Below are 288358 nucleotides of genomic sequence, written 5' to 3'. Positions count from 1 at the left end.
ATTAAACTATTCATGACCATGTACTCTCTTGAGTTCAATGACCCTCCGTGAAATATGACTCAGCTTGATTCCAATCCAGTGTGTGCACTGTAGGAGTACAAGTGGCAGGTGGGATTCAAATCAGTAAGGATACAACATGCACTACCTCATCCAGGCACACAGCAATATACTTCTCTTCATTAGAATGCCTCATATCATATGAAGCATCTCTTCTACCACTTCCCTTATCCATAACTGGTCACCAGTGTGCACACTGCAACAACAGAGGACCCTGGAGGAAGTGAATTATCTGGACCTGTTTCAGTCAGATTTCAGGCCGAGATTCACTATGAAGACACCCTTGGTTGCACATGTTGATGACCTGTGGTGGAGTCAGAATGGGAGTATGCATCCATCCTTGTGCTCCTTGATATTTCAGCAGCTTTTGATATCATTGACCATGGCATCCTTCTGGATTGGCTGTAGGGATTGGGAGTTGGAGACGTAGTATTGCAGTTCTCCTCTTCCTTCAAAGCCAGTTCCAGTCAGTGTTGGTGATGGGGGTGGGGGGAGAAGTTAATCCCTAAGCCCCTCCTTTTTGGGGTGTCACAGGGTTCTCTTCCCTCTTGTTCAACATCTACACCCCTTTTTGGGGTGTCACATTCTCTCCCCTCTTCAATATCTACAGGAAACTGCTGGGTGACATCATATGCTGGTTCAGGATCCAAATAAAAATTTCCTTACCCTGGAAGCAATTAAGCAGTGGAAAAGGCTGTCCTGTGGGTGAGTTGTGGGTGCTCCATCACTGGAGGTTTTCGGGAAAATATTGGCAGCTATTTGTCTGGAATGGTTTGAGGATTTCTGCCCCAGGCAGTTTGTTACACTAGAAGACCCCAAGATCCCTTCCAACTCTATGATTCTATGGTTTTCTTTGGGGTTTTCTCTGCTCCTACCATCATCTCTGCTGGTGATATTATTTTTAGCTCTTTGGGTTTTTTTTATCAGTTCTTACATCTTTCATATACAACCATATAATTAATTTATTTATAATTATTCCAGAGTTTCAATTACTAGATTTTCATGGAAAACAGTTGAGAGACAGATGGAAGACCTTTGTACAGCAAAATAGTTGAACTCACACACAGTAACAAACAGACGGGGGATGCTCAGGCACCTGAATAAGCTTTGAAAGGTTAATTACTATTAATCATAGTGAGATGCAGGCTTATTATCCATTCATAAATGCAAAACAAATCCCTTTTGCTGACAAGCAAACTTTTGAAATTGACCTCTTCCTGTTGATTAGGTACTGCAAAACTGAATAATGGAGAAATGAAGAACCATTTTAAGAATTGTGTGTTTATCACACAAACACACACACAACACCTTCCTTTTTAAAAAATTAGATTGATAGACTAAATTGATGCAAATTAATACAAGTTATTGCCAAATTATTACCACATATACTTCCTCAAAATAACTCCTGAGTAAATTTGAATACTATTATAGAGATGGGCAAAACATCCATTTCACTTCCTTTCACAGTACAAATTAATCCAGCTCAGTTCATTCTTCCTAAATGATCACCAGAATATAGTGATACTCCAAAATCAGACCTTTTGCAGCATAAAGAAAGAACATGGAGAAATAAGTAAATAGATAAGTGTATGCCCCAAACCACATCATTTGGAAATAGTTGGAGGCTAACAAAAATATGAACACATTTCTCTGCATTTTTCTGCAGCCTTTTGGATAATGGAGAATTGCAAATCAATGTGAAATGAAACCAGATATAAAGTTTGGAGGCAGGACAGCATTTTAGATAAACTGAAACTGACATCTTTCTCCTGAAGGTTTATTATAAGAATTCTGTCCAAGCAAATTTAGTAGCAAAAAATGATCCATGTTTGTGTATGTGATATATATATATATATATATATATATATACATACACATACATACATACACATACATACACACACACACACATACACACATACATACATATACACATACATACATATACATACATACACACACATACATACACACACACATACATACATACATACACACACATACTCACATACACACATACATACAAGATCGTTTTCAAAAGAATATTAGGTATTGAAGGAGGAGGAAGCAGCATGACAAAATTGCTTCCCTACATTACTGCTTTTACTGCAAGCCACTTCAGCTGCTGTGGCAGGAAGAAGAAGGGGTGAGAGAAAACAAGTGGACCAATAAAGGATGCAGATGGGGTGTCATGGTGATTGAGGTCTGCAGAAATACTGTGCAAGGCAGTGTTGTTTTCTTTGCATAGAAAAGTCTTTCATTGCTGCCATCTATAGTAAACAGTTCATAGTTTTTTGCCGGGTCTACCAAGTTCTCAGCTGTAAGATTGCACAGTCCAAAAAGAAATTGCTGTATATTCTCATTATAATGTTATATCTGCGGCTCAACTATGAATCTGCCTTTATGTTCATGTTATTCAGGTTGTAAGTCTTATACCTACAGTATATTTATTTTCCAGTCTCATTATCTTACATTTTACAACCTGACCTCTGCAATCTCATTATCTGTTAATGGTTAAGTCTCTTCAACTCATTCTGAATATATTTGCTGATTGCTCCTTATTTCCTATGTATAATTCTATCAAAGCATTGTAAATCCTACAAAGGCCCAACTTTTCTTTTTCTATTGTTTGTATATCTTGACTTGGGAGCAGCACTAAATTCATCTTCTTTTTTTTCCCTTTTTAAATGTATTTCCATTCTGTGGGATCTGAATTTTGCCATGGCTGGTAGATTGCTTCTCCCTCTCTCTTTCTTCCATCTTTGTCTTTTTTTAAATGATAAAAATTTGTAGAGTGGGACTGGTCTTCTGGGAAATCTGGTTCTTTTGATAAATTTTATGTATGTATTTATTTATTCAATTTATATGGCCACCCACCTCAAACTAGTGACTCTGGGCGGCTAATAACAATAAAAACAGTCAATATATAAAACAATAAAAGCAATAACAAAAATTAAAAATAAATATAAATACAGCCAAGTGATCTAAAAGCCATGGTGTTAACCTAATCATGAAATGGGGCCCTTCCCACACTTGGGGCCCCAGGCCCGGGCACAGAGCCAGGTTTTCAAGGCCTTCTGAAAAGAAAAAATGGTCAGGGCCATCCTAATCTCAGAGGGAAGATGTTCCAGAGGGCAGGTGCCACAGCAGAAAAGGCACTCTTCCTGGTTCCTGCCAGCTTACATTCCTTGGCTGACAGGACCCGAAGCATGCCCATCCTGCTGGACTGGATTGGATGGGCAGAACTAACTGGGAGAAGGTGGTCCCTTAGGTAAGCTGGTCCCAAGCCATGAAGGGCTTTAAAGGTGACAACCAGCATCTTGAATTGCACCAGAAACACACCAGCAACCAATGCAGCTCCCGAAGCAGCACTGGCCATTCCCAATAGGTCTATAAAACTGCCACAGAAGCAGCAGAAAGATTCTTCCTCCAAATTAGAATGATGAGAGACAAACAAAAACCCTTAAGTGTGGTTGGGCCACCAAATGTGAGTTTTCTAACATTAAAAAGAATTTCTGGTCCGAGATCCTTTCTTCTTCATCATGAATCACTGTTGGGCACTTTCATCCAGGTAGATGAATCTGAGGTTTGAGTAGTGGACCCGAGACTAGAACCTGGAAGACCATTAGTTCTTGTCCTACCTCAGGCATGAAGCCAGTTGGTTCACTTTGGGCCAGTTGCTCCATCTCAGCCCTAGGAGGAAGGCAACAGCAAACCACTTCTGAAAAATGTTGCCAAGAAAACTGCATGGACATCTGCAGGTATCTATCAGGAATCAAGGCTGATTTGAAGGTGTGCATACAAACACACATTAAAAAACAACGCAGCAACAATATTAGTATAGATAGAATTTCATTTCCCTCTCTGTATGATTACTCTAAATTCAATGAGAAAATAGGGAGGTACAATTTTATTATCTGATTCATCTACCAAGTTAGATATGGCAACTACACTGCAGGAAAGCCTCTTCCTGTTTGTCTGGGTAACTTTAATGAAAATTCTCTCTCTCTCTCAAATCAAATCTTTACTACAGTAGTAGACCAGCATAATCTCTCTTTCTATGCCACAGTTGATATCTTGGCTCTTTCCACATATATGCTATGAGTTCTTTTCAACTGTCAAACATAGTAGCCGAGATGATGATGATGATGATGATGATTACGATAATGATGATGACATGCAGCCAGAAACTGATACTTGTCAGCTCCCGAAATAAACACAGATTACTCATCCAGATAATTATCTTTGCCTATTTGCATCTGGATACCTTTATATTCATGAATCTAGTTCTTTAAGCAGAACCTCTTGTTACATCTGAGATGATATTATTGTCACTCTTCCAACAACTGCGTATTTCATTATTCAGTCAAAGTTGCCAAGTTTCCAGAACTCAAGCAAGGAAAGGATGTAGGTGTGAACCAAGTCTTATAGACATCCACCCCATACTCTGACAAGTACTGACAATATGGCATCAATATAGGAGTGTGATTTATAGAATATAGAACTATGAAACAATAAATTGACTCATGTTCCTTTGACTTTTGCTATGCAGAACTTGCACTTACACCTCAAACAGTGCAAATGAAATATACAATAGAAACAGGAATGGAAATCAACAGAGAAGTGATCATTAAATAGATTAAAATGCATGAAAATTACCTAAATGGAAGCTATTAGAAGACATGCAGCAGCTACAGTATAAAATCCTGAGATTCTCTGAATCCTTTACTGGATTAAAACCACACAATATTGTCCAAATCACATGATTAAAGGGAGAACATTACAAATACCCCTTTCTTCCTTCCTACCGCTTTGGGGGGGGGGGGACTTTCCAATTTAAATTTTACTGAGGTTTAATAAACCGTTACCTCTATGAAACCATTCTTATGCATTCAGTACCAATCTGCATTTTGATTCGGTGGCTTATCACTCATTGGCATGCTTGCTGAAATAACAGTGTTTAAATAGTACTTGAAATGGAGCATAAATATCTTTTGTGACTGCAGTGGACACATTGAAGGGACTTAAGGCCTCTGATCACATTTCTTGCCTTTGATAATTTGTGTCCATACTTCATCCCCAGCATTAGAGCAGTTTTTGGGGTTTTCTCCTCCATTATTAATTTTCTATATTGCTCCTATTTTTAGCTTTCATTCCTTTAACATGCTATAGTACCATTCATAATAATGTGTTGCCATGATATCTTGTCCTGCTTAGTGGCTGGCTTATTAGAATGAATGCTAATTGGATTATTTTTAGTCATGCTGAAGATTTGGTGATGTTGGTCCCTGGATTGATTTTATATTCATTTCTATTTTTGTTCCCAAGCCCAATAATAGAGGCACCTTTCAAGGATGGTGGGAAGTTTTTCTGTGCTGTTGTAGGGAATCATCTTATGTTCATTTTACTGAACTTCCTTCTACATGGAGGGCCTGGTCTAGTTTGAAATTGGGATGAGCCCATTTTATTTCCACAATTGTATTTCTTCATTCATCTGCCACCACAGTCAAAGCTGACTCTAGGTCAGATGCTAAAGTTAAAACAATCATAAAATAATAACCACAATAATAGCAGCAATGTGGAGTCCTTGGTGCTCTCTGAGCTTGGCTGTTTGCTTGCAAATGTTATATTACCCTTCTAGGTGACATCATCAGTGTGAGTGTTCAACCCTGAGCCACATATATTCTCTTCTATTGGAATAACAACAGTAGTCATGATAATATAACATTTGGGTTGATGGCTCCAAATTTTACTGGCTTCTTGAAAATTATGAGAGTGGGAGCCATCCTTCCTTTAGAGGGAAAGTTGTTCCAAAGGAGAAGAACTTTTACAAAAGAGCCCACCTTCATGCCTTCTCATGCCATGCTTCCTGATAAGAAGGAAACTTCAGCAGACATTCTCAGACTACCCAAATCTATCTTGGAAAGACAGTCTCTTAGATACCCAGCCCCAAGCAATAGAGGGCTTTAAAGATAGCAATCAGAACTTAGAATTGTACCTGGAAGCACACTAGCAACCCTATGCAGCTCCTACAAGCAGTGGTGTAATCTAGCAATTCTGTGACTGACTCACAAAGTAGCTAGACAGCCAGTTTGGTCTAATGGTTAAGCAATCAGGCTAGAAACTGGGTGACTGTGAGTTCTTGTCCTGCCCTAGCCAGCTGGGTGACCTTGGGTCAATCATTTTCTCTAAGCCCTAGGAAGCAGGCAATGGCAAACCAGTACTGAGAAATCTTGCCTAGAAAATTGCAGGGGCTTGTCCAGGCAGTCACCAGGAGTCAACACTGACTTGAAAGAACAACAACAACAACAACAACAAATTAACTAGGTGTTGCTATCTAGCTTGGCCCTAGAAGTGAAGTGACAGTTATTCTTAACCTATCCATGAATATTCTTTCTTTTCTATATTTAGATAATCAACTTCAAATCCTTCATTTTAAGCTTCAGTGAGTAGTTAATGGTGTTTATATATACATATATCTACACCTAGCCCAATCTCTATTCAATCAGTACAGCATGAAATTCATCCCCTCCACCCACCCACACATGGCTTTGCATCTCTTTTATATCACAACTCATTTAGAAAGAATTAATTTCTCATCTGTGGGGCAATCATGCCTAATAATTTCTATATTTGTTTATATCTTGGAGTCATATCCATCAGCAGCATGTCAATAAAACAATTACAGTCTAACCTTATTAGAAGCTTATTTATAGTATCATCCTTCGGGCAATCTTCAGCACCAACACATTCATCACAGAAGGACAATAATCATTTGCTGAACATTCTGTAAATACAGTTTTGCATATGAAAAGGTGTGTGCATGCAAGAATCAACACCCTGCAGATGGAGTGACCTTGGGGTAGGCAGAACGTGGGATCATTGTTCAGTACTAGATTATATGTTGTTTTTCTCCCCTCTCTCTCTTTCTTGCACACAATCCTTGGTGCAGTTCCTGGGATCTCCCATGATACACCTTTTTGTGTATAATATGCCCTAAACCTAAAGAATGTGATGTGATGCTGAGAATTTCTTCTCAATGCCTTTTTAAAAATTGTTCTAGCTCAATCATAGATGGAAAATAATCCCCTCCCCAGGTTTATCTGAATATCCTATCTTTCTTCACAGACTCATATTTCCTGTGGTCTACAACCTCCCTGGCTTCCAATACTTAAAATCCAAGGAAAGGCAATACATGAGAAGCCCTCCTCCCATTCATTTTTCAGATAAAAAATGTGCAAAGCCAGGAAGCACACAAACACATGTAGAAGTGTAGAATTGGAAATGATTGGGTAGCACTGTCAGTACCATCTTCCAAACTGATCCAGTTAAGTAAGCTTAAAAAATAAAAGTCACCAAGCTAAATTCTGAAACAGTGCTGGGAAGGAGACAAAAGAGAAGAGATTTCAACAGAACTGAGCTTGATAAGAGAAGGTTGAACTACACTGTCATTCCCAGAATATGAAGAACACGGCTAATTGTTTGGGTTATACATACCTATTTCATTTTGTGATGTCCTTCTTAACTCTGAAGGGGTATATAAAAAGTGAGTAATGGGGGGATTTGAATACAAGTATTTTTGTTGTAGAGAAAAGGCCATACAAAATGTAATGTTGGGGAAAGCTGTACATCCAAGTCAATGGAGATTTCATATGGAGAAAGCTGACCCTGCAAGATGAAAACAGAGTGGATATAGACTGATCTGTACATAATTTCTTCTGAATAGATACCCAAATGTGTTGGATGGGCATACTGTATGTTTTAAAGGGCACATATGTGCTCCAATGCACCTGCTTGGTGGATTCCTTTTTAAATGTCAGATTTAGAAATGGGGCGGTTAGAGAATATGACTGAACAGATACTGAATTGACTCAGGTCAGAAATAAAGTGATTCTCCAATCCCCAGAGAGCACAGTAAGGCCATTGAAGCAAAACCACAAGCCTCTTGAAGTTTAGAAATGTGTCTATTATATTACCTTGTGTGCTTTTGCCACTCGAAGCCAAAGAGACACTTCAGGCAGTGTGTTGAATATACAGTCAGTGGTTTTGCTCTCTGCTAAGAGAGGGCTGCTGATTTATTTATCACTTCGCCAAGTGCGAAAGGAGGCTCCAGGCAGCTTTTGGTCCTGCTCCATAGAATGAGTTATTTTCTCAGGTTGGCAGCCAAAAGTGACATGCTGCCGTGCTTCTCAGATGTTTCTCTGTTGCAAAAAAGCAAAATAAAACAAAACCGAAACCAAAAAAACAAAACAAAACAAAAAGCTCCATAAGGCTCAGCAGAAGAAATAACAGCTGTTCAGAGGTGGTTACATGGCTGTTCTGTGCCATTTCACTTGATGTAGAGGAAGATTGTGCACACAACCTGAGCAACAGGCATGGTTAACATTCCTGCTAGGAATTCTTGTTTGTCTGTCTTATGAAAGAGTGCTGGCCTGCTATTCCAGGATGCTACTCACAATAACCAAAATGAACAGTTTAAAAGGTAATTCTAAAATTGGGAGGTGCAGATTGGAAATCTGTTGTGAATCCAAATGATAACTTCTTTCTGATCTAGGAGGACCAGGACTAGAGGACTAGTGTTAGCACTTCTGAGATAAATGTCAGGATGAAGCTGAGAGGAGAATGATAGTGGCTGTGCCAAGAGAGATAGCTGATATGCCAGTACACAAACATAAATTAATGTTCTGAGTCCCAAGTCTTCAGAGCCAGAATTTGGGAACCAAGACATAGAGTACAGAAGAACCACATTCAAATCCCAGAAGCTCAGTGAAGAGCTGCCATTTCAACCTCACAAGCTTCTGAGAAGATCAGACTTTGGGTATTACATAGCACTGAGCTCCAGGATAAGAGGTGGGATACAATTCATGTTTTCTCTGTTGGTAGTTTACAGGAGATAAAAATCCTCTCTGATCCTAATAAGGAACCCAGGCCTTGCACATCCCAAATTTTTGTATCACTACCAAAGCTGTCTCAAAGACATTTATTGTTTGTGGTGAAGAATAAGACAATGTTTTCTCTGATCTTTCACCTCTAACACTTGGACTAGTAGACAAATCTTTGTTTACTATTGATGATCCGGGCAGGATCTCCTTTCCTCCAAACCTCCACAAAAAAATGTGGGGGCAGGCTGCTTTGTATACAATTTTCTCCTTCAGCACTTTGTTGCAGTTCCTTGGACTGATTGCATCTACATAATGGTGTCTTAGATCCTCCTGGAGAGGAAAGAGTGTAAAACAACTTCCTGTTCCAGCTGAGCCTTACTTGATCAATGAGCTCTCTCTCTTCTCAAATTTGTCCTTCAAACCTGCATACTGCCCTGCCTTTCAGTTTTAACTTGTGTACTGTTTCCTGGATCTTGCCTCCTGATTGGTTTGCTAATCCTCTTTGGAACTTCAGTTGTGTTTGCTATATTATGCAGAAGTTATTGGTTCTCAAATCCTTGGTCAACTCAGATTGCTCTCTTGGCCCAACTTTGAAGCAGGGACAATTTAGGGCATAAGGAAAACCGACTCCAGGAAATTACACATACGATGACTTCCCCCCCACCAAAAAAAAAAAAAATCATTATGACTTGATAAACCTCCTTCAGTCCCTTATCACACTAGACTGTTCTCGCTGGCTCCTCAAAATACATATGTAAGAGGACAAATTTTTACCCATCTTCTATACTACTAGGAATGAGTGTGCTTTGCCTTCTTTACTGTATTTCTTGTCAGTAAGCACAAGTACATTGTTTCCACCCAGCATTATCAGCTGCACAGAACAGTGGAAATATAAAGTGAATTGTAGCCAACAGTGTTAGCCGTACAACTACAGTACAGCTGTGGCTGAGCTTTCACACAAGGCACAAAATAAAAAGTAAATATAAAAGCTAACAGCAATTGAGCCATGCCTTTTTCAGTTCCATATAGATCCGGAAATCTCTTATCTAAGCAATGTTCACCTTCTTTATTCTGTTCCTGCACATGTTTGGATCGGCATACTGTATGTTTTAAAGGGCACAGATGTGCTCCAATGCACCAGTTTGGTGGATTTCTTTTTAAAAGTCACAGATTTAGAAATGGGGCAGTTAAAGAATGCATTTCTGTATGTTTTAAAGTAGGACTGTGCTTTCTGTCAGCACTTGCTCTTTGTTAGGTTCCTCTTCTCTCAAAGTGTTAAAGGAAGAGGAATCCTAACAAATAAATCTTTTGTCATTTTCAGTAAGAGATTTAAGCAAACAGATCCTTCATGTTTCTAATGTTTGATAGGTATTTAAGGATAGAGAAAGAATGATCATGTATCAAAATCCTAATGATTGAGCAAAAGGGGTGCATTTAATATCTGTATGTAGTAATCAACTATACTAAACAGAATTACTACTCATTAACAACTGGAGGTGCCCCTGCTTGAAATAGCTATTGTTGTTTATTCGTTTAGTCGCTTCTGACTCTTCGTGACTTCATGGACCAGCCCACGCCAGAGCTTCCTGTTGGTTGTCAACACCCCCAGCTCCCCCAGGGACAAGTCCGTCACCTCTAGAATATCATCCATCCATCTTGCCCTTGGTCGGCCCCTCTTCCTTTTGCCTTCCACTCTCCCTAGCATCAACATCTTCTCCAGGGTGTCCTGTCTTCTCATTATGTGGCCAAAGTATTTCAGTTTTGCCTTTAATATCGTTCCCTCAAGTGAGCAGTCTGGCTTTATTTCCTGGAGGATGGACTGGTTGGATCTTCTTGCAGTCCAAGGCACTCTCAGAATTTTCCTCCAACACCACAGTTCAAAAGCATCGTTCTTCCTTCGCTCAGCCTTCCTTATGGTCCAGCTTTCGCAGCCATATGTTACTACGGGGAACACCATTGCTTTCACTATGTGGGCCTTTGTTGTTAGTGTGATGTCTCTGCTCTTAACTATTTTATTGAGATTTGTCATTGCTCTTCTCCCAAGTATTAAGCGTCTTCTGATTTCCTGACTGCAGTCAGCATCTGCAGTAATCTTTGCACCTAGGAATACAAAGTCTTTCACTGCTTCTACATTTTCTCCCTCTATTTGCCAGTTATCAATCAAGCTGGTTGCCATAATCTTGGTTTTTTTGAGGTTTAGCTGCAAGCCAGCTTTTGCACTTTCTTCTTTCACCTTCATCATAAGGCTCCTCAGTTCCTCTTCACTTTCAGCCATCAAAGTGGTATCATCTGCATATCTGAGATTGTTAATGTTTCTTCCAGAGATTTTAACTCCAGCCTTGGATTCCTCAAGCCCAGCTTGTTGCATGATGTGTTCTGCATACAAGTTGAATAGGTAGGGTGAGAGTATACAGCCCTGCCGTACTCCTTTCCCAATCTTAAACCAGTCCGTTGTTCCGTGGTCTGTTCTTACTGTTGCTACTTGGTCATTATACAGATTCTTCAGGAGGCAGACAAGATGACTTGGTATCCCCATACCATTAAGAACTTGCCACAATTTGTTATGATCCACACAGTCAAAGGCTTTAGAATAGTCAATAAAACAGAAATAGATGTTTTTCTGAAACTCCCTGGCTTTTTCCATTATCCAGCGGATATTGGCAATTTGGTCTCTAGTTCCTCTGCCTTTTCTAAACCCAGCTTGTACATCTGGCAATTCTCGCTCCATGAACTGCTGAAGTCTACCTTGCAGGATCTTGAGCATTACCTTACTGGCATGTGAAATGAGTGCCACTGAGATATTTTATGGAAAAAGCTGGCCAAGTTAAATATGGAACCCAGACTTTTATATTTGATAAAGGCCCTCTACACAAATACATGCTTGAATGTCCATACTGGAGTCAATGGCTCTCTTACACAGAGCATACCCACCCACAAAGGTGTCAGACAAGGATGTATCTTGGCCGTAATGTTTAATCTCTATGTTAACAACATCCCAGGATTTCTCCGTTCTACGGATGTTCACATGCCAAAGATCCTCAACAGACATATCAATATCCTCTTGTATGCAGATGACATGGTTTTGATGGCACATTCCCAAGTAGGCCTGAGAAGATTGATGGGGAAATTTGGTGCTTACGGCGCTGCAAACTTTTTGAACATTAACAAGTCCAAATCCAAAGTGGTGGTTTCTGGGAAAAGACGGGCCAAATACAATTGGCACTTGGATGGGGAGCCTATAAAACAAATAGACTCTTTTTCATATCTAGGGATGGTTTTTACAGATACAGGGCCTTGGGCTAATCATTACAAGGAAAGTTCTGCAAAGGCCACAGCAAGTTCTAAAACACTAATCAAACTACTTAGTTACAACCACCCTTGCTTTCTGCTCTCCATTCTGAAGGTCCACAAGGCACAAGTTGTACCCGTGATAACATATGGTGCCGAATTGTGGGGCCTATCAAAGGCCTCCTTACTCGAACAAAATCAAGCACGCTTCTTAAGAACTATTCTGGGGACCGACAGGAATACACATGCAGCAGCAGTAAGAGCTGAAACAGGCACCCATTCCATTTACAGTCTATCAGTAACCAAAGTCTTCAACTACTGGTGGAGGATTCTCCCAATGGAACATGATAGTAAAGGTAAAGGTTTCCCTTGACGTAAAGTCCAGTCGAGTCCGACTCTAGGGGGCGGTGCTCATCTCCGTTTCTAAGCCTTGGAGCCGGTGTTGTCCATAGGACACTTCCGGGTCATGTGGCCAGCATGACGACACGGAACACCGTTACCTTCCCACCGAAGCGGTACCTATTGATCTACTCACATTTGCATGTTTTCGAACTGCTAGGTGAGCAGGAGCTGGGACTAGCAACGGGAGCTCACCCCGCCGCGCGGTTTCGAACCGCCGACCTTCCGATCGGCAGCTCAGCGGTTTAACCCGCAGCGCCACCACGTCCCTCCTGGAACATGATAGACTACCAAAAATGTGCCTTGAAGAACAGATGGGCACACCTCAACCCTCCACATGGATCAACCAACTCCTCCAAACTATCGCATTCCTCGGCTTTTCATCACAATACTTACTTTCAGCCAGAGACCAGGCCAAGGCAATATTTAAACAAAGAGTCTTGGATGTTAATGCCCAAACAGACATTGAGTCACTTGCACACAATAGGTCGTTGAAATGGCTGGCCAAGAATAAACTGTCCTTTCAAATAGAAAATTACCTGACAATGGGTCTGACTCAATACCATAGGATAGCTCTTACTAGAGCAAGATTTGAGCAGCTAGATCCTATGGTCAAATACGGACGATTCCACCAAGTGCCTTACTTTGAGAGGGCATGTGTTTGTGGAGCACCCGAAGTAGAAGACATTGCACATGTCCTATTTAACTACCAACTATATGCCCCAGCAAAGGCTCAGTACCTTCAGACATTAATTGACAGAACCACATACTGGGATTGTAACAAAAGACCATGTTACTTCCTCCAGGGCACAAATACGTATGTGGTCAATAGAACTGTTAAGTTTATAGTTAGGGCTGTCCAACTGAGAACGCAATTTATAGAACGCATTGGGGTGGCATGTAAAGGTGACGAATTCATTTAAACTCACATTGTTTCTGTATTTTATCATTTGTTTTATCACATCTTGCATTTTTATCTTACAATTTTATCTCTATTTTATCCTACTGTATTTTATCGTATTTTATCTCACCATAGTATATTTTAGTTAATTTTACTGTTTTTTAGCTGTTTTATGGTACCATATTTTATACTTTATATTTTATAGTGGCTGATGCCCAACCTTCTGATATAGTCATTTGACTAATCAATAAAGTTATTCCCAAAGTTCCCAAGTTCCCAATGGGAAGTTAGATGTCAGAATTCATTCCTGGGATGAATTCAGTGGGATTCAGTTCCTCTCGGTTCTTATTCTTAATTGTTGGATTGATAAACCACTTGTCTTCCAGAAAGTCAAGGCAGTATGCATAACGTATTCTTCTCCAATTTTTCCATTCAGTGCAACCCCGTGAACTGGGTTAGTCTGAAAGAGGGAAATTGGCCCAAACCTATCCAGATATCTTCAGTTCAGCCCACTGACACTTTGAAACAAATCATTTAATTGATCTAATCTGTAGAATTAATTTAGGCACTTTGAAGTCCATGGGTTTTTGTTCATATACACAGAGGTACTTTTTGTCAATTTAACTTTTGAATCAAATTGATTCTGTTCAGTAATTTGAACCAAATAACTCAACACTTTGAATCAAACTGCAAATTTGGGTGAATCAGTGTTTCAAATTTAAGAACAAATTTGAATTGATTGAGAGATTATTTCCATACCTGTAATATCTGCCTTGTGAACAGATGCCAAACAGTTTTTTTCCTACTGAAACAACTGTCTATACTGTCACCAGTGGTTTGCTGTTGATGCTATGTATGCTTCTTTATTAGAACTGGCCATTAGTTTTATAAAGGATTAACGTTTCCAATGTGGAAATAATGGTGGAAGCATTCTAATCTCCTTTCTGCTAAAACAGAAACATAAATATATTATTCTTTTCAACATAATGCAATGTTCATAGGCCATTCAAGTCGGTATAAATGAGAAATGGTGGGGGAGAGAAAGAAAGATTTTTTTCTCCTGGCGAGCTTTGATATATTCACCTCAACCTTCCTTTGGGTTTGCTTTATTTATTGCCTGCTGATAAAAATGAAAGTGTTGGAGAAATACAGCAAAGAAAATGTAAGCTAATACTCAATTAGTTTTGGCACTGAAAAACAGAAATTCTGAGTCAATTTATCCTTTCTATCCCCAAAAAGACTTGGCAACCATAGAAATGACAGCATTTGTAAATTATGCTATATATGTGGTGTCATGGGCTTCCTGTTGGAGGGATATAAGGAATCTCAGGGCTGGTTCACACCATACATCTTTTTTGCCATGTCAGCAATCACAGACTTGCCCAGTTTATGCGCCTGCCTAAAGGAATGCTAATGTCTGACTAACAAGTTTATTGTTATCATCAGTAAGAGTTTATCTGATCACACTGAAGATTTCGCCAAGCATAGTTGCTGTGGGAATTATCTCCAATTATTCCTGTGAAACTAATGATCCAGCCATCTTTCCTACAGTCAATAGATTCACCATTGTGCACATTACTTGCAGGACTGTCTATCATATCCTCTATGGTTTCTGCCTGTCCCACCAGATCTGGTAGAGGGGGAATGCTCTGGGTCTCCTTGGTGAAGCAGTGTCATCTGCTGGGTCCTAGGAAGCGTGCCTTCTCTGTCATGGTCCTGTCTTGTGGAACAGCCTCCCCTCTGAGATACAAATGGCCCTGACCCTGCTGGTCCTCTGGAAGGCCATGAAGACCTGGCTTCTCCCAACAAGCCCTGGGGTCAGATTGTTAACAAAGTTTTGGCGTGTACTGTAAGTATATATGACATGTTGGTAATGAGATTTTTAGAGGGGCCTTGACTTGGTTTGATTTGGTTAATTGTATTATGTTTTGATCTTTGCCACTCAAAGTTCTACTGGTTAGATAGACAGCCATATACATTTATCAACTTATTAAATAAATAGTTCATGGCACAGGATCAGGACTGGCTGTGTTGGCATGAATATAGATCTTGTTTTGCACCCTCCCAGCTTTCGCAAATGAGGATTTTTTGCTCTTACTTTTGCTCCTGTTTACTATGGCTTTTTTTTCCTAAGCCAGAACAACAAAAATTCAGGGGGATCTTGCTAATTTTTCACTCTCCTGTGGCTGCACAGGGATGTGATGGGACCTAAATAGTCAGAGCAAAAGAATGTCTAGGGAAGTCTTGTTTTTGTAAGATGGAGTGGTTACTCCAGTGCTACTAGATCTGGGATGAAAAATGTGGATGATTAAAGATGGCAGAGTCTTCAGTATCTACTGGCTTCTGTCTAGTGATATCCTAGTGATCGGTTTTTGTGGTCCAGGTCTGATAGCCCTAAATTTAATTGTGGAATCATGCTAGTCCAGATTACAGAGTAATATACTTCAGGTGGGTAACTCTGAAGCTATTTATTTTATTTACTTAAAATTTGTATGCAGTTGCCCATCTCACAAATAAGCGACTTTGGGTGGCATACAAAACAGCTAAAAAAACCAATAAGTACATTAAAAGTTACAAAAAAACAAACAAACAAACTAAAACAAAGAATAATAGATGAAGGGATGTTAAAAATAAGGGAGCCACCTCCAGAAGCTCAATAATGATGAGACCAACCTCAGCTCAGAGGCAAGAAGATTCCACAATGCAGGGGCCACAGCAGAAAAGGCCCGCCATCTCGGGGCCACCAAATGTAGCTCCCTTGGTGATAGAACCCGTAACATACTCTCTCTGCTGGATCTGGTAGGATGGGCAGGTGAAATTGGGGAGAGGCTGTCCCTCAAACTCTAATTTTTGCACTGATGCCAATGGATCACACTAGCTACTCTTCCATGATGATGACGATGATGATGACGATGATGACTTACATTAACAATATATCATGTAAAATTAAATGTTGCTAAATTATTACCAAGCCATATTATTCATATTAACAGGATTATAACTACAAGCTACAAACTACTCCCTCTCACATACCACCACATGAATGAAGCATCCATAACTGATGTTCTCCTGAAGGCTGGGTATATAAATCAGAGCCTACGGATCTTTGACAAGAAGCTACTGTTCTAGTGGTAAGTTAGATCCTGTAAATCTTGGACCAGAATAGAACAGAGTCAGCTAAATATTAGCGACAGAGGATCAGTTAAGTTACTGTATATGAATGAATGGACCTTTTCTGCACTGGTGTATGGGTCAATATCATTGTTTTCTGAAAATATTTTTGACAGCACGAAGTTCTTCCACAACTATTGTTTCTTTATTATTTTTAAAGTATGGATGATAGCAGCAGAGTGTGATGTGTGAACAATCTCAGGTTAAAGGCAGCCCAAATTAAAAGTAAGTGTCCTTCAAGTCCATGTCTTTTTCAAGCAACAATATAGAAACGATCTGTCGTTGTCATCTTCTTTGTTTTGTTTTGTTTTAATTTCTTAGTCTTGTCAATAGTGGTGGTATTCCCTAGACTTGAGGTTACTCAACTACTGTCATCTGCTGAGACAGCCTAAATTAAAAATAATTAATAATAAATATTGGATGTTGCAACCTTTTTAAAAACCGAATTGTCTTAGTTGTTGGAATCAAGTGAGCAATTCATAAAAAATTAACAAGATCTTGATTGTTAAGGATTTGGGGAACTAAGGTACTTGGAGAAATGCTTGTGCATTTTTCAGCACTTCTAAAGGAAAAGGGGAGGCTGAAATTCACCATCACTGTCTCTCCTGAAAAATGAGAATGGCCTGTTTTTACAGCAAAATGAAACTTCTTGCTGAAGGCCTCTTTCCCTGGTTATGGACAGACCATTTGAAATGTCTGGTGTTTTGGAAAGAAATTGATATGAGCTTACTGTACAATAAGTTACAAATGAACTCTGCAAAGCATACTTTTTAAAAATGTAAAATGATGAAGTGATGAACATTGCTCCTTTGAACTTTTTGCAAAAATCTTTCGGTGTCCAGTAAATCACAACATAATGGGATTTTTTTATTATGCACCTGTTCCAAGTCTACTGAATTCTTTAGAAGAAAAAATCCCACCAGATTTGGGATGCTGTTATTTCAGTACAGAAACCCTATGTAGATAATCAGCATTCTTTTCTCTTTTGGTTTATATTCCAGCCTTCACAAAAAGTACTGTTAATCTCAGAGACGAACACATTTCCTCAGTTTTGTTCTTTTGTTTCATTTGCAGATGTCACTTGGTGTGGTATTTCATTCCTCTCCGGCTCTAGTTTAATTAAGACTATTTCTTATATTCAGGTTTTGGATTATGCGTAATTTGGTGTAGTGTTTGGTTTCTATTTTGTTTGTATTTTCTTCCCCAACTTGCATATATACACTACTGCCATAAAACTGATATTCATGCATAAAATCCTGCAAAAAAAAATCACAATAAAATTAGTAAATGGCATATAGAGAACTGCATTATTAGGAAATTTAAAACGAATGGTTCCTAATGCACTTCAGAGATAAGGCTAATGGTGACTGTATTCTCCCCTCCCTCTCTTCATTGTTCCCCATTGTTGATTGAATCTGCTGCTGAGATTTGTTTCTCTCTTTGCATTGTTAAAAATGTTGTTATGCTGTTTAATGCTTGACTGAAAACAATCATTTACTGTTTTGTTTTATTTATTTTTTATTCCATTGTCTATGCTGAAAAGCAGCTTATACATTTAAATTAATTTAATAAGAATGAAAAAAGTCTCTTTGAGCACTCGAGAATATTTGTTCGTCAGGCCAAATAATACCTGCCTGTTTTGGCAATGATATTTCAAGGTCTCACCTTAAATAGGTCTTTCCTCGTCAACTGATCTCCTTAATTACAGATTCTAGGGATCAAACCTGATTCTTTTAGGATCTAAACTATATGTTTTTATTACCTGAACAATGATCTCTCCCTAGTTTTGTCTGCAACAGGAAACCCTAAATAAAAATTCAGACAAGAAACTGATATAATGTTAGCCAATATAAATAATAATTTTTTTTTTTTTCATAACTTGATGCCTTTTTTACTCATGCACACATTTTTTATTGTTGGATCCCATCATGCCAAGACCAGAGAATGTTAGATGTGTTTTATGGAGCAATCTAACTCAGAACCAAGTCTTTGTGGCTAGATTGATAATTCTGGGAAACAAGAAATGCTTGAACAGTATTTGTTGAACAAGCCATAAGAACCTTGTATGCACACACTGAAGTGCAAACTTCATGAAGCAAAAAACAGACAAATTACACAATGGGTTTATGTTGTGCATAAATGAGGCTATTGAGTTCCATGGGATTTGGTTCCAGGTAAACATGCATGCTTTTGCAGACTCAGTCATGGCTTACATAAATTTCAATGGCTTCAAGAAGATATAAGTTCAACTCTCTTGGGATTTGGATCATAAGATTGAATGGGCTTTTCTAAACAGCAGCATTTTGCTCATTGACTTCTCTGTCTTCATGTTTCTGTATGTCAAACTCATTTTCCCTCCAAACAAAATTTCAGATTCATTAAAGCTGTACCACTTCAGCTATATAACATAAAGCTTTTTGCTACATGGTTTCATTTTGCAGCTGACAAAAGGAGGAATTCGAGTTGGGAAAAAAAAAAGCAAGAATTGAAGGCAAATGGGAAAGGAGGATTCTTAGCTTGACTTGTTTTACTTTGACTGCAATGGCTACAAAGATTTCATCATGAAAATAAGGTAGGGGTGGTACATGTAGCTCAAGTTTCCAAAATGAAATCATTGAACAGTTGTGGAAAAGTTGTTGGGAAATGACAAAAATCTACCATGAAAATGAATGTAAGTTAATAAATTGCTTCACCCTGTAGTCCTTTAAATTATAAATCATAGTTCACTGTGATAGTGAAAAAAAAGTTGACCATTACGTGGAAGTCCTTGTTCAAAGCATTGAACATACTGTACTGTATCTGATTAAACATAATGGGACTTATTTCCAAGAAAATATGTATAGGACCAAGCTTTCAGCCAATTTCTATGATAGCTTTATCAGTTAAAACTCTTTTGATTGTCTAATTTCAAAAGTACCTCCTTCCCTATTAATTTGGTTGCATCTTTCTATCTTCATTCATTCATATAAGGACATTCAAAAGCTGTGGATGGCAGATGCCATCTTTGAAGAAGTATTCCACTTTCTCTTTCTAATGCATGAGGGAAATTCTCTTCTAAGATTATGCCTACTGAGGCGTATTCCAGTATATTCGAAAAAGAATGAGGCCATATGTGTTTCTTAAGTATTCTTGCCGTTGAAAGATTTCTACTGACAGATTAAAGGGGAAGGAAAGAACAACAAGGGATATAAATGGGAGAATTTCTAAACTCCCTGCCCAGCTGTCATTTTCTTAAATTAATTTTGGAAAAAAAGGGTCAAATCTAATATTTGTAAAGTATCATGTATCTTGGCTGGTGGCCAACATTTTGTTTGGCTTAGAAACCCGTTGGAACAATACTGGACATAGTCTTATTCTAGACTGGTGTTTCCCAGTCATGGCAACTGCCAGATGTGTGGATTTCAACTCCCAGAATTTTCATCAATGGTCATGTCAGCTGTGGAAATTTGGGATCTGAAGTCCTCACACCTGGAAATTGCAAAGGTTGGGAAGCACTGTTCTTCTAGACAAAAGAAAATGATGGCTGACAGCTGAGAAGTGGGTTCTGATGAGTTTGATTGAAAGTTTCTAAAACACTTTCCCATATTGTGGTACTGTATGTACTTGTGGAGGCATTTTTTTATGGTGCATGCTCATAGTCTGTCTTTTCCATGCAACGGCCTTGCTATTGTACTAAAGGGACAATAACAGGGCTCTCTGCCCCACCCTATGTAACCAAGGTGGACAACTAGTGGTTCATGGGTCATGTGAAGCCCCCCAAATCCTGTTGCATACAGCTCTTCTAGACTACATTGCCAAAATAGAACAGTGAATTGCCAGACATCAATGGCACAGTTTCTTGCTGATTTCTGGCAGGAAACCAAAGGAACAATCTACACAGAGATGTGGGATTACCTTACATAAAACAGCCCAGAAACTTCAGAAATAGTAACTACCTTAATCATCCTCATCATCACCATCATCATTCTTAGCTCACCTACTTGTACAATACGAAGATGACATCCCTTGAGCCCCCAGGCTGCTGAAAATAAAAAGAAAATATTACCAACCTCTTTTCCTATAGGATTCCTCTACATATTTATTAATTTATTCATTCAATTCATCACTGTCCTAACAGCCAGGAACCACACTGAGACAAGGAACTGGTCTCTAATGTTTTATTGCTTGTACATAACAGGAATCCTAACAAACTGAAGAAGCGTGGGAAAAACCCAGACATATAAACCCCAAAGGTTAAGGCAGTCCCGATCTGTGTCTCTTTGAATGGCTGCCCAATTCCTCAGTGCTATGCATGTGCTTAACAGTCTGGATGGGAGCCCCCTGCTCGCCATCCTTACTCATGACAATCACCTCCTCAATCCTGGGAGATCTAGGTGGCTAATTATCAATTGTATAATGTAAATCACAACTGCATCAGGTTCTTGGTTAGCATATCAAAGATCCATTGTACTTTGGAATAACAATGTTTCATCTAAATAACTGTTTTGCTTCAAAATAACTGCAGAAAAAGAGGTGCTTTGAGTTCCATTACTCTCACGCAGTTTTCCTGCTATTTTGTACACCTTTATCTGAGAGTGCAAAAATAAGTGAATTAAATTACTCTTTATAACATATTAAAAATAACTGGATGAATTACTATTGGATAGAGATATAAAGATTGCTCTGTTCATTTGCAGTCTTTTAAAAATGGCTTGAGTTTTTGATACACATGCAGACACATCTGTAATTACCCTCCCCCCCCAATACTGATTTCTCCTCCATGGAAAGAAATCTTATATAAAAGTCTTGGGAAAGAGGGAGATTCTATCATTAGAGATTTAACTGTGGTTGTATCTGAGGTCTGGTCCTTGTATTATTATTATTATTATTATTGTTATTAAGAATCAGTAGAGGATGTCATCTAGCCTCTGTGCAGCAAAGACTGGGGGAAAATATTCTGCTGCAGCAGAGAAACACAAATGATGAGACTGAGTTCTGTGATGACAACTTGGGGAAAAATAGTACACACAAATGGTTCAAGTGATTGATTGTTAGCATCACCCTAATATATTAGAAATAACAAAAGCTGCAGAGGGGGTGGGGCTTGTGAAAGAGAGAACAGAAGCTGGCTAAATGTAAATGGATTTTATTCTTTCAGGTGGCAAACACCGTAAGTGGAAAATACTGTTTAGCATCTAATATTGGCAAATGTGAAATAATCAATGTGTAGGCAATGAAGCAAACTAAAGAGTATATATAAATGGAGCAGCTCTGCCACAGAATGACAAAACAAGGATAGAAAGGCAGTTATGGATAAATCCATGACATTATTAGCATGATGTGTTTGTGTGCGTATGGGCGTGTGGATTGTGAATAAAGCATCAAGGAAACGTAGATATATAATAGGAGACAAAATACAGTTGGAAGTATGTGAATATTTCTTACTAAATTAAATCACCATCTGAAACAGGGCATGTAGCTTCTCTGGGATTTTCTTTGAAAGGATATTCCAGGTGGCTTAAGGGGTAAAATGTGTGCCTTAATTAATTTATTAAACACATTTATATAGCCGCCCAACTCCCAAAAAGAACCCTGTTGCCTTCAAGTTGGGTTGGATTAGAATTCTCGTATTTCCTAGACTATATAGTTGTCGGTGATGTCTGAAATCATTTTCTTGGAATTGTAGTCTCTTGCATTTAATAGGTACAAGATTGAGGAAAGCTGATCAAGCTTATTATTTCTTCCAGGGATGTACAATTCTCCATCCATCTCCAAAGCTTAACATGCAGTTTCCAGAACAATGCCAAAAATGGCTAGATTGTAACTTTTAGCATAACAAAAATGGATAATTTCTAAATGCATGGCAGTGTTCTTGTAAATACTATTTAATTTCATTGACATAATTTTAATTTAATTAACTGGCCCACCAGTTTCTTGGCCACAGTTTAATTTAAATTTTGAAGTGCAATTTTCAGCGTGGCGTTCGTTGTTTAAGAGTAGCTCTCAGTTAAAAAAAAAAAAGATTGTGCACTCCTGGTTTATTTGGTCTGGAAACAATTCTCCAATATCTCTGGCAAAGGTTCTTTCCAAGGTATCAAGATATTTTCCTGGCACTTGATCCTTCAGCTAGAATGGCCAAGAAGTGAACTCTCACTTTATGAATGCAAAGTATGTAGAATTCCATCTATTCAAAGTATAATTTTATTGAACTTTGTAATTCTTCTTTAGAAGAAAATTGGCCTCTTTGGGCATGGTTCTAATGTGACACATGGGTGATGATATCAACGATACAATTCAAATTTCTATTTTGGGCTTAGTTTATCCAGCTGTATAAAATGCTTTTCTGGTATTAAACAGTTTGCTAAAGTTAAGCTCAAAGAATGAGACCCAAACATGAGATCCATATAACGTGAAGGCTGCACCAACATAAAGGTTAAGTCTATTTAGCATATGTGTGTTCATGTGTGTGTGTGTGTGTGTGTGTGTGTTTGTGTACACATGCCCTCAAGTCAGTGTTGACTCCTGGCAACTGCCTGGAGTTTTCTTGGCAGTATAAGGGTGCAGTGTATATGCCTACAAACTCCATCACCAGATTTCAAGGAACAACAGGTTTTGCCTTCCTGTTTATAGTCAGCATTAGCATATTCTTTACCTTATGGAGTGAAGCCATTGTGCCATTTCTTCTAACTATATAAGCCACAAAAGTTAATTGAGGAAGGCAGATCTCATTTGAAATCCACATTCCATTGTATGTTATCGCTTGCTGAGAACACAGTACGCATTTACCATTGTTGAACAGCAGTTATAATGGCTTCATGCATAGGGATAGCACTGTTGGAAGACCTAAAAGACCAGGTTAGGGATAGATCATCATAGATAAAATCTGTCTATGTGTAATAATATGTGGGAATGACCTTGAGAGATGAGGGGAAGAGATGCTGCCTTGGGAACAATCAGATAAAAGGGGGAGGAGTCTGCAGGTGCATAATGGGCAGAGAAAGAAACTTAGAAAGGATGTGCCCTAACTTACCAGGCTGTAAAAAGAGACAAGCCTTACAATAAAGTAGAATTAGCTCATCTTGTTGTGTTTCCTGTCTGGTCTGCCTGGGAGGCTGACACTATGTGGTCGCTAGGAGTCAAAAGCAACTTGATGGCACATAATCAATCAAACAATTGATCTTGGAATCTCTAGCAGAAAAGTATCCCTAATGGGAAGCCACCATCATACCATTATCCTCTGATGTTTCCATATCAAGCTTCCATTCCCCAGACTCCCCCAATATATTGGAGTACAATATCAGTCAAGTCTCTAACAATCCTGACTATTCCTCCAGAACAGGTAGAGATGAATAGATTTCACTTCATGTTGTCTTCATGGGACTTCAACAGAGTTTAGAGTGTTTCTGAGATAGCATCCTTCTATTTTTCTAATAGGGAAGAACATCAACCACTGGACTCATATGGAAGCATCTAAGAACATGTTTTCTTTAGTTTGGTTTGGTTCTATCTGCTGCCCTCTTTGCTTGAAATCTCCTAGCTTGCTTTCTGGCCCTGAATGACTTATGTTATCGGTGAAGGATAGAATAGCTTACTTTGGTGGACTATCACCTCCTTGATTTTTGCTTTCTTTCTTTTTTTTTTTTGAGAACCTCAGGTAGATGTAAAATTTGGGTAGTAGTGACAAGAAGAGCAGATTCTCACCTGGCTGTGCTTGTACTCAGAATTCCCTCTCCAGATGTGACTTGGGAAATGAGAAACTGCAAGTTTATTTTATTTATTTATTTATTTGTTAATCAAATTTATCACTGCCCATCTCCCACAAAAGGGACTCTGGGTGGTTTACAATAAAACGTAAGTTCATGGGTCCTAAATCTTCCTGTCTTGAGGTTTATTTTGCTTTCCACCACAGCATTTATTTTTTGTAGGCTGACATGGAGAGCAAAATACTGCATTGTCACCCAAGGCCCCTGAAGATCTTATTCATTTAGTATTGTTCTGCAGGATTCCTTAGGGGCCTTATATGCCCTGTGTGTATTACTAAGTGATCCCTCGGCAATGGCTGAAGAAAGCTGAGTTACACTGCTATTTTTGAAAGCAGAGCAAAGGCAGTGTTAGCTGCAAAAAAGTAAAATTGTTTGAGCTTGGGAAGTCCAAACTGACAATAAGTCTCTAATTTACTTTCAAGGCCCTTTTATTAGTCTGGTACTCCCTGAGGAGGGAAAAAGTCATAGACCAACTCCTTTACTTCAATAACAGTAAGCACTGAATAGCAGATGAGGGACATACTATATTGCCATAATTATATAGTGAAACTCACTCCTTTCATAGCACATAACTTTGAACATAATTGATGATTCTTTCAATTTATGCCCTCCCCCACTAAAAAAAAAACACCATGCAAGTGAGCCTCCCAAAGACATACTGTTCTCATATATTATTTAGCTAATAAATTTATACTGGAATGGTCACTGAAGAGTTCTAACCAGAGAACCTAAAGAGAAAGTCCTGTAACTGCTGTGGAATGTCCTTCCATATATAGATACATAGGTGTGTATCTGTAAATTTAAATCTAAATAGAAGTTCCATTGTTGTATATTCAGAGTAACAGAATGTGGCCTGGTGGCAACTTACAGACCAGGATTGAGCAATCAGTGGCTCTTTGGTTGTTGCTGAATCAAAATTCCCAACATTGCTCAACACTAGCCATGTTAGCTGAGGCTGTTGAAGTTGAAGTTGGGCAACAATTGGGAGACAATGGGATGGACACCTTTGTAAACTAAGAAACTGTTTGGGTCATACATTTTCATAGACTATAACTAAATTGGTACATAAAGTCAAGGATGAGTCTTGGAGAGTGAGATTTCCTATTCATGGCCCTGCTTGGATGGATGGATGGATGGATAGATGGATAGATGGGCAGTGTGTTCCATGCAAAAGAGAAGTATCCGTACATATAAGGAAACCACAGAATTTGAAGTTGTTGTTTTTTTCCTGGAAATATATATATATATATTAAAAAGCAAAGAAATCTCAAAACCCCTTAATAAGATTGCAACATGCTAAGTAGGTTACCAAATTTTGATTGACTGTTGTGGAAGGAGACTGGGGACAAGGAATGGGATGGGATGGAATGGAATGGAATGAAGCACCTTGTGAAAAGGATATAGCTTTGTATCTGGCATTTCACACTGTAACATTTTCTACCTCCCTTTTTAAACAAAACAAGACAAAATCAGAGACTACAAATCCAGGTTTGGAAATAAAATTCATTAAAAAGAATATACTTGCATGGAAAAAAATGTGTTTATAGATGTCCAATCAATGCTCCAACAATAATGACCAAGGTATTTATTATACAATCCTAATGAGGGATACCATTGCTTTCTTTGGTGAGCTGGCAAATAGTTAGGCTTTGTCTAAACTTTGCATACTTTAGCTATGGCTGCATCTGGCAGGATAAGAAGGTAATGTCTCCCATGACTTCCTTAAGACACCCTGGGAGGCTTTGAAGCTTAACTTGTTTATGATACCTTATCTACTGTGGTCAGAAAACATTTGTCCAGAAAACCTTCATCTACATCAAAGGAATGACACTTTGACGTGTGATTAAAAAGTTGACTGGGAAACTCCAGACCAAGCACAGATGGCCAGTTAGTGGTCTTGCCTCTTAGATGACTACAATTGTTTATAGGAAGGGAAAGGGGCAATATCTCATGAGTTTATCCAGGGCTGTTCTGGTGACTGTCTTGTCAGTGAAGGAAATGATTGCAATTGCAATGTTTCAACTGTGATGGCTTTTTCAGCCTCCAAGTATCCTTTCTTTCACTAGCTACTTCGATTTGTGTGCATGTTTATGGGTGAAAAATAGAGACTTGGGAAATAAATATGGAGATATGCATTCACCCAATTCTAGTTTATGTGAGAGTAAAGAAGCATTTGAATTACGTACAATTTTCTGCAGATCATCAGATGAGTTCTACACAGAAAAAGCTATGGCCACTTCTTAAATGTGACTTGCTTTATTTGCTGCAAGTTGTCAGCGTTCACAACAGACGTATTTATGTCAAAATAAATACTGTATATTTAAACAATTATGACTGCACCCATTTTCCCTACAGAATTATGATTTCTGGATACTGCAGGAGGGCAGGAGAGATTACAATGAAAAGGGACTAGTGAAGCTCTGTATGAATCAGAAGTATGGAACAAAACCTGGATCAATAATCATACTTCCTCCCCTCCTTGTAGCTTAATCTCAAACTAAATCCCTTGATGTATCCAGTTCCTAATTAAAAGAAGTAGGGTTGTAACTGTAGACACACATATGCTAATGGTATACATTACAATAGCAATAGGGCAGCAATCTATATGTTTCTCTTTGATTTTGTCATCATCTATAGCACTCAGATATTTCAGTGTATAGCTAAAGGAACCAGTCCCTTAGCTGAAAGCCAGCCAATTCCATATCCTAGATAGATGATAGATGATAGATAGATAGATAGATAGATAGATAGATAGATAGATAGATAGATACCATAGAATCCTCAGTAGAACCTTGATCTTCTCAGCCTGGAAGGGGAAACAGGAGAGGACCTTTGAAGAAACCAACAAGCTCTTCCAGACAAGGTGGAACTGGATACTTTTTGAATCATTGCAGCTACCTAAGGCTTCATCTTGGCTTCTAACGTTGTTGAGATGACATCCAACTTGGAGTTCTAAAGGTACTGTTTTCTCTCCCCCCTTCCTCCACTCCCCATTTCACAAAAAGATTTCTGCCTTGAAACTGCTAACTGACCAACTTTATCAGCCTAAACTTAACTGAATGACTTTTGTAAAATCTGGCACTACTGACTTCCCATGTAAGCTTCAGCTACCATAAAGTAAGCTATGGTCCAGTTATTTATGAGACCGATCATGTGGATACATGTTAATCTAATTTGGGTTACAATTGCTTTTGTTTTGTTTTGCTGCTGATGGAGGCATGGGAAGGATGCCACCATCAGCTTAACCCTGAGAGAGAGTCATATATTACAAAAGCAACATAAGATCAAAGTACAAGAAAACAAGAAAGCCAATTTTATATAAATTACCATGTCACGTTTGACAATTTATGAATCTAGTGCTAGTCTCTGCAACAACTATGATATTGTCAGAAGTCCAGATGGAAGTTATAGTTTGAAGCTGAGAGTGATTTTTTTTTAAAGAGACTTAAGAAAAATGTCCCAACTATGCACATTAATCTATATTTCATTTCCTGCACTGGTTAATGTGAAATTGACTCTTTTTTTTTTTTAATGCAGTCCTATTTAAGAAGGGCAGACATTCAGCAGAAGCACCAAATGCTGATCCAAATGTATCTGGGCGATAGATAAATAAAAAGCTGCAGGAAAGAGTAGGTGACAATAATTAGTTTGTTGTTTTTAAATTAAGAAGGTCTCCTGGGCCAGATGCTGCCTGTCAGGGAGTGATGCCCCCCTCCTGGGAAATGTAATGAAACCAAGATAGCTACAGGCCATCATGAAACTGGCAGCAACACATTTTGTACTTGGGGATGATTTCTGTTTTTAATTGCAATGCTTTTTCTTCTCCCCACCCCCCACCCCCCACCCCAATCAAAGCATCTTGTGTCTTGCCCTGGCCAGGGGGGAGGTGGAAAGAAGTATGCTTGAAGTGACAGAAGGAATGTCACTGCAACATTTGCATTAAATCATAAATGTGGTCATCCAAGTATGCTTGTAATCAGAGAAATGGAGAGGGGCTGGTTTCTATCACCATTCGAATCTAAGCAGGGAAAGAGGAGGCTTGGGTGCCAGCTCTAAGATACATAGAATATATATCACTTGACAGGGTTTCTAGGAGTGCTTGGAACATGGCTTTGACTTTTTGCACAGGGTAAGAACATGGTGGCCTGATCCAAATCAGAGACATGGGGAGATGGAAGACTAAAGACCACTCTGGTCCCAGCCTTTTTGATTAGAAAAACTGGCAAGTTTCCCCATATGAATTAAAAAGAATCCTAAATCCTCACATCTGTGCTTTCTTTGTGAAAATGATTCCCTACCAGAATCATTTTCAGTGAAGTCATGTACTGTATGATGTTCATAAGAAAAGTTGTGCAGGAGCAGACTGTCTGTGTACTACCCTACTTTCAGAACCTTACTTTTCACAGTAATCAACCCAGATGCTACTAAGCCATCACTAATCATGATCTTAAGGCCAGGGTGCTGCAGTGGTTAAAATGTTGGTCCTGGAGCAGGAAAATCCAGGTTCAAATCCACCATCAGCCATGGAAACTCTCTGGGTGGTCCATCTGCCCAACCTAGTCCTTGGGGTTGTAGTTATGGGCAAAAATTGAAGGAAGGAATGCTAGGTATGCTGTTTGGAGCTCCTAGAGGAAAGATGGAATGTAAACTGAATAGATAAATCAAGTCTGGAGTCCTCCCTTATTGGTTGTTCCAAGCAAGTGATTGAGGCATGGAGTCTCTGAATGTGAAGATGCCGTATAGATAGTGATCAGTAAAGAAAGACAGACCTGCTTCCCATGAACTGAAGCCAGTGGTCATAACCACACCTTACAGCTACAAATTCAATAAAGGACAGATTGTATGGAGAAGACTTTTAGTTTCTTCTTCTTGAAATTTTGGGGAGCTTCAATCATTTTCCTTGGAGAGGACTTTTTTTTCCCCCCTGCTTCTTGCATACAGAAATTCTTGAGTCATGATGGAGGCGATTGTAACTCAATAACTGTTGGGATAGTTATTGTGAATGTAATGGTGCCAAGCTTGGATGCTTAGCTGTCTGGTGGATCAGCTACACCATCATTTGTCAACAGAGGTAGTATTAATTTGGGAGAATATGTGTAATTATCCTTCTACGGTGGCAATGAAGCCTTCTAGGCTTCTAAGATGCATTCTAGCAATATCAGAAATAAAGAGATAATATTTGATCTGATCCTATGTCCTAGGTTTGACATCTCACCCATGCTTGTGCTGCCACCATTATGTCACAGTTATTCATACTATCCCTTCCCTGTACATTCTTTAGATGTTTTAAAACTGCATGTATTAGACTAACCCTTACTCTAACCCTTTATTTGAAGTGTCCATAAAATATACAGTGTATTTTACAATCAAGAATATACAGTATGTGCCAGCAGCATAGTGTCCTATTAATATCATCTAATGCCTTCTAAATAAAAGATCAGCTCCATTTATGGAGCAATGCAGCATGAACATCATAGTGCCAGACTGAACAGCTCTGTTTCCATTAAGGGGCAGTTTCAGGGCAGCTCTCAAAATTCATAGCAAGGTTAGGAATTCAAAGGACTGTGAGACAGTAGATATTTCTCCCAGTACCTGGTTAGTGTTTGGATAGGAGACCACTAGGAAATCTGAGAATTGTAGACTAAACTAGGAAGATTAAAACAAAAAACAAAAACTAGAAGAAGGCAATGACAAGGCACTTCCAAATTGTTGCCTAGAAAACTACATGGTTGTGTCCATGAAGTCATCAGGAATTGAGCTCAGATTTACCCTTTTAAATTTCTTGTAATTCCTCTGAAGATTTATTTGGAACATGAATAAGTGGCTTTAAATGGTTCTGGGTGGCTTTTTCTACCAGAGGTATAGTAGAATTCACAGACACACATAAAAGCTAAAACAGTCACATTAAAAGGCTTCGGAACATAGAAGATGTTTTAAACTCTTTCTCAACAATAATAATGAAGGATCCTAGTGAATCTTGGCTGAATTTGAAAAGCTAAGCAATCTGGGACCTAGTTTATATTTTGATCCTAGAGCACAGAAGTCAAGAAAACATCCCAGAACAAGGTAGCGAGAAACCATTTTCACACTGCGGCCAAGAAAACTACATGGATGTGTCCATGAAGTCACCAAGATACAAGCTTGACTCAAAAGAGGTTTTACCTCTTAACAAGTAAAAAAGCCCTCCAGATGTTTGTTGTTGAATCTACATTGGCATGATCAGGATTGCCTCTATCATGGACAGGATCAGGGCTTAGTATGTGAATGTTCATCCTCAAGGAATTCAATCCAACTTCAAGGAATAATATGCCAGGCAGTTAACTGATCTCAATGACGTATGTTGGGATGGACCAGAAAGTGGAAATCCAAACACCCTTAGTCAGAGGATATAAAAAGAATGGCAGTAGTTACTGCAATATCTTTTTCTTTGAAAATTAACACAGAGCTGGAAACAGACCTGTCTGCTATCTTATTTCCCAGAATGCTAAAGTTTAGTGCGGAGAAGGAAGGAAGGAAGGAAGGAAGGAAGGAAGGAAGGAAGGAAGGAAGGAAGGAAGGAAGGAAGGAGTTAGTAACTGTCACTTTGACTGCTAGCTGCCGCCTTGTAACAAAGGAGGAAAAAGGCTTAGGAAGAAACAATGAGTATATGAGTAGACTACAGTGAGATCCCTTTTAATTTCTTTTTAAGTCTGGGTTGTAACCAGGGCTAAACAATGAAGAAGAAAGCAGTGGTGCCATGCTTCCCCTCTGAGTGACCTTCTATACTGTGGATTCCTGCAGCTTCATCTTATTTATAATATCAGGTCCTGATTAGGCCTCCCAAGGGCCTGCCTAGGAATGTTTTAGGAGTTTAATCTTTGTGAACACAAGTTGATTCATTCCATATCTCCTGGAAAAAAAGGTAATTATCCTTTGGTTTTTGCAGTTCTTGGCTTACACATATGAAAATATATTTCGATGTGCATGCTTCCATTGTCTTTGTGCAGTTTTTTTTTTTAAATTCACAGATGTAACCCAGATATAAAACAAAAGGAACTTATTAACATACCTACGTGGAAGCAGCATGATTAAAAATAAATTGATTCATCTGTCTAAAGCTTTGCCCAGTTTGTAAGTGGTGGGTTATTGGTAGCAGGAAGCTCTCATTAGCTCAGAGGAAAGGGGGCTTTGTAATTTCAAAATAGGCTGTGATTGATTAGAAAATCTGTGGTATTGATATTGTTATTTAGCCATGGTCATATTCAATTAGTTCAAATAGCACTGTTTCTAATCAACCAGCCAATGGTGCAGAATAAGTGCTGTCTGAAAAGGCTAACTATTTAAGCCTTCCAGACAGGCATGTGCATAGCTGGAGAAATCAAACTAGGACACCCAGTCGATGATCCTAACTTACTGGCATTTAGTATACAAAGTGGTCTATTTTATTAATAAGATGATCACTTCTCCAAGTTTTAATTACAGTGTTAAGTTTTTCAGTCAGCTGTGCTAAGTGATGGGTGATGCAAAGTGGCCCACCCTTCTGAGGGTGGCCACTAAAATTATCAATTTTAAGCATTTGGCAACTCAAAGAATATTGCTCGGTGATACTCAGATGGAAGATTGAATGCATCCATGTGCCCATGCTGTGATGCAGAGGGATCTGATCTGAGATACTTCACTTCAGCATGGAAATTATCACCTGGCATTGATACTGTAGCCAAGGAGTACATGACAAATGCATCTGGTCATATTTATTTTTATTCATCAAATTTTGCCACAGCCCATCTACCCCCAGAGGGAGATGGGTCCTCTGGAACTTTTGCAAGAAGTACAAAACAACAGCCTTTCTTTGTATCCTGTTAATCTCAGATGAAAAGGAAAGTCATCCAGATTGGCACAAAGGACTGGCACTCAGAATATGTTTAGGGATGAAAAAATAATAGATTGGAATCTGCTATTTCTCAAGTTTCCTTTCTCTGGGAAAGAGGTTATTCTGTACATTATCCTAGAGATAGTTGAGAATTTATTTCCAATTTTTCCTCATTTATATTTCTGAATTTACATTAGCGGTAGAGGTTATGGAAGGAGCTATTCCTGGAAATATTTTATCCTCATCTGTAGCCTTTCTGGCTGCCTTCATTTCTCAATCTGAAAAAGTCTTTTGGGAGGAATTTCCTCCTAACATTTTCCTTTGGGATTTAATTGAAAAATGGAAAGCCAAGGAGGCTGCAGACTGCTGGAATGAGAGCAAGACCCTCATATATCCTTTGGCTACTTTGGGAAAAAGAGTGCCATATAAGTCAAAAGAATAATACTATTGATTAATAATGAATGCATGCAAGAAGCTTACATTCCACCCATGAGAATTTCATGAAATTCCCTTCCCCTTAGGAAAGATTTCAAAAGCAAATTCTCTTTCCCCAAATTGAATGTGAAGAGGTAGAAAAAATCCAGATATTTTCCTGAATAGCATAAATGAAAATACACCTCCTGTGAAAACAAAGAAAAGTTTCTACCCATCAAATCTGGTCTGGCAAGATAGGCATGCTCTGGGTCCCATCAGCCAAGGAATGTTGGCTGGCAGGGACCAGGAGACGTGCCATTTCTGCTATAACACTTGCCCCCTGGAACATCCTCCCTCCTGAGATTAGGATGGTCCCAACCCTGTTGGCCTTTCAGAAGGCCTTGAGGAACCAGGTATGTGTCTGGGGTGTGTGAAGGGCCCTGTTTCCTGGCTATATTGACACTGACAGATTATAATATCTTTTAGCTGCTATTTGTATTTAATTTATTTTTTGTATTGTGTTTTAACTGTTCTAATTGTTTTTATGATTGCTTGCCACCCAGAGTCACTGGTTTGAGATGGGTTGCTCTACAGATTGAATAAACAAACAAACAAACGAACAAACAGGGAAAGCTGAGTTGTGTACAGAAGAAGGATTAAATTTGAGTGGGTAATGATGAGAGGAAAGGGAAAGCTGAACCTGAAAGAGAAACTTTCTCAATGAGACTAATGGTGATGGTATTTTTCAACCTATTATCAATTAAGCCATGATCTAAGAGCATCTAATTAGTCTTCAGAGCCAAAACTTTAGGAAGGATTGCATGCATACGTTGCCTCCACAGATATCAAAGGAATTTGGAAGTGCAGTCTTAGAGACACTCTGCCGAATTGTTGTTATCAGTCTTGATAGAAGACTGAAGTAACAGACAAATGCCTCTAGATTCATAAAAGAGCAGGAAAATAAATTTCCTTTTTTCCTCTGGTTTTGTTGGGTTTTTTGCTTTTTTTAGCAAGATGACAAAAAAATAAACCAAGTGCAAAAATACAAAAGATAATGAAATACTAAAGACGATGGATAAATGACAAAAAAACCTAATCAGAACCAAGAAATAATGTCATTTGAGCTGTACCACATCTCCTTTGACTTTGGGTTCACCAAGTTGCTGCATCTTAATTAATTAAAATGGTAAGCGGTTCAAAGCCAGACACTGCAGGTGCTGCTGATATATACGAGGAGAGAGGAGTTTATGATATTGCCCTTGTACCTACAGTTTAGGTACCCCAAATTGTCCAGAAGTTCCATTAGCACCCCTTCCATGCTCATACATGTAACCAGCCCTGTAACTCTAGCTCTGTGTATGAGTAGCTCTAGGACTAAAACTTTTGATACCCAAGGACCAGATGTAATGTTGGGGGTGGGAGGGAGGTCCACAAAATGATTGGAACCACATTATCCAGATGGATGAGAATAAATTTGTGGGGTTGGGATTTGGGGCAGATTCTTCTATTGTAAGATACTTATTTTAGGTCTTACATTGTAGTTTTTATCTGGTTCCACCGCAAAATTTGCAAGCAACTGTGCCAATAAGTTTTGTATGCTCCTGGCCACATGGATCTCCCGTGGCTGTAAAAAGGAGACTTGAAGATTGCATGCAACTGAGAGCCCACAATACATTCATCCTGCTCTGAAATAACATAGAGGCTTTCAGCAACTAACATTTCTACATGTAATGAGCTTATCAGGAACTGGGAGTGAGGGACAGATCTTTCTCTCAAAAGGTTCTTATGGAACCTTTTCCCCTACCTTACTTTTCCATCTTGTGCAACGATGGGGAAAACTATTTGTATGGGTAGAGGATAAAAATTACTTTGCTTTCTAGTCAGAAGGTTTAATTGTTAATACTTACAGTGATGAAGTGATGAGAGTGGTCCCCCCATCTTCATCTTCATCTTCCTTTCCTTTCCTTTCCTTTCTTCCCCCCGCCCCCTCTCTCACTGTGCCTTCACCTAAGAGGCTGGCATCTGCTCTTCTGAAGGTGGGACATATGTGACAGAAGCTGTGTGTATGTGTGTGAGAGGTGTTAATTCTTTCCCACTTCTTTTCAATTGTATTTTAAAATAAAGGGAAGGAAACCTTGCCACTTCATGATAATCTTAGCTACCTCAACATAAATGTGTTATCTACCCATGCATCCACTCCCATTCTTGACTTTGGGAGGACATCTCCTCTTCCCTGACTATTTAGACATTTGATCCAAACATTCAAATCAGCCTTTGTTTTTATCTGCTGTACTATTTTTTTTTCACCCACTGCATTGTACAATGTTGGAACATTTTTTTATTCTTATTACTGAATAGAGACTGAACACTGTGTGTTTACAGAATTCTTTGAATTTTCTTTTTCCAGAAGGTCTCCTGTCTTCTTATTTTTCTTTAATGTGACCTTCTTGGCCACCCTACTTCCAACCACCAATACACTTTGCTTGCAAACTGATATCTGCCTCCACTTTTTTTTAATGTTCACTTTTATTTCAACTTCCCTTTTAAAATATATATATATATACATACATATATATATATATTTAAAAAATGTGCTTGACAGAATAATGAGCAAAAAGACTGGAAGATATATTCCTTCCATGTGTAAAAGGAAAAAAAAAACTTCATAAAAATGATAGGATCCTTTTTTATGTTTTTGTTTCTTCATGACATATTTAAAGGGCTTTTGTCTTCCAATTCCTCCCTTCCTATAACAGCCTAACTCCTAAACTAGTCTTAGATGAAACCCTACCATTTTCATCTAGCCAGTTTAATGTGGGCAAGTTCTAATTAGTGAAGCTGGTGGATTTTTAAGTTCACCAGCCTAATTATCACTTCCTTGGCTAATATGCAGAAGAAAATTTGTTTAGGCTTCAGACTACTTATTTCTTCTTTTCTCCATTCAGCGGTGTGGGGAGAAAGTGATGGGAAAGGAAAGGAAAGGAAAGGAAAGGGGTTTATGATGGTAGGAAATGTGTACAACTTAACTGTACATATTTGCAGGTGTATAAGTTATTAAAACTCCAGGAAACAGAACAAAATGAACACAGGACAGAATGAATAAATTCATATAAAACTATTTAAGATTGAAAATAGTTTGATGATGTTCTTTGTTTTTTAATGGCCCCATAACCATTTTAAGGTTTAGTTTAAAGGCTTGCAGAGACAAATCTGCATTGTCTCATTAGCCTGATGTAATTTGACAAAAGGAAATTTGCCTTAGAAAATCTTTTAACCAAAAAGAGAATTTCAGAGAAGATGCTGTTTAGTGATCAATTGGGTTGCCCAAAATTACAAACTCAAATGGACTGAATGTATTATTCTCTCTCCAGTCAACTGAGGTCTTCTTTCACATTATTTCAGAGTTGATGTCACATGCCATGAAAAATATGTCTTAAACTCTTGGATGGACTTTCCCATCCAATGGTATATTTTGAAGAACACAAGTTGTCACTATAGTGTAAATCTCTGAATAACTGCTGAATAGGAAAGTTGCCATCTTTCAAACTCCAGTTGGAGATAGGTTATAAACAGGAGGCCTGGAGGATGTGGCTCTGCTCCATCCTGAGTTGTTGTCTCAATTCAAAAGATTGCACTGATAGAATCTGAGGTTGGCCTTAACTCAGAAAATTGAGTTTATTTATTTATTTTATTATTCAAATTTAATTACTGCCCATCTCCCCCAAAAGAGGGACTCTGAGTTGCTATCCCTTGATGCCTTGCTTTGAAACATTGAAATGATTAAAAAAAAAATTCATCTGGCAACCCTGATGCCACTTTTAGTGTCCAGATTGAACTGGGGTGACAGCTCCGATCCAGAATTTTGAAAGGGAGTAATGTTTTAATCTGGCCTTGGTCTTCAAAGGGATATTTCAACTGTGGCATCATTAGACATTGCTACAACACTTTTCAGATCAGGAAATGAGAGTAGCTAAGAAGACTGCAAAGCCCCTCATGAAATCTTTCTTTGGGATGTTATTGAAGCCCAGAAAGTCAAGAAAGCTGCAGAGTATTGGAGAAATTTCACCCATAAGAATTGTATTAACATTCTTCTTTAAAAAAGAAAACAAATTCTATTCCATCAAACTGAAAGAAGAAAAAGTTCAGCCCAGCATGAAGAATGGCATTCATTGGCCCAACACCAGATCCTCAGCTACCTGCAAGAAATGAGATTGGAACTCAGCTCCCCAAGGATCAAATCCTGCTTAGCTGACTTGACCATATTGAACAAGGGATTATTAGAATCCCCAGCACACCTATTATTTCTTTGGTTTGGTCTCTCTTGTCTGCCTGTTCAGCTTCAAATGCCTTTTCCTCTTTTAACTGAGCTTTGAACTGTGACCTTGTCTAAAACTGGAACTAGCTGCTACCTTTAATCTCAGACTCCAGCTCTGCTGACTTGATGGCACTAGAAGAATAGGAATGCAATAACAAAGTAGGACCGGGATTGTGGATTGAAGAGGGGGATTTATTTCCAAGGCTGAAAAAGCCACATCAGTTCTGGTTTGGCTTGACTTGCAAAGTAAGACCACATCCTAGAAGGACTATTCATGATAAAATGGAGCCAACCTCTCTATTGTTCCCTAGCCTAATGTCCTTTAGTAAATTGTGCTGTCTGACACAAGCTGTCAGTCACTTATATTGGCAGAATGAAGATCTTTCCCCATGTAATACTAACCAGAGAAATGCAGCTCCCTGTCTACCTTCATACCAAACAGCACAATTTCCCTTTATATCAAGGGACATCTGCAAACCTGAACTGGGATGCTATGAGACATGTATATTCCTTCATTAAAAAAGCCAAGATACTGGCACTAACATTTTTCAAATTTTGCAAAGCAATCGTCAAAACCATAAAGAAGAATGCAGACCTTCCAGTCTCTGATTTTATTCCCTATTTGCCTGGCCCTTATATATGGTTCCCTATCCCTGTTTTGAGAACCAGTTTGGTGTAGTGGTTAAGGCACCAGACTAGAAACTGGGAGACCATGAGTTCTAGTCCCACCTTAGGCACGAAGCCAGCTGGGGGACCTTGGGCCAGTTGCTCTCTCTCAGCCCTAGAAAGGTGGCAATGGCTTCTGAAAAACCTTGCCAAGAAAACTGTAGGGACTTGTCTAGGTAGTCTCTGAGAATTGGACATGATTGAATGGATTAAAAAAAAAAAATCCCTGTTTTATCATCCCAGCAAAATGAGTTGGCCCCAGTGAATGGCCCAAGGCCACCCAGGGAGTTTAATGATTGAAAGAGGTTTCAATCTAAATCTCTGAAAATAATCAGCCCAGATCAATCCTTTCCATGTAAAAGGCCACTTCATTGAAGGTTTTTGTTGGTAGTCTATCATGCTAGTCCAGTGTGGGTTGTAGATATGTTTTTCAACTTCATAGTCTAGGCCTGAGAGAGAGTGACTGACTCAAAATCACCAAATCACCTTCTTTAACCTCAGGTTTCCACTGCTAGTCCAGCACCTTAACCACCATATGCTGGCATATACACAGAGAGCGAGAGAGACAGACAGACGCAACATATTTTTAGATTTTTTTTTAGAGGCAACCCCCTCTCTTCAAATTGTGCAGGATGAGGCTATTCCTCATGTGCCAAAAAGGCAAGCTTCTGACAGGGACAGAATTTTTAAAATAACATTTGTTTGCAGATTTTAACAGCTGGAAAAGTTTGTAGCAGATGAGGTGGTCCTTTAGGCTGGCCATAAGACATGTAGAGTTTTAATTATCAGTACCAACATGTTAAATTATGTTGGTAAAACACTGACAACCAGTGAAGATCTTTCAGCATGGGCTTTGCTTGTATTTAAGAGTCCAGCTGCCATTGTTTGGACACATTTATTTATTATATATTAAATTTGTATTCCACCCTAATCTCAAAGAATGCCCAATGTTTAACAAATAAAAAACATCAATGGTAAATGAAACCTTATGAAGATATCCACCCCTAAAATCAAAATAATAGAGCACAGAGGAATAAATTAACAGATACCCTCACCCCAAATTATTGCCCCAGTGCTCTCTAGAAGAGCTCTTTTTAAATCAGAAAGTTGAAAGAGAGAAGGCTACCCTGGCTTCTGGAGAAAGTCTATTCCATAAAATGGGAACATCAGCCCTGGGCCTCAGCCCTCCTCATCTCACAAAAAATGGGGAATCATGAGTGGCCATTCTGAAGAATCATATATTGGTCTGGAGAATGCAATCCTGCAGGTATCTGGGCAACAAGACATTTAGGGCTTATCAATTTCATTCAGAAATCTAAAGCCAATGCCAGATCTGTAATACTGTAATAGCGTAACATGTCCATGGTAGCACCCGTCTTCCAACCGATGTGCTGGTGCATTCCACCCCAAATGTAGTTTCCTACTGGCCTTCAAAGGTAGTTCTGTGTAGAGCACATTATACAGTAGTTATCCAAAATGGTGGTGATATGGTCATGGGTTTACCATTGCTAGGTCCTGCATAGGGCCACAGCTGGTGCACCAGCTTCAGCTGGGCAAAATAGTATAATGTAGAGCATTTAAGACTGGATGCAGTCAGGGACCTCATGCTCCCATTCACACTCATACTTCACCATTTTTAACTCCCAAAATCATGCTGTCAAATTCTCCAAGTTTGGCATTTTTTTTCAAGAGTATGATTTTGGGATTCTGAAGGTACCACATGCATTTCATAGGTTGCTTTCCCTGATTTACAGTATTTATTTAATGCTTTTCAAATAATTTATACTGTAGCTCAAATAAATACAGTTCATACCATAATACCAAAACTATGAAGGCATTGTAATTAAAAATGCAGTGCTAAGGAGAACCAGTCAGCAATAGATCATCCAATGGCCTCAGAGGCAAGTCATGCATATATAGTGATGGATCATAGTGACGGAAGGGTCCATCTAGGCCATAAAAACTTCTCCCAGGCATTTTAGATTTAGATTTTCATTTTGTTTTGAAATTTGCCTTATATTAAAATGTGTGTGCATTGGAGATCTTTATTTCAACCCTAACCCTTTCCATTTTTGCAGGCCACCTTATAATCAACCTAGAGATTCTTGATATTCCAATATAAGAGAATATCTGTAGCTCAGGGTTGAACTGAGGGGTCCTTGGTGCTCTCTGAGCTTGGTTGTATGCTTTCAGACATTTCATTACCCAACTAGGTAACATCATCATTGCTCCTTGTTTATATACAGTAACCTGCCCTTCCAGTGTTGGTGGGGGTGTGGTTTTCTCCTTGGTAGTTCCTTGTTTATGGTATTGTTTTCTGTTTGATTGTTTGTCTGGTGTTAATCCTTGTTAAACCACACCCCCACCAACACAAGCAGGACAAGCTACTGTATATAACCAGGGAGCAAACCCCACACTCACCAGCACTGATCTTGTTAGCTAGTCAGGTAATGAAATGTCTGCAAGCAAAGAACCAAGCTCAGAGAGCACCAAGGACTCCACACTCTTGATACTGGGTGGATTAAAATGTAAGAAGTATTTGCCCATTTCTGCATATATTAGTCTACTTCTTCTAGGAGTGCAAGGTGACTTTGTGTAAGTTTCCTCCACAATAACAACTCTGTGAGCAGTGGCATCTGCATCAGAGGGATCAAAGCAAGCAAGACAGTGGTAATGACAGTGTAATGGGAACCCTGTGTCTTATGTGCATGTTACACTCATATACAAAGGGACAGGGCTTGGATCACATTGCTGCAACCAGAGTCATGTTTGTGGGATGGGCAGTTATATAAATTTGATAAACACGCAAGCAAGCAAGCAAACCATCAGCTTGCCTATTTTGACCCTTCCCCTACCCCATAGACGCTGTTGTCGTTGAGATAGGGTGGCTTAAAAAATAATGACTTATTGCAAATCACCCAATAAGCTTCCAAAGCTGAGTATGACCAGCCAGACAAAGATGGGTTACAATTCAGGATAGGGTCCAATGTTCATGGCTCAGTGAGGATGACTGTTGCAAATCTTTAATTGAACCAGATCTTGGGAGATGCAAAATGCAGCGGAGGAAGCTGGAAGCCTTGTCACATGAAAATATTTCAAGCTCCTTGTAGAGAAGTATTTGATTCCCTAAGACAGAGAAAAATCCTGCGATGAGAGAAGAGTGGATGAATGGAAGACACTTTTTTTTTACATGCTCTCTTTCTATCTCTCTACAATGCAGATTTGTACCAGAAGGCATTGGGATTGGGAGGGAAGGGAGAGAGAGGCAAGCGTCTGTAATTCTCAGCTCAGCAAATTATTACAAGCAATCTTCTGAAAATTATGGTCCAGAAGCATTTTGAAGGGAGAAAGAGTTTGTTTGTTTGTTTGTTTGTTTTTGCCCTCTAGCATATTCTTAGTTTCACAAGTAAAATTATTTTGCCTTTTAGGGCTCCATTTTCTGTGATGTCAACATGTTTCTCACACAGATGTTCTCAACAGTCGGGAAGCAAGTCCCTGCATTCCTTTGTTGCTAGTCAGCCTGAGCAGTCATTCATACTTCATTACAAATCCTAATTACGGTAAGTAAGGGAGTCAAAAGTGGGGTGGGGGGAGTATAGAAGCAGAAGGGTCTGGAGGCTGGTAGTCAAGTAAACCAATATAAATACTAGTGTCTGTTATTGGGCTGTTTTCAGGTTGGTCAGAACTCGATGGAAATAATGTAATCTAAATAAAAGTCAATGCATCTCACTCTGGTGGGGAAGGCAGGGATCAGATCATCTGTGACCTTGTTCTGCTTGCTGTTTGTACAAATTTGCCATCGGCAATTTAGAAGTTCCTGCCTGACCTCCTTCTTAGTCTTTACTTCCAGCAGAATTTGTACAACCTTTCAGAAGGGAGAAATGGATGATCTATTTCAGGCCAAGATGTTGCCCTCCAAAAAGTAAGTTTGCCAGGATAAAATCTAAACTTGGTTAAGGTAATTTAAATGTTTTGTTGTTGTTTATTCATTTAGTCGCTTCCGACTCTTCGTGACTTCATGGACCAGCCCACGCCAGAGCTTCCTGTCGGCCGTCGACACCCCCAGCTCCCCCAGGGACGGGTCCGTCACCTCTAGAATATCATCCATCCATCTTGCCCTTGGTCGGGCCCTCTTCCTTTTGCCTTCCACTCTCCCTAGCATCAGCATTTTCTCCAGGGTGTCCTGTTGTCATGTTCCCGTTCTGATGTTTATGGTTCCTCGTAACGTTTCACATGTCATATCTGCAGTTGCGTGCCTGCCTGGCCACGCTGGTAAATTTCCTTTGTGCTGACTTGTGATCTTCTGGAATGTATGTTTGGGTTATCTCTGCTGTTCAAGGTTACTTTCTCAGGCCGATTCTAACGGTTGCTAGCATCTGGGGTGGGTGGTTGCTATGCTAGCCTGAGGGGAGGGTTCGCAACGGGAGCAAGGCTTTTTAAGTTTGTATTTGGCGCGCTTTTGCTCATTCTCAGCTTTCTTCGTACTTTGCATACTATTCATTCAATAAATTAGTTTTCTCTAGTAATTACTGATGAGACTCCTTTTATTGGAATAGGCAATCATTACACCTGTCTTCTCATTATGTGGCCAAAGTATTTCTGTTTTGCCTTTAATATCGTTCCCTCAAGTGAGCAGTCTGGCTTTATTTCCTGGAGGATGGACTGGTTGGATCTTCTTGCAGTCCAAGGCACTCTCAGAATTTTCCTCCAACACCACAGTTCAAAAGCATCGATCTTCCTTCGCTCAGCCTTCCTTATGGTCCAGCTCTCGCAGCCATATGTTACCACGGGGAACACCATTGCTTTAACTATGCGGGCCTTTGTTGTCAGTGTGATGTCTCTGCTCTTAACTATTTTATCGAGATTTGTCATTGCTCTTCTTCCAAGGATTAAGCGTCTTCTGATTTCCTGACTGCAGTCAGCATCTGCAGTAATCTTTGCACCTAGGAATACAAAGTCTTTCACTGCTTCTACATTTTCTCCCTCTATTTGCCAGTTATCAATCAAGCTGGTTGCCATAATCTTGGTTTTTTTGAGGTTTAGCTGCAAGCCAGCTTTTGCACTTTCTTCTTTCACCTTCATCATAAGGCTCCTCAGTTCCTATTCACTTTCAGCCATCAAAGTGGTATCATCTGCATATCTGAGATTGTTAATGTTTCTTCCAGAGATTTTAACTCCAGCCTTGGATTCCTCAAGCCCAGCTTGTCGCATGATGTGTTCTGCATACAAGTTGAATAGGTAGGGTGAGAGTATACAGCCCTGCCGTACTCCTTTCCCAATCTTAAACCAGTCCGTTGTTCCGTGGTCTGTCCTTACTGTTGCTACTTGGTCGTTATACAGATTCCTCAGGAGGCATACAAGATGACTTGGTATCCCCATACCACTAAGAACTTGCCACAATTTGTTATGGTCCACACAGTCAAAGGCTTTAGAATAGTCAATAAAACAGAAATAGATGTTTTTCTGAAACTCCCTGGCTTTTTCCATTATCCAGCGGATATTGGCAATTTGGTCCCTAGTTCCTCTGCCTTTTCTAAACCCAGCTTGTACATCTGGCAATTCTCGCTCCATGAACTGCTGAAGTCTACCTTGCAGGATCTTGAGCATTACCTTACTGGCATGTGAAATGAGTGCCACTGTTTGATAGTTTGAACATTCTTTAGTGTTCCCCTTTTTTGGTATGGGGATATAAGTTGATTTTTTCCAATCTGATGGCCATTCTTGTGTTTTCCAAATTTGCTGGCATATAGCATGCATTACCTTGACAGCATCATCTCGCAAGATTTTTTGAACAGTTCAGCTGGGATGCCATCATCTCCTGCTGCCTTCTTATTAGCAATGCTTCTTAAGGCCCACTCAACCACACTCTTCAGGATGTCTGGCTCTAGCTCACTGACCACACCGTCAAAGCTATCCCCGATATTGTTATCCTTCCTATACAGGTCTTCTGTATATTCTTGAAACCTTTTCTTGATCTCTTCTTCTTCTGTTAGGTCCTTGCCATCTTTGTTTTTGATCATACCCATTTTGGCCTGGAATTTACCTCCAATGTTTCTAATTTTCTGGAAGAGGTCTCTTGTCCTTCCTATTCTATTGTCTTCTTCCACTTCCGTGCATTGCTTGTTTAAAAATAATTCCTTATCTCTTCTGGCTAACCTCTGGAATTTTGCATTTAATTGGGCATATCTCCCCCTATCGCTGTTGCCTTTTGCTTTCCTTCTTTCCTGGGCTACTTCTAGTGTCTCAGCAGACAGCCATTTTGCCTGCTTGGTTTTCTCTTTCTTTGGGATGTATTTTGTTGCCGCCTCCTGAACAATGCTGCGAACTTCTGTCCAGAGTTCTTCCGGGACCCTATCTACTAAGTCCAGTCCCTTAAATCTATTCTTCACCTCCACTGCATATTCCTTAGGAATATTAGTGAGCTCATATCTAGCTGATCTGTGGGTCTTCCCTAATCTCTTTAGTCTGATCCTAAATTGTGCAAGAAGGAGTTCGTGATCTGAACTACAGTCAGCTCCAGGTCTTGTTTTTACCGACTGTACAGATGTCCACCACCTTTGGCTGCAAAGGATGTAGTCAATCTGATTTCGGTGTTGTCCATCTGGTGAAGTCCAGGTATAAAGCCGCCTCTTAGGTTGTTGAAAGAGAGTGTTTGTTATGCAGAGTGAATTGTCTTGGCAAAATTCTATCAGCCTATGTCCTGCTTCGTTTTGTTCTCCCAGGCCATACTTACCTGTAATTCCAGGTGTCATTTGACTGCCCACCTTAGCATTCCAGTCTCCTGTGATGAAAATAACATCTCTTTTAGGTGTGTTGTCCAGTAGGTGCTGCAGATCCTCATAGAACTGCTCTACTTCAGCTTCTTCAGCATTTGTGGTTGGGGCATATATTTGGATCACTGTGATGTTAGATGGCTTGCCCTGAATTCGAATTGAGATCATTCTGTCGTTTTTTGGATTGTATCCAAGCACTGCTTTAGCCACTTTACTATTAATCATGAAGGCTACTCCATTTCTTCTGTGGTCCTCTTGTCCACAGTAGTAGATCTGGTGGTCATTTGATGTGAAGTGGCCCATTCCAGTCCATTTCAGTTCACTGATGCCCAAAATGTCTATCTTTAATCTTGACATCTCACCAATAACCACATCCAATTTGCCCTGGCTCATAGATCTTACATTCCAGGTTCCCATGGTGTGTTGATCCTTAGAACATCGGATTCGCCGTTCACCACCAGCACCGTCGGCTGCTAGCCATCCTTTCGGCTTTGAGCTAGCTGCGTCATCACGTCTGGGGCTAGTTGAACTCATCCTCTGCTCCTCCCCAGTAGCATTTTGACCATCTTCTGACCTGGGGGTCTCATCTTCCGATGGTATACCGACATATCTCTGGTTGTACTGATCCATTTAGTTTCATGGCAAGAATACTGGGGTGGGTTGCCATTACCTTCCCCAGGGATCGCATTTAGTCTGACCTCTCTGTCATGACCTTCCCGTCTTGGGTGTCCCTTCACGGTTTAACTCATGGCATCACTGAGGTGCTCAAGCTCCAGCACCATGACAAGGTAACGATCCTTTGCTGAAGAATTTAAATGTAACTTTATTGAAATTTAAGTAATTAATTAGATTTGTTGGGTTATTTCCCATCAGAGTGGCAGTGGTTGAATTGTTGAATGAGAACAAGGGAGACCTAGGTTTCAGACCATAGTCAGCTCTGGAAACTGAGTGAAGCTAACTAACTAGATGATTCAGCCTAACTTAACACACAGGATAGCTGCTGTTGGGATTAAATGGATGAGGGTATATAATATATACCATATTGTGCTCCTGGAACAAAAATGGAAGAGGAAGGAGAAGGAGAGGATTTTCCCTACATTCCTAATATAAGTTAGACTTATATTAGGAATGTAGGGAAAATTTACAGCAAATGTTTGTAGTGATCTTACTTCACTTTGTTCACCCATAGAATAGAGGATGTTTTCAAACAGAGCACTGTCCTATGATAACCCATCGATAAAGGGCTAGCATCAATAAAGTGTGGCAATGGACACATTAACTGCTGTCACACATCACACTAGGACATAGCTCTCTTAGTCCTAATTTGTGAACAAGCTTTTTGCTTTAATGTTAATTCATAATTCATGGTTTGCAAATGCCAATGGCTGGATTTACACAGTACAGTAAGCTGGAATTTAGGGTGATGTGTGAAGCAGGCCTATGTATGAAAATCTCAACCATGATCACTGAAGTCCATGACCAAATATCTACTATGCCACACTGTTTCTCATAGTTTCCAGTGTTAAGACCAGAATGGTATTATGAAGCAACACTTTTCTGCAGACTCATAAAAAACCAACATTTCTAGAACTACAAGAAATCGTTAGAGGGGATGAAAAGAGAGACCCAGGAAAAGAACTTCCACATCTTCTAAAGTGCAGGGATAGAGTTTATGCTGTCACTTGGGATTCTGAATAATGGCTGGGAGAAAATCAGTAGCAGCTGGGAAGACGGAGGACATGGAATGCAGTAGCTTCGGCAGGAGCATTTCATGTTGCAAAAGTTTCTTCCGCATTTCCCTTGAATACTGCAATGGCAAAAAAATTAGCAGACTACAATCTGAAATTCAAGGGGAAAAGAGTAATGTCCTGTGGCAATGACAAATGGGCAGTTTTGCAGACCCTTACAAACTTTGTCTGGTGTAACATGGTACTCCAGAGGCAGCTCTGTTGCCGGCTGGCATTTGTTTCGTACAGCTAATCTAAACCCTTTGGGCTGGATAGCCCCACTGGGCCTGTTAGTAAAACAAACAGAGATTGATGAATACCATTTTGTTCCTAGATGCTGAGTCTCCCAGTTATCATAACTCTCTTGCCAAAATAATTAGCCCCTTCCAGTGAGAAGAGCTTATGTTTCTACTTGATTTTTTCCCCCTGAGATATTCCACCAGTTCAACAACAGTTCCTTATAGGAACTGCTCAAAATAACATAAAATACTCTTGAAATACAATCCACCATGGCTGATGTAAAACTGGTTGGTTGGAACTTGCTGGAAAAATTTAAAATAGAAGTTTGTTATTGTAGAACTTAGAACATGGTCCTCCACAAACCTCAGTGTGGATGGGTTGGGAATAAATGAAAATTCTGCAATTTGGAAGGTAATGATCAGTTCCCCCTCAATCCCCCCCCCAATACTATTGGTACAAAACATTGGTACTATTCCTGCCAGTAGTAATTAGGGGGGGGGGGGTTGTCAAAAAAGTAGTCGTAATGGTTGTGACCATGCGATCAAACTTCCACCCCTTTATATATGACTGTGACTTCAACCCACACACAAAAGAGGCAGGGCCCCAATCACATGGTTGCAACCTCCATTTTGACTTTTTGACACATGCATACACAGGGATGCTGCTTGTTTCTGCTATGCCAAAAATTCAGTGCTGAACCTTTTTTCTACCAGTTTTCATTAGAATTGATGGAGAATTTGTTTCCACAATTTATTTCAAAGGAAAAGAGAATTTCACAGAAAGTCTTCATGGGTGGAATGTGGTTTTTTTATACTAATTTTAGTTTTACAGGAACCAAAGCAATATATGCATGTGCTGTCTTTTATTGAACAGTAATCTCTCCAGCAGGCTGCAGCCTCTCTGGTTTCTCATGCATCCATTAAATCCCAATAGAAAAAGCATGTGAGAACTCTTCTTCTTCTTCTTTTTTTAATTTTTCAGAGTAGGATGCAAAGGAAGCCAGGGTCTTTCAGAATGATAGAAAATATATGTAACAGAAGACAGCATTAGGAGCATACATTCTTTCCACTATTTGCAGTTATTAAATATATAGCCATCTGGTACAAACCTTGATGGGAAGGAAGGCAGGCAGGCCAGCCCATGCACAAGGCTTTGAACTCCTTAGAGCTAATGGAGGATAGAAGTATGATGCAGTAGTAAAAGTCTTCAACTGCGACCAAGGAAGCCCATCTTCAGATCCACCCTCAATCATGGAAAGTCACTGGAGTAACTTTGAGCCAGCCATTCTCTCTGCATTCAGCATACCCTACAGGGTTGCTGCTGTGAGAATAAAATTGGAGGAAAGATACTATAGACATCATCTTGAGTGAGATAAGAGCTTTACAAATTAACAAGCAAGCAAATAAACAAACAAAAAGTAAGTATAATAAAATGAAAATCATAAGTCAAACAGCCCATTGATATGGGCCAAGAGAAGGTCATTCTTTTTGTTACAGATCAACATTCTGAATGCTTCTGTGTATGTGTTTGAGTGTAGGACTCTTAGATACATCAGGAAGAAAGGGAGGTTCATTGTAACATCACAATGTCCTTGCATCATGACACTGATGTATGTAAATCACATGGTTTGGATTATGACGTTGCAGCACATGTCTCATCATTCCTCCCCCCCCACCCCCCGTGGATGAGAATGATCAGATCAGCTCCAAAAGAATTCCAAAAGACATTGAAAAGAAATTCTCAAGAAGTTTCTTTCACAGGGGAGAAAAAACTTCTGAAGAATTGCAAGGCAGATCCTGGCCCAGCATTAGAAAAAAGAAAAGAAAATTACAACTATTTGTAAGGTATACGCACTGCTCTGAAATCTGTACTTCTTTCTGCAGAGCTGCTAATGTTTATTTATTTGTTTGTTTGTTCATTTTAAAAAAAGCATTTTCTGGATGGAGAAAACTTATCTTTTTTGTATAATGCCCCAACATTCACATTGTGGCCTAGGCTTCATTACCTATGAAAGGTGAGTAAAGCTACGAAAGGTGAGTTACATGATGCAAAACTGCCTCATATTTAGAACTTAGGGACAACTCGCAAATGTAACTATGTGTATTGCCAACAGGGAACTCTTTCTGCAATATAATATAATTGGAGTATATTTCCATGATGAAAGATAAAAAGTTGTCAAGGAAGACAATTTATTGGGAGCTAGGGAGCTTGTCAGTGAATTGTGATAGATCTAGATCTGGATGGATACACACACACACACACACACACACACACAAATAAATACATTGTTCTCTGTCTTGTTTATACACTAGCCAGCAAGTAATTAGAGTACAGTGTTCATATTCTCTGTAACATTATTAAATAGGCAAAATCTCAGTCCAGAGTGCTGTGAGCAGGGTATTTTTAGCTACACTGGGGTAGGGGGTGGGAGGGGAAGAGAAATAACTAATTATGTAGCTCCGATTCCATATTTTCAGAAATGAGGGCTTTTTTTTTTTTTGTCAAAGTACCAGCTATATTTGTTAACGTTAAATAATCTTCTCCCCCCCACTTCTTTGTAATTATTTCACATGTAGAAGACTAAACCAAGAAAAGAAGGTGTACATGAAAGAAACATAATAAGTTCAGATGTTATTCATACCATAGGAAGAAGGCTAGGGAGAAACATGCTCATTCCGTAGATCATTTTATATAGAGACTTCCATGATCAGATGTGCAGGCATTCAGGTATTCAGTGGTTCAGGTTTTCTAATGAATGGCACTGGCTGAAGCAGAATTTTCTTTTCCATGCCGCTTCTTCTATGGATACAAAAATAAAGTCACCTAAAAATTGAGCTTGACATCTGGTGACTTCATGGATATTTCTTTGTAGCTTTCTTGGTTTGCCACTGCCTTCTGGAATTTTTATTGATTTCCCAGTCTAGTAGCCTACAGCTCTGGTATTCTCTGAAAGTTTTCTGTTCAAGAATATCCAGGCCCAATCCTGTATAACTTCCAAGCTGAGCTGTGCAAATTTGGGACCACATTCCTAAAGTAGAAAAAGGCAACCTGATGTCCTCTATGTATTTTGGACTTTGTTGTTGTTTATTTGTTCAGTTGCTTCCGACTCTTCGTGACTTCATGGGCCAGCCCACGCCAGAGCTTCCTGTTGGTCATCAACACCCCCAGCTCCCCCAGGGATGAGTCCGTCACCTCTAGAATATCATCCACCCAACTTGCCCTTGGTCGGCCCCTCTTCCTTTTGCCCTCCACTCTCCCTAGCATCAGCATCTTCTCCAGGGTGTCCTGTCTTCTCATTATGTGGCCAAAGTATTTCAGTTTTACCTTTAATATCATTCCCTCAAGTGAGCAGTCTGGCTTTATTTCCTGGAGTAATTTTGGACTTTGGTACCCATTAATTCCAGCAATATGGCCTAGGACATGGGATTACTGGAAGTATAGTCCAAAACATCAGGAGGATATATTTACATTTGTTAGAGCATAAGAAAAAATAGGAGGGCCAAAGCTGAATGAAACCCTTTGGCCACCTTAGCTGTGGGTAAAAGAAGAAATGCAATTCCCTGACCACTGTGTGTACTGATTTTCTTTCTCTTCCCATGGCAGAAACACAGATACTAGACTTTATATTTGGCTGATGGGCCTTCTGCCATGGATTCCTTTGTGGTGGACTCTCAAATCCACACCCAGAGAAGTATGTAGAGAAACCCTTGTCTTGTCCACCCCCTTCTTTTGTACTGGAGGAGATGGATAACTGGTCTGACCTAGAATAATCTTAGCAATAATAATTAATCATGGAAGGTAATAGATGGACTCTTCTGAATGGGAGAACAAGAATTTTGAGAATGTAAACCAGCATCCATTCTCAATGAATTCTATGCAGGCTAAGGAGAAGAAGAAATCCACATCTTCTCTCCTGAGAGGAAAATGCTGCAAAGACAGCATGAAGGGTTTGAAAGCTGACCAGATATAAATTCTGAACTACCATTCCCATTCTCTCAGAAACTGTCAATTTTCTTATATTGCTACCATTATCTGGAATATGATAAATATATATTTCTTAGCAATGTTTATTCTTGTCTCAGTGGGTGCCTGATAATAAGGAAATGACTTTGAGCAGTGCTTAATAGCAATTTATATTATTACCTGCTGAATACTATTATATATAAGTGGTCCCAATCTAAAACATCTTAGGTCTGTTCACATGACACATGTAATTCTAATTGTGAGTTAAGAAAACTTGGGTGCTTATTATGCTCACATAACATGCTGGGCCCAAAGCCAATAAACCATGACCTAACATGATGGCTTGACTTGGATCACATGGGATGTTAAGTCAATACTGGGTTCTTACATCACACTGATGTAAGCTATCCAACCCCATTCTAGCCTAGACCAATATGTTGTGTGAGCCTTTCCCCACAAATATCTTTATCGACATTGCTGTGTAGAATTTGAATGTATGGATATGTGCATGTAAAGGTCTTTCTGTTATTGTTGAGTACTGAGCATGTTCAACAACAAAACTGTTTGCTTACAAACAACAGGAATTTATTTGAAACTACAAGAGCTAATTGTGTAACTGAAGAAGTAACTATGACTAATGATACCCTAAAATATAATTTATTCCAAGGTTGTTAGAACTCCAACCAGCTCTTAAGCCTGGGGGGTTGCTGTGGAGAGCCCAAGCCCACAATTTCACAGCCAAGCCTGTGCATAGAACTCCAATACCACTGCAAGTAAAAAAACAAACAATAGTTGATCTTCCCCAAAGCCCCATTTTCTGTGTCTCAGACAGCTTTGTCATCAAAATTCTGTTTGGTGTTTTAGCATGAAAATAGAGAGCCTAAGATGTGGATGATTATCGCCTCTCACAGCTCTGAAAAAAGCACACAAAAGATTCCTACTGGAAAAGACAAACATTCAGTTCAGGATTGAACTGAAGTGTTTTTATAATCACACTTTTGGATTTTCAGCTCAGACCACATGCTTCATAAAATATAGTGCAACAATTTTAACAGGGACCTTTACAGGTTGGGTAAGTATTTGGACAAGGCACCAGTTCCAATAGAAGAGAATATCTGTGGATCAGGGCTGAACTGTGGAGTCCTTGGTGCTCTCTGAGCTTGGTTGTTTGCTTGTAGATGTTTCATTACCTGACTAGGTAGCTTCATCAATGCTGGTGAATGTGGGGTTTGCTCCCTGTTTATATACAGTATCTTTCCCTGCCCATGCTGGTGGAGGTGTGGTTTTCTCCTTGATAGTTTCTTGATTAGAATATTGTTTTCCACTTGATTGTTTGTCTGGTGTTAACCCCTGCTTATCTGGGTGTTGCCTGCTGGTGAGGATGCATTTTGGTCTTTTTCTTTCCTTCTTAGCTTTTTTATTGTCTCTTTTGAATGGTATGTAAATGTGGTTTATCTCTATGTATCTAATGATGGCTGATTTGTCTGAATGCCAAGTTTCCAGGAATTCCCTAGCATTTTTGGATTTGGCCTGATCTAGGATGCTCACAGTTTCCCAGTTGAAACTATGGTTGAATCCCTGGCAGAGGGATATAGTTGTCAATGGTTTTCCTATTTAAAATTATCAGAAAGATTCAAAATGAATAAAAGACTTAGCAAAGTAAGACAGAATTTGAAGTACAATCGTTTATTGATGATGAACATGTAATTGCTAATATGTATTGACTTTTGCTGAAATTTGAAACAGAGGAAGAACAGGTTAAACATATGATAAAGTGGGCTAAGAATTTTGGTTATAATATAAGATGGATCAATGGGAAAATATGTGGCTAAAATGGTTGAAATTTATGTTATGATCTTAAAGAGAATATTTATAAAATGCTGTATTGTTGGTACATGCTGCCAGAGAAATTATCTAGAATGTATAAAGATATTTCAAATGTTTGTTGGAAATCTGAACAGCATGAAGGGACATTTTATCATGCTTGAACATGCAAAAAAGCTAAACACAAAACTGGATTCAAATACATATATTGATACATAGGAGTTTAAAGATTAATATTCAGTTGAAGCCAGAAGTTTTCTTTTTAGGATTGATGGATAAACAGTTAGAAAAAAGCCATGGAAGACTACTTCAATATATGATTACTGCTGCAAGATTACATATGCACAAAGATGAAAAGATTCAGCATTACCCACCATGGCTGGTGAAACTGACAAAATTTGCTGAGTTGGACAAAGGGCGTCCTTTGATTAGAGAAACAACAATATCTACATTTACTGGTGACTGGAAACCCCTTATGGACTTCTTGCATAAAACTGGAAAAAAAAAAGAACTTGTGATTTATGGTTTTGATGATTAGACAGGATAGATTATAGAAGAGTGTTATTATGTAACTGTAGAGAGAGAGGTTAAAATATAATTGTACTTATAACTACTGGTTATACGGTCAATCGACTGATCAATAAAGTTATATTACTTCTTACTTATTAAAACTGCTATGAAGAATATCGTAAGCTACTTCTTTATATCTTTATGCTTCTCTTTTTTCTACTTTCTTCTACCTTCTACTTCCTTTTTCCTCTTATTGCACTTTTAGCTTTTTCTGTTATTTCTCTCTTTCTTTTTCATTTTCTCTGTTCTATTTATATATATATAAAAGAGCAGGCAGGCTGGTTCAGTGCCACCCAAGTCACCCATATGGAGCTGCCATTGCATTATTTATCCATAGCTTCCTAGGGCAGAATCTCTGCAGCTGAATCTCCGTTAAAGCTTTAGTGGGATTTGATGGCCTGTGTTAAATGGCAGAGATGTCACCACTTTTCTCAGCAGACATCTGAACACAACAAGGTCCTATTTAAAGGTCCCATTTTAAAGAAAGAAGCAGAAACGTCAAATATGAACATGAACCCATTATATATATATATATATATTCTCTGCTACAGAAAACAGCCTGGGAACAGTGGTATGAAAAACAGAGAACAGAGAAGATTTCTTAAAAGGGATAGGTCAAGGGAAGAAAATGGGCCAAATACACTTTTTTTTTCTGTCCAAAACAATATTTGCATAGGTGAATATACATTTTTTTTTAAATAGAGCTGCTGATTTGAAATAAGTTGCTTGCAAGATGAAAAAGGCTGGAAGGGCTAAATTTCTCCCATTAGTTACTAAAAACTGTGTTCCTTCATTGTGAGGCAAAATAAAGTTTAAGACTGAGCTGAAGCTCTATATAATCAAATTAGGGGGCTTTTTTGCCAAGTGATTAGAACAAAGTCATGGGAATAAAATGTGTATTGTCAACCTGTCCCATGATAAGGCAACATACGTTACCTCTCTTACAATTGCTTAAGACTGAATTATAGCCAACTTAATGTATTGGTTAAAGTGAGTCCAAACACCTTCTTGTTCAAATCTAGTTTAAAACACTAAAATGATTAATCTTAACTTGTGTGTTATTTCAAATGTAAAATGTAACTGACATTGTAAAGCACCTTAAATGGAATTATATTAAAATGTATTTTAGCTCCAGGCAATAATGTTACTGTTCCTTATTCTGAGAAAACTATGGACTTTTCTTCCTCACCCTCACCTCCCAATATAGCAAAACAAAACGCTGAATCAATTTGAATATAATATCACAACCCTGAATCTCCTGAATTTCTACTGTGTCTTCATTTTCCTTGGTAAAGCAATTTTTTTCCAGGAAATAATGAGGAACACTTTTGACCTTTTCCCATGATCACTGTGAGTAAAACGAGAGGTCACAGAGCCAAGTGGCTTCTTAGCTAGCTGATGGTGGTTCAGAAAGGGGTTGTTTTTTGTTCAGTTTAGGGATATCCCATTCTACCTTCAGTACAGAAAGTTGCAAAGATTCATAGAGTTTCCAGACTGGCAGAATTCAGTTATGCTGACCTTCAAAAGAGCATGCTGCTTCCATCCAGAGCCTGAAAGGAATTCTGTACACACAGACCCCTCTTTCCGCACGATTGACATGGCCAGGCAAGTTGAGTTGGCCCTATCCATTTGCGATGTCAAGGCAGAGCAGAAGCAGAATTTAATTTCTGGAAGAACTAAGCATGTGTCTGGATCAAAGCTGTGCACTCTGACCCCTCAGCTCAACATACTGCAGATTATTTGAGTGCTCAAATCAGCCCTTAATCGCCTTACTTCATACCTTTGTTTTGGTCCTCTTCTTTCCATATTCAACTGAGCTGAGTTGCCACATTTGGCTGAATGCAACATCTAAGGCTAGTAGGTGGTTCCACAACTGTTGAACTATGTGAAAAATAGTGGAAATTATTTTCTACTTCCCACCAAGTTTTAATAAAGATAAAGTTTCCTTTGAGTTGTATTTGACTTTTGGCGATTAGATGACATTTCCATGAACTTTTCTTGGCAACCATATGGAATTCATTTGCCATCACTTTCTTGTAGGATTTGGCGGTAGTCTCCAACTAAGTACTTAACAAGTCCAACCCTGCTTAGTGTTTTCAAGATCATTAGTGTTAACTGCCTTATAGCTGGGCCAGGTTTTGGTAAAAGTAGCTAAGAGATTTAATGGCAGAACAGGAAAATTAAAAATTTTATATCAGTCATTCCTAATAACAATATATTGGACTTAGTTTTTCCATTCCTACACTCTGCTCAAAAGTTGTTACCTAGAATGACTTGACAACCTAATCATAGTTTTCAGAAATTGGGCCATCACAATGAATTAGATGTGGGAGTTTCCTTGTAAGATGTGGTTTTTGTTTATTTCCTTTTTTACTTGTTTGTTTTAGATGTTTCAGATATAACTTAAAGCACCATTTGCACTATGTCCAAATAGGATCAGGGCAGCAGTAATGGGGACAATACATCTCTCTCTCTATTCCAATTCCTCAACCTAAATCACTCAACTTTCCTTCCTTTTCTTTGTGATTTATTTATTTATTTAAATAATTCTCTAGCCTATCTTTAAGGGAAAAAGGAATCCCAAGGTGGTTGTGGTATGTTCTCTCTCTCTCTCTCTCTCTCTCTCTCTCTCTCTCCTTGTGAAGAAACCTTATAATTTTGTCCAGGACTCCACTTGAAACTGTAGGTGATCTTATTATTTCCCAAATAATAGGATTAGCTCCTGTTCCATACAGGGCCCTGGACAAAGGAGTAAGTCCTATACACAGGGAAATGTAAATAAATAATTGTGTGTTTAGAACTTGGAGGGATGGGACCTGATGAACTCCAGATGGGAAGATTTTCCAAAATGTTTGTTTTATCTTTGTTGTAGGGCCACTAGAAGCTTCAGGATAATCCTTTAGTGTATTTTTTTTTCTGATGTCCTTGTACTGAGCCATAATGGAAGTTGTTTCCTTGCTTTTGGCTTCACATGGTGTGTGAAAACTGCCCTTATAGCTTGTAATCCATGATGTATGGCTTAATATGTTGGGAGGCTTCTTCAGTGATCCAAAGTTCAGCTTACCATAGTATGTGAACACAGCTACTGGTTATAAATGTCGAGTTCTGAACCCTGCTAATAGCATGTAAAACTGTCCCATAAGATTAGTTCTTATGCTTCTCTTTTTTGCTTGATTCTAGCAGAAAGATGAGGATCTTGAAATGCACACATCTGCAAAGAACAATTAAAAAGATTAATAGTGGTACTTTCTTTCCACTATTTTGTTTATTAGGGTATGAGTTATCTCACATTTAAAAATATTCAAAGGCATCCATGGTGTGGTTTTGGTTATATTTATCTTCAGTTCAATTTTGATTAATCCATTACATGTGTTAAAAAGACAAATGGTTCATCAACACAAATGTATTATTATTTTCATTGTTTGACAGCCCTAGAATTAAAACCTCAAACAGATATGGGCAACTGAAACAGAAGACAAGGCCAGCAGGGAAAATATCATCGAGCAAGAAGGTGGCATATCATTTGCATGTGATTAGCATGATTTACATATTTTGTCATTGCCAACAAAAATGTCAAATGACAGTTGTTCACAAATATGCTTACAGTTACTTCCAAATGCTATTCACTTCAATTTCCCCCCATCTTTTCCAAACCTGACTCAATATATGAGAATTGGGAGGTGCAGAAGGGAAAAAAATCCCAGAAGCCTGGCTCTATTTTTTCCCAGTTTGCTGTATGTTTTTTTTGTTTGTTTGTTTCTCTGAATGCTGTGAGAAAGTAATTAAAAGAAAATGTCTTCTAATCTTTCAGAGCTCAATTCAATAGCGCTAACAGTTATCTAAATCCTGTGATTTTTAGTATCTCATCATTTTAAACACATTGACTCTTTTAAACATATTGATGCTTTCATCAATGTGATGTCCACAGAGCTAAATGCTCTCCTACATAAGCAAGAGGAATAAGCCGGTAAACATGTCCAAATATCTGAAAAATCTAATGGCTAAGGAGGGAGACAAGCAGTTAAGATCACTGTGGACAAAGCAGAAACAGATGATGGAGTGAGAAAGGAAGGGAAACATGTTTAATAAGGAATTTGAGGAGTAAAATTCTTCCTCTCCTTCCACCACAAGTCTACCAAATTATGGGGCTCTTCAGTGACCTCCACCCAAGGTTCTGTGAACCTTATGCCAAAATGTGCATTTTACTTGAAATTGCTCAGATATTCTGCTCAAGGAAGAAATTCAGATTTCCTAAGACAACTTCTATAGATGAAATTCATTGAGCCACCAGAATCATGGTAGACTTTACACAAGAATGCCCCAACTTGATCAGTCCAAAGCAGCCTACAAACTGAGATCCTGCTTCACCCACAGTGGCTTACATGATTGATTACTTTGGAAGTTTACAAAATATGAACTATGGTGCTAATTTTCTATCGGCAGTTTGAGTACACCACTATGATTCAATGTCATGCTGTCTGAAGCAATTGTCAGTCAAGTTCATTATCATCAGTCAATTTCACTAGATAATCCTGAATTCTGAAAAACAGTTTCCTGGACTTTTACAAATTGATACCTTTTAGATATGGTGCAGAATCACTAACCAGCATCAGACTGAAAAATTTGCATTCTGATGCCCCAATACAACTGGAAGGCACCAGATTGGGGGGGGGGGGCAGCCATAGGTTTTCAAAGATTATAGTGCACATTTTCAAATACTAGCCACCTATGGTGTTAAAGATAAGGGGCACGGTGGCGCTGAGAGTTAAACCACTGAGATGCTGAACTTGCCGATTGGAAGGTCTGCAGTTCGAATCCGCGTGACGGGGTGAGCTCCCATTGCTAGTCCCAGCTCCTGCCAACCTAGCAGTTTGAAAACATGCAAAATGTGAGTAGATTAATAGGTACCACTTCAGCAGGCAGGTAACGGCGTTCCATGTAGTCATGCTGGCCACATGACCATGGAAGTGTCTACGGACAAACGCCGGCTCTTCGGCTTTGAAACGGAGATGAGCACCGCCCCCTAGAGTTGGACACGACTGGACTTAATGTCAAGGGAAACCTTTACCTTTACTATGGTGTTAAAGGTGAATTTATTAGGAAATACACTTACTATAAGGCTAAGAAAAGGAGCAGTGCGTACAAAAATGTTCAGAAAAATCTGTGACAATTTTGCAAACAGTGAATAGAACAGAATTTAAGGGTCAGTATTAACAAAAATGAACAATAAAAAAACAATAAGCAAAAACAAACAAAAACAAAGGAAAAAAAACAATGGCATGGAGATATTGAGCTGCCATTGGAAGAGAAGTCAGAGGCAAAAAGAACAAGAAACCTGAAACATTTACATGGAGATAACAATTGATAGGTTACAGATTGAGAAAGCATACATTAAGGTAGAAGTGAACTCTGTCTGTGTGTTTTTCTCCATATCTGTATCTGAAGTTGAGGATTACATGAGTGGGACAATGATGGAAAGCAGGTTGGCTTGTGTCACACCAAGATTTTCTTTTTCTTTCCTAGGTTTCTTTTTTGGATTTTTAAGGAGCTTGGAATGTGGGTTCTTTAGTTTAAAACAATTTGAGGTGGTTTTTTCCCATCACTTATACTACAGAGCCATGCATTACCCATCTCAAAAAGTGTCAAGGTATGCTGTTGATTAGACTGCATGATAGCAGTCTTCAAATACTTGAAGGGCTGTCATTGGGAAGAAGCTGTGGATGTTTTCTTCATAACTCCCAAGGGTAGGACAAGGGTCAGTGGGGGAAAGCTTTACAGAATGAGATCCATGCTCAGAAGAAGAATTTCCTGATTATGAGAACAATTAAGCAGTGGAACAGCCAGCTTCTGGAGTGTGGGTGCTCCATCACTGGAGGTTTTCAAGAAAAGACTGCAGCCATTTGTCAGGGATGATCTAAGGATTCCTGACCTGGACACGGGGTTGTACTAGAAGACTTCCAAAGTCCCTTCCTATCTTGTAATTCTAGAGGAGGCTCTGCTGGTTCACAAAGAAGCAGTATGGGCAGGCCTAAGAGTTTGGACTGGTCATATGTGAAGAGGTGAGCAGTGAAGAGGGAGTTGAAGAAATAGTCAGATATTACAGATGCATTCTGTTCCTCAGAGGATACCATGTGAAGAACAAAGGATAGCTATTTGTAAATGTTCTCATAATTAACTGAATTTGCTTGCCTGTCAGTGGTTCTGCTTCATTTGTCTGATGAAGCAGGCTGTGTGTTCACAAGCTTCTGCACTGAAAAAAACAACACACCTCTCTAAGGTGCTTACTATCAGAGCTTGGGCTTGCTTCTTTATATACTATGTCCTTTTCTTCCTTTTTGACAGGCTTATTATGGATGTACATATTCAGCTTCCTGTGCAAGAGCTGGATTACCCCTCCCTTCCAAATCCAATCTGTCTTCATCAGAAAGGCTTTTCGCTCCACACGCACACTTTCATAAACAACTTTGAATGCTTTACTTAGGAACAGAAGACAGGAAATTACCTGTCCATCTTCCCCTATGCACAGCTGTGAGAAGGCAGAGACATGGCTTCTGCCAGTGTAATGCCTGTAGTTTCATTGTAATGCATGTCTGGAATGTTGGCTTGTATCAGCTGCTCCCATTGTTCTATACTCTGAACAGAATTAACCTGCAATAATTCTGTGCCAACTTAACTCCTGTTCTGCAGTTGGGAGAAATGATGCAAATTAGGCAAAATCCTTCTGTCCTCTTAGTTTCTGTACTTGCTTCTGCTTCTGAAAGATTTGAACCCTTAAGTCTGCTGTTTTGTTTTGTTTTGTTTTGTTTTGTTTTGTTTTGTTTTGTTTTGTTTTGTTTTGTTTTGTTTTGTTTTGTTTTGTTTTGTTTTGTGAATCACAATTGCTATATTTTGGGGTAACACTTTATTTAACTCTTGGGTCAAGCTGCTGACCACTGAACTCCTTTAAAGCCCCCTTAACTTCTGAGACCTTGTGTTCATGTGTCATACCAGACCAGGAAATCAATTCCACAGGAAGGCTAAAACTACTTTTATTGATTATGTTATTATAATAACAGAATCTTGCAAGTCTGGTTATGCTGTACCTACTCCTGTCTACTTCCCCCCTCAAGTGAATTAGGGAAGTGACTGCCTGAAATGCTTCTAACTGTTTTATCTTTGCTCTGGACTTAAAAAAATACCTCCGCCCCTTTTGCCTAGGTAACAGTTCTTGTATATTTCTGTGAAGGTCATCTTCCATACATTTTAAGATTTGTTTTTGCAGCCAGAAAGCCATGGCCAATTTCCCTTCATGTCCTGCATATGAAACCCATTGGAGGAGGCATCATAACGGGCAGAAATGCCTTTAGGATTATGTGGATAGGAAGGTCTTCTCAGGACTCATGCTGACACTGCTCTGAAGACTACACACAAGTGCATAGAAGGTAGAATGATCATTAGAGGTGCAGAAGATTGTACCACCTTACTTGGCAGTATGGTTTATTGGATTGCCCTGTAACATTTGCATAGCAGAATAGCTCGTTGTCCCACATTTTTGTGATGCCAACAGAGCCAAAGCTAGAAGGTGCTGCCTTGGAGAAGCAGCACTGATGCTATGGAACAGAACCTGCCCCCCGGGATCAGATTGTCCCCTTCCTGGTAGCTTTTAGTTATTAAAAACTGAGCTTTTTAAATAAACTTTCAGTAGCATTGCTGCTCTTTGAATTGTTCTTATTATCTTCCTCTCCTACTACTGTTGTTTTTGCCATTTGGATTATGTGTTGTTTTAATTCTGTTGTGGTTTTTACTGTGGTACTGTAGCCTCTGAGACTCATGAGATTACAGTGAGATAAAAATCAAATAAATAACATAAAATAGGTTTTGAGGATATGCTGAGGAGGACACAATGAACCTCATTCATTACCATTATTACTGTTTTCCCATTATAAGATTGCATAGCACTGGCCTGCTAGAAGATTGTTGTACTTGAACATTTGTAAGTTGAACTGATGATATAGTCTGAGATAGGGAGCATAGGCAACTCACAACCAGTGAAAGGATTATGAAAACCGTTTATGGGTTCTTTTATACTAAATGACATTTTGACCTTCTCTTACTTGAACTAACATGACAGCCACTGTCCTACACAGCAGAAAAGAAACAGAGAGATTGTTGGGCCACAGTACCCTAACTAGCTGTTCTACAGACAAAAAGATTTATGATACCAGGTCTATACTTCCTGGTGCTTAGAATTAAAAATAATTCTGCCATTCTATTTCCCTACAAGAGAGAGATTAATGCTAACATGAAAGATATGTAAATGATGGCCAAAGGGTATCTTCCATTTAATGTTTAGAAAGCTTAGAGTTTTTATGGCAATATTTTCCTCTTTGTAGACTACAGGCTTCTACTTTAAGTTTCCTGGAATGGCCATGTAATGCAAAGTTATACAGACAGTTCAGGAAGAACTAGAGAAAGGAAGAAGCCTATCCACAAAGAGTCCAACATTGCCCTAAGCAGGGTGGGCTTATATATATATATATATATATATATATATATATATATATATATGTGTGTGTGTGTGTGTGTGTGTGTGTATGTGTATATATATATATATATATATATATATATATATATATATATAATTTATTTATTTTAAGGTCTAGAAGAGATCTTAAGCTGAGTACATTTTGAAAAGGAAGCAATATTGTAATTGCCAATATCTATCCTGGAGATTTTTTCCCCTCTCTTTTAATTCTCAGAAAAGTATTCCAAACTTGAAATATGCTACTAAAACAGAAAGATGAATAGAATGATCCTACTGTCGCCCATCTACATACATACATACATACATACATACATACATATATATATATATATATATATATATGGTAGGTTCTTTGAGGCAGGAGCTATGTGCCTCTGTGTGAGCCATTGTTTGCTCCATACTATACTATGGATGGGATTTTTAAAAATCATATATTGCTTTTTTGATGGGTTTAGGGAGAAAGCATACACTGTGTTGAGAAGAGACTAATAAAACTTTAATCTATCTTCAGTTAACCGATCCTCTGAGGACAAACCCACATTATGTCAGGCAGTTGTCCAATGACAGCTGTGAACACTGGCTGATCATACTTCATTTGTTCATCTGAGCTTGCTTTAAACTCTTTTCTCCCTCTGCTAAATACCAGTGTTGCAACACAGGATCTCACATATTCTTTCTCTCCTCCAATTTCACCTTGCAAATGAATAATAGATAATAAAGAGCTGGTCTATTACATGAATTAAACACCAAGCTTGTTCCCTTGGGATTGGCATTCCCATTGAATCTGCTGTGGTCCATTGCAATGAGAAACAAAATCTATTCAGTGCAAAGAAATGGCTCCACTGGATTTCTTTTCTTTTCAGTAGAGTATATAAAAAATATAGCACAGTGCATCACACCGTCTGTTTGGGGAAAGGCCAGAGATTATGTTAACAATGAAGCCAATTTTCCTCCCTCTTGTTCAGATGAAATGCTCTAGGTCAATACCTAATAGACTGCTACATGGAAAATTGGCTGGCAGCTTTTTACCTATCCAGAGAACAACTCTGGTGTTACAATGTGGTGTCCTTAAGCCAAGTTGTTTTTTCTTGTACTTTTTTTATACTGTACTTTACAGAGACAAAACATGTTTCTTATCCAGCTTTATTTAGATCTTGCTTTTCTTCTATGATGGAACTCAAATTGGCAAGGTATAGTTGAAAAGCTGGCAGGACTGGACAGACTGGTCCATCCAGATCAGGGATTGGCAGTGTGGTCCCCATGGATACTAATGTGCTTGTGGTCACCTCCTTTGGCATCAGCCAGGCCACCTGATTCTTTTTATATTCTTTTAATAAAAACAAATTAAAATGGGAAGCAGGCATACTTCAAAGCAAACTGCCAGGCTCTGGCATTCCTTGTGTTACAAGAATGTGTTCTGGCCTCAGGTGGGACTGCTGCGCATTCTTAGAAAATAAAGACATGTGTGGTTGAAGGCAGTGTGCTTTGCAGAAATGTGCATTGCTCAGGAAAGAGGGGAAAAAAGGCTGGGATTTAGAGATCTAGAATTTTGAGAACATGTGATTGGTATTTACACAAACTGGGCTGCTGGGTTAGCAACCTCAATTTGTTTTGTTTTGTTTTGTTTGTAATTAGGTGTTTAACGTCTAACCACTCCTGTTCTGACAATCATTTTGTGAATAGGAAGCCCACTTTCCAACAGCTATTTTGTGACATTTTCCAGAACTTGGCTCTCAAAATTCCACATGTGCCCACCTGGTCATAAAGTTTTCCATTTCTTACAGAGCCATCCACAAGACACAGTGGCATGGTGGTGGATTTTAATGAAAGGTGTGTTGCATTACTATGGTGCAAGCTCCATGCCTTCTGTATGTGCATGCAACATCATGATGCATATACAAAAGGGGCAGAGCTTGTGTTGTGTTGCTTCAGTACTGCTTTAATCATTTTCCCCCTGTTGACATGTCCCCCAACACATCTGATCTCTTACCTGTATCTGGGTATGTTATTTTATCTGACAGCAGTTTGCTAGGATTCCAGACTCTGAAAAAATCATGATAATTTGCATGCACAGCATGCCTTCTACTGTTGAGAAACTGCTGCTCTCTTTGCTGATCTCTCCAGACTACAGCAAAATGCTGGAAGAGTAGGACTAAACATTTGGATCAGCAACAGCTTTTCCCATGGGTGGCAACCAGGTGCATTGGGATACAATTTCCACTCAGCATAGACAATCATATCCTGGAGGTAAAGGTAAAGGTTTCCCTTGACGTAAAGTCCAGTCGTGTCCGACTCTAGGGGGCGGTGCTCATCTCCGTTTCTAAGCCTTGGAGCCGGCGTTGTCCCTAAGGACACGTCCGTGGTCATGTGGCTGGCATGACTCACGGAGCGCCGTTACCTTCCCGCCGAAGCGGTACCAATTAATCTACTCACATTTGCATGTTTTCGAACTGCTTGGTGTGCAGGAGCTGGGACGAGCAACGGGAGCTCACCCCGCCGCGCGGTTTCGAACCGCCGACCTTCCGATCGGCAGCTCAGCGGTTTAACCCGCAGCGCCACCGCGTCCCTATTATATCCTGGAAGTTGTAGATATAATAATGGGAGAAGATGGAAAGTTGATCTTTAGATGTCATCATGTGATATAAAGGTGCATGAGTCAGTGCTTGAAAATTTGGCACTTATTGATCAGGTTCCCAGCCTCTGATGATCCTCCCAACAAAATAAAGGGATCTACCTTGTTTATGTCTATAGATAGTTCCGACAATTGTGTTCTTCCCTGTGCAAATATATATAAAGCATGTTGTCTCATGGGAAATTTAGTGGATGAGCAGAACATTTTCAAATACAGTAATGCTAAGTTCTCCACGCACCAAACCTTCTTCCCTATATGCCCATGATATTTGAGTGAGTCTTAACGTATGAGATGCTGTTCCCAAATGAGCTGATTCAACTTAACTGAAATCTTTTTTTAACTGATGTCTTTATGGTTTTGAAAACAGCTACGTTGACCCCTCAGTAGACCAGGTTGCCTTAACTACAAATAAAAACTACAACCTTGTAGATGTTTGATGAGAAGTAATAAATGATCCACAGATCAGCTAGATATGAGCTCACTAATATTCCTAAGGAATATGCAGTGGCGGTGAAGAATCGATGTAAGGGACTGGACTTAGTAGATAGGGTCCTGGAAGAACTCTGGACAGAAGTTCGCAGCATTGTTCAGGAGGCGGCAACAAAATACATCCCAAAGAAAGAGAAAACCAAGAAGGCAAAATGGCTGTCTGCTGAGACACTAGAAGTAGCCCAAGAAAGAAGGAAAGCAAAAGGCAATGGTGATAGGGGGAGATATGCCCAATTAAATGCAAAATTCCAGAGGTTAGCCAGAAGAGATAAGGAATTATTTTTAAACAAGCAATGCGTGGAAGTGGAAGAAGACAATAGAATAGGAAGGACAAGAGACCTCTTCCAGAAAATTAGAAACATCAGAGGTAAATTCCAGGCCAAAATGGGTATGATCAAAAACAAAGATGGCAAGGACCTAACAGAAGAAGAAGAGATCAAGAAAAGGTGGCAAGAATATACAGAAGACCTGTATAGGAAGGATAACAGTATCGGGGATAGCTTTGACGGTGTGGTCAGTGAGCTAGAGCCAGACATCCTGAAGAGTGAGGTTGAACACATCACAGAACACATCATGTGATGTGCTGGGCTTGAGGAATCCAAGGCTGGAGTGCCTGGACTACAAGAAGATCAAACCAGTCCATACTCCAGGAAATAAAGCCGGACTGCTCACTTGAGGGAATATTAAAGGTAAAACTGAAATACTTTGGCCACACAATGAGAAGGCAGGACACCCTGGAGAAGATGCTGATGCTAGGGAGAGTGGAGGGCAAAAGGAAGAGGGGCCGACCAAGGGCAAGGTGGATGGATGATATTCTAGAGGTGACGGACTTGTCCCTGGAGGAGCTGTGGGTGTTGACAACCAACAGGAAGCTCTGGCGTGGGCTGGTCCATGAAGTCACAAAGAGTCGGAAGCGACTGAACCAATAAACAACAACAAATGAATCTTCTTTTAAGGGCAATGTTAGGGTTAGAAAAAGATGGTACACCATCCCAGGTGGGATATTAAGTAAATTAACTCTTATCAGCATTGGAAGTATTCACTACACCTGAATAGGTTGCCTATACATTCATACATTTCTACTGAGGATTTGCATGTTAGCAACATAAGTCTAAATTAGAAGCTGGGAGAAACCTGTTTTGCATAATTTTTAAATTCACTGGAATATAATGGCTTTGAAAGATTGACTCTGCCTCGGATGCTTGCTTTCCCTTGTGAATACTGCACAGAAATCTGACACAGTTGAAGGAAATAAAATGAACATAGCCTAGGAAGAAAATAAGCTTTTTCAAAACAGAGCAAAATCTGGCTTGGTCTGAACTAAAGTGAATAAATGGAGATGAAACCTGGTGCTGTGATATGGAGGGGAACTCTTTGGAGGCTTGTTGTTTTAGCTCTTGTGATTAAATCTGATCGACCTATTTAGGGATTGGAAAGATTGGCCATCGTCGAATTTGTGAAGGAGGGTCATTATGGTGGTAACCTCTGCCTGTTTGCATCTAGTGGGTGGACTTACTCCTCTGAGCTGTTAGAATGAGATCTATAAGCACCTTCAGTAGAAAATAGAGTACTCATGGTGCTTTTTGTGCTATTCAAATAGTTATGCACATCGTGCATACTTCATATACAGAATTCCATATAACATCAGGGTGTCCTGATCCATAGAAACATCAGGGTGAGTCCATTCCAATGCAGTATTTGCACCAGTGCAGACCCAGTGCCAGAACCATTTGTCCCTACACCATTCTGTAGCTCTTCTGCAAGTTGAGCTGATTAACTTCTGGTTCATCTGCTATACAGAGGAAAATATTGTGAGAACAGTCCTGAAGCACTCCTGATATATGGGGTTGCTGTTTTTTACTCTTTCCTTGTCCTGCCTCAATAGCGTTTATTCCTCCCTGATGAAATCAAAGCATGGTGGTATCTTGCCATTGATACACCATGTTTCTCAACAGGGGCTGATTTGTATAGTTCCATTGGTCAGCAGGAGGAACCATTGTTTGACTTATATTGAGCGCTGAGATAAAGAGGATAAAGTCACTTGCAGCAGAAACCTACTTCTGAAGGCCGTGAGAGGAAATCAGTCAATTAGCAAGGACATTCCATAAGTTAGCTCTTAACACAGTTTTAAAAATTCATGTGGGATTAATGCATCAGGTGCTTTTAGTTCAACCAATAGAGCTCAGGGCAAATGCCATATTCATATTATAGATACTAGAGTTAGGTAATATGGATTATATTTGTCCTGTTCATCTTACTCTTGCAAGTCTGAATGTACAATTCTCCCCCATCTGCTTTACAGCCCGAGAAACTAGGAAGGGTCCCTCCTGAGCCTCTTGCCCCATCCACTATCCAGCTGTGGGCTATGCTGCTTCTTATCTGACCGTTCCCTAGGCAGCATCTCTTTGGCCAGTCTCCCGAGGTCTTTCCCACATACAATTACAGGATTACGTTTATGGATGACATTTGGGGGGACTTCCACTCTCACTCATCTTTACCATGCTTGTTTGGGATGCTTTCAAAAAGTAGGCATAGCCAGGAAGAAAGTGAACATAGTCGAAAAGGAAGAAGGGCAAAGCAAAAGCATATTTTCTTTACATTTCTCTCTATAAAATTATATCTGTATCTTGTCTCTGTACATCTACATTCCATGAAAAATCCTTCTATTTCAGATCTTTGGAACAATGTGGGCTGAACTGTTGAATCAGACTCAGTTCAATTTCATTCTAAATGACTACTTAAAATGCATGTGCACATGGAGGAAGAACATCTGAATTATGTACACTACTTGGAGTTCTTAGTGGAACAGTGGCGCATAAAATAAGCTCACAGTCTTTTGCTTCCCCTTACATTTTTTTCATCAAAGTAAGGAATAACTAATTAAATGGGAGGTATTATTATTGTTTGCTATTGCTGAAAAAATGGATCAGAAATCCTCACTGAACCTTTGCAAATTACCGAGAGATCTACCATTGATTTTCAATGGTACCTCTCTTCTACCCAACATTGAAATAGGAGATCACAGTGCCAGTAAATAATGTTCTGTTGCAGGTGGAGAAGGAACAAATATTTGTGGACATGGAAGCTTGATTTTACTGCAGTTACAAGGAACTGTGTGTTAGTTTCAGCAGAAGGCATATTCTGAAATAACATTTTGCACCTATGGGCTAAATTGTCAAATGATTTCTACTGTTTCACATCTAAGGAAATGTTTTGTCAGAATAGCTTAAAGACAGTACAATAAATCAGACCATTTTCCCCCCTTCAGTTTCGACATGCAACATCATTACTAAACAAGTTTCATAAACAATTCATTCAAGCGGAGTTGTTTCTTATATAGTAACAGGGCAACCATAGACAATTCCCAGTTTCTTTATCTTTCAAGGAAGAGACATAGACAGGGCCAGTTTGGTGTAAGGGTTAAGGCATCAGGCTAGAAACTGGGAGACCATGAGTTCTAGTCCTTAGGCATGAAGCCAACTGGGTGACCTTGGACTAGTCCTTTTTTCTCAGTCCTAGGAAGGAGGCAATGGCAAACCACTTTCAAAACCTTGCCAAGAAAACTGCAGGGACTTGTCCAGGCAGTCACCAGGAGTCAACAATGACTCAATGGCACAGAAGGAAGGAAGGAAAGAAGGAAGGAAGGAAAGAAGGAAAGAAGGAAGGAAGGAAGATTTGCAATGAGTTTTTAAAGAACTTCTTTCCCCAAATAATTTGGGTAATATCACTAGGATAGGTGTTGATGTTAAGAGCTGAGATCAAGGTTATTTCTTTAATAACACTGAATTATCCATTTTTATCCATATCTTAAAACAAAGCTTGTTAAAAGTCCACAGTTTCATGTTTCAAATATTTAGTGAAACCTTGGGGGTAGTGGAGGAAGTGTATATGTCAACAGCATGTTGAGATTTTAAAATGAAATGTTTCAACAAAAATATCTGAAGTGTGCCACTCTATGTACAGTAGATGAATGAGCAAAATGTTAAACATTCCCACTCAAGTAATTTTTGTGGTAATTGCTAGATTAAGAGCTTTTATATTTCTATGGTGCTTATTCCATATCCCTAAGGGTAGAGCAAAAGGAGTGTAGATTTGGGACAGAAGAGACTGTCCCAAATGAGTTTGGCTGCATTAAGAAGTAAAACTAGATTATGGCTTAGTATAGGAATAGACAAAATTTGGGGGCCCTAGGCATATTTGGAATTTGGAAATCATATTGTAGATTGTAAAGAGTAAGGAAGATGACCTTGGTGGAAATATGCAGGAACCGTTATCTAGGGCTGAAGACATTTTAAGTTCAGAACAGTGCAATAACATTCAGAAGCAGCTCACATAGACACCTCCCTAATTCACTGACTTGTAAGAAGGAGGAGGACATTCAGCACAATCAGACCTCCAAGATTTTGATATCATAGCCACTCTCAATAAAAGTAGTTGTAGCCTTATGTGGAGTTGATTTCTTGGTGTGGTCTACCTAGTAGCACTGACATAGACAACTTCACAGATCGCTGATGGCTGCTATGGGAGGGAATTTGCCTATACACAAAATTGATGGCATGGTGGGTCTAGCCAGTTAAGGAAAAAAAATTGCCATACGGAGAATTAATAAATTGATCTGGCAATGCTCCAAAGTCATCTAGGATGCTGTCTAGTATCCATTCTTAATTTATTTCCTTTCCTTTTTGGGAGGGAGGGGTAAGTGGACAGATTTCCAAAGAAAACCATGAGCTTCACGTATTAGCATTATTATATTCTAAGACTACCTATGGAACGTATATAGGGCACTAATTTTTTGATGATGATGATGATAGTGGCTAGACACTGGCCCTTTGTTTTACAATTTGCCAGGGCCTGATTTTTATTTCCTCAAAAAGTGTGGCAAAATTTGCATTGTGATGTCATGTTGCAAATACCATGACTTTTACTATATATTTGTGTTTGCCACTAATGGGATTTCTATCATAAAGTCATAATTGCCAATTTTGCATCAACATAGCTAGTAGGAAGTGGGTAGCAGAACTGTCCCTCTTTCCTCCCCATCATTTTTGCCTTTTGGGTTAAGCCTTTTAGATTGTAAGCCTGTAAGCAGGGACTGTTATGGACTGTATGTACATATTGAATCCATGCACAAAGGGGACATTAGTTATTATTTGATACATATTTTAGGTCAAGCGGGTTTTTAAAAAAAATAAATCTTGATGTATTTTGATAAAATGAGACACAGAGGGAAAAAAATGAATCTGACCTCTTTGTACAGAGAAGAATCTAAGAGATGAATCTAAGAGAAAATTGACATATGTTGCCATCTCTAGCTAGTTGTAATCTGGTCTGCACTGGAAACCACAGTATAGATTTTTTATTTGCTTCACACTTGATGATAACCAGACTTGCCTACTTGGTGCTACAGATGGAGGCATTTGAGATAGTGTAATGGTTGCCTAACCTAACAAAACCAGGCTCACCAGTAGACTCTAGGAAATCTGGTTTATTGAAGGATTAGTATGCAAGTACAGAGAAAGCTGAGAATGAGCAAAAGCGCGCCAAATACAAATTAAGAACCCTCGGCTCAAAACGTAAGACCTCCCCCCACCCGGCCGTTCCTACCCCTCCCCCCCAGGTGCCAGTAACTGTCTTCACCATCCCTGGGAAAACAACCTTGAACATTTGAGAAAACCCAAACACATTCCATTCCCTCAGCCCAGAGATAACGGTCCAGGGTATGGAAGCCTCCCTTCCCTGCAAATCAAACACGCAATTAACAACTGACACGTGAAGTGTTACAAATCAAATACGGGACTAGCAACTGACATGTGAAGTGTTACGATGTACCAGGCACATTGAAACAGTGAACATGACATACCGCCCCCCCAAAGAACACTAAGGCGCAGGTTTCATAGGATAAGCAGAATGAAAACGTGCAACTAAAAGGGGAGAGAGCACATCGCGGGCAGCCACCCACTCCGGGTGGGAGAAATGTTTCCATCGAATGAGGTACTGCAGTGTGCCACGCAGCCGGCGAGAATCCAGGACCTCCTTCACTTCGAAGTGCTGCTGCCCATCAATCATGATTGGCGCGGGAGGAGCGGGCTGTTGGTGCCAGCGGTCGGAGTGGGTGACGGGTTTGAGCAGGCTGCAATGAAAAACAGGGTGTGAACATCTAAGATTGTGTGGCAGGTCCAATTTAAATGTGACAGGATTCACAACAGCGACAATAGGAAAGGGACCAACAAACTTAGGTGCCAACTTCTTGGAAGGTTGAGAAGATTTGATGTACTTGGTAGATAGGTAAACTTTATCCCCCACCTTAAAAGGAGGCTGAGGTGCACGTTTCTTATCAGCATGGAGCTTATAAGCCGATTGGACCTCAGCCAATGTTTGCTGGATGACTGGCCAGGAATCTGCCAAGTGCACAGCCCAATCCAAAGGAGATGAAGGTGGAACAGTGGGTTGAGGGAGATCAGGAATGGGTACAAAGTCCCTACCGAATACAGTACTGAAAGGCGTGCATCCCGTGGACTGATGAACGGAGTTGTTGTATGCCACTTTGGCAAAGGGGAGATCAACCCAATTGTCTTGTTGATAGTTCACAAATGAGTGGAGAAACTGCTCAAGGGTGGCATTAAGAGCCTCCGTGGCCCCGTCAGTCTCAGGATGCCACGCTGTGGATAAGGCTTGTTTAGTGCCCACCAGTTTTAAAAATGCCCTCCAGAACTGGGAAGTAAACTGTGTCCCTCGATCCGTGACCAAGCGGGAGGGGCTTCCGTGGATCCTGTAGATGTGGATTAGGAAAAGGCGGGCTAATTGCTGCGCCGACGAAATGGAGGCACATGGAATGAAATGGGCTTGCTTAGAAAAGTAATCTTTAACCACCCAAATCACAGTTTTCCTCTGGCTGGGGGCAAATCAACAATAAAATCCATGGAGACCTCCTCCCAAGGGTGGCAGGGACTGGCGACAGACTGCAACAAGCCCTGTGGTTTGCCCCCCTTCCGTTTTGACATGGCACACACTGGGCAAGAAGCAACATAGTCCTTGACATCACATCTTAAGGAGGGCCACCAGAATTGCCTGCGGACAAGGTGTAGGGTCTTTACAAAGCCAAAATGACCTGCCAGCTTATCATCATGAGACCCCTTTAAAATTTCCTTTCGCAAACTGTCAGGCACATAGAGGCGATTCTGCCTCCACGCGAAGCCTTTGTCAAAAGTAACATTGTCTCTATTCACTTGCAGCCAGGTGTCAGATTTCAGTTCAGAGAGAAACTTTTGTTGCAATTGGGAGGGAACAGCCGGCGCTCTAGCAGCCGGTGAAACTGACACTGAGGGCAACTGGCCCCGGGCTTGGCTGCGCGTGACAGCCTGCATGCCCAAATGGGGCTCTGTCCAAAGTGTCCCGACGACGTCAGGTGCCTGGGCTGAATCCTGAGGCAAGTGGGAGAGCGCATCGGCCAGGAAATTTTTTCTCCCCGGGATGAACTTTAATTGGAAATCGAAGCGGCTGAAGAAGTGAGCCCAGCGAACCTGCTTAGGGCTGAGCTTACGAGGCATGCTAAGGGCTTCCAAATTCTTGTGGTCAGTCCACACTTCAAACAGACATTTAGCCCCCTCTAAAAGGTGGCACCAAGTGTCTAAAGCCGCTTTCACCGCAAACGCCTCTTTCTCCCAGACATGCCACCATCTTTCTGTTTCAGAAAACTTTCGGGATAAATACGCACAAGGCTTGAGGCAGCCGGCAGCATCTGCTTGCATCAAGAGAGCCCCAATGGAAAAATCAGAAGTGTCCACCTGAACCACAAAGGGTTTATCGGGATCAGGATGTTGCAGGATAGGCTCAGCAATGAACAGCCCCTTAAGTTTGTCAAACGCCGACTGGCACTGAGGCGTCCAATTGAGCACAGCCCCCGGGTTTTTCACCCTGCGTGTGTCACCCCGCCCCTTGGTTTTCAGTAAATCAGTTAGAGGCAATGCAATCTCAGCGAACCCCTGGATGAATGGGCGATAATAGTTACAAAAGCCAAGGAAACTTTGCAGCTGCCTGCGTGTGCGCGGGCGCTCCCAGTCCACAATAGCTTGTACCTTGGCAGGATCCATTTCAACCCCAGCATCTGAAATTCTGTACCCCAAATAGTCCAGTTGTTTTTTGTGAAATTCACATTTGGAGAGCTTGGCATACAACTCTGCCTTTCTTAGTTTGCTAAGCACCTGTTTCACCAAACGCTCATGCTCTTCCATCGTTTCAGTGTAAATCAACACATCATCCAAATACACCAAACCCCCCTTAAACAAATGCTCATGTAACACCTCATTAATCAGCTGCATAAACACCCCTGGTGCCCCTGCCAACCCAAACGGCAGAACCTTGTACTGGAAGGAGCCCAGCGGGCAATTGAAAGCCATCTTCCATTCATCCCCCTCCCGTATACAGATACGAAAGTATGCCTCCCGCAAGTCCAGTTTAGAGAAGATTTTCCCCTTAGACAGATGTGCTAGCATGTCTTTTAGGAGGGGCAACGGGTATTTATTTAGGACTGATACCGCATTGAGCCCACGGTAATCCATACACAGTCTCAAAGTCCCATCCTTCTTTGCTCAGAACAAGACGGGGCGCCCACCGGCGAATTAGCTGGCTCAATAAAACCCCTAGCTAGATTCTTGTCCACAAACTCACATAGCGCTGCCAGCTCCTTTTGCGTCATGGCATAGATTTTAGGTTTGGGCAGCTGCGCATTAGGGACCAACTCTATGGCACAGTCAGTCCTCCGGTGAGGGGGGAGTTGGTCTGCCTCCTTTTCTCCAAACACATCTGCAAAACTCTGGTACTGCTCCGGCAGGCCCTCCAGGGGGGCGGCCGCGAGATGCGGGGTCGCTGCCGCCGCCCTCCCCACTGCATCCTGTGGGGCATCTTCTTCTATAGGGATTTGGTAAAACCCATCCCCAAATGTCAAAGTCCGGTGCACCCAGTTTATGTGTGGGTTTTGTTGGACCAACCAGGGCATCCCCAGAATGGCCAACGGCCCTCCCACAGGCGCCATGACAAACGGCAGCCCTTCCCGGTGGCTACCCATCTGCAAAGCCACCATACCCGTAAAATGGGTGACTGGCTTCCCACCCCCCCCCGCCGTAGAACCATCCAACTGGGTAAAAATCATAGGGTGTTTTAGGGGGAACGTGGGTAATTCCAATGCATCCACCACGTCCGGATGCATCAAGCAGCGGGAACACCCCGAATCGACCAACGCCCATGCTTCGACAGTTCGGGTGCGGGAGCCCAGCTTAACTTTCACTGACAACGTAGGAAAGTTTCCACTCACCGAGGGGTAGTCACGCCCTCCCTCTTCCACCTGCCCAGCGGCGCCCTTTAGAGCAGATGGCTGGCATTTCCCGCTGGCTGGAGCAAATCGGGCTCCCCCTCCTCTCTGAAATACGGGACTCCTCCTTCCTCGCCCTCAGCCACAGCCGCTTTCATCTTCCTGGGCAAGGTGGGCGACTTCCCCGACGATCTCCCCTGGCACTCCTCAGGCTTCCCTTTCGGGCATGCCGCTGCTCGGTGGCCCTCCTTCCCACACTGGAGGCACTGCCCTTTCGTGTAGCGGCTTTCCCTCTCCTCCTGCCATGCCGTTCTTCCTGCTCTGGCTGCAGTGCCCATGGGTTTGGCAGCTCTCATCATGGCCATCTGCTTGGGACCCCTCTTGCTTTGAGCAAACTTTGCGTGGGCCTGCTCCACGTTCCCTGCTAGCTGTATCCAATCATATAGACTGATTGGGTCTGCTCTCCCCAAGGACCACCTCAACAGTTTGGGTCACAGACCATCCTTGAACATTTCTATCAGGGTTGTCTGCGACCAATCATCCACCTTGGCAGCTAGGGCTTGGAACTCTAGGGCGTAGTCTGCTACCGACCTTGATCCCTGGATCAACTCCCTCAGGGCCACTTTGGCTTTTTCCTTTGCTAACGGGTCAGCAAAATGTAACTTGAGCACCCACAAGAAGTCCTCGAAGTCGGTCAATTCTAGGGCCTCCATCTCAGTCAATTGTACAAACCAATCAGCTGCCCTGCCTTCTAGCTTGGTGGCCACTGCATTTATCTTAGCTCTCTCTGAAGGAAACAGTGTCCCGAATTCCTCCATATAGCTCTTCGCATTTGTCAGGAAAAATGACAGCTTCGTGGGGTCCCCATCAAACTTGACCGTAAAGTCCCTGTATCTAGTGGCCAGTGGGCTCTTCTTCCTCTCCTTCTGCCCAGCCTTTTGCTTAGCACCCATCGATCTTTCGTCTGGGGGGGGGGAATCCGAAATCCTGACTTTGGGATGTCTCCTCTCCCCCCTTTCTATTCTCCTTCCTCGGTCGTCCAAATGCCGTGGGGGTGATGGGGACGATCATCTGGGGCTGCTAGATGGTGAACCCGCCTGATGTCTCCTCCGACCTTTCATCCTCGCACCCAGAGAGGGGGAAGGGGAGGGGGATGACTGTCGGGAGTGGTGCTCCTTTCTCTCCCTGACCGGGTCCCACAAAGCCAACGATATTTTCAGCACCATTGCCTCTAGGGCTTGCAACCGGGCATCCCACCCTTGTGCTTTCACAGGGGTTGCCGAGTCCTCTGACCCTCTCTCACCGGCCACAGTCACATTTGGGGACAGCGGGTACCCCGGCTTCCAAGACGTCTTCGACGTCCCTGGTAGGGGTCCCTGCTCCTCATCCCACATCACCTGTTCGGTCGGCGCCTCCTCCACCTTCTTCACCACTTTGGACTTCACAGCCTTGTGGATCACAGGACTGGGGCTCGACACCCCCAACAGGTCCTCCGACTCCGGAGTGGGCTTTCTCCCACCTCTTTTAGCCATGGAATCCGGCTCCCCAGCATCTGAATACTCGCTCTCCCCCGAGAAAGGAGTAGGCTCAGTCATCGCTAACTCTGGTTCCTCACAGATTGCTCTGGATAGAGGTTAGCAGTAAAGGTTTAAAGGATTCTCAGCTTTATGTAATGGTTGCCTAACCTAACAAAACCAGGCTCACCAGTAGACTCTAGGAAATCTGGTTTATTGAAGGATTAGTATGCAAGTACAGAGAAAGCTGAGAATGAGCAAAAGCGCGCCAAATACAAATTAAGAACCCTCGGCTCAAAACGTAAGACCTCCCCCCACCCAGCCATTCTAACCCCCCACCCCCACCCCCAGGTGCCAATAACTGTCTTCACCATCCCTGGGAAAACAACCTTGAACATTTGAGAAAACCCAAACACATTCCATTCCCTCAGCCCAGAGATAACGGTCCAGGGTATGGAAGCCTCCCTTCCCTGCAAATCAAACACGCAATTAACAACTGACACGTGAAGTGTTACAAATCAAATATGGGAGTAGCAACTGACATGTGAAATGTTACGATGTACCAGGCACATTGAAACAGTGAACATGACAGATAGCCACTGACTGCTTGTTATACCAAATCCAGCAGACACAACTTCCTGTTTATGAGGATGAGAAGCATGGGAGATCAGTTATTTCTACCAGTTAGGCAGAAAGTTCATTAGCATTTACCAAGCATCCTTCCATCATTAATAATCCCTCTGTGATTATTGAGAGCTACACAACAGTTTGAATGCTCCCTCTGTAGCTTTGCCGGTGAAAGTATCCCTTGCACATTTTAAAGAAGATGAATTTTCAGTCAGCTGATCAAACAGTTCTGCTTGTTTTGCATCACTCATGGAGATTCTGTTTTTTCTGCCTTAAAATGTAGACATGTCTATTGTCCAATATGGTTGTGATGAGCCACTCAAGATTATAATAAGCCTTTTTTTTTTACAGCCATAGTTTATAGAAGCTTAGCTGTAGGTCCTGACTGTTCTGCCCAAAGGATGCCTTTGTATTCTCTCAATTCAAAAGAAATTATAGTACAAACCCTCAAATAATTATAATGTAACGAAAGAAAGAAAACAGCTCCTTTATAAAAACCAGAAAGAAAACAAAATCTTGGCCCTACCACATAAGATATCCTCCCCCACTCACATACTGCAGCTCTGTTCTTACCATTTCTTTTTTTTTTCTTTAATCATGGCCCCCAAGCATCAAATGTTTGCTCAATCTGAACGTCCATGATATCAGAGTCCAGCCTTTGAGTGACTCCTTATTTTCATTGCAAAAATCAGAGTTTAAATTCTTTAAGAAAGCCAACTAATGATACACACAGGGAGCATGGGATGTGCAACAACCATCACCACCAACCTTTAAAGAAGCATGAGGAGTATATTTCTTGGAAAGTCATTCAAGTATGCAGTCTATCATGTAAACACTAATAAATTCCTTGACATGTCAGAGTGATCTTCATCCTACCATAATAGGCTGGTCATTTCCTCTTACTATTTGGCAGCTGTAGAATGGAGTATGCCATTAAAAAGAGAAAGGGGGAAAAATAATAACATCATTATCCTGAAACTATTGGGATAGTATAACAAAGTCCCTATAGCTGAGCATATCTGCCCATGTGGTGAAGAGGAGGTAGAAACCATCCCACACGTACTGTAAATTTTACCGGGATATCAGGTCAATCTACATTTTGCCCCTAATAGATAAAATCCCTGGGTATCCAGATAATTTTTATGTGAATCATCTACTTCAGGATCTAAAACCATATGTTTACGTGTACAGTTGCCAAATTCTGTGTTGCTGCAATGAAAATAAGACAAAACCAGACAAAGAAATAACTCCCTGTTTTAAAAAGTACTTTTAAATTTGAAATATCTTAATTAATAAATTGTCAGGAGATATATTTACTTTTTTTTATAATTCCTAATGTTCTAGGCTCACACCACTAAGGTAACAAATGTATTAATATAGTAATAGCAGAGGGAACACTATATTATTATGTGATATATCTTATTAGTTGGTAGTATATTATTGTATTTCTTTGTTTTACTTTGCTTTTCTCCTTTTAAATTTTGCTGGTCATTGACCGAATAAATTTGATTTGATTTGATTTGATTTGATTTGACTTGATTTGATTGGGATATAGCTTTTAATAGAGGGCATTTATCATACATTTGGGTTTCCACTTGAACATCAGAGGTGTTTAATAGTAACAAAATATGCCATGATCACAACAGGAGAAAATGCTATTCTCTCCCCCACCCCAGCAGTCTGCTGACAATTTCTTCAAAGAAAAGGCAAGAGAAATGATAATTCTGGTTATTTAAGTTTCCCCACCCCCACCCCAGCTATACCTCCAAATGTTTTATTTTCTGTAATGTGGCTGAGAGATTTGAATTTCACAGAAAGATTCAGTTGTAGTCCAAGACAATTTCCATAGCAGAAACCATGTTTATTCAGAAAGATCCATCCTATTAAAATGGTGAGCTTGTGTATATCCCAGCAAAAGTTAATAACTGGATAACTGCACCAGCACAAATAAATATAAAGTATATACACCATTTGCATCAAGATAACCTGAGAATAAACCTGAATAGATTATAGCTCTTTTACAATTGCAAGCCTGGCATAATGGGATAGCTTTAATTTTAGCACTGAATGTAAATTTTGCTGGTCAATGACTGAAATAAAGGGCCATTCCATTCCATTCCTTCTTCAATTTAATTTCCAGGCATATAAAAATGAGATATTTTGAAAATTTAAAAATTTCATTTTTGCCCCTCTTGCACTAAAGGCATTGTTGCCCACTGTTTAGAGTCCATGCATTCAGAGGGTAGGATAAATAATATAGTTGTAGAAATTGGCTTCACCTCCATGGTCTTGAGCTGTTATTTGGCCTGCCTCTTCTTCCCCAGAATCAGACTTGGAATCTGAAGAGAGCTGAAAAGGAGTTTCCATCTCATCTGCTCAGAGAGCATAAAACTCCATACAATTCCCGTTAAAGGAGTCAAGGAGAAAAAGAAGCAGGGAAAGTTGAAGTAGGGAGCAGATCCAGCATGCACAACCGTATCCTCTTCTCTGTTATTTGCCTAGATATGATATTTATTCACTTATTTAACACATTCCTATGTTGTCACAACCAAAACAATCCTTGGCTACTCTCACAGAAAAATATGTTATAAAAGATATCTAATTAAAAAAAAAACCCTGCAACAATACAAAGAAGACAGAATAAAAAGATGACAACTTCAAATCAAATCAAATCAAATCGGGGGAAGGCTCTCCAAAACAGTTTGGATTTCAAGAACTTTTGGAAGATCAGCTGCTTGCTGCTTTCTTATTATGCTTTTTAAATGCTATTGCCATTCATGCACACAGAGAGAGAGAGAGAGAGAGAGAGAGAGAAAATTGTGAGCCAGGGCCAAGAGACATATCCATCCTTGATTGCAAATTCAGTTTAACAGGAAGACAACAGGGCACAGTCATTAGCAACTTCATTCAGTACTGTTGTACCATTATTCCCCACTTCCTCTTCTACTTATATATTGGTGACATTTTGCTTGACCTATTTATGACTGTGGCATCAGAACACCTGGTGGGACTAACATTTTTAAATGCATGGAGTTGACCTGGACACGGCAGCTAATGATGGAAGTTAACTTCCTTTAATAGCCATGACCTGTAGTTATGCCTTCCATGCTGCCTTGAGGATAACAGTATTCTAAACAAGTAGAAGAAAGAACTACTAGCACAATACAGTGTCAATTAGAGCTGTAGGATTAAAAAAAAAACAAAAAAACTTGGGAATGGAGAGGGATCAGATGCTACTGTAGAATGCTTTCTTATTGTAAATTTTAACTGATTTCCCCCTACTTGGGTCCAAAGAACTGATGGAAAGCCTTTCTATATCAGCTTTGTGACTTCTTTTGAAAGCAGAAACTTTTAGCACCTGGTTCACTTTGTCAAAGAGTTGGGGTAAAGTTGGAAATGCAAAATATGACCAATGATCAGATGTAGCTATAAAATAATAGTATGAAAGGACTGGAAGGAGATATTGGGTCTAACCCCCTGCTCCATGCAGGAATTCAAATTAGCACATCCCAAAGAGATGTCTGTTTAGCACCTACTTGAACACATCCAAAGAAGGAGATCCCACCCTTTCTATGGGTCACTGCATCCACTGTCAAATTATCCTTCATGTTAGGAAATCTTTCTAACCTTCAGCTGGAATCTGCCTTCCTGTAACTTAAACTTTATCCCATGTTCTGCACTTTGGAATGACAGAGAAGAGGTAGTGACCTTCTTCTATGTGGTGGACTTCCAGGTAATGAAGAGTGTCCTCACATCCCTCTTCAGTCATCCTTCCAAGCTCCTTCACTCTTTCTGTACAAAGTTTAATGAGAGAGAGAAAGGGGGGTGGGGGTCCTCACTTTCTTTGCATCAATGCTCCATCCTTTGTAGCCTTGTCCTCCCACTACCTAGCCTATTATGAAGCTCTTGGTCACCACAATGTTGGCCCCTCCACCTGCAGTAGGCAAAGCATCCATGGAATTTTAAGAAGTCACATATCTAGGTTTTCCTGGAGGTAAAATGGTTACCATCACCAGCAGAAAGACATGGGAGGCATGTCATTATCCTGATGTCATCTGACATGGAAGAATGGGTCCAATGTATTTGTTTCTTTGTTTGCTTTTTAGATTAATTCATTAATATCTTACCTTTTCAGCACGTATAACACTTAAAGGGGCTTAGAGCAACTAAACATGCAAATTATGAAAGACAAGAATAAAAACAAGGCAATTAAAATCAAGGGAAAATTAAAATCAGAATCATTAGCATCAATTGAACAAACAATTAAAAGCTTGGTGAAAGAAATGGTTTTTTTCCACTTTCCTAAATACTGGTGTTGTAGGAGCCAACACACTCCTTTGGGGACTGCATTTAAGCCCGAGTGCCCTGCTATCTTCCGTGAACTAGATAGCTAAACATCTGGCCATGTGGGGATCTTCAAAAGCCCTTTTCCTCCTGATATGAACAACAACAAAAGTGTTACGAATGGTTGTTCTTCCTTGCAATTGCCTTTCCAGCAATAAGATCCTCAACCCGTACTTCTTTAAAAGTTCCTAGTAGCCACCAGCTTTCAAGACCCATTAAAATATGTTCCAACCATCAGAGCCCATTCAATAAAAGAGTTTTTGGTAGTAGCAAGAACAAACATAGCCTTCTCATTTGAAAGACACTACAGTTTTATTACAATATGCTTGAGGAATGTTTAGAGGGAAGCCTCTGATTATCTTTAATGCAATGCTCAACACTGCAGCGTAGAAAAGCAATTCAAAGTTTGTTTCTGTAGGCAGCCTATTAAAAACAGTGCTGTCCTTTCAAGGAGAGTTCAATCTAGCAAACTGTTCTTCAAAAGTCTTCCTTTCCTTTCTAGACATAGATATTTGAAAAAGTATTTGATTTGGATTTTCCCCCTCTTTTCACTTGTCAAGTCTTCAGAAATTACCTCTCTAAGAAATCAAAGGCTGGTCATTCACTAGCCAAGGGCCCATTCTCATAGTTGCTAGCAAGTTGAGGGGAAAAAAAAATCTGCAGGCATTCATTTCATTTTACAAATGCCAAAATATTCAGTGTTGTTTTTCCTATCATTTTGATTTAATGTATATCCCCAAAACCTATTAGGTTGTAGCAGCATTCCTGAAACTTAGACTTCAATTTCCCCAATTTCCCCAATTAGCTTGACTATTGAACATTTTGGGAAGTGAAGTCCACACATCTGAAGGATGCCTAAATTGGGGAAGGCTGTTTAATAGAGTGGAAGTACTGTTGAGATTTTCTAGATTGCTGTTGCAGGGTTTGAATGCAACAGTTAGATATGGAGAAAAAGAGACTCAACTCCAGTTTTTGGAGCATCTCCATATCTTCCTATTCCTGAAATGGGCAGTTTTATCCTCTCACTTCTGTGACTATCTTCTGTCCATACTATCTCCTTCTAGGGCCAAACTAAATCTGCAAGAAGGATAGAATCTACAGCTTCTTTTGTTTCTTCTTGTTTGTCTTTCACCCAAAGAAAAGGGACAATAATAAGGAGAAGGAACATCAAGACAAAAATTCTGAGGACCTTCAAAAGTTCCCAGAAATGCTAATTTCTGGTGCTGACAGTTTTCTTCACACTAGCACTATTGGCCAAAGAGAAGATAAGAAAAAAAAAAGTCCCCTGTGATGCATGGCTTGTAAACTGTTGAAGAACGGAGTAGCTGAAAGGATGTCCATGACTCAGATCTAGTCTCCATCATAATTGTTCTTTGTGGCTTGCTTGAAACAGTTTCCAGAAGGATAGTAAATTAGAATGTCAACAGATATACCCAATTTATACGTAAGAAGAACCTTTCTTAATTTAAACTGTAAAGAGCCTTGCGGCCTTTTAAAGATGTGCATGTTTTATTTTCACATAAGCTTTAGAAGATTACAGTATGCTTCATCAAATTTTCAGTATTAAATAATACTAAGTCCTTTAAAGGGGCACCAGCTTGTTTGTTTATATACTTACATAGATTTAATGAAATTCTGACTCTCAATGCCTCTGGGTGCTTTTGTGAAAAGCCAGAATAATAAAATAAAAGAACAGATGATGTGTATCCAGAAAGAGGAAAAACATACAAAGCAATACAAGGTCTTAGAGGGGCTCACCCACCACCATACCACAAGGTTTCCAATGCCTTTTAGAATGTCATCTGGGTGAGAGCCATTCAGATCTCTAGGGAGGTGCTGTTCCAGAGGGCAGGTGCCATGACAGTGAAAGTACACTTCTGGGATCCCACTAGATGTCATTGTTTAATTAACCTGCAGGTTTATTTCGGTTTTGTTTTTCTGCAAAAGTTTAACAAAGATAATTCTTTGGAAACTTTGTGAATTTAAAGCAGGCTTCCTATAAATATCATACCTATGTCACATGCCCCCCCTCAAAATAATCAACTGTATATTCATATCATGACAGGACTACCAGATCAAGGTTGCAAATATCTGAATTATCACTAGTTGCAGTAATAAAGTAGAATTTTCTGTATCGCTTTGCTACTATTTATTGGTCACTGGAATTTTTGCAGCCCAGCGTATGGCTGTGTTATTGCATCCTTAAACACGTTTATGCGGGAATAAGCCATTGACTTACAAAAGCAGATTCAATCAGCATCTTACAAGTCGTTTAGACCAACCTTTTCCCAAAGGAATCTATGATTATAACAGTGAGCTTTCCAGCTTAAAAAGATGTGATGAAGGAGAGGTGTTGACCTTCTAATGCCATCAGTTCCATATCAAGCAAGCGCTGTTTGTTTGTTTTTTAAAAATCCTTCCCTGTGATTTAAAACTGTTGTTTTGGGTCTCGCTCTCTGGTTCAATGAAGAACACATTTTCTCAAACATTTATGTGATAGTCCTTTGAATTTTTTTTGAAGAGCACTATTGTGTTGTCTCTTAAAATTTTCAACTGCAGGGTCTAAAGGCACATTCAGCTTCTTTTGGTCTTCCTCCTGCTCCCTTTCTGAAAATGGCCTATGGCACTTCCCAGAGACTTGGTGCGAGTTCCTCACTTTGATAGATGTTACTGCCCAGTCTTCCTGAGAGAAGTCTAGCACTTAAGCAATTTCAAAGGGAAATGAAACCACAGTGCCTGTCAGAGATAGACCCATGACATCACTTTGTGACAGATGTGGCTGTCAAAACCCCCTTAAGTCAACTGGTCTGAAAGGGAGTGGTGGAGGAGATAGAGAAGATTGTTGCTGCCTAGAATCTTTCATGTTCACTTAATTGTACCTATTCCTCAAGCTTGAAACATTACACCATTGCAGCTTGTGACTCTGCAGCAATTTCCTAAGCAGCTTTATCTCCAGATGCACCAAAAATCAACCCTGTTTTTGTTGGGAAAAAGCAGAGTGGGAAAATCTAGGTGGGGAGCAAAGGGACCTTTGTTATAACTATTTCCCTGAGCAGTAAAGCAAAAATGGAGGAAATTGCTCCATACTTAAAACTATCCTTCATATTTTTCTGCTTTCTGTGTCTTACTCTTTATCTCACTGGTGTCTGTTACTCAGGTGTCCAAATGGCAGCAACTATTCCATCTCTTCTCCCATAGAATTAAAATAATGGTTGAAAGATAGTCTTTACAGTTAGTCCTTACTTAACAATCATTCATTTAGTAATGGTTCAGACTTACAAGGTTCTTAAAAATCTGACTTATAAATGGTCCTCACACTTATGACTGTAACAGCATCCCTGCAGTCATGTGATTACAATTTGGGTGCTGGGCAACCGGTTCACATTTATAACTGTCACAGCATCCCATGGTCACATGATCACCATTTTCAACTTTCTTAACTGGCTTCTGGTATGCAAAAACAATGGGGAACCACATGATTTGCTTAATGACCATGTGGTTCACTTAACGCCTGTGGTGATTCACTTAACAACCACCACAAAAAAGGTTATGAAATTGGGTTGGATTCACTTAATGACTCCTTTGCTTAGCAACCAAAATTCCAGCCCCAATTGTGGTCATTAAGCAAGGACTACCTGTACAGGTTCTAGGTTGTGGGAAGGTAGCCCGCTTAAGGAAAACAATATGATCTTAAACAAAATCACAAGGAAGGGAACTATTTTTATTTAAACAGATATAAATATATCCACAGCTTGTATTGAACATAATTATCTACAAGATGCTGGAGAGTTGACTGATACTTGATAATTTCATTTGGAAAAGATCTTCATATGGTACCATGCATTACCAACATTTCTGGGAATATGCTGTGCTGAACTTGTGTTTAACATCATGGACTAATTATAAACCTGGTCATTGTGGTTTGTAAAATATAATTTATGTCTTAGTGATATCTGTGAATCAGCCCATCATGGATTGTTCAACAATCCATAGAATAATACATAGCATAACTTTGCATGATGCTTACTTTTTAGTAGGATGTATATAGCATGTGGCAAACTGATGAATGTTAATCTACATGTTGTTCTGCTAGATGGACTGACTCACAACATAATTGGAACTGATCATAGTTAAAACAATAATTTGCAGAAAAAACAAACAAACATAAAACAGAAGTCATTCTACTAGGGAGAGGAACAATTGCTTTCATCTTTATTTTTAAGGGGGACAAAAACATTTTGGAAACTCACCATCAAAAATCTTCTTTTTGCTGCCAAATTTTGGACTGTGAACTTAGAAAGTACCAGGGCCCAAATATGTGTTTGGGATAACATAGCCCTTTAGGCTAAAATCACTCAACCATTTATGCTAACTGGAAGCACTAAAAATTAACACTGTAAACTGTACTTGTATTATCCATGTAAGTAAGTACATTGTATTGTGTGGCACTTGACTTCAGATATTTGATGTGAAGATAAAAACCAGACAGAGCAATTTCAAAATGGGGTGTCAACCTTCTGCCCCTTCTCTAAAGGTGGAGACCTAAAAGGTAAACATAAATATAAAATATTAATAGATATTGTGGGATTTACAGCAGCAGCAGAATGTGAACTTGGGTGCTACAGAATAGTCAAAGGCAAAATGGAACATAAACTGCTAAATGTGGGTGTCTGCAGGAGGGCAAGAGAGTGCAACTGATTATCATATGCCTAATGCTTTCATCACCCAAAGGATGCAAATTATGTTATTTACATTGTTTGTGCAATGATATCAATGATATCGAAACAGGCTTGTGTGGCGCAGAGTGGTAGGCGGCAGTATTGCAACCGAAACTCTCCCCACGACCCGAGTTTGATCCCAGCAGAAGCTGGATTCTTGGGTAGCCGGCTCAGGTCAACTCAGCCTTCCAGCCTTCCAAGGTTGGTAAAATGAGTACCCAGCTTGCTGGGGAAGGTGACGACTGGGGAAGGCAATGGCAAACCACCCCACTCTATAGTCTGCCAAGGAAATGTCACAAAAGTGGCATCCCCCAAAGGATCAGACATGACTCAGTGCTTGCACAGGGGACCTTGCACCTTTCGTCACATCAGGACACATGGGACATCATCAAGGTTCATATTGGATGCCTATAACATTAAAACTTAGGAGGTTTCTGCCTCACTCATATTTAGATCAGGGACTCTTAGAATTTACTCTCTGAGACATGGAGATGATGATTATTAAAAAAAAAGGAAAGCTAGTATTAGAAAGGCAGAATATAATTTTGGACTCCTTAAAACCATCAGTACTATACAACCGCTGTCTTTTGACAATTCAGTCTATAAAGAAATAGAAGTATGTCTCACAAACAAATAATAAATGATAATTGTTTCTTATCAATAACAGAAACTTCTACACTTCAAAAAATCCCACTGATAAATAGGCTACCACAGCTATTTCTTTGATGAAAAGAACTCAAATAATGTACAAATATTTTAGCTAAAAATGTGGCAATCAAAATAATTAAAACATAAGAAATGTAGGTGAGTTAGGTGTTTATGTATTATAGTCAATCATGTCTGGCTGAATTTTGCAATCAGTGCACATCATTTTCAGCAGAAGTCTTCATTTCTGGAGGACTTTGCACCACAATTAGCATTTGGGTTGCAGTGTGTGTTTGTGTGTATGCACCCACTCCAAAAAATATGTAGACCAGAGTAAAGAACTAGATTTAATTAGGACAAAGCTAAATTTTATTTGCTTACATCTTCATTTAAATGTAATTAAAATTAATTTTAATGTAAATTAATTGCATTAATTTAAATAAATTCAGTTCACAGGGTTAGTCTCTCTGTTCTTAATTATTTTTCTCTTTCCAAGACCTATGGGGGCCACATGCTGAACTAGGGATACAATTTAAGCATCTCTGACTTATACTGATCAATCAAGAGGTTGGTACCATATCTATTTTCTACTAACTGGCAGTTAAGGACAGTCCATCTTATTTATTTATTTATACACACACACACACACACTGTATTTAGGGTTTGATGGCTAATAGGGAATGATCAGTTCTGTTCTTCATAAAATATTACCATGACCAACTGGGATTATACATGCTGGAGAAATTCACCACAGATTTATTTGCTAAATCTGCCAGAAGGACTCAACTGAAACAAGAAGAGCAGCACTGAATAGAGTTTATGAGCTTCATCTTTCTTGATCAAGGTAAAGTAAGGTAAAGGATAGTAAAGAACAAACCATTTCTTATAAGAAACTTAGGAAAGACCATATTTAGGAAAAACAAACAAACATGTTTCCAAAATAGTGTGTATGTGTGTGTACACAAGCACATACACATAGAGAGAGCCTGTTTACATCAACAAAATTTATATTTTAAATGTCAACACAAAGGATGTTTAAAAAAAAGAATATCAAGGGAAACTTAAGTCAAATATGCTATCAAATGGAGATTTGATACAACAAGAGGAACTTACACAGAACAGCTCCATATATTATGGGAAGCTAGAAACAAACATGGATTCTTTCTGCATTTTTTAAGCAATTGAAAAATGAAAGATGGATTGGATTACTGCCCTGCAAGCATTAATAATAAAATAAGCCAGTTCTGTACAGAACTGTAGATCTTTAGTTGATAATATTCCAAGAAATCTGTTGAATCCAGATTCCAATCCTCTCTCACAAATAGAACTTGAAGTTATCAGTGATGCTTTGGCTAGGCCAACGTACTGTATGTCCAACCGAAGAAGTTTTATTGATCAAGAACTTGTATCTATACAAAACTTTTTCTCCTTGTAAATTTGGGTTGGCTAAACAGTCTATTATACCACCCAGTGAAGAATACCTGCATCATCCATTTTTGTATTTTCTGGCCACCCTTGAATTAGGTTCCCACCTGTAATGGTGTGTGGGAAAGATCTTGGGAGACTGGGCCCAGAGACACTGCCTAGGGAATGGTCAGTTAAGAGACAGCATAGCTGACAGCTAGAGTGTGTGTGGAGCAAGAGGCTCAGAAGAATTAATTCATCTGGCTGAGTTTCCTGTCTGGTCTAGGCTGACATCAAACTTGCAAGTGTGACAGTACAAATCTCCTGCCATCTCTTTTACAGCCTGAGAAACTAGGAAGGGTCCCTTCTGAGCCTCCTGCCCTATCCACTATCCAGCTGCAGATTATGCTGTCTCTTATTTGACCATTCCCATGACAGAATCTCTTTGCCCAGTCTTCCAAGGTCATTCCCACATACCATTGTACCACCCCACCAACAAAGGAGTAAGCAATATGGTCAGTATGTTGCTTTTTATATATCTTAAGTTCTGAGCCCTCCCCCCACTAAAAATGTTTCTCTGTCTCTATCTCTCAATTTTTTTCTCATTCTTAATAAGACTGAAGTAAATATGGTTTCCGCTGAGCTGTCGATCGGAAGGTCGGCGGTTCGAAACCGCGCGGCGGGGTGAGCTCCCGTTGCTCGTCCCAGCTCCTGCTCACCTAGCAGTTCGAAAACATGCAAATGTGAGTAGATCAATAGGTACCTCTTCGGCGGGCAGGTAACGGCGTTCCGTTTAGTCATGCTGGCCACATGACCCGGAAGTGTCTATGACAACGCCGGCTCCAAGGCTTAGAAACGGAGATGAGCACTGCCCCCTAGAGTCGGACACGACTGGACTTTACGTCAAGGGAAACCTTTACCTTTACCTTTTTATGCACATATACTTCCCTTTTGTTATTTAGTTTACTATAATACAATAACATAAAAATAATAAAATAAAGTAAAATAAAATATGAAACAAGGACAATAGAAGAGGTCATTACCTGGATCAGAAATAAAAGTTCCTGGTTTACAGCTATGCTACTGCAGCTGAAAATTGGATATCAGACAGATGCATGTACATATGTGTGTGCAACTACATATGTACATTTATTTTATTTTATTTGTTTTATAAATTTATTCACCGCCCATCTCTCCCCTACGGGGGGACTCTGAGAGGCTTACAATAAAACGGGATTAAAATATAAAACCATTATGTTACAAACTTCAATAAAATATAAATAGAATAAAATCTACATGGTGAAAAGATCTTAATCAGTACATGCATGTGAATGTGTGCATACTGAAATGTATATTTACTCTATTCTCTCTCCAAGGTATGTATAGCATGTCTGTATGTATATATGCATGTCTGGACATATAAACTTATTTTTAAATTGTCAGCAAAATAAAACCAGTAAAAATATATGCATATGGTTGTGAATTTATGGTGAGTTTTTATTTCTAAACAGATCTGTAACTAAAAACAGAAATATCCTTTTATGGGAGACAGCTGGTTGGCAGATTAAAGAAAAGCAGCAAAAAAGAGGGGTTCAATTTAACAAACATTCCTAGACAAGGACTGCCTGGGAGCGTTAGTGGGCTTTTAGCTTGCAACCTCCATGGGCATGTACATGGTTATTTCATAATAACAATCTGTTAAAAAAGGCTTTGAATGGAGCTGCAACTTTTGGTGAATCTCTGCATATTAGAAAGGGACCCTGAAAATTAGAGAGAAAATGAGAGATGGGGGTGGGGGTGGGGAGAAACAGATGATATATCAATAGATAGGAAAACAGACCAATTTAAACATACTTGTCTCTTCAATGTAATGCTGTAACTTTGATTGTCTTGTAGTTAATAAGTGAAATCTTAGGTAGGGCTTGGTGTATGCTGTCACACTGACGGTTATTCTATGACATCACCAATGCCACATATCCATGTGGCAGGCTTATGTAACCCAGATGCTCAAGGCAGGATTTTTACTAGATTGAGAATGCAAGAGGAGGACATGGCAGATTCCACAGGATTTCCCATGTTGTCTTTGCTGTTTGGTACTGAGCCAACATTTTAAACACATCCCTTTTTTTCTTTTTTCTCTTTGAAGAGCAAAAAATGTGTCAGCAGTGGGGGAAAAAAATGGGACCCAAATAAAAATGACACAGAAAAAGAAAGAAAGAAAGAAAGAAAGAAAGAAAGAAAGAAAGAAAGAAAGAAAGAGAGGGAGGGAGGGAGGGAGGGAGAGAGGGAGGGAGGGAGGGAGGGAGAGAGGGAGGGAGGGAGGGAGGGAGGGTAACTTACTATGCTAAGCAATTATATCAGTGTTTCTGGAAGATTGTTGCTTTATGGACTGTTCAACTTCCATTCTAACATTGGAAATGCTGTTGGTGGCCCAGTGAAGTGTTATCTTCTTCTGCAGTGCCTCTGGATGGATGATTAATGATATATTATGATGTTGAGTTGCTTCAGAAACATTAGTGGCTAAAAATGCTCCAATCTCCTAAAGCTGAACAGAAGATTTCAAGGGCAAAATATTCTGTTCTGATCTCACTCCTTCCAATGTTGTAAGGCACCAAAGCTGAATATCAGAAGAGGTTCTATTCTTCATCTTCCAATTTCAAAATGGGCTTTCCCAACTTGCCTTTAGGAAACAGACCTGTAGACCAGTGGTTCTCAACCTTGGCAACTTGTAGATGTGTGGACTTCAATTCCCAGAATTCCCCAGCCAGCCAACCACTGGCTGGGGAATTCTGGGAGCTGAAGTCCACACATCTTCAAGCTGCCAAGGCTGAGAAACACTGTTCTGGACACTTTGCACACATGTACAATCCCCTTTCTAAAACGTTGCTCACTAATAGTCTAGGCTGAGAATGGCAGCTTCCTTGCGAGAGAAGTCATCTAGCAACAAATACAAAAAAGTCTGCTTCACTCTCCAGAAATACTTTGGCTGCCTTCATCTCCACTATCCCTTATCAAAGTAATCTTGCTTGTTTTCCCTACACTCCCAAAGAACTGAGACCTACAAAGCTCTACTTCTGAGGTGTGGAAGGCAGTCATGGATATGGAACAATATTTTTTGTTTAGCAGACATTTTTTACTTGCCAATCCATCTGCAGGAAAAGGGACAATTAACATCAGAAGTAGGGTTCTAGGGCATTATAATTAACCCTGTGTTATTCTCCTGCTTGACTTGATTTCAACCCTGCAAAGCTATTTTGCCCAATGAGATGCATTGTTAAGGCTTCATAAATGTGTGTGTGTGTGTGTGTGTGTGTGTGTGTATCATTTGGAATTTAGGAAAAGGAGCCATTTTCATTAGAAAATGGTTTCTGGGAAGATTTTGAAAACTCATCTTCCACTGATGTGGTCCTCATATGTATCTCACCTTCCCTTTCAGTCCTTTTGTTTGTTTTAGAAATGGGAGACATCCTGTTTAGTTGCAGTGTCAGTACTGAAAAATTTCCTACACAGTCTCATTTGTCTTTTTGAGTGAATGAACATGTTGTCTAAAATAGCTTTTCAATTAAGAATTGTATATCACTTCTTCCCTCTATAAAGATGGCAGATATGGAAAAAAAGAGAGGGGAATCAGGAATAAGACTCTGGCCATTACAGAGGGTAGACTACTTCTAATTGCAGTTAATCAGGATTGAGCCTCCAAATATATCCTCCATTTATTTTTTTTAAAAAAAGTTTCAAAATATGAGTAGGTCTTCCATGGTGTCACCTGCCTCTATATCTATCTATCTATCTATCTATCTATCTATCTATCTATCTATCTATCTATCTATCTATCTATCTATCATCTCCATTCAATTGTGTTCAAGCCTCAGAGGTTGCCTGGACAAGTCTCTGCAGTTTTCCTGGGAAGGTTTTTCAGCAGTTGCCTTCCTCCTAGGGCTAAGAGAAAGTGACTGGCCCAAGGTCACCCAGCTGACTTCATGCCTTGGGTGGGATTAGAACTCACGGTCTCCTGGTTTCTAGCTTGATGCCTTAACCAATACCCCAAACAGGCTCTTGCCTAAATAATACCTAAGCGTTTATTCAAAACTAAGGGATCAATCACACAGCCACCTTGCTCCAACTATAAGTCTGCAAGTCATTGAGGACACGTTGTCACATCAGAACCTTCACCTTGGGGCCAGGCTGAGGCAGGATCAAAAATATCCAACATGAAGGTAGTGTTTTCCATGGGAAAAAATAATATAAATGCTCCTTCTATATCCTCTTCTGATTTGGAGGACCAGTCTGAGCAAGGTCAGTGACCAGCAGAGCTCCAATTGGTGAGCTGCAGAACCATTTTCCAGTCTGTCCACAGGGATCTGTGCCTCTTTTGACCATTTCTCCTTTAGCTGCTGGGAAGAACAAAGCCTCAATCGGCAGCCAAAGATTTCTTTTTCTTTAGTCACCCAATAGGATTACTACCCTCATTAAAACTGTTCAGTGAGGTTGATGGTCCTACAGGTAACTTCTGTCACCTGTCACAGTGAGGATCTCAGCCTTTTATGTCTGCATTTACTGAAGAGCATGCTGTCACCCCCAGTGACTGGAGCAAGATAAAGCCTTATTCTATGCATATGATCATCATGGTGGAAGGTGGTGAGAGATTCACACTTGGAAGAGAGAGACACAGGAAAGAAAGAGAAGAACCTCTTCCCCTGTTCCTTGGTCCCCAACAGCTGCAACAGACCCCCTTCCCACACACACAGAGTCTCTAGTGTGAGGGGAGCAACTTACTAGCCTTGCCTTAGAGTACTGCAAAAAGCTGCTGTTGAGGCACTGATTTCTACTATTCAAGGACAGGAGGAAAACCCATAGATGGGAATGTGGGGAGAGCCCTAATATGTAACAAAAGAGAGATTTTCACCATAAGAAGCCTAAGAAATATTAATTTTGAAAAACAAAACAAAACAGTGAATATGTTCAGAATGGAGTCTCAGATTCTTTGGTGGTTGTTATTAGTGCTGGTTATTCTTTCTTGTCACCTTCAAAAAACCTGTAAGGTACAACACTAGAGAAGAAGAGAAATGAAGAGCTTTCATGTGGTTAGCTTAATGTAGCGCCACAGTGATCCACATGTCTTGACACATCTATTTAAGTGATTAAGACTGGACTAACATCTCAGGAAGAAAAGAAAAAAGAAAAAGAAAAAAAGACTTCAGGAAGATAAATTTCTGTCTCTTTATGCTGATGGTGGGAATGCTAGGCTTTGAAGTTGCATTAATTTAGTGATAAAAAAGGAGTATGTCCGTTTTTTTTAGTATTTTGTTACTTATTTATTTTTTGCCAGAAGGCTGAAATGCTCTGCTTCTTTTCTGATTTAATTTATATTGGTTTTAGTAGTGGACAGCTCTGCATAAATATACCACCTCAGACCCTTTCTACATTAACTATTATATGTGATGTACACTTAAATACCAACTTCTGAATATTTTATAAAATGTGTATAATTGTTCACGGGGGAGAGAACTCATGCATCTGGGAGAGCAGAAAAGTGGAGAGGATTTTAAGTGATTAAAAATTTATTGGCCCCACCAACAAATTATCAAGACTACCTTGAGTAAACTTCATCGCAGGATGAAATGAAGGAGAATTGACTGAAGACAGGGCTGCAACTAGTGGGGGGCAAGCGGGGCATTTGTCCCAAGTGCTGCACTGGGGAGGCACCAAAATGAGCACTGGGGGGGGGGGCGCCAAAATGGGCGTGGAATCCATGTTTGCCCTGGGTGACAGAGACCCTAGTTGCAGGCTTGATTGAGGAACCAGGGAGATCACTCATCCTTTGTATTAAACCCAACCAAGATGCAAGTTCTATACACATTTTCACATTTTTGGAATCTGAAACTTGGGTTAATAATTTCAGATACTCCATAACCCCAATTCCATGAGAGTAATAATGAACTGAATGGTATGGAATCAAAGCTTAAGTGTTGGACTTCTTAAGAGTAAAGGTAGTCAGGGATTTCTCCCGAGGATGAATTTGAGTGTTGTCTACTGCTGGCTCTGGAAAACATTTGTGCTGATAGCAGAAAAATGCTGGAAACCATGGTGAATATACTTTCTCTTGCACGGAGAATTCTGATCCAGCTTGGTCACCTGGATTTATGAATCTTAGATTATCTCATAACAATGATCTATGCCTGCTTCTCTGGATTTATAGTACTGCTTTGCTATGTTGAACCTTCAGGATAAGACTTTGACTATCACTGTTACATTCCTTCTGTGGCTATTGTCTCTTGACCTTCCTTCTCAATTCTGCTCCTACAGATATCTGTAGCAGTTTTATTTTATGTGTTTTAAGCTTAGCACAACATTCTCTCCCCCCACCCACAACAGTTAACAAACCTTCTCCTAGCCTCAGCAATATCTTGTCTTAACCATGTACTGATTATGGGGCAGAAAGATGAGAACTGAGCTCTGACCTCTGAGTCTATTCTAGTCTAGTAAATATATTTCCATTTCACTTGGATATGAGAGAGATTCAAATCAATGCCCAATTCCAATCAATGAGTCATGATTCCTGAATAGCTCAAGCAAATGAAACTGGAGTTGATGCCCAGATCTAATTCTTTGTGTGTTTTTTTCTAAATCCAGTTAATGAAATTAATTAGAGCAGGTGCATTAACAATAACCACTGCAGACAATAAGGGACTCATTCTTAATATGCAGGAAACATAAAGACGACGATGTCTGAGAAGTGAAAGCAGCACAGAGGGTAAAACAAAAGAGGGAGAAAAAAAGGATTATGGACTGAGCTATTGACTTAACAAATTTAATACTGCTGAATTTCTGAAGGTTAAATGAGAGAAGTAGCAAAAAGCGGAAACAGAAAAGAAAAAGAAAAGGAGGGGAGTACACATACCCAGGAAAGGGACAGAACTGTGGAACTGATAAAAGTAATAGTGACTTCCAATTTTTGGTTTACTTAAAGTTAACCCTTCAATACCATATGTTTAACTTATACATACTAATGTTTCTGCTGGCTTGGAGAAGACATATGGGTCACCAACGTGCTTTGCCAATTATTAAATAATCTGGATCAATCATTCCCCCCACCCTCCCCTCACAACTCATTTTTCTTTCTTTTATTTTTAAGAAATATAACTGAAAGGATGGAAAAGGCAATGGAAAATGAAAAGCAGATAAGTCAACGCAAAGGCTTGCCGCATTTTGAGAGGGCTGAGGTCCACCAGCACCATGCTTCAAAAATGGGTAGGGCTCAGCCAAAGTAATAAGAGGGGTTCTTATTTATCAATAATTTTGCTTGTCCACTCTTCCATCACTTTATTGCAATGTTTAAACTTTCCTCTTCTACCAAGTTTTTGTTAATTAGATTCCTGAATTCCATATATAATTTAATCCAACCTATGTACTGTTTTCTTTCTGTATTTTTTTTAAACTGATAATAATAAGGAAAAACAAACAAAAACTACTGGTCACTCATTGTAGGTCTGGCTTCTTCCTTGAAGTATATCAAAGCTTATATTTATGCTTTTATTTAAGAATATTGCTTTTATTGTATTTTAATCTTTATTTATTTCAGTTTTATTGTAACTGCCCAGAGTTGCTCTTTGAGTGAGATGGGCGGTGATGAACTTTGAAATATAAATAAATAAATAAGTAAATATCACAAGCACTGAGAAGTCTGTTCTATCAGATTTCCCCCCCTTTTAATTATCACCACCTGGCAGCAGACATTCCTTCAAGCCAAGATGGAGATAATAGAAACTGGGTCATTCCCCTGACCAATGTGAACTTTTCTCCTTGAGCTGTTTCTAACCTAGTTGCTCATTTCAGTGAATTTGCAATCAAGTGCCTGGATTTGTTTTCCTGTTGCCCTCCAATCCCTTTTCCTTTGTATTAAGATGCTGTTTTTCAAATAGATAAGTCTTTGGATGGGGGAAGGCTTATAATTTAGCCATTTTAAACTGAAAAGACAGGGAAAAAATGATTCAGGTAAATAAGTGCATAAGTGGTTATGGAGCAAACAATCATCCCAGAGACTAAGTTGATTAGAATTAATGATCAGTGCAGGAAGTTCTAAATGAAGCTGAGAACTTTGCCACTTCACATTCATTTTACTTTTTTTAAATTAAGGAACTTTGACTTGCCCACTCTCCTTCTATAACATGATGAAGTCTTCTGGATACAAGGCTGTCTTTGTTTTAGTTTTCCTCCAACTCAGGCCCTTTCAACTTAGCCTTTTCCTTTGGACCCCCACTGAGAACATGTACAGTCTTGATGGACCCCCTATTCCAATTTCTCCCTTCTGTTGGCTCCCTTATTTATAAGTCTTTCTTTTCCTACAATTCATAGAATGAAGTTGCACTTAATTTGACCCCATTTCTGCTGGGGTTCTACACTCCATAACCATTTTGAGTTATGGCAAGCAACCCTACTGTACTCATTCAAAACTAAATACATAAAAATGTGCCTTGCACTCTAAGGAGAAACAACATAGATACCCTGAAGTTCTTTCTGTACAGGTATAAGTATTATTGAAGAAAAAGACTATGTTCAACTTTGAACTGCTAGGACACTAATAGATTTTTTTCCCCTCAGCTGCCAAGTCAGACCTTCTTAATACTGTTCATCTATTTTGTATCCGAATGCCAGCCTTTTATTTTTATTGGGGCTGAATTTCATCACATAGGTTTCAGTTCAATATCCTGGCCTTCCAAAATAATTTTGAATGTTGTCTTCTCTGATATTTATCAGAAAATATTATGATTAAGCCCTTTGAGACTGGCCATCTCAGAAAACAGGAACCACTGGGATTGTTCGAATTATTTTTATTGCTAGTAGGACAATGCAACAGCATCTTGAAAGCTTGCCAAGGCAATTTTCTAGCTCAACTTATACCTAGCGTAATTAGGGCAGAATTACTCTGACTTTCTTTCTCACATTTTATCCCTCTCCTGGACTTGGAAATCTTTTCTGTAAAGGCTCTGCTGCCTCTGTGTTCCCAGAGTCATTTCATTACAGACAGGATGTGAGACCATGTAGGTCATTTAGAGAAGAAAATACAAAATACCAAAAAAAAAAGGAATAGGATCTTCTTAAACAATAACAGTTGTCCAAATGAAGTGTGCCCATTCCTATATTTCATAAACCCACTCCATGAAAGGAAGCCATAGAGGGTTTAGCCAAAGACATCAATAGTCTGTTGACTGATAGGTAAAGGTAAAGGTTTCCCTTGACGTAAAGTCCAGTCGTGTCCGACTCTAGGGGGCAGTGCTCATCTCTGTTTCTAAGCCTTAGAGCCGGCGTTGTCCGTAGACACTTCCGGGTCATGTGGCCAGCATGACGACATGGAATGCCGTTACCTTCCCGCCGAAGCGATACCTATTGATCTACTCACATTTGCATGTTTTCGAACTGCTAGGTGAGCAGGAGCTGGGACGAGCAACGGGAGCTCACCCCGCCGCGCGGTTTCGAACCGCCGACCTTCTGATCGGCAGCTCAGCGGTTTAACCCGCAGCGCCACCACGTCCCATACCTGTTGGCTGATAGGCCCATAATATCCTGGAGACTTTAATGCCAAGGATATTCTGGGACATTAAACTTCTGCTCTTGGATCTTGCCAGAAATTTGGAGCTTACCAGAAGATGAAGGGTGAATAAAACATGTCCATCTCTCTCTCTCTCTCTCTCTCTCTCTCTGTGTGTCTGTGTGTTTGTGTGTGAGAAAATAGTTTCACATTTTGGGATGTAATACTATTTCTAACTTAGCGTGACAAAAGATGCATCAGGGTATAGGAAGAGAAAAGTATGCTTGGGAAATTAAATAAACAGGAAACCATAAAAATAGCAAAATTCATATGGCAATTAGCACCTTTCACATCCTTGCAGGTCTAACAGCCAGTTTAATGTGCTACAAGAGAGTCTGATTTTCCCTTTGTTTTCTCTCAGCTGTTTAAGGTAGAGAACATTTCTGATTTTGTAGGTCACTTCAATGTTATCACAATCTTTCTTTCAAGTAATTTGCACTTTGAACAATACAAAGTCATTGCTTTTTTCTTTTTCTTTTTCTTTTAAACATATTCCCTAGCCAAGCATTTGTGTTTTTCTCAACATTTAATTATTTGGGGATGCTGAGCAGGATGCTTTAAACAGGAGTATTTGATTCATTTCTTTTGTTGTATCTTTTGCAGTGAATGGGGATTACTTCTGGAAAATACAGAATGAAGAAACTCTAGATGTTGATGAATTACAGTCCCATCAGCTTCAATTAGCAATGGTAAACAATGTTGGGAGTTGCAGTTCTGTAGCATCTGAAGGGACAAATGTTATCTATTCCTGCTGCACTCAGAGACCTGAGAGTAAGCCAGACTGAACTTACTAAGCCACTACTTTCAAGAGGATACAACAAACCCTGTTATTGTCGACCACCAGAAACAAGGATGATGAGGTTAATTTTATGCAAACCAGGCCACAATCTGGTAGCCTATTTTCACCTCCACTGATCCTGAAGATGTTTAGTCTTTGGCTGAACTCTACAAATGATGCTTTTCTCTCAGAAGTTGCCTTATTCTATGCATATGTGACCAGAGGTGCAACATTTTCATAAAATATGAAGCTCTGGGAATGTTCTTAACAAGAGGTGATCGATATAAAATGAAACCAAAGGTGAGTGCAGCCATAAACACTTTCTCTCTCTCTTTCTCCATATACAGTGTGTGTGTGTGTGTGTGTGTATGTGTGAAACACCTCCCACCAATTTTCTTTCTTTACCACAAAGTACATCTTGGGAGCTATGAGTCACTGGCAGCTGAGCAACCTTCTCCTTTTCTATTGTCTATTCTAGCTTTCAGAAGGGAATGGATTTCCTCTCTGTGGCATGTTGAGAATTGTTGAAATGGGACAGACTGAGAAATGTTCATGCTTTTTTTCTTTCTTTTTTCATGATTTGACTGATGAAAGAATGTGTGCTTGATTATTTTTTTTTTCCCAGAGAGAATAAAATTTTGGTGACATTCTCATATATGGCATTTTTGCACTTATTTCAAATCAAAATTCATTTCATTCGTTGACCATAGATAAAAGTTAAAATGTGGAGTCCTTGGTGCTCTCTGAGCTTGGTTGTTTGCTTGCAGACATTTCATTACCCTGCTAGGTAACATCATCAGTGCAAATGAATATGGGGTTTTCCTCCTGTCTATATACAATAGCTTGCTTGCCAGTGTTGGTGGGGGTGTGATTTTCTCCTTCGTAGGTCCTTGATTAGGGTATTGTTTTCTGCTTGATTGTTTGTCTGGTGTCAATCCCTGCTCATCTGGGTGTTAGCCTTTTTTATTTTTATTTATCTTTTAAATGGTGTGTAAATGTAGTTTATCTTTATGTGTCTACACAGACACAAGCTACTGTATATAAACAGGGAGCAAACCCCACACTCACCAGAACCGTTGGTGTTTCCTAGTCAGGTAATGAAATGTCTGCAAGCCAACAACTAAGCTCAGAGAGCACCAAGGACTCCACAGTTCAACCCTGAGCTACATATATGGTATTCTCTTCTATTAAAAGTTAAAATATATGTGCCAAACAGACAAACTATTTATTTAGTTATAAAGTAGACCAGGGGGTTGTGTGAAAATGTGACATTCATTGGGCAATCATCCCTCCATCATTCTGCAGCTTCTCAAGCTTCAAATCAATCGCAAAGGAAGAGAACAACTAAGGATTCTTCCAATGGAACTTTCATTGATCAAGAAGTTGGGGTCCCTAGGAAACTACATAATATTGGAGAAATGTTCAGTGGGGAAGCAATAGCTGTACTTAAGAATGACCTCATAGCCATAATAAAAAAGTATAAATAATCACCCAAAGAAATCATAAAGAAATGCAAAAGCTCCCTCAAAATGATGCAGAAAAAACAGGAGCTTCTTTCACAGAATAATAACACTTAGGAAAGTAAGGACTATTTATGCTACTGCATTAAAAAGAAAAGCTGAAATAACTCCCAGTGATAGACACTATGTGATTGTCCTACCTTCAGACCAGACCAGCAACCCATATTTGGAGGACAGGAATGGATGGTGTCACTCTATACACTTTCCCATTGCAAACTAAACTTCCAGGTATATTTTCCTGCTGCAGCTTTAAAGTATAGTTTTCCCCTGTATGTCACCTTGATGCAGAACATTGCAGATTTAAAACCCAATAGAGACTTTTTTAATTATTATTATTTTTTTCTTGGAGTACCCTACTGTTCCCTGTGCTTTTTAAAAAATAATTATGGTCCAGCATTGCACAATGCCCTCATATTTTCAGTTATTTCAGAGGTTTGCCTTCAGTTCCTAATGGTCTATTTATAAGGCAAGTGTTATAACCATTGTGATTTGTAGCATTTTTGATACAGGCAGCTCTAGAAAATACTAAAGACTAACAAGGAAGTAAGAAAGGAATTGTTCTTTTAAAGCTGATTATTGGGCCTACGTTTAAGTGCATTTTGATGCTTTAATTTGTATGTATCAAATCGGTTTAATGCAAATTATATTGATATTGATACAAACTCACACACAAACATAGAGAGGTATATATGGTAAGATCTGCCCACTAGAAGGAAAATGATTAGCAATTATTTTCCTGGAACAGCAAGTTGGAAGAATACAGCAGCTGGGAAATTGTCCAATGAGAAATTATATTCGCCTGAATTTGGGACTGAACACTTTGCAAGTTGTTGCCAAAAGTGTCTTAGTCCAATAGCACTGTCTTAAACAGACTTAGAATTGATAAACACAAGCACAGGGCAAGAGCAGTTTAAGGGTGCAGTGCAGGGATGCTTTGAGAAGGGAGTGGGAGAGATTGCCAAGACACGAAAAGGAGCAGGTTGAGATTGATCTCAGGAACAGAAAGCAGTAGGAGAAAATTCAGAGGTGAAGAAAAGAATGAAAAGAGGAACAAGTAGAAGACAGTTGCAGTGGAAACATAAAAACTATTATTTCCATTCATCTGGGCAATGAAGCAATAGCCATCCTTACATTCCCCCCACCCCGCCCCTCACCTTTCCTTCTTTCCAAATTCCTCTACTTACATCTATGTCCTTTAGATCCATGTATTTTAGTCGATAAGCCTGAGGCTTGGGCTATCTAATGTTTGTGTGCTGTTTCAGGAACATTTTGAAGGTGGTGGTGTGGCAGGGCTGAAGGCCAGCATACAATGCTGGAAACAAACACAATAACCTGTTATGGAGCCAGTAATGCATATGGACTCTGTTTTATTAAGAAAAAGCATGCTGTAAATGCAACACATTTAGCTGTTCCTCCTGATATATGAACTGGTCCTTAGCAGCCTCATACCTCTCATAGTCTCAATTGCAGGCTCAGTTGTTGATCTGGTCACAGTGGGAGACTTGCGAACCTGGCAATCTGTCAATGCAGCACAGTTGGCCTGATTGCTCAATTAAAGTCACTGTCATGTTTGCCCCCTGATGTTTGGTGGGATAATGGTGCTGATTGACAAAACAACACACACTTTCAACTTCTTATATTTCACTGTACCAATCTCCAATAGGTGCAGGGTGTTTCCCTTTAGAGACAGCTAATTCATTCTTCTGTTGGGTCACACTATGTTGGCTGATATAACCATAAAGGTAAAAGCACCTATTGTTATGAGGGCAATGGCCACTCTTCCCCACCCATGGACTGGTTCTTAACAAACACACCATCTTCTACGATGAACAACCTTTTGCTGTAAAGAAAAGTGTACCTGTTGGGACTCAACATATGGATTTCTCTGGAAAGTGTCCCTTGCTGTGACAGTCAACAGTTCACTTCTTGCTCTGAGAAGGTCTTGCTCCCCAGCAGAAAAACTGCTGGCATGGTTTCTCTATATTTGCCCCAGGTCCCAAAAGGAGGAGCAAACCCCCTCAAACTTGTCCCAAAGTATAATACAATTATTGAATAGGTCATTTGAACTGCAGAAGGAAGGGAGGAAAGGAGGGAGGAAGGGAGGAAGAGAGAGGAGGAAAGATGAGGGTAAGAAAGAGGAAGTTGGAGAGGAAGAAAGGAGAGAAATGAGAGAATAAGAGATGGAGGAGAATGAGAAAAGGAGGAAGAGGACAGGAAAATAAGGAGTTTGGCATTCTCCTTCTCTTTTCTGGAGTCAAGATGACGTTCAGTCACATAGCCCAAGCAAATGATTGCTTTTATGTGACCAATAACACTATGATAACTTGAGCTGCTGAAAGGAAAGTGGGATGCCAACATAAAACAGGCAAACATTCTTGGAAGATCTAATACATGGATGTTCATAGAAGAGAAAGTGGGTGGTCCCTTCAGATTTAAGTGGATCTCATCTGTAACCCTGTTACCCTTTAATGTCTAGGATTTTTTAAGAAAAAGAATGAGCCAAAAGGGAAGAAAATAAAGTGAATAAGAATTCAAGGAGAGGATAAAGAAAAGAGATGGAATTAACAACAAACACTGGTAAAGTTCACACATTGTATTAAGCCATGGATGGTTTTAACCATGGGCTGGTAACAGGTAACAGTGGCCTGTTTTATTCAGAATTACATTATAGTTTAAACCCTATAGTGGCTGGGTTCACATTTCACACAAAGCTAGACAAATTATGTGATGATGAGTGAAGCAGGCACATTCATGGCTATCTGCAGCCAGAATAGGGTTGTCACTTGCCCTGTGGACATCCATGGGCATATAGGAAGAAATAAAGATGGGTCTTGGTTCATATTAGGGCTAAAGTCTGGTCTGAAATGTCTGAAGATCATTGTGAAACACATCTACTTATGCATACCCAAGGGATTTTTAAAATGCAGGGATTGTTCCAAGTCAAGCCGCACACAACTCTGTAGGAGAACAGAAGCAAGAACAATACAGATTTTAGTAAGGTATCTTTAATGCTAGTTTGGGGGTAAATACAGAATCTTGGAAACTTTAAGAGGAATTTTCAAACCCAGATATACTGGGTTATTAAGACGGAGACTCTTTGAATGATCTTCAATGTTACTTCCCAGATTTCTCTCCACTTGAGCTATATTGCTATTTATGAGATATTCTGTCCACTGATGTACCCTCTATCTCTTGTTTATTTCTTCTTTCTCTCCCATTCCTTTCCAAGGCTCCCCTTAGTCTCACATAGAAGGTTGCAAAATGGGGAGAAAATGTACTGCCCAAAAGGCAAAGGAGCACGTATCTTGCCTTGACATTCCCCACCTCTTCATGTCACTCAGAATCCCTTTTAGATCCAAATCTATTGGTCTCTGTTGTGGATCTCATTAGAGTTTTTAAAAGTTTAATAGTCTTTTTTTATCTCTCTCTGTGTGTGTGCACACACATGTTGGCTTTCCATCTCAGTTTGTTCTACGCAAGCATTCATTTGACATTTGGATTAAATGTAGCTCATTTCTGGGGATAGATTTCATTTAGTATGCAAAGCTCTTAGAACACTGTAATGCTATTATTTTCTACTGATGTCCTGAATCAGGTACAGTGGGGTTTTCTCTCATTCTTAAGCATAACCTTCTAAAACAGGAGTACATGGCTTTTTTTTTTTTCATGGTGTACGTGTATCTGTGTGTGTGTAAATGCATAGCATTAAAGTGCTTAGCTTTTGTAATGGTGTGTGGGAAAGACCTTGGGAGACTGGGCAGAGAGATGCTGCTAAGGGAACAGTCAGATAAAAGACAGCATAGCCCAGCTAGATACTGGGTAGGGCAAGAGGCTCAGAAGACAGCCTCCCTAGTTGCTCATGGGAGAGAAATGTAATTTCATACTTGCAAGATTCTGTCAATGTAGCTTTACAATAAAGTAGAATTAGCTCATCTGGTTGTGATTCCTATCTAGTTTACCCTGAGAAGCTGACATCAATCTTGCAAGTATGAAAGTACAATTCTCCCCCCACCCGCCTTTCACCTTTACAGCCCGAGCAACTAGGGAGGGTCCCTTCTGAGCCTCTTGCCTCACCCACTATCTGACTGCAGGCTATGCTGTCTCTTATATGATGGTTCCCTTGGCAGTATCTCTTTGCCCAGTCTCCCAAGGTCTTTCACACATACCATTACAGCTTTTGAGTGATGCACTGTAGGCCATATGTCAAAAAGTAGGGCCAGGTCAATAATTAAATTTGAGTGGAAATTAATTAAATAAAATAAAATTACTAGGGCTGTCTGAGACTTCATTTTGGAGATTAAATTGAAAAGTGATTGAATCTCATCTCCAGTTTGAATCAACTTTGTAAACTACATGGACAATTTCCATGTGTAAAAGCTTATTTATTTTCCCAACTGAATCATTTTTTTTCCAAGTCAGTTTGACCCAAAGTGATTTTCAATCAAATAGAACTGACTCAATTTTATGAATCAAACAACTGATTCAAAATAGTCTGGAGCAGATTCATACACCCATGTTGATCAACATATATCATGTTGATTATTTCCTATGTATTACTACTTTTTTCCACGTCTGTCAAATTAAAAAAATGACATTTTTGGAGAGGTTTTGGGGACTCTGTCAAAGTCTTCAGGCTAAATGCAGTTGTACAACCTTAGGATGTGGATCCTCTATAAAAGAATACAATATTATCTCCTGTTTTATATTTGATTTTGCAACAGGGTACAAGGCCTTCAGATGCTGCTGAACCACAATTCCAGTATCCATAGGAATTATGGGTACTGTGTTGCATAGAATACATTCTATCTGTATCGTCCATCTTTTTCTTAGTGGAAAATACCATGTTACTAAGGCAGGGGTGAAGAATCTGGCCCACTCAGAGTTGCTGAACTATACCATCCAGCATCCTCTAGCACTGACCTTGCTGTTTGGAGGGCCAGAGATTCCTTATCCCTGATCCAAGATTCCAGTTAAATAACATGTTCTAACAAAGGGAATTCTGATTCCCCCTTTAAAAAAAAAAATTCTTTCAAGGATTTTGATTATAGATACAGTATTTTGATGGTCAATGAGGCTTACATGGCCTTCCATGCAGAAAATGCCCCAAAGTGTAACGTAGTTATATTTAACATTATTCTGGCTCTAATATAGATTCCTTTAACTATTCCCATCAATCTCTACACATCATTGGCACTGCATGATGAAGAACGTGCAATTTGTTTTCAGATCTGATGGTGCCATTAGAAATGTTTGCTTCACGCTGTCTCGAGCTACTGGTCTTGGTTCCCAATTATTTTAAAGGTTAGATCTGCAATGTTTAAATGTACCCCAAAATATATGAAACACAGCCATCACATGCTTGCAATTAAGCTCTTCTATTATAATTATGTATTTAAAGAGTTTTTGTCCTGCTGCTTAGCCACAAAAGCTCCCAAGGCAGATTATAACCAGAAAAGCTCCAAGAGATTACAGTTGACAATCTGAGATCTTTTTGACACTCAGCTTTATAATTTAAAAACTATGGAAAAGAAGGAACATGCGTGGATGGGGCAGAAAGAGAAAGGAAGCTTAAGTGTACTGCTTAAAGTTACTGTCCTTACACAACCAAATTGGATGAACATACTTCAGGCACAGGGTCTGATTCAGAATCAGCCGTTTGCTGTTCATCCTTCCCTGGTAGTCAGCAGGAAACCCATTTGGGAATAGCATGGAAATGACAGTTCCTGTTTCTACTCTTTGCAACGAAGCATATGATTAAGTGCTTTGGAGTATCAGGACTTAAAAGGCAAGCTGTCACAAAAGTATCTAATAAGTGAGTGTCAATGAAACATACATATTGAAGAACAAAGTGAAAGTCTCATAAATGTCGCTTTGGGATTCCTTACCTCTGGAACTGATTACCTGTTATCTCACTAGTATGTTCATTCCATTGTCCTCTGAGCTTGCCTGCCAACTTTTCAAATCCCCACACCAGCCTCTACAGCAGCTGCAAATGTATTTTACTACAAGCAGCAGCACTTGAAATGCGTCCAGCTCTCCTGTAGTCGTGGAAATCTTGCAAATTGAAAAACCATAGACCTCAAGGGAGGGCTCTGCTTATGATCATGTTTAACCTTGTACTAATATCCTCTTAATATTGGAGATCCTGAACTCACTGATTAATATCCATGGAAATGAAGAGTAACCAACCCATTATTCTATGAGTTCTCAGAAGCCAATGTGTATTAATAAGTCTATGTGTCTGAAAATAGATGTAGAATGATTTAATTGTCCTTTTACATACAGTGAAGAAAATGTAAATCAGCTCCCTATTTTATAATATTTTGATCCAGGTATTACACATACTTAAATATATACTTTCTTAGACTGCAGTGCCCTTGAACCATTTTTGTTGCCTTCATCATCCTTTCTAAAATTCAGCAATACAGTTCCTGAAAATCTTTGGCAGAGCTTCTCATCACATTGCATCAGGAAACACATGAAGCCCCTAAAATAGGCTGTACACAGTTAAAGCAAAGCAAAGTAAAGCAAAACAAAACACAAGCAAAATATCCTAATCTCAGCCCCCAAACAGAACTGGGAAATCTTAGCCAAGGCAACATACCAGATACTTTAGGAGCGCAATAATTTTATTTTATTGTTCTGCCCATTTCATCCCTTGCCTACATTCAAACTAATAAAGACAGCCTCCAAACCTATCTCTGTGTACACACTCTTGTATATCTGGCCCAATATTATCAATTCTGACCAGTGGTAGTTCTCCAGAAGGTATCTTTGTAATCACAAACAAAGGGTCTGCCTAATTCTAACTGGAAAAATGGCTGGGAAAATGTAAATGTTGGGGTCCCTGCAGTTTTCCTGGCAAGATTTTCAGAAGTGGTTTGCCATTGCCTCCTTCCTAGGGTTGAGAGTGACTGGCCCAAGGTCATCCAGCTGGCTTTGTGCCTAAGGCAGGACTAGAACTCACAGTCTCCCGGTTTCTAGCTTGATGCCATCACCACTACACCAAATTGAAAGGCTTATGGAGCTGGTGTGGAAATAATTAATTTAGAGCATAATTCTGGATGAATACTGGTCATATTGCAGATTCAAGGAATGAACTTACAGTGGGGCTACCACAGAAAAAGCCCTGTTTTGGAACAAACCATGTGGGCTTAAATTTGGAAAGGGGGTCTCTTTGCATCTTTAAAATAGACCTGCATGCAAGGATTTTTGAAATCTTGGGCATGTAGCTTTTTCTGAGAGTCTTCACAAAAGTACTATGTACATTGAAAATATTTTTAGGTGGTTTGTTTGGCAAAGTACAGATATACAGTAATTGTATTTAGATCTGAATTGCAATTTTGGACTTTTCGGGAAGAATGATCAGTGAATATGGGAGCAGCAGCTTCTGGGGTGAGTTTATGTCAATTGCCAACTCCTATAAACTTTTCACTAAGAACTCCTGACATTATTTGATATGTGAAACAATTTTTTCCAACTTCTGGAGGAGAATAATTAAAGGGCAGAATGGCACTTGATCCAGCTATCAAATAATTAACAAAGTCCAGGAGATTGTTTCTTCTTCTGTGTTATATTTGGTTCTCAGAAACAGACGTCAATCAAATCAAGCTGATACCAGAAGCATCTCATTGCCAAACTTATTAAAAACTTGGAATATCCTGGCAAAGGTCAAATGCCATCTGTGTGAAAGCAGAACAGGTTTCCTATTTAGTAACCACACAGCCTAAAGTGTGTTTGTGTGTGTGTGAATGCAGCAGCCCGTTGAATCATCCCTCTGTTTTTACTTGGAAATCAGATGCCTACACAACAGTTGCTCAAATGCAGAGCCCTGAATGGAAATAACCAAAAGCCCAAAGCCCAAAACAATTCATTTGCCAGGACTGGCACTGAGGCAGGCTTCCACACTGGCCAATCTCATTAGTAGGTTATTAATCACAAATATTCCATCTCTTTTTAGCATCAGTCAGATCTGTATCACAGCAGAAAGAGGCCTCACCCTTGAGAGCAAGGAAATAATCACCTTAATGTATGCAATCCAGGTGTTTGATTACATGTGTATAAGACTCACTTATGACCTAGGGTTTTTTCCCCCCTCCTCATTATAGATATTCCATTAGTGGAGTAAAGCTGTGAAGATCAGGCAGGTTGTGCTTTTTGTGATTAGTTATGGTACTTACATTTTATACGTTTGAGATTTACACCTGTAAAGCTGTACTTGCATTTCATAGTCATCTGTTCTTATTCCATGTTGGCTTTCTTTTTTTTTTTTATACCCAGATATGTTTGTCTGGATCTATACCATTGCTCAATAGTAGCTCTACACCCCATGTCACCTTGATCTGGTCCTCAAGGTCTCCTAATAGGTTTGGGAAAATACCTGTCTGAATCCTGGAGAGTCACTGACAGTCACCTAAGCAAGATGGAACACACTGAATCTCGTGTCTTGCTGAGCGATATTTGTCTCTGAGGAAACATGTAAAGGGTTCCATGCCTTTCAATGAGAAATTTATTTATTTTTATTTATTTATTCTTCAAATTTCTATCACTGCCCATCTCTCCCAAAAGGGGACTCTGGGCAGTTTACAATAAAATCAGAATTAAAACATATACATTACAATATAAATAGACAAATAAATAAAGGTAAAATAGATATAAAATCCAAGTGGTGAAGATCTTATTTGTTGGGGAAAGATCTATGATACTAGCCACCCCAAAGAGGAACTGGTGCCCCTCCCACCCCAGGTGAGGCAGCAGAACCAGGTTTTCAAGTTCTTCCAGAAGGCCTGGAGTGAAGAGGCCTGCCTCACCTCCGGAGGCAGAAATGATTGAGATTAGCCAGAACAAATCCCTAATGAAAGTAAATGCAAGTTTGGATGATGATTATGATGACGACGACGACAATGACGACGATGACGACTTATTATTACATGGAATTTTAATTATTTAGAAAACATTGGTTTAATATTTTGTCGGCATGGAAGCTATTTTTAGCTGCAAATGGAAAAGTGTCCATTTATAATCGTTCCCAGGTAGGCAGGAGGTGACAGCTGACTCCTGAGACTGATGCAAAACTGCTATTCAGACAGCAGGAGTAACAGTGTCTCTGATAAAGACCTTGGATGGGTAGCTAAGCAGCTGTTGACTCATAGTGGTAACAAATGCACAAGAGCCTGCACTTGTTCTCACACACACACAGCGGACACACAGACGAATCGCCAATGAAAATAAAAAGCAAACCTGAAATACTTCAGGTACATGCTGGGCATGATTGACTGTCTCAAGCTGTGGGATTTAAATGAAGAAAGATCTTTGTGCCTGATAAGTGTTACTGCCTGTAGTTCCTCAGCACAAAAGGGTTAGCCGCGGTGTCCTGTCGTAAATCTATTTTGCACACATCTGGGGCTATTTGCCATCTGAAATCAGATGTAACCAAAAGAGAGCACAAAATATAGCTGAAACACACTTCTGGGGAAAAGAGGGAAATGGTGTCTTTAAAAGACCACACAGATCGGAACAAAGTGGAAAGGGGAAGATTTTAAAGCACTTCTTTTGATATGAGCTTGAATGAGCCAAGCCACTGATTAATAATGCAGTCACTGTAGGTGCAGAAGAAGCAGCAATCAGATCAGAGTGATTTTAGAACTGGAGTTTCTATAACAGGGGAATTCTACAGACAACACATTTGTCTATTTTAAAAAGGTAGCCTGGTGAAATATCCAGAAGATGTGTAATTCTTTTGCAGCTAGCATATTTTATATTTGTTTCTTTCCATTGTAGAATTTAGCTCTCAAATTAGCTGCTCACAGCCAGTGCCAGCACTAGGTTGTGGATGGCCTAGGTCCCTTGCTTGAAAACCTGCTCCTGGAAATTGCATGCATGCATGCATTCATTCATCACATTTACTTAGGTTTCCTGTTTGAGAACCTGGCTTTGGCTACCATTTAAATTTCCAGGAATACCCTCAAGCATCTTCTGGTCATTGTGCAAAAATAAAATGGTGGCAGTGCCAACCCAACTGTGACTACCCATGATGGAAGAATGGAGGAATGGACCTCCACTGGAGGGAACAAATGTTTTATGGGTAGAAAAGCAGGGTATAAATCATGTAAATAAATGTTTCCTAAAGACTTTTCAGAGAGCCAGTTTGGTGTAGTGGTTAAGCACCAGGCTAGAAATCAGGAGACCGTGAGTTCTAGTCCCAACTTAGGCACAAAGTAGCTGGGTGACCTTGGGCCAGTCAGCCCTAGGAAGGAGGCAATGGCAAACCACTTCTGAAATCTTGACAAGAAAACTTCTGGGACCAGTCCAGGCAGTTGTCATGAGTCAAGACTGACTTGAAGTCAACCTCCACCACCACAAAAAGACCTTTCAACATCTGAGCTTCAGTAGAAAGGTTTTCTTGTTACTCAAGTTTACTAAGTGAGAAACACTAAAGATATTTGAAGAAATTGTCAGGAAACACCCAAAAGATCATTTAGTTCAGCCAACTTTTTGTAATAGGGCCCTATCATAACAGAAGGGCGTAGTTAAATGCCTAAAGTAGAATAACACATTAGGCTGGTTTCCCGAGCCTTTGTTAGGAGTTGAGCAGGAGATAAATACAACGCATATGTTCTCTGAGAGACATTGCATATGTTTGCAGGTTAAGAATGGAGACTGAAATGCACATCCTGCTAAATAAAATCTGATTGAACTCAATAGGATGTATGGTTGAGCAAGCATGATAGGATTACACAACTGGTTGGGTAAAAAATAGCAATGATTTGAAAGCAGAAACATGCAATACAAATGATATGATGGGAATGATATTTGTGATTACCTTTATCATGACTTCTATCATGTTTTTCTTTTATTCCTCTATTTCATAAATATTCAGGCAATTCATGTTGACCTCTCCCTCGAGACCTAGGTTTCTCCAGCAGCCAATAATTACTTAAAAGGAAACAAAGAAGCAAATTAAGAGGAACATTCTCATTACCTTGGAAGGGGGGAATGGGGGGGGGGTAGAAAGCCTTTGTTACATATATTTTTTCTTAATATCTATATTTTAAAAAAATGCAATGTCAGGAGTGCACCTCCAGTTTCTAATAGTAAATAATACCTTATCTAAATAGGAAATCTAGCTTTATGACCCATGTCTCTAAAAGCCCATTATCAAAAGCAGTGAGGCATTAAAAAGTTTATGAGGTCCACCATACAGCACACCACTTCAGCTTTCCTTTTTAGTTCTTCAGCAGTTATGTTTTGTCAGATATTAGGTTAGCACTGGATAAAATATATTGTTACTGGAAGAGCCAGGAAATCTGAAAGGGGCACCCGCATAGAATATTCATATTTCTTTTGCTAATAACAGGCATTAGTTCTAACAATATATTTCGTTCAGAGATCTACATTCCCTTACATTCCCTGAAGGTGGTAGGCAAAACTGGCTTTCCATATGAAATCCTGCAAAATACTGGTTGAACATTTGAATGCATTTAAGGTGCATATTGAAGACAGTCCTTTTTGAAAGGTAGGAGGTATCTTCTGCCTCAGCTGGACTAGGAAAGAATGTGGGTTGGGACCATGTCTAGGTCTTAGGTGCACAGGTGCCTGCTTCCTAACCCCAACAATCCCAAATGACAAAATGTGATATCATAATGCAAGCTGTGCCTTTTTTGTATTGGTGTGACAACATGTAAGTACAAAAGAGGGTGGAGCTTGCATTAAGACATTTCAACCCAGGCTTCATCACTGATGCTCCCCCAACCTCCCAGCACCTATAATTGGGTGGCAGATCTTCTGGGCACATAAAAAGTATAAATAGCAGCCAAGTTAAATTATAGAAGTTTTAGAACCACAGGACATAGGGATGGGATATTTTTTTCCTTCCTATAATATAGCACCAGGGAGATTTTGCGATGGCTACCATCATCCTTTCTTGGTTTATGTCTTTTTGATAGATTTTATAGTTTTAATGATTGTTTTATATGCATATATTAGTTTTTTAATTAAGTGTTGTACACCATCCAGAGTCACTTTCTTGTGAGATGGGCAGCTACACAAATATGATCAATCAATCAATCAATCAATCAATCAATCAATATGGACCCAATGCAAACTTGACTTTTGAAAGTATTATAACTCTTGGGAAGGGTACCTCCATTGGTCCCTATAGAAGATGTTTCTCTCTCAATGCAAGAAGCAGGTCAAATGGACATTTTCTTCACAATCATAGCCAGGGTGTGGATGTCAAAATCTCCCCACCAGCTTCTGGCATTATGGCTTTTGTCTCCTCTGAAGCTTCTGCTTAGAATTTTTGATCAGGCCATTTATGTCACATCTCTTTGGGGCCTGTAGGAATTGCAGATATTCTATAAGAGAAAGGGAAAAGAAAGGAGAAAGGGAAGAGAAAAGGAAAACCAGTTAAATCTATGGTAAATAGTCTTTTTTTGGGGGGGGGGTTAATTCATTTGGACAGCAATGGTGTGCTCTAAACTGCATTCCTAAGATATGTTGTGTAACTGGCTTCTGCTGAGTGTCATTCTTTTCTTTTTTTACAAATCTAAATGCATTGTTAACTCAAGACAAATATAGGCTATGTTAGCATGGACATGAAATATATACCGTCTTGCTGTAGCAGAAGGAAGCTCTGTGTTTACTCTTTATCCCTGGGCAAGTCTTGGGAACAGTGAGCGTACAGTCAAAATCATAGATTCATCCTAAACATTTTCCACTCCTCCTTAAGACACAATTTGGCAATTAATCAAGTTATTTTCTTCAGTCCAGGGTCAAGTGAGCTGCAAATCCAAAGCTTTTCAAGTAAAATCAGAAGAAGAAAGTTGTGGGTTTAAAAGTCTGAATTTGTTCTTCTACATAAACCTTGCTGTGTTATTTTTTCCCCTCCTGTCTCACATTCCTAAAAATGGATTTCTGTGAATGTGCAAGGATTTTCCTTCTGTCTCTTTCTCTTCCCCCGCACCCCTAGATTGTTCTCTGTAACCAAGATCACGTGCTACAGCTTTTATAGCCAAAAAGGAAACCCTATCCTTCCAAATAGCTTTTTTTTAAATGCAATTATTTGCTTGTGTGTGCATGTAGGGGGCTGGGGTATCTGTATGATCATAACAGTTGGATCTGAAGGCACTTCCTATCATTAAGTTTTTCAGGAAGGAGCAGCAAAGAGCTAGCTGCACAAAAATTAGAAGTATCAGAGACACTTCACAATTTTTTATTGAAAAAGAAAGGAGAATGACAGTGGGAAACTGATTTGGAAGACTAATTCTTTCCAGTGTTCCAGGTTTACCTCTAGATATTTTGTTGTTGTTCCTTTTCCTTCTTCCTAGCCTTTAAAATTTGCGGAATTACAAGGGAAAGTACTGGATTCCTAGGAAAGACAAACTGCTCAAATTTGCTTACTTTTTCATTTTGCAATCAGTGTCATTTGGCATTGTTGGCCCAACAATGCATGCATTTTTAAAGTGTGTATCTTCTCCACTATACTTAACTTTGGGGGCATAATTTTCCCATTCATATCTGTACTTTTTGCCAGGAGTTTCCCTTAATGGAAGCCATATGTTGTTACTTTTTGGTGCATTTATTTTTTTTCTAGACCATTTGAGCCATGAAAAGTATGAAAAGATAGGTATTAAAACAGAAAGTATGTATAAAACAAAAGAGTCTAAAAGAATCTAAAAGGAGGAGTAGGGACATTAGATGGGTGTAGGGGAGCATAAAAGGTTAGTATGTGGAAGACTGTATCTATCAAATTACACAGCTCTCTAATATGGCAAACTAGGTGCCCATTAAGTCTAGTTTATGTCACAGGTACAATCCAATGAATTTTGAATGCTGCTGTGCAGAACCTGGCAACATTGTATGTTATAGCAGGGTTGGTATCTGAAAGCAGCAAGGAGGTATAGGATTGTCCTAATCACCCTGGGTGTTTCAGTCTTTTGGCTAAGATCAAGTGTAGAACACCATTTTTTTAGGAAAAAAAATGGATGTTTTAAAATTACTTTTAGGACTTCATTGGCTGGAATATAACTAAGTGTTATTTTCTGTTAATTGTTGCTTTTCATTTTAAAAAAAATGATAAAATTGGTTAGCTTAGGAACCTGGCTGCAGAGCAATAAAATAACATCTGTATTGTTCAACTGTAAGATCTCAAAGCAGACGAATCACCTTTCTCTTTAAAGGTTTGCAAATGTGTTATCACAGATGTTGCTAAATGAAACATATTGGTCTCTGTGTGTGTGTGTGTGTGTGTGTATATATATATATATATGCCTGAAAGTATGTATAAACTTCCTATGTTTATGTCTGAAACTTACATCATTTTAACAACATATGAGATAATGGAATGTCTGAACAAATCTAGCATTCACTTGAGATTAATGTAGCTTCCAAGATACTGCAAATCTGCTAGGGAAACTTTATAGTAGAGTAGTCCTCAGACACTCTTCCCAGCATATTCTTCTTCACATTATTATTATTATATTATTATTATTATTATTATTATTACTATTACTACTTTGGTCCCAGGAATAAATGCAGGAATATACCTTTTTTAAAAATAAGAATTTTGTTAAGTTTGAAACAAAAATAAAAACTAAAAAAAAACTAAAAAAATAAAAAACTAAAAAACTAAAAGAAACCCTAAAAAGTGTGAAACATAAGAAAAAATAATTTTAAGATTACATACAGAGGTGACTTCCAACTTTCAACAGCAAAATATACAGCAATTTTCATAATCAATCCCTTACTTTATAAGGAATATACCATTGCTTGAGTAGTGGTCGCAACAAAAAAGCTGGATCTGTCATGAAGCTCTGCAAGAGTAAGTACTCAAGATGGAAAATTGATTGTGCTATTAACAATTGGCAGCTTTCCTATTTCCTTAAGTTTGTTTGATTGATTTGAATTTCCTGCTTCAGATGCTGCATCTTTCTCTCTTACCTATTTGCAGAAGGAAAAAGGCTATAACTCAGATATAGAGCATGTCTTCATACATGTTAAAGTTGCTCAGAAAAATCCTGCATTTTTTCATTTAGTTCTCATTTAATTTGATGAAAGATAATATACCTTCAAAGGTCAAGAGAATTTTGATGCAATTGTGATAAGCTGACTGTAGCATTTGTACCCTCCTTGGATTCTATTTTCTGGAACAGATGATTTTAGCTGCCCGGGAGGAAATTTCCTGATACCAACAGTATGACCATGAGGTTAAACAAAGTTCAGTCCAAATGCAAAAAAGAAGGCCGGGAAGAGTTTTGGATTGGAATTTTAAGCTTAGTACATGCCTTTGATTCTATTTTCAGAACGGCCAATTTTACCTCCCTGGAAGGAAATTTCCTGATGCCAGAGGTAGGGGCGCAAGCCGAGAGGGTCAAAAGAAGTTCAGCCCGAATACAAAAATGGAGGCCAGGAGGAGAATTGAATTTTATGCTTAAAATTGGACTTGGATTCTATTTTACAGAACAGCCGATTTTAGCTCCCCAGCATCCTCTCTTTCCTTGTATGGTTTGGTCTCTAGTGGTTTCCATCTTCTCTGTCTTTTGCACTTTCATTGAATTGCAATGGGAAATATTGTGAGACTTTTTTCAGATGGGGAACTTTGGACAGCTGAGGAGGAATAGTGAAAAGATGGGTAACACCATCAGTAATACCCATTGGCCCCTCCAGTTACAAGACAGTCCAGTAATGTCCCCAAGAGATTCTCAAAAGAAGTATTCAAAGTGGAGAAACAGAAGTGTCTTTTGTGAGGTGAAACACTGAGATAAAGCAAGGCATATTTTAACAATGCATTATTTTGACCAGGGTCATAATTTTGTTTGAGAAGAAAAGCCCTAAATTGCTATCCCTTCTCAAGTGGGCTTTCATGGCTTTAAAAATAGACCCATGTTGGTTTTGGAGGTATGCTCCACTTCAGCATGGTTCATGCTTCTCAGAAGCTGATACCCAAGTCAATTTGCATTTTAGTTCTGTGACTATTGTCGATATATTTATTTATTTATTTGTCCAATTTGTCCCCACCCATCTCCTCCCTTCAGGGGACTCTAGGCGGTTTACAGTAATCAATTAAAACAACAATTATAAAATCCACAATATAAAATTACAATAATAAATAATATAAATAAAAGTAAAGAATAAAAAAGTCCAAGTGGCACAAGAATCTAAAGCAGTCCAAGTGTGGGAGGAGTGGTCTATAGCAGCCATCCCCGTGTAGATCTATTCCTCTCTCCACCCCAAGCGAGGCAGCAGAACCAGGTCTTCAGACTCATCTGAAAGGCCAGGAGCGATGGGGTCAATCTCACCTCCAGGGGCAGCATGTTCTAGGGCAGGAGCTACTGCAAAGAAAGCCTGCTTCCTGGACCCCACCAAATGAAGTTGCCTTAGAGATGGGGTCTGCAGCATGCCCTCTCTGCACAACTGGGTGGGATGGGCTGATGTAATGGGGAAGAGGCAGTCCCTCAGGTAACCTGGCTCCATGCCACGTAGAGCTTTAAAGGTGATAACCAACACCTTGAATTGGACCCAGAAGCAAACTGGTACCCAATGCAGCTTGGACAGCAGCAGTGTTACATGTGCCCTTCTGGGGGCACCAAAAACAGCTTGTGCAGCTGCATTCTGGACCAGCTGAAGCTCCCAGATACTTTTCAAGGGTAGCCCCATGTAGAGTACATTGCAATAGTCTATATGAGAGATAACAAGGGTATGAGTGACTGTTCGAAGGGCCTCCCGATCTAGGAAAGGGCGTAACTAGTGCACAACACGAAGCTGCACAAAGGCTCTCCTGGCCACGGCTGCCACCTGCTTTTCAAGCAGGAGCTGTGAGTCCAGGAGGACCCCCAGATTACACACCGGGTCTGTCTGGGGCAGTGCGACCCCATCCAGAACCAGAGATGATAATGTCCCAGATACGGAAGAACTCTTAACCCACAGCCACTCCATCTTACCAGGGTTCAGTTGAAGCCTCTTCTACCCCATCCAGACCCCCACAGCCACCAGACACCACGAGAGGGCAGTCACAGCATCACTTACCTCACCCGGGATGGAGATGTATAATTGGGTATCATCAGCATACTGATGATACCTCATCCCGTGGTGACAGATGATCTCATCCAGCAGTTTCATGTAGATGTTGAAAAGGAGCGGAGAGAGTACCAAACCCTGCAGCACCCCACAAAGAAGGGGCTGAGGGTTGGACCTCTCGCTCCCTATCACCACCGACTGGGACTGGCCCTGGAGGAAGGAGGTGAACCAGCGCAAGACCATGCTACCCACCCACCCCCAACTCCCTGAGCCACACCAAAAGGATACCATGGTCGATGGTATCAAAAGCCACTGAGAGATCAAGGAGAGCAAGGATGGGTGCACTGCCACCATCCTGATCCCACCAGAGATCATCCATAAGTGTGACCAATGCCGTTTCTGTCCCATAACCAGGCCTGAAACCTGACTGAAAGGGGTCCAGATAATTGATTTCCTCCAGGACCCTCTGGAGCTGTAAAGCCACCACTTTCTCAACCACCTTTCCCACAAAGGGAAGGTGGGAGACTGGACAAAAATTGTCCAGAACAGTAGGGTCCAGTGATGGCTGCTTGAGGAGGGGGTACACCAGTGCCTCTTTAAAGGTAGCCGGGAACACCCCCTCTCCCAAGGATGTATTAACCATCGCATGAACCCAACCACATGTCACCTCCCGGGCTGCTTTTACCAGCCAGGAGGGGCATGGAACTAGATGATACCTGGTGGCATTTACTGTCCATAGGATCCTGTCCACTTCCTCAGGTCCAACAGGAACAAACTGCTTCCAGATAACTGGGTAAGAACATATAGCTGGACACAGATCAAGTAAGCCCCCAAGCTGAGTCTATTGATTTTGAAATGAAATTTTGCTGGAATATCATCTCCTGCATAGTAGCCTCAAACTTATAACTTCTTCAGGAAGTGAAGCCAACAAGACAAAAGAAATAGGGATGAAACTTGATTAGTTTCCATCTTTGAAATTTCAGCTCAGAAGGCTAAATCAAATGCCAACTGATTACTAACACCAGGTCAGATGCGATTGCATTCATTTGCTAACATTGCTATTGAAAGATATGAATGAAAGCTTTCCATTATAGATCAATAACTGGTCTCTGGCTTCACAGTGGCACAGGTAAATTGCTCGGGCATTTCTTCTGTAACTCACAATCAACTTTAGTTGTGTTTAGTTACAAGTTACTGATTATGTCAAAATCTGAGTTGGCATGTGCATTCAGGGACATGCTTTTGTGTGCTTGCATGTGTGTGTGTGTATGTGCGCACCTTGTGTATGTGTAGACTCCTGACAACTGCCTGGACAAGTCCTTGCAGTTTTCTTGGCAAGATTTTGAGAGTGGCTTGCCATTGCCTTCTTATTCCTAGGGCTGAGCGACAGTGACTGGCCCAAGGTCACCCAGCTGGCTTTGTGCCTAAGGAGGGACTAGAACTCCAAGTCTCCCAGTTTCTAGCTTGGTACCTTAACTACTAGACTGAACTGGCTCAACTGGCTGGCAGTTGGAAGAGCCATAATAGAGAATAACCAATGCATGTATAGGGGAGGCATTTGGTGGCCTTTCTAAAAGGCCTGGGGTTATGCAGATGAAGGAGAGTTCTGTGCTCCATCTTCTAGAAACAATTCCCTGGTTCTGAAAGCTGAAGCTGGCAGGACCAGAAGCAAACAGCCTCAGTACAAAAACAACCAGTATTAAAACACTATATAGGTGTCTTCCACATGTAAAAGCCAAGAAAACAAGAAATCCCACATCATTTAAGGGTGAGCGAAAGAGACCTAGGATTTAAATATGGCTTTATTCCTGTAGATGAACTAGTTCATTGTTATTGGACCTTCTTCAGCATTTGCAATAAAAGCAACTTATCTTTCCAAGCCTTGTCCTTGACTCTTCACTGATAGCCCCTGAGTGAATGTTTGAATTTCTAGAGAAAACGATTTATTTCTGTGCCCTGGGTAAAGCTCTGACACAAGGGATAAAATGAATGGGCATGTCATAGATCAATTTGATTTAGAGAATGAGATGAAGTAGAAGAGGCCATTCAGGAAACAACACTGTGTCCAAGAGGAAGTGATAATAGGTTTTAAAGCTTAAAAAAACAAAACAAAACCCTGAAAATATCTTGAAGGTGTCAATCTGGCCTCTGGGGGGCTTACAAAGAGGAGATGGAGACATATTCTTCTCCTGGAGTTTCACTTGCAGCTGTTTTTGGTGGCATGCTGCCTTCAACTTCAAAATAACTTCTAGTCTTCAACACCAACAACCCTTGACAGACTTGTCATCCATGAATTCCTCCAATCCCCTTTAAAGACATTCAAGTTAATGACAATCACCACACCTTGGGATAAGGAACTCCACAGATTAATTATGCACATAAAAAAAAAAGTTGCTGTGTTTTTGGTTAATGCAGTTGTGGGGAGTGGCTTTTTATTCTTGAAAGAAAAAAAAAAGCAAAACAGTGACAGGCTAACTTAAGAATGTTTAGAAACCAGACCAGCTGTCAGTGTCAGCAGAGAAGCGCTCATGAGTCTCTTTTTGGCAATGTTGAAACTAATGCTGTCCTGAAATCTGCCTGAAAGTTGGCTTCCACTGTGAAAGGCACTTCCATTTTTTCCCCTTATTCTCAAGCTGCTTCAGAATCTCTCAAATTTCTCTTGGTGGCATTTTTGAGGTTATTGTTGGAGTAGCAGGAAGGTACTACTGGTGGCATTGTTGCTTTCTGTTATGTATCGTTCCATCTGTCTGAAAGCTTCCTGGCTACATATACTTTCCATTCTGGAGAAAAAAAAATCACATGTGAGATGTTCCTCAGGATTAATTGAAAGCCAGAGATGCTGCAGAGTAGTAGAGACATGGTGGCACAAGGAAAGACAGGACATTCAGGCAGGTATTTTGCCCCTCCTATCATTAAAACACACTCCTCTTGTAAGAATTCCCCACAAACTCTTTTCTCCTTTGAAAGCAATGTTGAAAGCAAATTTTCTTTTATCCACTGGAGAAGTGATTTTAAAAAGGCAGATTTTTTATCTTCAGGACACTACTTCATATGGGAACAGACACGTCTCCTAAGCTCAATGCTTGGTGTGTCTCTTGCAGATCTCCCTCTGAGTATTTCTAGAAGCTCCATCATTAGTTTCTGAAATGAGATGCTTCACATATGGTGGGCAGAAGTCATTCTTCTGGAACAAGAGGGAGGATGAGAATACATTGTTGTTGTTGTTGTTAATTTGTTTGATTCTGATTCTCACTTCCATCTTTGCCATACATCTCTTGTTCCTCTTTTCATTCTTTTTTTCCCATCCCTTTCCCATTTTTCTGACCAAAACCCTCAGAGCACAATAAGACATCAGATCAGTTATGTTAACACAACTGTCATGGATCTGCATAATATATTCTAGCCCCCTGATTTTAGAATATATATTTTATATCATTTGGGCCCGGAGGGAATGGGAAAGAAGGTGGCTCTGTCTGATTTGGCCTGGGCTATGGTGATTGGGGAAGAAATATGTTTGATTCCTCTAACAAAACAACTACTCATGTATGCACAAATGCAATATCTGCTTTCAATCAAAGCCAAATATTTAAAGAGCTTTTCTAAGTGGGTAGTTTGTTTTAGAACCATTACAGAACCACCGAGGAGTAGGCTGAAGTTCTAGCTTACCAAATCCTTTTCCAACAAGGTTCCCTTTCTTTTTCCAGGAAGATAAATAGATTCATTAAAAAAAAATAGCTTTTCAGACACATTCCTTCCTTTCCTAGTGAACTCCCCTGAGCGCTTTCCTCTCACTTAAAGATTAACCATCTGGACCTCCCGTATCTGTTTATCTCTCCATATTCAAGAATATGCAGTTTCCCTCTTCCTCCTTCCTTACAGCCTACTAATAACTTCAGAATCAAAGGAAGCTACATCCAGAGCACTTAAATGACTGGCATACACTGAATTTGAAGGCTCATTCATAATAATAAGAATCTCTATATTCATTTTTTTAAGCAATGAAAGTTTCTAGTCCTCAGATTTACAGAACAAAAAGGGTGTTACCCTGAGAGTGATCTCTGGCTCCAAAGAGCCAAATGCTTGGACAATTAGGTTTCCCCATTCCTTTATTCTCCTGTAGGTTCCAGTCTTCCTGATTTCTCTTCCAAGTGGTTGTCTATAAAGTCCAGAACTAAACTGTGAAGGTCTGTTCGCAGCAGTTTTCCCATTTTCCAAGCAAATTTGCATCTGCTCCATCCTATATAAATGCATGCATATTGATAAAATATACTAGACTTTGCTTCACCTGCAGCGCCCTTCAAAACCGCTTCACAGATCTGCCTGCTTCTAATAAGGCAGTGAAACTTCATTGTGAGGACCTCCTTCAACATGTAAGTCATGGGGAGACCCTTCCACAAGATCACTGTGCATGCAGAATCCTCTGCTGGAGTTTCCCATGAGTGACTGGCAGTGCCAAAGAGGCTGTGCAAGAGATACAAAATGCCTCGATGAGGCAAGTAGCATCATTGCTGCACCTGGGTGAGGGGAACGGTGTTGTGTCCACAGTGTAGAATGCTTCACCGAACAAAATTGCAGCTGTCTTGTGCCAGCCTAATAACAATGAGGATCCTTTTGGGCATGCATGTTCCTCTGCATCACAAAAACATGATGCTATAAGAAACAATTTCTTTGTGATTTGGAACGAGAGGGAAATTTGAGTGAGGAAAGATGTGTCCCTAGAGGCTGGATCCAGTCCTATCCTTAGGTAGAGTGGGGCATCCAATTTAAGTGGCAGATATTGGGGGTGGGTGGTGGGTGGGATAGCAACAGGGTACAAAGTGATGGAAGACATGGGTGGATATGTCATGGACTGCACTGTACCCCTAAGCTAGTCCACTGTAACTAGCTTATAGATAGAGTTGACTGAACTCAGCAATTTCCATTTTCTGTAGTTCCCACTTGGTCTGCATAGGATTTGATTTCCCAATACCACTGCTATAATTTTTGCTGTTCAGTATCAGGGCCCTTGGAACCATTATTCTGGACTAAGGGGCACTTTTAAGGGTGAATTTGGTGTAATGGTGAAGGCACCAGGCTAGAAACCAGGAGACCGTGAGTTCTAGTCCTGCCTTAGGCACAAAGCCAGCTGGGTGACCTTGGGCCAGTCACTCTCTCTCAGCCCTAGGAAGGAGGCAATGACAAGCCACTTCTGAAAAACCTTACCAAGAAAAGTACAGAGACTTGTCCAGGCAGTCACCCAGAATCAACATTGACTGGAAGGCACCAAAAAAAAAAAGGGAGGGGACACTTTGTAGACAGGGATAACGATAACTGATCACAATCAAAAAATTGGGTATTAGGCAAGGAGACACAGTGTGGTTTCAACCTCCAAACCTTTTGTACCCTTGGTTCCACATTTTTAGATTATTTCATTTGATGTATGTACATATGTACGTACAAGGACAGAGGCACGGAAAGAGGTATGTACGAGGTACAAAAGGTTTGGAGGTTGAAACATTCCAGTCTTCTGCCCTCAAAGTGAGCCCCTTTGGCCTTTGCTCTGAGGTTGGACTTGCCCACTTTGAGATCAGACCATTTCCGGTACCCCCAAATGTTCCAGTTTGAAGGCAAAATTATGTTCAGTGCCCAAAATATTTGATACTTTCAGAGATGTGATGTACCTAAAAAAAACCCACATTGTGTCTCCTTGCCTAATATCCAAATCTTATGATTTGATATGTGATCGGTTATACATCTTTCCAGACCTCTGTTCTTGTAGATACATGTGTGTTTGTGTGTTTGTGTGTCTGTGTGTATATATCTCATAAGAAATAATCTAAAAATGTGGAACCAAGCAATATGACAAGTTGTACTCTTACACTTCTTGGTCCCTTCTACCAGTAGCCCTTGAGATTTTAAGTAAGGGGACCATATGTTCATTATATTAAAACCAAAGCAACAAGTGTCTCAACAAATATAGATCTCCCACTCCATGGAGAAAACCCTAAGTTTATCTTATTCCTGATATATTGGTTTTAGATGCACAGTTTTAGTTTTATACTGACACCACTGAAATCTAATTCCCTCACCTGCAATTCCAAGCAATACAGATCAAGAAGAGGTTGGATCATCAAGTGAGGCTGATGGTCATACGGTTGGTCTCTCTGATCCTCAACACTTTAAAAGATTCAATCGCTATGGTCATGACAACTGCTTCTCTATAAATAATGTCTTCTAGGGAGAAGAGAGGTTCCCTTGGTTGTTCTGGCTACATGCAAAGAGGTAGGAAGGCTTATCCTGCCATTGCCTGTTCTTTCCATCCTAAAGGTTTCACAATTGAGTCAGACAGTTCAAAGTCATAGCTGTATGGGCCTGGTTACAGCTAGTTCCAGAATGTGGGTTATTTGGGAGTCTGGAACCCTGAGTGGCCCCTTATTCTCAACAGAGCACCATGCCTTGGGACTCTTCCAAGCAACCTTATACACTCTTGCCTCTCTGCATTTTGTACATCTTTGTTGCAGCAGAGATGCTCTCCTGGGTAGGGTGGCTGAATCTCCATATCAGGCTTAGAATCTGGGTGTGAAAAGTCAGGAATTATGGAGATTGGTTTTGCCATGATTCCAGGGCTAGGGCCTCGATTCCCCAAATCAGCCTGCCTTATCTGGCCCTGCTCTCCTTCCTCTTCCTTGCAAGAAGATTCATCTGAGAAGGCCAAGGAACCACCTTCCTTCTTTGAAATGTTGCATCCAACATCTTCTATCAATCAAGGGGGGTGGGGGGGAGTTAGGATGAATTTTAGGAGCCATCCTTTATTAAGAAGGGATCTGGAGTTTGAAAAGAAAAAAGGAAGATGTCTGAGTTGGAACCTCCAGGAGTGACTAAGCCTTGATAGCAAACTGTCCTAGAGACCCAAGATGGTTTGCACTGAGCCTCGGACTGAGGGACCAGGGCTGATGATCTGCTCCTTCCTCATAGCTTCTCCTCTACCAGGCAGCCCGGCTAGCATTTCCCCAAAGCCAAATCTGCCTTTTAAAAGGCAAGCAAAGGGATGAGAGAGGGAAACCGGGGGGGGGGGGGTAGTGTTGAGGTTACCCCAGCTCTTTCTGGCAGAAGAATCCCAAGCCAAACCTCCAGCCTTCTCCCTTTTCTCTCTCCCTCTTTCCCCCTCCCCCTTTGCCTCCCTCCTCTCCCCCCATCCCCCAAGCTCTCTCTCCCTCTCTCCTCCTGTTTCTAATTCCTTCCACTAGCTCTAAGCCTCATTCAGCCGCCGTTGCCAGCGGAGTGGAATAGGCTGGAGAGCGAGCGGACCAGCAGACACTGCGCCTCTACTTGTGAATGGGACTCGTCGGCTCGCCTTCCTTCAGAGGTGATCCAGGGAGAATCAGGGACCGCCAGATTTCCAGGTAACGGCTGCCTCCCCGCCTGCCTCGGGTCGCCCTAAATTTCGGGGAAGGGAAGGGGGGTGTTTCTTAATTCCGGGCTCCTTTGAGACGGATTCGGAAGGCGGAAAGCGAGCGAAAGACCGGGGATGAAGAGGGTGAAGTCTGTTCGGCGGCGGGTTAGAGGAGAGAGCCGACGGGGCAGAAGGATGCTGCGGAAGGAGTTGGACCGGAGCTTTCGGCTTTGCCCCGGCCATCAAGGGCGTCGGGAAGGGAAGGGGGAGAAGCAGGGGGAAGCTGGGGGGGGGGGGGCTGCCCGGCAGCCAAAAGCGGAGCTTAGAGGGGAATAGCCGAGCGAGCTGGGCTGGAGAAGAATTAAATAGGCGCAGACTCGGAGGCAGAAAGTGAGCCTTCAAGATCTCTGGGGAGGGGGTGTTTGGGGCTTTCGTCCCCCCTCCCTCTCTCCGCGTATGGGGTGTGTGTGTGTGTCCTGAAAGTGCGCTCGGGGGATTTCTTTATTCCGTTCCTTGGTTTTTGCATCCGCGCCCGTAATTGGCTAAAGCCGAGCGCGGCTAGCGGAGCAGCGAGGGTCAGACAATCCAATCGGCGCAACAGTCGAGGCGTTGAAAAGGATGTGTGCGTGGCACCAGAGGCATCTTGAGCTTTCTCTGGGTTGCTCCAATTCCCATCGGACTACAAAGCACATCTTTAAGTTCCAGGTCCCATCATTTTCTCTCTCGCTGTCCCTCTGCGTGTGCGTGCGTGCGTGTGTGTGTGTGTATGTCCTCAGACGCGTAGCTCTGAGTCTCCAGCGGCGTCTTTGCAAAGCCCTCTCGAGACTGCTCGTTCCGATGAACAGGAACCCCGTAGAAAAGAAAGTGGTTAAACTCTGGTACCCTTCAGTGGGGGGTATTTTTGAGGGGAGGAAGAAACTCAATAGCAAATGCCTCGATTCACAAATATACTTGGTGATGTGTATGGGGAGGAGGGAAAGCGGCCAGACTCTTTCCAAACCGGGATTCGGGAGATTTTCCACCAGAGAGACTTTTATTCTGGGTTTGCAACGGCCCCATTCTTGCTCCCGAACTGCCTCTTTCTGCGGCTTGGTCGGGAAATCGTTATACCCTTTGGCTGATCTCTAGGAAATCTGAGCCACAGGGAAGGTGGAAAGAAAGCAGGCTTAGAAGCTTCTTGGTCCCTCTGCTTAACGGCCTCTTCCTGGGAGGCCGCCGAGAGCCCCATCTTGCAATCTGACATCATCAGGAGAACAACTTTACCTTTTGGAGCAATGCCCATTGATCATCAGTACCTTTAAATATTTATTTCACCAGCGCTGAGCGGAAAGGAGAAGCTAGTTGGCACAGGGTGATTGGGTGGGAGAAGGTGGGAGGTGGGGGAGAATTTCCCTTTTTGTACCTTTTTTTGTTGTTGTTGTTGGTAACATTGAAAAGAGAATGCTGCAATGATGTGGTAGGGCATTTGCCTATCAAAGACAGAGGCATTCCTTCAGCAAAATCAGGTCACTTTTTCAGAACAACCTTTAACTTCCAGGGAGGAGAAGCAAACAGTTTCTGCCTTCCCAGAACTTACTCTTAATTTTTTATAATGCCACAATGAGCATTTCATGGGCCAGTAACTGAAGGTTAAGAAAACCAATAATTTTCATGAGTTCAAGTCATAAGGTTTCTGTGGACTTAGGCTGAGTCAGGAACCCTGAAAACACAGACTGTTGTCTTCCTCCTCCTCCTCCTCCTCCTCTTCTTCCTCTCCTCCTCCTCCTCAAGAATCTTAGCATCTACTCTTCACCTCCCCAGCACTTCCATTAGTGTTTAAAAACACACCATCCTTCTTAGGTAACATATGCAGAAGTCTTGATCTTCTCCAGTTAATATTGGCCAAAGAGTAGAGCTTTTGTGTGACAATTAATCCTAAGTGTGTTCTGATGAATACCATCCCAAGTTCTGCAGCTCTTATGGTTTTCATTTTTTCTATCCTTGGAAGAAAGGACTGGGGAAATGTGGTGAGTGTATGTGGAAGTATTTTCTTCTGCGCTGCACTGAGTAGCATGGCTTCAGCACAATCCAGGTTAGCAAACGAGGCCGTAAAGTAGAGGTGAAATTCGAATGCAGGCAAAAGCTGCAGATTGTGATCCTTGTTAGAGCTGCTTTAGCACATTTTAAAATGGCATGCCCCAGCCCCCAGAAAATATTTGTGGGAGTGCAGTTACAAAGCAGCTGACCTCACTGCAGCCTGAAAGAAGAGAGATCCCTCTGCAAACTTATAAACAAAAACAAGGCACTCATTGCTGATGCCAACAAAGCTCTCTTTGCCTCCTTTGATTAATGTGCAGTGGTTGCAATTCTGCATTATAGAATTTCTATTTAAAACACTAATTCCAATAGTGCAACCAGAGGAATAGCATGACGTGGAAATACTATTTATACATTCCTTATTCAGTCCTGACTTTGCAGAAATGCACAAAGTTTGCACATTTGGCTAAGTTCATTAGTGCAATGAACTGCTACAATCAGCATCAATAGTTAGGGAAAGGATAACAATTTAATCAAAATTATGTTGGGTGATTCCTTATTGAGGGCAGGGCAAGACCACTGCAGAGGTGGCCTGACAAAATGTATGTTTTCAGTCAAGTAATTACATGTGGATAAAAGGAGGGTAAATATGGAAATGAAACCATATATAATTTTCTCTGTCTCATGTTACACACAAATACACACATGTGATAGTCTGGCCAAGTATAATTAGTACTATATCTATCAGCGTATATATGGTCTTTTCAGCTAATTAAAGATTTGTATTCAGAGTTCAAATAACCTAAAACATGCAGAGCATCTGACTAAGCAAAAGAAGTGAATCAGAGAAGGCTTTTTTGCATAGCTATCAAGTAGCCAGTCTTGCTCTTTGTTTACTTTGGAAGAAGGACTTCATAATGGAACAACAAGGTTCTGTGAAGGATTTCTGGATATTCCTTCTGATGAATTAAAAAAATCATTTTCTGGAGAATTTGACTCTGTATCTTGTTTCTGGGAGAATTGCAACTCAGCAACTTTGGGCCTTCTTAAATGATCATGGAGCTGAGGAAAGCCACCAGTTTAGTGGCCAGTTAGATGGCCATATCTGCTCTCATTGACAGCCTCTATATGTATCTATCCCTGAGCTTTAAAACTGGTGCTGTTTGATCTCTCTACTTTTCATCCTATCTATTTCACATGAACATTTCCTGTGGATATCCATGGATTTGGGCGGGGGGGTTGGGATGTGTAATTAGCAACGATACTCCTAATTAGGATGCCATATCCAAGTTAGAAATATGTGTTGGAAACCTTAAATATGGTGTATTCATTTATATCAGGCCAACACTCTGTAACCCTCTCCATTTCTAGCGGAGAGGAAGTCCCACCAAATTCTCTCTCTCTCTCTTCTGTGTGAAGTTATGTGACATCAGTCAGTAAGTAACAAAGTCTAAAAGTATCTTGTGTTGCCTTAAAGTTGACAAAGTCATTATTATGTCCTTTAAGCTATAGCCTGTTAAAAGTAAAACTTGGAATGGGTCACAGTTTTATAATACCACATGAGGAGAGGATTGTATCAGCACTTATTATTGTACTGTTTTCATGTTTGTTTTAATAAGGGGTCTCGTTTTTTGGTAAAACATTCTTTACACTTTCATGCCTTTGAGCTGTATTAACAAGAAATTTGTATGTACTTCAGTCTACTTTCAGTCATAATTTCATTAAGAGCTGAAGCTTATGAGCGCCAGAGGGCGCTGGCACTCTTTTCTAACTCAACACTAAGCCTGTCAGCTTTTTAGGCCAATGTGAAAAGCTGTTTTGTTACCACTGGTATTGTTTGCCCTCTCAGGGGAGACTGAATTCAATCGTGTTGTGGTTCAGACTAATGCTCAGGCAGTTTGTCAGGATTAACATCTTTCTACTCAGTCTTTCTAGCATTACTTTCAGTCTTGTATTACTCCATCTCAGAGTTTTCAACAAACTTGTGGAATTTTGATAGCCCAGTGTGGCTGAGGAATGGAGCGACTGGCTCCAGCTCCATTCTTCCACAGGAAGCATCTGCCCAGGAATAGATGATTGATTGATTGATTTTTCAAATTTCTATTATCGCCTATCTCCCCCAAAAAGGGGAACTCTACCTTCAGGCTGGGTGTGCACAACATGCTAAGCAAGCTAGAGTAAAATGGTAATTTGTAATTGAGCACATTGTGAAAAACAGTCATTGCCTCTACATGTTGCATAAGTCAAACCATCATGTTCAACCATGATTATGATTTATTTGTTTGGATATACCTCGTTATATGGGCCCAGTGATTGTGCTGTATTAACTTGGATATAGTTTAGCATGCTGAATGAAGCAGCTTAAAAGTAAGTACAAATCTCCTTCAAATGGAGCTTGATTTTTGATGATTTCATGGACCCATCCATGTCATCTTTCTAGCAAGAATGTGGAAGTGCAATAGTGGAGAATATATGAAGCTCAGGGTTGAATTGTCAGGTCCTTGGTCTTCTCTAAGCTTGCTTCTCTTGTTGCAGATGTTTCACTACCTAGCCTGGTGATGAAATGTCTACAAGAAGAACAACAAATTCAGAGAATGAAGGTGGCAATGGTTTGCCACTGCCATTTTTTGGGATGTCTTGCTGTAACTTAAATAAGAGTTTCTATCAGAATACAGATGGTCAAAGAATAAACCATAGTTTAATGGTAGAATTATATACATGACTGAGAACTTTCTTTTGAGATATCTATCATGCCAAGGTACCTGAACACAGAGAATAGCCTTTCTTTCTCTTCCTTAGTTTTATGAGAAGCCTTTGGCCATACTTCAGATGTTGGAAAAATAGAAGAATGGGAGATTTAGAAGAATGAGCTTACTCCTAGTATTTCTACTGTGAACTAAAAATGGGCAAACTTCAGAAAACTTTATCCTCCAAGGTGACTTGAATAGTTCTGACCAAACATAATATTCCCCTTGGAATGTTTTATTTTAATGTGTTGCAAAAGCTTTTAATGAAATGGGAGTTCCTAAGTGGCTCCATGGATGTTGATTTACTCATAATAATAAGGTACACCTAATACCATTACTGGGATCTTTTTGACATCAGATTAAAGCCTTTTTTACACATACAAGCATTTGAACATTTCATTTTTTCTTTGTTTAGTTGTAGGAACTGCATTAATGTTTAGACTTTTTCTTTCTTTCTTTCTTTCTTTCTTTCTTTCTTTCTTTCTTTCTTTCTTTCTTTCTTTCTTTCTTATACTTAATGGCTTTTATATAGACCACCCTTTAGGGGATGAATACATGGCCTTGCAAGTTTTAAAATAAACATTTAATCTAATATTTATAGGACATGTTTCCAGGTCATGCCCTCATAAACTAGCCTACACAGAAGAATGACATATAGGCATTTTTCTTCTAAGTTGATTTAGAGTTCTTATTTTATCTACTGGAATACTGAATTGAATTGCATGTAGTATTTATTGGAATCATTTAGGGTGGTTCCTGAGGTTTTCAATGGTTATGACTCTCATCATTCTCAGCCAATGGTCATCATGATGAAGACTGTTGTGAGAATTATAGTCCAATAAAAACTGAAAGATCTCAGATTCTGTACCCTTTCATTGAAGATCTGTAACGGTAGACAAACATAGCTGAAATCCCGCCCCCCCTCTCTCTCTCACACACACACACATTCTACAGTAAGTAATCAGGTAAGAAAGTTTTCAACTTTTACATGGATTCTAGGGCATTTTATAGGGTACATATTCAGTTTAGATTAGATACTAACCAAATATTTTGACTTCACTGTTACTTCCATGAAAATTGCCCCCTGCCTAAACTAGGCTCTTCCAGAGGTGTCCAAACAGGTCATGCAATCTGAGATTTATCACCTGTGCTAGAACACCTCAACACTGTCTTTCAGCTGTGTTTTGAAAGAGAAGCAGGTATTTCTTAGCAAGGGAGATTTCAGTTATGTATGTCTACCATTACAGATCTTCAGTGAAAGGGTACGGAATCTGAGATCTTTCAGTTATTGTTGAACTATAATTCCCACCCTCCCTTATAGCTTGCCATGCTTCAGCAGTATCTTGAGGTCCACAGGTACCCTACACCTTCAGTAAAGGAGTCTACCTTAGGGACAGGATTTTTTGTATGACCAAAACTGACCTTTGTAGAATTATTTATTTATTCATTGGTCACCAGAAATGAGGACTGGAGTGGGCAAAACTAAACCTTTTTTTGGCAGGGAGAGGTCTTTGTGGGGAGCTTCAAGTGATGGAATTATTGTGAACAAAAATTCTCTAGGAAAATAGTATTATTGATCTTCAGCTGTGAAATCTGGGGATGCATTGAGGATCACAAACATGGGATTGCAAACTTGGGATCTTTAGGCTCTGTAGAGAGCCATGGCTATTACCTTGGGGAAGATGACTGAGGGGAGAACTCAGTGAGGCTTTTAAGACTGATGTCAGCCCTTTAGGGGGAGCAGGTCAGAAAACACACCCCACAAATCTGACTAGAACTACATTTTATTGCTTCAGCAAAGGATCGTTAGCTTGTCGTGGTGCTGGAGCTTGAGCACCTCAATGATGCCATGAGCTAAACCGTGAAGGGCCACCCAAGACGGGAAGGTCATGACAGAGAGGTCAGACTAAATGCGATCCCTGGGGAAGGTAATGGCAACCCACCCCAGTATTCTTGCCATGAAAACTAAATGGATCAGTACAACAGGAGATATGTCGGTATACCATCGGAAGATGAGACCCCCAGGTCGGAAGATGGTCAAAATGCTACTGGGGAGGACCAGAGGATGAGTTCAACTAGCCCCAGACGTGATGACGCAACTAGCTCAAAGCCAAAAGGATGGCTAGCAGCCGACGGTGCTGGTGATGGATGGCGAATCTGATGTTCTAAGGATCAACACACCATTGGAACCTGGAATGTAAGATCTATGAGCCAGGGCAAATTGGATGTGGTTATTGGTGAGATGTCAAGATTAAAGATAGACATTTTGGGCGTCAGTGAACTGAAATGGACTGGAATGGGCCACTTCACATCAAATGACCACCGGATCTACTACTGTGGACAAGAGGACCAAAGAAGAAATGGAGTAGCATTCATAATTAATAGTAAAGTGGCTAAAGCAGTGCTTGGATACAATCCAAAAAATGACAGAATGATCTCAATTCGAATTCAGGGCAAGCCATCTAACATCACAGTGATCCAAATATATGCCCCAACCACAGATGCTGAAGAAACTGAAGTAGAGCAGTTCTATGAGGATCTGCAGCACCTAATGGACAACACGCCTAAAAGAGATGTTATTTTCATCACAGGAGACTGGAATGCTAAGGTGGGCAGTCAAATGACACCTGGAATTACAGGTAAGCATGGCCTGGGAGAACAAAACAAGCAGGACATAGGCTGATAGAATTTTGCCAAGACAACTCATTCTGCATAACAAACACTCTCTTCCAACAACCTAAGAGATGGCTTTATACATGGACTTCACCAGATGGACAACACCGAAATCAGATTGACTACATCCTTTGTAGCCAAAGGTGGAGGACATCTATACAGTCGGTAAAAACAAGACCTGGAGCTGACTGTAGTTCAGATCATGAACCTCTTCTTGCATAATTTAGGATCAGACTAAAGAGATTAGGGAAGACCCACAGATCAGCTAGATATGAGCTCACTAATATTCCTAAGGAATATGCAGTGGAGGTAAAGAATCGATTTAAGGGACTGGACTTAGTAAATAGGGTCCCGGAAGAACTCTGGACAGAAGTTTGCAACATTGTTCAGAAGGCGGCAACAAAATACATCCCAAAGAAAGAGAAAACCAAGCAGGCAAAATGGCTGTCTGCTGAGACACTAGAAGTAGCCCAGGAAAGAAGGAAAGCAAAAGGCAACAGCGATAGGGGGAGATATGCCCAATTAAATGCAAAATTCCAGAGGTTAGCCAGAAGAGATAAGGAATCATTTTTAAACAAGCAATGCACGGAAGTGGAAGAAGACAATAGAATAGGAAGGACAAGAGACCTCTTCCAGAAAATTAAAAACATTGGAGGTAAATTCCAAGCAAAAATGGGTATGACCAAAAACAAAGATGGCAAGGACCTAACAGAAGAAGAAGAGATCAAGAAAAGGTGGCAAGGACATACAGAAGACCTGTATAGGAAGGATAACAATATCAGGGATAGCTTTGATGGTGTGGTCAGTGAGCTAGAGCCAGACATCCTGAACAGTGAGGTTGAATGGGCCTTAAGAAGCATTGCTAATAACAAGGCAGCAGGAGACGACGGCATCCCAGCTGAACTGTTCAAAATCTTGCAAGATGATGCTGTCAAGGTAATGCATGCTATATGCCAGCAAATTTGGAAAACACAAGAATGGCCATCAGACTGGAAAAAATCAACTTATATCCCCATACCAAAAAAGGGAAACACTAAAGAATGTTCAAACTATCGAACAGTGGCACTCATTTCACATGCCAGTAAGGTAATGCTCAAGATCCTGCAAGGTAGACTTCAGCAATTCATGGAGTGAGAATTGCCAGATGTACAAGCTGGGTTTAGTAAAGGCAGAGGAACTAGAGACCAAATTGCCAATATCTGCTGGATAATGGAAAGCGCCAGGGAGTTTCAGAAAAAAACATCTATTTCTGTTTTATTGACTATTCTAAAGCCTTTGACTGTGTGGACCATAACAAATTGTGGCAAGTTCTTAGTGGTATGGGGATACCAAGTCATCTTGTCTGCCTCCTGAAGAATCTGTATAACGACCAAGTAGCAACACTAAGAACAGACCCCGGAACAACGGACTGGTTTAAGATTGGGAAAGGAGTACGGCAGGGCTGTATACTCTCACCCTATCTATTCAACTTGTATGCAGAACACATCATGCGACAAGCTGGCCTTGAGGAATCCAAGGCTGGAGTTAAAATCTCTGGAAGAAACATTAACAATCTCAGATATGCAGATGATACCACTTTGATGGCTGAAAGTGAAGAGGAACTGAGGAGCCTTATGATGGTGAAAGAAGAAAGTGCAAAAGCTGGCTTTCAGCTAAACCTCAAAAAAACCAAGATTATGGCAACCAGCTTGATTGATAACTGGCAAATAGAGGGAGAAAATGTAGAAGCAGTGAAAGACTTTGTATTCCTAGGTGCAAAGATTACTGCAGATGCTGACTGCAGTCAGGAAATCAGAAGACGCTTAATCCTTGGGAGAAGAGCAATGACAAATCTCGATAAAGTAGTTAAGAGCAGAGAAATCACACTGACAACAAAGGTCCACAGTTAAAGCAATGGTGTTCCCCATAGTAACATATGGCTGCAAGAGCTGGACCACAAGGAAGGCTGAGAGAAGGAAGATCGATGCTTTTGAACTGTGGTGTTGGAGGAAAATTCTGAGAGTGCCTTGGACTGCAAGAAGATCCAACCAGTCCATCCTCCAGGAAATAAAGCCAGACTGCTCACTTGAGGGAACGATATTAAAGGCAAAACTGAAATACTTTGGCCACAGAAGACAGGACACCCTGGAGAAGATGCTGATGCTAGGGAGAGTGGAAGGCAAAAGGAAGAGGGGCCGACCAAGGGCAAGATGGATGGATGATATTCTAGTGGTGACGGACTCATCCCTGGGGGAGCTGGGGGTGTTGATGACTGACAGGAAGTTCTGGCGTGGGTTGGTCCATGAAGTCACGAAGAGTCGGAAGCGACTAAACAAATAAACAACAACAAACATTTTATTGATATAGGCTATAGTAACAAAATCTTGAAAGCCTGAGTTTTTCCATCCTTCCCTCTTATGCTGTATTGAATTAGGAGACTTCTGAGCTTCTTTCTCATGCTTTTGCTGTTGCTCGGGTTTAACGTTGCCTCTGGCTAGCTCCCTCAAGTTTTTCTCTGTGGCTTTCTGCAGGATCCTATCCCTGGTCTCCCTAAATCAAGTCTTGGTAGTTTCCAAGAAATCTCAGGCTTTTCTTCTATATAGTCCTACTACAGTTGACATGTTTTGGCATCTATAGACTAATGAGCCATCATCTTATTTGGGTGCTGTTACCTTGGAATGTATCATGAGATGCTTCACAAGCTTAGAAAGTAGAAGTTCCCCACTTCTTTCCCCTGTCTTTCTCCTTCTCTTAGGACCTTTCCTCACTACTGAGTAATAGTTTTTATGATTGTCAGCTGCCCAGAGTCACTGGTTTGAGATGGGGGGCTACATAAAATGAATGAATGAATGAATGAATGAATGAATGAATGAATGAATGAATGAATGGTACTCTCTCCAGAAAACTACACCAGCATGGGATTTGCTTTTCCCATTGCTTATCCCTATCCCATTTCTACTGCTCCTGTTCTCAGATGCTTCCTGTCACCCAACTTCCCTCCAAGATAATGAATGGCAAAACCTAAAAGATTTCATACTCTGAATACCACCCTGGGATGCTGTTGGATTAAGAGAAAAGAATTTCTTTAACACTAATGCAGCTAAGGAAAACCTAAGCCTGCCTATTTCAAGGGCTGATCATGAGATGAAGACAAAATTTTGGAGACACAGTAGTTAAAAATGTTGTTGGGCCAAGCTTGTGCTGTGGATAGATGCAACTTGGGACACAGGTTTAGTCTCCTATCCCCATTCATTCACACAGTCAGAAATTAGAAAACATTCTCTAAATGACATATAATAATATTCAATATATAAATAATGACATTGTTTTGAACAGTTCAATTTTATTTCCAGCTAACATTTTCATTTGTTCCTCCATGTGTAAGCTAAATGTTCAAAATGACTTCCCACATGTGTGAGTTTTCTCACTCACTTCAATGGAGCAAACACAGTATCTACAAGAGATTGCTGAATCAGGACAAGTGTGTCCTGATTGAATAGAATAGACATGAATAGAAGTCAAAATATGGAGAGAAAGCTTCTTTTTAATTGCATATAGGCGTTTGAGATGGTAACATCTGCATATCATGCTAGACCATAATGAGTTATTTAGCCATGATTTATGGCTTAGGGTACAGCAAGCCATTGTGACTTAATCAACAAATTATGATTAAAGCAATCCAAGCTTAGTGCAATGTATGCATTGAGCCAATAGGCTGGATCTTGGTTTGGACTTATTTCAGGCAGACCCATTGAAATTAATTAGATGTACATAAATTATAACTAATTTGTTCCATTCATTTTAAAAGGTCTGTTCTTAGCATAAGTCTGAAACTAACCTTGGAATTCTTAGCAGACATAATTCTATTATACTGTATTTTAATGACATCTCAGAAAGATGTGTCTTGAAAAATAAATGCATCATCTGGGTTGTATTTCAGGAACCAACTTTTTATATGTTACTTAAACATGAGAATAATTTAAAATATAATCAGTCCTTTGGTAATTAAATCAAATAATTGAAATATCAATATTCTTCCTCTCTCCCCAGATGAATAAAAGCGTATGTGTGTATGTCTATGTACACACACACACACACGTTTCCTTTGTCTCTCTCTCTCACAATCACCCTATTAAAAAATGAAGAATCAAAACAGTTTATGTTGGAGATGTTACAGTGCTTAAAGTAATTACTGATGTCATATCTACAACAATACTTCTAAGAGATTTGCTTTCCTGGAGAAAGCAAAAGGTAACAAAGTCTTAGAAAATAGTATATGTATTATGTTAGAAACGTTTGTGGGCCAGAGAACTGACTGTGGTCAGATGCTTGCAGCACAATGAAATGGAAAACAAAATGAGAAATACAAAACACACATAACACAACTGATAAAATGGATTGGGTCAAACTTAAGGCAGCAACTGTAACCCTCCAGAAGTTTTTGGATTCCATGAGCCCCAGGGATGATGAGATTGAAGCTAGTAAGCAACATCTGGAGACAGCTGGTTCCCCATTTAATGTAATGTCTCAAGATTCAATTCTTTCTTCTTGTGCATTTGTTAATTTGTACACTATCAGACCTATCACATGTTCTTAGAGTCATCATCCTGGATATCTTTACAAGATATTTCAGGCTAGGGGTAATGATATTTCTAGCCTTGCTTAAACCCAGACATGAAGTAAGTTGTCTTCAACCTAAGAGCACCTGAGATTAGTTGCCAAAAGTGGGTGCTATTGCTTGCATGTGTGCTGTCACTATGATGCAGATGTAAGTTATTTCCATTTTCTGGAACTTAATTGCAGCAGGCAGAAGGAACAATTGTTGAACTGAGCAAAAATGGAAAGGCCAGCTCCTGGGATTTACACCAGACCTGGATAATCCAGAGGCTGACACTACTAACTTTAGCTGGGTTTGCACAACCTATTTGACCAAAATATGTTTGGCTAGTTCATGGACCTGTGTGCTAGTCAGCATAGCCAGAGAGATTAATTTCTAATTCATATTAGGGTAAACCAAAATGGAGTGAGGTAATTTATAGTTCAGTAACTTTACTGAACTATAAATCCAGCCATTGTCTTCACATGTTAGGTGAACCAAACCATTATGTTAAATCATATTCTAGTTTGTTTGAACATAGCTTGCTATGTGACTGCAGCAATTTGTTTGCTAGCCTGGGTTTGGCATGTTGCATAAACTAGTTCATTCAGATTAATTCAGTAGACCAAGGTTTAACTAATCTGGGTCTGGCATGTTCTGTGCATATAGCAATTTTATGATTGAAGATCATCCTGGAGAAAATCTATCTATGTAGTTGCTAAGAGTTGACACTGACTTGATGGCACATAATCAGGCTCTGAAACCTGCTAGCTCTCTAGTTAGGTCTTACACCATGCAATTTCATTATTCAAGATCCTGTTTTCCTGATCATCTGTAGCAAAGCAATTATTTTGCATGGTGAGTTACAGCCAGATGTGCCATAAATTATGGCAGTAATCCAACCTTGTTCCCCATCCCCACAGTTGCTCTTTAGATAACGAAAATCAGATTTGGGCCATGCATGCAAATATTTAAATATTTAAAGAGCCAAAATATTTTTAAAACATCCTCTTATGCAATTGTAGTTAACTTGAAAAGTAATGGAATCTTCACTGATAAGATTTTCTTTTTAAAAGACAAATTATAATAAGGAGAAGATTCAGAGTAAGCACCCATTAAAATGCTAGGGATGTGTACCAAACGGGAAACATGTTTTGTTTTGAGCTTGGAACAAAACTCCACAGGAGGAGTTCAGTTTTATATATTCTGTGGGAACAAAACTAGAAATGACTCAAGCATTTGTTCTGATTTCCAAACAAACCTCTTAGAATGTTAGCTCCTTTCCATTCTTTGTGGAACACTTGAATGGCCCATTTCAAAGATGTTTCTATGCTTAGAACATTCAAAGCTTAAAACATTTTGCATACCCCTACAAATGAGTATGAAATTGTTTTGAGGGAGTGGGGATTCCCTTAGCTCATGGTACTTGGAACCAGCGGGCAGCAATGATTGGGAAAGGAAGCTAGATAGACAAAATTTGGATGTGTAAGTCTCATTGAAGGTAGTGTGGCTTTGAAGCATTTTAACTGGGAGCAGGGCTGTAATAAGGGATAATAGTGTTTATCTCAGTTCTCCCCAAGGAAGTGGGTTTATTATTTATTTATTTTTGTGGGGCAGAGGTTAACTAAAGTGTGTATGTTCCTGGTATTAGTAAATCACTGGGCAGAAAGCAAGGCCTTATGGGATATTTCAGTCTACAGTACTTGGCATCCGTCAGCTGTTGGAATGCTATGAGAGCTGCATTCCAAAACATCACAAAGAATTGAAGATATGGAAGCCTGGGAGGCTTCCTTTAATCCTTGAAGTTAACAGCATTTTAATATCTGACTATCTAACTGTTACCCTTCTGGCTTTACCTAACCACTTCTACTTCTTTCAGCTCCAGTGTGATCTGGTCCTCAGCCCAGATAATATTCCCCCGATTAAGTGTTCTTCCTTTTCTTGCAAGATTTCCTATGCAAGACGTCAGTCGTACTTTTTCCTTGAATTCTCATCATAAAAATAATATAAAATCTGTCACTCTCTCTATCCTTGCTCAGGAGATTTACTGTAAGATTGCAGACTGTCTGCTTCAAAAGAAGAGGTGGGAAGGCAAGAAATATTTCAAGGAATGAAGCAAGAGAGTTTAAAAGTGCCATTATAAAAGAAGTGTGTGTGGATCAGTTTCTATACAGTTTCTCTGCAGAAGCAAGTTTAAAATATATGAAACTGTTAGCTCGGCCTCAAATGAGAAACTTCATACATTTTTGCAAGCCCGTTGACTCTGTCACCTTGGTGGTTTAATATTTTTATATATATATTTGCACGCACAGTAATCACAGTGACATAGTTATAATGGTTGTCCCTTGCTATTAACCACACAGAAAGATCTTAAAGAGATAACATACTGTATTTCAGGATCAAGGCGTTTTTTAAATAGCATATGATATTAGATCCTTTCCTCTGAGTATTCCAATCATGGGCAGAATTATTATAGTAAATTTCGGCAGAATTATTCTATTTAATAACAGCATTTTCCCTCTATACATTTCTAGTTAATTTAACATCTGTACTAAGGTAAATGCAAATCTCATTTGGCATTTGAGAATGGCGTTGAACTCAAACATTGCTGCCCTGTTCTCCCAACTCCCACCCGCTATGATTCATTTAGGCCTACACTTAATGTTAAGTACAGTAAATGTTAAAATACCACCCCCCTTACAATATGCATAATGCAGATGGGCCTATCTGAGAAATTGCACTAAATGTTAGTTTAATTTTCCTATGAAATTGGGCCAGAAATAAGCTTGGTTGAAATAATCCACTTAATAGCAAAAATTCCAAGTGTAATTCTTGCACAGATGTGGTGAATGCTTGTTTTCAAAGTAAAGAAAAGAATCACGGTAGCACTTGAAGTTATAAAGGGCATCATCCGTGATGGCTCCTTTTGTGGAATGTGGTAACCTGGAATAGCCTTAAATTAAAAATTGTTTTAGATAAACAACTAGCACAATCCACTGATAAGGACAGAAGAAGCTTGTGATCCAGGCCATGCCACTGATAATAACACTTAGTATTTGTGGGCCTGCAAATACTCTCATATACTGTAAATCCTTCTAATGATCAGGGGTACACCAGTATTATAATTCATATTACAGATCCAGAGAGAATAGACCAGTGGATGGATTAAGTAGATCCTGGGTTGTAGTCGCCCATACTTCGGAATCCCCCAACCCTAATTTATTTAAAACTTTTTAGTACCTCTTTCCAAATTCTACACCCAATGCTGTTTCATTATTATTCAAATTTAATTTATTATTCAAATTTAATTACCGCCCATCTCCCCCAAAAGAGGGACTTTTTCTTCTTTGCTTTGTTTTTATTAATATATATCTTTTAATTCTCCCCATTTTGTGTATCCCAGCTTTCCAAATACAGATCTCCATCTCCAGCCTTTATAATCAGTATTAAGGATGACAAAGATAATGTGTTTAAATATGGACAATAATGAGTTGACTTCTAAGATGCTTCCCACAGAGTGGTTGGTGACAGAAGTACTGTTGGTGGGGAAAGTGAGTCCAGCTAGAACAGGCCCCTGGGTTGTTCTTCACCTGGCGTTTACGCTTTCCAATCCTTCCCACAGAGCAGTTTCTTGTAATTGGACAGAAAATCATTTGGACATTTGATGAAGCTGCTGTACAGAGCAGGACAGAATATGCACTAATATTTTTTTTTAAGAGGTGTATGTATGTGTGGGGTGGTATATTTGTCACCAAACTTGGGACACCTCTCAGATGCAGAGTGCTGCATCTTTACCAGTACTCTAGGCCTAGCAATGAAACTAGAATTACACAAAGTCGAGTGAAAAGTGTATTTTTCTGGTTAGATTTACTGTTCTAGAGCAAAATGGTGCTTATTTTCAAATCAATGGCTTAGAGGCAGAGTAGCAGAGGCAAATTCCATGTGATGCCAAAGTCCCATTGATGCTGCATTTTAAGTAAACTTAAAATATTAAACCTCACATGCTCAGATTTTTCTTTTAAGTCATCAAGGTTAACAAGCAGATATTTAATTTGAATTGAATTGCTCCATCATAAAAACACCATAGTGTCAAGGGTTCTTTTTCAATCTGTACCCAATTAGATCGACCCAGATTCAAAAGATCCACAAAACCAGTGGACTGTGGGCAGGTAGGCTTTTTATATCTCCCTATAAGGGTTGGGGAGATGATTTATTTTTAAAAAAATAAAACAAGATAGAAAAGTGAAATATGAAACTTACAAGTCTATATGGGAGTGTTGTCTATTGCCTCTATCCTATAATTCTATTACTATTTTCCTATATTACTATGCTAATTACTATTACTATTACTATACCAATTACAATTATTATATTACTATTCAATTACTATTACAATACTACACTCTGTAATAATGCTATTATACTGTATAACAATAGTTTCTTCTTACAAACACAGTTCCACCTTCATCCTTCTCTCTGAAGTTTCTTCTGCTTTTTTTCTTCTCTGTTTCTGGCCAGCATGTAGCGTACTTGCAACTTTCCACGTTGTGCTTTTGTACTTGCCCTTTTCCTTGCTGTGCCTGTAATCTTCTTTTCCTCTGGACCATTCAATCCCTTTGAAGGGGAAAAAAAAAAAACACCTTTTATTCAGCTGTTTTTCTCTGTTTGCTGCTGGCTGCAGAGCTTTGGAAACACTGTGTCTCCTCCGTTCTCCCCTCTCACCTGTTTCAAGGTTGCAGCTTTACTGGCAACCCTGCCATGCTGTCCCTGGGGAGAAGGCTCCAACAGGAGGGGCAGAAGGCAGCCCAGGTGCCTGCAATTTTTCTATCTAGGTCACCTGCTCTTCCAAACACATAGTAACAAACGGTTCCTCCTTTTTTCTTTTAATAAGAGCTTTATTAAAGTTTTGGAAAAAAAGTTAAAATGCAAAACACAGAAAAGCTAGAGTACAAAGAAGAAAAAAGACAAAGAAAACGTTAAAAAGTGCAAGAACAGCAGAGAAAATAAGGAAAAGGTGACTTCCAATCTTCTCCAACACAGATATGAGTACTTATTGAACTATCTTAATCTGTTGTTGTTGTTGTTGTTGTTAGTTGCCGTCGAGTCTTAATTAAGTAATCAATTAATTCATCAAATTTTGCTACCACCCATCTCCCCTCATAGGAGGGACTCTGCGCGGTTTACAATAAAGGTAAAAGATTGAACCTCAATCAACATTATTTCTATAAAAACAAACCTATTAATCATCAAAACCGAAAAGCAATACTTCATTTTTTTTTCAGTTACAAGCAAATAGTCCGAAAGCAGTTTCCAAGTAGAAACAAATCCCATCATGTGGTGGTCTTCTATGAGTGCTGTCAGTTTTGCCATCTGAGCCAACTCCATCAATTTCACCATTCATTCTTCCAGTGTGGGAATTTGTGCATCTTTCCATCTTTGTGCATACGAAAGTCTTGTTGCTGTTATCATATCCTCTTTGCACTGAAGATGTTGCCTAGTCTGGCAATGAGACGTCTACAAGAAAACAACAGGGCTCAGAGAGCACCAAGGACTCCACAGTTCAACCCTGAGCTACAAATATTCACTTCAATTGTTATCATATACAAAAGAAAAGTCTCGTGTTTGCTTTCAGGTTGTTGGTCCATCGAGCCCAAAAGGGATAGTTCTGGTTTCAACTGTACATCCACTTAAAGAATCTTTTGAATAATAATACATATTCACTCCCAAAATGCTTTTAACTTTGTTTCCTCCTTTTTTTGATTCAGCTTTTTTTTTGGGGGGGGGGGGAAGTCTTTCTGCCTCTTTCATTAAGTTTTCAGATCTTCGTGACAGTCTGCTTGTTTTCCTCTGTCCATGGATTTCAAATTAACACACTAGGAAAAAAAGCCACATTCCTTTCCTTGGTTCCTCTGTCTATTTAATTCAGCAGGATATAGTTAGAATCACAAGGTTGTTGGTCATAGATATAACATTTGCAGCGTGCAGTGGGTAAAATGCTTTGGAAATGAGGACGAAGATGCACATTCGTAAAGAGCATGCACCCTGCAAATTAAATAATTAGGCACTTCTCACCTGCTCTCATTTATCTCTGAACTGATACTACTGGGCCAGCTTTTTGACATTTTGAAATGAAACGGATGGTGACATTGTATTATGTGTGTATGAGAGAGAGAGGAAGAGAGATTGCAGAATCACTGTAATTTATAAATATAGTGTAGGAGTTCATGTTAGTGAGAAATACTATATCACTGGGTTATGGTTAGAGGAATTATAAGGATGGAAATAATCAGATCAGGTGGGACTTTGGAAAAGCTGGACAAGAATGGATAAGAAAAGCTTTAAACAGATTTATATAGGCATACATACATACATACATTAGTGTGTGTGTGTGTATACATATATGTATACACACACACACACATATACACATAAACTTACATATTATATATATACAGTATGTATATACAGTGTGTGTGTGTGTAGGTTATAGCTGCATATGCTTGTAGAACTATAAAGTCCTTTATCACTTGACACCTGGAAAGCCCCAGGACTTTTTCCAACTTGGATCAGAACTACTAGATAGCCTAAGGAGAAAGACCTCATTGTCCCATACTTTGGAAAAGTGAAGGTAGCTGAAGCCAGAATATGCTGTTTCTCTGTGATAATGCCAGCACTCTGGAATAGTCCCCCAGTGGAGATCAGTCTACTCCCCTATATTCTGTATTGCTCTTTAGGATGAGCTTCATTAGGAGGATAGCAGTCTCCAAATTATCTCTCAAAGACCCTAAGCTGTGAAGAATCGATGCAGACAATGTCCTGTTCCAACTCCTTAAGAGTAAGCTCTTATAACTGCACTTGCTTTTCTGGGATGCCCCTCTTAGCATGACACTCAAGCATAATTGTTGACTTATATTTGCTATCTCTGATCACTGGGTTTTCTGGCATGCCAGCAGGATTGGTGTAGTTAGTTGACAAATTTGGGCCCTCCTGGGAAGGATCTTCTCATTGCGCACTTTCGGGGAGATGTCAGGTTGTGCATGGTTACTGGCAAAGTTTGACGTCTCCTTGGCAGGACTTAGAAAAGTGGTTATTGACTTACATCATTGTATGTGCTGCAGCTTTGCTACCTCTGATCACTGGGTTTTTGGAGGGAGAGTAATACAAAAGTTGGCAAGCTAGGCCTCTCCTGGGAAAAACCCCTTCATGAGGTAGAGGATTTGTTTGTGTAGGATTATGGATTACTGGCAATACTTTATATCAGTTAGTTAATTAGCAGAAGCATCAGGAGCAGGCTGGATCAGTGAAATACAGTGCCACAGAGAAAGAGTTGGGACTTGACAAGTGGTAACTATAGACTTATAATTCCCTATTATTAATAATAACAATAAAAATAATCAGTAAGCATTCAAGACAGCGAGAATGATATCCACCCAATCATTGTCAAGAAGTTTAAGCCAAATCCAGTCATGCAGAATTTAAAAGTAAGGTCTGATCCAAGAGTGCTACCAGGCTGGTCATCCCAAGTCTACATTCAGAGTGTTGAGTGCTGAAGCCCAGTTGTGTTGGCAGGGCTAATATACAATAACATTCTATTAGCATAAGAGGGAGCAAAGTTAACACACATGACTGGTCATATTTAAGAAGCTGAGAGTAGAAAGTGATTGAAATTCAAAATAATGCTACCTTTGACTCTGATAGGCAAAAAATTAAATGAAGTGTAATCTAACCCATTGGTTGGCTACTATCAATGAGAGAGAGCTCATTATATCACTCAACACCCTCTTTAAGAATCCCCATATATGGAATTGTAGCATTGTCTATTACCTGTAACAACCATAAAAACAGTAGGATATCCATTTAATATGCAAGGATCTTTAAAACGCTATGAAGTGCTTCAAAGGCACCTAACTGGAGTCACTTCTTTGAAGAGTCTCCTCACACTGATTTACAAATCTGCTTCAGTGGGGTTATTCAACTGAAGCTTTATTGAACTGAAACACCCCTTCAAACCTCTGCACAGCCCTAGGATTAGCACTTTGAAATCAGTGTCGAGACACTAACTCTGATCAAATGGCAGTTCTATCTAATTAACTAAAATAAACATCTGTCTTTGAGATCCGTTGGGTTTCCATTGGATGAATATAGTCCATCTAAGCAGACAAAGAAAAGAACAGTAAAATCTGAAGTGTGTTATCAAAAGTTCTGCAGGGGTAAGAGTGGTTGATTTGGAGTACGACTGATAGAGAACAGAGGAGGAATTGACTAGGAATAATACTCGTCATTAACACTCCATTTTCTCAATCTTTGTAATTGTGAATCTGTTCTTAAGAATAATAAATCAATCAAGTAAAAGGGTTGACAGTAAACAAAATTCAGCCTAATCAATTGAATGCTTTAATGTTTATGTACTTTTCCTTTTACTGCATTTATAAAGCAGCAAGACTCCCCCCACCCCTGCATCGTCTATATAGTCCATAATCAGCACATTAAGAGAACAAGAGGGTTTGGTGGAGGAGGGAGGGGAAAGGGGAGAGGGGAAAATTGTATTGTGAAATGTGAAATCCAGAGAAATGCAGATTGATTAAGAGGACTGTAATTTGGACGCATTTTAATGGTTTGTCGTAATTGGTGAACCAAAATAATTTAACCCCTTCTCAGAAGTAAGACAGCTGGACTTATCCAATTATGTATTGGATTACAACCTGAATCAATTAACTGCTAGATGTGAGCAATTTCATACAAACAGGAAGGAAGGAAGGAAGGAAGGCTTGTAGCATTGTAGTAGCAGCTCCACTAGGTAGACCTGACCTAGAAATCAGCTCCACAGAAATAATAAAACTATTTTTATTGAGATTGACTGTAATAACAGAATCTTGCAAGTCAGATTGTGCATTACATCCTCCTGCTTGTTATACTGCAATGAATTAGGGAGGTGTATGTCTGAACTAGAGCCTCATGTGGCGCAGAGTGGTAGGAGGCAGTATTGCAACCGAAACTCTCCCCATGAACCAAGTTCGATCCCAGTGGAAGCTGGATTCTTGGGTGGCCGGCTCAGGTCGACTCAGCCTTCCATCCTTCCGAGGCTGGTGAAATGAGCACCCACTTTGCTGGGGAAGGTGACGACTGGGGAAGGCAATGGCAAACCACCCCGCTATAGTCTGCCAAGAAAATGTCACGAAAGCGGTGTCCCCCCAGAGGGTCGGACATGACTCAGTGCTTGCACAGGGGACCTTTCACCTTTCATGTCTGAACTACTTCCAAATATTATCTTATCTCTCATGTTTTAGTCCCCTTTGCCTAGGCAACGGTCCTTGCCTATTTCTGTCAAGGTCATCTTTCTTACTCTCTGCACGCAGGAAGTAAGCATGGCTTGTAGATCAAACATTGCATTGGTTTCCAATCTATGATCCATTATATGTTTATAAAAAATATTGCAGATGATCTCTTGTGCGGATGCCAAAATCTCAGGGTATGTATGTGTATATGTGCTAACTTTCATATGATGTTGGTTTCTCATTCCAAAATCTTCTGGATTTGAGGCTCTTGTACATTTGCAGCCACATTAATTTCTATTATATTTAATTATGGCTGAAGGTAGACTTGATCTTTAACCTCCCCAATCATAGTGCAACCTCTTAGCCACGGTACCAAACTGGCTGTTGTGTACCGCTCATAACTAGTCTTTCACAATCTGATGCAGTATACATGTGTTGGGACAGCACAACACCCAGATTTTCTGCAAGGAAAACATGTGAAGAGTAGGAGACAGCAAAGAAAACTCTACAAAAGTTGCATGGGCTACAAAGTAAAATGTGTGCCGTGATAAATGTTTTACAGTTTAACATACTGCAAGGTTGTGGAAAGTTTTCTAGTCATATTTATTTGTTCATTTATGTTTTTTCTGCCACCCAGTAGCTGCAACTGTCTTCTGATCTGATCATACAGAGTGTTTTTGTTTTTTTATCAGTAGCATGATCCCAAAAGCAAATGATCCAGAAACCTTGCTCAGAGCTGGATGTGATATAACCTTGGATGGGATATGTGTATTTACACAGGAAGCGTCATGTATTGCTGAGTGTTATTATTCTGTTGTTAAGAAAAACAGAATATAAAATGTGAAGTAACTAGATTTAGGACCATGCAGCTTTTAAACACATTTTGCCCCATTAAAACAATTTGTTTTCTTCTGTTTAATTTTTGCAACCATCCTGTGAGGTTGTTTAGTTTGACCTTGTCTTAATTTGATTCCTAATCAAGTGAGTATTTCTCCCCAGATTACTCCCTAATTCAGTCCCACACCATCTCTATCTAATACCACATTCAGTCTTGCAAGCTAGTGGGGGGGTGGGGGTAGGTGGAATCGGCATTTTAAACCAGTTTAAATCTTTTTCCAGTGTGGCACTTATAAGATTTGCACATTTTGCTCAATCAACTCTCTTTCAGTAGAAATATTTGAAATTGCTCCTGGGCATCTTGCTGTCAGAAATTCTATGGTGTGCTTGGACTAGTGGGCATTTATGGTTCTTGGCAGCATAACGGTGTATGAAAGGACAAGATTTATTGTCAGGATTTCAAACATGGTTTACCGGATAAGTACAGGATTTGTTTGGTTGCTGGTAAAGTGTTTTGGGATTTCTTCTTCTTTTTTTTGTCTTCTCCACCTGAAACAAGATGTGGGTATTAAATAAGAAACAGATAAATTAACTAATTTGTGATCCCTTCTTCTCAGATGAAGAATTATTCTAATGCCATCAGATATTGTCATGGGATATAGTGATTTGGGATTTGCTAACTATATCTAGCCTTTCCTGGTTAGAGAGGATATTTGGAGACCTCAGATGTTTAGGGACTATGACTCAGAATTCCCAGTAGGGAAGGTTGATATTAGGCAACCCAGAAGGCATATACAGTACTATACAAAATTTTAAAGAATTTTATAGTTCTTAATGTTAGGATCCTTTTATAAAAGCACAAAAATATGTCGGTTAGAAGGGAGGGGGGAATTATCTCAGTATGTGTTTTCCCATTTTTTAAAAAAAACAATTCTAAATTGTGTATAAAAGGGAAAAAAATGTGTACAAAAAGCACAAAAATACGTAGGTTAAAATGGGGGGAAAATATCCCGATATGTGTTTTCCCATTTAAAAAAAATGCTTGCAAACTGTGTAAAAAGGGAAACAATGTGTATAAAATATGTATGAGTATTCAGCTGAAGCTTGTCTGCCAAGTTTGTAAAACAATGGGGGTGGTCAATACTTGCAGCACAATATAAAAAATCTGGGGGAAATTAAGTGAACAAAATTGATCATCTTTGGGGATAAAAAGAATCTTGGTCTAGTGGTTAAGGCAATGGGCTAGAAACCAGGAGGCTGAGTTCTAGTCCTGCCTTAGGCATGAAAGTCACCCTCTCTCAGCCCAACTCACCTCACAGGGCTGTTATTGTGGGGAGAATAGGAGGAGGAAGGAGTATTAGGTATGTTCGCCACCTTAAGTTATTTATAAAATAATAAAGGTGGGATAGAAAATTAAAAAAAAATAAATTGAAATAAAAAATAAATTAAGAAGCTCCCTTGGGAAGTAGGAAATGGTGCTGAGATACTGAAGGACAGAAATGCATCTGCATCAGGCACTCTCACATCTCACCTTCAGAAGTGGCAAAGGGTAGGGATGTGCAAACCACCAAAAACCCTGTGGTCATGAATGTCACAGGTTTTTCTGTGGGGTTGTTATTTTTAAAAAAACAGAAATTTTCATAGCCATTTATGTTCACAATCTCTTGAACATATGGAGGCTTAGCTTCTGAGCAGCTTCTCCTAATCTGTTCAGCTGTTAATGCAAATTGTTTGAAGACTTGAAAAACAACAGCTACTCTACCTTCTTCTTTTCCCAAGGAGGTAGGCTTTTAAAATGAAAATGCCCACGATGTCTGCTTTTTTTAAAAAATGTAACTACCACTGTTTGCATGGTTTAGGTTTCTTCAGAAGGTTTTTGTGTATTTTGATTGTTGATCAGAGAAAGATGAACATTAGGAATGATGCTTATGAAATCTTAGCGCAAAATCCAGTGCAGCAGAATGAGATTCTTATTTACATCTCAGAGGAAGGAATGAAGCAGTGGCCAGGGGTGAATTAAGAATCAAATAGCCGTCCAGTGAGCTTTTAGAAATGGATTTAACATTTACTCTTCTGGAAATGGTTACTCTATCATTTTCAAAGTTAGCTAAGGAAAGGATTACGCTTATGAATCTGAAGTAGTGTCCAGTAGCTTTGTTCATATTTTATTTGCATCTTCCACAAATAAATGTGATTATGTGTTATTTTTATATACAGTAGTTGTTTAAAAAGACTTCCAGCTTTTTTCTGCCGTCCTTCATTTATCCTAATCCTTTTGAATGTCAATCCTGACAAGCTTTGGGACTTTTTATGGTGGTGCTGCATGAAATAATGCAGAAAGAAGAATGAAAAGGACAGAACCTTGGAGGCAGGTAGACCATAACTAGTGGCTTTGAAATGGGAGTAGGGGTGGGGGGAGTGAATTTATAGAACCTGCACTTGTAAGAAAGCCTGAAAGTCTTGGCTCATTTCCAACAGAGTTCTGAATAGACTTGATGAACTAACCCGTAAGGTGAAACCAGTTCTGTTGAACTGAGCTTTCCAAGAAAATTAGGTTGCTAGGATTCTGTCCTCCACTATTGCATTTCATAAATAGATAATGGTGACTAGGGTTGTACTTCCCTTTCCCATGGTTTGAAAATAGTGCTGTAATTGTAGGTAGTAAATGCCAAAGCAGAACAGCAGCAACAAAGGTTGAGTAGTTTTTAATTAAAACAAACAAACAAACAATAGCATGAGTAAAACGGCATCTAATGTATTCTGCAGTGTGTCAACATGTATACGGGTAGAAAATTAAATCCTCCACCATCTTTACAAAGATATTTCTGAATTTATTATTCCTTGTATATTATTCATAGAGATTGCTTCATACTTTTATTTGGAAAACAAATAGAATTGGACTGCCTTCTTGAGGCATGGAAGGATTTAGAGTAGGTGGCCATGTAGATTTTACATCGGCTGATGGATTCAGAACACACAATGCTTACTTTTAAACAGGCACTATTGACTTAAAGGGATGCTGTCATCTTGAAAATGATTACATCTGAAAATGGTGTGCTTACAGTTGCTATTGATTAATATAACTGAAGGATGTTAAGGGGAAAAAAATCTATTTTCCACAGGCTGTTTATTTTGTAACATAGTCACACTTTATGCTGTTATACAGAAGCTCCTTTATTTGTTACTGAACTATGGATGTTTCCAAACAGTGAGCAATGTGGCAGCTTCTTAGATTTCAGGAAGTGATTGCCATATTTTGTAGGATTTGCTATTCTGTAGCTTCTTGCTATGGGGTTAAACCAGACATTCCCTTACAAGAAAATGGATTTACTATAGTGACCTCTCAACAATAGGTCTTGTCCCATCATTAAGCAGAGGAAGGGAGCCAAATTTGGGGTTTCATGAAAGCACAATCATTGCTTAATTAACTTATTACTACTGCAAATTGGCTCCTAAGAATGAAGTGTTTGTGGTATTTTCTGCTATATATGCCAAATAAGAGAACCGGTTTGGTGTAGTTGTTAAGACACCAGGCTAGAAACCGGGAGACTGTGAATTCTAGTCCCACCTTAGGCACAAAGCCAGCTGGGTGACTTTGGGCCAGTCACTCTCTCTCAGCCCTAGGAGGGAAGCAATGGCAAACCACTCCTGAAAAACCTTGCCAAGAAAACTGCAGGGACTCAGGCAGTCACTTGGAGTCAACACACAAATAATTATTTGGCGAAAATAATTTGGCTTTATATATCATGATCTTTGATTTAGATTGGGGGAAGAACTATTACTGCTCTCCCTCCATTCAAGCAGCACTGGGCTTTAGACCATCTTTGTTCCATAAGACATCTTCCCACCTGATACAGATATAGGAGCATAAGAAGCTGCCTGGTGTCAAGTTGGTCCATGCACCTGATATTGCCTATGCCCATCTTCCCAGTCTGTCCCCTAATGCCCCCAAGATAGGATAGAATTAGAACTTCTAGAATTCTGAGGAAGCTTGGCCAACATGTATCTTGGCTGCGAATAATTTTTCAGTGTTTCAGATAGAAGTCTTTCCTAATTCTCTATAGAGAGGGGAGGGATTGAACTGGAAACCACTTGTATACCAACTATGTGTTATATAATTGAAGAGTGGTTCTTACCATATATCTCATAATGATTACTAGGTGACATCAACTTTTCTGACTCTACCATCCAAATGCTTCTCAAGTAGGAATTCTCCATTGGTGTATCTGGAATTTTGAGAGCATGTCACCAAAGAGCTGCTGGGTGTGGCTGCTCACAACATACTCATTTACCAGAAGTCAAATGAGTGAGAATGCTCCATCCTTTCTCTCTCTGCACCTCAGCTCTGCAGGATGTTGCATTCTCATTCTTCTCCTCCCACCACAGAATACTGAGTTGCATCAATTCATCATCCCCCATCCCTGCCCCAAGGTTTGTAAGCTTGAGATCAATCTTTTGCTTTGCAGTTATACCTTTTTAAATTAACAAGCAGGTGACACGAGAGTTCAGGTGGATACATCGGTGTTTATAAATACCATATTAGGGAACTATGACAGATAATTCTGAGGAAGTCCTTTTTCCTCTTTAGTGATTTTTAGGATGTTCCTTGATCTCTTGACTCTTTTTTCCCATTCTTTTCCCCATTCTCCATGCTGAAACTGCCAGCAGTGATCTATTGTGCTGCTACTAGGTTAAATGCTAAACAGTGGAGACTTTTTTGAGAGGGAGCAATGGATTTTCCAGTCTTAGATATTCAGTTACCTTCCAACATTTCAAGCCAATGTAAGATTGGTGCAATGTCTCTATTTTATCTTCTACCATGATACTGGTGCAAAATTGACCAAATTTATAGGTCAGCAGAGGAAAGAGATTTATTAGAAATGCCTCAGAGTGGGATAGATAGATATTTTCCTCTGTTTCTTCCCTCCCCTTGTATTCATAGAACATTGAGAAAAACTGAAGCTTTATAAAATTATACAGTAAGAAGATACTCAGTGACAAGTGATGGATTCAGTGTGCGTCCAAATCAAGGGCTTTTAGTTCCATTGACTAGATGGGTTTGTTCAGCAGTTCTGTGTTTTCCTACTCAACAGAAATAAAAATGTTAGAACAAGTGAGAGAACAGGAGAGACTCACAGATAGCAGATGTGTTATTGGCCACTAGTTTAGATGGTTTTTAAAAGGGCATTGCATAAATTGGTTACATGGAAGTTCTAGGACAGAAGAAGTAAGTTGTTAAGTTCCAGTAACTAGAAATAGTGGGCATTGCTTTCATGTCCTGTTGGAATGGTGTAGGGTTATCCATGTGAGTTGAATCTCTAATGGGTGTGGAGTGTTTGTGAGAGGAGCATCCAGTTCCTTACATTATAAAAATGAGACACATCATAACTAGTTCTATTGATCCTATGCATACTACACAAGACCCTTTTTTTTTCTTTTTCCAAATCTGATATATAACCATACAATTTCAGGCAGCAATGACTGAAACAGATTTTGCATGTTGACAGCTTCCTTTCGTGTTAGGATTCAATTTTAGAATAGAACATGCAGGCTGGAAGTCACAAGCCAGCATCTGATGAAATCATTCATTCTGCCATCATCCTGCTTCAGTTCAGGAATTACACCAGTCTTCAACATGTAATAAGATTTTAGGGAGTGCTTGGCTTTTAATCAGAGGAAAATCAGGGATACAATTGCTTGCATTGGAGGAATCTCCCCACCCCAAAAGAAATATCATGTAACTAAATGAAGCTCTGCAGATCTTCATTAAGACAGTTCACAGACAGTTTCCCCAATACAATTAGATTTCATTCAAATGGGCAAGTGTGAACAAGGAACATTTTGTACTCTTGTAATATAGTCAGAAGGATTGTTCTGTATTCTTAGAATGAGTGACAGTGGCAGGAGTTAATAGTAGATTTGGCATTTGAGACATTTTCTCCCTAACTTGCACCACGTTGCTTTGAAACTCGGAAGATAATGATCACACGGATTTGGCCTGCATCAGTGAGTCTGGTCATGCATCAATGTAAAATTTGCACCCAATCCATCTGTGACAGCAGTTAAATTTTAGAAGAAATGAGGAGGGAGAGACTAAGTACATCCAGCTTAGTCAGTAATGCTTTGCTTAAGCAAAAGCAATAAGGTAGCTATTTTCTGTTTGCTGGGATTGTTTTCAGCAAGGTAGCAAGGCCTGAAATGGGGGCAGCTAGAAAGAAAGGTAAAATCATAGGTTATTGTTATTATTAGTGTTCCATTTGACAGAACTGCATCATTTTCCTGAACAGAAAATGATGCACCGAAAACATTCTTAAGAGGGGGAAGGAAGCACAAACCTGGTGATCCATTTACTGAATCTGAACTTTTCGTTACTTACAGTTACTCTTAGCTGATCCCATTTCAAAATTCGACTGGCTTCACAGACCATAGTATAAGATCATCCTGATTATGCAATTAATTAAGAATTAGTTAATCTTGGAAGGAGGCAGAAAAGAACAGATAAGAAATATTATAGGCAATGTGGATATTCAGACAGGAAATCTAGCCTACTAAAATGGTGAGCCTTCAGCAAAGGATCGTTACCTTGTCGTGGTGCTGGAGCTTGAGCAACTCAATGATGCCATGAGCTAAACCGTGAAGGGCCACCCAAGACGGGAAGGTCATGACAGAGAGGTCAGACTAAATGCGATTCCTGGGGAAGGTAATGGCAACCCACCCCAGTATTCTTGCCGTGAAAACTAAATGGATCAGTACAACCAGAGATATGTCGGTATACCATCGGAAGGTGAGACCCCCAGGTCGGAAGATGGTCAAAATGCTACTGGGGAGGAACAGAGGATGAGCTCAACTAGCCCCAGACGTGATGACGCAGCTAGCTCAAAGCCGAAAGGACGGCTAGCGGCCGACGGTGCTGGTGGTGAACGGCGAATCCGATGTTCTAAGGATCAACACACCATTGGAACCTGGAATGTAAGATCTATGAGCCAGGGCAAATTGGATGTGGTTATTGGTGAGATGTCAAGATTAAAGATAGACATTCTGGGCGTCAGTGAACTGAAATGGACTGGAATGGGCCACTTCACATCAAATGACCACCAGATCTACTACTGTGGACAAGAGGACCACAGACGAAATGGAGTAGCCTTCATAATTAATAGTAAAGTGGCTAAAGCAGTGCTTGGATACAACCCAAAAAATGACAGAATGATCTCAATTCGAATTCAGGGCAAGCCATCTAACATCACAGTGATCCAAATATACGCCCCAACCACAAATGCTGAAGAAGCTGAAGTAGAGCAGTTCTATGAGGATCTGCAGCACCTACTGGACAACACGCCTAAAAGAGATGTTATTTTCATCACAGGAGACTGGAATGCTAAGGTGGGCAGTCAAATGACACCTCGAATTACAGGTAAGTATGGCCTGGGAGAACAAAATGAAGCAGGACATAGGCTGATAGAATTTTGCCAAGACAATTCACTCTGCATAACAAACACTCTCTTCCAACAACCTAAGAGACGGCTTTATACATGAACTTCACCAGATGGACAACACCGAAATCAGATTGATTACATCCTTTGCAGCCAAAGGTGGCGGACATCTGTACAGTCGGTAAAAACAAGGCCTGGAGCTGACTGTAGTTCAGATCACGAACTTCTTCTTGCACAATTTAGGATCAGACTAAAGAGATTAGGGAAGACCCACAGATCAGCTAGATATGAGCTCACTAATATTCCTAAGGAATATGCAGTGGAGGTGAAGAATAGATTTAAGGGACTGGACTTAGTAGATAGGGTCCCGGAAGAACTCTGGACAGAAGTTGGCAGCATTGTTCAGGAGGCGGCGACAAAATACATCCCAAAGAAAGAGAAAACCAAGAAGGCAAAATGGCTGTCTGCTGAGACACTAGAAGTAGCCCAAGAAAGAAGGAAAGCAAAAGGCAACAGTGATAGGGGTAGATATGCCCAATTAAATGCAAAATTCCAGAGGTTAGCCAGAAGAGATAAGGAATTATTTTTAAACAAGCAATGCGTGGAAGTGGAAGAAGACAATAGAATAGGAAGGACAAGAGACCTCTTCCAGAAAATTAGAAACATTGGAGGTAAATTCCAGGCAAAAATGGGTATGATCAAAAACAAAGATGGCAAGGACCTAACAGAAGAAGAAGAGATCAAGAAAAGGTGGCAAGAATATACAGAAGACCTGTATAGGAAGGATAACAATATCGGGGATAGCTTTGACAGTGTGGTCAGTGAGCTAGAGCCAGACATCCTGAAGAGTGAGGTTGAATGGGCCTTAAGAAGCATTGCTAATAACAAGGCAACAGGAGACGACGGCATCCCAGCTGAACTGTTCAAAATCTTGCAAGATGATGCTGTCAAGGTAATGCATGCTATATGCCAGCAAATTTGGAAAACACAAGAATGGCCATCAGATTGGAAAAAATCAACTTATATCCCCATACCAAAAAAGGGAAACACTAAAGAATGTTCAAACTATCGAACAGTGGCACTAATTTCACATGCCAGTAAGGTAATGCTCAAGATCCTGCAAGGTAGACTTCAGCAGTTCATGGAGTGAGAATTGCCAGATGTACAAGCTGGGTTTAGAAAAGGCAGAGGAACTAGAGACCAAATTGCCAATATCCGCTGGATAATGGAAAAAGCCAGGGAGTTTCAGAAAAACATCTATTTCTGTTTTATTGACTATTCTAAAGCCTTTGACTGTGTGGACCATAACAAATTGTGGCAAGTTCTTAGTGGTATGGGGATACCAAGTCATCTTGTATGCCTCCTGAAGAATCTGTATAACGACCAAGTAGCAACAATAAGAACAGACCACGGAACAACAGACTGGTTTAAGATTGGGAAAGGAGTACGGCAGGGCTGTATCCTCTCACCCTACCTATTCAACTTGTATGCAGAACACATCATGCGACAAGCTGGCCTTGAGGAATCCAAGGCTGGAGTTAAAATCTCTGGAAGAAACATTAACAATCTCAGATATGCAGATGATACCACTTTGATGGCTGAAAGCGAAGAGGAACTGAGGAGCCTTATGATGAAGGTGAAAGAAGAAAGTGCAAAAGCTGGTTTGCAGCTAAACCTCAAAAAAACCAAGATTATGGCAACCAGCTTGATTGATAACTGGCAAATAGAGGGAGAAAATGTAGAAGCAGTGAAAGACTTTGTATTCCTAGGTGCGAAGATTACTGCAGATGCTGACTGCAGTCAGGAAATCAGAAGACGCTTAATCCTTGGAAGAAGAGCAATGACAAATCTCGATAAAATAGTTAAGAGCAGAGACATCACACTGACAACAAAGGTCCGCATAGTTAAAGCAATGGTGTTCCCCGTAGTAACATATGGCTGCGAGAGCTGGACCATAAGGAAGGCTGAGCGAAGGAAGATCGATGCTTTTGAACTGTGGTGTTGGAGGAAAATCCTGAGAGTGCCTTGGACTGCCAGAAGATCAAACCAGTCCATCCTCCAGGAAATAAAGCCAGACTGCTCACTTGAGGGAATGATATTAAAGGCCAAACTGAAATACTTTGGCCACATAATGAGAAGACAGGGCACCCTGGAGAAGATGCTGATGCTAGGGAGAGTGGAAGGCAAAAGGAAGAGGGGCCGACCAAGGGCAAGGTGGATGGATGATATTCTAGAGGTGACGGACTCGTCCCTGAGGAAGCTGGGGGTGTTGACGACCGACAGGAAGCTCTGGCGTGGGCTGGTCCATGAAGTCACGAAGAGTCGGAAGCGACGAAACGAATAAACAACAAACAAAATGGTGAGCTGTTAGCAGCAACAATGGAAACCTGGAAGATATCGAGGGCAGGTCCAACTGAAAGACTTCAACCTAGGAGGCATTTCCCTATGAGTTCTAGGCCATGACCCTATATAATTCAGGCAATAACTCTGCATAGGCAATAGTGTCTTCAAGTATTGTCCCACATGCCTTAATGTAAACAAGTTCAAGCTCAGTACTTAATAATGGTTACAGAGGTTATGTTGCTATGAATTCAACTCTGTATACTACAATGAGATGGCTAGCTTCCCAGTGCAGTTTCATACAATTTGAGCAACAACATTGCTTTCAAAAATAAGAAAAATCACATGGTTGCAATGAGCAGTTTTAGTATTTACCACCATCTAGTAGTTTGCTGCCTTCCCGAACTTCAGTGAAAGCCCAAAGGAAACCATAATAACTGCTTCAGTTAAGACCATTCACAAATTAAACATTTCTGTAGGGAAGAAGGAAGTCCTTCCTGATCTATGACACTGTTATGCCCATCATATTTTCCTCACTCTTTTAATCATTGTTTTCAGGTTGAATCCAATAATTGTGGACAAATGTGATTAATGAAGTGTGATAATTGCAGATGAGTGCTGATGATTGATACAGGTCTGTAACCTTTTGCTGAATTGACTGTGTTGGCACATTGTGTGGTTTGAATTTTGGCAAGCTTTCACTAGAGCAAAGCTTTAAATTTATTGGAGCTTTGTGGAGGGATCCAGTATAATGGCTAGACTAACAACACTGTTGTGTTGCTGTAACTTGTATTGGCCCCAAAGGAAATAGATGAATAAAGGAGGTATGGTCAGTTACATCTACCCATCCAATCAGGTCTACCAGATCTACTAGGAGAGGCATTTTTAAAAAAAAACATTTATTTAAATTTATTGTCTGCCCAATTCCAGTGGATTCTGAGTGGTGTGCAAAACTAAAAAAGACATAAAAACAGCTAAAAATATTAAATCAACAGGCAGCCCAGACTAAAATGCCCTAATAACAAAATCCGCAAAACAAAATGTCGCAGTCCCATTGGCCAGGGAGTTTTGTTGGGTGAGACCTTACAAGGAAAATCTTTTCTGCTGTGGCCCCAATCCTGTGGAACATCATTCTTCCTGGGATGAGGCTGGCCCCAACCCTGTTGGCCTTCTGGAAAGCCCTTAAAACATGTTCCTGTCAACTAGCTTGGGCATCCCATGAAAGAGTGGAGCCTGCTAGATGGCTCTATGATAGTTAATTGAATGCCCTCTTTTTGTATGCTTTTCCATCATTTTGCCTTTTATTTTGCCTTTTATCTTGCTTTAAATTTTTTCAATTTAAATTGGTTGTTTTTAATGGCTTTTGGGGGGTATTTCGTTTTATTATGTATGCCACCCAGAATCACTACCTGAGATGTGAGAGACAAATGTGATAGATAGATAGATAGATAGATAGATAGATAGATAGATAGATAATTGGCAGTCCTAATATCAAGGGGAACCTCCTTTTACAAAATACTAAAGCATTTCTTATTCTTTTGAAAATATTTGGTGCTTTTTTTCAGCTGATGACCTGTGCTTAAACTAGAGTTAATGAGCACCTAGTTCACTATATTAGAGTGCTCTGTAATTTGATGATATAATCTTCCACATGCCCTAACCTTTTGCGACCCTAATCTTTTATGCTCCCCTACACCTATCTAATGCTCCTACCCCTTTTGTTTAGAAGAAAAGAAAATCTATTTTCTGTTGACTGATGTAGATAGCATTTATCAAAACAAGTTGCATTGTTTGCAATGGCCGCAAGGAAGATACGAAAGCACATGTTGACAAATGTTGCTGTTAATATCAGAGGGGATGTCTTGAATTACTACTACCCCTTCTTTTAGATTCTTATAGACTTTTTTTTTAGACTCTCATGTATCTTCTATTCTTTTAATTGACTGTACCCACCGTACTTATGCGGGTTGATGCCTGTAATAAAGATTTGATTTGATTTGGTGCTTTTCTGCAATCAGGGTGGACAAATCTCAGAAAGCCATATATGCCAAAAATCCATACAGAGCATGAAATCAGAAAAGGAGTGGAAATGGTGGTCGACTGACTCTGCCTGAAAGGCACTTGCAGATGTTCCTTGAAAATGATGGTGAGCTGTGGCTGTATAGTTTCATCATCTGCACTCAGAAGTAATTATCATCTTCTGCTTGGCTCTTGACGATGCAGTCCAAATAACACCAAGAACTTCCTTACCCCTGCTGCACCTTTTGATATGCCTGAAAATATCTTTCTTGCTAAAGAAGTGCCCCTCAGCACTTCCATTTGCAAACAATTACAAAATTAAGAAAGAAAATGCAACAACCTCAGATCAAATGCTTTCATCTTCTGAGGAAGAGAAGCTCTTGCAGCCTCTTGAGGATCTTGACTGTGGCAGCTGCCAGGAAGGTTAATGAAGAAGATTTGAATTATTTATGCAGGAATATTAAAGAGGTATTAAACCCAAGGAGATGTCAGAAGAATGCCTAGTGCTGAGTGATCAAGATAAAGCTTTTCTAACATATTCCATTATATGCTGTGTAATTACTAAAACCTAAGCTGAACCTTAGGCACTTTTTTTTCTAATACACTGGTGTACTGAAAAAAAAAGGGAATCCTGCATTTCTGACTCACAACATCCTTGTGCCTTATCTTCACTAAATGTGCTAAAAACTGAAAGAGACTATCTGAAGGGTTGTGACACAGAAGAGGAAATGACCTTATTCCCTATTGCCACAAAGGGCAGGACCATAACAGTGGGTTAAAACTACAAGGAAGGAGATTCAATGTAGGTATCAGGAGAAATTTCCTGACTCTAGAAACAGTCGACCAAACTGTCAGTGGAACGGACTGCCACTGGAATGATGAGTTCTCCTTTATTAGAGGTCTTCAAACAGAGACTAGGTGGTTCTATTTCAGAGATTCTTAATGGATCCTGCACTGAGGGGGTTGGACTGGATGACATCTAAGATCATTTCTAATTTATGATTCCACAAGAACCTGTGGGGTAGGGCAGGATGGGGAACCTCCAAGCTACAGTTGGATACTTATAATCTGAATCTTAAAATCTAGTTACAAATTTAAATATTAACATCAGAAGAATATGGAATAGAGGTTCTGCCATCCTCTGAGGAACTTCAATACTTTCCACTCTAATATCAGCTTGAGTCTGGAATTATTCACATAATCCATTCATTTCTTACTTCTTGCTGTTAACCTGAAGGACTTCTCTTCAGAAGAAAATCTAGAACCCTGAGTTGGAGAAGCACCTTACTCCTGTAAAGTCCTGAAATGGTTAGGGAGCATCTATGTACTCCCCTAGGAAAGATTATCTGTTTAATCCCCCCTTTTTAATCCATTCAGTCACGTCTGATTCTTGGTGACTGCATGGACAAGTCCCTGCAGTTTTCTTGGCAAATTTTCAGTGGTTTGCCATTGCCTCCTTCCTAGGGCCGAGAGAAAGTGACTGCTCACCCAGTTGGCTTTGTGCCTAAGGCAGGACTAGAACTTACAGTCTCCTGGTTTCTAGCCTGGTGCCTTAACCACTACACCAGACTGGCTCTCTTAATCCCCATAGAAGACAGAGAAGTGTCTCTTTCTCTGACATGAAACCATGAGACAAACCTTGGAAGCATAATAAGAAAAAGAGACCACCTCAATATCATCGGTACCTTGTTCTTAAGAAGCAGAACTCCTTGTGAGTAAAACTTTACTTATGAATACAGACTTGGGCATCTTCAAGGCTTTGTTCTTCTTCTTGTCTCTTGACCTGCTGCTGATCCTTGGCTGAAGCTAGGAGAAATCGAGCTTAAAAGATTTCAGTTCCTGGCTCTTGGTTGTTAGTACTATGTTTGATAATTGCCCCTTGTTTGGCCTTGTTAACAAACTGCCTAGTTTTCGTGAACCCTCTGTGCTTGGATTTTGTTCCTCTTGATGAGTTACCCATGCCTAGTTACACAACCAGGAAAAAACAAAAAAAACAGAGCTATCATGCTGCTTGCCGTCATGCATGTTCCTATTGTGTTTCAATGTTGCTGCTCAGTTACATGGTTATGGTGTTCATTATACTTCCAGATAATCTATTGTGTTCCCTCCAGAAAAGAAGCTATGTTGGGGTGGGTGGAGGGAGAAAAATGAATTGATGCGAAAACAACAAACTGGGGGGAGGTGCAGCTGAAGGAAAGAGTCTGTAGAAAATTATGAATTTGCTGCCCTGTTCCAGAAATTGCTGTTTTCAACTCTTAAAGTGGGAAAATTCCTATTAAACCAAAATGACTTGCAACCTTGATAGCATAAATGAAATTACACAGTCTACCTTTTTGGCCATAAAGGGATTCCAACAATAACAGTGCCACTGTTGGTCCATGTGAACACGGCCTTTGCCTCACAAGAGCATTCAACCAGATACTTCAATCCAGCTAACCTTTTTGGTAATCCTTGGATCATGCTAGAAGCAGGGAAATACCCAACTTTCATTAAACTTAATCTTCTAGCTCTGACAGCTCTGGATGGACTGAAATGTGAGGCTTCCTATTTCATCTCAAGAGATTAAAGAAGGTTAATATGACTTTATCCAGTTAGAGAATTCAGGCTCTAGAAGAAATCTACCTTTTTGAAATGAAGTCATAGGGGAGGAGGCTGGGTGAGGGCTAGAATTGAAGTAAGAGTCAAAGGCCATAGGCTGACATAGTTCTCTTATATAATGGGATATGTCATTGTTTAGTAGGTATGTAGAACTATACTTGTGCTGGATGATCCTTTTGTCAATAATACAAAAAAAAATTAGCAGCCTAACAGCCTTCAGATATTTTTGAAACTATTGGTCCCATAATTCTCAACCAGTATAGATAAGAGCAACCCTGTATGATAACTAATTCTCTGCAGTGCATGATGGAACTGAGGTTTTGCTAACAAATAGGCAAGTAACCTCTGCTTCAATGACTTTATGGAAGAAAAGGTCAACATCACTCTGAAATTTCTCCTAACAATTAGCTGGACTCTGGTTTTTTTTTTTTAATATTTTATTTTGCAGGTCTCCCCAGTGACTCCTATCCTGCCTTCTAGAGCAAGAAAAAACAAATTGCAATCATGTCTTCCCTTAGGTTTATCTTCTCTGGATTCAACTATGCTTCCTGGGATTTGTTTTTTAGGCCTTTCACTAAATTCACTAATTCCTGCTAAAAATGAATTAGGTAACAGGTGCCTGAATATTCTCCAGATTCTCTACCTGGCATGGGAATTTGCTATGTGGCAAAATGCTAGCCTCTAGTATAATCTTTAATTACAAGAACATATCTGATCTTTGTGACTGGCCCCTAATGTCAGACATCTGGTGTTTTTTCAGGTAGTCTCCACCATGGGTGTCTGCGGCAAGATTTCATCAAAATAACAACATTTGCATTAGTCATAATGTCACAATGCAAGATCCACTCTTTGTTTTGTGTTGCAATGCAAGTAAAAATAGACAGTTTGCTTTCTGATGCCATCATTTACCCTCACCCCCACTGTATGCCCATGGTCTCTGTTAAATTGGATGAAAAAAGTAGCTTTAAAAATTATTGCAAAAGTAGATGAAGTATGATGTTCCTGATCTTATTATGGGACAATGGTAAGGTTTTTGTGTCAGGGCACTTTCACAAATGGCTTTGCCACTTCTCCAACTTTGATGCTATACTCTTGTGGCCACACACCAATGTCTTTCATGGTTGTTCTTTTGTTTGTGGAACAACTTGCCTTATCCTACCTCCAACTGTCCAAACTCGGAGTTATCTAGTTCATTTCACAAGCATCCTTAGCAAACCTGATTCTAATTCTTTCAGTCAGCATCTATTCCATTTCACAATCCTGCCCCCCTTCCCCAGCTTATACAGGTGGCTGTATCAAACTCCTACTTAATTTTGTTTTAAGCCTATGTTCTCAAGTGAGCCTTTACTCTTCCTTCCAAACACACACACACGCGTGCACGCGCACACACACACACAGCTTTGCAGATGAGATGGGAAGCTGCTGAGAAAATTCCTGGCTGGAAAATATGGTATCATGTCATCACCATAGCTTAGCATTTCAGTGTAGGAAGAATGATAGCTAGGAAGCTTTCCCCTTTATACTAATAGCTCAGATTGTTTTGGAAAACAGCCAACCATACCTATTATGTCTTGAGAACACAGGAGATGTAGTAATTTATTTTGTCCTCTATGTAGTGCAATGACACAGAGATTTTTGTTACTCTAGCCCAGGGAAAAGAACACTGTCCAATTACTATTTTGCAGTCCTATATTGATTTGGAGGGAGCGCTGATTAGTTTGTGGTGTTCCCTGACTATGCTTTCTGTTCCTGACTATACTGTTCAAGATCGGCAGAAATGAAAAAGTTTGCAAAACTGACATCAAGAACCTTTGGAGTGATTAGGTTTATGGACAATGTCCTGAATGTACTATAGTTCATTATATAAACATATATCCAGCGGTCTGCACATTCTCTGGCTTCTTCTTCCATTCTATCCAAGAGAAGGCATAATGAGGCAGCTCCTTCCATGGTTTTTTTTTTATTAATGGCAAGGAGTCTTGTCCTTTGGAAATTATTTGGAAAATGGTTTAGAATATTTCTCATTCTATTGGAGAAATCATTTATCTAATTACCCTATACACAGCTTGCGTGGAGAATTTCAAAAGATGGCAAGGCTACTTGCCACACTTACCCAGCAGACATTTTTGAACAGAAAAGTTTCCCCATTGCAGCTATTTTGATAACAGCACTTAAAATCCCAAAGTGCCTAAAAATCCCCCCTAAAAAAAGATTGCCTATTCTTGGTTTAAGTTGTGAAAAGTACTAGAAAAGAAAGGTTTGTCCTTTTACAGTTTTCTAAACAGTTTAGTCATCCCTTGAACTGGAAACTTTAATCATCCCTTGAACTGGATTCCAACTTTGGAGGAGAAAATCTGAGACCACTATCTGAACAAGATGCTTTGTATAAAAAGGGCAGGACAACAGTTTGAAAGCCAATTATCACAGTGCTTCATGGTCAAGACGCTTTATATTCAGTCCTTTTATTATTATTTTTTTCTCCCAAGCAAACACAAAATGTTTCATGGCTAGTGGGAGAATGAGAAAAAGTCTTGCTGAGAACGTGAGTTTGATCTCTGGGTTTTGAACCAGTTGTAGTTATAATTAAATAATTGTATGAAAAGAACTTTTAAGGCAAAGAAAAGGAATACCTGAAGTTCAGCACTGCTTCATTAGCTTGTTGGCGATCAAAATGTTCCGTTTAGAAGCTGGATGAGAAAATGTGAATGAAGTGCTGGGTTGAAAGGAGATGTTTATATGAGCTGCTCCTTTGGTTTCAGGAGTGTCTATTCTTATTGATATGAGACAGTCAATAATAATCAACATTAAGTTCCACTGATTTTAGTGCTTGAGCTAGGCATGTGCACAATTATCAAAGTATCTCCTTTCAAATATTGTGTTTGTAAGAGAGAGCCATTGTAGGACAGAAATTAGACTGTTGGACTACAACTTCTGGGGTCAAATTGTGTGCTGTTCTGAAATTTTCTCTCTCTCTCTCTCTCTCTCCTGTATCTATCTGGCATAGACCATCACAGCATACAAATAAAGATTAAGACTATCTTGTGTCAGGGTAGGATTAAGCGTCCTGAGAATCCAGGGTTACAGTACATTCAACTCTCCAAGTCTTGTTACAGTCTTCAAGAGCCCCATCCCCAAGTTATTAAACACATGAAGAATAAACATGCCATATTTAACATAAACTTTAGATTCTTCTCCTTTTTAAAAAATGGCCCTTGGTGTGTCATTGAAAGGTTAAGTTGTATGATCACCATTGTACAAACCTTTTAGTAGGATGAGTGTCACAATGATATAAATGCATAATTTAGTCTTTAAAAGTCAATATTACATATTGAATAAAGCATTGATGGAACAGAATGCCACCTGCTATGACCCCTATCCATAACATGAGAGGCAACAAGTCTGGTGGGGCAGTGTCCCCACAACTTTTCAATCTCTTGCTATGGGCATTTAAATCAAAGCTGGGAAACTCCCCAGTCTAGAAAAAATGATTGCCTCATGTGTGAGAGCAATGTCTTCCTGGAAGGCTGTAACGCTAAAATTATCACCTATAGTGTATTTCCAAATCATTTGACTGAAATTGTGCTACACAAAATGGGTATAAAACTAAGGCAACTTGATCAGAATGAAAAAAAAAAAAGATAGTATGAGGTGCTCTTCTGACATGGTTTATGAAATAAGGAATGTATATTATATTCAAATAATAATTCTGTCTGACTCTAATAATGATAAAGCTGTTATTCTGGAGGAAAAGGTAAGGAACAATTCTATACATCAAGGATAGATAAACATTTGATGGCTGGAAGTTAGATTTTTTTTTCATTTTAGGTATGAAGAATGAACCAGATGATATGGCAAATATCAGAGGGAGGGAGGTCATTCCATGAATATACATGGAGCTGGATTTTTTCCCCCTCTTCTTTTTGGGGAGGGTTTCAGGATTATACCTTTGTTTCCACAACTTGGTTAAGCACCTTTTAGGGATTGCACTACAATGTTGGGACTTTTGTTTCTGCTTCCAAATGGTGGGAATCATTGCCATTCATTTTCTGCTGTCACATTCACACACACAAAGGGGGCAGCAGGTTGGCATCATGTGTAGCCTTTGGAAATGTGGTTTCCCTCCCTGACAGAAATCTTTACCATCAGAAAAAAAAAAAAAGCTCCACTGAATTCAGTGGGACTTAATTCTGAACAGGCCCGCATTGGGAATGAAATTAGAATAGCACAAGATAAATTTACTGAGAATTGGCTGATGTTCATTCAGTATAGGGGGAGCAGATTTTTTGACAGCAGGCAACCCATCTCTTTGTTCTATTTCGTTATTACAGTAATTACCCTTTTACTTCTGAACAAAAGTATTTTTTAAAAAAAAACATCCTCCAGTGAAGATGAAATGAACATTGAGTCACAGCAGTTAGCCTTGATCATGAGCTATATATTGGCTTCTTTCTTATCCTTCTCTTCTGTCCCATCTCTGCTACTTTGTCTTGCCCCTAAGTCATCATTAGAGAGAAGCAGTATGGGCATGTGATTTAGAAATCATGACTTATTAAACTGCCAATTGTTTGTTTTAAAAAGGATCACTGGAGACGCAGCTTTACTGAACTTCTCAGGAACTTAAATTAAAATCAATGAGAAGTGTGTGACTAACATCCCCAATGGAATTCTTGGAGAACTTAAGGGTTATTTTTAATTTGCTAGTAACTGGACTGCTTTATCCACCCTAAGGAGAAGCTTTAGCATCTGCTGACTTCAGTAACTTTACTCCACTGAAGTTTTAGCAGTTTGTTTTATTCAGGGTATCTCTCTGCTGTTCTTATGACATCATTTATCAATTAAAAGTATAGCTCCCACAGACACACACAAATTCTTTCAGCTTATATTTGGAGAGGTTCTTGATTTTTTTTTCCAAACACATGTTTTGGATATAACCAGCATGGATACATGGGACTACGATTGTGCAAATCTTCAAAGAAATGATTTGCTTTGATAAAGCTTCAAGCAAAACATTGAATCTTCCTTGGGAATAATTGTCCCTTCTTCCACCTTCTTAAAAACAAAGTAGCAACACTGCTTGTTTCATGACAATCTGTGACAAGCAGTTCTACTAACCAGAAGATGCTTCTGCACTGTGTTGGATATGTATAGAAGCTTCTTCTAGATACTGAATATATCAGAGGAAGCAGTTAGAGAAACACATGTCACCTTGTTGAATAGCATAGCTCTTTATGCTGTGTCATTTCTACTGTATGGTATAAAGTGCCTCATGGAAATAAATTGTGTCTGTCTATAATAGCCACATGACCCAGGCAAGGAACTGTTGAAACCCATTTATTTTGTGTACTGGAATTGAGTATGTGCTTAAATCTTCTTCACTAGATTTTAAAGGGGTTGGCTTGAACTTACCATGCCAAACTCACATTGGCATATGAACTTTGGGGGCAGCACCTGAGGTGTCATGCTTCATCAGAGTTATTTCTCAGTCATAGTTTAGCCTGACTTTCTTGTTATTGTCACAATCACAACCCAGCAAATGAGTCTGAAAGCCACCATCTAATTGTTACAGAAAGCCTCAGACACAGTGTGCTACCTAAAGTGAAGGGCAATTACTAAAATGTTCTGGGGGTTCTTGCAAGGGGTATGATGGGGCAGTGGTGATAGTGGTCTTGCCCATTTACAAAATATTGCCATAGAGCTTCTAAAGTAAGAATACTTTAGAGTACTAACTCTAATATGCCCTTCAGTCTACTTTATGGGGGCTGAGGTAGAGCTGAGGACAGAGATGGCCAGTATACAAACATATAACATACAACTTCAAGGCCAATGAGTACCATGCCAAGAATCCAGAAAGGTGGGAGGAAGAAGCCATGAGTTTAAACCCAAGAGTCTGTAAATGTCATAGCTTCTTTTCACTACAGTAGACAATCATCTGCTGTGTACAGCTTCATTCTTGTCTGTAGTAAAGATTCTAATCTAGCTGAACCATGACTGTGAGTCTTCTGCCAAGTCTTGTGAGGAGTCATGCTAAGCTATGAAGTGTCAACAGTTCTGTGATTTACTGCCCAGTCCAAGTCAGGGCAGGATGATCCTGCCAGATGCACTCTCTTTGCCTTTGCATTTGGGGAGGTAGGGGGTTGATGGGCAGTCTTGAAAACAAAACTCTGGGCTGAAGCCACCTAAGAAAGCTAAGCTGGCTTCATAGTTTCAATGATTCAAAATAATAATAATAATAATCTTCCCTGATTTTTCTCAGACTTTGTGGTTTTACTGTTCTTCAGTAACTCTTAGATTTGGGACTACATCTTGCCAATGAATTCTTAACAGACAAAACAATGCCCAATTTTCATATAAGAATGTAACTATAATTCCTTCCCATTCAGTGCCAGGATAGTGGTGGAGAAATGGTGAAGGTCTTGCAGGATGGGAAGGAAGCTGCTGGTGTTGGTATTGGAATCTTCCCTGGTGCTGCAGCAGAACTGTGAAAGCAACATGATACCTAGCACACCACTGGTGATGCCATTGTCTATCATGGGCACCAGTGCTTTTGGTAGCAAGTCACACATTATGCTGACATTGTTGTCTAACTGTCACACTGCAGAATATGCCAGTAACCACAGCTGCAACCTTACAGGCTGCTCATACCCCTTCATTTTGAGCAAGCCTTTCAAGGTAGATAGACAGACAGACAGACAAAATAGAGCTGGAGGAAATATGTTACGGATGTATTTGCTATGGGACAGATCCTTTTGAAACCTTTTGTTTACCCAGTTCATGTTGTTAAACATTCATAATCTTCTTATTTCCTTAGTTCCTTTTGTTAGTTTTTCATTGAGACGCTGCCATAATATTGATTCATTATAAATGTATCAGCACAAACAACCAACTTAAAATCATTTTTAGTATGGCATATTGTCATCCCAAACCAGTTTGGAAAAGCTGATTCTTGTTTTATTTATTTTTCCCTATAGGATTAACAAGGATAAATCTTCTTTTCTCTAGCATCCCTATGAGGCATACTTGAAAATCAGTACTGATCCAAATCCTATCAAAAATACCCTGAATCCTTAGATTAGCTCCTGATGAGGTATACAATGTAACTGAATGCTGAGACCAGTTGTTTGTAGTCCACATCTCTCTGCTTCTTCTCCAGTCTAGCTTTTGTCCCTAAGAATAAATCTATAATTTTCAGAGGATATCTACAATCAAGAAAAGAGAAACCAATTTACAAACACCTGGAAGGAAGTGGTCTTTATCTAATATATGTCTTTCATTAAATGTTGTGATGTTAAGCAAGCTAATGGAAGCCTAACTGATATATTTGCAGAAGGAAAGGTAGAGAAGTGAATGCCTTTTGACTTTGTATTTTCTTTATTTGTCTTTAAAATTTGAGATTGGTAGAGTCCACACAGTGTGCTATGTGGTAATGTTTGGGCCGATCATGGTATCTGCAATCAGCCCATCTGATTTGAGAATTTTGGTTTATAGGTAAAATAGATGACTATAGCATATTCTTTTAACTATGGTTCAAATAAGCCATGGTTTAGTGCAATGCATGAGCTGAGCCATAAATCCATTTGGCTTCTTATGTAGGTAATCTTAATACAAAATATTTACCATGTTAAATGATGGATCCTTTTTCAAATAGTTGGCTCAAAACTTAGCTGTCATGGCAAAAACAGCTGGAAAATGTAAGTGACATAATCTACCAAGAAAATTAGCAAATAAAATCCATCTCATCCTCATCATAATCTATATAACAGTTTAGTACCTTGTTAAGAACATTTTTCCCTAGAAAGATGATGAATAGAAGAGACAACAAAGCCTGTCATCTGCTTTCTTGATTGTGCTGCCAAGTAGCTGTGAAGCTAGAAGAGGGAAGCAAGGTTATTCAATGAACTGGAGCCACTAAATGGAATTATGGGGTATCTGTAAGAAGATAGCATTGATTAAACTAAGCCAGTTCTCATTATTGTACTTTCTGTGGTACCTTGTCACTTCTCTAATAGGTTTGGGTTTCTACCTCAACACAGCTTGCTCAGCCTCTGGGATCTGTAAAATATGAACTCTGGCTCTAGATATTGCTAACTAACCTTGTTAATATATTTTGATCAGTGAGAGTAACTGGATGGCTTTATAAAAATATGCCTGCACTCACTCCCAGCTTTTGGTTTGGTAAGGCCTTGTATCTTTGAGAGATGATGGATAGCAATGTTTATATATCTATATCTATATCTATATCTATAGTCTCATTTTCATCACCACCTAAGAAAAGATTGATGTATTATATGTTTGGAAAGATCTTTGTGCTTGGAAGACCAGTAATTTGAAGAGCACAGTGATGAATACTATGGACCAATAGTCTGACTCCATCTAAGGAAGCTTCATGTGGGAGCCAGTAAATGGTTTAATATCATAAGGCCCCCAATTCTATCCTGACTTCTTTTATCAAAAATATCTAGAATATCACATGAAATGTCAAATGTGGGTTAATGCTTAAGAAAGACAAAATACTAGGGCAATACATCTAACTTTTATTGATACTGATGGGATCTGACCAGAAAAGAGCTCTTGATATTTTGGCTGTTGAAAATGTCAATCCTCTGCATAGTGCTTTTTTTTTTTTTTAAATCTATCCTGGGGATTAGGGACGAGCAGAAAGAATTTAAAATAAGACCACCAGTTGTCCATCTGTCCATCTCACTCATTCATCTTCTGTACTTAAACACATATAGACTTATATGCACCATTCTGGTCACAACATCTCAAAAAGGATATTGACAGTTGGGAAACAGCTGAATCCCCTGACCCCTTAAGAAAGTTTTATAAAATGATATAGTCGGTAAATATTAATAGAATCCAATAATCCAATAAAATGTAATGATGGAAGTTTGGGACAGAAAAAAGGAAATGCTTTTTCACAGAGTGCGTAGTAAACGTATAGAATTTGTTGCCACAGAGTGTCTTGATAGGCATCAACCCAGATGGCTTTAAATAAAGTTTAATAGAGGATAAGGTTATCAATAACTAGTCAGGACAAATGTTGCTCCCTAGGTTAGAATGATGTCCAGAGCATGGCAGCTATATTGCTGGCCGATATAGGCCTTTGACCTCTTTTCTCACAGGTCTTATTTTTTAATGGGAAACAGTCCAGAACCTGGGGGTCAAAACATCTGTCCTGTTTAAGCCATTTTCTAATGTAAAATGGATAGCTGTATTCATAAACCTGTTCCACAAAGAAGCATTATATTCAAGGTGACCTGGTAAGAGAGACCACCTCATTAAATGATGATTTTCATGTGCCAGTGAGATCTACCACCACAGGTAGAAGATCCATATTGCCTCAGGCACTTTGCTTCTTGCTGGAATGGGTTAAGATATTTTTTTTTAAAAAAAGTCAGAATGTCCCATCTTTCCTTCAGTCTACACTAAGCATAAATAAATAAGCAATTTAGCCAATTGCACAATTAATGTTGCTTGTGAGAGATATTATAGGTCTCCAGAGCAATCTCTGCTATTTACACTAAAACAAACCTGAACTCTTTGGCTATGTGCCCATCTTTAAGGGTGGCCCAACAGCTTTTTCCAATTAAAATTCTAGATCTTATTGAAGTGACCCTTGTGGTGTGCTGCTGAAGCAGTACCATATGTCTTCACACCACAAGACGCCAAAGCATGACCCAAAAGAAAAGTAAGCAAATTCTTAGAAAACCTTTGAGAAACAACTTCCTCCCCACTCCCCGCTTCTAGCGCTGCATGGAAAGACACCATACAGAGAGGTAAACTCAAAAAACATGGCTGGACCAAAACATTTTGCAACCCCACCCCCCTTCCACTGTTCCAGGTCAAAATGTATGTATCCCAAGGCCAGCCAAGGGTACTTAGGCATCTGAGATGGAACATTCCATGTTTCCCTCACTTGCAATAAGGATATGAGAGCCAGTTTGGTCTAGTGGTTAAGGTTCTGGGCTAGAAACCAGGAGTCTGTGAGTTCTAGTCCTGCCTTAGGCATGAAAGCCGGCTAGGTGACCTTGGGCCAGTCACTCTCTCTCAGCCCAACTCAGTGCAATGTAGACTAGCCTCTTCATGGTGCACCCCGGGCAACGTGACTTGTCATGGCTAAATAGTCTACACATCTGGCTGCTGGACCTCACAAGGATTTCCCAGCAAGAAAAAAGCAGCATGAATACCAAACTGCTAGGCCATACAATTAAAAATAAATAAATAAATAAGCATGTAATAATATGGAACTAACATTTTTTCTGCCTGTTCATATAACATTCCAAATCAGCTGCCAAAAGTAATTACCTTCCTCTCCTTAATGGTTGGGTGGGGTCTGCTTTTGCTGAAAAGCAATTAGTTTATCTGTTTTTCTCTTCTGAGGTGGGGGGGATATCATTTTGTACTAAGATGAACTTTTCAGGTATTTTGAACTGCCAGAATTTTTTTTTTTTTACTTATTAAACTTGTGCTTCAAACTTTTAACAAGTTACAGGGAACTCTAGCAAATTAATGCTGAAAGAGTTTTCTATCTGTCTTAAAATGGTAGACACTGTAAGTATATGCAAGAAAATATGGGCTAGAGCAGATACTTGGCAATGTCCCAAGCTATTGCTGAAGTATCTGGAAAGAATCATAAGGGGATGAAGACTTCTTCAGCTGAATGAAGACCATGGGGATTCATTGTTGACTAATAATGTCTGAGGTGCCAAATTTTGTTGCTGTTCCTCTCTTCTAGTCAATAGCACCCAGGGTTTCTCTGCTTGGAACTGGTGTCTTGTTGGTACTGTGAGGATCTAGGAAGACATATCTACAAAGCGTTTCAGACAAATTTCTTGTGATTTCCCATTGGTTTTATTTTTATTTATTTATTTATTTAGCCACCCATCTCACATAATGACTCTGGGTGGTGTACAACACTTAATTAAAAAAACAATAAACACATAAAAAAACAGTCACAATTTAATATATATATAACTGGCAAATAGAGGGAGAAAATGTAGAAGCAGTGAAAGACTTCGTATTTCTAGGTGCAAAGATTACTGCAGATGCTGACTGCAGTCAGGAAATCAGAAGACGCTTAATCCTTGGGAGAAGAGCAATGACAAATCTCGATAAAATAGTTAAGAGCAGAGAGATCACACTGACAACAAAGGTCCGCATAGTTAAAGCAATGAGCGAAGGAAGATAGATGCTTTTGAACTGTGGTGTTGGAGGAAAATTCTGAGAGTGCCTTGGGCTGCAAGAAGATCAAACCAGTCCATACCCCAGGAAATAAAGCCAGACTGCTCACTTGAGGGAATGATATTAAAGGCAAAACTGAAATACTTTGGCCACATAATGAGAAGATGCTGATGCTAGGGAGAGTGGAGGGCGAAAGGAAGAGGGGCTGACCAAGGGCAAGGTGGATGGATTATATTCTAGAGGTGACGGACTTGTCCCTGGGGGAGCTGGGGGTGTTGACGACTGACAGGAAGCTCTGGTGTGGGCTGGTCCATGAAGTCACGAAGAGTCGGAAGCGACTGAATGAATAAACAACAACAACACATAAAAAGGCTCACAAAACAAGATGGGATGATTTAACCACAGTAAGGGAACCATTGAAAATTTTCCCCCAGACTTGAAGGCACAGCCAGGTCTTGAGGGACTTGAAGAATGTTGAAAGGGATGGAGCCAATCTCTTATCTGGGGGGAGAAGATTCCACTCTGCTGCAGCAGGGAAGGCCCACCTCCTGGGACCCGCCAAATGTAAAAAAGGACCCACAGCATGCCTTCTCTGGCAGACCTAATGGGGTGGGCAGATGAAATCAGGGAGAGGTGGTCCCTGAGATAACCTGGTCCCATGCCATGAAGAGCCCTTCAAGGTCAAAACCGGCACCTTGAACTGGACCTGGAAACAAACTGGCAACCAATGCAGCTTGCAGAGTAGAGGTGTAAAGTGTACCTCTCTAAGGGCACCCAAAACTGCCTGCACTGCTGCATTTTGCACCAGCTGAAGCTTCCAGATACTCTCCAAGGGTATTAAACTTTGGCAGCTCAGGAAGCTCAGAATTAACACCATAAAATCCCTGTTGGACTGGGCAAGGTCCTAAACTTGCATTTTAACCACATGCATTTATAATGCTAAGTCAGGACTTTTTAACATTGCTTAATAAAGGGACACAACACCAGAAACACAATGGTCGACTTCCCCCTATTGCCTAATATGTGTGTGTATGTATTTGAGTTTGGGCTTAGTATGAAGTATGAGCTTAGTCACTGGAACCTGTAAACCACAATTTATGATTTAGTGTTATTTAGGGAAGTCAGCCTCATACCCCACTTTGGTCTATTCAACAGACCACAATTAAAATAAACCATTACTTAGTATAGCTTGTGAACCCAGACTCTCTCCCCAAAACAAACTGATCTAATGACTTTTTAGGTTTGTCTCTAGATATGATCATCTGGGTATATATACAGTAGTCTAGCTAGTTCTTCTTAGCTATTATAGTGAACAGCCACTTCTGCCTCAATGTTTCTCTCTGTCTCCCTGGATATGTGTTCTTTTTTATACTTCTGAATGTGCATGCCACTGGATTATCAGATAGGCAACACAATAATGGCTGATATCCTCTCATTCTGTTCATCTGGCTATTGCAGGAAATAGAGCACTTGCCTATATCGGCACCCTGAATTTAAGGTTATTATTCCCATGCAAAGAAGATTAGGCAATTTTAAAAAAAAGCCAAAACCCTCATATTTCTCCATTACCATATTCTTAGTGATTTGTAAAGCCACCCTCATATTTTTTTTAAAAAAGGCTGGTGTGTGTGTGTCATATTCCTTTCAGGACAATAAGTTATTTAAGAGCAAATTCAGCTCATGGTCATTGTTAAAACACCCTGTAATTAAGATCTTGTTCTGAAGATTTTGTGTAATTAATACCCACTTTATAAATTAAAAGACAATAAAGTCATATATAACCATTGATTCATTACAGGAGCCACTGTAATGAGGTTAAATATTTGTTATATGACATGGCTATTCTTTTGTCTTTAGATAACACTCCACATATATAAAGCTTCTCTGTGGTCTTGACTTGGTGACTGCCTGAGTTTAAACTGATTTGGATCTGACTTGGACACCCACCCATAATGCAGTTTTGCAGCTCTGTTGTCAGGACAAGTTCATTTTGACCAATGTAGTTGCCAGCTGTGGGGAGTTTTCATTGAGTGTTTCAACTGTTCAGCCCAGCCAAGCCCATCTGAATGTAATTTCTTTGCCAATGCCAGGTTTGGAAGCAGCCAAATGGTTTTGTGGAGAAAGGCCAAACTGAAGGAAGAGCAGTGAGGAGGAGAAGAAAGATGTTTTGTAAATTGTGGATCCTTCAGCATAGGAAGATAGGAGTTTTTCATCCAAGTTAAAAAAAACTATATATTTTTTTTGACTGACACATTTCCAACTAAATACAATATTAAAATTGGAAGCAGTGATTTAACACTGAATCCAACTCCCTGTTCAGTGCAGGAATCCAAGCTGATGAATCTCTGACAGATGGTTGTCTAGCCTCTACTTGAACACAGCAAAGGGAGCCCACCACTTTTCTGAAAAAAATTGTTCCAATGTTGAAATTCTCTTACTATTAAGATTTGTTTCCCTCTACCATTCAAATAGAATTAGCTTCCTATAACTTAAAACCATGATTCTCTAATCTGGATTGATCGAAAAAAGTTCTCGTCTATCTTCTTTGTGAAATGTGAAGAGTGCTATTACATCCCTCGGTCTTGTCTTCTTAAGGTTAAATATGACCAGTTTCTTCAAACTGGTTTCACAGAACATAGTTTCTAGTATCCTGATAATTGTTTTTGTTGGAACCAAATCCAGTTTGTCTGAATCCTTTTTAAAGCATGGTCCCCAGTAGTGAATACAATACTGTTGGTTGGTTGAACAAACTCCGGGGGGAAAAAAAAAAGGAACAAATCCTTTTCTTGATTTGACAGCTAACAAAGCTACTAGACAGCTTTTGATGAAGCCTAAAAGTGTGTTTATCATTTAAGGAGCCATGTTATGCTCCTCACTTATAGTCAGCTTGTAATCAACCAGTATCCCAAGATCTTGCTTGTAAGCATTGCTGTCAAGCTGCTGTTTCTCCCACTTATTTATTTATTTAATTAATTTCGATAGCCGCACTTGTACTTGCACTATCCATTTGAGTTCTGTTTCCTAATGAAGAGTCTTGCATTTATGTTTATTATATTTCATTCTGTAATTTTCTTTCCATTTCTTTAAGATATCAAGATAACCTTGAATTATATGTTATTATTCTGGGGTATCCTAATTTTATGTGGTCTACAAATTCATTAAGTATTCCATCTGCCTCTTCACCCAAGTCAGGAGAGAGAAAGAGAATGAAGGACTGAACATGGTATTACCTCACTTAATACCTCACTTCAGTTTGTGGAGGAACTATTGAGGAGAATCTATTTGAATATGATTTTTGAGCAAGCTACTGTATAGGTTGTCACCTACAGCTACCAAACCACCCATTTTGCTCATGAATCTTCCCAGGCATCATTGCCAGGCTGATTGTTCCTTGGATTTTCCTTCTCCCCTTTTTGAAGATAGGACCAGCATTTGCCCACCTGCCATTTCAACAGTTCTCCAAGATTTTTGAAAGGTAAAAGATCTGAACGGAGCATCAGAAGCTGCTTCAGTATCCTAGCATGCAATTCATCTGTCTCTGGAAATTTCACTCAAGGTAAATAGGCATTCCCTGGGTGTTTTTTTGTATCACTCTCACATGCAACCCTATCCCTTCATCATGTTTTTCACAATTGCCTGATGGATCACCCCTCTTTTTTTAAGCAAAAATAAGGAGTTGAACAGATTTGTCTTTTCTTTGTCACTTGCTAGCATTATCAAGGAGCTAGAATACCTTTTCTTTTCCATTTTTTTTAACTTTAATTGCTTATTGAACTCATGTTCAGGCTTCCATATCCTGCATTCAGTATTTCCCTGTATTAATTAGTTATATAACTGTTTGAATAAAAGAATCTTCTGACATTTTTAACCGCTAAAGAGGATTATTACGGTATAGTAACATTTCAGTAGTATATACAGTAGGTATATAATGAAGCTAATCTATGATTAATAAAATAATTAGTTTGTTTTTAGGATGTTGTAAGACCGCTGTGTTATCAAATATCTATCTATATCTATCTATATCTAATATTCTAGTGTGGGGTCTTTTCAGAATTGTTCCTGCAAAGAACTACAATAGTTTATATTTAACATAGTTTATTTAATAGTAAATAGTTAACAGTTTATTTTAACTTATATTTTAGTTATCTTTTACTGGGGTGTCAGTTTAAAATTATGAACTGTTCTGGAAATGTGTTAAATGGGGCAGCAGGCTAGAAATATCTGAAATAAACATGATTAATAATCTGATTTGAATATAATGTGGCTTAAGATGAGTTTCAGTCAGTGAGCCATGGTGTTAAATGTTCATCAGCTGGTTTGGGGAAGATTTACTCTGATCTAGTTTGTTTCTCACAAGCTGAAATCAGTGAATTGTTTGAATATTGGACTTGCTATATTTGTCTGACCAGGATTTGCGACTCAAAGGTCGCTGAAGACCACGTGTTACTTCTGTATGCAAATTGTTTTGTAAGAAACTGTGAACGAGCAGAACTTTGGACCCAGAAATGGATGAGGAACAGGATAACCTGAAAAGGATTACCTGCCCTCATTTGAATTGAGTCATTTATTAAGACAGGTATTCAAGCAACAATGCATGATTTTTGAGCTAAGTAAGCCCCCAAATACATACATACATACATAGATACATAATGAAATTTCATGAGATGGCCAAATTCTGTGAGATTTTGGCTTTCTGGTGTGAAATGTAAGATGCTAGTCTCTGTATGAGTTTTGTCAGACTTAAATCTGTGTTATCTCATCCTTTCCCTCTCTCTTTTTGCTGTTCCAAATAACAACAACAAAATCAAATTGGGCAACACCTTATTAGGAGCAGGAAATCCTGACAGCAAATTCTAGCCCAAGTCCAGATCAGAGAAAGGATGGACCTGAAGCATTAATGAATAGAGCATACACTGAAAACTTTAAACTTTGAGAAAACCTGTGCTCAAACTCTCAGGAAATCCACACCATCTGTACTGTTTTGATTACTGTCCAATTTACTCTGCAATCCGAGGAAATCTTGAAGCAACCCCCACAGTGTTTTAAAAATTGCTACCATTATAAGTTTGGATGTAATAGAAGGATTTTATTAAATACAGGACTGGAGGATAGCTGTATTTTGTTATTGTTGTCTTCAAGTCAGTGTTGACTCCTGGCAACTGCCTGGACAAGTCCCTGCAGTCCCTGCATCTTCATGGCAAGATTTCAGAAGTGGTTTGCTGTTGCCTGTTTCCTAGAGAAAGCCCAAGATCACCCAGCTGGCTTCATGCCTAAGGTGGGACTAGAACTCACAGTCTCCCAGTTTCTAGCCTGATGCCTTAACCGCTACACCAAACTGGCTCTCATACAGTTGTATTAATTATATTTAATTTTTATCTTAATAAACTTTCATTTTTGTCATGGTCTCACCATGTATGTATGATGTATGATGGAGAGTAGTCCTCAGTTACTATTCAAAGGCAATGGGTAGCACTCATCTCACAAATCTATCATCTATCTATCTATCTATCTATCTATCTATCTATCTATCTATCTATCTATCTATCTATCTATCATCTATCTCCATCTCCTAAAAAAATATGGAAGAGATGGAAAGAAGGCAGGTAAACAGAAGCAAATAAGGGGGGAAAAACAGAGGAAAGAGATTCCGGGGAATGGAATTGGACCCTGAATATAAGTAATCCTACAAAAAAAAAAAAGTTCCAAGGGATGCAGTCTGTGATGCCTTCCTTAAATACATTAATAGTCTGAACATTTGGGTCATGCAAAGTGAACACCATATTTGTTACCTAACTGGCTTTGGAGGGATAGGTATTTCTGATCTATGTGAGCGTTGGTGATCTCCTTATGAGAAAATCAAGTGCTTTTTGAAAGCATATATATCCAGTGAATACAGCTATGATAAATTACATGCAGGGGTGGGGGATGAAAAGGAAAAAAAAATAGAAAGGGGAGAAGCACAGTCTTTTGTCCCCTGTTTTCTATTGGTGCCATTCATGCTAGCAAATTTGCCACAGAACTGTGAATATTTATTTAGTTTTCTTCATAATAGTGGTGATTTTTTTAAAACTAATGAGGAATTATTGGGGGACAATGAAAGACATTTGTAAATTAAATAGATAAGCCCATTGGCAGACAAGGGATGTTTTGTCCAATACAAGAATTCTATTGTCCATTGCTTTGGTTGTCAAGAGCCCAGGGAGCAGAGGATTTATGAGGATGACACAATGATTCTTTCACAGTGCAGGCAAAGGAGCTGTGAGATTCTGTTCCTCTGCTTTTCAGCCTCTATAATCTTTTTTATCATGCAAGGACAATGTAGGACTTAACTGGTTCTTGGGACTCAGGACTGTCCATTTAAACATCAGGGACTGTGAAGTAATTACTATGGGGACAATAGATTTGTTTTTTTTTTTAAAGCTCCTTTTTTGCACCTAAACTACCAGAGGTTTAAGAATCACTATGCTTGCCACTTTGAATAAATGGTCTTCTTAAGAAATGGCTTATTCCCAAGAGTAAAAAGCGATAATCCTGTTTTTGAGTTGGAGGAAGGACTGTTTGTTGGCAATATTGAATCAAATGTCCTGTTCTTTCTTTCCCCTTGGCTATCTGTTGCAACTGGACTTCAAACACTGCAAACTTGAGCCTGAACAAAATTGTATTGATTAAAGAGCCTTAAAAAGCAACTAATAACAGATATTGTAATCTGTTATTTGAAAATTACAATAAATAGCAGCAGGGCTTATTAATAAGAAAAATGCTAAGTCTGAACCTAGTGTTGTGAGTGGATGTTGCTTTATGACATGATATCTTGAGGTATGCAAACTAGATGGTATTTTTTGTCCTCTCTTGACAAAATCCTTAGATAAAAATTCCCCAGACATTTTCCCCCTCCTCTACAGTTCTTGAATGTTTGTAGATTTAAGTGTCACAAAGCATTTTCAGCTATATTTAATAGAGTGCTTTAAGTTGAAGAGAATATATTTTAAGAGATTTATTGTTAGAAAAGGTCAGTATATACAGTAATGGTCCAAGGCAGGATTTGAAGCCATGATAAACCATGTCACAACAAAACAAATGGTCAGAAGTAAACATATATATCTCAGAAAATGGTTTCTTCCCATCTTTTCCTGGAAGCACTCTTAAGTCAAGGAAAAAAACCTTCTGTAAATTTTTGCACATGGAATAATATTATTTCAGCAACCAGATCCAAATAAGCTTTCTATAGAATCAGAAATAGGTTAATGATGCATGGCTTGCTCAATTGTATGCATAACCTATGGATTTTATTTTTATACCAGAAGAATTATCTAGACTAGGAAAAAGCAGAAATTCAATCTGCAAAGTGACTCAACAGATAGACCAGCAACCTCATGCTGTCTTTTTCAGCAGACCAATCTGACCCTGGGTTTTTATTTTAACATTATATAACAGTGTGGGTATTATTCAGTTTGTTTTTTGGAAACAACTTTTCTAACTCTACAGTTTGCTGTTAGGGATGTGCCACGGTCTTCCATTTCTTCAGCCCTTAGAGTCGTTTGCAGTCTTAGAGACTAGAAATTGAATGTCATCCCACACTAAGTAATAATGCCTATTTTGTCTAATTTGTATTACAGCACCCAAAAATATTAGAGATAGAGATCTACCTAACGGACAGTTAATTCCCAGCAGTAAGATTCTACTGTTGCTACAGAATTTTTGTTTTCATGATGATGCTCCTGAGCATATCTTTTGTGAATTTACATTTTATTTTGAAGGTAATGGGATACTGATTGCTGATCTGTATTGCTTTAATTATGGGAACATTTTCCCAGAAAACATGTTTGCATCTGTTATTTGTTAACTCTGATTTGGGCCCAAGATGCTGTTCCTTTTCTACAGCACATTCAAGGAAGGGAAGGATAATTAAAAGTTAATTTCTTCTTTTTTGCATCTCTGTTGTCACTCTGACTTGCATCTTGACTTCTTTGTCCTCCCTTTTTTCTTTTCCAGAAAGTCTTGGGTTATTAAATACACATCTGTGCAAAAACAAAAGCTTCACTGGAACTGTTAATTTGCTCAAATGGATGGAATATTATATTTTAATTGGCAACAGGCTTCCAAAGGGTGAAGGTAAGATGCTAGATCACAAAAGCTTGTGCTCGTCAATCTCTGTACAGCTATAAAATATTAGAACATCCTTAACCGACTGCAGCTTTCTCCAAGTTGCCTTCCAGACTGGTTAGATTTTAAATCTGATATTGCCAGAATGTCTGGGGCAGTAAACAGTGGCCCCTTTTATTTGGGGGCCAAGGGACAAGGAGAATGACAGAAATGTTTCCTTCTTCAACTGCCAAAGAGAAGAAAAAATCACAACACTAAAGGGAGGGAATTTGGGTAGCACAAGCCTGGGGGATTAAAACATTGGAGTGGGGGTCATGTGAAGTCCCCAGATTGCCCAACTCTGAGATAAGATCTCCATCCTGTCTCCTTCTGAGTGCCTCTCTCTTCCTTCATCATTACTTGAGCTTTTAGCTGTTGTAATTTTTTCTTTGGCTCTTTTACTGATTCTCCTGTGCCTCGCTGGGCAAGGTAGAGTCCCAAACTATAGCACAGAGGACAGTCTGATGCAGCTGGCTAAATCCAAAGAATCTGGTGATATTAGAATTTGGATTACAAAATCTACAATGGTGAATTCACAGAGTAACTTTTACTGGCAGGGTAGTGCAGTATTAGGATAAGAAAATGTACCGTTTCTTGCAGTCTGTTATTTTGCACTCTTCCATACCCAGTAGTACTGGCCTAAAACAAAATATGCTTGTTCTTGAAACATGAGCGTATTTACAATACTACCACAAGCCTTCTTAGATACCTTTAACATTATGTCCTTATTTGAACTGAGATGCCTATAATACGGTTCAGGGGACTATGACATTATCATGCAGTGTTTAGCAGACTAATTTATATTGTTTCATAGTCAAGATAGTGATGTTCTGCTTGATGGCTGCTTTGTTTCTGTTCAAAATGTCCTTGAGTGTTCATAATCTTATTTCTGGCAGCTAACAACTTATGCTTTGTGAAATTCCTTAGTAAAGGGAGAAAACCCACCAGACAATTAAGTGTATATGCCAGGGTTTCTCAACCAGAGTTCTGTGGAACCCTCAGATTCCATGAGAGGTCACTAGGGGTTCCCTGGGAGATCACAATTTATGTAAAAAAAAAAATTCAAATTTGGGCAACTTCACATTAAAGAGGCATGTTTCATTCTTTAGTTTAAGAACACTGTTCATGCTTATATACAGGCCTATACATGAAATGAATATAATAATTTTGTAACTTCTGGCCTATCTTTGAGCCTGAATGTGCAGGGGTTCCCTGAGGCCTGAAAAATATTTCAAGGGTTCCTTCAGGGTCAAAAAGTTGAGAAAGGCTTATGTATGCCATTCATTCAAGAGCTCAGGCAAACTGGAGCAATTAGTATCATAAGTCAATAAAGCCCATTTGATAGTCAAGCAGATAGACATGTTTTAATATGTGTTGAGTCTCTACAGACCTTTAAATAATCTCAGGGTAGGGACATCTGCAAAATCACAAATGACCCGCTAGAGCACATTGCTCTGCTACGTTGCTGCTACCAAATGGAGGGGACTACTGCTTCTGGCTAGAAAAGTCTGTAAACAGGTAAACATTCAGAAAATTATATAACTTCTTTGATTTTTTAATAAAATGTGTGGCTTTTTAAAAAAAAAATATCAGGTCTTTCTATGATTTATTTATTTGTTTATTGTACAACAGATATTTTGTTGCTGTGCACTGCCTAGAATGCAAAGTGTTGTGTGTGGTTTACCAGTATTTCAAATAAGTATATTCAAGGAACTCCATAAATTAAGGAAAGGCTTGCTGGAACTTCTGTAAAACAGCCATGATGGATGTTCTGTGTGTATACATAAATGTTTTACTTCTTCTTTGAGAAGTTAAGCAGAATGAATTAATAGGTGAAAATATGCCGAACTGACATGGGCCAGATTTCTCTTAATCCATACTATATCTCAGGACCACTTGAAATATCTGGTGATAAGCAAGGGCTAGGGGATGGTGTGAGGCCCCTGTATTGCAAAGTGTTTTGTTTTGCTTTTTAATTTGTATGCTGCCAAATCTTTTAGACTCACAGAACCCTGAAGGAATATAGAAATACAGCAAAGGGGGCATAGTTAAATAAAAATTACCCTAACTCCAGTAATAATCTGCTAGTAAAACAATAGAATGGCACAAACAAACAAACAAAAAGCAGCAATTACAATGCCAAATAATTAAAAGGATATATGTGATGTGTATGTGCATTTGTACCTTTATAAAAAAACAACAACATCAAGCACATATGCATGTGAGGCAGGGCTGGGAATACATGCTTGAACTTCTCAAGCACCTTGAAAAACAAAGTCCCTTTTGCAGGGGAAGAAAACTTTTGAGAAATAGCAAGTCAAATCTTGGCACAGCGTTCAAGCTTAATCTCTCAATCATCTTTGATTTTGTTCTACAATCTACTTGCCTCCATCTATTTTTCTTCTGCCTAGCTGAAGCAGAGGAAGTGCTAGCAGAAATTTAATGATCAGCCCCTGGTGTGCTCCTTAACAAGGGCTTTCATTTCTTTGGAAACTCTATAAAAGTAAGGATTCTACAGATACAATAGAAAAGTAGAGGGAAATAGAAATAATTTGCCAGGTTTTGTACACCATCACTTCAAAACAGGAGATAGAAATGCATGCGTGTTTATGTTTTCTTTCTCTCTCAGTGGCCTTGGTTGAGAATCCATTTTAGTCAGCAGGGGGAGATAATGGATGCATGATCACAGCCTTGAAATGTCAATACAGTATTTGGTAAACAAAAGAATATGATCTAGTTTCTATAGGTTGTCTGGGCATCCATCATTATGGGGTGCATGAAGGGAATATCCAAAAGCTAGAGAGGAGTAATGTCTTTATTAGACCCAAGTAAAATGCCACATCATAGTGAGTTTCCTGGAATGCTATTTTCATTTCACACACACACAGACACACACAAAAACCACCCTCTATGGGAAGGAGAAGGCAAAATAGGACAGGAGTGCTGTAGAGTATTTAAGGACACTTGCTGAGTGAAATTGAAATCCCTTTGGGCTGTAGGTCCCTGAACCTGAACCCAGATATGGTTGAGTCCTAATGACAGTTCTGTTAGCTTGTGAGTGATTCACAACTCCAACAGTCACTTTGGATATGGATATGGATAGATATATAAGATACACACACACATTGTTCATAGCTGCATTTTGTGATTCATGGGATGCAAAAAGTCTTCCTGGACCATTGTTTGAGATGTTTAGAATATTGAAGCATCCTGTTTGTAGGATTTTGAAACAGATGCTGTTTTCATTCTGAAAATTGCAGAGGAAGGAAGAGAAAATGGATTTGTTAGCCCTCCCTCCACTCGCCAAACCAGATTCAAGCAGGAGTTAGTCCCCAGAAGTGTCCTATTGATTTTCTTGGGTGTTTGAAACTTGAAAGCTAAGAAAAGTTGTTGTGGATGCAATGCTGTTTCCTGCCTAAGTGATTCTGGGTGTACACATTGTCACTTATGTCTATTGCGCTCTCCACCCCCACAAAGGAAGAGCAAATAAGCTCTATTTACATTGACTGGCATGTAAAACTGAGTGTCCATGTGGCATTTGCATTTTCCATTTCTAACCCCATCTTTTTGTTGTTGTTGTTGTTGTTCCTGTTTGAAAAGATTTTCTCTCCTGCTGTGCTTACTCAGGAAAGAAATTTCCTGTTTCAATACCTAAATCATCAAAGCTCCCTCAAAGATGAAATATTCACATGCAATTATTGTTATTGAGACAAAATTACTGTATCGTATTCACTAAATATTCACTCCGCTTATGGATCTGGCCCGAGAAAAAGTTCCCTGATGACTTCCTCTAGGATTTAATGGGAACATGGGAAGCCAGAGAAACTCTAGACCTTTGAAGAGATGATTGCATGGTGAGATAATCCCTTAAAATGCACACGTATGCATAACATCTCCATAGCTCAATTTTGTGTCAAGCTAGAGCTGGTCCTCTATTGTACTGTAATAGGAAAGCCAGAACGTAGCTTGGCAGTGAGATGGGAACAAATGACAATCACACGAGTAAATGGCTTGAAAATCTAGCATGTGCATAATATCAGAAAACAGCTTTGCTTATTTCCTTCAATAAACTTTATTATGTCTCTATGAATTTACTAATTATTTACATTTTTTTCAAGCTTGTATCAATGAATTTCTCATCAGAAATCCTAGTGAACCCAAAATATGGTAGCAATTTCTGCACTCTATGCTTCTGTGCATATAAATAAGGCCTAGGAGATAAAAGGGGGATAACACTTTTCTCTAAATGTCATTTAGAGAATAAGGAAATTGAACAGGTTTCCTGCTGAATTCAAGGACCTATCAATTCAGTCTCTTTGGCATGGAACAGAAATGATTTTCCCTAGCCTTTGCCCAGGAAGTTTTCTTTTTCCTTTTCTTTTAAACTTCCCAGTCTATCATTCAACCTTGGTCAAGAGATGGTCATTTATCTCCCATAATTGATTCTGCTTAGCATTCTAGATCAGCCATGGTTGGTTAGATGTTTTCTCTGGTTGAGGCCCAAATAACATTGAAATTTCTCTTTTATCCAGAGTCTTGATTTTATCCCTGCTATTAGTGTACCACATTAAAGTCTTAGGATCACAGGAAGACATAACATGTTCAGCAGTCAAGGCTGCTCAGAAATGTATGATAAAGTTCTATGGTGTTACTATGATTTGCACATCTCCATATTATCCTAGGACTAATCTTTCACATATAGGTGAAACTAAATGTGGTATTAATTGCATGTTTACTTGCTAGTTTATTCATGCAATAACCAAGAGCTATACACAGTGAAATATAGTGTCTTGTTTCATAATTTTTATGCTGGAGTCCATCAGAAAAGGACTGCCCTACTATTAGTTATATTCCCATGAAAGTCTGCTAAATTTAATGATAAATAAATATGATAAGATTCCAGGAGTGTTATTAACGGTGGCTATCTTTTTGGTAATAAGGACACATTTTTGCTGTCTTAGAGCTCCCTTACAGTAGATTTAATTTGACTACATTGTATAGTATTATCTGTATCTGAATTATTTCTAATCAAGTTTTTGTATGTTGATGGGTTGATCTATGGATTGCAAGAAATATATATGTATATGCATATGTATTTTGCTTTTGTTGATCATTAGGATTACAACAGGTTGTAAAAATTAATTTTATTCGGGTAGTAATTTTTTTTTAATGTACTAAACATAAGGTTATTGTTATTAGTTGGGAATTCTATACACAAGAAACTACACAGTTACATTAGTGTGGTAGTGGGCAGAACCCAGTTTTGGTAATAGTTTTGGCAGTGCTGTGTTCATTCACAAAAAAACAACAGCTGAAGAGGCTAGCTCAAAATTAGTCCAGACTATAGTATTTTCTGAGAGCCAGTTTGGTCTAGTGGTGAAGGCACCAGGCTAGAAACCAGGAGACCTTGAGTTCTAATCCTGCCTTAGGCATGAAGCCAGCTGGGTGACTTTGGGCCAGTCCCTCTCCCTCAGCCCTAGGAAGGAGGCAATGGCAAACTACTTCTGAAAATCTTGCCAAGAAAACTGCAGGGACTTGTCCAGGCAGTCTCCAAGAAGCAGACATGATTGAACAGGTTTTTTTTAAAAAGAAAACTATTTTCTAGAAATACTGTTCAACCTACATCAAGGGGTCAAAGAACACAAGGACCAGTCTACAAGTAGTCTTCAGAGAGCATGGGGTTTAATGCAGGAACAAGCTTCTGGGTATTCTGGAGAAAAGGTAGCAAGCTATTCTGACATTTGCATCTGGGGGCTTTTAAAGTTGTTTGCAAAGCCACATGTATCTGTAATGCATCAGTGTTTCCCTGGAAAATATTCTGTTTATTAGCAGGACCTTATTCATAGAAATTAGGGGAATCATACTCCCTGCTCTGTGCAGGAATCTAGATCAAAACACCCCAACAGAGAGCAGTATGTTCATAGCCAGTGAAAGGGACCTTCTCATCACCTTGGATGACTAAGTGATTCCAGTTCTGAACTGTTCTTACAATGTGGAAGATTCCCCTAATATTCAGTCAACATTTTCTTCCTAGAATTGTTATTCTATGGACTCTGGGAAATAGAAATTTGGTCCTGGACTTCTGTTGATACTCCTTCAGGTACTTTAAGAGCCCTATCTTATACTCCTACAGTCTTCTCTTCTCAAAGCTAACAATACCCTCCAACCTGATCATCCTTGGTGCATGGAAAAGAAATGTTTCTAGATGCCAGCTTTATCAAATTAGAATATTACTGGTGGTCTTGATCATGTTCTTCTGTCTGAATCCTCCTCCAAGTGTCATATGTCCTCAGAACTTTTATAAAAAGAATATAAAATCCCACTGACACCAGTGCACCCCATTCTGAATACCTTAGAAATGAGATTTTGCTTTAAAAAACAGTCAATAAATTGATAGAAAGGCCTTCTTAAACAGCAAGCATTCCATTACTAATCTAGAACTTTGATGGGAAGAGTCTTTTTAATGCTTTTTTTAATGTACAAAGGTCTACGTTTACAAAAGACAATGTTCTCACTTTCTTCCTGACAACTTCCTGCTGCTCTCTCTTCTTGCAGCAATGGTGTCTATTATACTCTGGTTCTGTGGAAGAAAGGATATTTCAAAAAGCCCCACAGAATAGCATGTATCATTTATATTGCAGCTCCATCTCATGTGTATGGTTGTGGGAAAACCATATTGCATTCTGGATTTCACGGGCCTGAACAAAAATGTTTCTCCTGTATCTCGTAATGAAGGTTTACTTCTGATACCATTGGAAGAGGAGCAGATTCTTCATACCACTGTGGCTGCAGAAGAAAAGGTTGTTGATGGCCCTAAAAGCTGGACGTGGTTCAGTTCCTTAGTGATTTTTTTCCTGTCTAATAGTGAATATATTAATGTTAAGTATTTTTTTCTCTCATTCCCCATTTCATTTTATAACAGGGTTGCTTTTTCCCTCTCCTCAGCCTATAAGCACACAAGAAAAGGATATCCTTGTAAGTGTGACCAATTCTAGTTGAAAAACAACTCCATTTAACAACTTCCTGCACCTAGCTATGAGCACTGATTTTCTCAGGTCATCCATCCCAAGGAGACCCTCCATGTTCAGACTTCTAAAGATGGTTATTCTATATGTGCAGAGGGGTATGCAATGCAGTGGGTGACTCTGCTCATGTCTTCCATCTCTTTAGGTTAATATATCATCATGGGATTTAAAAGAAGGTTAAACTTGACATACTGTATGACCTGCAGAATTATGAGTCCTGAAATGTGTTAGTTCCTGCTGGTATTTCTTGAATAGAGACAAAGGGGATTAACAGCAAGAAAGAAAATGACTGAAGTTCTAAGGACAGGAAGAGCTACTGTGTTTAGAAAATTTATGATTCAGAAAACATATGTAAATATATGAGTTAGGCTTCTGACTCTGGTTCTTGCATAGAAAAACCATAAATAAATTCCAAGGACAAGGAAACATTAAAGGACAGGACACATGTGTATAATAAATATACATAAATGTCACTATACGTCTGACTGGGATTATAAATCAGACAAATCAGAAACATAGGATGCTCTGAAAGAGAGGAACTAAATTAAACAAGAAATCCATCAATATTCCATTTTTTCAAAACAACGAAGGATAATTTGTTTGTGTGTACAAGGGCACATTCAGAAATCTTGTGGTGGATTTAGAACGTGGCCAGAGACAGTCTGCTCTGGCTTCAGTCTAGTCATAAGTTCCTCAGTAAATCATACTCACATCAGCAGAGGTTGCTTTAGTTAAAGACATTGCTTTACCTATTTTGTGCTTCTTAAGAAATAGTTGGATTTATTTATTTTTACTCATTATACTTCCCATCAGCTGTTTATTAATTGACCTCTTAAGACAGAATTAAAATGACACTAGAATTCCGGAAGATTGTTAGCTGTCGATTTCTCCAGCCTTCATAAACATTGGCAGTGATTCTACAATTAACTTAATGGGAGGTTGTGACTTTGTGCAGGTGCAAGAAAGAGAGAAAGAGGTTTTATACTCTTGAGCTGAACATAGTGTTTCTTAAAGAAGGTGAATGTTTTGACCCTGAACTTTAATATTTCTAGAAAAAGGCTACTTTGTAGATTATACTCCCTTTTTCAAAAGTAGCTGCTAAAGTTACTCCTTGCTCTCATGTATGGTGTCTTCAGATAATGTTTGGTCTTGTGGTATTGAGGAAAGAGAACTTGGGTTATCAATACTGCTAGTGATGAGCCACATCTGTAGAAAAGCACTTTGAGGATTTTTGCTCCAAATGAAGGGAAAGAAATGAGGAGTTTGTCTCTTGAATTTACCTATCCCTAAATACAATTGTGAATTTGCAAATAATGCTTTGCAATTTGTCAGAGGTTCCCCATTCCTCCTTCAACTTTTCTACCCTATGCTCAGAGTGCTTGAGCATTTTTAATTTTTCACTTCCTCTTGATGTTTTTGTTTAGCTTATTTTTCTTGGAGGTTGATAGAGGGGACTGCTGTTGGGTTCTTTTCATTTACACATAATTCCATGGTTCTGCAGGCTCTCTGGCTGCCACACATTCCAGTCAGAAATGAGTTCCAGGTGGAAGGAATTCCCTCCTGAGATTTGACCTGGGGATTGAAAGGGTGGGAAGTCAAGGAGACAGCAGACAGCTGGAGATATGACTGTTCAAGTAAGGACAGGACATTCATACACATCTCTTGGCCTAAGTAACTGAACAAGTATAGAACCACACATCCCTTCTTTTCTTTTACAAAACAATTCAAAAGTAAGTTGTCTTTCATTAAATTTCACAAGAATAATCAAAATAATAATGAAGAGGAGGAGGAGATTTCTGCTCAGCATGACTTCCAAAGGGCATTGCCTTTCAGCCTTGCTTTATGTAATGGTGAGCATTTTTCCCCCAATTAACAGTTTGCACAAACTCCAGACTGGGGAAGACTATTAATCATATCTCTCCAAGAACAAGACTGCTCCTAAAATCTTGACTCACCAATGGTTCTTTTGAATGAATCCTTTGCTTGTGGCAAGAAAAAGCACTAGAGGTCAAATGCTCCTCTTTTTTTCAGCAGATGTTCAGATGGAAGAAAAGGCAAACTTATGGTACTGTTCAAATTTTCACTTTCACTCACTTCCTTTTGCTTTCAACTTTTGTGGATGTGCTTTCTAACAGATGATTGGCTTTCTCCAAAAAAACTGCTAATCATGCCCTTAACAATTTTTTCTTTGGATGACAAGACCAGTTTCCAAATCTAAAAAAAACCCTGAGCATGCAACTATTAAAAGGATGTTGAACACAACCGTAGAGAACAAATTAATACTTAAGGGGTTTATTAATCCCTAATTGATAGGAAAATGTTCTGCATTTCTGTTGGCTTTAGCAACCCTGACATTTACTTGTCTGAAAGACAGAGTGCGAGATTGACATTGCTATTTATAATTGCTACATACAGGTATTTGGATTATCAGCTAGACAGAGCATAAATTACAATGATTTTTGTTATGTTATTATTTTTGTTGCTTGTCTGTAGAGTGCACATGCAAAAAGGAATGCTCTTAAGTTAAATGTGACCTTGTACAAAACACACATAGAGCTGGGTGAAAATACATGAGAAAAAGTAACTGACAGTTACTTGACATGGATTATTTCCCCTACAACCACTTCCCCATATAACATCAAGAAGTACTGGAAGCTGAATGGGCAAAGCATATGGCTATATTGCAATTTGAGTACATTGTGAATTATGAATTTTGCACTTAGTTCTGAGTTGCACAAGTACACAATTATTATTTTAGAATAAACTCCTCCAAGGGCCCAGTCATTGTTTCAAATGATATTATCAATCACTAGGTTCCATAATAAGACTCCTTTGTTTAATGCTGCTTGTTTTGCTATTCCAGCAGAGTTTATATTTAAAAACAGACAGCTGGTATCACATTTATCTCAAGAGCATCTCCCTGAGGGCAGCGAAGGAACGTAAAAACCATTTACAACCATTTTTCATTTCCTGAACCTTTTAGTCTTACTTTTTTTGTTGCTTCCCCTAAGACTATTTCTATGTCATTTCAGTTTGGGGGCTGTTTTGTTTCCATTACACGTTTAAATTGTGTTTTACTAGATCCACACGGCACATGTCTGCAAATTAAATGGAGGCTGAGGAAACCGAATGGCTGTGGCAATTGGATATAAGCAGTATAGCATATCTCTCTAGTCAAAGCTGGTGGAAAGCCTGGGACAGATGCCACCATACTTTCAGGGGACAATTGAGGCAGTGGTGGGATCATGTTTATTACCACATCCCCATTACTGATGTGCCCTGATTGGCTAAGGACCCACTCATCAGAAAGAATTTTACAAGCATGGATGGTTCTGTACACTGGACACCATCACAGCCACAAAGAAGTGCAGTAACTATACTAAACCACGAAACAAACCCTATTAGTGCTTGCACCTCCCAGTTTGTGCAGGAACTTATATGAACAGCTTTAGAATCTTCTAATGTTCTTCACACTCTTCAAACTCTATAATTGGGGAAGTTCTCAGCCTGTAATACAAACAATAGAGAGCTCTCTCCCGTGTACTTTCTTTTGCTCCAATTGCCATCTGTACAAAATGCCTAATAGTGGATATGCATTTCTCAGTAACAATGATCCTCTGGATTTACTTTCCACCTTTACTGGGAAGAGGGATACTCTTTTGATGAAAGGCTGTGTGTCAGATAGAAACCAACACAAGGTTTTTTTGCAGTAGCTCCAATCTCTACTCACAGGGTATATTTGTTCTGCCTTGATTTCTAGTTGTCCTGGTTGTTGAAATACCCAGTAGGCCAATGTTTGTCAGTATTCTTTTCTTCCATGGCTCTCTTGAAAATTATCAAGGGTCACAGTGGATTATTCATTTGTTCTTTTTTTAAACAAATGAAATTATTTCAAAAATACATTTTGTATCAACAGTATGAGTATCTTGAACAATATCTGTTCCATATTACAGAAATCAAAATTCACTGAGAAGGAGGCACTTATTTTGGTATTTTAATTTTTAAGGGAAAAAACAAGCTATAGGTCAGGATATTATTAATTTATTTGATAACACAGCACTGGTCAAAGTGGTTTTAATTTCCCTAATCATAAGTGTGGAATCTAGTAGAGATACATTGGACTATTCTTCAAAAATTCACAGGCCATCAATTATATAATTGTATAATGCAGTTCTGCATTAAAACCTGGGCCATCATCTCTGTCCAATTTCCTTCTGACAGCTTTCCACTAACTCGTTAAATTTATTTCTTCATTCTCTACTTGGTTTGAGTCTCATCATGTCCAGCTAACTTTACCATTATGCCATTAATGTGGAATGCTAGATAATCTAGGGATCTCTCTTGTTCTAGTATCTTGACTCCAAAAACCTTCAATCTCATTCATGGTTATTTGGAAGGCAGATTGCAAATAACAAAAATGGGCATGCTGTAGAATGCTGCTGGAAACAATATGAGCTCCCAGGCTTCTGTAGTACAGGTAGTCCTTGATTTACAATGACATCTGAGATTGGGATGTCCATCGTTAAGTGAGGTGGTCATTAAGTGAGTCATGCCTGATTTTATGACCTTTTTGCCATGGTTGTTAAGTGAATCACTGCAATCATTAAGCAAATCTGGTTTCTCCCACTGAATTTGCTTCTTGGAAACTGGCTGGGAAGGTTGCAATTGGTGATCACATGACCCTGGGATGCTGCAACCATTGTAAATACATGTTGGTCACCAAGCGCCTGATTTTTTATCATGCAACCATGGGGACACTGCAACAGTTGTAAGCATGAGGACCTGTCATAAGTAACTTTTTTCAGTGCCAATGTAATTTCAAACAGTCGCTAAACGAAAGGTTGTAAGCTGAGGACTACCTGTACTTTCATGTAACACAGCATTCGCTTTATACACCAGTCTGTAACAAAGCTTCAGCAAAGGATCGTTACCTTGTCATGGTGCTGGAGCTTCAGCACCTCAATGATGCCATGAGCTAAACTGTGAAGGGCCACCCAAGATGGGAAGGTCATGACAGAGAGGTCAGACTAAATTCGATCCCTGGGGAAGGTAATGGCAACCCACCCCAGTTTCTTGCCGTGAAAACTAAATGGATCAGTACAACCAGAGATATGTCGGTATGCCATCGGAAGATGAGACCCCCAGGTCAGAGGATGGTCAAAATGCTACTGGGGAGGACCAGAGGATGAGTTCAACTAGCCCCAGACGTGATGACGCAGCTAGCTCAAAGCTGAAAGGACGGCTAGTGGCTGACGGTGCTGCTGGTGAACGGCGAATCCGATGTTCTAAGGATCAACACACCATTGGAACCAGGAATGTAAGATCTATGAGCCAGGGCAAATTGGATGTGGTTATCGGTGAGATGTGAAGAATAAAGATAGACATTTTGGGCGTCAGTGAACTGAAATGGACTGGAATGGGCCACTTCACATCAAATGACCACCAGATCTACTACTGTGGACAAGAGGACAACAGAAGAAATGGAGTAGCCTTCATAATTAATAGTAAAGTGTCTAAAGCAGTGCTTGGATACAATCCAAAAAACGATAGAATGATCTCAATTCAAATTCAGGGAAAGCCATCTAACATCACAGTGATCCAAATATACGCCCCAACCACAGATGCTGAAGAAGCTGAAGTAGAGCAGTTCTGTGAGGATCTGCAGCACCTACTGGACAACAAACCTAAAAGAGATGTTATTTTCATCACAGGAGACTGGAATGCTAAGGTGGGCAGTCAAATGACACCTGGAATTACAGGTAAGCACGGCCTGGGAGAACAAAACGAAGTAGGACATAGGCTGATAGAATTTTGCCAAGACAACTCACTCTGCATAACAAACACTCTCTTCCAACAACCTAAGAGATGGCTTTATACCTGGACTTCACCAGATGGACAACACCGAAATCAGATTGACTACATCCTTTGCAGCCAAAGGTGGCAGACATCTATACAGTCAGTAAAAACAAGACCTGGAGCTGACTGTAGTTCAGATCACGAACTTCTTCTTGCACAATTTAGGATCAGACTAAAGAGATTAGGGAAGACCCACAGATCAGCTAGATATGAGCTCACTAATATCCCTAAGGAATATGCACTGGAGGTGAAGAATAGATTTAAGGGACTGGACTTAGTAGATAGGGTCCTGGAAGAACTATGGACAGAAGTTCGCAACATTGTTCAGGAGGTGGCAACAAAATACAACCCAAAGAAAGAGAAAACCAAGAAGGCAAAGTGGCTGTCTGCTGAGACACTAGAAGTAGCCCAAGAAAGGAAAGCAAAAGGCAACAGTGATAGGGGGAGATATGCCCAATTAAATGCAAAATTCCAGAGGTTAGCCAGAAGAGATAAGGAATTATTTTTAAACAAGCAATGCGCGGAAGTGGAAGAAGACAATAGAATAGGAAGGACAAGAGACCTCTTCCAGAAAATTAGCAACATCAGAGGTAAATTCCAGGTCAAAATGGGTATGATCAAAAACAAAGATGGCAAGGACCTAACAGAAGAAGAAGAGATCAAGAAAAGGTGGCAAGAATATATGGAAGACCTGTATAGGAAGGATAACAATATTGGGGATAGCTTTGACGGTGTGGTCAGTGAGCTAGAGCCAGACATCCTGAAGAGTGAGGTTGAATGGGCCTTAAGAAGCATTGCTAATAACAAGGCAGCAGGAGATGATGGCATCCCAGCTGAACTGTTCAAAATCTTGCAAGATGATGCTGTCAAGGTAATGCATGCTATATGCCAGCAAATTTGGAAAACACAAGAATGGCCATCAAACTGGAAAAAATGAACTTATATCCCCATACCAAAAAAGGGAAACACTAAAGAATGTTCAAATTCTCATTGAGCGAGAATTGCCAGAGGTACAAGCTGGGTTTAGAAAAGGCAGAGGAACTAGAGACCAAATTGCCAATATCCGTTGGATAATGGAAACAGCCAGGGAGTTTCAGAAAAACATCTATTTCTGTTTTATTGACTATTCTAAAGCCTTTGACTGTGTGGACCATAACAAATTGTGGCAAGTTCTTAGTGGTATGGGGATACAAAGTCATCTTGTATGCCACCTGAAGAATCTGTATAACGACCAAGTAGCAACAGTAAGAACAGACCACAGAACAACGGACTGGTTTAAGATTGGGAAAGGAGTACGGCAGGGCTGTATACTCTCACCCTACCTATTCAACTTGTATGCAGAACACATCATGCGACATGCTGGGCTTGAGGAATCCAAGGCTGGAGTTAAAATCTCTGGAAGAAACATTAACCATCTCAGATATGCAGATGATACCACTTTGATGGCTGAAAGCGAAGAGGAACTGAGGAGCCTTATGATGAAGATGAAAGAAGAAAGTGCAAAAGCTGGCTTGCAGCTAAACCTCAAAAAAACCAAGATTATGGCAACCAGCTTGATTGATAACTGGCAAATAGAGGGAGAAAATGTAGAAGCAGTGAAAGACTTTGTATTCCTAGGTGCAAAGATTACTGCAGATGCTGACTGCAGTCAGGAAATCAGAAGACGCTTAATCCTTGGGAGAAGAGCAATGACAAATCTCGATAAAATAGTTAAGAGCAGAGACATCACACTGACAACAAAGGTCCGCATCATTAAAGCAATGGTGCTCCCCGTAGTAACATATGGCTGCGAGAGCTGGACCATAAGGAAGGCTGAGAGAAGGAAGATCGATGCTTTTGAACTGTGGTGTTGGAGGAAAATTCTGAGAATGCCTTGGACTGCAAGGAGATCAAACCAGTCCAGGAAATAAAGCCAGACTGCTCACTTGAGGGAATGATATTAAAGGCAAAACTGAAATACTTTGGCCACATAATGAGAAAACAGGACACCCTGGTGAAGATGCTGATGCTAGGAAGAGTGGAGGGCAAAAGGAAGAGGGGCCGACCAAGGGCAAGATGGATGGATGATATTCTAGAGGTGACGGACACGTCCCTGGGGGAGATGGGGGTGTTGACGAGTGACAGGAAGCTCTGGTGTGGGCTGGTCCATGAAGTCACGAAGAGTCTGAAGCGACTAAACGAATAAACAACAACTGTAACATAGAGGAGGGGGGAAAATCATGACACATCTCACACCATAAATACATATACTTCTAGCTATATTGGAAGGAAAGAGAAGCATCTACTGTAAGAACCCCATTTTCATGAAGAATTGTCAAACTACATTTTAACACATGTCCTGGGTCATGCGATTTAGCTTGGAGAATGTCGTCTGTTGTATTCTTACCTGCTGATGAGTACCACGGCTTCACTTCCAAGCAACTGCACATAGATTAAAATTGAATATAGGCAGAAAACCTGACACAGGTACTGTTACTAGTGTCAAATGGATTTGAGAGAGAATGAGTTTTATCAGCGAGAACTGAAAATGTTGCTTTTGCTGACATTTGGAATACTGAGTGAAGTTGCCTAAGAAGGTTAAAATGCATTTTTTATCATAGTTTTTTTAAGCATAGTTTGTCCTAGACGTTTAGCAATAAAAAAATGAAAGTACTTATAGAAATTAATGTCTATGCCTTTACTTTATTCTTTACATATATGTGTGGATTATAAACTATAATTTATGCTTTAGTGCTATAAGAGAACCAGGGCATTATTTTTTGTCCAACAAATCATAGTTAAAATAAATCATGGTGTAGCACAATATGTGAATCTAAATTATGTGACATTTTTTATCAGCATTGGGCCTTGATTTTTTTCTGATCTTTGAAAGATCTCAGTAAAATTGTTCAGTGGAGCCCTATAGGGAAATTTTAAACTGCATTTTCCCTTTCAACTTTAAAATCCAAGAAGCTATTTTTTCTGGAAGACTGGCACTGGCAGAATTTGAGCCATCAATGTAATTTGTACACATTTAATACACACAGATGTGCATTGCCACACACACCCTTTTCAGTGAATGAAAAAAAAATCTAAAAACATTTTAAAATGACAAAGAACCCACTAAAAGCTATTTAAAGGGCCTAAGGTGGTGGTTTTTATCCTCTTAAGTCTTCTTGAACATTGTTGTGGGTGTATATTGTAGGGGGAAGATAGATCAATTTTATCTCCAAAGGGAGTACATTCCATAGTCTGGAAATGATTATCCTGTTTTATGGCTGTAATTGCTATAAATCACTCTTAAATAATTGGCATGGCTGGTCTAATGCAGAGAAAAAGAAGCAGCTGGCTAGAAAATCTGTGATTAGTAGCCTCTCACAGATAGCATGGTTCACTGTTTTCACTGCTTTGTCTTTTTAATTCAGTGGCCAAAGTCAGGTCCTGAGGGAAAAAATAAGAAGATAAAGTCATGAATTAGTCCTAGAGTCTTAGAGCACAGATCTGGATTCACAGAAGTTCATGAGATGATCACGGAAGAATCTTAGTTGCAAGCAGCCCCTGAGGGAGGCCAGAGAACAGTAGTAAATCTGCAGAGTAGGATGCCTTCCCCAGATGTTGCCTAATTACTCTGCAATGAAGTTCTGATCCCACCAGCTTTTAAGTTCACTTCATCTTTGTTCCAAGCCTTATTTGTCCCTACTCTTTTGGACTCAGAGGAAGAGCAGTTTCCAGCATCATCCAAAGTTGTCCTCTTTAGAGGGAATGGTCACTTTAAGCTCTTCTCTGCCAGCTGGCTAGAATTCCACTAACTCCTGAAAGTCCTGATCCTGAAGAGATATGAATTGCTCATCAGAAGCAGATCTGAGAAAGAGGGAAAAAGCCTTCTGCAACTGATTAGTATCATCACACCCTCATTTCAGCCTTTATTTGCCAATACAAGAAGCTCCAGCTGGCAGTCTGCTTCCATGACTTTCTCTCATGCATTTTTTTCCTATGCTACTGCTACTACTTTAACCTTTCTTCTGAAAATTAGCACCTTTGTCTGAATCACTTAACTATTTATGAACTGTGGCCAAAATTATTAGGATACTAGAGGAGTACCCTCTAAGGAGGCTACAGCACCTGGGATAATTTAATTTGGAGGGAAGGCATGTGGGGGGAATCATCATCTAGATAAAGGAAATAATGCAGGTCATTAAAAGGTCTTTTTTTCCCTCCCTCTGCCAGTTTTAGAACTTAGGGTTTTCTATTAAAACCATACGAGGGGAGATTTAGGATAAAAGAAAGCATTTGGTTATAGAATTTGCTGTCATGCATTGTGGTGATAACCACTAATTTAGAGGGTGTTAAAAGAGGACAATAGAGAGCCATGGAAGATGGTCAATTAATGGCCACTGGTATTGACAGCTGTGTGGTACCTCTGGAATTACATGTGACTTGTGTTGGAGATAAAGTGTTAGGAGGAACAGTGGAAAATCTTTACTACACTCCTGTCCATGCTTATGAGTTTCTAGCTGACCACCATATGACACAGAAAAATGGCCCTGTCTAGCAAGGCTCTTCTTAACTGGAATTAAACCTACAACTGAACCTAGAATCAAATTGAACAGTTTCTATCACTACTGACCTAGTGCATTTAACCATCCAACTCAGAAGTTTTAATCCATGCAAGCTCTAATTTCTTGAAATGTAAGAGAATTCTTGAATTACTGGAGGAATGCAGGACTGCTAATAACCAAGCGGACTGATCCTTTTTTTTCCCCGTTGCCTCATAAAAATTCTCAGCAGGGAAGCAAGCTTACTTAAACACTTTTCCATAATAATTCAGTTCATTGATACAGAGTTGGGGAACACAGACATTTGTTTATTCCACGGTGTAGCACAATGGAATAGCATTATTTATACCAGCATTGCTGCATATTTGCAAATGCATGCTTCCATAAATAACCGTAATAGAGGGCACACTTGCAGATGCACGCAGGGATGGATGCGTCAGCCTCTCTGGCACCTTCAAGCAGGTGTCCCTAAACCCTTCCTGCCCAATTCCTATTGTTGCCATGTCCCACAAGTTGTGGTGGTATGAGTGAGTTAGTGGCATGGCACCACCACTTTTAATTAAGAGCAGATTTTCCCCCTGTGCTTTACTCTGGCTGGAGAAAGTGAATGTTGCTTTTCTGTAGCATCAGGCATTTAGCTACATTTAGCAGAATGAATGTACCACTCTAATGGAAAGAAGAACCCCCCCCCCCTTCATTTCTATAAACTGCCTTGGAATTATACAATCTTTCATGAGGTTATTATTTGGTAGACTCTCAGAACCTGCTTTATGAAGTCTATATTCCAGTGGATAGCTACCATTTTATCATGCAGAAGTGCCAGTTAGACAAAGCTAAGAGATTATTTAGTCTAATGAATGTCAACTGAAAAGGCACTCTGTGGATATATATTTTGGTCCAACTAAGATTATATCTGTAGACAGAGAACACACTGGAAGACCTTTGGCCAGACATTATTTCTAAGTTCTAGCCTTGTAATCTTGTCACCAAATGAGCACTGTTATCTCCCTTCACCTTTTAGAAAATTTATGTGGAAGTTTTGCTGTGTGAAATTAATATACTTATTGGAAAGAAAAGGAAACAGACGTGTTTTTCTTAAAAGGATTTTGCTTGCTTGCTTGCTTGCTTGCTTTAGAGAGAGGATACCTCGATATTTTACAGAACTGTGCTTTTTAATGTTGAGTATACATTTTAGTTTTAAAATGTCAACACCAAGAGCTGCACTAATCCGTTTTATTTTCTTTTCATTTCACATTTCATCTCTGTTCCTATTATTTTCTTTGGGCTCTGTGATAGGGAAGAGCAAGGAGACTGATGTCATCATTTGCAAATTAAAAAAATATAATATTCATTTCCACTTTTATCTAAACCTTCTTCAACGTTCTTAATAAATGTATCAGGACTAATTAGTGCCTCCTTTATCTCCTGGTGCTTCCAGTGCTGCCCAGCCTTTTGCTTTTCAAGTATTATTCTGTAAGGAGCTCTGGATGGGAGCTTTATGCATATTTAAGCACTTATTTATCTCCATAATTCACCTGGACTTGGGGTGGTTTACAACAGAAACACCAAAACCAATGCTAAATCCACAATCCATAATACCAAAGTCAGACAGTGTCTGCTCATCATTCCCTAAACAACCTCCAGAATAACACAGTTTTTACTAACTTCTAGAAGGCCATCAGGTTGGACACTAGCTGGGCCTCAAAGGGAAGACTGTTCCAAAATATAGGGGCTGCAACTGAAAAACATTGGCTGTGGGCCCCTTCATGTAACAGAAGACCCTGATAGATATTGCAAGTGAGGACCGATCAGATGGGTCAATTCCGTGTGGAGAAGTGGGTCCAGCATGTACTTGTACTGAAAGTCAAGCCATGTAGGGCCTTATACTGTAGATTAAAACCAACACAGTGAATTGCACGTATAACCTATTGATAACCAATGCACAGCCTGCAGCCCAGATGTAATATGACTATGGCAACTTTTATTCACCAACACTGCACTGGGAACCAGTTCTGGGCTGCATTTTGCCCATTTGTAGTTTCTGAATGGTGACAAGAACAGCCTCACAAAGATTGCAGTAGTCTGCTAGATGGTACTAAGAACATGAACTGCCCTTCAAGTATGCATTTTACTAATATATACGCCCTCCCCAAATGGGTTTTGACATTTTGTTTTCTTTTTGGTGTGTACATGTGTGTGTATACACATGCACAAACACACACACATTCACATTCATTCTATGGTGGCTTTTCTTTCTTCTTTTATTTCTGGTAAAAGATAGCAAAATGATCATTATTGTCCATCTTATACCAAAGCAGATGTCTGGTCCATCTACACTGTCTTGAGTTTCACACAAAAATGAGGCTTCCAGGATCTGTTGCTCTGAGATTCAAAACAAGCATTGGGAAAGGGCTTCTCATGTGCATCTAAGTTGGTCACTTTAGGAATGAGAATGCTGAATTAAACGAGCTTTGGTCTGATCCAGTATGCTTCTTCTTACATTCTTGTATACTTTGAGCTTTCCATGATCCTAATCCCTGGGTGTACTTTTTTACAGTATTTAATAAGAATGGTTAGAAAACCAGATGCTTTTAGAAGAAGCTAAAGGCAAGGGGCATGGGGGCTGACATACCACTATTGTTTAGATGAAAAGGGCTTATGAAATGAAAGACTTTGGGTTGTGTGCTCAAAGGAAACTTGCTGTTTCATCTCAGCAAGCCCAGATATAGCAGGGCTTAATTCAAAATAGACCCATTCCTTCCTCTACACAGAGACATTTTGAAAAATAAAGGGATTGCAAGTGATTACTGCATTAAGCCCTAATTAGTAAATTAAAGATAATGGCTTAGATGTGTGGTTAATGTTTTGTGTTCAGTTTTTTCATGCCTGAACAACTGATAGTAAATACTTTCATATATCTGCAGCTTCCCCTTCCAATGTTTCTACAGGCTTTCCATATAATTACATTACCATCCCAGTAATACAGTTAAACTACATTGTGGATGTTAGGGGAAATATTTGATGATTTTCACATACCTAGTGTGGATGGCATCATTTGAAATTAATCGTCTGGTGGCAGAAAATTTGCTTATACATTTCATTTATCTTCTTTAAATTTCCCCCATCATCCTCCTTATTCTAAGGAGAATAATAAAGTAATATGTAAGGCTTCCTTTATAATGTATTTTCTGATGTTCTGTAAGAATCCAGCACCATGATAAGAGCTATGCTAGAAGGGTCTGTTTATGATCAGCAAAATAACTTCTGAAGTTATTTTCGGTAGCAAATCTGCTCCTGTGATCTGCCCAACAGCTCACAGGTTATGAAATATAGCCTGTTATTCAGGTACATCCTGCTCTTTGATGTTTCTGAGATTAGGAAGTGGGAATTATCCATTTTATGTGCTAATTATACATAGTTTGGATGTAATGAGCAACAGCCAAGTAAATGGTCGGAGCTCAGTTAAACTTAAAAAAGAAAGCAAAAATGTTCTTATTGAAGTATTTGATGAAATAGAGATGCTTTAAATAATGCTCAACTTATTTTCTTCCTTATATTTCTATTTATTTATACTGCTTCCGGTTAAAAAGAACTTTCTGTTAAAAGGAGAAGTTTCTTTAGGGTGGACATACCAAATAAAGATAAAACCACATTAAAAATAAAACCACATTTACAGGCAGTAACTTTTCTTTCTTTTTATCCACACTGTCAAAAAAACGTGGTAGCCTTACTGCACTAAAGGATCTGATAGTGATTGCAGGCTGTTTAATGAACGAGGAATTGGGTTTAACTTTGTTTTGTACAATAGAAACTAGTTGGATGAAAGTACAGACATCTCTCGCACTTCTAGTACAAGGCTGGCTTAGCTGAAAATAGAGAGGCAATAGAATAGCTAAGATTATAAACAGCCTATCCAAATCCACCACTATCTGACCATGTATACCTTGTGCTATGAAGCTGAAAAAGGATTGGGAATTTAATACCATAATTTAGAGTCCCCCTTTTGGGGGAGATGGGTGGCAATAGAATTTTGAAATATAAATAAATAAATACAGCACCACCAAGTTTTGGCCTAGCAGGTTCACTGTCTCTCTGAAGATAGTGCCCCACAGTTTTTGACCTTGGTTGGGGATTTCATCAGCAGCAGGGAGGCCAAAATATTTATTTATTTATTTTATTTATACACCACCCATCTCAGTATTGAAGTGACTCTGGGTGGCTGAAAATGTCTGAAACAACTCATAGCATCATTAAAATCCTATACTTGCAGGAGGGTATACCCCCTAGAGAAAACTCTTCATGTTCTGATGGATACCATTTTGCTTCTGCAGCCTAGGATGAACTACTTTGAAGACAATGAGACAGTCTTCTGCTCTAGTTTATTGATATCAGAAAAGATGGGCCTTCACTCCTGACATCAGAAATGATGTTTTATTGAATGAAGATGTGGTCTTTACTGCCCCCCAAAGGCACCAATAAGCCTCTGTTTAAAAAGTATCAGTTCAGATCTGACTTTGGGCCACAGAAACCCCTGAAAGTCTGTGCCCAAAAATTCAAACTTTTTAACATTCCCTCCATTAAAAAAAAAAAAAAGAAGAAGAAGAAGAGTAAAATGTCTGCCCTACAGTTCTGGAAATTTTCCACTGAATATGTTATATTTTTGAGAAAGTTATTAAAGAATATGATATCCTGACAAATCTAGATATTCTTGGATTATTGTTTCCAACCTAGGGAAGAAATCCAATCTTGATCATCTGAGAGAATAACTTTACGTAATGTCTTTATATTTAATTTATATTATCATCTTGGGAAAGAAACAGCATCATGTTTCAGTGATCTATTAAACTTTTGTTACCTGCTATGTTTCTGCAATGCTGAGCTTAGAATAAACACAGGGAACTAATTTTGTCCTCTGTCTGGCTCTTCTCCTTTCTCTAGGAAACAATTTGGAGTCTACACAGAGTTAAAGTGATGGACTTAAGGAACTCTGACGTCTTGGTTACAAAAAACCTGTGAAATTTCCAGAGGATTATAGTATTCCTTTTTACTGTTGTGGTGACCCTTTGAGAAGAAAGGGAAAAATTGGGGAATACTCTGGTGCCTATACATTAACCAAAAATGAAGGAAGACCACTGTTTACATGCTGCCCTTATCTGTCTGGGAATGCTGTGCTACAGCTTTGTTATGGCGACAGACAAACTAAACCACTCAAGGCCATCACTCCATAGTCATCATGAGAAAGGAAAGGAAGGACAAGTTCTCCAGAGGTCAAAAAGAGGATGGGTATGGAACCAGTTCTTTGTAATAGAAGAATACACTGGACCGGATCCTGTACTAGTAGGCCGAGTAAGTTTTTTGTTTTTGTTTTAAAGCAAGCCTGCCTTTTTCTTGTTTCAGAACCCTAAGAAGCTTCTTTTGGTATAATTTGTCATGCATAAGTCCTGTTTATTCTTCAAAGATTAATTACAAGATCTCTCCGATCCAACTGAGTTCTCTGAGACTAGAACTGATTCATGTAGAGTAAATCCATCCAAGCAACAATCCATCCTGTATTTAAGGTTAACAGTCAACTCTGTGGAATGGTTAGAATGTTGGTCCAAGACCCAGGTGAAAAGCCTCAGCTGGCCATATCAGATAGAGATCCATTTATGCTTTCCAGGGCTTCCTGCAGGAAAGGTAGGAAAAACAGAATTCTTAGGCAGATAAGTGAATCATATGGATAAACCTAAAAGGTGTTCCATTCATATTTAGCTTGTTCAGTTTAGGTTAAAAAACATTATTTGTATAAGGAATTTAGGAAATGGACTTATACCTGGTTTGATTATTTGCCCATATGGCTCAGACATACATTCTTTTCCTTCTAAGTTTAAACATTCTAAGTTTAAATGAATATGATATTGACTTTATTGTATCTTGTGAACTTTATTGCCTTGTTTATGGTTTGTAGTGTTCTTTTTGTTACTGATTAGATGTTGTTTTTATATTTTGAATTCTAAAGTAGCTTGTAAATTTAACTGAAAGAGAGGAACAAATTTAATATGTAGAATAAGGATTATTATTATTATTAATTTAATCGCCAAATGTAAGATCAGATAATAATGTATTTCAAAAGTTTTCATTATCTAATATGATTTTAACTAATCCCCAAGTTAATACTGAATGTGGTAATGATGGTTGTATGGAGTCAGAAAGACCCTTTCAAATTCCTAAAATTTGGGATGTAATCATGAAGATTACAGCCTTTCAAAAATAATTATTCTTCAATTTTTATACTCCTCTGAATTTTGGGATACATTTCTCCATTCAAAACATACATTCAAAACATACATTCCTTAAGGGAACACTGGATATAAAACTGATGCTATAATGGCAAAGTATAAAAGAAACACAGACAATAAATTTGAGACCATATACCAGCACTCGTGATGACCACTGCCTTGTATGTGCCTTCAAAAATGTCAGTGTGGATAATATAAGGAAAATATTATCTCTGTAGAATTAGTTCCATAAATTGTCCTATGGACAAAGTAGCAACAGCTAGTTCATTTTGCTGGATTTTAGAAGGTAGGTCAACTCTAGTTAGAACTTGGATGAGAGCACAGAGTATCAAGGCTATTGGCTAAACAGAGAGGTTTTAAAAAATCACAGAAGATGACAGTAATATGCTACTTCTTTAATTCACCCCAAAATTTTGCATGGATGCCCTTACTAGGAGGGCTTGACTCAATCTTTATATCTTTAGAGGATTAGCATACTATCTTCTGAAAATATTTTCCAAAACAAAATATTTGTTTGGAATAACACTCTCTCTAATCGTTAAGTAACATGAATGCAGAGCTGCTAAATTAGGTCTGAATCCTTGATGACATCTGCTACAATATGTATTTAAATCTCTGACATATTAATTATTTACATGAGCCCTGCTGTTTCTATACTATCAAGTAGCAGGACAACTCATATCTGAATTGTCTAAAATCCAGCAGCTTTCTATTATTATTATTTTATATATATAAATTTTATTAAAAGTTTTAAAAAGAAGATGACAAGTAGCAAAAACTAACACAAAGAAAGGAAAAGGATAATTTTGTAATCTTATCGGTGTTTGCTGCAAAGGAAATTGGAAGCTGCTTTTTCTATTTCTTTTTATCTTCCGTTTCTTTTTTTTTTGCTAGAGAACATTGAAAAATCTCCTTAAAATAGCCTGACATGGTGTGATAAATCAGACCAGCTGCACATTATACAAATAGGATGAACTGTAGGAAAGTAAAGATGGTTCCTAATCTTACGTAGTGTACATGCGTAGCAGTCCAAGGAGCCAAATGTCTTTAGTGCTATGGAAGTGTGAGTGGCGGGATTCTGATTTCATTTCATGCATTAATTGCTTTAATGCCATTCATTAAAATATCACGATGGGCATTAAGTAGCTATCAACTTGGAGATTAGTGGAACTCAGTGGGTGGTTCCCTTTGTTGTAGCTTCACAATTGACAGATCTACATTTTTTTTTTAAAGTACAGTTTATCCAAAGAATCTGTTGAATGGAAAATCTCTCCTAAAATATTCTGGGCCTCTTCTTTCTCTTAAGAAATAATAAGCTTTTCCTTTCACATTTATTTTTAAAAGTCAAATGCATTTTAAACCAGCCCCCCCCCCCCCAGTAAGTTTTGGACACATACGCTCTCTTTCTCAATTACATGAAACCACTTTCTAGTTACATCCATATTTATGTCTTTAGAGATACAGTGTATAAGTTTGTGCAACCTCAAAGCAAGGTAAAACAAGATAAATAAAATGGAGGAATATCTAAAACTTGTCCATCCCTCTCTAATAACTTTTTACTCTAGAAAGAGGTTATTTAACCTCTTCATTATAACAATTAATTCACATTTTCAGGTTAATGTGATGTCTAAGAGTTATTTAACAATGGTTTGCCAAAATCTATCTCCTAACTTCCCAAAATATTTCTTTGGGAAATATATTTGTGAGATGTGCTTCTATTTATTTATTTATTTATTTATTTAATTTCATGCCTAGATGTCACAGAATTTCTGTTTGGAATGCAGGGTGCTTTTGAGCTTATTTTATTGTAAGATTAATAGGGAATGTTGGTTTTATTTTATTTTCTCTGTTGTACTCCTCCTCCCTGCTTTCTGAGCTGAAAAGACTGCCATCATGGGATGAGTTCTCTAATCATGGATTTAGGTTGAAATGAAGGAAGCCAGGGAGGTGACAGACCACTAGAGAAAGAATTGTACAGTCAACAGACATCTTTATAACTAATGTAAGTTCCCATCCATGGGAATTTAACTTTTCTTTCTCCATCTTTGGGAAAAAGAAAAGACAGTGATTTATTTTCCATAAAAGCTGAAGAAGAAAAGTTGGGGAAAATGTCATAGATATTTGGCACAGCATTAGCCTTTCTTAGCTTTGGAGACTGTATGTGAATATGTATTTTGCATTTTGCAGCTTCATTCAGATATTGATTCTGGTGATGGGAACATCAAATACATTCTCTCAGGTGAAGGAGCAGGCATTATTTTTGTCATCGATGACAAATCAGGGAACATCCATGCAACAAAGACATTGGATCGAGAAGAAAGAGCTCAATACACATTAACTGCCCAAGCTGTGGACCGAAACACCAACCGACCATTGGAGCCACCCTCAGAATTCATCGTCAAAGTCCAAGATATCAATGATAACCCTCCTGAATTCCTTCATGAAAATTATCATGCCAATGTACCAGAGAGATCCAATGTGGGTATGTAACACAAATATGCACTGTTATTCTCATGCTTGAATGTTGGATATTTACTTGATCATCCATTAGGTTTGTATATAGAATGGGGTTAGGAAAGTCAGAGTTGTGCAGCCTTAATTCTCACAAGTATCACGGAAGAAGGAAACCTGAACTTTGATCATAGCCCTATAATACAGTGAAATAATCAATGTATATATTGCAGGACAGGCATTCCTGTCCTGGCATTCACTGTGAGTGCCAAAATCTCTGGCTGTTAGTCATGACTGAAGGAACAGGATTTGTTCTCTTCATTTTAGATAGGGAAGGTATTTCACCTCTCTTGGTTTTTAAGAAGCAGAGCAGCTGCGGGCAAGCTTTTTGCCCAGTAGTTCGAAAAATTCGCAATGGGGGTCTTTTACTTGCTTTGGAACTTTCTCTTCCTCCTTGTCCTGCTGTTTGCAAGTGTGATAAGCCAGAGGGAAATGCAGTTTGAATTTATAGCACCTTGCCTTGGATGTGGACTGCAGATGAAATAGGTTGTGGTATGACAAGGCTCCATACCACTCCAGATGGTCTTAAGGACTCTCCAGTGATCAAAGATTCCCCATCTAAATTAGTTGAGAGGAAGCCTGGCTGAATCCCCTCCTGATACACTAGCTTGCTACATGAATGGATGACTGTATTTCAGTTTTCCTTCTGATTGAAAGCATTCTGAAATGGTACTATCTAGATATAGATTTGATAGTTCATCTAAAGCATTTTACTCCTTGGCAAAAAGGAAAAAAAGATAAAAAGAGTCACAGAATGTTTTAAAGTATGAACATATGAGAGTACCTGACTTCTATTTTTACCATCGAAAAGCTGTTGCACAAAAGGAAAACACAAGGGGGAGAGAAGATGGCAAAAAACAAGCTAAGTTGCAGCTTTTATTGTGACTACTAGGGATGAAAACAATTCAGGTAGCATGATGAAATAGCTGTTGGCTAAGTGACAGTTGGAGAAAACTTAAAGCAGCTGGTTTGCAGCAGTCTGGATGAAATAGCTCTTCTATCTATGAGAAGCAACACACAGCTAACCAGGGACTTAAACAAGTTTTGGAAAGCATGCCGAGCTTCTGGAATTTATTCCTGGCCTTTACTAATTCATTCCTGGCCCTTACTAAGAGCTGTTCTTTGGGCTGTATGACGTTGAGGGAGGAATGAAGGAGACTTAGAATGGAGAAATCAGCAATATTCCAAACTGCTACCCAGCTGCTTCTCCCATAGGAATTAGAAGACTGGAATTTGGATCTGGAGCATACAAAGGTGCTTTGGATCTGGTGTGGGCCCTCTCACTGTACCAGTAGCTCCTAATGGACTAATTTCTTGAGGCTTGCATGATAGCCACAGGGGTTAAGGAATATATTCTTCTGTGTTTGTGTGGTGTTAATGGAGACAATGGCAAATGCTTCCACCTCTTTAATGCCTCCTTAATTGAAACATATTTTATTGAACCTACACATTTAAGCCCAGGAAAAGACGCAACTCCTTTAGATGATGCTCAGATGTACAAAAACACTGACCACACCAGATCCAGAGCACTGTTGCCTGCTTTGGATCCAAGCATTGCACACCTCTAATCAGGATGCCATTGGGGGAATTTTTAATGGACTTTTTTCTTACTCCCTGGCCTGATCTGGCTCATTTTGAAACTCAATCTTTGTTTTGTTAGGTTGTCCCGCACACCTAATTTGGTCCCATTCCATTTGGATTTGGGAGAGTTAGCCTGCTGACTGTGTACCTGCCTCTTTTTCATTATTTTTTCAAGCATTACATTGGTTGGAAAGAATTAGAACCACAGCTGTCCTTCCTTAATCCAACTCCACTTCTGCTTTTTCTCAAAAGCAAGTAACAGTCCTTATGGGGGGAAGTCATCCCCTTCTTTATCTATAAAGAGAACAAACAAGCAGCAGAGTTTTGCAGGTGCATCTCCATGAATTATGCACAAAATACCAGATCATAATTAGCATGCCAACCTCAGCTAATTTTACTAGAGCTTTACTATATTCTATATTTTGCCAGTGGTTCACTTTACTTGTATAATGTGTATATCATGGGAATGATTTGGTATCTGCCACAGTACTGGCCAACTAAGGCTTTTACACAGTACAAAGTATAAAGCACAGCTTTAAATTCCCTTTCCAATCAAATAATCCCCTTTCCAAACAAGTAATCATCCATGAAACATGCAATGATTTAGAGCAAAAGTGCTGAATCCCTGCATATGCAACCAGTTAACAGAGCTGGATGGCTTGTGGGGTGGTTTATTATAGGAAGCTTGTCTTTAGCCTGTTGGGTGAATTAAGCAATCAGATTAAGTGGCAATATGATTTATTTCTTTTGACACAGCATATTGTAGCAGAGCAGTCCTGGGAAAAGACGTGGCTGCTTTAATATGTTGCAGGCAGGTGTCCTGTTCACACTCCCATGCACTCCAAAGCACTTCCGGAGATTGGATCTAAAGAGCCACACAACCCTAAAATTAACACCCCAAATCATAATATTAAGCAATTGCAGGGGTGGGGAGGAGGAGAAATGCATTTAGCAAATAGAATTTACTCAACTGTATACTCCAGAAATTAATTAAAGAGAGATCTGCCATAATCCCTGATACAGCTGTTAGGTAAACATTGGAGATTTGCTAGTAAAGCATCGTTTAAATAAATGAAATGTGGATTTTCCAGGGTGTAATTAGTAAAGATAATCTCTTATATTGTTTTCATTGTCCTTGTTGTTTTATGTGAAAGGTGAAATGGGCATTGTACATAACCTGAACTTCTGGGCTTTGTGAAAAGCATATTTACATCTAAAACATATATCTCTTCCCTTTTCTGTTTGCAGGTACATCTGTAATTCAGGTGACAGCTTCAGATGCTGATGATCCTACCTATGGAAATAGTGCCAAACTAGTTTACAGCATTCTTGAAGGTCAACCATATTTCTCTGTAGAGCCACAAACAGGTACTCATCAACAGTGGGCTAACTGAAAGGGAATTTTCAAATAGAAGTGAGAAACCAGCAACTTTCCAAATTTATTTTTTATCCAATTTATATAGCCATCCATCTCACATACCTGACTCTGTAACCCAAATACTACTGGACTACAGGTTCCATTATCCTGATCATTTGTTTTAGTGGCTACGGCTGATAACCTGGAAGAGATTCCTTTACCGATCTCAAATATGATGATCAGATCAGAACATAAAGAAAACACCCTAATTCTAACAACAGCAGCAACAACAGCAGCAAACAGCAACTTTCTTTTTTATAATTTTGGCAAATCCTGGAATCTCTAACCCAACCCCAAAGACAAACTTTCTTTCCCATTGCCAAATACTCACATAGTTTCCATGAGCCTTAAGAAGAGCATTAGTGTATTTATGTTTGACTGGTGATTTGCATTCAGGCCCTGGATTTTTTTTTTTAAATAATAACTTTTTTCGCTTGTTTGATTTAAAGCAAATGCACCTTCTGCATATGAGAAAAATCTGATTTTCTTTTCCAAGCTATAAAAGAATCTCTACTGGCAATTATATCCAAATCATAGTATATGTGATTGCAAGTGTTACTGTATAAAAGAAGAGGTCAATGTCTAAACCAGCTGCTCACAAACATTGACAGAATTATTACTTCCAAATTTTAGATAAATGTTAAATTTAGTTATCAGCAACAGGCTCCAGATGATACATATCCAAGAAGTGGCTCCCCAAACTAAACACAGCTTACTAGTTTTCTGGGTTGGCTTACCAAGAAGGTTCATATCTGTTCTGTGTTACATTCACACTCACTATCATTATTTCCTGTTTCTGGACTTGTCTCCATTAAAAAAAAAATCTTTGTGAAAAATTGCAGTATAAAACACAATTTTAATATATTTTCCAATGCATTTCTAAGAGTACTTAGGAAAGAAGGGATGGACCTTAGAAATGTATTTGAACATTCAGGCGGTGTGAGAGTTGATAGGGAGCACAATTTTATATCCCCACTGCTTACACTACCACCCCCAAACCTTCTCAAGCAGTGTGAAGACAATGCACAATTTCTGCTAACTTGAAATGCTGAGAACCAGGAGCAAAAATCACTGCTCTTCCATAAGCTACTGTATATCCTGAGGCAACAAAAGTATTGATCCCTCACTCTATACCCCATGTAGCTTGGTTTTATTTGTTTGCTATACAGCCAAAGACCAAAACAAGGCAATAAAGAGGGGGGGAAAAGAGAGAAAATGACTAACTTGGTTTACATAAATACTAATGGCAATAGATGAAAAAAGCGAAAAGTGGAAGGAGTGTGTGGCTATAGTGTATATGAGTAGAGTATATGGCTGGGCGGTCAGTCAGAAACATTAGCTAGAGTGCGGGTCAGAAACATGCATGTCAAAATTATCTAATCCTTTTCTAATTGTGATTGCAATAGTGCACAATGATGTGGCTTTTGTGGTGATTAAACTAGACTGATCTCTCAGTAGGAAGAGCAGAATCTCGGACTGGGGCCAATCCAGATATCTGCTGATGAAGTGGGAGATGATGTGTCCAATGTAATATAATACAGTGGCAGCTCAGGAACATGTGGGTGATAGTCTTAACCTTTGCATCCAAAAAAGATGCAAACAGGTTATTGGAAAGGGGTTTTGTTAATCTCCCCTCTGTCACCGTTACTCTATAACGCTTCTGTGTGGGGTAGAGAGGACATTGTGGAGTATTTAGGAATGGCATAATCAGTCTGCCCTGTTGTACATGAGCTGGTGCAGAGCTGTGGAGAAGGAGGAAATTGATAAAATATTTCTCAGTTTAAGTTATGCTTGTTTGATCTGTCCTAGAGAAGAACAGCTGTCAAACTAGCATCAACTAAGTTGGAGAAAGAGTAAGGCAAGATTTCCCTCCAGAGAGGAAATGGTACCATGGTGTCTCAAATCCCTACTGTCCCAGAAAAGAACAAACCCCAATCCTAGCTTTGTAGTGGTTTCAACTATACCACAGGCAAGTCAGAAAGAAACCAACTCAAGTGTTCAATGTGGAAATCTTGAGATCTAAGTGTGGCTTAGATTCCTTGAGTACATACGGATTCGTGAACGATTCTGATCATGATCCAAAAAAACAAAAACATGCAAAGACCAAAATACAATAGAAGTTTTCAACAATGTGGCCTCGCTTTCATTTGCCTAAAACAAACTACAGCAACATAATCCTATAAACTACAAGAGGTCTGGCAGAACATTTTGCTACTGGGAGGCTAGCTGTTTTAGGTAGTGATCAGGGAGGAGATAACATAAATGAAGCTTTTGTGTGGAAATGCCCTAATGTCCATTCTCATACTGGGGCTGGCTAAGATCAAGTTCCTCAGACTTCTCTGAAAAAGAAGTTTAACAGACTTCTCTGTTAAACCTTAACAATCATATTATAAGCAGGGCCAGGCAAGATATGGAAACAGTTTATCAAGCTCTTGCAGAATCCAATTTTACAGATGGGTGACTCTATTGTGTTTTACTGCATTTTTTTTTTTCTTTTTCAGTTTTGTGCTTTTTAGACAACGTGCTTGAAAATTTTCATATGCATACTTATTCTTGTTCTTCTTCCCTATGGTATTCTAATTTTTGTGTGGGATATATATTTTCTAAGCATTATAACGCAATTGTAATGTATACATGTTCCTGAATATACATGTCCATGTATAAAATATAGTCATCTTCTACTGGAAAATACAGATTTTGCTATGAAGTTGCATTCTAGTTATCCTATAAGTGCAGGAAGTAAAATACATTAAATTCATATAACATTATAAACAGAACACATTTTTCATCCACTTCTTTTTTAACCAACAGCAGGTATTCAACAGTATTATATGTATATGTGTGGAGTGAATATATACTACAGTCACTGAAGGCAACTTGTTTGTTGTACAGTAATCTAGACAAATATCTGCTGGCCCTTATACATATGGATACATGTAATGTAAGGAAAGACTATTGCTGTGAGATAAAAATTTGAAGAATATATCCTGAACCTTTTCTTCTCATCTTTTTTCCTGAAGGCATTATAAGAACAGCTCTTCCCAACATGGACAGAGAAGCAAAGGAAGAATATCATGTTGTGATACAAGCAAAGGACATGGGAGGACACATGGGAGGACTTTCAGGGACCACCAAAGTGACAATTACCCTCACAGATGTCAATGACAACCCACCAAAGTTCCCACAGAGTAAGTTAAGAAGAGCTCTATCTTTCTCATGGTGACTAACCAGAGGCCTTGCTGAAGCTCAACAAATACCCTCATCCTCCTTTGCTGACCAACAAACAATTATTCAGTAATATACTGATTCTATGCAATCAAGTATCATATTCTTATCCTGATTAATACCTATTTATAGAATCATGACAGGGGTGGCCATGCTTCAAAAATGATTTGGAGGAGATACTTTGGAACATGGAAAAGTGCAAGTGCAGTATATCTTTAAAGCAGCTACAACTATTCAGAGGCTTTTGTCCAAATCCAAAGGAAGACATGGCTGCTTTAAGGAGTCACATTAAAGATAGAACCTCTTTAAGGAGTCAACAAACCTGCAAAAAGATAAGGTTGCTTTAAAGAGGTGCTGCACTCATGTTCTGAAGCATCTTTTCTGAACCATTTTCAAAACTTACACTGCCCTAACATGAGATCCCTGCTCCTGTCCTCCAGTAACTTCTGCAGCATACTGGCTTTGGAAGTGAAGATCCAAGCTTTCTGGATAATAATGTTGTATCTTCTGTAAATTTCTAAGCAATACATGGTGCATCCCAAGATACAAAGTTCATCAGATTAGTATTCTACCTTTCTTGTCTCAGAGTCAAGAACTTAAAACTGTAGCTTAACAGGTTTTAATACTTTTTCATTGACTTCATTGATTATTTACATGGTTCTTGTAGAGACCACTAGCTTTCTAGAAATTAAGAATGATAGGTGGTTACTGGACAATATTTTGGAAATGTGCCCACCTGTCCAGAAAAAAGACAAAGGAAAGCTAGAACAGTAGAAAACATCTTATGAGTGGTACCATTGAATGGTAGCAATCATCCTGACAAGTTTGATTTTTGTAGATGGTAGTGTTGTGATGGCCCATGACCACCATATAGCCATTTCATGAACAAGCCTCTACCCTTCCCCTTGCAACTTTTTTATTAAATCTCCATAGCACATTCCCAAGTTACAAACAAGCTCACCAACCCATAAATGTTTTCTATCTCTGATATAGATTCATGTACACCAAAAGGAATCAAGAAGTATCTCATGCATATTTTACATTTAGACTATGTTTTAAAAAGGGATCTCTTTTAGAAGGAAAAAAAAAACATATATAAAATTGTTAAGCCATTTCCAGTGACACACAGTGAACCATTTCAAAGATGAGAATTAAGGCACAGGAGGAGGCAGGGACTTTTGTGCTGCCTCATTTTGAAAAGATACTGGACGATGATGTTTAAAAATATACCCCTGCTGAGATCAATGGCATGTGGTCTAGACTTTTGGTGGGAAATTCTGTTAACTGAGACAGATGAGGCAGTCTTGGATGGGAGCAATAAAAACATACTTTAGAGAGAAGTAGTTATGTGCTCTAAGACAAGAGACCAAAGTAAAGAAAATACCAAACACTCTCCCTCCATCTTTTTTATGAATTTGTGAGCACAGCAGAGACAAGGTCTGTGTTCTTAACAGCAGATTCCATGGGGGTTTCTCTGTTTAGACTGATTTCATCAGTAGTATCCAAGATTGACAAAATCTGCACATCAGTTGCTTTTTGATGGATTCATTTGGTTTATGAAGGTGATGGTTATGACAGGTTTTTAATTTGCTTATATGTTTTTTGTATTTAGAAGTGAGTATATACACAATCATCACTGATGCATCAAATATGAAATGGACATCCAAGGAGATTTAGCCCTTCTTAAATGTGCAGGCATCCATAGCATGTGGGCATTTTATGAATGAAAATGATTAAATTATATAAATAACCAAAGTCATGCAGAATCTCCAGTGCTGCACAGCATGTCACCAAGTATATCATTAACAGTCATTAGAACTACACTTATAAGGTATTACTACTTGTACTCTGCCACAATCCAGATTTCACCTCACTCTCAACATCCCCAGCCAAGACAAGCAAACCAGTTAGGTCAGGTGATCCTCTAAATACCCACAAGCCAGTCCAATTAGGTCTTTACATGGTCCACCAATACTATGATTTGTATCATAAAACCTACGTGATGCCAATGAAGTAGCCACAATACAGGTATCATGTGGGTGTGTGGATTTTGACATATTATTAGAAAAAAGTGAAACGAGCAATCACCCATTCCTGATTTTCATGGTATCAGAGTTTTATAATATTTGGGTGTAGCATTGTTTTCAATGATCCAGTGAATGGGAATGTGGTGGGGAGTCAAGTATTGATCCAGCTGATAATTCATAAATGTTAAATCATTCTTCCTCTGTTTTAGGGGCCCAGGGCAATTGACCCCTTGTGCCAAATGTATGTCCTGTGTATACAGTAAAAAGAAATACTGATTATTTTATTTCAGTTTCCTTAAATTTTAGTGCTGTTTTAAGTGTATGGTTCACAGCCTTTCCAACTTTTTCAGACCTTCCTTCCTTCCTTCCTTCCTTCCTTCCTTCCTTCCTTCCTTCCTTCCTTCCTTCCTTCCAGCACTCTTTACAGTTGTGTGTCCACAGTGCCCCTCATCTTAACTGGTTAAATAAAATGGGTAAATGTGCTCTAGAACTTCCAGAAAGGGCCAAATGATTAGAGAATTAGCCCTGAGTCACATTTAGTTCAAAGAAAATTTATATAAGCACACATTTGAATTTATTTCACCTAGGCAGCAAGTGCATATTTTATTCTACCAGAAAAAAAAGAAGAAGAAGAAACTGGAGAAAAAATGTGGGTGGAAAAGCAAGAACTTCTATTACAGAGCCTCCATACAAGAAAGTACAGCTATTTTAAGAAATGTTTAAGGCCACCCAAGTCCATAATGACTCAGGCTGGAGTTTTGCCTTAGTATAGCCTGCCAAATTAGCATTTGTCTACTTTTTAATTGAACAATTCTATTGAAAAACAAAATTTGATGGGGCAAGAAACTGGAGTGCCGAGGGACATTTTGATGGGTGAATTGCTGCCTATATCTGACCTAGAATTTCTGAATGTCAATGTTCTCTATTTCCTGTTCTATTTTTTGCACATCTTGATGAAGTCAATAAAACAAATACTCCTAAAGGAATTAACAATAGCTCATTTACTGATAAGCCCTGTTTTGCCTAGGTGTTTATCAGATGTCAATATCAGAAGCATCAGTTCCTGGGGAGGAAGCTGGAAGAGTAAAAGCCAAAGATCCAGACATTGGGGAAAATGGTTTAGTAACTTACAACATCATTGATGGCGATGGTATAGAAATGTTTGAAATCACAACAGATTATGAGACTCAGGAAGGGGTTGTGAAGCTTAAGAAGGTAAGTAATGCATTCCTTTCATTCCTTAATGGATAATATGCTTCATTTTCTTTCCATGCCTCACAGAACATATAATAGCCATAGATTATCACTCATGGTAAGAAAATCAGAGCAAATGCAGTTTGGGATAATTTCTTTATGAAGCTATGATTAACTTCTAGCATCCCATTTTACTCTTATCTCCTAAGGCCTGGAGCCAGAATGCAAGGAAAGAGATTATAGAAATAAAGCACTGATGCATTGAAGCTCCTTAATATCATTTTAAAGTGAAGAAAAATACATTACTCTTTTACTGATTCTCCTCTTGAGAAATCAACACCATTCACTCTTCAAAACATATTGCATATTAAGTTGGAAATAAATGAAGGGGATTGCCATAGTTATAATGAAGCATTTATTTTCAAGTTGGCAGGACAGTGTGAATTTCCAGATAATGTGAAAATTACAAGGGATTTCTTTTGTGTGTGTGTGCTTTTTACTGAGGAAAACTTAATTTTGACTGTCAGTATTTCTTCTGGATGCAATCCTTGTTGACAGAAAAAGGGGAAAAAAATAAAAGGGGAAATAGAGCAGACATGGGTTGATCAGCACTGTGTTTCCATCATGCAGTTCAACAAAAGCTACTTTTTGGTTTCAGCTCACTATTCCAAAATAATTTTTCATTCATTACACAGCCAGTGTTATCAGGCTGAACACTATAAGCAAAATTGAAATGAAAGCAGCAGTGCTTAGCTTCATTAAAACCAATAACTTTGCCAACCCTGCAGAATTGATAGGTGTTTTTGTATGTTTGGGGGTTGCTCTATAGTACTCAATTAGGGCCTTATACCACCCTAACTGTAGCAGAGAGGGTGTAATCTGAGTTCCTAAAATCAATTATGCAATTCCTAGAAGTTTCTCCAATACAATTTTGAGGTTAGAAATAGGAACGACATGGACAGAGATCAGGATCTAGATTTTTAATTACTGGCTGAAATTAATGTTTACCCCAGTGGGGCCAATGTCCCTGATACATGAAGAAAACTTCCAATCTATCTGGAGGACACCTATCAGAGAAAAAAATGGCTGTGTATGGCTTCTCTAGTAAAGCAGTATGAAAGCAAAGCAGATAATGAAGAAAAGATTCTTGGCATAAGTTGGCAGCAAGATATTCGTGTGGCACCAAGGCAACATAAGTTGTGGAGTATCACCTTTACTACTAAGCTGATTACTGCTAGACCTTAACAAATCTGAGCATTTACTCATGGGTTACTTGTGGGACCATGTCTTTCCAGTTGTATCTACCCATTCTGTGAGATCTAGTAGAAGAGGCATGCTCCAGGTCCAGTCTGTTAGGGAATATCATCTGGTAGGTCCCCAGAGAAGAGTCTTTTCTTTTGTGGCACCCACCCTCAGGAAATCATTTCTTCAGGGAATAGACTGGCCCTGTCCCTACTAGCTTTCTGTAAGGCCTTAAAAACCTGGGTTTGTTGCTGAGTCTGGAGTCCAGGGTGTGTAGGTGAACCTTTATTTTGGTTACATTGACTGTGTTGTTGGTTTTATCTTGGGTCCTGTATTTGCTTTTTTTCCCCTGTTAGGTTTTTTATCTTGTTTTTTTCCTCTGTTGGCTGCCCAGAGTCATGTGTTTGAGGTGGGTGGCCATATAAATTGAATAAATAAATATAAATTTACCCTAGCTAGGTTTGATGCACTGCCTTCAGCAGTTATTGATGGTAAATATCAAAAGATTTCATTCCATGAATGCCTCTGCCCAAATAGTTCCCATGCTATAGAGGATCTACAGCATGGTCTACCACATTGAAATTTCTATGGGGATTTATGCAATACATTATCTCATGAAAGAACACCCAAGGAGAGGTAATAACTGATATTCCGTCTTTCTCCTGGCCAACCAAGAGCGCTGTTACTTACATTGTAGCCAAAAACTGTCTGACCTCTATGAGAATGAGGCAGCAAATATTGTCTAATGCAATTGCAGACCTCCCATACGTCTTTAACATTAACTTTAACCCCAACCCTAACTCCCCCCCCTTTTCCTTTGTTGATGTGTTGATGTATTATGGAGAATTTTATGGATATGTTCTATATATGTGTCAGGAACCAGGCCAAGAACCATGCTGAGTCGATATTTCCAACTCAATCCTTATTGTTCTTACCATATAGACCGAATCTTGCCAGACTAAAGCTATTCAACTAACCTAATGGGAAATATCCTAGAAGGGGTCTAGGGTGGAGCTACCTTGAACCTCTTAACCATCCCAGCAACAGTGTCCAGGCTGTGAAGCCTCTTATCTGTCTGGAATGTGCTTCCTCCCTGGGAACCAGCAGCAGCGCTGGAGTCCACATCACCCCCTCCTTCATGAACACATTCCATCACAATATGCAGGCTCATATAAGCTTATGCTACTATTATATACATTTACTGTATGTAATGCTTCCCCAGACACACTTTCCCGCCAAGAATGAAATTTGGAATAATCATTTTGGAGTTGAAGTCTGGGGTATTTTCATAACTTTGACTTGTAAGTGGGTTAAAGAGGTAAAATTGTAGTATTTTGGAAATATCTTCTATTTTTTTTCCATTCTGCTGCTAGCATATGGTTATCCATAGTCCTTAGGACGTAGTAGCCGGTTGGTGCTTTCTTATTATTAAATGTATATGCTAACTAATCTTTTTTAGACTCAGGCAGCTCAGAACAAATTATGCATGTAAGAAGCCTATGTGCATGTATGTGTATGTATGGATGTGAAGTACTGAATTTGATATCTATACTTCAAGTGGAATTAAGCCCAGGAAGGACCAACTAGATATCAGAATCGACAAACTGTTATAGAATGGATGTCCCTGTTTTGCTTGACCATGCTACATGGGCAATACTATCAGGAATGGTTCTAGCACTTGGGAGCATTTAGACCAGGCATTATTAACATGGGCAGACAGATTATAGCTTCCCTCATGGTAATTGTGCCTTGCATAATATCAAAAATTAGGAGACATTACCTAACAGCAGCGTCTACCTTGTCAGCCCTCTGTACCAAGATTTTTACTTGTAATGTTAATAAGACTTTATTTATCTTTAGGGTTACATACTGGGCCTTGGAGATGCAGGAATGGTCATAAAACTTCAGGTGTACCTTAAGTTGATATTGTTCAATTTTGCGTTTCTGAATATCGGTCAGTAAAGAAATCATTTCAGCTCCCTTCCTTTACCTATAAATGCGCATGATTCTGAAAGTGCTGTGATGTGACATACCACATTACCCAAAACAAAGATGGTCCTACCTTTATGATACCTCACACCCACACCCAAAAATAAAGGAGGGGAAATAAAAACCCTCACCTGCCTCTAATACAATTATTCACAGGGAATCTAAGGTGATCTTCATATTTTAAATAAATATTGTTTAAGAAAAAAAATAATCTTTTAAAATAAATATAGGAATTATATGTGCATCAGAGATAAGTACAAAAATAAAATGGCTATAATTTCAGCAGATGGCAGCATCTGGCTAACTTTACCTAGCCTGGAAACTGTGCAGGGTTGGTTCTGGTTAGTACTTTGGTGGGAGATTATCAGGGGACTTCCAGGGTGGAGGCCAACCAAAATATCATCCTGAGAGAAGCAATGGCAAACTACCTATATAAAGCTGACTAGAAAGCTTCATGGATGGATCCATGAAGGCAGTACAGATTGAACTCAACTCTAAGGAGGTTTATCTTTATCTTTATTTTTTTGTTGTTTGTAAAAACATCCTTAGAATGATACCTTGTGTTTCCCTCTTTTTCCCCCCAGCAACTTGATTATGAAACCAAAAGGACCTATAGTCTGAAGGTAGAGGCAGCCAACATATATATTGACCCCAAATTCATCAGCAATGGACCATTCAAGGATACTGTGACTGTGAAAATTAATGTGGAGGATGCTGATGAACCACCCATGTTTTTAGCACCAATTTACATCCTTGAAGTGGAAGAGAATGCAGGGCCTGGTGCTGCAGTTGGACGAGTGCATGCCAAAGACTCTGATGCTAAAAACAGTCCTATAAGGTATGCTTGCAACAGGCAGCAATGGCTTATAATAGAAAATGCTGCAAAACCCATCAGTGATAACTTAGTCACTTGCAATGCAATAATAATGTGAGGTACTGTAGGGAGAAGCATATCTGCTCTTTCCTCCATTAGTTACAAGCATAGTAATTTCCAGGCATAGTTACTGCTGCACTCAGTATGAATCTTAAGAAGAAAAAGTCCTATGATGTTGTGCAGAAACACAGAAACAACAGTGGATGCATGAACTCACATACCTGTGGATATACACTACTTTTTATAATTGTTTGTTATTTGCATACACAATAATGAAATTAAATAGTTAATACTTTAGCCCTGGTACACTCTCAGTGCAATCATTGGAATAGTGCTCAGAAGCATTACAGATGCAAAAATCTCCAAGAGATGCATTTTTCAAGATACCTATCAACCACAATAAGCACTCAGGGGCTTAAGAAAAGTCCACATCCCAGAACTTTTTATATCTGATATACTGATCTGTGATATATCTAAGTAGATGGAAAGGGAGGAACTGACATTTGAGACTCAGATTTTGTAAGAGATATGATCCACCATCATTCAGCCAGGCATTAATAAGCTGGTCTAGGCAGGCATGTGAATGCACCATATATTGCTCTTTGAGACAACTAGGATTTCACTGTTGGAACACAAGTAGATAACTCTTAACTCCTAAATAGGATGATACATTTGCAGCAAATGATCTAGCACCAAACTGGCCTGCTTCTATAAATATATATAATTATTAAAACAGTTTTGATATTAACAGTGTTAAGGTGATACCAAATGTTTTAGAATGACATTTGAAAAAAATATTAAAATAGATTCTGAATAAGATCCTACATGTAAGGTGCCTGACATTTAAGTCACACAGAAAGGTGGGGAAATTGTGACTTTGAATTATAACTCTCAGTGGTTCCAGCATAGTCCATGTGAACAGTGCTAGGGGTGCGGCTCAAAAGCCCATTGTGGATGAACAGAATAGCTGATGAAAATGAAACCTCTGCATCAAGTTCTTTCCCAAACACTGCAACATGAATTATGCCTTACCCAATGATGCCTTGTGATCACATCATGGATTCCCTTGCTCCACTAGGGGCAAACAATTACAGAAAGCATGTGATAAGAAAACACACAACATAATGTACCATTGTGTGAGGTATCTGGAGAGAACACTACACAGGGTATCACTGTTATTGGCAACTGGAGCCCTACATAGTTGGGAGAGCAGGGTTTTACTACTTGGCCTTGCCATCCTACACCCACACATTAAAGGAAGAGCTGAAGAAAACCAAAAACAAAGAAAAACAAGATATATATTGCATTTAACTCATATATTGCTATTCCCCTTTTCGGGAGAGGTGGGTGGTGATAGAAATTTGAAAAATAATATATATATATATATATATATATATATATATATATATATATATATATATAAAATAAATTCCACATTACTAAAAAATAACAATCCGTTTCCATTTAGAAGTGATTTAGTAGCTCTAATTAATATTTTCATCCTGCTAAGCATGTTCTCACTTAGCTATTTTTAAAGTAATCTGTGCTACACTGTTTAGGAGACATTAAATGAACTGAGGACAATGAACAATTCTCTTCTAATTACTTCATTTGCATCCCCTTTTAGATATTCAATTGATCGTCACACTGACCTCGACAGATACTTCAGCATCAGTGCAGAAGATGGCTTAATTACAACCACAAAAAAACTGGATAGGGAAGAAATAGCCTGGCACAATATTTCAGTGTTAGCATCAGAAGTTCGTAAGTGTTCAACAAAAACTGTTGCCATATTCTGGTATGTACTACTCTCCCCACTTTTGAAGAAGTGAAAGATATTGGGATTGGTATTTCAACTATAGTCACTTTCACTTTGGGTGAGATTTCACATTGGACATGAGGTGGTGCCTTGGTTTGGTTGTAGCTTGAAATACAAGTAGAATGCTGCTAGGCCTATCTACCCATATGAATATACTGTATGTTCAGCAGTACATCATCCAGTGAAACCCCAAATGATTCTGAGCACTATTAGATGAAGGTATTTTCTCCCATCAATAGACATGAACATTTTGCAGAAACTGCACATAGTTTTTCCTCTTGAGTTTCTCATTACTGTACAGAAGCTGTCATGAGTAAGGATGGCGAGCAGGGGGCTCCCATCCAGACTGTCAAGCGCATGTGTAGCACTGAGGAATTGGTCAGCCATTCAAAGAGACACAGATTGGGACCGCCTTAACCTTTGGGGTTTATATGTCTGGGTTTTCCCACGCTTCTTCTCCAAATTTCTCTGGTAGACTGCCCTGGGATCTCAAGACTATTGGCGGGGCTGCTGCTGCTGCTGCTGCTGCTGCTGCTGGTGCCGGTTGTGGGTTAATCGGAGCTGGTTGTTGTAACTGCTGTAGCATGGCAGCTTGTAATGTGTTGATCTGGAGATCTACTTGTTGTTGGTGTTGTTGCAGGGCTGCTGCCAATTGTTGGATGGTGAGCCGCATTTCTTGGTTTTCTGAAGACATTCCAAACGTATCTCCTTAATTGCTTGTTCCTCCCTCTTTCGATGGGAGTAAGAGTTTGTTAGGATTGATGTCCTAACAGCCAGGAAACACACTGAGACAAGGAACTGGTCTCTAATATTTATTGCTAGTACTTAACAGGAATCCTAACAAACTGAAGAAGTGTGGGAAAACCCAGACATATAAACCCCAAGGGTTAAGGCGGTCCCGATCTGTGTCTCTTTGAATGGCTGACCAATTCCTCAGTACTACGCATGCGCTTGACAGTCTGGATGGGAGTCCCCTGCTCGCCATCCTTACTCATGACAGAAGCCAGGCTTAAGGGGGTCTGAGATCTTTGCTCTCTGGCTGAGCTCTTCCCTATTCCAAACACCCAACCACCCCATATATTTTCCATCCTAATGTTATTGAACAGGACTTTAAAAAAAAAGGCTTCCCAGAATGATCATTTTGTAGCATTGCTCTGTGTCATTACTCAGAAATTCAAGTCCATTTTCCTTTAATGAACACTCAAGGAAGAAAGAGAAGGGCAAGTATCAACAGTGAGTTCAGTCAAGTAATTACAACCTCACTACATGACTATGAATGCTGTGCGATGATATTGGGCATGACTAAATTCCTATAATTCTTTACTGCATGCAAACATGTATGCATCACGGCCAGTCAAACCAATCTTAAATTCAGGAATTGTGTATCTCAAAAAAATAAGGCAATTTATGGCCATCCATTATTTTATATCAAGCCCATGGAGCTGACTCCATGCTTGATCAATACATCGCTCAATAACTCATTGCCACAAACTCATTTGGATTTCCACAGACCCAAGAGAAACAAAGTAGTAATTTTGGATGAAGCAAGCTCAGTGCATATTGTTGACTGCATGACACAGCAGTCGCTTAATCTCTTTATCCTATGGCCAGATCAATTTCTAGCTTGTGGTGGGGCAGGCAGCATAATTGTATGCTGATCATTAATCTATCCATATGACTGAGCAGTCTCCAGCCAGCCAAAATGCACATTGAGTTAGCCACATCATCAATGTTCAGTTTCAACTGCACAATTTTTAGGCTTCCTCTGGATGAAGCTAGAACTGGAAGTTGTGCAGCCAGAGGTCCAGGATATAGGTGTCTGATACATAAGTTTATTGTAAGAACTATGTAAGATGTTAAGAAAGAACCCTGACAACCTTCCAGCATAAAAAGGACATTCTATTTAGAGTTGAATTCAAGGCTTAATCTTTCTATCTTTTTCTTCTGATGACAAGGTGCAATGGGCTTGAGGCCTCCCACTTCTGAGTGGGAGAAAGGGCTTCTGCCTGTCCCTTGTTATGATAATGGACTCTTCTGGTTTCATGCTGCTAGTTTCTGACCTTGCCAATATAGAAGTCATGCCAATCTTAAATTCAACAATTAATGAGCAGAGCCTCAAAAAATTATCCAATTGACATGGTCTGTTAATGGGATGGTCTGATGATCAGAACTCATTAATTCTGATACCATTTTACCAATCTTCTGTTTATACTGAGAAAGTCACTGCTTATGTTTGCATCATACAGATGTACCAAATATTCTCTCTGCTGGGCAGTTGACCTCGGCAGTATATGAACTTTCCACTTCCTGTTTTGTCTTCCTTCCAGAACAAAAAATAAAATATAAAATATCTCAGTTCAGGCAGAAAGAGAGGCTGTACCTTTTGCATTCATTCTGTTCTTCTTTTCCTATACAGCCAGGGTGGGTGAAAACCCAAACAGCCACAAAGTTTGCAGAGATGCCTACTTTTTATGGGGTCTTTCTAGGAGTTTTCTCTGCCACAGAGTGGAGAGTCTCATCACTTACTACCAGCCTGCATTTATCATTCAGACAATATTGTCAACTAGGAGAGATACCTTAGTCCCAAACAGACCCAGAGTTGTTTTTTCCTGTTTTTAGGCCATGCTAACCCACATACTTAAGGGAGACATGTGAACAGTCATTGACAATCTAGGTTATTGCTCCCCAGGGACCACAAAGGAAAGTTGAGTGGACCAAAGGCTGAGAAAGTTCTTTTTCATTGCTGTGACATTCATGGTAGAGAAAACAAACAGACAACTTTGTGCTTTGTGCTATTATATATTTCCTTCTCAATAACTATTGCAGATAATCGGCACCAGGAAGCCAAAGTTCCAGTAGCAATTAAAGTCCTTGACCTAAACGATAATGTCCCCAAATTTAAAGAGCCCTATGAAGCTTTTCTATGTGAAAAACCCCAGACAAATAAGGTAACCATTTCCGCATTCTCTTTTTCACTCAAGAATGATCGTATTTGTTTCTCCAGACAGCCCCTAGAAAGAAGGAAAAGCAGAAAAGGCAGGCCAGGACTTCTGCTGAGCTTAAATAAATAAATTAAGTGTAATGATGGATTTGGGAACTTTCTGTGCTATGGGCCCTAAACCTGGGTGCAACAGTCCAGCTTTAGCAGCTCTACTAAATCTGTCTGGTTTGTTGCTAGTGGCAGTGGGAAGACTATTTTTACTATTTAATTTACCTTAAAGACTATTGTTACTACCTTCTTTACCCTAACACATGAGTGATTCAGAATATACTTTGGTTGAAAATTTACTCTACAAAGCAGATCTCAACATGGAAAGTCTTGTATTGGTGTGTGTTTTTTGGTTTCAATGCTGTTTCTTCTCTTGACAATTCTGGGGTGATTGCATATGGTCTCTGAGAGGAGAAGGAACTAGGTAGAATCCATCAAGTTTTCCACACTTCTAGATTCTATTGGAGTAGCAGAGGCATGGTGGGGTATTCCTGCTTAGAATGGTTGCCATGATAGACCAACGCCACTTGTTCCCCTTACTTAGGGCTTAGGAGGAATCCTTCACATAATAGGAAAGGTGAAGTATATAGTAGTTCTTCAACTATCTCTCATCCAGGAGGTGTAACTAGTTATAGGATGCAAGTCCATATTTTTCCTCCTTCCTTTTCAGTTCAACATGCACCATATCATATTTCATAATAAAATCCTGCAGGATCAGAGAAAGTGTCTTAGCATCCTGCTTCATATGGCTGTCAACCAGATGTGTCCAGGTGATCCAGGTGATCCAGCAGCAGGACAAAGGCCTCTTCCCTTCCTAGTGCCACTAAATATCAACCGCCCAGAGTCCCCCTTTTTGGGGGGGTGATGGATGGTGATAGAAATTTGAATAAAAAAATAAAAAATAAATAGCAGTACAGTTACAGAGCATACAGCAAGAAAAACTTGCAGCTTTTCTGAATTTGTCTAATCCCCTTGTAAAATCACCTTAAACCATCACACTATGTCATTATTCTGTAAATTACATCTATGAACAGCTTCCAGTCCACAATTTTATTTTTCAGATTTGTCTATTTCCTCCAAAGCAATTTTTTCTTTGGATTTTGCAGTATGTATGGTACATTTTGTACTGAAGAGGGATTATGGAATGAATAGTTATGGCTTTATACTCTATAACTAACTATACAATTTTTATTCATGAATCAGCTTAGCAAAAAGAAAAGTTGATCAGGGGAGGGAGATTTCAAATGCATTGCATACTTACAAGTCCCTTTCTTTCCAGCCACTAATTACAATTTTCGCAGAGGACAAAGATGATACAGCCAATGGCCCAAGATTTATCTTCCATTTACCACCTGAAATGATGCAGATGCCCAATTTTACTCTCAGAGATAACCGAGGTTTGTACTTATATTCATTATACAGGATGGGAGAAAACTAATTACCCTTGTAGTAGTTTTTTTCCTCATTAGCCATGACTGATTTTCTGAAGCTCTGACTTGGGGTGAGGAGGGGGACTGAGAGCTTTGCAAAGATTCGTAAAATGCAACTAAACATCATAACAATTGCTGTGGTGTTTTGTCACCAACAGCCTTCTTGATAACTATATGAAATCTGTATGAAAACTGCAGTCGAATTGCAAAGCTTAGTGAGAACATTTTAATATGCACAATTCTGCTTTTTTAAACCACTCTAATTTTTGAAACCTCCAACAGCTTGTCATCTCTAATATTCATTAGCCATAAAATGCAGAGAGCAGAACCTTTAGATTTGTTGGTACTTTTCAGATTGGGTTGTGTGTAGGGGAGAGGGAAGTTAGGTGTGACAGCAAGTTCTGTGTAAGCCCTTTGAGGTACGGTAAGTCAGGGAGCAGAGTCCACAAATCAGATGAGAAGTGTAGTTGTTTGATATAGGTTATGGTATCTGCATTTAGATTCTAGGAAAATATGATGGAGTTGTATGGAGGAGAAAAAAAAATCAAAGAGTAACCTGGTGCCTGTTTAGCAGTAGATATACTGGGTGGGGTATTCTGTACCTGTAAGCTCACATATTGCTTATTTAGGGGGAGAAAAAAAAACTTGTGCATGTTCATAGTGATGTGAAGGATCCTTTCCTCTATCTCTGTTGATCTTACAAGAGAAACCTGACCATTCTGTAGGCAATCATTGTAGGAAAAGGAGATAGAGAGATAGGGATGGATGGATGGAGATAGATAGACATGATAGATATGATAGATAGATAGAGCTTACTTTCTTACTGCATTTGCAGTAATGTGAAAGAAAAAAGAAACATATACTGCAAAAAGAAGAAAGAAAAAGGCCTATTGGCCAGTCTTGCTAGGGTGCTAAGATAATCCATCATAAAGTAGTAATGGAATTCTCCCCCCTTCCCCAATTCATCTTAAATCAACTTCCTCCTCCAAAAATGGGAGCACATCTGAAGTGGAGGAATATTTCATCACAGGACTATACAACTCATACAATCCTGTGCATGCCAACTCAAAATAAGTCCCACTTGATTCCGTGTGGCTCTCTCACAGATCTGCGGTTATAGTTTTGCAGTTTAGGAATTGTTGGTCCCCAACAATTTAAGGGCTAAAAGAGAAAAGTAATACTTTTAATTAAGCCGGAGCTCAAAGATGCATTACTTGGCTGTTTTTCAAATGCATTTTGAACAAGCTAGTTTCCAAATATTTTTCCAAAGCACGCTCGTTGCAGATCATGGACAGTGATAGACCTCACCCGCCCACACACAGCATTCCTAGAGGCCCTGTGGATTATAAAATCTATTCCAGAGCTTCCCCAATCCATTACAGAAACAATGGTTCTATTTCAGCCAAATTATTTTATTTAAAATTATCATTGCTTGCCATTTGAGAATGTCAGGTATGTTCTTGATTCTCTTCCTTGCTCGTATTTGACTGATGGTACTTACTTCCAGTTAACACTAGACACAAGATAGGCTGTCTTATGCTGAAAGTTTAGCAATGAACAATTGTAACAGTGATCCAGTAGTATTTATTCTGCAACTTTAGAACAGTTTGAAGTTTGAAGGCAAAAACTGGAAACACATGGTAGATTGTATTTTGTTTCCAATCTAATTCAAAAAATTTTAAAAGGCTTTTAATGTGGTCATCCCACATTAAACATGAAACCTTGGTCTTTTTGCTTGATTTTAGTCTTTTCAAAAATTATTCATAATAAACTTTTATTTCATTTTAATATTGTTGGAAAGTGTTATAGAGGACACTTTTCAAATCAAGTATCTGTTATCCAAGTAAAGCAATCTAAATCTAACACAATCCAAAACTGAGAAACCAAGAGTATAAGACAAAGACTCTCTTAATATAAACTTCTGGGGAAAAATCTTAATATTAGTAGAAGGTATTAGAGATCTAATCAATACACATACACAGGAATATGACATCAGGTGGCATTTTAAGGATTAATATGTTCGTTACAGCAAAAGCTGGTGTGGACTAAGCTATCTGCATATATACTGAGGGTGGGATTATAGCAAAGGAGATCAGAGTGAAGTTTCATAGAATACTTACAAGCAGGGAAAATAACATATATTCCACTGATAAACTAATAGCTAATTAACACATTTAAGTTTTAAAAAAAACTTTTATTTTGACTTAAGGCCCAGGTAATACAACTACAGTTCTCCATTTATTACAGTTCGGCTGTTTCACACAATGATCTCATGCTGATGTTCCCTTGCTCAGAAGTGAACATGTTTCAATTATGAGTTCTAGAAAGTTGACATGTCAACTCCCCTTTACTGTTTTGTGCATATTGCTATTTCTATATCAGCTCTGCATCCATTTATTCTCACACATAGAGGATGGCTAGTTCATCCTAGGTATAGCCAGATTTTGGTGGAAAATGGTTGTATGTATTACAGTGGAAGATGACCAAGTACATGAACCCTTGAAATTGTGGATGACATTACCAAATTCTGTAAAAGAGAAGCAACCTGAGGTATACAGATGTCCAATATGTTAGATGGTCTATTATTGCTGGTGAGTGGTTTACTTTAAGATGGGCAGTTGGCTGGTCAGGCAAGGAAAATGAAAGCAACATGCCATTATCCACAGGGACAATAAAATGTTGATGTGCTTCAATAGTTATAATGAGGGATTCTGCCTTTTTCACTTCTAAGTTTTTCCTGTTGTAAAAGATTCCTGGTACCAGTCTGACCTTGTTGATCCATTTTTTTTCTCCTTTACCCTGTGTTTTGTTGGATAGGCACTTTCTCTGAGAAACTTTAACCAGGATAATCATTGTCTGAGACTATGGGGAACCCAGAGTTTGTATGTTTTGGGTTACAAATTATAAATATTTTGCCAGGGTTCCTGAGGCACCATTTTACAATTCTGGTCCTGAACCTGGGCAGGATTCCTTTTTCACCTTGAGTAATTCCACCTGGTGTTCTACTATGGGATTCAAGGGCAACTGCCTATCCTGTGTGGGATTATAGAATTGTTTTTGAGCTTCCTGAATATGATTCCTTTTTTTTCTTCATTGGGATGCTAAGAGGTGCCAAGAGATGCCCATTCTTGCTCTAGTTCATCAAAGATGTTTAGTGTATGTGGGGATATGCTACATAGGTCAAACAATAGCACCTATGAAAGCAGGAATTTGTGTGTGGTTCAGTATATGGTTGTACTGAACCAGAACAAATGTTCAGGGGTCTTCTTTGGTGACCAGTGGTGATTTGTGCTCACTAAAACAATCTGATTTCTTAAAAAAAGAAATCACAGTAACAATGTATTGCTTATTTTGGAGAATTTTTTCTACATGCACAACCAGATCATAAAACTCAGTGTGGAACCTGAACTTGGTGCCTTTTTCATATCTCCCTTTATATCACAGTTCATAACACATGGATGATCCAGAATCAACTTGTAAAAATGGAAAGGCTAGTTACTGTGTTATGTACATTCAATCTATTATGGCTTCTTCACAAACAATGGTTAAAGAAACTATGCCTTAGAAAAATGTATGAGTCAAATCAATGCGATCAACCCCAATTATAGAACAGACTTCACAAAGAAGTTCATCAGAGGCCAGGCATCTGGATATACAGTATATTCAGGTTTTTAGAACTGTGTATCATAATCTCGATACAGATAAATAAATACAGTATCATCTTCCTTATTCTAGTTCTTCAACAAATTCTAAAAATATATACTTATTTAATTGAAGCATGCTATTGTTTTTACCCTGTTATGTACAGTGCTCTATTCCAGCCCTTTTCCTCAACCATTTATACCAATTATTTTTTTCTCTATGAAGGTGGGGGGTGAGAGTGGGATCTTCAGCCACTTGACAAATTTATTAGGAATATTCATGTAATTTTTGAGGTATGTGTGTGAACTCTCAGCATCGTTATTTTAATTCTGTATGTGCATATGCATGTATTGGTAAAAAGGTTGAAAATAATAGAACATTTTCCAGCAAGCAATCTATTTTGTTTCCGATGACAGACTGTCTTGTTATTTGCAAGTCAGATAATCTAAAATTTCTCTCCCTCCCCCCATTTGTAAATTAGAATATTCTTGGATTATGCTTCCACATTCTTACTGAATTTACAGGAATGTTTTGTTGCTTGTTTAGCAGTTTTATGAATTGTTGAGGGCAGTTAAAATTTAGGCCCTGCCAGGACTTTTCAAGTGAATACCTTCCTAAATGAACCAAGTGTGCATATGTGTGTGGGATTTATTTTACATATCTCTTAAGAGTAATTATATATTGAAATAATTAAAAAAATCATACTTCATATTCATAGGAGTCAGTAGGCTATGCCTGCTTTTTGCATCTATTTCCTACAGAAAACAGGAGATAATGATTGATTTTATGCTATGATAAAGTGCGTGTGTGTGTGTACCAGGTTAATAAAAACACTCTCCTTTACATCTCTCCATTTTCATTTAGCCTCCTTCTGGCATAAATTTGGCTCTAGGCCTCTACTAGCATTTCAATGAATTGACTGTGCAACCCTCGACTGTTCTGTACCAATCAATAACCTGCAAAGGTCCTTTTTAGAGATCAGGTTCATAGTCAGTTCAATAGACTCTTCAAATCAAAGGGATTTCCTAATCAAACTGACAATTCAGACTGAATCCCTGAATTGAACTGGAAGATTTTTTTTTAAGTATATGGCCAATCAAATCCACCCTATTCAATACTTCGACTCAAAGCTTCTATTGGTTCGGTTTTCCAAATTGATTCAAATCATATCAACCAACTGAATCAAATGGATGTTTCTAATTTGTCAGACCCAATATGAACATTCCTCCATCATGGGAAGATGTTTTTCATTGAAACAGATACATAATAGGCCAACCTTGAATGGGTTTCATGCACTTTTCGGAGATCAAATGATTTGAAATTAAAGAATTTCACCTCCAGCTATCAATAGCTTCAGGATTAAACAGCCATCCCACCCCACTCCCCAATTAGGAAACTGCAAGTAGTACATCTAAGGGAGGGATAGCTTCAGTAAACCTTAGCTTCTCATTGAGTGCTTAGTGTAAACAATCACGGAAATATTCAAAGCATTGCTAGTTTGGCTTGTAAAACTCATTGAAAACATGAAGCTGCAGCCCGTGAAAGTTTATGCTTTTTAATGTGAGTTGGAAAAGACGCTTCCAGACTCCTTTTGATTTTGGGCTACCAAAGACTAACACAGTTCTCCTCATACAATGAAAACATGAGAAATTTGCCTGCTAGAATTTTCTTTGGGAAAAATTCCAGGAATCCACACAAAAAGAAAGTAGGTCAGCTTATGTTGATCTGTTGCCAGGGCAACCTAAATTATTCAGTGGCACAATTCATAGAAACCATAGAACTGGAGGGCTTTTTAAGCTAGAAGCCTATTTAAACTATCTAGCCCAACACCCTGCCTCACAGAAGGAATTCCAGAGCTACAGTATCCCCCCAAAATGGCTATCCTATCTCTGCTTGGAGGTATTATATGTGTGTGTGTGTGTGTGTGTGTGTGTGTGTGTATATATATATATATATATATATATATATATATTGAACATTGGGGAATATATATATATATATATATATATATATATACACACACACACACACACACACAGTATATTCATATATATATATAAGCAGGAAAAGACAAAAAGGAAGTGAAGGAATAGAATCAAATAATTAAACTGGGGATTTGCAAATGTGTTAAAGTTATAATTTTCCAATGTTTCAGTAAGTGATTAGAGATAACTCTGCTTGAAAATCTTCACTGAAAGAAACCCTAACATCTCTCTAATTTGTTTCATTGCTTACCCACTTTGTTGGTCCAACAGTATTTATCATTTCTGTAGCAAACCCATTAAAATATTTTTACTCTTTCGTCAATTGACTGGAAGATAATTCATTCAAACTTTAAAAATAGATGCACTGTACCATGATAGCTACACAATTGCAGCATTTATTTTCAGCTTAGTTAATTGATGGGAATGAAAATCAATACAACGCTTTGACTACTGTGAATTTAGAACTGTACTATATGTAGGTTATGTTTGAGAGTTGGTTATAGGAAATCACAAAAAAAAAATGATCAGAGTGCAAATGGTCTTTGAAAATTATCACATTTCTGGGCAAAAAAAATGAGTGGACACCGTCTTCAAATTTCTCCAGGAGAAGGAGAAATTTTCCAACAATTTCTTAAAGGTTAGATTCCCCCTTTTTACCACTACTGAAAAATTCCCATGGGAGGAATTGTGGGAAGCCAGGAATGGGAAGTATGGAAGTCAGGGAGACTGCTGGAGAAATCGTTATACAGTGATACATCTGATGTTCACTCATACCTCTTGACCATCAACTAAGTAAATAATTGCAAAAACACTATTCCCATAAGAATTTCTGAAATTGTCTTCTATGAAAGACATTTCTATACTAAATTCTCTTTTATCAACCTTGCTGCCTACCTGTATTTTCAAATAGAATCGTCAATCCTCAGAGAAATCAGTAATGACCACTCCTTAACAGGATGAAATCATTGTGTGAATCAGACCTTAAATTTAATCATATTTAAGCCTTCTCTTGCGACTTAAAAAAAAAGCAGTATATATTCATAGGCAATTGAAACTCTGGTTTTACCGACCTTCAAAGTTCCTTGCTACTTTTCTGCTTTCTGCATGACTACCATCAATGATATTAGGTCTGGACTGAAGAATTGAATTTCTCCTCTAGTATAGCACATAGTAAATACAACTATCTATAATGGCCTTTCCTTGGCTCAATCTGTCTTCCTCCACCAAAAACAAAACAAAAAGAATATTTCAGTGATGACAAAACAACCAGAGGAAGTTTTCCAGGGTTTTCAGAGGAAAACTAAAGGTAAGGATATAAACTTTAGCAGGTCTAATGCACAATAAATAGATAGTAATACATAGAAATAACAACGACCAATATACAAAGAAATCCAAGCCCTCAACATAAAAAGGAACTTATTTGAATTTTCAGCTGTATGAAATGAACATTTTCCTTCCTTTCTCCTTTCTCCATCAACACATTCAGAGTCAAATCAGATAGTTGAGTTGCTGCAGAATTTTGAGGGTGCAAGAATCATAAAACAGTGGTAAAATGTTGATTGAAATTGGAACTATGTATTACAACTCAGGGTTTGATATCAGAAAGCCTGAAACTAAGCAGAGGGGGAGGGAAGGAAAGAAAGCTGAAAATGTGTCTTGGCCTTATTTGTCATCTTATCCTGTTAAAATGATGCATGTTTGTTTTTGAACTCAGACAATGGAAGAACTACAGACCAGAACAAGACCCCCAAATATCAGTAGAATAGACCTCTAGGAAACAATAAGTTTAAGATTTCTCTTCTGGAATAGCTCAGGCATATTCTCCTATCAATCTGGGCATGGACATATCCAATAAAATGACAGGAAGAAAAACAGAAGATACATAAATCCACCAAGTACTCTATAAAAAGCTACTATAACAGTAAATGCAAGTGTATCTGTAAAGGTAATTTTTACTGACATTATAGTTCACTGGTTAAGATAAGAAACTGATTATACATCAGTCATTTTCACTTTTAACTAACACTGGAATATCTGTCAATTCTAATCATACATCAGGTTTCCAGTTTTATTTACCAAAACCACTATCTATGATAACAGTTATACATTGTTTGCAGCTAAATACAGCTCTCATGCCACTATAATGCAAACACTTGGCCAAAGTTTGAAAAAAACATTTGCACTGTAATGTAAAAACATGGGATATTCTCCATGCCCTTTCCAGGACAGTATGTATGTTCTTTTTTAACCCAAAATAAGGGGAAAAAATGCCACTGAAGAGTATCTGCCCAGGGTCTCATGATAGTTGTTGGACAGAAAAGTATTCTTCCATGAAATTGTATGGAAAGTAAATGTTGGTGCTACCTGAATTTAAATCTTCATAGTCTAGACTTTGGATAGAAGGTGAAAGAGAGAGAAGAAAGGGAGTGATGGAAAAACAAAAAGGGAAGAGTGGGGCTTTGCAGTTTTTCCTTTAATTCCACCCAACTTCCTTGCTTCAGTCGCAGCAACTCAAAAAATTTATATTGTGCATTAAGCAAAACAGTGATAAACCAATCCCACTGTTTTGTGGGAAAGTAAGCATTGATCATTTGACAAATTGGAACCGAAACATACAATTTTACATGCTTTAGCTTCCATATGAGTCAACACTTTGATAATGCAGAATCCTGGTTGGCACAGAAGCCAGTGCATGCGTAAGTGCATATGTGATGGTTTTTATTCTGCAGACAGTTGCACCTGCAGGAGGAAAATCATTTAAGCAAGGTCAGCAGGCACTGAGGCTTCACTGCAGTATCACCTAGGCCCCATAACTGAACTGCCCATAGTCCTTGGTCTGAATGCAAAAGTTCTACATGAGTGACCAGTTCGGACTTCAGTCACTTTCCTGCCTGCTGTGTGAAATAGAAGATAACATCTGCAGTTTAGAACAGGAACGGGTGTGGAAATGAAACAAAATGTGATTTTTGATACTAGCTCCAGTCCTGTGCCCTTCTACAGATTGTTCCTCTGGGAATTCAGTCCCCAGAGCGTACCTGCCTGATATAAGAAAACCTCTTTTTGTGTAAGGTAGCTACTTATGACCCAGGAAACTCCATTGGTACAAACTTTCAGTTGGATCAGGAAATGATTGGTCCCTACTGTGACTTTGAGCTTAAAATACCTTGCAAGACTGACCACACAGTGCCAATTATATTTACCTAGAAGTAGCTCCTACTGAGCTCAATGGGACTTCCAGATAAATATATTTAGGATTATTGTTGTTGTTTATTCGTTTAGTCGCTTCCGACTCTTCGTGACTTCATGGACCAGCCCACGCCAGAGCTTCCTGTCGGTCGTCAACACCCCCAGCTCCCCCAGGGACGAGTCCGTCACCTCTAGAATGTCATCCATCCACCTTGCCCTTGGTCGACCCCTCTTCCTTTTGCCTTCCACTCTCCCTAGCATCAGCATCTTCTCCAGGGTGTCCTGTCTTCTCATGATGTGGCCAAAGTATTTCAGTTTTGCCTTTAATATCATTCCCTCAAGTGAGCAGTCTGGCTTTATTTCCTGGAGGATGGACTGGTTGGATCTTCTTGCAGTCCAAGGCACTCTCAGAATTTTCCTCCAACACCACAGTTCAAAAGCATCGATCTTCCTTCGCTCAGCCTTCCTTATGGTCCAGCTCTCGCAGCCATATGTTACTACAGGGAACACCATTGCTTTAACTATGCGGGCCTTTGTTGTCAGTGTGATGTCTCTGCTCTTAACTATTTTATTGAGATTTGTCATTGCTCTTCTTCCAAGGATTAAGCGTCTTCTGATTTCCTGACTGCAGTCAGCATCTGCAGTAATCTTTGCACCTAGGAATACAAAGTCTTTCACTGCTTCTACATTTTCTCCCTCTATGTGCCAGTTATCAATCAAGCTGGTTGCCATAATCTTGGTTTTTTTGAGGTTTAGCTGCAAACCAGCTTTTGCACTTTCTTCTTTCACCTTCATCATAAGGCTCCTCAGTTCCTCTTCACTTTCAGCCATCAAAGTGGTATCATCTGCATATCTGAGATTGTTAATGTTTCTTCCAGAGATTTTAACTCCAGCCTTGGATTCCTCAAGGCCAGCTTGTCGCATGATGTGTTCTGCATACAAGTTGAATAGGTAGGGTGAGAGTATACAGCCCTGCCGTACTCCTTTCCCAATCTTAAACCAGTCTGTTGTTCCGTGGTCTGTTCTTACTGTTGCTACTTGGTCGTTATACAGATTCTTCAGGAGGCATACAAGATGACTTGGTATCCCCATACCACTAAGAACTTGCCACAATTTGTTATGGTCCACACAGTCAAAGGCTTTAGAATAGTCAATAAAACAGAAATAGATGTTTTTCTGAAACTCCCTGGCTTTTTCCATTATCCAGCGGATATTGGCAATTTGGTCTCTAGTTCCTCTGCCTTTTCTAAACCCAGCTTGTACGTCTGGCAATTCCCGCTCCATGAACTGCTGAAGTCTACCTTGCAGGATCTTGAGCATTACCTTACTGGCATGTGAAATTAGTGCCACTGTTCGATAGTTTGAACATTCTTTAGTGTTTCCCTTTTTTGGTATGGGGATATAAGTTGATTTTTTCCAGTCTGATGGCCATTCTTGTGTTTTCCAAATTTGCTGGCATATAGCATGCATTACCTTGACAGCATCATCTTGCAAGATTTTGAACAGTTCAGCTGGGATGACGTCGTCTCCTGCTGCCTTGTTATTAGCAATGCTTCTTAAGGCCCACTCAACCTCACTCTTCAGGATGTCTGGCTCTAGCTCACTGACCACACCGTCAAAGCTATCCCCGATATTGTTATCCTTCCTATACAGGTTTTCTGTATATTCTTGCCACCTTTTCTTGATCTCTTCTTCTTCTGTTAGGTCCTTGCCATCTTTGTTTTTGATCATACCCATTTTTGCCTGGAATTTACCTCCAATGTTGCTAATTTTCTGGAAGAGGTCTCTTGTCCTTCCTATTCTATTGTCTTCTTCCACTTCCACGCATTGCTTGTTTAAAAATAATTCCTTATCTCTTCTGGCTAACCTCTGGAATTTTGCATTTAATTGGGCATATCTCCCCCTATCACTGTTGCCTTTTGCTTTCCTTCTTTCTTGGGCTACTTCTAGTGTCTCAGCAGACAGCCATTTTGCCTTCTTGGTTTTCTCTTTCTTTGGGATGTATTTTGTTGCCGCCTCCTGAACAATGATGCCAACTTCTGTCCAGAGTTCTTCCGGGACCCTAGCTACTAAGTCCAGTCCCTTAAATCTATTCTTCACCTCCACTGCATATTCCTTAGGAATATTAGTGAGCTCATATCTAGCTGATCTGTGGGTCTTCCCTAATCTCTTTAGTCTGATCCTAAATTGTGCAAGAAGAAGTTCGTGATCGGAACTACAGTCAGCTCCAGGCCTTGTTTTTACCGACTGTACAGATGTCCGCCACCTTTGGCTGCAAAGGATGTAATCAATCTGATTTCGGTGTTGTCCATCTGGTGAAGTCCATGTATAAAGCCGTCTCTTAGGTTGTTGGAAGAGAGTGTTTGTTATGCAGAGTGAATTGTCTTGGCAAAATTCTATCAGCCTGTGTCCTGCTTCGTTTTGTTCTCCCAGGCCATACTTACCTGTAATTCGAGGTGTCATTTGACTGCCCACCTTAGCATTCCAGTCTCCTGTGATGAAAATAACATCTCTTTTAGGCGTGTTGTCCAGTAGGTGCTGCAGATCCTCATAGAACTGCTCTACTTCAGCTTCTTCAGCATTTGTGGTTGGGGCGTATATTTGGATCACTGTGATGTTAGATGGCTTGCCCTGAATTCGAATTGAGATCATTCTATCATTTTTTGGGTTGTATCCAAGCACTGCTTTAGCCACTTTACTATTAATTATGAAGGCTACTCCATTTCTTCTGTGGTCCTCTTGTCCGCAGTAGTAGATCTGGTGGTCATTTGATGTGAAGTGGCCCATTCCAGTCCATTTCAGTTCACTGACGCCCAGAATGTCTATCTTTAATCTTGACATCTCACCAATAACCACATCCAATTTGCCCTGGCTCATAGATCTTACATTCCAGGTTCCGATGGTGTGTTGATCCTTAGAACATCGGATTCGCCGTTCACCACCAGCACCGTCGGCCGCTAGCCGTCCTTTCGGCTTTGAGCTAGCTGCGTCATCACGTCTGGGGCTAGTTGAACTCATCCTCTGTTCCTCCCCAGTAGCATTTTGACCATCTTCCAACCTGGGGGTCTCATCTTCCGATGGTATACCGACATATCTCTGGTTGTACTGATCCATTTAGTTTTCACAGCAAGAATACTGGAGTGGGTTGCCATTACCTTCCCCAGGGATTGCATTTAGTCTGACCTCTCTGTCATGACCTTCCCGTCTTGGGTGGCCCTTCACGGTTTAGCTCATGGCATCATTGAGGTGCTCAAGCTCCAGCACCACGACAAGGTAACGATCCTTTGCTGAAGATTTAGGATTATAGCCTTGTGTTATTTTGATGGCATCTTGTTCCTGAAGTGGTCAGTTTAATATGCGCACGCGCACACACACACACAGTCTTAGCAGAATCTTTTCAGAGAAAGAATATGAACATATTTAATGCTGGCCTGGTACTGATAAAATTATCACATCTGATTATAATCACAGGCCCGGGATAGAAAAATATATAGTGGGGTTTGGCTTGCATACCCCTCTTTAAAACAGTAAGTAAAGGCATAGGAAATGATAGCATTAGAAATTCGTTTTCACACTGAGCTAAATTTAGTTTCTGGCCTGGCTTTGTTGGAGCACTGCCCAGTGACATTATGTCTGAATATGTGCCATTTCTCTCATGTGCTTAAACAGCAAAATATCTGCCAAAAGCACTACACACAAAATATAAAGGGGGAAAATGTTGACAACTAAATTTATCTAGGTGTTTAGTTCCATTGAGAAGTACATAAGCCTTTATCATTTTTACTACTTCTCATACAATGAAGTCTTATTTGAGGCATCCTTAACTTCTGGCACATACATGGCTCTACCCATGGTGTTTTCTTGGCAATAGTATAGGAGCAATTTGTTACAACCATCTTCCAGATTTTTTTCCCCCTTTTTGCAACTTCCTGGTCTAGTCTCCTTCCAAATTACATGCAGCTATCCTGAATATATCCAACTGAATAAACAAAGTAAATGTATAAAATAACACACTGAACTTCAGTGGTGACATCTGAGATGTCAGATGAGATGAATTGATTTTTTTTTAATCTTGCCACAGTCTAACAGACTTGGTGGCTTACAAATGCAATAGAAACCCAATACAATAAGCAAAAATATAAACCAGACTAAAAACCACAAAGCACTCAATACTAAAGAGGTGTTATGACCCAAACACCCTCCAGAAGAGCTCAGTCTTCAACATCTTTCAGAAGTTGGCCAAGGTTGGAGCATTCAATGTCGTGTAGAGGAACACAACTTAACACAAAAATAATGCCTCAAGTTGCCTAGAAATGCTTTACAATCATTTTCTTTATGGGAACCGCAATGTCAAGATGAAAGCTTTTTCAGACCACCACCATTTTTAAATGACTGAAATCTCACTAAATTGTCATATCTTGTGTGATTTCAGTGTTTTCAGAGCATCCAAATAGCACAACTTGTGATAATCTTGTGAGATACTGGCATTTTATTTTAAAAATTATTTTTATTTGGGCTGACACAAAATGTCCTATGGATTCTATGTTTGTGTATTACCAGTAATACATGGACATGTATTACTGTATAAAGACATATACAATATATATATATATATCTTTATACATGTATTACATGCATAAAGACATATACATTTCTGGGCAAAATAAGAGTTGGGTTTGCAGGATGTGGAATTTGTCTTTCATGGAATTCTGGTCTTTTAAGGAAGGAATCCACATACCTAGGACAGAGAACACTTGCTTATATGCAGAAAATCACATTCAATCAAAGTTCAGGTAGTCCTAGCTTACTGACTGCCTCATTTAATTACCATTCAAAGTTATGAGAGTGTTTAAAGAAATAGCTTTGTGACCAATCCTCGCATTTTTGACTATAACACTGTCCCATGGTCACATGATTGCCATCTGGTAGCTTCACAATTATGACTGTTGCATCCCGCAGTCACGTGATTGCCATTTGCCACTTCCCAACTCTGTGACAAGCAGCATAATGAAGAATGAGAAAGCAAAATTGTAAGTCGTGGTCATGTGATGTTTCACTTAACAACCAAATGGGAAGTGTCATGGTAAGCCCATCGTGGTCACATGGTTTTCCACTTAGTGACCACGGCACTTAGCCTCAGACTTTCTGGTCCCGATTGTCTTCTCTAAGCAAGGACAACCTGTATTAATATTTAGAAAGCTAAGGTTACACAGGAGCGGGTTTTGTGATTTGCATGCGTAGCTGTGGGCTGAATTACAGCAGACTCAGAACTATAGGAAATACTTAAAAAGCAAAACAAAAATTGGTGATGGGATAGGTAAGATCAATAACAATAAATTAAAATGATTATTTAAAACTATCCATAAGATTAATACAGGAAGTATTATCCTTATACCAAATGGCCTGATACAACATTAGTGATCTCAGCACACAGCAAATATCAGAGGCTGCTTGAAATGTTGGAAATATTGTATGTTCCCTGATTGCCTGGCATTACTCATGGTGTCATGAATCTTCTTCTTTTTCCTCCTCTTTAAAGCAGCAGCTTTGACATGTGTTTGGGATAGTGGAAGTGGTTGTGTGGAATTAAGGCAACCATATAGAAATAAAGAGCAGGATGTAGTGTTGGGCAAAGAAACATTATGCTGCATTTCTTTTCCTACCAATTGCTCAGTTTTAGGGAATTAAAATTGTCCTAGAATTTCTTTCCAAGAACAAAAAAGAGCAGATATTTATGCTTTTAAAGTTAATTTTTTGTGTCTTCTTGTTGTTCTTGCACATGTTGAAATGGCAAAAGGGTATGCATGTATGAGAATGCCCTATCTTTATGGCAGAATTCTCTCTCCAACAAGCTGTTCCCTGCCCTCACTTTAATCCCAAGGGAAGACATGTCACGGATCAAAGACTAGATCAAGTTTATACAACATGCTAGACTAGGCTAAAATGAGGCTGGGTAGTATGCTTCAGCTTGTTGTGGGAAAGCCAGCCATTGTCTCTGTATGTGTAATGGTATGTGGGAATGACCATGGGAGACAGGAGGAAGACAGGCACCAGTCAGATAAGAGGCAGCTTATCTGAGCCCACAGAAGCAATGGGGCATGTCAGAAGTCTCAGAAGGGACCCTCCCTAGTTTCCTGAACTGTAAAAATGAGGGGGGAAAGATGTACTTTCAGACTTGCAAGATTCTGTTAATGTAACTTTACAATAGAGCTAATACTTTTGGGTGTGCTTCTTGTCTGGACTACCTCGCAAGGCTGACACATTACAAGGGAACTCCTTTCATTAGGGTAGTTCATTAGTCTTGTGAGCCAGGATAATATGTAGCTCGACCTTACCTTCAGACAATGTATGTTTTCTTCCATTCTTAAAAAATGGACATGACAAGAATATTAGCGTGCAGCAGGGAGTGTTGAGCACGTACTGAATAAGAATACAGTTGAGCATGTATAAGGCGGCAGAGAATTCCTTTTCTGGAAAGGTTTAATACTGAAAGACAGGCAAATGATACCATCATCTTATTTAAAACAGATAACTCAGCAAGTGTTTATGCAAAACGTACAAGCTTCAGCCGACAAGTGCAAGACTCCTATATTCTGCCTATTGTGATCAGCGACGGTGGGAACCCTCCTCAAAGCAGTACCAACATGCTTCCCATTCGAGTTTGCAGTTGTGACGGAAACGGTGGTGTGGTCTCTTGCAACCTAGAAGCCTACATCCTCAATGCTGGATTAAGCACTGGAGCATTAATAGCAATCCTTGCTTGCATTGTGATATTGTTAGGTAAGGACATTTTAACTGCTTCCTATCCCTCCCAAACACTTTGCCTTCTCTATTTTCCTCCTTATGAGTATGATCCAAAAACAAGGTCCTAAGACTCCTTTATATCACTGTGAGGAGTTATAGTCCTCACAAACTACAGGTGTGATGTGGAGCAGGATGACTGCTAGGTTCTCTCTTGATTCACACCTCCTTTTTGAAGAAAGAAGTCCTAAAATACAAATTTGAAATTATTCTAGATTACAGCCCTGATATATAATTTTCTGTGTTAATTTAGAAAAAAAAAAAGAGTAGTGAGAATTCCTTTTCCTGAAATGAAATCACCCCAAAGTTAGTTTTGCCTGTCTCAACTTCTATTTATGATTTTATTTTAAATAAATAAACGTCTGATAATGAGACATGAGTTGAGATCCGTTTTTGCTGTGGTTGGAGATGCTTTGAATATTCTTTAACAAGTTTGTGGAAGCTTTTCTTTGTCATGTGTGCATCTTGATGACCACCATTCTTTCCTGCCACTTTCATCTGATGGCCCATTTTATGTGAGGTATTACACTATTTGGCAATTTAAGGTATTGCATTATTCTGTCTAATATCCAAACAGAAACTCTAGAGTTACAGTTCTTAGACTGCATGGCCAGGGAAAGGACAAGTGTTAGGTCAAAACTGCATTTTCCTCTTATAACATACCTTTACAGATAAAAAGGTGCAATGTCTCAAGCATTATGCACAATGAAAAATTTAGGGAGGCTTTTTTCCTCAAGTAGTGCTTCCAGTGGAACTTAGAAATGCTCATGTTTCATGGGTTTCTGGCTTGAACTCTTTATGTTATAAAATGTGTGGTAGGACATCTACAAACTAAAGCATACCTGGACAACTTCCATCCTGGAGGGGCAAAAAAAGGAAATGTATAAATCAGAACATTTTCATCCAGGCTTCAAACAGATTTCCCAGATCCACATTCCTTAGTTTTCAGATTTTCCATTCCTGTCATGCCTTTTCCAAAGCTTTGTTTCCCTTCTTGCATCAAGTTGTTAACTTAGTTTTGCGAGGAAATCCTGCTCCCAGCCTCTCATTCCAGGGCACCAATACAGATCCCTCTTGTCTCAAAGCAAGATCTTCCAAAGTATGACCTACTTCTACTAATGTAGGCAGGCTGAGATTCCCTCAACCCTCCTTTGCAGAAGTGGTGAGGTGATACTATGTTTTTTAGGCCCCATATTTAAGTTTGGAATTTCCCAAAAGCAAGTACAGGTAACTTGAATCAGAGAGGAACTTCTGATACAAAGGAACTGTTACTTGGGTAGACAAAGGTAAATGTCTAGTTAGTATTGCACTAAGGTTATTATTTACTTTCTGTGAACTTGTTATCATCTCCGATGTTTATTTTACCTATGCAAGCTCAATTACTGCATGTGTACATCTCAGATATTTTATCTGTACGTCTTGGGATCTCTGTGAAGCAGTGTCTCCTATGTTGTTAGCAGATCCATCCCATTCTGTGATTTATCCCAAACTGATATTCTTTGTATCATAAATATATGAAGGCAAGAAGGCAGGGGTAGAAGTGTCCATCCACTGAGGTTCTGGATGAAGAGATTTGAGACCTCCAACCTCTCATTTTATGGGCTTAGTCCTGCTGCTACAGAGGGGCTTGCTCATCACACTAAGCCATGGTTTGTTTAAGTATGGTTTATTGAACAAAATACAACTGGGTGGCTGTGAACAATCAAACACATTGTGGCTTACCATGATGTAGAAATCCTACCTACAATACCACCTGACTTTTCTCAGAGATAAACTGGAATTCAAATAATTTGTCAAAATCTAGAAATTATCAGGCTCACACAGAGTTTGGGAGGGGGAGCCAGTCCCTGAAATTTACTGGTCCCTCTATTTTTCCTACACCTCCTATATTTTCTGGTTAAATGGTTTGGCCCAGGCTGGTTCAAACAAGCAGACCCCCCCTCCCCCAAATTATTTTGCTGTCCCACAAGAATTCAGAGCCACCTGTGAGCCCAGAACTATATGAATGGATTCCAAGGACTGGCTTCAGTAGCAGAAGGACCTTTTATTCATGCAACAAAGGGTGCAAAAGGTACTTCCATAAACATAGCTTTCCATGTTTTTCCCCATTTCATTAATAAAACAGAGCCTTCTTATTAAATCCAATATCTCTACACTTTATTCTCAGATTTACTGAAGACAACTAGGGCTTTTGCATTTAATTATTGCTTGTTTTTTAAAAAAGATCTTCTCTTTCCTCAGTGATTGTTGTGCTATTTGTAACACTAAAACGTCAAAAGAAAGAGCCTCTCATTGTTTTTGAAGAAGAAGATGTACGGGAGAATATTATTACTTATGATGATGAAGGTGGTGGGGAGGAAGACACTGAAGCTTTTGATATTGCTACTTTGCAAAATCCAGATGGCATCAGTGGATTTGTTCCTCGCAAAGACATAAAGCCAGAATACCAGTATATGCCACGACCTGGGCTTCGGCCAGCTCCGAACAGCGTTGACGTTGATGATTTTATCAACACAAGAATACAAGAAGCAGATAATGATCCAACGGCACCTCCTTATGACTCTATCCAGATCTATGGCTATGAAGGGAGAGGTTCAGTGGCCGGCTCACTTAGCTCATTAGAATCAGCAACAACGGATTCTGATCTAGACTATGACTATCTACAAAACTGGGGACCTCGTTTTAAGAAACTAGCAGATTTATATGGCTCCAAAGACACTTTTGAAGATGACTCTTAACAATAAAGTTATCAATTTGGCCTTAAGAACTGTGTCTAATGTGCTGAAAAGTAATTCAAAACAATATTCAGAGGAAATGTAAGCAGGTATTTTTTAAACACAAAATGAAGAAAGGTTCATATTAAGCATTTAGGTTTGATGGGGAGGGCGTCCTTTGATGAAAAATGGACAGCAAAAGTGGGAAATACTGTGAAGTACCTTTTCATGAAAAAAAGGCAAAAGATAGGAGTCGGGTATCAACTTTGCTAGAAGGGGGAAATGGTCTCTTATAAAATAATGATTAAACACACATTTAAGTGAAAGGAAATTCTAAATGTCATCTTAGAACTGAGGGGCAGTCTTTTTATGTACTCTGAACAGTTAAATCTCTTATGTCAAAGAAGCTTCCACAAATTAGAAAAAGATAACAGTTCTGAGCTGTAATTTCGCCTTAAACTATGGACACTCCCTACGTAGTGCATTTTTAAACTTGAAACATATAATATTCAGCCAGCTTAAACACATATGATATATGTACAGGACAATGTACAATTATAATGTCTCTTGAGCATCCAACTTGTTTCTGCTGACTCTTGTAAATCTTTTTGCTTATACTTTCATCTTAATCTAATACGTGCCAGATATAAAACTCTGTCTTGTTGCAGTGGGAGAAGCCCTATTTCTATGTCATTTTTAAATGTACCTATTTGTACAATTTTAAAGTTCTTATTTTTAGTATACATACAAATATCAGTATTCTGACATGTAAGAAATGTTACATCACACTTATATTTTATGAACATTGTACTGTTGCTTTAATATGTGCTTCAATATACGAAGCAGACTTTGAAATAAAAGATTCTTTTTTACTACTTGCTTTGCTTCTTAAACATTGGATTTTTTTTTTTTATTAAAAATGTGCTGCAGCCATGATTTGAACTACCACATTTATCTTTTAATAGCTCCATTTATTAGGTCTTTGTGGGCTTATTTAATGTGCTAAGTAATCTCTTTAAATAAGTTCTTACATTTAAAGAAACACTGGGAACAACTATATTGAACTGGTAGATACTTGGTACTTTAAATACAAACTACTTTTGGAATTAAGTTTATTTTTTTCATCTAAGTACTGTCCTGCTATATCAATTTATCTTTTATTTATTTTCTATCCTGCCTTTATTATTTTTATAAATAACAAGGTGGTGAACATACCTAATGCTCCTTCCTCCTATTTCCCCCACAACAGCAACCCTGTGAGGTGGGTTGGGCTGAGAGAGGGTGATTGGCCCAAGGTCACCCAGCTGGCTTTCATGCCTAAAGTGGGACTAGAAATCTTCTACTACACCTGATTGACTCTTGGGCTGAGAGGGAGGGACTGGTCAAAGCTTACCCAGCTGACTTTTATGCCTAAGGCAGGACTAGAACTCACAGTCTCCTGGTTTCTAGCCCAGCACCTTAACCACTAGACCAAACTGGTTCTTACCTCTCAACCACCCCACATTCTTCCACAGATGATTACAATACTGTATAATTAATTATGCTATCTATATTTTATTTCATAGTTATTAAGCTGAAGTTTCATTTTCTGTAGCTGGCAAGGTATGTTAATTGGGTCTGACCCAATTTTGCATTACAGACCCATTAACGATTTTATGAGAGCCAGTTTGGTGTAGTGGTTAAGGCATCAGGTTAGAAACTGGGAGACTGAGTTCTAGTACCGCCTTATGCACAAAGCCAGCTGGGTGACCTTGCGTCAATCCTTCTCTCTCAGCCCTAGAAAGGGGGCAACAGCAAACCACTTCTGAAATCTTGTCAAGAAAACTTCAGGGACTTGTCAAAGCAGTCACGAGGAGTCAACACTGACTCAAAGGCAAGCACACACACACATTTTTATGTTGATTACATAAGAACTATGTTAATTGGGACCTTGACATATAAATTGTTGTTTGTGTAGTTTGATGGGATGGTTCAAAAGTGACTACTTTTGATTTTTGATGTATTGTTTTAATCTTGTCCTTTAAAAAGATCTCTAGATTAATTCAAGAATTTGACAGACACAAGGAAGGCTCTTCAGTTCAATCCTACAGTACCCTCGGTAGATTCTCTTCTGCTGGCATAGAGTATCACTTTCAGAAGCAATCTACTGTCCATACAACTGATTTCTGAATTCAAAAGGGAACGAAAGAGCTAACACCATTATCATTCTTCCATGGTAACTTCCACCTCCATTTAACTGCCTAATCTCACTTCAGCAAAGTTTTAGCCTCACAGCTATTTGACACTTACACTACAAAATTGAGAAGAATTCTTCCCCAAATCATAATCAATATCCACATTTTTGCTAACATTCTAAAGATGTCAGAGATTAAAAGCCCACAATAAACGAATAGCACAAATTCAAAGAGTAGAAGCTAATTTTACTTGTCCAGTCCAACCAGCCCAGGGAATTTTTTTTTTCTTGTTGTTTTCTCCTTTCTTCTCTCTACAAGTAATAGATAGCTCTGCAGGTAAATAAACCTATTTCCATCTTTATAGATCCAGGTTGGAAAGCAATAGCATTTCTGATGTTAAAGAAGTCTGATCTGAACATAACCAGCTTGAATTGTAACTTTTTCTACGATGCAAAAAAGACTTCATTTCAAAGTACCTTTTCCAACAGAATTCTATGTATGTTATAGAACACTGACACAATGTAGAATATTGCATGTATACTGAACACTAACCTGGTTCAGATTTAGATTGATTTCTGCATCTCTACATGCAACATAGCAGACTTACTGAAATTCTCCTTCTCTTTGTATGTACAATATTTTTAGCGACTATAGTCCACACATAAGACATTCTATATTTGGTGTATTAAAAAAAATCATACAATAAACAATGAAATTCATACAATTTATACTATAAATCACTCTACAAGTCTTTTTAAAAAGCCAACATTAACATAATGCAGTACTGCAATGCACTCAGCCAAGTGGAAAATAAAATAAAAATTGTGGGCTTCCAGAGGCCAAATTCATCTCTGAAATAATCTATTGTAGTCAGTGGACTTGTACCAGAGATGTGGTTGGCCATATGCACACTTAACACACTACAGTTTTATACTGCCAAAATCATAGGAACTTCACAGGCTGCCAGTGTATATTATTCAACTTTCATTAATTCAAGTAAGAACCATCCAATGGGTTTAATTTAGATTCTTGATGGAACTGACTGCCGACCATCTGTTTTCCATTCTCAAACACTGATAGGCCAACATTTTAGATGAACATTTTGTTCAAAACAGAAACCTGGAAAATGCTAACGCTTGGATACCTCAAAAATCTTGGTGGCTCTTTTAAGCATTGGGGCGGGGGAGAGGTTGAAACTCAGCTTCCTTGTTCCAATTTTGTTCCAAGGCTGACTGTTGAATTACATATTCCTCCCATGTTAGAGATGATTAAAGGGTTTTGCTTGACGAACTGTCCCATATGGCTTCTTTTGGAGTATGTAAAGGTCATTGCTTCTGTTAATACAACAATTGCAAATAGCTCTCTGCCATATGACTCTGTTCCTCCTAACTCAGATTGGCAGCTTTTATTTTGACAATCTGCATTTTTTTTCAGTGTGGGTGGCTTGAGGTAGGTGTGAATTGCAAAGGAATCCTCAAAGGTCCTCTGCTGACACAAGTTCCAGCTTTAATGAATGGGACTTTATGTTGGTTGGCCTGAGGAGCTGGGCTATTACTTGTTTTAAGTCAATGGTTGTGTCACTGATTTAAATTATATATTTACCAGGCCCCATATCATCAGCTTTATAGTATTTTGATACAGTTTAAATATTCTCCTGGGCTGAGAGAAAAAGAAAACAAGACAAAACATTTCAATATGCAAAGAAAATATGCACTTAACTACATCATGAGATTATTTTGTACTAAAATCAAAAGCCCTGTCAAATTACTGAACATAAAAAATTCAGCTAAAGCAGCAATTCTAAAGTATCTGTTTGTCTCAGAAGTTGCAATTGTGCATTTTAGAGTGGGCTGTTTCCTAATATTCAGTAAAGGTATTTGCTCATTCATTCTATTTGTAAACCTCTGTATTCTGTCCAAAACTCTTGGAGGCTCACAACAAGATACAGACAGTATTAAAATGTCATTGGTAAATGAAAATGATAAAACTTCCATAGGTAAAGGTAAAGGTTTCCCTTGACATGAAGTCCAGTCGTGTCTGACTCTAGGGGGCGGTGCTCATCTCTGTTTCAAAGTCGAAGAGCCGACATTTGTCCTAGACACTTCCGTGGTCATGTGGCCAGCATGACTAAACAGAATGCCATCACCTGCCCGCTGAAGCAGTACCTATTAATCTACTCACATTGGCATGTTTTCGAACTGCTAGGTTGGCAAGAGCTGGGACTAGCAACAAGAGCTCACCCCATCACGCAGATTCGATCTGCCGACCTTCTGATTGGCAAGCTCAGCAGCTCAGCGGTTTAACCCGCAGCGCCACCGCTTCCCTTTTTAAAACTACTTAAAACTACATACTAACACATTATTAAGAAATAATAATTAACGATAGCATAACAAAGAATCTCAAAATCAACCAGCAACATACAGAGCTTGATGGCATCATCTCAATCAACCAATACTCTTCAGAAGACAGGATTTTTTTTTTTTTTAGCAGCAAAGTGCATTACAAGAATCACCATTTTTTTAAATTCATATCCATCTTCGAGCAGTGTAAGTTGCATTCAAACAAGTGATATAAACAAAACCTCTGGCCCAACTCTCATTTGTACTTGAGTTGTATGGAAGTGCAGATCATGGGAAATCTACCAACTTGCAGAAGGGCATCCCAGGGAACAATCAGATTTGTTCATCCGATCAACAGCATGGCCCTTCCATTGAACAGAAGCACTTAAATGCTCCCTCCTGCATATTCTCTGAATATACACATATTTTCATATTGGTTAAAAGCTATATACAATTGCCTTTGTGATAGTCTAAATCACTTTCTCACCTTCACCCTGTGCATCAAAGGACAATCCCTTAGGAAGCTCATTAAGCAATGTTAATTATGACAATCAGCCCTATCCAGCCTGACCCAATTAAAACTAATTAGCTGATCCCTTTATTTCCCAACTTCTCTAGTGAGACCTGGCTCTCCCATTTTCAAGATTTTCTTTCAAAACTTACTTATAGAGTGCTTAAAATATGTTTTCCTTATCAGGGTGGAAAATAATAATAAAACTCTATCAAGGAAGGAAGGAAGGAAGGAAGGAAGATATGACACCATAAATAAATCCCAGTTCCATGCAGAGGATGCCAGTTTTGTAGTTAATTTTCTCAAAACATGGAATGTTTATACCATCAGATCTCCCTGGATCCAGATAAAGTTAAGAGATGGATTCCTGGATAAAACTCCCTGGATAAAGTTAAGAGCATGTTACCATTTTGCTGTAATAACATACTTGCAATAACTTGATTTTTACTAGTAAGGATACCAACCTTTATATTAACCTAGCTCAGAATACAAGTGGGTCCAACAGGGGATCATCATGCCTATTTTGCAGTTCTTCAGAAAACTCAAAGGGGAAAGCTTCAAATTCTTCTTTCTCTTCTATACTTGCATGAAGTTGCATACATGGTCTCTGAGACTTTAGAAATTAGTTGTGCAATACATCCCATGGTTATTTCTCAGAAGTATTTTCCCCATCTATAAATACAAAGCAATTAAAATTATTCTACAGCTGCAACAATTAAGGGAATCCAGTTATTTTTCATAATTGTCTTCCCCTTTTCTTGACATTTAAATAACTTTAATTTCTATACCAAGTTCTTGTTTTTTTTCTTCTGTCATTGTTTCAATAAAAACAATATTTTGGAGTAATGATGAGGAAAAATACTTTATTTTTTCCAGTTTGGTTGCTTTTTAATGGGTGAATGTGAGTATATACGCATAGACAGTATACACAGATACACACAGATCACATCCAGCTGCTGTTTCTGCAGAAGTTGTTTACTTGTTTTGCACTTGCAATTCACAGGATAAGTAATGTTTGGCTGAATGGAAGTAAGTGAAGGAGAACCTGTCCTTACTGGGAGCTACTTGTTCTGACCATGCTCACTACATACAGGGGGCTTCTAGTACTCTATAATCTCAACCTGAGCATAAACCCTAGCCCTCTAGATAGACCAGGTTTAATTTTCATCAGCCCCATTTTATCGAGCCAGTGGCAAGGGATTGTGAATGTTGCCGTCCAATATCTGGAAGGCATCAAGCTGCCTCCCCTGGTTGCAAGGACATATAATGCAGAGGCCATGTTTATATGACATTCTGGACCAAACTAGTTAAACACAGTTTAGCTTTGCGTGCTAAACAAACTCAGTGTCTGTGTTTAGGTTTAGTGCATTATGTGAGTCCAATATTTGTTATATCTAACAACTGTTGCTGATTTCACCATACGTAAATGTGTTGTGAAGATTTAGCCACAACTGCCAGTTGTAAAGCTGGTCTAAAATCAGTGCAAAAATTAAGATGAGTTTCCATTCAGATACAAGAGTCAGATTCTAAGCCAAAGTTCCAGATGCCAAACAGGGTCAAAAGGCAGTCATTCAACTATAGCAAATGAGTCCAGAATGTTATCCTCACTCCCAAAAAAACTGGCTATTAGGCAACTGAAAGCTTATAAAGCTAGAGCTTTTGAAACCCTATGTACTCGCCAACTGCAGCTATAAGACCATCTCAGAAGAATCCTTCCTTGTAAGTATGACCTACATCCAAGAAAGGTGTTTTTTCTTCTTCAATAGAAGGACGTCTGTTTCTCAATTGCACCTATTTCTATAGTCTTGGACTTTTAATCACCTGCATTCTTGGAGCTGGATGGTGTCCCTACTTCTTCCTCAAGATGTCAATGAAAGATCTTGGCCACAAAAAAGGCTTGGGCCCCAGAATTGTATGTTCAGAGCTTCTGGAATCACTAGTCTCAACTTTAGGGCTTTCCATTGTTTAAAAAATGTCTGTTTTTACCATCTTGGTCAAATATGGTATGTGAACATAAAGTAGTCATGTGTGCAATAGTATTAGGGAGAGTCAAGCACTTAGTAGGCCACAGTATATGGCAGATACTGGTCTATCATCTTGTGAATTAGCAAGTGATACAGTTATTGGATGTGAAAGCAGACTAAGTGTCAAGTAGATCTGAGTTGAGACTTCCATTTCATGAACTTCACCCATTTCATTTGCTACAGTATGTGTGAGCTTCCTAGAAGTGTCTGGTCAGCAACTACGTGTGACAAAAAGCTGGACTACAGAGGATCCTGAGGGATTCTTTGTATGTTGTTACTGTCAGCATTAACTGAGTTCCACCTGGAAATGCCTGGGATTGAACCTATGATCTTCTACATGAAAAGCAGACACTCGATCATATGCAATCATTCCTGGAAAAACAAGCAGACAAAAAGCTAATAGGAGTAACATTCATGCTGTCCTTTTGCATTGGCAAGTGTAATCAATGCAAGAATGGCCAATTATATTTTCAATTCCCAAATGGAAAATTTTTAGAACACACACAGAGCCAACATTGCTTTTTCAACGGTGCCAGATTAAGGCCCACTTTTCATGAGCTTGTACAGAGTTATCTCATGCCTGACATGTGTTAAGCTTCATTTCACTGAGGATTCTTTGCTCTTGGGTCCCTCCCCACCACTCTCTCTTTAGCATCATCTGTCTTGTGTCTGGTTTTTGCTTGAGTACTACAAAGTGATCTTTCACTGTATTACTAGCCTTTGCTTTTATCCTGCCCCAGAGGAAGGTCTGTGTCTAATGCTTCTCTCTGGAATTCCACAATGCTTCTAACCTTTTGGCTTGCTTCTCTGAAGCAATGCACTCTGGCAGACTTTTGCTGTCTCTTATCTCTCCAATCCATACAAAGGTGTCAGAAAGTCCCAGGGACCCATTAATCAACAGACCTGTTCTGACATCAGCTCCTTAGAAGCCTTTGCTACACCCTAAATACATCTGGAAGGAGGAGAAACAGCTCTTGGATAGCAAGGTTGCTTTTCATACATTACCTTACTTGTATGATGACTCGACTGAGGATTAAACATTAATGTCTAGGGAATCTGAAGACTGAAATTTGCAGTTTCAGTTTGCCAAGGAAGCACTATTGCAATAACTAGTTGCTCTTAAGCTGGGCCAAGAGAAGTCAATCATGCTGTGGGTACAGATCTGGTGGCATCCACAACATTGTTTTAAGCCAAAAATTAAAGCAAACACTGATAGAAGAAATGCTCACTGAAAGCTATGGTACCTTTGCCTCTTATAAACATAGACTTGATTCAAAATTAGGCAGGGCTCACACATCATTCTCAACCATGTTTTATTCCACTGCATGCTAGCCTGAGGTGCACAACCGCAGGTCCTTTTCTGCAGTGAAGTGATTAAAAAACTATTAGAAATATAAAACACAGGCTAACCAAGAGAGAAACCAGTCAGGATGCCTAAAATCACATCCCTGGCATAAGGCTTAAGGAGTTTATTTCTGCAGGTTGCCAAGTATCACTGAGATAGACATTTCTTTTCTGACATATGTTTGGTCTCAATCAATGTGAACAGATCTAAGAAATGGTCCCTCCCTTTTTGGTGGGGTGGTTCCTTTGCTGCAGAAACAAACAGCAAAAAGAGGCAGGAAGAATATAGCCAAGCTCAGAGAGAAGTAGGGCAGTGCAGACTGTACATTTCAATATATCTTTTTCAATATGCTTTTAAAAAAAGTTTGTTTGTAAGCAAAAACTCTAAACAGAACAAAGCCCTGGAGCATAACAGACATGAGTTTTGTTGATTAAAACACACAAAATCTTGAAATGAATTTAAGAGTCTTATCTTCCATGAATATTTCCAGAAAAGATTTCTACCTTTTAAAGTGGAACAGCCTTCTTTTTCACCATTCTATGACAGCAAGGCAACCTTTGGTTTGCATGTAGCTCCAAACCTCCTTTATGTAATCCCCATACTACATAGAAATTACACAGTACATCCGAGAACTGGTGGCAATTTTTGGCAGAAGTCAAGAAACCCTAATGAGTAAGCCTTCACTTTGGCTTAATACACAAACCCTAATTTAAATGAATAAATAACTCCCAGCCCTTAAAAAGACAACACAGAAGTTCTTGGCCTTCCAGTTGTAGGATATCAGATAGCATTGTGAATGCATAGAGAAAGAAGCACTAAAGTTAGGAGTATAACTTTTGTAAGAAAATATTTTTTGAGACTGTTGCTTGCATGAATTAAAATAAAGATAAGGTTTATTTAGGAAATAACAATGATAGGAAAGCCTCAATTACATAAGTCTATTGAACTCTAAGAGTTTATAGCACATTCTCCTCCATTAAGGAGAGACAGCTAATCAGATGAGATTCTGAATTGCCCAAGTTGGAGTCAGAAGACCAAAAGAAAACTGAACAATGGAGGAAGTGATGAAAACATTTAAAATCAATCTACACAATAAGAGGAATGTTACAAAGTCTTTTAGAGAATGAAAGGAGATAGAAGCACAGAGTCCCTCTGCTAACTTGTGTGTTTGGGTGGATTGCACCAGACTTTACTCATTGCTGGGGATAGTAGACATTTATTCTGGGGTGTTTTGTTAAGAGTATAGATTACTATTAGTCCAAGATTTGTATACAAATCTGTTGGATATGTTTTAGGAACAATCTGTGCTTTGATTCCATGCACCCCCTCCCTTTACCATTGCTCTTATTCTAAATCCTTTCAAATTATAGTATCTACTTTGACTGTAAGAAGAGTTACAAAATTTGTTTTTATTGATTAGAGAGAAGTACTTACAAATTCTCCATGGAACATGAAAATTTTGAAAAACATCTTCACCAATTACCTTCATTCAGCGTCTCTCTGTTCCATGATTGCATTACTACATTTTAGTGCAGTAACATTCCACTTTTTAATATGGCATCTGCTTTTCTCCTCCATCAGTTTGGGTTTACTAGCAACTATTAATTTGCATTTCCAGGCTTTTAAGAAAATGCTTATGATTGGCAAAAAACATTATGGAACACCATTAGAGTGGAAAGAAATTGGTGCCATGGGGGATTAACATCTAGGCTGTCTTCATAGAGAAGTCTGCCTTTACAGGCTTCAGGAAGAAGAAGTGGTTAAAATCTATAAAGCTAGCTTTCTTTGAGAGTTTATCATTTGGAATAAAATTGGAATAGCTCTGTTAATTAGTAGCATGGGGTGGGGAACTGGAAGGGAATAAAAATTGTACCCAAAGATTGAATTCATCTTGGGTTATAACAAAACATTTTGTCCTTTGGTGGTAAACTCCTTTCTTCAGTCATAAAATCTGGGAACAGAAGGGTAGGAATAACACTCTCAATACTAATTGAAAAACATCCATTGGAGACATTTGGTCAGCTTGAAGAAGAGAGCAGACACAATGCAAGGCTTTTTTTTTTTGGTCCTACATACTACCAAGATTGTTCGCACTGCTAGGGATCGACTGGATTCATATAGCATGTTTAACAAAGCCAACTAAACCACATTATAGCAAGGTAGACTACCTGCATCCAACTATTGTTTATACCTGTTTTTCATAAACCCTGCTAATCACAGCTTAGACTGTAACCACAGTTACACAAAGTATGGCTTTAGCATGTTGTATGAGCCAGGAGATATTCTTTTCTAGACTAGCAGAGCACATCCATGAACAACTAGCAGGCAGAAGACAAGATGAAAACTCCTTAATCTCACAACACATGGATAGATTCAACCATCCTTGCAACTAGGAAACTTTGAGCATCCTAGATCAAACCAAAACCAAAAACTCTAGGGAATTTCTGGAAGCTTGGCACTCAGACAGTCAGCCATCAACAGGCGCATAGAGATAAACAACATTTACACACCATTCAAAAGAGACAATAAAAAAGTTTGAAAGGAAACAAAAAGATCAGAACACCTCCTTGCCAGCAATCAACACCCAGATAAGCAAAGATCAACACCAAGATTAACATCAGATGAAAAATCAAGCAGCAAACAATACCCTAATCAAGGAACTACCAACTCAGACAAACAATCAAACAGTAAACAACCTAATCAAGGAACTACCAAGAAGAGAACAACATCCCCACCAACACTGCCAGGGCAAGCTACTGTATATAAACAGGGAGCAAACCCCACTCCCACTGAAGATGTTGCCTAGTCAGGCAACAAAACATGTGCAAGAAAACAACCTAGCTCAGAGAGCACCAAGGACTCCACAATATTCTTTTTCAATAACAGCAAAGTACCTTGCAGAAACTTATAGTCTGAAATAACAATAATCCAGGCACCAAGCACAACCATTACAGCTGAGGCCAACAAACCTCTCAGAGTTGGGCATTCAAAATTCAGAAGCAGTTCAAGAGTTACGTACCATGGTAGATCAGTTTAGTCAAAGTCTAAGAATCCCTTCCCAGCACCATTGTTCCAGCAGTGTTCCTCATTATTTTCTACTTCTTGATCTTATAGCTCTAGCCAGCTTGAGACTGAAGCATATATACTGCTGCCTGAAAAGCCTTATCCAGACTCAGCTGCTAGTCTTTGGCAGATAACTGAACTTGAAGAGCAATTCATAAACAATCCCCTTCTCCTGAGTAGACCTGTTTTTTTCAAGAAGCATCCCCAAGCAACCTAACACTTCTTCATTTACCAGCCTGCTGGTGGGGTCAGTAGATGCTATTTTCCCTAGCATAAGCTGCTGGACTATTAGCTTCTTGAAGCTTTCTTCCATCCAACAGGTTGTAGTAAAATTGTTTCATTTGTTCATGATCCAATACTCTGTATGCTTCATATAGATTCAAGATTCAATGCTCTGTCTTCATATAGAGCCTCTCTTAGATTAAAGGCTTTTTTAGATGGTATGCTTTCTTGAAGCCATCCAAGCAAATAGGTATCACTGCACCTTATGACAAGTTGACCCCTCCTCTAACAGACACAGTATAACTAAGCATTTTATGCATGGAATAGAGCATCCTAGAATAAGATACAGCACCATGAAGTGGAACGTCTCACACCACCATTACGTTGCAAGTTCTTATTTGCAAAATTGCCATTTTCATTTGGAAGCTACTTAAGAAAATAGTCACCAGATCTTGTAGTAGCAGATTCCATATGATCCATTATTTACGCTATGAAGAAGCACCAGTTTCATGAGACAAACTTCATTCTAGTATAAAGGGAAAGAGGCATTCTGATAGAAGCCACAGTGATGACACATATATTACAGCATCATCGCACAAATAACACAAAGTGTGCAAAGACATCATGACATATCACTTGTCCCCTTTGCTCTCAGTGCAAATACCCATAATTCCAGCCAATGTCTTACTACATGGTGACCTGTGATACCAATGCACATAGTTCTGGTAGCCTCAGGTACTAAGTCTGGAGATCAGGATGACTGGCCAAAACCACTTTTTAAAAAAACAATTTAATGCAGATCTTTCCAAGTAACACATGTGTGTCTAAGACGTTATTCACTTTCTTCTTTAACCTAAGTAACTACTTTTTCTCTCCAAAATGTCTGTTCAAAAAGCAAACATTATAAAATCATTACAAATCCTTTAGATCAGAGTCTTCCCCATAAAATTCTTTATAAATTACGTATAATTTTAAAATGAAATATCCTCTTTTCAGAAAGCCTTATTTCAGGAAATGATTATATAAGAATCAGCAAAAAAGGATATGGAAATAATGTATAGTCAAATAAGGTTGGGTCTAATCATATATTGGGATTCATATGGAGATAATCATGAAAAGCAGACAATTTTTGCACTCTTACAACAAATATTATTTTTTTTTATTACTCTACAGCCCAGATTCACAGATGTTTTTAAAAGTTTTCCAGTTGACCAACTGGATCTTAGCATTCCCAGTAATAGTGAACTTAGAACATTTTTTGCCAGCAGAAATGGAACCAGAATAGAGATACAACAAAATTAGAGGAACCATAATATCTGCAGGAATGCTTGTGGATGCACAAATCCTTTGTGGGTGTGAGGCTCAGAACATGTTTTAAGCCCTTAAAGGTAAAGGTAAAGGTTTCCCTTGACATTAAGTCCAGTCGTGTCCGACTCTAGGGGGCGGTGCTCATCTCTGTTTCAAAGCCGAAGAGCCGGCGTTTGTCCGTAGACACTTCCTTGGTCATGTGACCAGCATGACTACATGGAACGCCTTTACCTGCCCGCTGAAGCGGTACCTATTAATCTACTCACATTTTGCATGTTTTCGAACTGCTAGGTTGGCAGGAGCTGGGACTAGCAATGGGAGCTCACTCCATCATGCGGATTCGAACCGCCGACCTTCCGATCGGCAAGCTCAGCAGCTCAGCGGTTTAACCCGCAGCGCCACCATGTCCCTGTTTTAAGCCCTTACATGTTTCAATTAGGCCTCAGTTTACAAAATAAATTCATTTTAAGATATAATGTTAAACTCCAGAAGTGGCTGAAAAAAGGCTGGTTCAGAATATTGTAGTGTGGATAATTATTTTATTGAATGCCTGCCTGTCCATCATACACTTTAAATAGTTGAATAAGGGTGAATTCTAGACTTTGGAGTCTTCGGTGCTCTCTGAGTTTGTTTGCTTGCAGACGTTTCATTACCCAACTAGGTAACATCATCAGTGTGAGTGAGTGTGGGGTTTTCTCCCTGTTTACTGTATATGCAATAGCTTGCCCTTCCAGTGTTGGTGGGGGTGTGGTTTTCTCCCTGGTAGTTTCTTGATTATGGTATTGTTTTCTGCTTGATTCTTCACCTGGTGTTAATCCCTGTTTATCTGAGTGTTGGCTGCCAGAGAGGATGTATTCTGCTGAAACTGTTCATGTTGGGATGGAGAAGGGGGAGATTTTGGAAGGGAATGAGAAAGCCATAAAGTCCACATTAATGCATTGACATGATGTTTGGCGTGTTCCTTCTCTCTCTGACTTGATATACATCTACATGACAGTCCATCAGCTCAAAGAGATCACCAAAACATACAAATCCTCAAGTAACCATCCGAACCATTCAGAACCCATTAATCTCAGTTAATCACAGCAGAACGGCCTTTAAAAAGGAGGTTGCTTGATCAAGCTTTAGATAATGCATCACTCAGTGGTATTATGGGAAACTAAAGCATATGCTACACCAATTGGCCAGCTCATGCAAAAGATGTCAAGACCCATTATATAAAACTAAACACAGGGACATGCACACAAGTCATCCCTAGGTCAGCTTTCCAAGGATCCTTTGTGGTGGCTCTGGCTCTGATAAGAAGCTCCAGGTCTTATGGAAAGAACCCATGCTGTGGGAAGGGATTGCACTGCAGTGGCTTTGATGCTTCAGTGATGACTAAGGAAGGAGTTTTTGAGTATTTGGGGCACCCTGGCTCTTAATATGGCAGAAAGTGACTCATGTAAGCCTCCTACACCATTGAGACTTCCTTCTTTAGCCAATGCATGGAAGACAGCAAGCCTAGTATCAGGCATGATGATCAAGCAGATGAAACTCAGTTTTATGTTTAAGTCACAGGATTATATTCTAACACGTCAAAGAGTAAACACCTGTAAATTTTCATTTGGGGCATGAAGTTAAAAGGCATAGCCTCCCAGAATTTTGGTGGGATTATAATCTTGTATAGTTTGGTGTAGTGGTTATAGCATCAGTATAGTAACTGGGAGACTGTGAGTTCTAGCCCTGCCTTAGGCACAAAGCCAGCTGGGTGACTTGACCCAGTCCGTCTCTCTCAGCCCTAGGAAGGAAGCAATGGCAAAACACTTCTGAAAAACTTTGCTAAGAAAACTGCAGGGACTTGTCCAGGCAGTCTCCAAGACATGATTGAACAGATAAAAATAAAGAAGTCTTAAATGGTTATTTAAACCCTGAACATAAAATATTTAGTACATCAGGAAGAGGGTATTTGTAATTTGTTCCCACTGTTCTAGATAGGGATTCTAGGAAGGATGACAGATGTGAGGGTGATCTTACTGTGACATCTGTCACCCCATCGATCACCAGGGTTAACTTGACTGGTCTGGCTGGTGAGGTATCCATTTCCTCCCCCTTCACTCTCACCACTCCATGCATAACCCTCCTGAAGCTGCATGCTTGGAGAAAGATGACCATCCAAGATAGAAGGACTGTGCTGCTCTTTGGTCAAAGATATAGGATAGCTGGGAATGATAACTGCAACATGTTTGAGGGTGCCATGCTGGGGGATAGCTGACCTAAGGCTTTTTATTTGAAAAACAAAAGAAAAAGCATGCCTTGTCAGAAAATGCAATGCTGAATAAATCTCTCTAGACCAAATTAATTACTTTTAAGGAAAATGCTACATTGCCTGATGTTTCTGACAGCTTAAAAGGTTAAAAAGCTAAATTGGAGGGCTGGAGGGCAATGGATGGAGAGTGAAGTAAGTGCACACTACTATTGATTCATTTTTGCAGCAAGAATTTAGAGCTATGCTACAAGATCAGACATGACTCTGACTGAAAAGAGGTGCGAGGAAAGTCGGCTATATTAAATTGTGTTTATATCAATGTTCTCCATTCACAAAAAACAAACAAACCTATTTCCATTTTATTAAGCACATTAGCATTACCATAACTATTTCAAGACATAGATCACTCTAAAAATATAAAATGCATATTTTGCTTTTAATTCCATGATATACAGTCATATTTTCAGTTATCTGCAGCCTTCCCATGTTTATGTTAAATTGTAAGGGTAGTCATCACACTGAGTTTGTTCTGTGTTTCTCTGTGTGTGTTTTTTTTAACAATGAGAACATGAAAACAGCCTTGGTGGATCAGGCTAGGCCATGTAGCCAGCATTCTGTCTCACATGGTGGCCCACCAGAGATATTGAGAAGATCCACTAATAGGAGAACAAGGTATCCTCTCCCATTTTTGTTACCATGCAGCTAGTATATAGAGGTGGACTGGGAAGTTGTAGCACAGAAAACAATATCAGCCAGAGCCCTTTGCACTTACAACAATAAAATCAGCACAAAACACTGACTGATTCTTCTTGTCTGCAAATACAGTATGATTAAACAAACTAGGAATATGCCCATGTTTGCAGCCATACAACTTTAAGATTATTTTTAAGGATAATGTTGGAGAGACACACTGAATAAAATCTAAACAGAGTCCCTGTTAGTTCTTCCCCTAACAAGTCACATAATAAGCCAAAAACAGACTTTGGTTAATAATTGTCTTGTCTTCTGTGGATCATAGGCAATCCAACTGCCTCTGCATAGACAGCTGATCTAACTCACTGTTAGCAGATGCTGCAAATGTGCTGGGCATGAGCAGAATTTTGTGTTGTCGAGCAAAGCTGATTAGAAGCACAGCAACAGTTTAGATTAAACACTTGCTTCATGGAGTTGCTTCAAATAGGCACTTCTCTTAGATCACCACTGAAGGCAAGACCTTGAGTTTCTACAAGGCAGAGAGAGAGAGAGAGAGAGAGAGAGAGAGAGAGAGAGAATACACACAAACACACATACACATACAGTACATGCACAGAGAATATTACATTCTGTATTCTTGATTATATTCTGTATTCAGAGACTACAATTATCATCTCAATTCATGTGACAAATGACCCCAATCACTTTTCATTAGATGGAGACAGACAATATACCAAAATTTGAGCACATCAGCCTTTTCTCTGACCTTTAAGGTATTGATCCCTGTAACTTTCTGAAAGGTACATTTATTTCCTATATGGGAAATGCACACTCTAGGAGCTTCTAATCCAAGTCAAGCACCTACTTTAATGCACTGAATAACTCTCACATAGGATGTATGTGAATGTTTTATTTCTTTGAGTATTACTTATAGTCACCCTGATCTAGAGAAGGAAGGCAATCTGCATGTCAAAGCTGACTTCCTTACATGCCTGATGTACATTATAAATTAAACTATACATCACAGTGCAAGTCCTCAATGAACTGCAGTTTTGTCACTGAAATACTCTGTGTGATCACACAGGTTTATCCCCATCCTCAAAGCAAATATATAGTAGTGTTCTCCCAGTTGTGCTTCTTTATAGCAATAGATGATTTGTCAATTTGTTGGCATTTCCTATTTTTTCCCATGGCTCCCAAGAACATGCATATTTTACTCACTGTGGAACAGACCGCATATTTTGATTTTTCTTTACATTACATAGAGAGCTGAGTGGTTGGTCACATATTCCATACTTAATAAATCATGGAATAGAAGATTTGTTCTGGTATTAGGATCTGTTTGGGGAAAAAATACCTGCTAGTTCAAGCGTTCCAGACTTGGAGGCCAGACTCACATAGCATACTGATATTCGCTGTCTGAGCTTATATATGACTAAATAGATCTCCTGAAAGGGGATGTATCTTTGAGAACATTCTGCAAAAGTTCTTGCAGAGGCTAATGCTCTTTTTGAAGACCCTAGCACTAAAATCCCTTACATAAGAAGATAGAACCAGAGGTAGTGGGTGCTCCTCAGATCCAGAAAAACTTGTTTCTTTCTTTTCCATCAGGGCATTGGATACAGAAAGTAGGAAGTAGGAAGCAGCCATAGATGGAGTTAAACCATTGATCTGTGTAGTTTAGTACAGCTCTCTGAGATTTAGGGTGAGGTTTTCCAAACCCTACGTAATGATGCTGGGGACTAATAAGCCCTCCAGCAAAACCAGTCTACTGTTCACCTACAGGGATGCTTTGCACTGGATTTCTCTCAGCAATAAAGACTCTCCAAGGTCTCAGAAGTAAAACAAGGAGGTTGAGAAACCATTTAGCTCCTCAGAATTTCAAACTAGAAGAGAAGGACGCTCATTCATACACTGGAGATAATGCAGGAACCAAACCTGACTTTAGAAGAACAAGGTCATATAATTTAATTCATTCCACATCTTTAAATCTCTAAAGTGACTTACTGTAATTCCTACACCACTGTGTGGACTGAACCACCAATTTTGTTTCCATTCCATATTTCTCTCTGTATTTAGTGTATGAAAATGATGTTCCAAATGTACATATTGGGAAAAGTTGCCTAGCAAAAAATACCTATACAAGGGAATAATGGATCCTGAATCATACAGTGTTTGCAAAAGTTGCCTGCAAAAATATTCACAAAATAATGCAAAAGTCTGATGCTATAGATTTCTTACTGAATTCATTAAAAATTAAATAGATGAGATATAGACTATTCTGAATTCCCTAAATTCAGAGTAAGTTCAAATGATGGGTTTTGTAATGATTGATAACCTCTCTTTAAAATTACAGACTTAAACACTGCTTTAGGCTAGTTCTAGAAGTAGTATTTTATTTATCCCAGCATGGTATCACTATTACTGATTATAGAGCATTTACTGTTAATTAATCTATGGACCTGCAAAACTGTTTGGGATCTGTAAATTCATACTCAATTTACAGATCCCAAACAGAGACATACCACTTAAGAAGGTGCTATCTTAAAAATCTGCCTTTGTTCCTACTGTTTGGCATTGGTCTGAGATAGCCCTAACTTGGAGACATCAAAAGCAGGCCACTTTTTGTAGAAATATAATGTTACATTTCTCCTTTTTTAAAAAAATGTAGGGCAACAAAAAGAAGGGAAAAGAAATTATAACTGCCTAATTGAAAAAAGTATTATTTTTGGTTTCTCAAAAGGACCAGTGACAAGAAAACAATTAGGCTCTTTTGTCAAGTTAATTAAATTTTACTAAGTGTAGTAATCTCAGTGGGTTAGTTCACCAGAGGAAATGCTAATTAAAAGCACTGATTCATTGCCATCTAATAAGGATCCCCAACTCTGGAAGTGGACAAAATTTTTACATACAAATATAAACTATGTTTTAAAGAAGAACCAGGATGAATGTTTTAAAGTCAAGATCCTTCTATTTACAAGGCCTTCCTTGAGAATGCTAAGATGCATCTTAGTTTTGAACAGTCTTTGCCATGGGATATCAATATTTTTGTAATGCAGATTATATATATAATATATAATTATATGCAATATCTATATTAGTGGACTGATTATTTGATTCTGTGTGATATTATTATCAAGGAACTCAAAATAACTAAAGCATGATAAAAGGCCATATGGATCAGCTTGTCCATAATTTTGTCTTACTGTGCTTCGACATTAATTTGATTGCTAGTTGCTTACAAAATCTTAACTTGGAAATTAGTAATGTGGTATTTTCTGTTTAGACTGATTCTGGAAGACTTGGATTTATTAATCATTTTATTGTTTTGTATTTACTTGTGTTTATTTTACTTATTTGAAAGCTTTCGGCTTTCTCCCCCTCTCCCTGCCATTTATGTGGTGATGTTACAGGCAATAAAACAGAGCTGAATGGATTCTGTGGGAAGAACTAACTACTTGGAATTAAAATGCAACGTGGGTGTGTATTTTAATTGGAGTTAATCAACTACACAACAGCTTTTCTCCAAAGTCACAGTGCCTCAATTACTCCATATCAGGACCAGCCAAGGCACAAAAGTAGTAGTTCGCACTGTGCCTTGACTGAACGAATGCTCAGATGTTGCTGTTTCTCACCTTGTTTGGCTTCTGTCAGTAAAATCCACTCCAAACCATTGACAATCTGCAACCTCTTCTTGGCAGTTTGGAGCATGGAATAAAGAGATGGAAGGGAGTGGTTTGAATCCCATTTGACTCAGAATTTGAAATGCAGGGATGCTTTCACTCTACCCATCCTTCCTTTTCTGTGTGAGTCACCATTCTTGTGAACACTGAAGAGAATGTGCTAAATTTGCTTTCTATGATGTAACTTTGTTTCCAATTTAATACGGAAAGCAGCTCCCCGCCTCCCACATTTTAATTTTGCTGCCAGTTAATGCTCCCATTTCTCAGAGAAGGTGTTGGCTGTTTGGATATGGCTTGGTCTTTATGTCTTTGTCCACCACTAAAGTAATCTGAATTCACTAGAGAATAGGTATGTAAAGACTTAAATAGAAAAATCCTGTTTGGTGTGAGAGAAGCATCCAGACACAGACACACACAGACACACTCAGAACACTGAATAAAGGTGAACCCCATTTTGAAGAGCTACACATATCCTTTGCTATTAAGTAACTATAGGAATCTGGTAATAGGTACATAGATGAATGGATATCAGTTATTTGTTAAGAATGATGCTGATCTTACATGCATAATGGAACCATTGCAAATGTTCTTATTAAGGAACCATTGCACATTACTTATGTCTTTGTTTTGCTCAACAATGAGCTGCATGTTTGCAGAGTTGGATCACAGTGTACTTTTCTGTTCACAGAAGGGTCTTGTACAAGGGAAAGCATCCCTGAAAATAGTTTCTTCTTCTTCTTGCAGCAGTCCTGCACATAAACATGCACACACAGAGACTCTAGCGGGAACAGCCCTCTGCAACAGTGATGGGAAAGATTCTTGGGTCTTTCAAGAAGGAGGACTCAGTATTTTCTCCTGCTACTACTCTAGGCAGTGGGAATGGCACTTTTTTCCCCACACAAAAGTTCTGAAAATATTCTACATCTCTACATTAGCCTCTCTTCAACAAGGCATTGGAGAGCCAGTTTGGTGTAGTGGGTAAGGCACCCGACTAGACACCAGGAGACCATGAGTTCTAGTTCTACCTTAGGCATGAAGCCAGCTGAGTGACCTTGGGCCAGTCCCCCTCTCTCAGCCCTGGGAAGGAGGCAATAGCAAACCACTTCCAAAAATCTTGCCAAGAAACCTGCAGGAATTTGTCCACACAGTCTCCAAGATTTGGACATGATTGAATGGATTAAAACCAAAAACAAGGCATTGCATGGGTTTCAATGAAATCTCAGGAGAAGAGGGGTGTTTCAGATGGGAAGTGTGGGTTGTCATTAAAAAGTAGCAACCATGACCACCTCCAGCTATCAAGTAAACTGAAAAGCACCAAAGAGAACGTTAAAGGAATTCTCAGGCACCTTGAGAATAAAGGTGAAAAACCAAATTCTAGGAGAAGAATGCTTTTGAAAAAAAAATGGCAGATTTTGACAGAACATTACTCTTTGCTGAGGTTATGATTTCTCTCTCCCCAACTCTGCATTCTTCCCTATGTCTGAAAGATGCTTTGTAGTTGCTGACACAAAGATTTAATTTCATTTTCACAGGAAAAAAGAATTCAATAAAAGAGTTAGAGTTCCAAGAGGACATGTAACCTGATCCCAGGGAGTATCCTGAATAGCCTGCTGCCATATCCTTTGCTTCAAACTAATTATAGAAACAAAACATAGCGAAGTATAGAGCAAGTCTGTTTTTATTTATTTATTTTTTATTTTATTTCTTGCATTACTGTATGATTTTCCATGTGTTCCCAGGTGACTAAGCAAACTGAAAAAAGTTGCATGGAACCTTGTTTTCCTTGAAGAAATAATGAACACTACATTGTCTGTATTTTTCTCCTATTCAGAATTGGTATCTATCAAATTTCTGAGAATGTTGCACTCTATGGAGCTTTTTTTGGATGGCGATTATGGAAACTTCCCTTGTTGATGAATTCAAAGGAAACTAATTGGACTAATGACTGGGAGAAAATATGAATCTTTTGAATCAGCCCCAAGATAGATATTTTGAAGGTCTCTCTGTCACCAAATATATGCTGTTCTATTATTTGACAATTGAACTTCGACATGATTGGTAGTGATGTATTAGTTGTCATAAGGGACCATATTCTGCAATCTTAATGAGGTACTGGCAATAGAGCCCCCTGTCTATTTCTCTCATGGCACTTTCACTGAAGAATAATGCTTTTCAAAAATAAAGGCCTTTCAATTGTAGCAAAGATCTTGTGGACACTGTGCTACTGAAATCTGGCAAATGTGTATGTGTGGGTGCATATGTGTAAATTATGTGGGGAATTATAGTCTAAAAGTACCAAAGACATGCCTGAGGTCGAACAACAAGCAAGAGAGGTGAAGGTGGTGGGAAATGTCTCATTTCTCCTGATCCAAAGTGGACAAAAAATATCCCTCATCTTCTCAGCCTCATTCTCAAGCTGCAAGGGTGCTTTCAATGTATTAGAGGGCAGGAGATACACAGAATCCTCTAACCAAGGTATAAGAATAGACTTATACCTTGGTTAGAGGATTCTGTGTATTTAGAAGTCAAATATTGGGGCATGGTCTATATTTCTGACAGCCAGACTCACAGACATAGTCCTTATTTCACTTCAATTACAGACTTCTTGGAAGAACACAAGGTACAGTGCCAATCAACCTTCTCCAGAATAGATTACTCTTGGGGCAAGGGAAAATTATTAGGTAGTACCTTGCTTCATTATGCATGCCAAAAAGAACTCAGAAGAACTGTGAAATTGAGGTGGCCCTAGACAGAGGTAGTTTATTGTCCCCTCCATGTCATTCTTTCCACTCTATGCCTAGGACTAAAAGATTTGTCTGAAACAATTTGGCACACCCTTTCAAATTATCATTTAGATTAAAGAAGGCAAGAGGAAAGCTATTTGTCCTGTTTCTGAAATCAACAAAAAGGAGGTAAAGCAACAGGGACTATTAAAGTCTATACCAGGGTAACAGTGGTATTCCTAAGGAAATAAAAATGAAGCCAGGAGAAAGTAGTTGAATTAAATGTGATTAATTAAACAGAGGTGATATAATTGTTCCCCATATAGTTTATGATATACCCATTTAGTCACATCAGAAATTGATAACTTGGACTCAAAAAGGGCTATAGCCAAAGCTTTTGAGGGTTGTGTCCAAATTTAGAAGGTGAGATAATGTCAAAGTGTGATATTGTTACATTTTTTACTGATTTCCATATAAAACCCTGTTGTTGTTGTTTTTTAAAAAAAACATATTCAGCATGCAAGTTATGAAACCATTCAGCATATCTACTGAATGGACTGTACATCAATAGGTGTTGTGCAAGGTATTTTAAATGCCCTCATTGGCAAGGTACAGTTGAGGTATCATTGATTTTTGTCTACTGATTTTAACAAAAGAAAAGAAAATCATGGAAATCCCTGAAGCTTAAATATTACCTTAAAACTAAGATAAAAGACAAGTAGGAAAATGCTCATCAATTCAACCACTAGCACCCTATTACTCATTTAGTCAAGCTTTAAAAAGTCAAGAATAGTTCTGTGTTGAGAATCGTGTGGCGTATATGACCTATTTGGTGTAGGTACCCAATGGTTTAGACACAGGTGATGCAACTGCAGTATCACCTAGTTTTGCAATGCCATCGTAGTAAGATCTTTCAAAAAGGACCATACATCCTTAGTGCCCAGGATTTTTGAACACTGAGGTCCATACGAAACTAAAAGCAGTCGTGACTAAGATCAGTTGGTCTGTGGCAGGAAATAACAAGCATCTACCATCTCTTCATTCAAATAATCATCTGGCAACTGTTCAGAAGCATCAAATTGGATAGTTTCCTATGTTGAGGGTTAGGGAAGGAGTTTTTCCACCTTCATCCATCACCACTGCAAAGCACTTATGGGAGACATCAGTTTTCATTGTACTGGCTTAAGTGCCTCAAACTTCCTCTTAATATTATCATAACATTGATGGTTCCTTCTCAGCAAAGGAATTGGAATTGCAAGTTCTTCCTTGAAATCAGACATGATGAAGGGGACAAATAAAGAGGTCTGTTCTTCAGCTCTGCTTGGAAGAATTTAAAAGGAATCTTTTAGTCAAAACAGTTGGTATGTTAAATAAGCAACAACATATTGGATTCACAGACCATACTAAGCCATAAATCATGGTGTTCCATAGCTGAATTGAAATATTATAATAAACCAAAATCAAACAGACACATTTTGGTTTAGCGCAGGGATGGGCAACTTATGCCCCAGGCTCCTTCCTTGGCAAGCCTTAGAAATCCTCTCCAAAATTCATAGATATACTTGCTGGAATTTTGGATACAATAAGAAACATATGGAAACATAGGATAATTTCATTTAAAAAAAATACTGATTTCTAGGACAATAAAAAAATTACAAGCTGCATGATGCACTACTTTTGCAATATTATCCCAGTTAAAGACAAGTAGATGGGACACTTGTGACTTAATGTGATATGCTAACATAGCCTTGGTTTGATTCAGCAATGTTTTTCTCAAGGTTCTAAAAGAGGGCAATCTTATAAGGAACCAAAAATTAAGATTCTTGCTGCAGAGTTCTAGATAGTTGGATTATTGTCTATATACATGGAACTAGGAAATTTCTAATTCCCCCACCTCCTGAAGCAGTTTTGGGAAGCAAAGCAGCATGGCATAGATTGGACATATCCTCTTGGATGGATTCTCTGGACCTTTGTTACTTGACTATGAGTGCACTGCACATGCACAGAAGCTGTTTGTCTGGAAGCAAAATATCTACTGAAGGTGAATTGTGCCTACCTTGATGCTTTATGATGCAGAACATGTCACCTCCACAGCTTGCTTCAAGGGCCAATTCAGATTGCATTGCTACCAACACTCAAAGTGGAATGCCTACTTAGGATGATTGATCGATTGATTAATACACACAGAGAGACAGACACATGCACAATGACTTTAAATGTCCAGATAGAGAAAAAGAACTCATATCATGAGCTCATTTGCTCATAAAAAGATCCATAACAGTAGTAAGCCTGAGTCAGAATTGCTGATGACTAGTTTGATTAATATATTAAAACACCTGAAAGGATGCTGAGCTGCCTAACACATTCAATTATAATCAGATGATAATTACTCACATTTTTATTACTTTCTAAGTACTTTAATTTGCTTGGAGATCCATTTCATGTGTCATTTCAGTTCCACAGATTTTTCTGTTTTTTAAAGAATGAGAAAATTGTAAATCAGTGTGGAAACACGTCCATCAGTTCTATGGACTCTAGAGATTAAATAACGACTGTTATCAGTTATCTCTTGTATTCCAAGCATGTTTAATGAAGGCAACATAAGGAATGTATCTGAAAGATAGATAAAGCAGTTTTAATAACAATCTGTACATACATTTTTTTAAAAAAATATGTTTTAACAAACAGCTGTTGTCTGGTCCCAAGTCAAAAATCATCTGTTAGACTTACAGTCAACAGAAACAGACATTCTTTATCTGAACAAGTGTAAAACGCTGTGTTATAATTCTCAGGGCTCTTAATGGGGCAGAAACACAGATTTTCATGTTGATAGTCTACCATTAACTCTCAGTTTCATTGGGCTGTAATATCTGCTCCTTGGGAAAAACAGAGATAAAAATCTGTCTTTGTTCAAAATTGGAACTATAAAAGTTGCAATTTTGACAGATCACAGAAAGACTCAGTTATTATAGATTGGCTTTTGATGATATGATCTATGGATGGATAGATCAGTGTAATTCTGATCCATTTTTATATGTCATTTTTTGGATGATTTTTAAAGTTATTTGTTAACTTAAAACCACACTTTTGGGTCAAGCCATGCATTACAAAATTTGGAGAATTTTCTGCTTTGATGTCTTCTCACTCTATTATTATTATTATTATTGTTATTGTTATTGTTATTATTATTATTATTATTCAACTACCACCTCCTCCTTCTAAGATTTATTCATCTCTGTTACTTGCTTGTAACCAGGTTTTAGTATTTTGCTTGGTTATCACAATTTGTATGTAATATTTAATAAATAATATTTATTCATTCATTCATTCTAATTTGTATGACATACATATCTGAAAAATAATGACATTGCTAGCAATGTATTAATAAGGGAAGTGCAAATCAAGGGGGTTCCATTATAAAAATGTGTATTTGAAGGTCAAATCTTTAGACTTTAATAATAGAAATCCACACTAGTGTTTTACTAGCAGTAATACATTGTGTTTGTAGAATACAGTAAAAAAGAAAAAAAATGAGGGAAAATGAAACTCTGCCTGCAGTTAGATGATAGATGATGGATGGATGGATGGATGGATGGATGGATGGATGGATGGATGGATGGATAGATAGATAGATAGATAGATAGATAGATAGATTTGTGTGTGTGTCCAGAGAAACAGCCATTAGTTGCACAAAGTTCATGGCTTCCAGTGTTAGATCCTTTTTAGTAATGCCAGAACTGATGCAACAAAAGCAAAGTCTGTGCTATAATTAAGTCACAATTACATTCTGAGAAACAGGAATGGAGCAATTGAGCCCCATGGTTGCGTAATCTTAGATTCCCAGCTTTTCAGTCTCCTCAAAGAGAAACAATTCAAGCAGGATGATGACAAGGGCTCCATGATAGACTCCCAAGTGGCATTCCTGCTCACAGATAAGGCTGCTGTTGCTTTTATTGCAAAAGTGAGAGGCTTTGTGCCAAAATGATTAATTTAGCATATTTGCATAGCTGTCTAATAGCCCCGTGTAGCTGTTCTGCATTAATGGACGGCATGTCGGTTTTTAATAGAGCAGCCCGTTGATTTGGCTGGCAGCTGTTTTACAATCTCTGTTATCACTCCCAAGAAGCTGGCTCTCAGTCACCAAGTTTATTTCAGAAGTCAAATGTCCCCTTTCAAAGGGTTGTTGCATGGCCATCAGGACAGATTTCTACTGAGCTTACACTGCTGCTCTGCTTAAAACAAAAGAATCATTAAGAAAGAGCCATGTATGTGTTCCAAGAAACAGAAGGAAAAGAATGATAGTCTCATTTCCATACCAATAGGCTCAACAGTGAACAACTAATAGTAGTTCCCATTTAAGGTTATTTATTTTTAGTCATATGGGTGCTGTGGCAGGATGGCTTTTAGCCCATTGGTCTGAAGAAAAACTTCCCAAACATTTGCATGATCATCTATTCAGGGATGAGTTCCTGTGTATAGAGCTGGATACCTGCCTTAATAAAGTTTTTAATTTAATAATAAGAACATCTTCACAAAGAGAAAAGAGTTGGACAAGAATTAGTATCCACAACCCCCTTTTTATTCTTTCTAACCCTACCTTATGTAAAGTCTTTCCATTTATCCATCCATCATCTGAATAAATATTTAAAAACTGAACAGAATGGGGAGCATATTGGTGGGAGTGGAAACAGCTGTCTAAGTAAAAGACAAGTTCAAAATTGGGTTGGATCAGGCCATCAAATAGCCCAAAAGCATCCCTATAGAAGAGGTGGTTGGGCAGCAGCTCAGCATGTTGGCAGGTGGTCTATTTTAAGCCCCTCCTTCTGGTCACATGACCCAAAGTAGAAAGTACTGGAAGTATTGGAAGCCACCCAGACTCACTTGCTGAGATGGGCGGCTAGAGAAATCAAACAAACAAGCAAACAAACAAACAAACAAACAAATAAATAAATTGACCATTCTACCTGTCAATGCTTCTAGGTCATACACACACAGACACACAGAGTACAGGGAGAGAAGCACAGAGGGACAGAGAGAGAGAGAGGGACAGAGATTCATCCAGTTACCTTGTTACACAGAAAAAAATGCAGGTGCATCCTATGCCCATTGCTGGGAAAGATGTTGGGAAGAATTCTAGAAGCCGTGCTCGGCAGGCTTTCCCTACATTGTTCCTATGTATTGTAATCTTAGATTATTTCATTTATTTATAAAACATGTTATCGCGTTCTCCTCACTATAATGTTCCCTAAGCTGGGATGCAATATAGTAAGAAAAACCCTTATAATATCATAAAACTAAGACAATAAAAGCTACTTTATTAAAGAGTTAATTAAGGTAGAACATGGGCTGTCCATGGCCAATATGTGTTAACTTCTCTAAGTAAATATGAAGACTCAAGAAAAAAAAGAGAAATCTATCTTTTCCTGCCCTGTGTTTTAACTCTGTTGTGTTCACTCAAAATAACTAGTTACTTCTTATTAAACCAAGACAATCCTTGCAGTCTGAATCCATAGATATAATGATAAAATAAATTCTGTTTTGATTTAATGTCTGGTTTGACTCAAGCGTTCAAAACCATGCATTAAAAGAGTAGGGTTGCAGATGAGGGCAATATCTTTTTGTGTCGGTATATTTATAACTTTGTCATTTAAACTTCTGGCAGGAATTCAGAAGTTCCATATGTTCACAGTACTATGCTTTACCATAAAAGGAATGAAACTTCGTGGGCTGAAGAAAGTTGAGACAGTATGGTTTAGGGGCTTTGCTGTAAAAATATGAAAGTAAATCTTTCAATAGAAGTTGTTTGGAAATGCTCTTAGATTTTGAAGGATGGCAGCCAAAGTGTCTCTTTGATTCACTGTGTCCTAAGACCACAGGCTGATCTGTGTTTTAAGATTAACTATGGTGTGTCTGCTGGTGACACCAGCAAGAGAAAGAGCCCCCATTGTGATAAATCGAGGAAGATGAATTACAGCACTGTCTAAAACAGGGTTTCTCAACCAGGGTCCCTGGAACCTGTGGTGGAATTCGGCACTGCCACTGATTCCCTCCAGGAAGGAGGGAATGCATGCCAAGCTGATAAGAGGGCTCGCAGTCTAGAGAGTCTTAGCAGAGGGTCCAAAGCGAGTCAGGATAGCCCCACCCCAGTCTCTCCCAGGTGTTTCCCCATCTGTTAGTTAGGATAGCTTTAGTTTGGCAAGATTCTGTCTATATGGTGAGAACAATAAAGAACTAGAGTGCAGAATACACTGACTCAGCATTGTTCTTGGTCCGGTCCTGACATCACCCTGGGGTTCTGTAAGAGGTCACTAGGGGTTCCCTGGGAGATCACAATTTATTTTAAAAAAGTATATAAAATTCGGGCAACTTCTCGTTAAAGAGGTAAGTCTCATTCTTTATTTTTAGTTTAAGAACACTGCTAATACATATATACAGGCCTACTCCTGAAACAGATATAATAATTTTGTACCTTCTGGCTTACATTTGAGCCTGAATGTGCAAGAGTTCCCTGAGGCCTGAAAAAGATTCAAAAAGGTTGAGAAAGGCTGGTCCAAAATATTACACATGCAGCATTATTAATGAATAAGTCTCACTATGTCCAGAATCGTGTCTGTTGTACAGGATTTAACTAGAAGTCAAAGTTACACACAATCATGACTTTGTCTAGATACCCACAAGTTTTTCATTTTCTAGTCTGTATCACAGGAAAATAGTAAAGAAAATTAGGGTCATGTCTACTTTTTTTTTTTTTTTTTTTGAGGAAAAAGCAAGATGCAGAGAAATATTCAACAATTTCCTTATCAATAAATAGGCCAATCTGAAGTTTCAGTTCATAATGATATCTCCATCGTATTTTGAAATAGCCATTTGTGTAGGATTTCTACACTCTACAACTTCCCTCTTCCTTAGGGATATAGTCAATATTTTAGTGTGCTTTGTAAGACACTTCTGCCTCAGCATTCAAGCTCCAAATTAACTCTGAGTCATATTATTGCATTGTATTTTAAAGCATTTCCTGGAGAAAGAAGAGCATCTGTTTTCTATTAAATGTAGGATTGTTAATGTTGTCTGCTTCCCTACAAATCTATAACAATGTGACAACATTTCATATATTGTGTACTATACAGATAGTTTGGGATCAATATAATCATCTATCTCAATATGGAAATAATCCATTGCAAGGATAGGGGGAAAGGACATTTCAGGATTTTGCCTATTGTGCAAATGCATAAATGTATGTTTAATCAAAGAATTATTTGCTACTCGTAGAAGATTGTCTAGTATAAGAGGTGTTAGCTTTAAATGTTTTAAAAATAGCTCTACTAAAAGTGCATACTAAATTAAAAATGAGACAAAGGGAAAGAGGAAAAAATGCCTTCAAGAGTTAACACATTGTTAAGTGTTGTTAAATATAAAAGTTTACCGGGAATTTATTCCAGCCACATCCAATTCAACCTGCAAACTGAAGTGGAGATGGAATTTTATTTCACTGCCAGCAGTTAATGTGTTCCAGGCAATAAGGTAAGGTTGATCTGGTCACTGACCAAAATAAGGTGATATTGAATAAGGCAAGAATTCCCTGTTCATGGACAATTTTGCCCTTGTATTAAATTGAATATCATTTCAATCTCATTTTAGGTATCCCATTTAAAACAGAGAGGTCTGGATAGAAGAGCAAAAACTGCATACATATCCCAACCACCTATTCATGCTTACCATTCTGAATACCTGCCTTGGCATTCCTAAGGATTTTTTTCTATTTGTATGGGATGTTAAGAAATACATATCCAATAAATTTAAGAAAAGAAAGAGTATTTTAAAAGGACAACTTCAAAATGGGAAACTCAAAAGGGAAAAAAAAATGCTTGAATATGAGCAACAGAGAGGATAGGAGAAAGTTCCATATAAGAGAAAAAATGCAGAACAGGAATATTTAATGAAAACATGAAAGAAAAGAAGGCAAGGAAGGTATATAAGAAAAGGAATAACCACTGATAGACTTAATATGTAAAGGAAGTTTAACAAAAAACAGTGGAAGAGAAACCTAGCAAAGGTTAACATTGTGGGGGGAACGAAAAAATTAAAAAAAAAATAGTTTGTAAAGGGAGGAGAAACAGATGACTTTTAGGTGTTCTGAGTTAAGAAAGAGGCAGTGGCTTTGGGTATGAATTATTTCGGTAGCTTAAACTATATATCCAGTTCATCTTCATTTGTAAAACTGGCAATGCCAATTTGTATGCCTGGAATTGTTGGTAATACCTGCTTATTGCTGTCATGGTTATTCAGAAGAAAATATGCAACATAAGGCTTATCCATCCATCCATCCATCCATCCATCCATCCATCCATTTCTTGCTAGTTTGTGTACACATCACTTACCGGAGCTGCAGCCTGCAATATACAATCTAAACCCATTCATAAAACAGATAACTAAATAATAAACTTATTCACATAGAAAACCATTGCTATCTAATTAAAAGCTTCCTGACTTGACGAAACACCCTTTGCACATTCCTCTTAAGTCCTAGCAAGCCATTCAAAGCACAAATGTGGCAGGAAATTTCAGGGTCAGTCCACTATCCACATCCACAGCAACCCTTGTAAGTAAACAAATAAGAATTATTTTCAAAAAGGTTAAATTACCTTGAAAACCTTTCTTAGGTGAAAACCAATCATAAATAAACAAAAACTGACAAACAATATCATTTTTCCAGCATTCTGTTTGATCTAGATCAGTGTTTCTCAACCTCAGCTACTTTAAGATGTGTGGACTTCAGCTCCCAGAATTCCCCAGCCAGCATGCTGGCTGGGGAATTCTGGGAGTTGCAGTCCATACATCTTAAAGTAGCTGAGGTTGAGAAACACTGATCTAGAAGCACTGTGAATTGATTCATAGATTAGCATATGAGAAATACCTAGCGCAATAGAGCAAGCCAGAAATGAAGGAGAAAATCCAGACTACAACCTTTGTAAGAATATTGAAAATCAATGTTGCACAGAGGAGGGAGAAAGATTTGTGCATGTGAAATTTAATACAGTGATCTGACATCTGTCAGAAATTGGGCATATTACTAGGAACAGAGGCAGAGAGAAGGGGGAACAAAAAGGACTAGCTACTGTCTCTTCAACAATTATATATCAAGAAAAAAGTGATAATGATATCAGCCAGAGGAAAAGGCTAAAGCATGGTGGATGGGAGGGGAGTGACAAGAATAATCCTTGAAAGACACTGAGTGAAATGGATGTGCCTAAGAAAACTCAAGGTCATGAACTCAACGGAATTTGACATTCTTCTGTGTGACACTCTTTCAGGTATTTGAAGGGGACATTTCTCGGTCTGTCTTCTCAAAACTAAAGACTCCCAGGTCTTACTATGTCTCTTTGTAAGACTTAGCTTCTAGTCCCCTGATCATTCTTGCCCTTGTGGATTCTGTTCCAGTTTGTCCAACCATCTCTTCCAAATGGAATAAACACATCCAATATGTTCATCACAGTAAAAGGGAAAAAAAACTGTATTAGTTGTCCCTCATTTAAAGGAGGTGGTGGGGCAGGAATCTACAAGCAATTTTTGTTTTTGGTTGTTTGATGATGGCCCTTCCTTATGCAATGCCTATTTTGCAGAGGACAGCCAATCCCATAGATACATTCTGGAACCTGATGAACTTCCAGTTAACTTTCAGGAGTGACTTTGTTGCCCTAAATTAGAAAATTGCCCATGGTTCTTTGACTTTATAATATTTAAGTTGCTATGTTTTGTTTAGTTTTATGGCTTATGTACTTAACAACCAAGAATTTACTATGTGATTAAGATAGGTGGTAGGCAGGAAGGTAGGTGGGTAGGTAGGTATGTAGATTTATATGTGTGTCTAGAAAGCAGTCATATTAATATATTTTTCATTATATCTAAATGTAAAAGAAATGAAAGCAAATTAAAAAAATTTTCCTGCTCCTGCCCAGTCCTTTTATTTGGAACTCACCATTTCAAATCTATCATGTATTAGCATGAAAAAAGTTGTCTATTCATGGTTTAAGAATCTTCCAGAGACATCTGTTGGCCATTATGGAGAAGAAGAAAAAAAGGATACAGGAGAAATTGTACATTTGATTCAATTAATCCTTATGTTTTGAATATACTTTATATCTTGAAACATATGAAGGAAACATGAATATGGTCCACACTCAGGGTGGAAGAATCACCCTATAGTACAGAGCAGAGAAGAGGTGTAAAAACGGAGAGGTGCACCATCTGCTCACTGTCTCATTAGAATGACATCTGTTTAGAAACTGTCTCAGTCTTGAAATGGGTTTTTCTATCCCTTCTAAGCGAGCAGTGTGGGTGTCTTAAAGGACATTAAATTCTTTACTATGATACAAAATGAAAAAAACTTGTGATGTTGTTGAACTTAATAAAGTTTAAAATATGCCTGCTAAGTGATTATCACGAAGTCAAATAGAAGAAGTGGAAAAACAAAGGCTGTTCCATTAAAATTCTTCTGTTCTAAACACAGCAAACCAACTCTGGTAGTTGAAGAAATTATAAACAGTTAAGTGACAGGCTTATGCAAATAATTTGAATTTTGTTAGGGAAAAGTGAATTCTCCCAAGGTATACTTTAAGTATCATCTACTCTACATTTTTAACCAAACAACATTCTCACTTTTCAGAGTAAAAATGCCAGTCAGAATGCAGTTATCCTTTGGACTCATTATAAATTTGAATTTTGTGATTTAATTCTCAAAGATACATTACAAACATATCTCTTCTTCCCATAAGCCATCCTTTATCTATATGCAAATCCATAAGTCATCAACTTTTCAGTCTTGGTGTCAGCAGGAAGTCCATAAAGGGTTACCAGAGTTTTATAAAAAACATGTCTCATTTTAACCTTGATCAAACAAACTAACTTTATATTCTTTCCTTTTACTTCTAACAGTCTTGACCTTTAATTCCTTCAGATGTTGTCTCTCTTCAGTTTTTCTCTTTCCCATCACAGAGACTTCTTCAAGACTTTAACAAACCTCTTTTGTAAATCCAGTAAAAAGTCATTATCCAGGTCATTACCTTGGTTTGACATTTGTGTTTCCATTTTGATTTTCAAAGCTTTAACCAGCTTCTTCTGTATATCCAGTAAAAAGTCCTTATCAGGGTCATTCTCTTGACTTGTCATTTGTAATTCCATTTTAAATGCCTTTTCTATCTCATAATCCACACTTTTTTATTATCCAGTATTTCTGGTTCTAGTATTTCTTCATCAGATTTAATAACTTTTAGACATAGAAGCAAACATCATTATTAACATTTCTGTAGCTACATTTGATTGTAGCTACTAATGTCTGGTCCCATTCTTCAAAAATCTCCTGAAGTATTTCTACTGTTATAGCATTTTGGCACTTTTTTTCCACCTTTTCCTTTTCTGCCTGAATCTTTTGTCCCATCTAGTGTCCAATTTTTGAAATCATAAAGTCTCAAATCACGGTTTTAACTTAAGATAGACAAAACATTCTGGTTCCCAGGAAATGCTGTTTATTTTATTAAATTATTTCCAAAATCTTATAGTGGAAGTCTCAATGTTCCACAGTTGTCTGGACTCTTAATTCATTTATAACTTTCTTTGGTCAAAATCTTATTTACCTTTTTGCCATTTATTTCCAATTCTTTAAATTCTTAAATTTAGAGTTATTTTTTCATTTTGCTCAAGAAGAAAGGTAAATTCACTGGATAGCTTTTCAAATTTGTCATTCTGAAAATCTCTAATAGCCTTAGAATAGTAAATAAGCAATTTCTAAAAGTGAGTAGAAAGTGAGGTTTGTAAACTCGGTGTCCTTTGAAAGACTCTGCCGCTGCTCTGGGCATGATAGCTGATCCCTTCATTTCCTAGCTCTCAGACAGTGGCAGACCATTGTCCTACAGTGTCCTCATGAGAAACAGCCATCTGGAGCATGTGTGGGTGATCTCCTGACCTCTCCTTATGAAAAAAGACTTAGTCTACTCACTGGTTCTTTGGTTTTTGCTGTGGTTGTCTCTGTTTCTGTTGTGTTTAGTTCACCATACCTCCACCAGAAGTCCAGCAGAGCTTTTATCTATCAGTGGGAAGGGGATTCTGAAGTATCCTAATCACCCCAGTCAATAGTTCCAGAACTGAAGATTCTACTATATATTTATATATGCTTATGTAAAACTCAGCTGTGGTTTAATATTCTAACATTAGGCAGAGTGAGGCAATCCTCTCAGATGAAAGATGTTGAAGGACAAATGTGGCGATCTCCTAGCTGTTTCTCCTGAGCCCACTAAGCAATTCTTTCTGTTAGAGGATAAAATTGTATCACTTCTGGGTGATATAGAGTTTGATATTCCATCCTCAGTGGTGAATTACAGTGCTGTTCATGTTTGTACATGCTGCAGACAAACAACACCAGTCACATCCATGCAACAAAATGTCTTTCAGGCTCTGCATGAACTCATATTAGCCCCTGACAAAACTCCAATTATTTCAAAAGTATTTAAGACTTCTGAAGTAAATGCAATTCTTTATTTGGAGGAAATTACACTGAAGCAAATTAAATGCAGCTCCAGGGATGCATGCTCAGAATCCTGGACTGCATGTGAGTGTAGTTCTGTGAAAATGCATTGCTGATAGAAGGAATATATATCTGTCATCAAGGCTGCCAGACTGTACATCCTTTTCTTGCCCATCAGAGGAAAAAATATATATATTACCAGCTGTGCAGCATCTGCATGAGATTCTGGTACTTATCAATACTATCCAAATACCAAGGATAGAAAATCTTGATTGCTAACTTTAACAATCAAGGGTAATTAGGATAAAAACACATTATGACTCATTGTCTATCAGAATCAACTGGGGAAAACTCCACATAAAAATATACACTTGGAGTCATAAACCAATAACTTGTTTGATGAAGGAAAATAAAAACCATGGCTGGGTAGCAGATTACACTTAGTAAGCAAAAACAAGGAACATACTTTCATGGTCATCATTTCAAATGGCCAAATACGATGCACTGATTAAATTGTTTGTGGTTAATTGCTAGGGAATATAAAAAGGAATGCTTTAAAGGAACTCCTATAATGGTTCAAATAGAATTTTAATTCCACTAAGAAAAATGGTAATATATAGAAAAGCAATTGAAAGACGTTTCATTCAAATCCAAAAAGAAAAAGAGGAAGATTGGTAGATGGTTTCTCTGCATTCTAATGCAGCCATTCAAATGGAGTCCTGAGACATTCAGAGCTCTCTTTCATTGGATAAGAAATGTAATGACAGACTCCTTTCTGTATTTCTGAATGGACACTCGGTTCCTTTCACAACCAAAGATCACAACACATTCAATGGAAGAGCTCCACCATACCCATCAGTTTCAATATACAGACCTGTGTTCATGTTTGTGAGCTACCCATCCAATCCAGTGCTTTGCCCATATGAACAAAAAACAGCAAAAATATTCAATAGATATTCACCCCATTTACTAATTACTTTGCTTAAAAGTTTATAAAAAAAATCTTTAATAGCTTAAATGTTACATAATGTAAGATGTCAGGCTACCCAGGAAATCAAACAAGTCAGCATCTAAAGAAGGTAGAGAATCATCTTGCAATTGGCAGAGAAAGTACTACAGCCCATAGATCTGATTTCTAAATAAATCTGAATAACAAATTGCACTAAATAGAATTTAGCTCATTTTCCCAAATGATAATTTCCCCATTTTTGACAAGGACTCTTACTGTCAGGCCTCCGATCCTTGTCACCTTGATCTAGAAGCTACCAGTTATCCTTCCTTTAACTGTGTTAATTTCTTCTGGTCTTTTTGGCATAAGTTTGCCTGAATATGATCTGGATCTCAAAAACTGTTGGTTTCAAAGAAATTTGCTAAATAATAATGACTTACAGGCCCAGACCTAATGAAGTATCAATATATCATTTACTAGAGCTTTCTACAGCTTGATGGATCTTCCCTTTTCTACATTTAATGAATCCCCTGGTCCCATAATCCTCCTTGGGAACTCAGATAAAGAATCAAGTAGAACGACAAAGACTTTACTATTGCAAATTCCAGACAAGAAAGTCAGGGTAGAGCTAGGCTACTGTCCAGTTATTTCAACACCTCTTTTTCTCTAAAAGGCTGAACATATTTTGGCTACATACAGTCATTGTAGCACTAATTCTCCAATAACAACAGAAGGCAGATGTCATGTTCACTGTTTCAATGTGCACTGTACATCATAATGTTTCACATGCCATGGTGCTGACACGCGTTTCTGTTGGGAGGGAGCTGCTGTGAGACCTTGTACCAAGCTCTGTATCTATGTTCATTTCAATGGAATGTGTTTGGGTTATGTGCTCTGCTCAAGGACTTTTCCCATGGACCATCAGAAGCCGTTAGGAGCACCTGAGATTGTGAGCCTGGGAAGATTCTACTGGGGGGGGGGGGATCTCGTTTGTACTGAGGGTTTTTAGTTTGCATTTGGCACACTTTTTCCATTCTCAGCTTTCTTTGTGATCCTGCATACTATTCTTTAATAAATCAGATATCTTTGTGATCCTGCTCATGAGTCTGATTGTCATGAGTGAGGATGGCGAGCAGGGGGCTCCCATCCAGGCTGTAAAGCGCATGCATAGTACTGAGGAATTAGGTGGCCATTCAAAGAGACACAGATCGGGTCCACCTTAGTCTTTGGGGTTTATATGTCTGGGTTTTTCCCACGCTTCTTCAGTTTGTTAGGATTCTCTGTTATGTAGCAGTAATAAAACACTAGAGATCTATTCCTTGTCTCAGCATGGTTCCTGGCTGTTAGGACACTGATGGTGTTTTAGAATAGGCAATCCTTACATAAAGCTGAGAATCACCAAAGTTGTACCGTTAGCTCCTACCAAGATTAGTTTCTTGTGAGGGAAAACAGTTAACGATGGCCTAATCCAAGCTCATGACCAGGAGACTTGAGGAGCCGACTGGCTTGATGCCTGAGTCAACGGTCAGGAGTGGAGAACTGAGCCTCACCCCAGAACCTTCAGGTTTATGGCAGGATTCAAGTTCCAGCCCTGAGGGAGAGGAATCCGAAGATGGGAGAGCACCAGAGCAACCAGCAACCAGTGAATCGCCTGCAGAGTAGATCACCTGGGATGAAATGGGAGAACCCCAGCCAGGGACGTCCCAGGCATCCTGGAAGTATCTGTTCCCACTGACCCCAAACGTAGAATCTACCATGGTATCAGCAGGGAGACCACCTAACATGCGAAGGAAGGAGGAATCTCCAACCCCTGAAAGGCTAAGCATGGTAGAGGCCAAATTAGAATCGATGGAGTACATGCTAAAAAACCTGTCTCTGTCATGGGGGGGGGGGGCAGCTGAGGCGCAAAGGAGATTCCAACTCCACACAATCATCCTCCATCCCCTCGCCCGGACCGCCGGCAGAGCGGGGCTGGAGACGGCGCCGGGATGAATCTCCACCCTGCAGAGTTCGGCCATCAGTGTCCTCACCCCAAGGAGGGAGAACTACTGTAACCTGGGGCCCAACCACTCAAACAGCCACTAATTCAGCTCCAACAGGAGCAGGGGTGAGACTTTTCTGTCAAGTTTGATGGGGATCCAACTAAGTTGTCTTTCTTTCTCACTAATGCTAAAAGTTATATGAGGCAGTTTGGACCATACTTCCCTTCCGAAGAGGCTAAAATAACTGTCATTGCCACCAAGCTGAAGGGACGAGCAGCTGACTGGTATGTTCAATTAAGTGAGGCTGACTCCCCTGAGCTTGAGGATTTTGAGGAATTCATGTGGGCATTAAAGCTGCATTTTGAGGACTCTCTAGCCAAGGCAAGGGCTAAAAAGGCACTGAAGGATCTTACCCAGGGCCAACTGTCTGTAGCTGATTACTCCCTGGAGTTTAAGGCTTTAGCTGGGAAAATCCCTGACTGGTCTCAGTCAACCTTAATAGAACGGTTTAAAGAGGGACTCAACAGGGACATCCTGCGGTGGGCGTTGTGTAGAGACAACCCAGAGACATTGTACGAATGGATCTGTCTGGCCGGCAAAGCTGAGCACACCCAGCATACCTACATGCAAACCGAATGACCTGAAAAACAACCAGCCACCATGAGGGAACCCCAAAGTGCTGCAACTGCTACCCAGTCAAGCTATAGAGCCTGGGAAGAGGAGAGATCGGCACTATGTGAGGGGTCAGTGTCTCCGATGAGGAAAGGAAGGGCATCAAGCAGTTGATTGCCCAAAAGCCAAGGCTGGAGACCGAGTGGACAAACTGCCGGCCAAATCGCCACCCCCCTCGCAGCGGATGACAGCAGCCAAGGGGGCAGACGATGCTGAAGAAGTACTCTACTTCTCAGGAGAGGCTGAAGATGACTCTAAGGAGCTGGCGGGAAACGCCAGCCACCTGCCATGAAGAGCGCCTGCGGGCAGGTGGAGGAGGATGGGCTCGAGGATGCTATGGTGAGTGCTGACTGTCCCACTCTAGCATGAAAGTGAAATTGGGCTCCCGCACAAAGACTACAGAGGTCTGGGCTTTAGTTGACTCTGGGTGTTCCATGTGCCTGATTCACCCTGATCTGGTTGCTGCTTTGGACCTGCCTAGCTTTCCCCTCCAGCAGCCTTTGATCTTCACACAGTTGGATGGTTCAACGGCGAGGGGGGCAGCGGCAACCCATTTCACTGGAACTGTCGCAATGCAAACGGGCAGCCACCATGAGACTTTAAAATTTATAGTAGCACCTGTTGGCAACCCCTTGGTAATTCTGGGGATTCCATGGTTGACCTATCGAAGACCTATAAATTGGGAACACAGAACTCTGACTTTTAAGGATGGGTTTTACCAAGCGCCTACTGCGGAGAGGGCTTCAAGAGCAGGAGTTGGAAGGGCTGCAATTGCCATGCCTTGCCCTAGTTTGGCACGTTTAGAAGGCTTGCCTGATTGATACCAAGATTTTGCAGACGTCTTTGGAGAAATGGAAGATCAGCTACCCCCCCCCCCCATTGGAAAACTGATTGTGCCATAGAGTTGATTCCTAATGCTCAATTGCCCAAGCCAAAAATTTATCCAATGACTCAGAAGGAGCTTGGGGCATTATGGGACTTTATCAACAAAAAATCTGTCAAGGGGGTTTATTGAACCTGCAAATTCCTCAGTTGGGGTCCCTGTGCTATTCCAGGAAAAGAAACATGGCACGCTTAGACTCTGTACAGACTATTGGGGGTTAAATTCCATCTCGATCTGCAACAAATACCCTCTGCTGCTAATGAAGGACATGTTAGCCCATTTGTCAAAGGGCAAGATTTTCTCCAAGCTCGATCTTTGTGAAGCCTATTTTCACATCCGCATACGAGCTGGAGACGAGTGGAAAACCACTTTTAATTGTCCACTGGGTTCATTTCAGTACAAAGTCCTCCCTTTTGGGTTAGCAGGGGCACCCAGAGTCTTCATGCAATTGATTAATGAAGTATTACATGATCATTTGTTTAAAGGGGTCCTGGTTTATTTGGACAATGTGCTCATTTACACTGAATCCAAGGAGGAACACAAACACCTTCTCAAACAGGTGTTAAGTAAGCTTAGAGATGCCAAGCTTTATGCCAAGCTTTCCAAATGTGAATTTCACAAAACCCAACTTGACTATCTAGGCTATAGGGTATCTGACAAGGGCATTGAAATGGACCCTGAAAACATTCTGGCGATTTTAAGTTGGGAATGTCCCTGCACCCGGAGGCAATTACAAAGTTTCCTAGGGTTCAGTAATTATTATCAGCAATTTATCCAGGGGTTTGTTGAGATTGCTTTGCCCCTTACTGACTTGCTACATACCAAGGGTTTGGGGGAGACACGTAAGGTAAAAAACCCTGAGGCAGTGCTGAATTGAATGCCTGAATGCCAGGCAGCAGTCGAGAAGTTAAAAACCCTTTTCACTGCTGAGCCTATTTTACAGCACCCTTATCCTGAACACCCCTTTGTGGTCCATGTTGATGCTTCTGACTCCTCAACTGGGGCTATATTGTTACAGAGAGATTCTGAAAATCACTTGAAACCCTGCACTTATTTGTCCAGAAAGTTTTCTGAAATTGAGCACTGGTGGCATGTTTGGGAAAAAGAGGCTTTTGCTGTAAAAGCCACTTTGGAAGCCTGGTGTCACCTCCTGGAAGGCGCTAAATGTCCTTTTGAGGTTTGGACTGGTCACAGGAATTTGGAAGCCCTCCGCACCCCCCGGCATCTCAGTCCTAAACAAGTTCACTGGGCTCAATATTTCAGTCGCTTTAACTTCCAGTTAAAATTTATTCCGGGAAAGAAAAACTTTCTGGCCGATGCTTTGTCACGTTTACCTCAGGACTCTGACCACGTGGCAGATATAGTTGGGACTGTTCTCACTGAACCACAACTGGGCTTGGTTGCCGTCACTCGGAACCAGACCCATGCGCAGGCAACCCCGCCCCCAGCCCCGTCTGGGAAGCGGAAAATGCAAGTTCCTTGTCAGTTACAGAAGGACTTTCTCCAGGCGATGAAATCTGACACTTGGTTGCTAGCTAATAGAGACAATGTTTCTTTTGAAAATGGTCTGGCGTGGGTGGAACACCACCTTTATATGCCTGAAACTTTAAGGGCTGATGTTTTGCAGTGTTCCCATGATGACAAACTTGCTGGACACTTTGGTTTTGTAAAAACCTTGCGTTTGGTTCGCCGTCAATTTTGGTGGCCAATCTTAAGGCATGATGTAAAAGACTATGTTGCTTCCTGTCCTGTTTGTGCCATGTCAAAGCGTAAAGGAGGTAAACCACAGGGGCTTCTACAGCCAGTGGCCATCCCATCCCATCCCTGGGATGAGATTTCTATGGATTTTATTGTGGACTTACCCCCCAGACAGAAGAAAACTGTAATTTGGGTTGTAAAATATTTTTTCTCCAAACAAGCCCATTTCATTCCATGTGCTTCCATCCCGTTGGCCCCACAATTGGCCTGCCTATTTCTCATCCACATCTACCGTCTCCACAGTAGCCCCTCCCGCTTGGTCAGTGATTGCGGGACACAGTTCACTTCCCAGTTTTGGAAATAATTTTTAAAATTGATTGGCACCAAACAGGCGCTGTCCACATCATCACATCCTGAGACTGACGGATCTACGGAGGTTTTGAACTCTGCCCCTGAACAATTCCTTAGAGCATACATAAATTACCATCAGGACAATTGGGTGGACTTGCTGCCTTTTGCTGAAGTGGCTTACAACAATGCTGTCCATCAAAGCACTGGGCAAACCCCTTTTTGTGTGGTTTCTGGTCACGACTTTGTTCCCATCCCTGAGCTGCCACAAACCCCTCCCCAATCCTGTTCTGCCTCTGACTGGGCTGTTAAGCTGGCTGATTCCTGGCCAGTGATTCAACAGGCTTTGGCTGATGCCCAGGCTGCTTACAAGTTTCAAGCCGATAAACGTCGTTCTTTGCAACACGATTTCAAAATTGGGGATCAAGTATATCTTTCTACCAAATTCATCAAGTCTCCACAGCCCTCTAAAAAACTTGCTCCCAAGTTCATTGGTCCTTTCCCTATTGTTGGTCTTATCAATCCAGTTACTGTTAAGTTGGTCCTGCCTCGCAATTTGAAACGCTTGCACCCTGCTTTCCATTGCAGCCTGCTCAAGCCTGTCCACCACTCCTCCCGCTGGCATCCTCAACCTCCTCCTCCTCCTCCTGCTCCAATCATGATTGATGGCCAACAGCACTTTGAAGTCAAGGAGGTCATTGATTCTTGCAAGCTTTGAGGCACCCTCCAGTACCTGATCTGCTGGAAACACTTTCCTCATCCTGAATGGGTGCCTGCTCGCCATGTTAATGCTCCTGATTTAGTCAACCATTTCCACTTGGCTTACCATTTAAAACCTGCCGCTTAATGTTTTCTTTCTTTTGGGGGACAGTATTGTTGAGGTTTTCCTACTAACAGATTAAGCTGCTGTTGTACCTAGTCATTTTGGCCTGGTGAAAAGGTTGCAATTGATTGTCTCCTCTCATGTGCTTCATGCAAATCACCTGGGGGAGGAAACCTGCCCAGACTTGTTCTTACTTCCTCTTTTCTCTCTCTGCCGGCAATGTAGCCGAGCAAGGCTTGCTCCAAAGGGAGCTAAGTCCTTTAAATGTGTTTTGCTTTTGTTTTTGCTTTCTGTAAATAAATTATTTTTATAGAAATGCTTGGTGTGTGACTTTTTTGACCTCTCCTGGGCTAAAGGCTTTCCCAGCATCTGCCAACAAGTATGTCAAGTTCACTGTTTCAATGTGCAATGTACAACGTAACGTTTCACATGCCATGGTGCTGATGCACGTTTCTGTTGGGAGGGAGCTGCTGTGAGACCTTGTACCAAGCTCTGTATCTATGTTCATTTCAATGGAATGTGTTTGGGTTATGTGCTCTGCTCAAGGACTTTTCCCATGGACCATCAGAAGCCGTTAGGAGCACCTGGGATTGTGAGCTTGGGAAGATTCCCCAGGGGGAGGGATCTCATTTATACCGAGGGTTTTTAGTTTGCATTTGGCACGCTTTATTCCATTCTCAGCTTTCTTTGTGATCCTGCTTATGAGTCTGATGGTGTTTTAGAATAGGCAATCCTAACAGCAGATGACTGCAATAATATTATATGATTGGGGAGAATATTATATGATTGGGATTACTGTACAGTGTATCATATGATTGCAAAAGATGCAAGGAAATTTCAAGTCCATTGCGGTATATTTAACAGAGTCTGCAATTTTGCATGAAGAGCATGCACACCCCTGGAAAGGGTATAATTCACAAACTTCAAATTAGGGACCAGAATTAAGGCTTTTTTTTTTTTTTTTATGATTATGTACCATCAAGTTATTTTCAACTCCTAGCAATCAGATAGATAGATCTTCTCCATAATGACCTGTCCCCAACCTGTTCTTTCAGATCTACCAAGGGTGTGCTCATCACCACTGTAGCTAAGTCCATCCACCTTGCTGCTGGTCATCCTCTTCTTCTCTTTCCTTCCACCTTTCCAAGCATTAGAGCCTTTTCCAGAGAGCTGGGTCTTCACATAATGTATCCGAAGTAGGATAATTTGAGCCTGGTCTTGTGCCTCAAGTGAGACCTCTGGATTGATTTGTTTGATGATCTGTCAGTTTGTTTTCTTGGCTGTCTACATTATTCTCTGAACTCTTCTCCACACCAACTCAACTCCACAAGTTCAAAGGCTTCAATAGTCTTCCTATCCTGCTTCTTCAAAGTCCAACAATCACTTCCATAAGGTGTGACCAGGAATAACATGGCTTGCATGATTCTGATTTTTGTAGGTACAGACACATCATGGCCACCAAGGCCTTCATGGCTGATCTACCAAGTCCAGTCTGTGTGTATTTCTTGACTGCTTTTTCCTTTACTGTTGATGGTGGATCCTAAAAGGCAGAAGCTATCCACCACTTCAACATCTTCATTGCCAGTTCTAAGGCTGGTTGTTCTACCTGATGTCATTAGTTTGGTCTTCTTTATATTTAATTTTTGAAAGTTCCTCATAAGGCAAGACTGGTTGTTGTTTGTTCTTGTTGCATTGCTCTGTTTTGCCAATTAAATGAAAAAAAAATATATAGAAGAGAATACTATCATGCACATCTATCTATACCATCATGCAAATACTATCATGCACATGCATAGTAAAACTTTTGTTTATTGAAGTCCAGATAGCAAAGTTTCTGTCATTTTACAATACAAGCAGCATTACAAAACATGAGTATTCTTTTGTGCTCAATCTAGAGAGTTGCAAGGGTTTTTTCTTGTTTTGTTAATAGAAAATGTTCATATCTTGCCTTTGTAGAAAGCAATGTAAGGTGGGTATTATAGCATTAAAGATATAGAAGTATATTACAATAATCAAAATGTAGAGGATGGTGTCAATTTAAGATGTTGACTTGTCTATGAATTCCCAATAATCATACATGTAATTAAAATTAGCAACATGAACATAAATTGTTATCCAATATTTTTCCTGCTTAGGAAGGCTTAATGTAATGATTGCCTAAACCCAAATACTCAGTCTCACAAGCTCGGGCTTAAAGATAACTGATTTATTAAAGGAATAGTATGCAAATACAGAGAAAGCTGAGAATGAGCAAAAGCGCGCCAAATACAAACTTAAAAGCCTTGCTTGTGGGCAGGTCCCGCCCGGTCACCCGTCAGGACGCTCCCCCTCCCAGGTGCTGAACGCCGTTAGATGCGCCTGGGAAAGTAACCTTGAACAGGAGCGCAAACCCAAACATGCATTCCAAGCCCTCAAAACAAGGGAGGGCAACAGAATGGAAAAACCCCGGGTGAAGGGATACGGAACAGAGAATGACATGTGAAACGTTACAATGTTAACCAGACATTAGAATGTGAACATGACATATTGCCCCCCCAAAAGAAATTAGGGAGTCGGTTTGTCAGGATAGGCAGAGTGAAATTGGGCCACGAGACGAGGAGAATGCACGTCTGGAGCAGCAACCCATTCAGGATGAGGGAAATGTTTCCAGCGGACGAGGTATTGTAGAGTAGAGCGCTGGCGTCTGGAATCGAGAATAGATGCCACCTCGAAGTGTTGCTGGTTGTCGATCATGAGGGG

At 39.3% G+C, this 288358-nt stretch overlaps 1 protein-coding gene and 1 long non-coding RNA gene across 2 annotated transcripts; one reads left to right on the top strand and one right to left on the bottom strand.

Annotated features, from left to right (window-relative positions):
- The first annotated feature begins 123145 nt into the window (after window positions 1-123145).
- On the top strand, window positions 123146-244289 carry CDH11 (cadherin 11). Its single transcript, XM_063312713.1, has 13 exons — window positions 123146-123270; window positions 178945-179064; window positions 201449-201856; window positions 204976-205270; window positions 208129-208248; window positions 211318-211485; window positions 214577-214764; window positions 218559-218812; window positions 220476-220612; window positions 223494-223615; window positions 224936-225053; window positions 240428-240679; window positions 242942-244289. The coding sequence occupies exons 3-13, from the start codon at window positions 201629-201631 to the stop codon at window positions 243436-243438; spliced, it is 2379 nt and encodes a 792-aa protein (XP_063168783.1). The 5' UTR covers window positions 123146-123270; window positions 178945-179064; window positions 201449-201628; the 3' UTR covers window positions 243439-244289.
- On the bottom strand, window positions 224000-224968 carry LOC134503806 (uncharacterized). Its single transcript, XR_010068591.1, has 2 exons — window positions 224918-224968; window positions 224000-224215 (listed from the first exon to the last, which is right to left on the bottom strand). It is a non-coding gene; the product is annotated as an uncharacterized LOC134503806 (long non-coding RNA).
- Window positions 244290-288358: the final 44069 nt, after the last annotated feature.

Source organism: Candoia aspera, chromosome 11 (genome assembly GCF_035149785.1).
Source record: "Candoia aspera isolate rCanAsp1 chromosome 11, rCanAsp1.hap2, whole genome shotgun sequence".
Classification (NCBI taxonomy): Eukaryota; Metazoa; Chordata; class Lepidosauria; order Squamata; family Boidae; genus Candoia; species Candoia aspera.
Note: the sequence above shows the minus strand (reverse complement) of the source record. Positions and strands in the feature narration are given on the sequence as shown.

Bases quoted from the DNA above. Each gene is read 5' to 3' on its own strand.
- CDH11 (XM_063312713.1), top strand. From the start codon at position 201,629: ATGAAGGAAGACCACTGTTTACATGCTGCCCTTATCTGTCTGGGAATG. The intron at 205,271-208,128 runs GTATGTAACACA...TTCTGTTTGCAG, and splicing joins ACCAGAGAGATCCAATGTGG to GTACATCTGTAATTCAGGTG. The intron at 218,813-220,475 runs GTATGCTTGCAA...ATCCCCTTTTAG, and splicing joins GCTAAAAACAGTCCTATAAG to ATATTCAATTGATCGTCACA.